Here is a 204386-nt window from a genome sequence, read left to right as displayed (position 1 = left end):
CAATGTATAATGTGGAGAAGCATTGTACCATTGAACCCGATGTGACATTTTCTTTTCAATAACCAAAAATATATGTTTTTCTGCTGGTTGAAGCTGGTGTACCAAACTGAAAGTAAAAGACACAAAAACAAAACTTAAGAACAGGAAGCATAGAAATATTGCACATAGAACAGATTTGCCGCTTCTTATACTTGCTTTCAGTGAGAATGACAGATCTATAACTCACATCTATGCATTTGGTAAGGGTCGCCCAAAAAGTTACATATTGTAGCTTTAAGGGGAAGGAGTGTAATAGATTGGTCTAATAACTATTATTAATTACCTGATTGGTTAATCTTGTGACCTCTTACCTTTGATATGTTGATGAAAAAAAAACTGTGATGGGTGGAGGTAAAAAGTGGCAATATTTCAAGAATAAAGTGGCAATATTTCAAGAATAAACTTTTTAATTTTTTTTTTTTTAAATTTAATTTAGAGAAAATTAACATTTAGAGAATAAAATTGCAATTTTATTTCAAGGTTAACGTGGGGGATATGGTTAAATCCATGTCTCTCACCCTCTCCACAATTGAAATACCTGAGTTAGATGACCTCGTGAAACTATACTTTAGAATTGGCTTTAGTAACAAGGAAATCCTATAGCACATAGCCCTATTATTATAAGTAGGTCTATTAGGACCTGGAAGAGGTTGTGCCACAGATTATTTTCAGAAGGAGGAACTGTGGTTACATACATACTGTAGGTAGACACGGGCGGGTTGTGTAGGCGGTAAAAGGTAGGGGCAAAACAAACAAATGGCCATCAATCGAATTATCTAATACACTCGTTCAAACAGGCGTCACTGTGCACTCACACTTATCATCTTAATGATCTAATAACTCGCTCGCACGCACACACACACACACACACACACACACACACACACACACACACACACACACACACACCGAGTTCTCACCTGGCAATTTCAGACTATAGGCATACACTCTTCTAACGGTACGTTATGAGCACAAACAAGAAAACGCTCTTGGCACTGTCACTGACTGTGAAGAGAACTGGGATTGAGTCCCTGTCAGTCTGCCCTCCGAATTCACTACAACGTTCAGCTGCTGTGTAGCCAAGGGGAACACCTGCAAAATATCTTTGCATAATGGAAACATTATCCATGCTGCTTTGCTAACAGTAGTATTTCCCCCTTATGGCAACTATCCTTCTAAAGACTATAGTCTCGTAGGCCAACACTGCGTAGGCTACGTGAGCACACCAGATAAAACAAATTATCTTGGGATCCTGGAGACCAGGGGCTATGAGTCACCGCTATTGTGCGGCCCATTTATAAACCTATAGCGGCCCACTAGATTGAGTACCCTAACTTCTAGGTGAATTGGGGCGGCAGGTAGCCTAGTGGTTAGCGGGTTGGGCCAGTAATCAAAAGGGATTTGCAGGATCAAATCCCTTAGCTGACAAGGTAAAAAAATCTGTCATTCCCTGGTAGGATGTCATTGTAAAAAATACATTTGCTCTTAACTGATTTGCCTAGTTAAATAAAGGTTAATTTTACTTTACAGTAAGTGAAAGTAAATTATAGGCCTATTCAATGACTGGGGGAGGATGGAACAATAAAGCAGGGGTTTTACGCAAGTATCTGTGGGATGAGAGGCAACTCAAGGACCACTCCTGCATGCACAAACTAGCTAATTTGAGGCACTGCTTGAATATATTGTAGCGAATTCAGGGGTTAGCCCTGACCAAGACTTGAACCCGGGTCCAGTGACTGTTAAGCCAAAACCTTAACACCAAGAGGTCCAAACCCCCTGACGAGGTCACTAGGTGTTGGGTTAAGGTCGCTCATTACCTCCTTCCTTCGGGTGAGCGTGTCCCCACGGTTCTCTACACCAAGTCCCTCAAGTGGACATTCCTCTCTGATCGTCCCACATCCACTTTCTCACTTCTGACACCAATGTAGCGAACTCAGGAGTAGCCCCAGTCTGGACTCAAACCCGATCCAGAAACTGCCAAGCCAACACCTTAAACCGTTACACCAAGAGGTTTGAACCCCTTGACGAGGTTGCTAGGTGATAGGTTAAGGTCACTACAATATTCATGGATAGATTCTCCCTTGAAATAACAATTGATCGAAGATGATTAGATGATGATCGCTGATCTGACATAAATTGGTTGGTAGCCTAGTGTTACACACCTAGTACTGAGACGTGATCAGCAGACAAATAACCTGTCATATTGCACTTTTGCACATTATATACCTAAATTAACAGGGTAAAATGATGAAACGGAGAAACGTTAGTACTATTCAGTAGTTTTCAAAACATTGTTCACTTTTGTTCATCTTTTTTTGTTGTCAAAATCAATAATACATTGCAACTCTATTTCATTATTAACTCTTCACATTCCAGTATCAAAAATAAAAGGGTTTAAAAAAAAATTGGTTAAAAAAACTATCACCATACATCTACACATTCACATTGTACTGTATACAGTATAACTCACTGTGCTATGAGCTATAAATTACTCGTGCTAAACAATGCTACAACCATGAAATTATAAACCATTTAACATGTAAGCTAACATTGACTGAAACCAAATAGCCTAGCGCTTTGCTTTATGAGTAGTGCATGACCCTCGGGTGGCAACACATACATTCTAAGTGTTTTCTAAGTGATTTCAAGTCTATCTCCATTTTAATTGTTGTATTCTGTTCAAATCAACTTCAACCAAAAATATTTTCCTGCATTTTCATACATTTCTGCATTTCGGATGGTTGAGGTGCAGCTCTCTGGGAACTGTGTGTGGTGGGGGGGGGGGATCTTGGAGGGTTGGTGGCCTGGCGGTTGGGAGCTTGGGCCGGTGGCCGATAGATCGCTGGTTTGGGACCCCGTTTTGACTTGGTGGGAGACCTGTCGACGTGTCCTTGGGCAGGGCGTTGACCCTGATTGCTTCTGTGGGTTGCTCTGGATGGGAGTCTGTTAGATGACTGAATGTAACGTAAATTGAGCGGCTTCGCTGCAGGTAGATTGTATGTTTTAATATTCATAAAAAATCCAATAAAACACAAATAAACAAAATAAACAAATGCGCTCCTTTAATGAAAGGGGATGGGGCTAGGAAAAATATTTTGATGTGGGACGCTGTACTCAAACAATCGCATGGCATGTTTTCGCTGTAATAGCTACTGTAAATCGGACAGTGCGGTTAGATTAACAATAATTTACGCTTTCAGACGATATAAGACACTTATATGTACCTAAATGTTTAAAATCTATAATATTTATGATTATTTATTTGAATTGCGCGCCCTCCAGTTTCACTGGAAGTTGCTAGCGGGACACCAATCCTTAATTAACAAACCAAACATTTTAATACCACTATAGAACCAGTCTGTGCATCAATACTATCCAGCCCTAGTTAAAACTCCCTTCAATTGCCTTCAAACATCACCAAACTCATGGACTATTTAGTTAACCATGTTATATCAATATTTCATGAGTCATATTACACTTGTGCAAATTTGTAAGTTAACCTTTCGTTTCGACACACAGTACCAGTCAAAAGTTTGGACACACCTACTCATTCAAGGGTTTTCTTTATTTTTACTATTTTCTACATTGCAGAATAATAGTCAAGACATCAATAACACATATGGAATCATGTAGTAACCACAAAAGTGTTAGACAAATCAATACGTATTTTATATTTGAGATTCTTCAAAATAGCCACCCTTTGCCTTGGTGACAGCTTTGAACACTCTTGGCATTCTCTCAACCAGCTTCATGAGGAATGCTTTTCCAACTGTCTTGAAGGAGTTCCCACATGCTGAGCACTTGTTGGCTGCTTTTCCTTCACTCTGGAATGTGTACACACACCTGCATACACACACTGTACACACACCTGCATACACACACAACCCACCTGTCTCTAACTATGTATATAGCCGCACAGACAGATGAAATCCATTTCGTTAGTTCCTCCTTCTGAAAATAATCTGTGGTACAACCTCTTCCAGGTCCTAATAGGCCTACTTATAATAATAGGGTTATTATGTGCCAAAAAGAGAAAGAATTTCCTTGTTACTAAAGCCATTTCTAAAATATAGTTTCACCAGGTCATCTAACTGCAGGCATTCCAACGGTGGCGCACAGTAACAGGGGGCCAGAGAGTCATGCAGTTAACCAAAACAACCAAGTTTATTCTTGAAATATTGCGACTTTATTCTCGAATCATTGCCACTTCATTCACTATTTTTTGGGGAAGACTTTGTTCCCTGAAATATTGCCCCTTTATTCTTGAAATAGTCACTTTTTTAAAGTACTATCATGCAACAACAACACATATCCAAGTACCACCACCCTTCACTGTTTACTTCTGTTTCACTTGGCCTTAATACTCTTCCATAAAAATATCACACAAGGATTTGAGTGCACAACAAATGATCAAACTGTGGAAAGCAACATACAGTATAAGCATGTTTTCATTGAGCCATACTACATTTTTGCGCTCATGAACAAGCCTGTGGGGTGGAAAACTGACTGGAAAACGCCATCCATTCATCTTTTATGGTAACAAAAACACCCTCATTTGCTGTACACTATAAAAAGAAAAGGTTCCTAGAGTATCCATTGGGGGTTCTTCAAATGTAAAGTGCTGGGAACCTCTATAAGTTCTTCGAAGAACCCCTTTTAATGGATCCTCAAAGAACCGTTTTAACTACCCCTCTCCTATTATTATGATTAATATTATTAATAATGCGCATAACAATAACACAATATTTCAGTTGTCAGTGTTTATTATTATTTTAATGGCAAAGCAGAATAACATATCCAAATATGAGGTAAACTCTCAGCAGAGCCCTAAGTCCAATGGGTATATCTTCTGGCGTAATGATGTTAATGTGCTGATGTTCTCCGTATCCATAGCCAGAATGATTTTGCAGTGCAGGGTGATCGAACAGGTTTCCTGGTATATTCATCAGATGTGTAAGGGAGGGTGAAACCTGTGAATCTAAAAAAATAGTAATTATACAGATGTTTAATAAAACAAGCACACGATAGTATTCATACATTGTTTTTTTGTGGTAAATGTGAATGAAAAAAACTCATACACATACCTTGTCCATAATGTAGAGGCCTATGTGATTTTCATTGAAGAGGTAAGGGAGGAGGATGTCACGTGATCTGCATAACATACCAATTGACATACCTTTGTATGCCTCCTCGTCTGTATACCTGCAGACACAGACACAAAAGTGAGCAATTCAGTCATCTGCACCCAATTCAGCTAGCCTTCAACATATCCTTATAGCATATATACTCTTACCTCTTTGTTGATTGATATCCAGTCAATTGTGTCCATTTTCTGTTTTACAGAGATTTGAACAAATATGAAATGATAGATGGTATCATCATAAAACAATATCAATTTAGATCATATAAGGGACAAGGGACCTTACCTTAACTGAAAAATGTAAAGATCTCCTCAGTTTAAGTGCCTGCGCCTGCTGTCCTTTAAATTCAAATCCAAATGTTTCAGTTGGGCAGTTAGATTCCTGAAAAACCCCACCAATTAAGGAGGTTCCTCGATGAACCCCACCTCCTATGGGGTTCTTGGAAGAAACTTTTGGGGGCAATTTTCAGTGCCAAGAACCCTAAGGTTCTTCAACTTTGAGGATCTTTGAAGAACCCTTGTTGAACCCCTAATTTTTAGAGTGTATGATTTGGAGATGTTGGAACTGGGCCATGACAGTTTCTGAAAGAAAGCTCAATCACAAGTTGTATCACAGATTCATTGTTTATTGAACAATTTATAAGTAAATGCTGCCTTACACCTTACACCACCTTGTGAAAAAATGGCTTAAGGACAACAAAGTCAAGGTATTGGAGTGGTTATCACAAAGCCCTGACCTCAATCCTATAGAAAATTTGTGGGCAGAACTGAAAAAGCGTAGGTGAGCAAGGAGGACTATAGTGGGAACCTTGTGGAAGGATATCCGAAACGTTTGACCTAAGTTAAACAATTTAAAGGCAATGCTAACCAAATACTAATTTAGTGTATGTAAACTTCTGACCCACTGGGAATGTGATGAAAGAAATAAAGCTGGAATAAATAATTCTCAACTGTTATTCTGATATTTAACATTGTTCAAATAAAGTGGTGATCCTAACTGACCTAAAACAGGTCATTTTTACTAGGATTAAATGTCAGGAATTGTGAAAAACTGAGTTCAAATGTATTTGGCTAAGGTGTATGTAAACTTCCGACTTCAACTGTATGTAGCGTCCGAACGGTTTGACATACAAACTATTATGACAACTCTATGGAAATGGGAGACTCATGAACACGATGGTGTTCTCTGTTTTGCTCTAAATATGTGTAAAAAATTATATATACAGGACCAGTTAAAAGTTTGGACACATCTACGCATTCCATGGTTTTCCTTTTCTACATTGTAGAATAATAGTGAAGACATCCGAACTATGAATAACACATATGGAATCATGTAGTAACCAAAAAAGTGTTAAACAAATCAATATATATTTTAGATTTCAGATTCTTCAAAGTAGCCACCTTTTGCCTTGATGACAGCTTTGCACAGTCTTGACATTCTCTCAACCAGCTTCAGCCGGAATGCTTTTCCAACAGTCTTGAAGGAGTTCCCACATATGATCCTTTCCTTCACTCTGTGGTCCAACTCATCCTAAACCATCTCAATTGCGCTCCATCACTCTCCTTCTTGGTCAAATAGCCCTTACACATCCTGTAGGTGTTTTGGGTCTTTGTCCTCCTCTGCTCTATGTTCACAACATACTTCAGTCTGAGACTGCCATCTTTGAAGTCGTTTGCAGTGAGGTCAAAATGAAGGGGTGTTGTACAAAACAGTCATCAGCGATTGGCTCATCTCTAACCAATCAGAGTAGACATTTGCATGCTGAGAATGTTGTGGTAACTTAAATATACCATTTTCCAAATGTTCCTTAAAATGTTCCGAACACCTCCAAGACAAGGTCAAATGTATATTGCATGATCAATGGAATATTATGTTAAACCTAAAAACATATTTATATTGCATGAACATCACTGGAATGTTATGTTAAACCTAAAAACAGATATACTTCAAAATTGTGGAACACTGTTCAACATTGCTGGAATTTTCTGTACAACCTATGTGAATATCAAAATAATATTCTTGCAACATCCCAGACAACTCCCATAACTTAATTAAATATTCTGGGAACCTTTAAAGAATATAGACCAGCTGTTTTGTCAACATCCTTGCAGGAATTTCCTCTGCAATCTAACGTCACAACTGAGCATATTTTGTGTTTTGGGAATCTCTCTCTTGTAATGTACCCACACCGGAACCTTAAGAACTCATAAAGGCTATTCTGTTAACATTCTTGGAACATGAAAGGATTTTTTTGTGCACCTCGATACAAACAATACCCTGAATGTCAGCACTGGACAGTTTTAGTGTCATATCCACACAATGTTCCTACAACCTAAAGATATATTCTGGAAACCTTTAAAGAACAGATGAAATGTGTTATGGGAACATTCTTGTAACATCAGGTGAATGTTTTTTGCACTCTAAAAGAAACATTGTAGAATCATCCCCACAACTGGACCGTTTTTTGTGTTTTGAGAAAACATCTTTTGTGATGTTCCCACAACCTAATGAAACATTCTGGGAACCGTTCAAGAAAGTTCTAGAAACTTTCTTGCAACATGAGGAGAATGTTTTATACAAACATTATATAGTCATCAGCGAGACTGGACAGTTTACGTGTTATGAGAACATTTTCCTTGACGTAACAAAACATAGCTAGATGATGCATCTATAGTATCAAATCGGCATGGTAAGCCAACTGTAGGGAGGTAACGTTCCACTCTCGTACAGAAAGGTATGGGCAGGCATAAGCTACGGACACAATTGCATTTTATCCATGGCAATTTGAATGCAGAGATACTGTGACGAGATCCTGAGGCCCATTGTCGTGCTATTCATCCATCGCCAACAGCTCATGTTTCAGCATGATAATGCACGGCCCATTTCGCAAGGATCTGTACACAATTCCTGGAAGCTGAAAAAGTCCAAGTTCTTCCATGGCCTAAATACTCACCAGACATGTCACCCATTGAGCATGTTTGGGATGCTCTGGATCGAGGTGTACGAAAGCGTGTTCCAGTAACTTCACACAGCCATTGAAGAGGAGTGGCACAACATCCCACAGGCCATAATCAACAGCCTGAGCAACTCTATGGGAAGGAGATGTCGCGCTGCATGATGCAAATGGTGGTCACACCAGATACTGACTGGTTTTCTGATCTACGCCCCTACCTTTTTTTAAATGCATCTGAACAACAGATGCATATCTGTATTCCCAGTGATGTGAAATATATAGATTAGAGCCTAATTCAATAATTTCAGTTGGTTTATGTTGACTAACTCAGAATCTTTGAAATTGTTACATGTTAGTTTACATGTTGTTTATATTTTTGTTCAGTGTAGCACCTACACTCCAACATTTTTCACTCCCTCGGCTTTGGGACACTTGTGCAAATTGAGAGTGGAGGGCGTGATTTTAGAATTAGTTTAATACTCTTTGCGAGGAAAAGGTAAGAATGACCAGAAGGCGGTCCAGTGGCTGAAGGGGCTGAATCAAAACAAATCCTTTTATTAACAACCATGCCTACATTAGTGATGCATCTGTGGAAATGCATCTATATACTATAAATATACAAACCAGTAATACTTATTTTGTTTAAATCACACATTTCCTTCTCAGTTATGCATGAGGGAAAAAAAACGCAAAATATTTATTGCCAAGTAAAACACCACAGCAGGAGGCAAAGACTCCAGTAGCCTACAGTAGGGGTATTCTCTTGAGACTGCGCTCAGGGTAGGTCATTCATTCAGGTACAGGGCTTCCTTCATCCCATCAACTTTCAACAGTGTCTCCATAGCAACCGCTGCGCACCAGGCTGGAGTGTTTGTAAGGCGCTTTTATCTCGAGCCAGTCATGGCTTGGTCACCTGATTTCTCAAAAAGCTGAGAAGAAGCCTGGTATTGAGCTGACAAATCCCCAACTAGACTAAGAAAACAGTGTGGCCCATATCCTTCAAACTCACTTTTATAGTGTGCAGTGTGCGTGGATAGCGTTCCTTTCAAAGCAAACCACTAGCGTTCAGTTCGTCGAATGCCCGAGAAACAGCTCTTACAACTTGGATGGAGAGGAGAATACTGCCGGTAAGCCAGAGCCCCTCTGTGGTCAATGTGCCCTACTGCATCACAAAATGTATATCACCAGTGCCCAATTGAATAACAATGAAGTTAAAAATGGATAAACGTAATGGAATTCGGGTAACGCTTTCGATGATGCACACACGCCTTGAAAGCGCATTAACAATGCCTTGTAGTGCATGATAAAAACCTGCTTCATAACAACTCAGAATTAGTAACATCTTGATAATACATCATCCCTATGGTGCATCATAGCCCTACCGGATACATGTATAGGGTAACCAACCCACTGAGTTGGGTAATACCACATTGCAATTGTATGCGTTCACCTATAACAGTATTTTTAAGTTGGATCTATGATGCATTATGCACGTTGGTCCTATAATGCATCATAGTGATGTATTGTAAGGAAGTTAGAACTATTTATGAATTATGACAACTTATGAAAAGAGTTAAAATGCACTATAAGTGTGCCTGTAGTTAGTAAGTGTCAGCGAAATGTTTTGGCATGGTGAACCATTTTTTTTTAACACAAGCAAGTACCAGAATGTTGAAAAATAACCTTATAATCTGATAGGTTGGTGCACCTGTGTTTCCCAATAGCAATACCAATGGTGATCCATGCCCTTTACTTTCCTGTGGGGAGTGGGGGGGGGAGACAAGACAGACGGGACAGGAGTGATTGTCTCATAGAAAGGTTTATTTTTTGCCTAAATGTACAAAGGCAAGTTACAGTATTGTATATAAAAAAAAAACGAAATGTGGCAATGTACACTTTACATAAGAGAGAAACCCTTGGGGAAAGGACAGCGGGGGAGGAGAAGAGGTGGGGGATGAACCAAAACAAAACATAGCAATAAAAAAAGAAGAAGCTGTAAACATCTTTCTTTCAAGTACCGATGACTGATACCGAGCCACTGCTCTGGGGGCGGGGCTGAGTGTGATAGGGCAGGGGAGGTTTAGGGGGCAGGGTTATGAATAGAGAACAGGAAGAGGACATCCCACACAAGAACATTCCCTCCTCCCCCGGCGGGAGGAACACAAGGATCGACTACCCAAGCACCATTTGAGACGACGCCTCAACCATGGCTGCCCGTGGGAGTATGATCAACAAGTCATTTCTCTGGCTGGCGGGTGTCAACGTACTAAAAAAAAAGATCTGCAAAACTAGATTCTCGAAAAATAAAATCAAGTGCTTTTTTCCCCTTCCCCTCATCATTTTTAACAGCCTGCCACCAGCACAGGGTATCTATCTGGTTTAACAATGAGACGTAGAACAGCAGAAAATGACATTATTACTATATGACCTCACCCAACTTCCGTCTCACTCTGTACAGACTGATTAAAACCAAAACACTAACTCCTCCCCCATTGTATTATGGACACATGTCAACAACAGAAAAATCTGTGCCAGTATTAATCTGTGCCAGTATCCAATCATGGCTGAGCATTAACAGTCATGTGGTGAGAAAATAATGCTACCCCCCCCCCCCAACGTAAAAAAAAAATAAAAAATAAAAAATAAAAAACTTTTCACGACACTCACCTTGTACTTTAGAAAAAAATGCGCACACCCTTGAAATAACACCCCCATTAAAAGATTACAACCACAAATAATAATAACTGTAGCGACCCGTCTTTATAAACGGGGAGACTTCACCACGTTTGCGTCACAGTCAGGGCTACGGGCCAGAAGGTTCAGGGTTTTCCGACCACCACGGACGAGATTCTCCCTGCCGGTCTCATTACACTACAATCAGAGTCCGGCAGACAATGATCAGCTCGGGGGAAATCAGATTTTCAACATTTTGATGCTATATTTATAGAAAATATATGCAACTAATTTTCCAACAACAGGTTTCTGTGCCAATGCACCACACAACCAATAAGCAAAGCATAACTGCACACGGATGACCAATTTCGGGCCCTTCAACATCATGTTTTGTGTTTTCAACACCAAAATTAAATGGATTATGTCGATCTCGGCAAACGGAAAACACATCCCTCCCTACGTTGTACCCAGTATCGAAGGCTTGGCTTGACAATCTCCCAATGTTATTAAACATTTTGGTGTTTTGTAACAGATGGCTCTTTCTAGTCCTCAAATGGGCTCCTGAGTGGCGCAGGGGTCACTACAGACCCTGGTTCGATTCCAGGGTGTATCACAACCGGCCGTGATTGAGAGTCCAATGGGGCGGCGCACAATTGGCCAGGCATCATCCGGTTCGGGGGTAGGCCGTCATTGTAAATAAGAATTTGTTCTTAACTGACTTGCCTAGTTAAAGAAAAGGTTCAATTAAACAAAAAATAGCCAGTGCACAGTTCGGATGCCGGAATTATATCAGAGTGGACCGACGTGCAAAGGCAGCCTACGGGAGACCTTTGATGTAGCCTAATCAGATTAAAACGTTGTGACTGGTTGTGTACATGCCATACATAAAAATGAAATGACAAATATTTAGGCTATATTGAAGCGCTATGGCTCTAGTTGCACGAGGAATAGCCGTTCGGATCAGAGAGGAGGCAGAACGCAGGTTAATCTTTCCGGAATCACTGGGCCTGCTGGGAGCATAGGCCTATGTGGCTACATTATTATAGGACCACTTGGGAGAATGATGATCCGCAACAGACAGCCCATTCGGTATCAGACGGAAAAAATATAGCTAGACTGGCCTGCTACTGTGCTTTTCTAGATCCACAACTGATCCAAATGGAATGAAAACATTCGTATAAACAGAGATTTTGCGCTGTTATTGAAATGACACTTCCACTACAGTTTACAGCCTAGAGTAGAATGTTGTAGTCACTTGAAAACATGCAATTATTCAATGCATTGTGGTGTTGTAGGCTAGTCTAGGGTAGAATCATTGTATTGTTCCTAAACAAGATCTATAGGGGAGCTTCATGTGCTCACGGTTCTTTCATGCGCAATGACACATCTGGCCTCTCCACTGCCTATCAGCTATTCCTCTATGTTCTTGTGGATTTATATAGAAAATTGGTGCAGCTCTGAATGATTTTTTTGGTGTGGTATGATTGCTAGTTAACCTATTGCAGATCTGGACAAACAATCCACCTACCACTATTGTCACTATGAATGGTGAATAGAGGGAAGGATCTACTATTAGACTATACCGACCTGTGGTACAGTAGGAAGTTAGCACATGGAAAAACATAGTGTATAAAGGAAGTACCAAAACACCTTGATATAGGGGAGGAGCATGCAAGCAGATGAGGACAATTGGCTAGGATGGAAGAAATGATATAGTAAAACCTGCTAAATGGTGAATGTAAAATACCCTCCCCTGTGCCCAGTAAAAAAAAACAATACAAAAACCACTAATCAAATGGATTATTTCAGACTTTCTGTGCTGCGCTCCCGAGCAAGCCGGATCCATGAAGGGTAATAAAAGCATCAGAGCGAATCAGATTGACTGTTTTTAGCGGGCGGGGGCGGGCGCTGTGCGGCGGTGTTGGGATCGATGGGCACCATTAAACGAGAGAGGGGTGGACCGGGTGGGAGAATCTGCTGTGTTTTTACCTCTCTATCAAACCTTCTGGACAGCAGCTCTGCTTTCAGCCTGTCTCGCTCCCGTCCTCTACTTTGTCTGTCGCGGCAGAAAGTAATCATGTGCCAACTTCCCCAGCCAACAAACTGCATCCACGATCGGCATCTCGTGGAACCCGAAAAAACAACGACAACAAAGGAGTGAAGGTTACAATGACATGTTGACATGTGACATTGTTTTCCTTGAGGCGGCTTGGGAACGTGCGCGAAGAAGGGACTAAAATGGCGTCGTGGGCTTCGAGGGGGGACAACAAGCTTCTGAAGGGGTGAGGTCCAGGGAGGGAGGGAAAGAAATGATCACAACACTTCAATTCTAAAGCTGTTACGTCAGCTACAGTTTGTCATATTATATCAAGAATGTTAGGGAAAAAAAGAGAAGGCTAACAGACCAAAAAAAAAAAGAAAAAAGGACATTTTTTCAATAGCATCGAACAAACCTTTTTAAAATAATTCCTCTGTACACTATATACAGAAAACCACAATAGTGAGTGCGTGTGGGGAAAAAGAGAGCGAGAGAGAGAGAAGGGCGGGAAGGAGCTGATAGGAAGTGTCCCAAAGCAAACGTGCACACGGCTCGCTCCGCTGGGAAGGACTATGTGTTGGGCTAACGCGTTACAGTGCCGTCTTACACCATGCAGGCACACACACACGACAGAGATAGTTGGAAAGGAGAGCGAGATATGATGGGAGGGGATGTAGGCCCGCAGGAGAGGTTCCATTTTGCAATTGCTTTCATTCACCAAATATAGTACAGGGGCATGTGCCAACTCCCAGTAACACAGCACTCCATGACTATGAGTACTCTAATAAATATACAGGAGTGAGCTGCCCGTCTCTCCAGCACTACACACTAGATCAGAGGGAGAGCGAGTGCAGCAGCTGCCATATCCACTGAGCATCCATTGACAGCTCTGGAGAGAGCCTCCCTCTGTGTTCTTCGATGTCCACTGATGAGGGAGGACTGCAGCCATCCCATGATGCAGTTTGGTGAGAGACTAGCAGCAGTAGCCAGATTGTGGCTTGCAGACAGTTGCCAACTGTTCACATACAAAGTCCTGTGGGTCCCAGACAGCTTCCATGTCCACAAACTGACACTTGGGGCCCACAACAGCCAAAACAAATGCCATATGTACTGTAAGAGCTGGATGGATGGCTCTATGGACCCTCTCTCCTCTTCCAGCCTCTGCAGTGTCCAGTGAGGATGGATGGCTTGGATAGATGGTTCTATAGAACCAGAGGTCGCATCTGAAGTATCCAGACGGCCTTTCCGATCAGTGCATCTTTCTCCTTCCCTTTCCGGGTCACAGAGCTTGGAGAGCCCCTGAATGGTGCATCTGTACTCCTCTCCTCCCCCTCCGTTCCTCTTCTCTCTCTGAGCCAAAATACCTTCTGGCACAGATATGTCCTCTCCCTCTAAGGCGGGGCCCTCGCTGAGCAGCTGGGAGCTGTAGCCGTAGCGGATGCATTGGTGCTGCTTTGTAAACTGGATGACCCTTTGGAAAAGGAAAACCGCGACACAGCTGCCGCCTCCGACGCCACTGAGAGAGGCCAGTAGTGTTCGAAGCAGCGGCAAACAGCCAAGGGAGTTTCCTTACTGGGTCAGAGTGAGATGGAAACAAGGTAGTCAAGCCAAGACGTGGAACGAACGCCGCACAAAAGCCTCATACAAAAAAAAAAGCACAAAAAAAAACTAACACGGATATTGTTTACGCTCTGAACAAACTCAAGTAGGCGGATGATGACTTTTCACAAAAAAACAAAAACATTGTGAACTTGAAAGTTCCTCCCCCTGAAACTGAACAGACAGAGAGGAGGACTGTTTCTGTCAGTGTATGGAGATGAGCAGCTTCGGCTTGCATAGAAAGCCCAGAGTGGTGGAGAGGGATGGGGACACCAGTAGGTCCCTCCTCTGGCCCAAACAACAACCCCCCCCCCAATAAAAGACACAACCGAAAAATAAATGGGTCCATTGCAATGAAGGTCTCAAGATGTCCTCAGGGTCAGTGGGTAGGTTGGTGGATGGACGAAACACCCCACTTCCTCAAGTTAAGCTGCAACTCTACTACGCTAAGGCCCAGGTTCCGTGAACAATCCATTAAGTCCATATTTCCATGTAGTGATTTCAAACTTAATCCAGTTTGTTTCTGATCAACCTCCTCTCCCTTTTGCACTCTCTAGTTCCAAAATGGCTGTCGATGGGCCTCACCCCATCAGAACGTGCCAGTCTCATCAGGCCTTTTTCCGGGCCTTTTAGTCCTTCCTGTGAATGTCTCAGCAGTGCAAAGGAGTCAATGGACTGGCTGGCTGGTTGGTTGGTTGGTTGGCCGTGCGGTACCAGAGGAGGTGGGCTCGGTGAGCCCTCAACCAAGCCACAGGAAGCCTTGCTGTGGAGGTGGCCATCAATGAAGCTGAGGGAGGAGGAACCAGATCAGCCGGAACAACCAGGCAAAATCAACTAAAAGTACAACAAACACCATTGAACTGATGTTTAAAAAACGAGCGCCGCAGCACGCTTCCTTATGTGATCCAGTCACATGGCTCCAGGCAAGGTTGAGGTCAGCCAATCAGGTCTCCCTGTGTGGGGAAAAAAAGGCACAGGGAGAGTTATACAAACAGCAACAGCAAGGATTTTAAAATCCACATTCAACAAGATGATTGGCCTGTATTTAGCATTGCTTAATCAAGCCTATATTGTAGTGTAACGCCCTACAGAGAAACACACATTCTGTTTTCTCGAATGACGCTTGGAATAAAATGTAGTTGATGTTCGTTCATATTGTGTCCAGCAGAGGGCACCATAGAATGCAATGTATGTTTGTCATCAAACAACTGGAAATCCTTCTAGTAGTCAGTAGCAGCTTTGACTAAGGTACTAGCTTCAGAAAAATGACCATGTTTAAACACCAGGAAGAAGTGTGTGTGTGTGTGTGTGTATGCAGCATTTTTTCGTCCTCAGGAGCTCTGAAGGGGGTCTGGTTCTTGCTTACCATTCTCACCTCCGTGCAGGGGGGTACATGGAGGGGGCGGAGGCTTGCTGACTGGCAACAATGGCTGATGAGGAGAGACCTGTGAAGGAAGAGCCCAACGTTAGATACGCCTCCATATACTAATAATGACTCAAACTTTTGTCAATACACTCCTACACCAAGTTTGGCTACTCATGGATTGCATGTTATTACTGTACCTATTCTATAGTACCTTAGGTGGGAGAAAAGGGCCTTGCAAAGTTATATAATTTGACAGTGATGTGATTACCATAGAAAAGCGCTCCATTTGAGCAGTTAGCTAATTGAACACCAAAGGCAGAGAGAGATGTGTTCCGTGTGCTTGAGCCCATTTGTGGGCGTCCATCCGTCACTCACCTGTGGCATAGGACAGGTCGTACTGCCCCGAGAGAAGCGGGTAGCCCAGGTGGTGATGGGAAGGCAGGATGCGCTGCGAGGGTGAGGAGCGCGGCCGGTCTATGTCTCGGTCTCGTTCGGAAGCGGCGCGCTCCCGTTCCCGTTCGTGCAAGGGGGTCTTGTCGCTGACTGTCGGCGACTTGCTCTTGTACTGGCTGGCATGCTGGTGAAGGATGTCCAGGGCCTTGGCCTCTGAGGCGGACTTGCCGCTGACCGTGGGGCTGGCGCGCGACGCCTTCTCACCGCCCTCTTCGCCTGGCCCCATTTTACTGCCGTAGGGAGAGAAGGAGAAGTAGGAACCTGGGGGTGACAGAGGTGGTTAGACACCATGACATGAGTCGATTCCGCGTTTCCATTTACAATCAAAGCAGGAAATGTCAGAAATTAATACACCAAGTCATTTTTGTACATTTCATAGTACAGACTGAAAATACTATTCCATTGGAAGAGGTGTATGTATCCCAAGGCATTAACTCTTACCAGGGTAGTTCTGCATCATGACCGAGGGCATCCCGCGGTAGCCCGGGTGGCTGGGGTCATAGCCCTGGCTGTAGCCGTAGGCTCCGTGCATGTAGGGAATGTAGCCCTGGTGCTGGGCCAGGGGAGAGGAGAACTGAATGTGGGCAGCAGTGGCCCTCGGGTCCTTCACCATCCCCCGGTGCTCCTCAGAGGCCGCCAACGACGACCGGGGCTCAGCCCCCTCTTTGCTCTCCTCCTTGGGGGTGGCGTCTTTGGACCGAGCCCTCTCATCCCTGCCCTCCTTGCCCTTTCGGTCTCTGTCTCGGTCCCGTTCCCTGTCTCGGTCCCTGTCCCTCTCTCGGTCTGCTCGATCTCGGTCTCTTTCCCGTTCCCTGTCGCGTTCCTCTTTCCACCGCTCCTCGTCCTGTGGTTTCTGGGCCTCAGGGTACTTGCTGGGGTAAACGTAAGGCCACAGCCTCGAGTCAGGCTCCTGAAAACACCACAACATATACCTCATTACAGACAATATCTCAACAGTTGTGTCTTACACATTTAAAAAAAATCCACTTAAACATTTCTCAAAATACACAACAACAACAAAATGTATACTGCTAATTTTGAATGGGTGGCTCATTACGTTAAACATCCAATCAAAATCAACAGATTCAAACACAGCTGGGTCGTGTTACCTGTCTGTACCACATGCCCTGCTCCATTGCCGAGGGCCTGCCCGACTCCATGCCCGCCTTGAGCTCCTCCCTCTTCCCATGGTGCCCTCCCTCGCTCAGCTTCATCTTCAGCCCCTCGGCCTGCTGGGCCGGCGCCTTGGCATCCTCACCCTTGGGCATGATGACCGATGACTTGGCCTGCTCCAAAGAAGACGAGGGATCTTTGGACAGCTTGCCCTGGTGTGGCCCTCCTTTGCCCAAATCTGTGAGACTGGGTGCCTTGGAGAGGGTGGGGGGCACCGAAGCCTTCTGCTTCCATTCCTCACTCTGCTCCTTCCCCGAGGAGCCCTCTCGATCCCTGTCCTTTCCAGCAGCGTCCGATTTCTTCTCGGCGTTGCGGTGCTGCTCTGCTGCTGCCTGCCGCTGCCTCTCGTCGTACTGCTGCCGGTAGGCTGGGTTGGTGTTCATCAGGTGGTTGTGGTAGGCCTGGTCCGGGTGGTAGGTGTACGGGGGAACGTAGGCATACTGGTTGTAGTAGAGAGGCTGCATGTACATGTTGGAGCGCTGCTGGATGACTGAGGCCTGCTGCTGTTGCCCCGGTCCAGAGGCACCCATCTCGGGCTTACGGTCCTCCTGCAGCTCCTGCTTGACCTTACGGTCCTCATCGCCTGGCTCCTCCTGCTCCTCTTTCTTTACCTTGACCTGGGCCCCCTCCTGCAGTGTGGCCCCCGTGACAGACACCCCCGGGCTGGGGTTGGGATTGGCGTAGTTCGGGGAGTAGTAGGTCTCGTAGCCGGGGTAGTAGGGGGACTCCTTGCTGGGCGTTTGGGCGGGGAACAGGGCCTTCTTGGCACCCTCTCGGATAGCCTGCTCCTCGGACTTGATGCCTTTGGCGCCCTCTACCCGACCTTCGCCGTCCTCGCCCGCGTCTGAGATGTCCGAGTAGGCCGGGCTATTGGTCTTCACTGAGGAATTGTCGGCTCCGTTCTGCGTGACCACGTGGAGCGGGGTGAGGGGTTGGGCCATGCCTCCAGCCTCTATCCTGCTGGCCACACCGATGGATGGACTGGGGGCGTTGTCAGTGAAGCTGTAGATCTTGTCCGCCTCTGCCTTGATGCTGGCCAGCCGGCTCTGGTGGGGGTCCGATGAGCCATTCAGGAGTCCATCACCTTTGCTCCCCGGGTCCGAGGATTCAGAGTATGGGCTCTTGCCTTCTTCCGGCTTCCCCCCTTTCCCTAGCCCTTTGGGGCTGTCTCCCTCCTTTCCCGCCTCTTTCTTCTTCTTGTCTTTCTTCTTCTTGTCCTTCGAGCCGCTCAGAGCTGGGTTCACAGACGAGGGGTCTCCCGGGGCCGAGGGCTTGGGCTGGATGGCTTTCAGCTGCGGACTCTTGGGAATGGACTGAACCACTGAGCCCAAGGCAGGGGTGGAGCCGGGGCTGGCTGCAGGGAAGCCACCGGCCGTCTGTAGGGAGTACAGCTGCTGAGGTGGTATGGCAGTGGCGATGGGCCGCGCTGACTTCATGCCCTTCTGGGCCAGCTTGTCCACCTTGGAGCCGCTACCCGTCTTCTTGGCCCTGTCTTTCTTGTCGTCCATGCCGTCATTGCTGGCCTCATCTGTTAGGCAGGGCCCGTCTTCACAGCCGTCTATGGCCATACCAACTGCCTCCGGGTCGGCCTCGCAGGGCTTCTTTTTACTCTGCTTGGAGCCAAATTTCCCAGAGGAGGGCGATGGAGTCTGGGCCTCGAAGCCCCTGCCCTTGGGTGTTACTGAGCGGGCCGGGGACAAGCAGCCCTTCTGAGAGATGGAGGCACCGTTGCAGCTGCCCGGATCCGGGTGGAGAGTGGAGTCCTCTCCGTACTCACTGTCCCCATCCATGTCCAACTTCATGTCATCGTCGTTGTGGGCGCGGGCCTGGTGGTACTTGAGGCCGTTAATGTGCTTGTATTTCTTGTTGCAGTTGGGGTGCGGGCAGTCGATGAGCACTGGCGAAGGGCAGTTGCGGTCCAGTTGTGGCGGGGGAAGGGGCTCTGCCTTAATGGTGGGAATGCTGGGGAGGACGGTGTGGGGCACTCCTCTGGGGCCGCTGTTGGAGTTGGTGCGCATGCGCTTGCTGCCCTTGGTGTCCTCAGAGCTGGAGTTTGGCTCCATGTCCGAGGCGGGCTTGTTCTTGCGCTTGTTGGCCGACGACGAGCTGGCCTTGACATCCTCCGTGTTGCTGTTGGGCGGTGTGCGGCGCTCCGACGACGTCTGGCTGCCCCGCCGGCTCTTGCTGCTGTTATTGGCGGCGCGTGTCTTGCTGGTGCCGCTGCCCTTGTTGTCTGAGGAGTTGCTGTTCTCGTTGACAGGCGTGTTGCCGTTAGGCCTCATCCTCTTCCCCCGGCCACGGCCGTTCCTCATCTCCAAGTCGCTGGTGGGGGACTCACAGAACCTAAGAGAACCGAAACCAGAGAATTAGACCTATTGGCCATTACCCCCCTTCCTCCTCCAGCCAGAGAAGTCACTGCCGTCCTGAAATCCCCACCAACAGCCATAAGGAACTGTCACAGTGGATATGAAACAATACAAGCCAAAGGTGTTGAACCACTCAATTGAGCGCTCTCAATCCCGTTGCCATTCTCGGTCAGCAGAGAGACACTCAGATGGGAATGCCTCTCTTTCTCTCTCTCGCCCTTTCACTTTTTATGTCCAAACTCAGAATCAAATAGGCTTCCCAAAAATAACATGGTGAACGTTTATTTTGATAGACAATTTTGTGCATTTATCAAAATATCATCAGGTAGCCTGATTTCAGATGTGTCATGTAAACAAGATTATTTGGGAAATCATTCTTCTTGAAAAGCTTGTAAACGTTGTCAAACTATTACATTCATCTGACTATTCACAATAATCATATTAATGTATGCATACTCCGTACCAGCAGTCTCTCTATTGGTCAGTCACCCGGGAACGGCTCGTAATACCAGCTACAGTACACGATAAAGGCTCAACATTTCTGACACTGCCTGAACTTAATCGTCAGACCTTAGACCCTGTCACAATGAACGAGCCAAGACGCCCAACAATCGTTTACGACCTAAGAATTTGCCCAAGATGCAGAAGTGTTGTCTCGGACCGCAAAATCGTGGCAGAAGAAAGTCTCTCTCTCACATAAAAAAAAAACCGATACAGTCAAAAGGTGGTGAACCACTCAATCCCGTTGCATCTCTCTCTCTAATATCACCGCACCGATTCCAGAGGGCTCTTTTTTTATTTGTATTTTTTTTTTAACAGGCCCCGGACGTGTGCCGGATTCTGATCCTCTCGTTATCCACCCCCCCCCCCCCCCCCCCAATCTCGACAGCCCAATGTGTTCTGACAGATGGCCAAGCGCCACGGGGGCACAGACAGATTAGGCCAGGGTGACGTGGCAGCTGATCAGATAGGAAGAGATAACATCCCCCCCTTTACACACCAGCCAACAGGGAACAGAGCGGCAGAGACGGAGAGAGGGAAGAGTCACAGAGCTCTATCAAAAAGACGCGTTGCACGGCACGAAAAGTGGCTGCAGTGTAGATCTGATCTGGAACGATGGCACGTGAGGCTGTTTTTTTTCTACATGAACCACTGACAAATCGCAACTTGGATTATGGATGAATACACAGTTAAATGGCACGAGAAGATTACTGCGTGGCACACAAAGCTATGGAGATGAAGGACGATTGCTTACAGCACTATAGCAATTGTTAATCTTAGGAACACATGGTGAAACAATTATCTATCGACTCTTTATATTCCCATATTCACTGTAGGGTTGGGGAATATTATGATAGCATCGTCAATTGACGATGACTGACAGCCATCGTCGATGGTGACGACATCGTGATGCGACAGATGTTGGTTGAGCATTTTGCCCATTCGCTATAGCCTATTTCTTTAAATATGGTATATACAGAACTCAAGAGAGGATTGTAGGCCAGACAGAGTGGAGAATTCCACCAAAGCAGCACAAAATGTCCAGTCCATAAAATATTGTTTCGCTCTCTCTCGCTCTCTGCCGGATGCAAGGGCCTTAAGGACAGCACCGAGTGTGCAATTTTAGCAGTCTTCTGCCACGATTTTGCCGTCCCAGACAACACTTCTGCATCTTGGGCAAATTCTTAGGTCGTAAACGATTGTCGGACGTCTTGGCTCGTTCACTGTGACAGGGTCTAAGGTCTGACGATTAAGTCCTGGCAGTGTCAGAAATGCTTTGCAAGAAGGACGATTTCCCTAATAACCTTGTTTACATGACACGTCTGAAATCAGGCTACCTGACGGGATTCTGATGAACGCACAAAAAATTGTCAATCAAAATAAACGATCACCGTGTTATTTTTTTGGGAAGCTTATTTGATTCGGAGAGATAAAAAGTTGCGCATGGGAAAACTATTTATGAGATGCATATTTGAAATGTTCCTCGAACTCACTTCACTCGTGCATAAGCATAGAAGGAGACTTGCGCCGCTGCTGGCACACAGTCATTGCACGTGTTTAGTTGGAAGTCTATGAAAGGCTCAGCCAGCAGTATGGTGCCTCTTGACAGGATCGATGGCAGAGGAGAAAAATCTATCCAACCCCTGATGTTGCATTTCAAAACTCCTGTGTCAGCGGGGGGAGGGGGGGGGGGGGGGTTCTGAGACGTTACCCTATGATTCTTCATTCATAACGGCTGACACCCGAGGACAAGAAAAGCTATGGGGGAAAATCTGCCCCCGAGGCCCTTCATACCAATATCTGTCTATTTTCAAGTGTCTGACAGACTGCATGTTCTGTTTGAACGTGTGTGTGTGTGCACGCGTGGGTTTGTACGTTTTGAGTGAGTGTGTGTGTATTTGAGTTACTGTATGCTTACCTTGGCGGGGCCCAGTCGTGCCTTGTGCAGTCAAGGAGGGTTCCCACATAGGTCTTGTTTCTCCAGGTCACGTTTACCACCAGCATACCTGGGAGGAGGAGGAGAGAGGGGGGCACGATGAGTAATGACGATTACAGAGGAATTGTCATCTCATGTCCTCCTCCATCAGCCAAGAGTCTAAACCACCAGGCAACACACACACACAATAAAACAGGTCATATAAATCGAACTGCTAATTATTAGCAAAAATGCGTATATATCGTACACAGTATAGACTGGTAAACATACAACACCGTACTAAAAATCTGTCATACTAATCATTGGTTTCATATCAATTCCTAAAGCGAAAAAGACGGCACTAAGCAACATTCAGGTCAATCTGAAACGAATGGCATCTCAGAGTATTGAATAAAATAGTGGGGACTGTTTAGCATTCAGCATGCTGCAAGCTGGTTTCCCTGTCGGAACTGCTAACAAACACACCTCCCCCCCTCCATTAGAACAGAGCAGTTCCTGATTACAACCTAAGAGCAGCACAGTACACTGACAGACGGCCATCCATTTGTATGCAGCTGAGCGAGGGACGAATGAGGAGGGGGAAAAACAGGGGCATGGTGTCCTCCATCTGACATTACTGCCTGCAGACTGCAGAGGCTCCACAAGAAAAAAAAAAAAAAAGAAGAAAAAAAAACCAACGTATTTTCGTGCCGGGGAAGGAAACAGCCGAGGCATATAAAAGAGTTCCCTGGTCGTGAGAGCCCAGGTCTGTCGCCTTCAATTTGTCTCTCGAATGGTTTGCGCATTGGATGGCAGACACTTTGATACTAGAAGAGTGAGGGGGAGTGGGGAGGGTTGAAGCTCTGCTCATCTGTGCGCTTGGCTGCTGAGAGAAACTGCCATGCGCTCTTAGACCACTAGGGGGCAGTTGGTATCACAGGATGAGCTTCCATTGAATCACTACCACACACACACACACACACACACACTCCATTTCATTGAGACATTCCCCCGGGGGCTTGTCTTTCATAATTGACCTGAACTCTGTCAGCCGACCGTTTTGCCTTTGTAGCGTCTCTCATAAATCTCAGTCACAATGATTGTGTTTACACAGGACATTCAAGATAACGTTGCTTAACTCAAGTGTACAATATTGTTTTGGTTTCAAGAAAGGGAATATGCACCATTAAGTTGAATGACTAAATGTTTTACAACCGTTCCGATAGATTTTCACTATTATGCGCCGTGCATGGTTTTTGTCAGAGCAGCAAAACGCCAATAGAACAAAAAGTTCACTACATTACAATGAGGTAAAAACATTGATTTTCAACGAGACAAGCCGCTCAAACAAACAATGATAAATGTGCGCGAGTCTATGTCCAGGCAGACGTTACGCAGAACCGCCTTAGTAGCAATTATCCCATCTGCGATCAGTTAGCATGACATCAGCGCGTTGCTGGAAAGGTAACCATGCAAGACAAACAAAGGCCTCTGTCAATTCCATGTCATTTACTCTGGCGCGCAAATGTTATTTCAAATGGCCTGCAACGCTGATGTGCAACACCGGAGCCTTGTAAAGAAAGTCTGAGCCAAGGAATAAAAAAATAGAACATCTGATTCGGTCCATTTCTGAGCTTATTACACACACCATTCATGTAGTCCCTGAAATCACATAAGTGCTTTAAGCAGGTGAGGGAAGTCCCTAAATTCACATACAGAATTGTAAAAACACAGGTGTGGGTTGAAGTGTGTGAGCTGCGTGTGTGTGTATATATGAATAAGTAGAACCTAGCCTATGTTCTCGTAGCCACAGCGTGAGGGAGAAACAAGTGGTAAAAAAGCCCAGACTGTGCTGCTTTTCAGGCCTGAAAGCCTGCAGCTCACGTCGATCCTCTCCCCTGATAGTAACCTCTGTGTGTGCCAGATTAATCGTTGGTGGTAACCCGAGACTGGCAGCATTAAAGCTACATGTCTGACAGCGTCTTGAAGACTAATTCCGTTTTTTAAGAAGCTCAGAGAGCTCTCGGCCCCTGCCTGTCTCCTTTTTTTTTTTTTTTTTAGCTTGGAATGCAGTAGTTGTTGCTGGAAATACTGCCGGTTTCTCGACCTGCAAAGCCATTGTTCTTACCCTGGTCTTTCACTTTAGTGAAGATAGAAACTCATTAGTGTGAAACTGATAAGACACACAAAGCAAAGATGTAAACAAAGTGATATCCGTACTTCCGCATGTTGAGCTTCGAGGGCTGCTGGGGTTTAGACCGACAGATAATGAGTTTATTCCTCACTGAAGAGATAAGGGGCGGGGTTGCGGTGGGGGGAAGGGCTGGCTGGCACACTGGACAATGAGAAAATTCAGAGATGACTCGTCTCCATCTGTTGTAGCGTTAGCCTAGCTTTAGTATAATATAATGCCATTTGGCAAGCGCTTTTACACAAAGCAACTTACAGTCATGCGTGCATACATTTTATATATGGGCGGTCCCAGGGATTGAACCCACTAGCCTGGCGTTATTGGCGCCATGCGCTACCAACTGAGCTACAACAGACCAGGTGACCCACCACACAAGCACTGGGGAGTGTTTTGAATAGAAAACAACAAACAAAAAAACTTGCTTACTTCCACACTACACATAACCCCCCCAGGCACTGAACCTTCCCAGAACAGAACAGAGTCTGAACATGAAGGGAGACTACGCAACATTAAGTCTTCTCAGGCTAAACAATACAAATGTGTGTCAGTCTCTCTCTTTCTCTCCGTGTGCAGATGTGTTTCCCCTCCCAGCGAGTCTGCCTGGGGTGTTTAGGGCTTGTATAAGTGAGACAGTCCTGTTGGAGAGTTGCTCATTGTCGAGAGAGAGAGAACGCCTGGCTGTTTTTTTTCATACTTGCGGTGTGGGACTGTCAGAGGCTGTTTTGCATACCTCTCAGCAGACTGCGCCTGCCAAGAGCAGCAAACTGGAGCGGCAGACAAGCCCAAACTCAGACAAAAAGCTCAGCTCGCCGGGGTTTTCACTCATCCAGAGAGCATGAAGAGCAGATCTCCGGATAGGGTTGGAGGATTTGGGGGCAATTCCTTTTCCTTCTTCATGGCTGAGTTGCAAATCTTTCAGGACTTTATAAGGGTATGTGTGAGTGGATGTGTGAAGGAGTCAAGTAGTCTCTGTGAACTAGGCAACCAACTCCCCCTTTGAAATCTCTAAATCCCCCACCTGCTCCATCTTGGTTTATCCCCTTCTCACTGTTTGCTAAAAACATCTGCGTTAGCCTGGCACATTTGTATCAAACTGAGGAACCAGAAAGGTCCAGAAAGAGTAAGTAGACAAGAGAAATGTAGACAGAAAAGAGCACAAACAAAGTGAAATGGCGAGATGCACTGAGTGAGAAAGAAGCTAGGAGAGACATGAACCGGTTGCCCCCATGTTGATTCTTAAGTGCAGCAGCTAGGAACCTTGTCATTTCACATCCCTTCCCTCCCACTACCCCCGCAGAGCAACAAAGACCACCTCCACCACCACCTCCAGCCCTGCTCCCCTAACCCCTCCCCGCCTCCCCCATCAAAGGCCTCCCTAATGGCAACAAAGAGCTGACAAGCTCCCAGAGGGAGCCTGGGGGTCCAGGGGCCTCTCCTGACTGGGTCACCAGTTTAATAATCTTTACCCCAGTGGACGCCCTTCCATTAATGGGTGGGCATGGCCCCCGTAATCCTCCTCCCTTGCACCCTTGAGGCCCCCCGGACCCCACGGTGGTCAAGTCTACAGGTCCTCGGAGGCCCCCAGGGCACTGTGACCCCTGCTACCGGGGGCACCGTTCTCATTTAACTTGTCGTATTATACTTTACCCATTCATCCAACTGCAGGTCAAATAGACTACAGTGGACAAAAGCAATCTATGTAAATGGAGGAAGGGCGAGAAAAGGGCCTGTGTTATTGTCACCCCGCTAGTGCACAGTCCTAGCCAGCCTGAGAGACAATGTTCTCAATGGCTGTCTAAAAGGCATTGTAATGACGGGAGCTGTGTGGGATTATTTAATATCTTTGACAGTGCTGACAAGAGTGGGACAGGATTATGAGTGTTTGATAAAAGGCCTTAATCTGTTTGCTCAAGTGAGGAGGGGAGAAGGAACAGTGGCGATCAACTGCAGGGATAAATGAATAAAATCCCTTTCCTGTTAAATGGTAACTGATAAACTCCACCATCGTGACTCAGCCTTTCTGTGGCATTGGATTACACTCTCCCACACACAAAGCTAGCTGGAACATTATAGCTTTGACTTTGGTGCTTAGAGCTGAAATCTGTGGTGGTGCTGGGCTTTCAAAAGTGATCATGTTATCATCTTGTTCCAATAAGGACAAAGCCTTCCCTTACGAAAAAAGATTGAAGTCAGAGTGCAGTTGAACTGCAGTACAATGCAGCATAACTGCAGTTATTCCACAATTACTTTGACCCAAAATACCACAGTCGACTGCAATTACTGCACTTTCCAAACTGTTATATTTTTTTGTAAGGTTTAACACAATATGGCACTTCAATTAAATGTGTCTCTGTAAACGTGCCCATATGGATACCTCAGGCCACATAGGTGCTTCTCCTATTTTTGTTCAAATAATTGGATGTAGCCTAACAACTGACATTTGGGTAGGTAGACAACGTAAACTAGTTTACCTCAGGAACAAATTCAAATACACCACCTCAGCAAGCGTCGGCAAATGAACGGGGTGAAATTGCCATACACAACATATGTGACGTCGATAAGGTCTTGATCTTGTGGCGCGGCGGCTACGGCCACTGCCTCCTCTGACGAGCGGGATCACATGACCAGGGTGTGGGGGTCTCCCACTGGAGAGAGCTCCTCTTTTGTAATCACCCCACTAGTCATTCAGCACAGCTGAGTGACCCGCTTAATGGGAAGAGGAGAGTGAGAGAAAGGCCCTTTTTCCCCCCTCAGGTTCCTTTTGAGGGCCTGACTGTCTCCCGCCCGTTCCCCCGTTGTACTAGTCTGTTCTCATGTGTCTGGCCATTGACCACACACGCTGTGTACCTTTAAATCTCCATCTCAAAATGTCAACATCTAACTAAACACATGTATTCACTGTGTTAGCCACTGTATTCGCAGAGTTGACCTCCCCACCCCAATCTAGCTTTTTTAGTATGCGTATGAAAATCATTTGAGTTGTCAACAATGGAGAGGGGGAGGGGAAATTGTCGTCCGGCCAGTGTCAAGTTTCCTTCAACAACTGTCTAGTGCAGCGGGGCTGGGTTGGAGCTGTGCTGGACTAGGCTGAATATACACTAGGGCTGGCTAGCTGCCTCGCTGCGGGTTGGTCCGAACCCAAGAATGAGTGAGAAAGACCATGGATGGAATGAAGGGAGGTCTAACTGGACAGATGGGGAAGACTGATTGAAAAGGAAAGAGAGAGCTGAGAACGGAGGCCAAAACCACAGCTCTGGGAGAGGCAGAGTGAAAGACTGAGGGGTGTAGTGGATGAGTAGCGAGCACGCTCCGAGCGGGCTTCACTGACACACGAACCACCGAGTGAATAAATGCCAGGGAAACTGCAGAATCCCCTCAGGGCTCCTAGCAGTGTGTGTGTGTGTGCGTGTGCATTTGTCTGTTCAGACCGGCTCGCCTACATAGACAAACTAGACATTCCCAGTTTCCATCATCATTACATTCTTAGTGGACAGGGACAATAGCAAGCAGCGGTACCAGCTGTTCTCTCTGTAGTAACATCTCATGGGACTTTCTGACAAGCCAGGTTGGACCGAGTGACAAGGCTGAATTTTGAGCTCTGAGCTAGAAGGGCTTTCTCAGCTGTGAGGCCCAGAGCCGCCTCTTAGCGGGCTTCATAACCAATTGTTTCAAACAGCGTGGCAGTGCTCCAACCATAAATATTTCACTCCCCACAGCTCTCTCCACTGCTCAACTCTCCGTTCCCTCCTCGTGCACATTTTTTCACCATTCTTTATCCAAACAACACGAAATTCTTCAGCAAAAAAAAAGCTGGCGTGCTTTCAATGTTGACTTAATCCCCAAATCATAACACATTAAATTAAAAATATGGCCGGGTGCAGACGCTCGTAGCCATGGCAATCCCACAACGGGGGCGTGAGCGTGGGTCTTGGCAGTTTCTCTTAGTTGCTCTCAAACCTCTGACAGAGGTCTGCTGCCGGGTCATTGGTGTGGGCACTGCCTGCACTGTGTTGGAACACTGTCTGCCTGACTTCTCCCTGGCATGTAGCGCCAGCCGGCCCTGCCGTGAGGGGAGTGCTGGTGGGGTGGGGGCTTTTCTGGGCGGCACTTTAAGGGCACTAAACTTTTAGAGCAGTGGTTCCCAAACTTTTTATAGTCCCGTACCCCTTCAAACATTCAACCTCGAGCTGCGTACCCCCTCTAGCACCAGGGTCAGCGCACTCTATAATGTTGTTTTTTGCCATCGTTGTCAGCTTGCTACAAACACACTATACAATACATTTATTAAACATAAGAATGAGGGTGAGTTTTTGTCACAAATTAAATTAAATTTAATTTGATTTTCACAGACCCAATTTCGATGAGGCTCTCATGTTCAGATATCGGTAAGTGGACTGGAGGCAGGGCATGAAAGGGATAACGAATCCAGTTGTTTGTGTCATCCGTTTCGGGAAAGTACCTACGTAATTGCACACCCAACTCACTCATGTTCTTCGCTATATCACATTTGACATTGTCCGTAAGCTTGAGTTCATTTGCACACAAAACATCATACAATGATGGAAAGACCTGTGTGTGGTCCTTGTTAGTGCAGACAGAGAAGAGCTCCAACTTCTTAATCATAGCCTCAATTTTGTCCCACACATTGAATATAGTTGCGGAGAGTCCATGTAATCTTAGAATCAGATCATTCAGGCGAGAAAAAACATCACCCAGATAGGCCAGTCGTGTGAGAAACTCGTCATCATGCAAGCGGTCAGACAAGTGAAAATTATGGTCAGTAAAGAAAACTTGTCTCAATTTAAAAAAAACGTGTCAATACTTTGCCCCTTGATAATCAGCGCACTTCTGTATGTTGTAAAAGTGTTACATGGTCGTTGCCCATATCATTGCATAATGCAGAAAGTACACAGGTTCAGGGGCCTTGCTTAAACAAAGTAAACCATTTTCACTGTACTGTTCAAAACGTCTTTCAAGCTATCAGGCATTCCCATGGCAGCAAGAACCTCTCGGTGGATGCTGCAGTCTACCCAAGTGGCGTCGGGAGCAACTGCTTGCACGCGCGTTACCACTCCACTATGTCTCCCTGTCATGGCTTTTGCGCCATCAGTACAGATAGCAACATGAGCAGCAGCTAAGTTTGGCTACATACGGACCGTTAGTGGAATTCCTGCGAGAGAGTAACGGTTAATGTGATTGGTTGTTAATTATTTGAATAGGCTACCTGTATTTGACATTGTGTTGGTTATTTCGTTGAACACTAGATCGTTTCATTTTATTTTTGGAAGTGAAACAAACAACTCAGGCGAGAGAAAAACCTCACCCAAATGTATAGCCCCGTTGGGAAATATAAACGGACCGTTTGAAAATGTGAAGAAAAACCCTGACATTTTAGAATCATCAGCAGCAGTATGTGGGGGGACTGGAATGGGCTGACGACGCTACAACAGCGAGCATGACCCCCGGGGGTCAGGGTCCAATCCACGCAGGATTTTAATTATTTCCGGCCCAGCATTGCCACCAAATGCCACACCTCTCTACCTGCCGAATTTCTCGCTCTTCCCAGCAAGCAGTGATGTGTGAGTGTGGAATCCCTGGCTGCTTTGACTGCTTTGACTGTGTGTCTGTGTGTTTGTGCTTAACCCATAAGAGTCTAAGCCCTGTCTAAGCTGCGGGAAGGGGGGATCTACTAAGCTCTATGGAATTGTTTTAAGAAGGTCATACCAAGTATCATTTTGCTATTTCATAAAACATTAAGAGCCCTTGAAGTACCCCCCCCCCCAAAAAAAAAATTATATTTTGGCTTAGTCTCTATGAACGCATTGAATAACAGATCCAAAGGAATTTTGTTCTGAAGTTACACATATTAGTGTGTAGCCATAACTGTTTGGAAGCTACAGACAAAAGTTGGCAGATGGGCTGTACCGACTTCAGACGAGTCGCAAAACGGAGAACACCGTCGTGTTTGTGAGAGTCTCATCTTTCCAGAGGGGCCATAATAGTTTTGTAGGCCAAACCGTTCAGACGCTGCAGACGATTTTGTGAGAAAACTGATTTTCGGGATGTCTCATGGTCTGACAAACACGCTCTAACTCTCCTTTCACTGCAGGGAAGTGTGACATAGAAGGATTGATATGCATTTTTGGTATGCCAAAAATACTGATATCTCCTGCTTAATATCTATCTGTGGAAGACCATCTGCAATGAACTGCCAGCTGCCTGAAATGTTTAGTTTTTTTTCTTTTTTCTTAAAGCGACTTGGAGATTCTGTGTTAGAAACGCTAGCTATATAAAGCAAATCTATTATTGTTATTATTAGTCATATGAATGTGTTTTGCTATTTTTATGATAAATAATTATGAAAAACAAGGTAGTGTTAGAGGGCGCTTCTCGTCTAAGGTCATTTTAATGGCATGAGCTATTTTTTTATTACGCAAATGAGATTTCCAAGGGGGCACAAACATCGACCTTAGGGGGTTAAACGAGCATGTGTGCGCGTCAGGGGCGGCGTCTCCACCCCAGCCTGCACTTCATTCACCCTGTCAGGTCCAGCATGGGGCTGCTCATTGATCTACATGGCAAAATAAAATAAATACTGCATGGCTAAGAAGGTCAGCATTCAGTAATCAAATATCCCTAGCAAAGGTTGGTGTCCTTTATTAGAGAACGAATAAAACAAGGCGACCCACTTTAATTAAGAAAGCTGGGGATATGGAGCTGACGAGCTGAGCAATTGCACCAACAAGGGGGAAAATACGCAGAATATATTGACTAACAATGCGTATTAAATCGGCAGCCTCTAGCGCCTTAGAAATCCGTGAAGAGGCAGATGACGTCACCGAGTGGGGGGGGAGGGGAGGGGGGGTAACCTTGCCTTGCCTGCTCTCCTTCCACACTCCTTGCATCTCTCTCCTGCTCTAAAGCAGATGCTGTTGAGCCTCTGATGTCGATGGCCTATTGTTTATCCGAGAGGCTGCTCCCAGTGCTTACTCTCCGCGTTCGTCAGGCGAGGAGGAGTGTGTGTGTGTGGGGGGGGGGGCTGCTGCGGTAGGAAGAGTCCTGGGGGGGGCGGGGCCACAAGGCGACCGCCTCAAACGAACCACTGAATCAATACTAGAGGGAGAGGAGGAAGAAGGGTGGGAGACACAGGAGAGGGGAGGATGGGATGAGGAGGAGAGTCGCTCTCTCTCAGCAACCGCCACAGGGTGAACTGTGAGTTAAGCCGAAATCGCACAGAGAAAAGCTGTCAACTGCGTCAAAATGTGTATGCGCGAGTCAACCGACGTACACTGCCTAGCGCGTGCCAATGTTATGGTCATGCCAATCCATAATAAACAGTTGTATTTGTTATGTTCGCTATGTAGCCCTTGTGAATTATTGTTGTGTGTTCCTTTTGACTCACCTTGTACGTCCTACGGGAGCGTCCGTACCTGCCTGTGTGCGGAGAGTTGTAGCTAAAACACCCGAGCAGTTTAATAAAGAATTTAGCGAGTCTCGTTCTTTCTACATAACAGTATTCTCTTTTGAAAGCGGGAGTTTCTCGAGTTTCCCAGCCGTGAAAGGAATGCCTGTGATCAAAATCCACACAGATGGGCATAGCGTCATTTCCCCCCCAAACATGTATTGTTGGCACTGGCACTTTTTAACTATACATGTCACAATTCCAGATGTAACAATGCATAGTCTATTTTCTGGCAATTTATTTGCTCATTTGACCAGCATTGATTTATAAACAACCAAGTCTCGTTCTTCTACATACAGTAAACAGTATTCTCTTGAGTCCTTGAGTTTTCCAGCCGTTGAAATCAACACAGGTCGGATGCAATTCTTTTCAAATATATGTAGCCTATTTGACTGATAAAAACCTTAGCTTTACAGCCCAATACATTTGAAACTACATCTTTAGTCTACTTAGCATAGGGAAGATCATAACGATTCCTCTAATTCCTTTTCTACAAACGACACATGCAATTGATCAGCTCATTTTACCAGCATTGCTCTGCGTAGAAGTGAGGAAAATAGACTTGCTTTCTAATTTGACACGCTATGATGCCATAGACGCTCCCTGCCCGTCTGTCTTCTCTCATTCAGTCATATGCATTCTATTTCCGGCGTGAGCACGGGTCGTTCTCGTACTGTGTTGTCACACCATGGCAGTGGGGGTGATGGAATGCGCGAGAGAATGCGGGCGAAGTGCCTCCTGACAACGTTCCGCTTGCCGGTAAATCACGGCCATTTGAATACGCTGCTGTGAGTCTGACCAGGGCCATTAGCAGGGGGAATAAACGACCGGCCCGACGCTAGCCACCCTCGGGATCCTCTCTGTTGATGCATTTCCCGATAAAGCTCCAGATACTCCAGAGCCCTGATTTATTCATGGCCCTTAAAGAGGTTGGGAGTAAGTGGCTTGCAGATAGCACCACCTCAGTCAGTATCAAGATGGGGGGTGCGTTGCTTTTTCCCCCCTTCCTCCGGAATCGGATAGGTTTGTAAGCGACTGTAAACAACACTGTGGATGCGCCATGTGTTCTACCACCCCTGCGCTGAATCATTAAAAGGCAGTCTGGTGTGCTGAGTAGTCCTTCACTTTAAACACATTAGCGGCCCTGTGGGGGAAGAGCATGTCGGAGAAGGCGTGCTAGCTGTTCCTGCGCCCGGGGAATTGCTCCCCGACGAGAGACCTGAAGCTTTTGTGAAATGAGGTTTCAAATCTGTAATGGCTAAGTGCTGCCGTGGTGATGAAAAAGAGGAGGTGGCTGAGGCAATTTCTCGTCGAGTCGTCGACTGCCTCTGCTTCCTTTCTCCATTACCAAGCGAGAGAAGAGGAGCAAAGTACTGAGAGTAGACCGGCTCACTGGGAGAACACACAATAAAGCAGACAAGACCCTTGGCCCTCAGAATGCTGATAAGCTAGCTCCAATTGTAGGCGATGGTGTAACTACAATAACCGCCTAATGCACCTCTTTGAAGAATGTCTCTTCTGCATTAATCAATGAATTATTCATCCAAAGAGGGCTTACAGTTATCATACCAGATGAAGCCTATTTATGGCAGAGGATAAACGAAAACAGAACATCTTGCTTTTCCCCTCCATCTTGGACCTTTTATCGGGACGTCCTACATAAAATATAGGCCGAAGGATTTCAGTGGGTGAGCACACACTTAAACCACTGAACTAGGGTTCATCATGAAATAAATCCCAGCCAACATTTCCTTTTTCCACAAAAAAAAAAAAAAAATCCATACACATTGTTTATCCCTGTATTCCCTTTGCCCGGAGATCAGTCCTTACCGTCCTCGGTCTCCTGCCAGACAATGCCCTCCAGGTTGACGCTGGTCCCGGGCTCGCAGGGCCCCAGGCACTCGGGATCAGTGGCCAGGGCCACGTCCGTCGTGTTGGACGCCACTGAGCGAGTGCGCACCATGATCTGCTCACAGGGCGAGGCGATGCTTTCGTTGCGGTTGCCCACCGGTGCCAGGAGATGGAGGGGTGGAGGGCTGGGTGTGGAGACCAGAGACTCCATCTGCACCGGGAGAAAGGAGACATTTTGATTAGAGATGACATGATAAACAAAGCTGACATCGACATGCTTAACGTGGTCTATGTCCACACAAAGGAGGCCGGCCTACATTACGATAGGCACAACAAAATGTGTAGGGTGGCAAGAAATGATTAGGCTAGATGCTCTGATACAGTGGTAGTCAGTAGCAGTCATTGCTTGTTGCTGGCAGCAGCTGCGGCGTTTCCCCTGCTGTGTCAATGTTGCCCATTGAAGATGAGGGTCATAGAGATTGAAACCCCCCTGCGGAGACTCCCCCTTCTCTTCAGCATACTGGCTCAGCTGCAGCACTGACAGTGGTGCTTCCCCTATAGACCTGAGCTCTCAGCCTTTCACAAACCCACTGAAACCGCCTGGATGCCTGGGTTATTTGAAAGGGAAATTTCATCCTGGGGGAATCTGGATTTGTTTTGATCATGTCCATGGGTCACTCATTGCCATTCTCATTGCAACCCGCTATTGGGACAAGAGAATCGGCTAGAGTCACCTCATCTAAAGAGCTGGCTTTATGGGGGTCTAGCTAGGATGCCTTCTCTCCTGCTGTGTGAGCTAGTCAGCCATATTCAGAGAGCTGTGGTGGAAGTAGTACTCTGCTAGCTTATTTAACCTTGACGGTGGGGATCATTACCATCCTCCATGATTATTATTCATGGCTGAGGACATTTAAGTGCACCGAATCATTAAAACATAAGCTACGGCTGTAATAAAGCACCCCTTTTTCCCGTTTCTTTTTCTCAGCTGTAGCTTCTGAAGCCATTTGATTTCGAAAATGTTATTGCTAGTTCTCGCTCAGGGTTGAGCGGGAGGAGGGGGGGGGGCAACTTGGCAATCTAATTAGTGGTGTTTATTGACTCGCCCCACACACGAAAGTGCAGCATTTAGTAAGAGATCTCTTTTACCGTGAAATCAAACCCAAGCATAGCGGGGGAGAACAACAGACTGACATAGCGGTACTAGGCTTATGTTCCAAACAGCGACATTACCAAAACCAAACACCAAAGAAAACAGAAAACAGTGCAGTAGATCAATCCGTACGTTGTTAGAAACGTCAACAATGAGGCCATACTTTATGTAATGAGGTCTTTCCTATTTACTTAACAGTACCTGCCATTCTGTGAGGTAAGGGAAAATATGTACAAGTAAGACTACTCCTAAAACTACACATCATATAATTGCTATTTCAACAAGAGTATTGATGGGACTTTAGGGAGAATTGTTTAAGACATCGCAATTGCTTGGTGTTTACTTACAATGCAGAGAGGAAGGTGCATGTACGGTGGCAGGTAGCCTAGCGGTTAGAGCATTGTGCCAGTAACCGAAAGGTTGGCTAGTTCGAATCCCGAGCTGACAAAAAGCTGAAACATCTGCTGGTGTGGCCTTGAGCGAGGCACTTAACCCTAATTTCGCCAGGGTCACCGGTGACAATGGCTGAACCTGGCCGTGACACCACTCCCCGAGGGTGTCTTAGTGGGAGTTGGATATGCAAAACACATTTCCAATTCACACGTGTATAACACACACTTGTACATGTGTGAAATAAGACAAATATAAGCACCCACCAAATGATTATGATCACAAGCGGAGACTCCCTAATCCACTTCAGTCAACCTGGTTTCAATTTCCAGCCTTTGGGAAAAGCCTGTGTGTTAAGCGCTTCAAGAGAAAGGTTGAACACACTATAATACTACTTGGAGAAACCAAGGCGAAGGTCGCGCTGTGACAGATTCCTGATTCCAGACGCCAACATAATAAATCCTGGAGCTAGCCAAGGAGGAGCTGATGGGGCCGTATCACACCGCTGAAAAGCAGGGCTAATCAACGAGGATGTGTACAATCAAGGCCAATCAGATGGCCTCCCTCACACCACTGTAGAGAGAAAATAGGGCTTGCCCTTTGTTCCCACCACTATCCCGGGGGGGGGGGGGCAACGACCTGTGAACAAACAATGCAATAAGCCCTGGAGCTAGTGGAGCAGGGTGCTGAAAACTACTGGGGCAGTCAGTCAACCGAACAGCTAGTAAACATACCAGTGTGTATTAATGGAAACCATAGCCAGTCTCCGCAGCACTCATTTCTCGAGAATGTACGCCCTTATCGTAGGCAAACCCCTGTGACGGCACTACTTACGTTGTCAACTTTTCAGAGCACACCTGGGACTGTGTAGTACAGTTTGTACTCTAAAGGCTAAAGCGATGTGAAGGTTGACTTGTATGTTTTGGAAGGTGGCGTGTAGGCTACAGTGAGTTGTCATGAGCTTCGGCCTAATTTACACAACAACAGATGTGCTGCGAGTATGCGAGTACTGATGAGCTTGACTCTACATCATACCCTCATTAGGCTACAAACAAACCCCCATGACAGCGTTGCTTACTGACTGACGAGCCTAATTCATTTGAATAAAAACCAACCCGTCTTGCTGTGTCGGGTAAAATAAAACACAATTGAAGAAGAGGCAAACACTGACTCCACAACATTTGAAGCGTCTTAAAGCATTGTATTAATACAGGAGATTTTGTGAATACAAGCCATTATTTGAGCGACAGAAAAGTCCTACGTTGAAAAGAACACTTCACACCAACGTGGGGGATGTTTGAAACGCTGCCACCACGGACGGGGCAACAACGCGCGCGCGCGTCGGCGATAAAACCACCATTAATGACTTCCACACCTAGGTGGTGGATGACACGAGGTATTTACATAACCGCTTCTGCTTGACTCTCGCAGGTGGCAGCCCACTCGGCAAAGAGGCTCTATTGTGAGCGAGCATACAAGAAAGGGGAGTTGTAGAAACTAGAGAGAGAGGGGTGTAGCCGCGGACGGTCACAAAAGGACTTTTTAGGGGCCGTTTGTTGGGATTGTTGCTCTCGCCGTGTGTTTCGGCGGAAAGCAACAAGCTCCCTAATGAATTGAGCCGAGAGAAGTGGAGCCTTTAATTGGAGCGCCAGGCAGTGGCAGCTGGTGCCTTCAGCAGCCCAGGGAGCTCTGGGACCGCCTCTTAAAGGCCCTTGTCGTCAAGGATATCATTGAGCCCTCTGAATATCAGAGATGGCGCTGCAGATGACTGCGGAGTGCATCATATAGACTGGAGGGGGGGGGGGGGGGAGCATTTGAAATGCATTTGGATAGGCTTGTCTTTTCAGAATTTAGATAGTGATTGTTGCTGTGGCGCTACTGTAATTGAGCCAGTCGTGAATGTTGTTGCAGCAAGGCTGGCAGGCTGACACACAAGAATGGCTCGTCTATGATTAGCATCCAAGAGAGCACAACTTCATCAGTCAAAGCCAAATCCTCCAGTCTGGGGAAACTCCTGTGGTTGTGTGATCACTCACTCAGTGGTTGTCCTTCGATGCTAAATTCAATGTCTCTCTCTCATTCGCTCCATCACCGTGCTGGTCACGACTGCAGCTCCCTGGATTTACAGTCTGGCTGCTAAAAAAAAAAAATCAGACGACCACACTGTTTGCGAGGGCTCTGTGCGAAGTCACGCTCTCCCATTCCGGGGCCTGGCGAGAACCGTACCGTCTGAGTGACTCATCACCCCACACCTTGCAGGGGAAGAGTTCATTCCGCAAATTCTGAGATGATTCTTCATTTTATACTCTGGCATGAGGCAAGACTTCACTCTCTCCACCTTTATAAAGACTACAGAATCACAGGGCGAATCGCTCAAACCTAAACCTGTTGCCCTTCAGAACCTGAAGACTGAGCCCACCTGCAAAGCTGCTGCAGCAGCCCGTCTGCAGGACGTGAACCTCAGTCATATCTCCCTGTTTAATCAGGCTGGGGAGAAGTAAGTGAGCCCATGGCCTCAGACAGGATTACTGGGGGATTACAGCCAGGGCATCATGCTCAGCCACCTGTCCTCCTCGTGCTGCTCTCACGAAACTGATGCTTGTAAAGACAAACCACATTTTTCAATGCCAGAGGCTCAGAACACAGTCAAGTATTTATTTGCTGTTGTCTGCTAACAAGACGATGCGTATGGAAAAACAAGCGACGCTTTATCATAAGCTAACGGCTAACGCTTATTTGCAAGTGTAGGCTCCATAGAGACGAAAGCGAACCTGAAAACAGCAGTGGTCGAAGAGGAATTCTTCCAACCGTCGACCAAAAGCATGCTTACATACCCTAGCGTCAGATCCTTCCAAACCAAAGATGCTTACGACTGGCTCGAGAGACCACCAAACACAAACCGAAAGCTTAAGTGGAGACACCAGGAAAAGACGGCCAAACAGAAACCCTGCCTATGCATACACTATTTATTTGCAGAAAAAAAGAAGAAGGGAGGCCCAGTCTCTAGCCCGGGGGAAGCAGAAATCTAAATGGATACAAAACCTCAGTGGCAGCTCCAGCCCGAAGCCTACAACAAAAACATCCAGTATTCCTGGACCGGTTTCTCCTTTTGGGGGTTGAAGTGCACTATTAGTGGTCGTTTGTCTCTGCAAGTTTTCACTTCGCCAAGCCTGCGCACGCACACACACACACACACACACACACACACGCAAACACACAATGTGCTTTGCCCACACCCTGCAACCGGGACTCGGAAGATGTAAACGAATTGCGTCTGTCCAACGACAGTTTAATCCCAAACATAAACCGTTTATGGGCTTCTTTTTACTGTTCAGCATATGATTTAAGTATTGCAAATGCAAATTATTGCAGTGTGCCATGTTTATGAAAAGACTGCTGTGGAGATGTGGGGCTACTAGGTAAAAAGCATTTGAGTTTGATCGACAAGTGAAATCATTTTGTGCCCTTAATAGGCATAGGTTCCAATAGAACCACATCGCTGTTCATTCGGTAAATATTGTCTTTATATCAATATACAGCTTCACGAAGCTAATAAGGCCATACCAAAACGGAAAAAAGTGAACGGTCCTTTACTTTATAAGCCTTTTAAGGGGTAACACCCCTGCTCATGACTGTTTTTCCACATGTCATTTTGCTGGCTGCAAAAGACCAGACCCTTGGTCTGCTAAGCCCCTGGGCATTATCTTAAGGGTCCCCACAATCCAGGGGTCTGGAAAGCATCAAACAACCATATCCACTTTCACCCTGGCAGAGTGAGGAGAATCAATGTTCCCTTAGACAGCCTTTCAGAGGCGGAAAACAATCACTCAAAAACAAGGGGAAGGGGGGAAAAGAGGTATGGAAAAGGTCTGTGGCAAAAGACGACTGGTATAATAGGAATGGAATCCCCCCTCCCCCTCCACGGAACAAAAAAAATAGGTTTTGGCAGGCGAGTGTGTTACAGCCTCAATTCCATCGAGTTCCCAGAACATTCCTCTGCGCCCCCACGCCCTCCTTTCCGCTGCCGGGTAAGTGTTTCAGGTTCAGGAACAGATCCCTGAGGCCCCCGGGTGGGTGATGTCACCTTCCCAACATCCCTCTCGGAGGGGGGGGCCCGTCCCTGCTGGGGAGGTCGGAGTCAGGCAGTGGTGAGGGAGCAGAGTTCAGGCCGTGTCAAGAGTCTCCAGTAACATCAGGAGAGGGGAAATACATCTGCCATACAAGTCCCCCTTCCTTCATAACGACAGGGGAGAGAAGTGCCCTCTGCCTAGAAACAAAAACAGAGGGGATGGGGGAAAACGATAGGGATGGGGGGAGGGTTGATGCCACAATATTTATTTTGGACAATATTATATAGATGGCCAATTGAGATATTACACAAAGCCTGCGTCAACATTATGCTAAGTATTAGAAACTAAATTTAAAAAAAGGAAAATAGATGACTTGACGCAAATTAGAAGTGAACAAGAATAGGAAATTAAGCAACAATTCTCAATCATTTCTTTGAGAGTACATTTGTCTTGGTCCACTGGCCTCTAGGCTAATTTGAACTGATTGGAGGCATTCTCGTGTTTTTACAGGCTTAAATTAAAATCAGAGTCACCCACTCACCTTCCACTGACCTTCCCCTTCTCTGACCCCACCATTGACTGATGCAGGTAGTAAAACACCTGTTGACATAAACGTGGCAACGTGCCTGGGATACCTTACTACCAGAATGCTAAGCAACACTAATATATTCAAGGACCTTACTCCTCCCACCCACCCTCGAGGACAGTATTTTAAACACCTAACTGAAACGAGACACCTCGCTTAATCTTCGCAAAGGTGTAGAAATAGCACGGCATTGAGAGATCAAAGTGCATCTTTCATCAATCACTCGCAACCTTTCAACTGAACCCTGTTGGTGTTGACAAAGTTGAACTAATGTCACGCTATGTTTAGATGGACCTCTCTCTGAGCAGCCTTTCAGGTTAGGAGCTCTAATCCCAACTGTGTAAACAAGCAGGCAGTGAGGACTTAAAAAGCAATTCAAAAGAGGACGACTTCCAGGCATTTCTCTTTGGATCTAGACATCCCCAAAACGGCCCTTGTCACTTTGATGCAGATCATGAAAAGGCTTGATAACGTTCCCATTTCGGAAACTGGCAGGAAAAGCCAGACTTCTCTTCAACAAGTTTAACAGTCAAGGTATTAAAAAAAAACTAAATAAAGACCTTGGACTATAACTTCTCGCCATAAAAGCAATACTTTCACACCACCAGTCATAACAGTCATTGTCCTAATGGGGGGAGGGGGGGGGTTATTGACTTAGCAGACGCCCTGGGTAACTAAGTGTGTCAATTGACTTCAGCTTCGTAGCCTAAAGTCCACCATTGAACCAAAACCCGGGAACATCGTGCAAAGGACATGTAGTGTGTTCGAGTTGGCATGCCGAACGGCTTCCCTGTGCATGTCAAACATTATAAATGTAGGTTACATCATTTTAACGAGCTTGCCTCCAGATCAAAGGTTACCACAATTTATTCACTGCACTAGCAGTACCAGAGAGTTTTGAAAATCTGGTGGGGGGGGGGCGGCCATTTCACACAGAAGCTGTCCTTTGCAGGACACAGTGCAATTAATCACCGTGCTGTGGTGATACTGTGTAAATCTGTGCCCATTACCCAACGTGCCTCCCTTCACCCACACTGGGTCCACTGAGCATGCCCGCACCAGCACTTGGGGGAGAAGTGATGAGTCATGCACAGATGATAGGGCTAGGGGGCTGCTCAACACCTGACACACTGACATAGCTCCTATTAGACACGATTCACACAGCCACTCAACATGACTCGGAATAGCATATGACAAACACACAACCCAGAGATCTGGACAGGACAGATTCAAACTGATATCGTATCCGATCTCTAAAACAGACCTCGACCACGGAACGTAACCAGAAGTAGCACACTTTGCATTTCTCATATGCCCAGAAACAACAGTCAATACTGTTACCGCCATTGTTCCTCCGATAAGAAGAGTCTAAATATTGATCTCTCCGTGTCAGAGGAATCAATATGGTCAGTAGCCTTAGAAAGTGGTCTGTAAAAACCCACTACTTTCCCAACAAGTCTGCGCAGAAAGGGGAATGAGTAGTCCGTGTTAATGTTGTGAGTGGTTACACAGTTTATGTTGAGCTAGCCGGCACCGGGCCAGAACATTCTGAAGGAGGCCATACCACGGGGCCCGTAAAACAAATCGGGCACTAACTGCCCATGCCTATAATTAGGGGGATTGATTGAAAATCTGATTCGTGGAAACACAAGGCTGCCTGTAATTTGAGTTTCCCTGGGCCCTGGTAGCCGCTCTGGTGACCACACTGGAGGCACCAAATTGAGTGGTCGGGAGAGTCTTCTCCAGGCACTTTCAACCAGCCTTCCAAGACACTCTCAACCAGCTCTGCCCCCTCCCTAGACTCTCATGGAACAGGCCTAACAGCACTGTCAAAACAAAACGACACAGGAGAACGCCTGCCAGTTTCCTGTGACCAAATGTGGTCTTTTAAATGACATGCTGCGTTGTCTGGACTGAAAACCTCAGAGAGACAGAGAAGTGGAAAATGACTAAACGCTAGCATGAGAAAAACACTTCATGAAAAAAAAAAAGAGAAAGAAAACCAGCAAAACCCCACAGAGTCGAAAGTGAAAAGCAGCGATGGGGGTGGGGGTGGGGGGTCTGTTTCTTGTCTCCAAGCAACTCTCTAAGCCCGAGAACAAGCCTCAAACTGAAGAGCGAGAAAGAGAGAGGGGAGAAGAAAAAAACAACAAAAGACAACCACCACTTTCATAGCCCCACTGAGTAGACCAGGCATGGCTACACTGAACCCTCCCCCTTGTAACCTAGATTCATGGAGGAGGCAGTTTGTTCATAATTGCCCGGTGTCTCATTAGAGGACAGAAAACATCTTCAAGAGAAGACGCTGCTTGCCAGCATCTGGCTGCCAGCTAAAAGTACGCCTCCTCAAACATGCATCCCACAATTACATACAACAGGCCTTTGACCATTTTTTTCTCCCTCCTTCCCCTTTGAGAGGAATGAAACCAAACGGACATGTTTTCCCGGGCACTCTGCAACGGATGATGAAAGTGACTTAAAATGGGACTGCAGACACAGCACAGAGAGACTGCCATGTTTTTTTTTAAAAAAGGCATGGTTTAACAGAAACAACGTTATCCCACAAAAGACTCGAAGCCCCATTTGTTCAACAACCCACTTCTTTAAAATACAATATAAGGTTTGTATAATTGGCTAGGCCTTTTTTTGTGAGGTAATGATCGAGACTCCCCAGTTGGTGTTTAGCATGTGAGCGTGGGAGAGCTTGCTGCGGGTGAAAGCAGACACACCACAGAAAGTGACAGGTAAAGGGAAGGTGTGAGAGAACTGCGGGCAGAAATGGCTGACGGAGTCGTGCAAGTCCAGGGCACTACAGAAACCTTTGTTTTACAGTTCACACGCAGAGCCTCCTGCTAGTCAACAGCAAGAGCTGAGCCCTGGTTTATTCAAATCACACCACCTCCCACATTGAAAGACAAAGGGTCAACATCCACCTCAACAGACCCCTTTAACCATTATTGACACAACTCAAAGAGAAGTCTAATGAGAGAGTTGGACATCAATTAAAACTGCCACAGCAAAATAGATTTCAACAGGCAAACGGCATCACAATATGTCCGACTCTGAATACCTTGCCATCGGGTATTCTTTCCAATATGTAGCAAAGTATTATTTCTACAATGCACAAAAGGGCGGCAGGTAGCTTAGCGGTTAGAGCGTTGGGCCTGTAACCCGAAAGGTGAAAAATATGGCGATGTGCTCTTGAGCAAGGCACTTAACCCTAACTTGCTCCAGGGGCGCAATACTACTACAGCTGACACTAGAAAATTTCACTGTGACAATAAAACGTGTTTTTTTTTATTTTTAAAGGACCAAGCAGCATGTTCAATGACTAGGAAGAACTGGTATTCTTCGGTGACCCATTTTATGCTGAGGGGAGGAGGGTGGGTTCGCCAAACAGCCCCCCCCCACCAAGGGAGAGGCAGATTGTGGCGGTGCCTTCAGAACAGCTCAGAGAATCCAGCCTCCCTCCCTCATCTCCGGGCCCTTAGCAACAGCCTCAGCCAGCTATTCACCTGTTGCTAAGAGGAAAGAGACTATGCCAAGCCCTCTCACATCCTAACAACGTCAACGAGGCAGTGAAACCAAAATAGAACCGTTACTGTACCGAACTAAATGAAACACAATCAAATCAAAGTCTCCAGCCTTTTAAATCAAGCAGCTCTTGAGAAAGGGAAACTAGGCCAGACAATAAAAATAAGAAAATTCAATAAAGAGGTCAATTTGATATTCGCTATGATTCTATGGTAAACGAAAGCAGCTTTGATTTAAAAGAGAATAATTGTTGGCAAGGCCTTACCTGAAGAGGCCATTCACTGGATTCCTGCTGCCACAGAAGGTGCTTAACAAAAGAGATGCCTTTCTTTACTGCCTGTGGCGATGACAATTCAATTGTAGTTGTGTGTGTGTGTGTGTGTGTGTGTGTGTGTGCGTACACGAAAGAGCGAGACAGGGAGTGTGTGAGAGAGATAGTGGCTGTGAGGAAGCAAGGACTGGTGGTAACCCCGACAACACCTGTACTTTGCAAGCAGCCAATAGCCTGGTCTCGACAATTCAGCAGAGGCCTTGACTGAGTAGGAGGCACTTGACAACAGAGCAGAGGGGGGGCATTGTTCAATGTTGAGCTACAGAAGGCCTATAGCCAATGGCTGAACAAAAATTACTGTCAATTATAGATCACATGGCAAATTACTGGTTCAACAAAACAGTTGAACGCAGCGGCTTGTTAGTGAGAGAACGCTAGCCCTAGACGTTATGCAATTAAACCGTTATTGTCACCGCGGCTAGGAATAGTCATTACGACAGCTCTCGTTTGCTCTAATGCATTCAACTGTATGAAGCTACCTTCGTCAATTTCCGCTACTCTTGGGTGTCTCTGTGGTTAGGCGGCTAGGCATTTTAGCCTCTTCTCTGTGGGTTGAGGCTGCATGATTGGAGACACAGCCTAGAAGCACACTCGGCTAACACAGACATCAGACAACAATGGGCTCTGTTCAGAGTTGAAAGCCGAGGCACCGAAGCACGGCGCAGGCTGCCTGATTACGAGTGTGCACTCAGGCAACAACCAAAAACAACAACAACAAAAAAACAAGGAAATGGAAGCAAACCCTTGATTTAATGCTCTCGGCCCCCCGGCTAAACGGCGTTGTTGCAGGACTCGAGTTTTCACGAGACATTGTCGACGCCTACATTATGCCCGTTTAGAAATGAACGTGGAAAAGGCGCTGTGTGTGCAGGGCAGGGGAGTCACCAGCTACTCCGCCGAGCGTACAAAGGCAGTGTCTCTACTTACTGAGAGGCTGTGCTCTTTGGTTTAGCCTGCCGTTTAGGTTACATTTCCCTTTGCTCGCCCTAGTTTCAGCATTGATGGATCGCTGCCAGCTCCACCTCCGATGCCTCTTTGCTTTTGAGCCCATGCGTGAAAACAGAATCTGAGAAAGGGAGGGAGGACAGAGTACAAGAGAGAGAGAGCGAGTAGACACACTGAGAAGTGTTTGTGTTCCCTGAGAACACAGCCCGGACTACTGGGTGTAATATGACCAGAGACAGCGGGGAGGGAAAAGCTTTTCTACCGATGGCATAACAAGCAAAATAGTGTTTCACGGAGAGAGAGTAGAGGGGGGGGGGGGGGGGGGGGGAATGGAGGGAAGGGGAGAGAGGGGGAGATAGGTAGGGAGAAAGAGAGAGGGGGGAGGGGGAGAGAGAGAGAGGGGGAGCGAGAAAGAGAGGGGGAGATAGGTAGGGAGAAAGAGAGAGGGAGGAGGGGGAGAGAGAGAGGGGGGAGAGAGAGAGGGAGGAGGGGAGAGAGAGACAGAGAGAGAGGGAGGTAGAGAGGGAAGGAGGGGGAGAGAGGGAATGGGAGCGAGAGAGTGAGAAAGAGCCAGAGTGAGTGAGCGAGAGAGGGGGAGAGAGAAAGCCTTCCGGCTTATCAGTATTCAGGGACAGGAGCCTGCATGAAACCAGAAGGTAGCAAAGCAAGCTGAAAAAGACCTTAGATTGCCTGATAACTGAACTAGAGTTTCACAAATGGCTTGACGTCTTTATTCAGTTCACACGGAAGGGCATACAAGGCTTTGTGCACAGCAACTCTGACTACATATGCAGAGAGAGGAAAAAAATAGTTGACACCCCTTCTGCCTCCCACTTGCCTGTCTCTTTCCTCTTGCGGAGAGCCAATTGAGAATTTGCTGCTACCTGAGAGAGTTAGTGCTTGGGGGAACTGGCAGCTCAGTGGTGTATTAAGAAAAGGGACACGGTTGACTACAGCAGTACCTTCCTGTCTGAGAACTGTCTGGCTGGCTGGAACCCAGCAGGTTTTTGCTCCTCTTTTCTCTCAGCCTAGCTGATGACCTTCCCCCTCTCGCCTGCCTGTTGCCCTACCCCTCCCCCTTCAACTCGGACGGTGGCTGGCTGGCTTGGGGCCTCTGCCTGTAATTGTGTGCTGGTGGTAATGGGAGGAGACCAAACTCAAAAGCCCCCCCCCCCCCCCCCCCCCAAAAGCATGGCCACTTGAAATCTTCACACATCCCGTTCACAAGGGTGTAATTTCACATTAGTTCCGATCTCCGTACTGTACAACATCCCCACCGAGTAGCAAAATGAACAGAGCACTTACATTTTGAGATGAGCTGGAGATTCTTGATAAAAAAATAAAAAAAAACCTGTATGAAAGGGTTGTTAGCTCTGTTGCCGGGGAGTTAATTAAGCCAAAGGAATGCCAGTCACACACACTGCGCCTCAGTCAAGCCCCATCCCAAAAACACAACTCCCAGGCTTCCCTTGAACAAATCCAGATGGTAGACTGGGTAGACTGAGAAAAACAACATGGCTGCTGCTGGAGCGGTGAAGTAGTAGTAGTAGTAGTAGTAGTAAACAGTTCTGGGACACCAAACTGGGAGGCCAATCTGCTGCTCTCACCCGACCGGTCTCCCCGCGACATGTTTCAACAAAGTCCCATCTGTGCTGTGGAAAATACCGGAAATCCCCCTTGCACCCTCCCTTCCCTCCCTCTTCCCTCTCTCCCTACTTCCCGCCTCCTCCCTACCTCCCTCCCCTCCTGACCTCCGGCCATTCCACCAGAGCGGTATTTATTACAATAATAATCCAACATTCTTGTCAAGGTCACCCACCGGAGAGCTCAGTCAGAGGGGCGGGCCGGGCCTTGGAGCACAAAGATCCAGATAAGCAGTGCAGGGCCTCTGACGATCTCTCCCCCCGCCTCTCTTCTCTCGCTCTGTCCACTGCTTAGTCATGCCCTTATCTCTGCAGTCCTGAGACAGCCCGCTGAGCCCTCGACAAACAACAGCTCAGCACCTCTTCACCTCCGTCAGGGGAGAACACACGGTAAACAACGCCCTGCTGGGATTACTTACCCACACAACAACAGCCACGGCGGTACACAGCGCTGGGCTGGGCCAGAGGGTTTCATACAGATATGATTACCAAACACATCACAGCCAAGGTGACATGCTTTCAGCAGCCAATGTTGAAATGAAAAACCCTACCAGAAGGGGTGGGAACAAAGCGAGAGTGCTGAATCCAAAAATAAAGGAAATATGCAGGCATTTGATTCAAGAACACTCCCAACATTGACTGTTAGAACTGTACACAAAGTTATAAAAAGATCCAAAAGTAGTTGTGTAACAGACTCTTTCTTACCTTGGGGCTCCAGTTCAAATGACATCTAGCCTAATTAAATACATGTTTCTCTCAATTCTAGAGGACACAATTATATTTTTAGTTTGGGAGTGAAAATGGGCATGGGAGGAGAAAACAGAGAGGAAAGTAGTGGGGAAGAGGGACAAAGAGTTAGAGAAGGGGATAGCAGGGGAGAACGACTGCCCCCTCTTATTAAAGCCACGCAGTTCAAGGCCGACCGCAGTACTGCAGGCATTGTTTGTCAAAAACAGGATCCCCCATTGTAGTGAATGGGAAAATGTCAATCTTCGTGGTCAATCTTCGTGTAAATAAAATACAAATTCTTAGACAATCGGGGTACCTATAATTGCTTCTGTTACACCAGATGCACGTCCTTGAACTGATTATTTTATAAATCGCACATAGAAAAAATTATAAGGATAATTGAGTTGCTATTCAGCCTGCAGTACCCCGGTCGGCCTTCAGCTGGAGTTACTTAATGAGAGGGGGCAGCACTGAGCTAGCCTGCAACGCCACTTCCTGGTGTAGCTCAAACTGCGCATGTTATGTCTCCATGAGATGACATCTGACTTATTTTTGCGCTATTGAGTCTTCACACAGGAATGAATGGTGTTACGTGATCGATGGCTTTGTCCATTGTCATTGGGGGACTGAGAGAGGGGTCCAGAGTGGAAGAGAAAAGAGGGCTGTCTCGCATTCCAAGCTGTGGCGAGACGACGGCCATCATGCTCCACTGCAGTCCCTGTCCAACTGTAAGACCTTACATCACGCTAGCACTGCACTGCAATCAGACACACAGCCAGCCATTTATCGGTCTTCTGAAAGGATAACCATTCCTCTCTGTTCTGCACATCACGAAGCCCCCAAAACACACGTTTCTTTCCCTCCTCTCCTCTCTCTCGTTTACTCCAGCTACCTTTTGGAGGGTCACCGAAGGGTGTTTGGCTGGCTGGCTGATACCGCTCTTCTCATGTAAAGGGAGATGCCACTATAGTACACAATAAAGTAGAGAGGCGACACTCCTCCGACAAGTCCCTTTTCATTGCATATCGAGTCCAATGCCATAAAAAGCTGCTTTCTCAAGGTGAGTCCTGTTCATCACTGAGCTCCTTGTGTGAACTGAACCCATCCAGCCTCTTGTCACTGCCCTCTCCCAGAGATGGAAGAGGAGGAGGAGGAGGAGAGAAGAGAGCAGGGAGGCCCCTGTGGGCCCTGGCGACAGGACAAAAGCGGTTTTAACTGCATGTTCGAATCAAGAGAACGTGCTGCCTCTCTTGCCTGTGCCACCTCCCAGGAGAGCCCCAGATGCCCGCCACCAGGTTATTTATAGACGGCATGGGTTTGTTCAGTCTTCGCCTGCGGTTCCTGTTGTTGCAGCAAGCCCCTGGAGGGAGGGGCTGCCGACAGAGTCAAAACCTCCCTCAGCCCCTTGTGAAACACCCCCTCCTCACCTCGCAGTTTCAAACCGCAAGAGAGATTCTTCTGAAAGGGTAACCAGGTGGCGGCCATCTTTGAAATGTGTGAAGCCAAGAGAGCACAGTCAAGAATATAGTTATATGGACTGGCACTCTGGTACTTAAAAAAACATTTGTGAAATCAATAAAACAAATTAGTGAAATCAGTGAAATCAATAAAACTAATTTGTTTCTGTAAAAAAAAACAAAGGATGTCATATTAACCGAGTATCATATTTTCCAAAGTGGCTTTGGTCATTCTTCAGTGTAAGCAGTCTTACCACAGATAAAGCGCTCTATGCATTCCAAGACTTACACAGCCACTACGACAGCATTACGGCACAAAATGTCCACCAGCTCATGAAAACTCGTTCATATACTCACTCATGAGGACGGGGACTGGGGAATGCATAAAGCTGCCGCTAATCATTTATCTACGGTCTCCATTTCCACAGGGAGTGAGTGAGCCCAGGGGCTGTAAGGAGAGCTGCCGGTCCATGCAATGCCAGGGACAGGGTCAGACGGGGGGCTGGCACGGGGCCACAGGGCCATCTTATTTCAGTGTCTGCCAGGTTGATACCAGCCAGCCAGAGCCGCCGCTCCCCAGCTCCCTTTTAATGACCTGGCGTATCCATGGAGACTACCTGGCTATCAAGCAGGGGGTTGTCACTCAACGTTAACCATGGCAATGCGCTCCACAGCATGGCTCAGAAAGGGGAGGGGGGGAGGCTAGTGGGGAATGGGAACACTGGGGCCCAACAGCATTAGTTTAGCCGCTCCTCTTGCTCTTTGATATTCCGGCTCTTCCGACGCCTCGTCTACAACAAAAGCCAGGCACAGCCACTAATAAACACTGTACACACCGGGGGATATAATTCTAATGAACTTTGTTCATACATAGCTGTGTTAAATAGCTAGCTATGATGAGCTGTTTGGGTGAGCCGGGTGAGGACGACAGCGGACTAAATGGGATGTAGTTTAAAATATTGATGCACCGATATGACATTTTTGGCCGATACTGATATCCGATATTTTCCTTGCCAAAAAAACAAGCACACTATCGATAACCGATATTTAACATTTTAGCTGCCTTTTAAGCACTCTAGTACAGATAAATAGTTAACACACACACACACACATGGACGCAGAAGTCTAAGGCACTGCATCTCAATGCAAGAGGCGTCACTACAGTCCCTGGTTCGAATCCAGGCTGTATCACATCCGGCCGTGATTGGGAGTCCCATAGGGGGGCGGCGCACAATTGGCCCAGCGCCGTCCGGGGTAGGCCGTCATTGTAAATAAGAATTTGTTCTTAACTGACTTGCCTAGTTAAATAAAGGTCACACACACACCACACACACAAAAGTTATTTTGTTGCCATTTACATATGTCCCCATTACCAGTAAAACATAATCAAAACCTATTTCTTTCACTTACTTGCTGTACTGTTTCGTTGTTCAGTAGTTTCATTCTCAACCAGGATTTCATCATACATGTCAAACAGTGAAGTTTCAGCTGTCTGTTCGTGGCCTCTCTTCCCCAGTGCGCACTGTCACTGTGTCCGTTTCTGTCTTGTCCAGCTGTGTATGTAACATTTCACGTAAACCCTGTTTCTTGTCTGCATCGACGTAGCGGTCCTTATACATAGCATAGAGCATGGTGGCGACACAGTAAAGAGAGAATACCACCGAATCGCTTGTTCACAACCTGTGTCGGTAGTTTTGTTGAGCAGGCGTTTCAATGCCATGACCGAGGGTATCACGTCTGCTGCAGACACAGTTGATGAGCTTATTTCTCCAGTCAGTTGTTCGAATGGAGCTAGCTAGTGAGTTCATGTTACCAAGTTTCAAACATGTTCTCAAATGCCATTGAAATGGCAGCAGCGGTATGACAACCAGTACATTCATGAGCATGAAATGACTTTCTTCAGTACGAAATCCTCGAGGGCTGATATCGCTGGTCCAAATGTCAGTCGTGAAGCTAATAGCAGTGACGCTATTACTGTGTGACTCCGGTAAGACAACATCTGAAAAATAGCGCACTTGGTAGTGTGTATCGGTGCCCGACCAGTCGGCGAAAGCCAACATCACCCACTACAGAGAACGGTTGATTGTCAAGGACAATGAATTCCATTATCTTGGCGTTGAGTTGTCTCGCTGAAATTGTCTTAGTCTTTCAAATGACTGCTCGACTTGTTGACTGCTCGATCCACACAGCAGACATTGTGGGCCAGGTTAGGAATGCTGTGTTGCATGTGTTGCACGTGTACATTTTAATGTGGCGCCATTACGTCATCTACCTACGTTATATAGGTGTGCACGTCAGCTTTGACATCGGCGTTAAACTAGACATCGGGGCCGATGTCGGCATTGTCCGATTCCGATATCTCACCGATATATCATGCATCCCTAGTTTAAAATGAGAGTGGACAAGAATAGGGACTGAAATGGACAACTGCGGAGCAGAAATGAAAAGACCTTAAGATTCCAGCCAGCCTCTCTCCTCTGTGCTGCTGCTGTGATGGCGATGACAAGTCGACTGCTCATACTCACTATGCAAGTCCCCGCTGTCTATCAGGCTTTAAAGTGTCACTCCAGCCTCCTTTTCACCTAATTTAGCACCTGATTTACTTAACAAAAAGGCACATCTCAATAGGAGGCCCAGGTAAGTCATGACATAGCACAAGTAGGGGGGTGGGTCTTGGCTCTTTTGTTCTCTATTGCTCCTCCATTGTTACTCAAACAAGGGGGAGGGACGATGACATCACGACTTCCTATCAGACCTATCCTATCAGACCTACCACTTCAATTTCACAGTTGTCTTTTTTTTTTTATATATATATTTTTTTTACCTTTTAGTGTGTATCGCTTTTCAACAGTAAAATAAATACAAAAAATTGCTGGAGGATGTCTAAGGACAGCGGCACTTTTTCTCTCTCTCCCCCTTGCTCTCAGCCACTGAGTGACAGACAGGTGAGAACAGGGGAGGATGGAGGGACGGAAGGAGCGAAAGAGAGGAGACCCACGGTAACTGTCTGATTAAAACACGAGACGTGACCGAGATACAGTAAGCAGACAGCGGGAGCCGAGAAGCCCCCTCCCCCTTCCTAAAACCCACAAAGCCTCTCTCCTGAGTGTCCTTCAGCATATGGGGCTCCACAATGAGACGGGGGTGGAAGGAGAGATGGCGGTAGGGAGATGGAGAGGAATTCTAAACTCTTCCCTTCCCTTTTCTCTTCCTTCCTTAGCCTCTGGCAGTCCTGGCCCTCTCCTTGCCTGAGTGTAGCATCATACTTTGATGACCTCGTTAGTTCAAGCACAAAAAACGGCTAATGTCCAGATACAAATAAACAGTGCAGTGGGGGCAGGGATGTGTGTCTGGCTATGGTGGTCCCTCAGAAAGGCTTGTTGGCCTGGTAACATTACAGCATAGTTGTACATTACACTGAACATGGCAAATACATAGGCTAAATGGAACTTACACTAGATATATTTGATGATCGAGAAGAGAAAAAAAACCTGTGCTATGTTCACCATTTAGGGTAGCCAAAACAACTAAGGCCCTTAGGACAGAAGTATTCTTCACGTGGTTTGACACGGGAGTGGTCGGGTCACCTTGCATAAAACTGCGGGCCCCACTGTGGTATTCAGCGTAACCCAAGATCCTCAAAAAGCTCAGCGCTCAGTCTTGCTTTTCTTCTCCACTTCCTGTTTTTGATTCATGTTAGCTAATCGAATCCCATTGGGGCTTATGTTTCCAGCACGCTGCGTTTTCGACACCCACTATCTCAGATTGTTCTAAAATAGTAACTGATACGATTAGCATTCCTGAATTTTTGGGGGTTTGAAGTATAATTTAATCTGAAAAATGTAGCTAATTGATTAAGACAAAATTTGACATTTTAATTGATAGGATTATATTCAAGAAAATATAGTACCAAACATCCAACGTGGACCAAACTTCTTCCTACGAATTAGTAAGACGTGATGAATCCCCCCCCCCCCCCCAAAAAAAACATCTAAAGACACCTACAGCCCCTCCCACCCCAACAACCAGTATACAGTATCAGATCTCTATGTCTGACATAGTAATGCATAGTATTAAGCTGCGGCTTGGAGTATTGCTTCTTCATACATGCAAAGTATTGCCTGTGAATCTGATGGTTATTTTCCCCTGTTCAGAAATTTGTCATTGGAGTTGCTTGCATTATTTACCATAAATGAGTGTGAGGTACCAGGTTTTGCTTCATGATATTTTATTAATTTTGCTGGTCTCTTGTGTTTAATCAACAGATCACAAGATTTCCTTTGCAATTTTAGGTAGAGCCCAATAGCTTTTGCTCATGATGAAAATACATTGTGTGGTCGTCCTCACAATTCAAACCAGTCCACCATGAAAGCAATTCAGTTTGTCTTTCTCTTACACTTAATCTGTGTTCAGGAAATGGCCCCTTTGTGTGTGGTTTATTCCCTACAAAAAAGATATGGATTAGTTACTGTTAGACCATTCCTGGTGAACAAGCAAACCAAAAAGTCTGTAGTAGTTCAAATGGTTTCAATGATAAAAGTCCCAAAACGCACCCTAGATAGTGTTTTACAATGGTACATTTATTGGGTTGGGTTTAATGGTAAATGTCACTAATCACATTAAATAGAGCTGTTTTATAATAATTTTATTGACAAACATAAGACTGTCATGTAATGGTTTATAATATAATTGTATTATGGTTTCCACAACACTTTATTCCCTAGCCCATTTTTCCATCAAGTTTTGGGCTTGTAGGAAAATTATTAATATGAGAATTGCACCATAGGGATAGTCCTCTTAGCGAGCTGCCACTTTATGGACTATTCAGGGAGAGTTGGGCTGAACATTAGGTTGCTAAGAGGAGGACAAACTGAATGGCGTTCATGAAGGACTGGCTTGGCCACAATAATGAAAAAATAATGCAAGCAACTTCAATGCCAAAATTCTCTGAATAGGGGATACTAACTATCACCAGATTCACAGGGAATAAATGACATAGGCTGAAGAAGCAATACTCCAAGCCGCAGCGCCATACTACTTGTCAGACTTAGAGAACTGCTAATGTATACTGGTTGTTGGCGTGGGATCAGCGTATAGTGGCTTTTCACCATTTTATTGGATTCCTCATGTCTCATTGGTAGGAAAATGTTTGGTCCAAATTTGATGTTGGGTACTATATTTATTGAACATTAACTGAATCGTATGAATCAAAATGGCCAATTTGGGTGCACCAACGTGCTCAATATCTCAGAGATTGATATAAATTACAACAAAGTAATTCAGGACTGCCAATCTTACCTGTTTCAAACTACAGAAATTATTTCAGAACAATCAGATGGTGAGTGTCATGGTTTTCTGAAATTATATGGAACGACTAATCACGCTTACCTGAGACCCATTTCTCTGGCGTTTCCTGGATAACTTGCTCAGAAGGCTCAAACACACACACAGTTACACACACTTGCACCCACCAGCGTAATCAGCGACTGCTCTCTGTGAGAAATGGCCGCCGCCTCTGGAGCTGATGACCTCTGGTATTAGTCACGCTGGGAGCGCAGGCGCGTCGGCTGCAGTGAGTGCGTGGGTTTAAACACTGCTCTTCTGCCCATGCCTTCTCTCTCTCTCTCGCTCCCGACACCGCCAATTTCCTCTAATGCTAGTCCTTATGAGGAACAGCGGCAGTCTGTTTATACTGCAGTTAAGCCATTTCACTTTGAGCCAGAGGATCAATTTGCAGGGCGCAGAGACAAAAGGAAATGAGAACCTGCTTTCTCTCTCTGTCTCACTCCCTCCCCCCTCTTTCTTTCTCTTTTCTTTCTCTTCTTTCTGCAGAGAAGGGGCCAGTGAGTGAGCACAAGATTGAGAGAGAGAGGGCGGTCACTTATCCTTGTTCGGGCCTTGTCCAGACAGCCCCTTTAACACCGCCTGCTTTGATGGAGCTCTCCTAAGCCCAGAGTTCAGCAGTGGCCATGGAATGCTCTTCAGCGCTGGTTGTTTTAAAGCCCCGCTGTGCTGTTCACACCGTCGCTCCACTCACACCGAGTTCCATTTCTGTAGGCCCTGTTAGAAGGCAAGCCTCAGCTTCTCCAACATGTACTAGGCTCTGTGGCGAATGACCTCAACCTCTGCTGCTCTGTTGAACTCATTACTAATCACAGAGCACACATATTCTAAACGCTTTCTCACAAACTGCTCGGTTGTTTTTCCTCCCAGTGATGGTGACGACAATGAAGATAGTTATGACGTCACTCTGACAGAGGCATAGGGTTGTCAAATTCCGGTAATCTTCCCAAAAATGCCCTGGTTTTCCAGAAATTCGGGATGGAATATTCCAGATGTACTGCTTGTTCCCTCCTGATTTCAGGGAACCTTCCAAACAGGATTTCTGGAAAACTAGGGATTTTTGGGAAAGTTACCCAAATGTTGCAACCCTACTCAGGCATTATGCATGCCCAGCAAGGTAATGAGAAAACAGTCTGTGATTCAAGGGGTGGGTTTTCACTGGTCCCAAGTCCTTTTTGCCTTGAAACTTCGGCCACTCAAAGTACAGGGAACAAAGACCGAAGAGGAGGGCCAGAGTTCATCGTTTGCAGAAGCCTTTCAGCCTGTTTACTGAAAGGACTAATTGGATGGGCAACTGCCTGGAGGCCTAGCTAGTCCCTCACACACACACACACACACACACACACACACACACACACACACACACACACACACACACACACACACACACACAGCAGCAACTAACTGGCAGTCAAGCTCGGTGGGCCATTAGCCGCCCCTGTGAGGGCGATTCGCAAAAGGGCGATAAATCTGTCGAAGGGGATCCTAGCGACAGCTGAAACTCTGCACGGAAACAGGCACCGCGCTGCTCCAACCGAGCACTTTTCAAAGGCCTCGGCAAAGAAAGAGGGAAAAAAAGGAAAGGCGAGAAGAAGAAAAATAAAGACGACCTCTCTGCCAGTCAGTTCATCCATCCTCTCCTCACTCCCACCGTTCCCCTCCTTTCCTCTCATGGCAGGTAGTGTAGTCGGAGAATGTGAGTCATGGGATGATTTAGGCGCGGAGCCTCAGACAATGTCGGCAAGGATGGCGTGCTGATGTAAGAGCCACTCGTGGCACTTCTCTGTGCCAATGACGAGCCGGGACAAATCAGGCAGGCAGGGGATACGGGCCCTCTCCTTTTGATTAATCACCGGATTTATAACGCCACCGCCGTGCTGGAGAGAAGAGGAGCGGGATAGGGGAAAGAGAGGAGGGTGGGGAGGGGAGTTCAATCCATCAGTAGAGAAAAAGGGGGGGTGGAGAAGAGAGAGAGCTCCTCTGGTCAAGTCAGAGTCTTTATTAGGAGAGAGTATCCAGCAGAAGTGGATATCCTAAAGTGGTGGAGACGCCCTTATGACGCTTCAGGGAAAATGGAACACACAGCGTTTCCTCAAGGGACAGATGGTGAAACATCATTGCTGAAATTAATCATGTGTTTGTCAAATTCGGCATCTTAGACATATTTGTAATTAATCCCGGATAAAGCAAGATAACAAATATAAAAAAATCCATTGATTTCCCTTTTGCTCCAGTTTGTGCTTTGTGTTTGTTAAAACTACACGATTACCTGCAAAGTGGTCGGCGGGTTGAAATGACCCTGAACTTCTGTCAAACGCAAGTGCCTGTCAAGACCTTCACATTGCCAGAGGAACAAAGGGAAAATTGGAAAAACAGTAGCCCTACATATAGACGCACTCAAAAAAACATGTCTCCTCTCCCAGGCCTTTGGCTTTCTACACCAAGTGCAGTCCACCAGAGGGATACAAGCTGCCTGCCCTCGCCGATGAAACTGAGGAATGCTCAAAATGAGCAGGAGGTGACCCTGTTATTTTTTTCCATAACCATCCAAAATACACTCTCCAAATATCTGGGAATTGTGTCTTCCTTCAAGGCAGAGAGAAGAAGGTTTAGTAATTTGTGAGTTGACCCCGACCCCCCCCCCCCCCCCCACTCTCTTCCTTGGAATGAGGCCCAGGCTATGCTTCCTAGAATGGCTCTGTGGTCTGAACTGTGGAGGGAAGGAGGCAGGGGGGAGGGTGGGTCTTCCCCAGAAATCCACAACAAGTCATGCTCTGTGCCAGTCAAGAGGGGCTACACACCAGGAGATAGGAGGGGGCAGAAGGAAAGTGAGGTCTACCCTCCTTTCTCTCTCTCTGTACCATTTGGCTGGGTTGTAACACTGGGGGAATTAGCCCTTTCTCCCACTTATGCGGGCCCTGATGGTAACCATGGCTACTGCAGCTCAATAGAGGCTCTTCAAAGCAAAGGTTTTCGCTGTTTCAACATCCTCCGACTGGAGTCAAGACTATTCTCAAAATTGCTCCAAGAGCCCCGGAAAAAAAAGGCAGTCAATTATGAAGCCGCTTACTTTGGCTAATGAACAGGTCATGCTTGGAACTCAAGTAGATTTTTTCCCCCCTCACTCACTCACTCCCTCGCTCTCTCCCTTTCTACTCCATCTAATTTTTCGCTCTCGCTCTCTCCGAGGTCTGTTGAATCACAGCTCGTTTTTCCCCAAAGCCCCTGATAGAGTGGACTGACGGATGGCTGAATGAACATGTCACGTTTTAAAGGACGAGGAGAAAGCTGCTTCCAGGAAACCCCTGTGAATTCCAGTGTGCTCAGTCTGGGTGCCAGAGGGACCCTTCTCCATAGCCACATGATGTCCAACAAGCTCCCCCACTCCAAACAGCTACAATCCCACATTGTGCCCTCCCTTCCACTCCCTCGGTGGCTGCCACCAGTCTGGATCATTAGGAATGTTGGCCATCACCCCCCCCCCCCAAGGACGACAGTGTTCCCTGTGATTTCCCTTCACAGTGAAGTAATCCCCTCTTTGGAAAGAAGTCCTTTTAGGGTGAATTAGAGAGGGCTCTATTCAAAGGGGTGAGTGTCAGGGCGGTGGTGGAGAAGAGGGGGGGAACACCAGTCACATGGGCCATAGCTGTCCGTGTGGATTAGCCTGGAAACGAGGAGGCGCCTTTCATCTCCGACCCAACCCCGCAGTGTTAAAACACAAGCCATGTTGCCAGTACTAACGTGCGGCTGTGTGTCTTACAGACCGCGGTCCTTCATAAACGCTAATATCGAAGTATTGGCTTCTTCAAAAGGTTCAAAAGGCACTACAACATATGTGGCAATTTAGGGAAGGGCATAAGAGGCCATGAAAAAAAATGTGCCGGCTTGCGGGAGGGCATGCTGCATATTGAACAGAACACACGCCGGCAAACTCTCTCACACCATTAAGATAGGCCGGTATCAGGCGTAGATGCTGGGAGGGGGCAGTCGGCATAGCGTAATAAAACACACAGTCGCAGAACTGCTACATCGTGAAGTGCTTTAGGAAGCGCGTATGATCGTAGCATCAAAATGTGGCCTACACACTGACAGCAAGGCTATAAAATGAACCAAGTCAAGAGTAGGTATGAAGAAAGCAGCACAGAATACACACAGGCTATTGGCTCTATCTAAGCAGTCCTTAGATGAGCACCACACGCCCTGTGACAGTAACATCCAGGATACGGATCAACTCTGACCCATAAAGACATTCCACACCTAATGAGGCTCCAGTGAGGCCCTGAGACAGGATGAGTTTACAACAAGTCGACCTCACTCGGAGAGAGAGGGAGGGAGAGGAGGGAGGCCAGAGAGGGGGGGGGGGGGGGGGGGGGGGGGGGGGGGGGGGGCGTTTGGACAAACATCTAATAAATCTACCGTACCTCTACCACCCTCCTCCTTCTCTCCCCTTTCCTCCCAGTAGCCTTGACCCTCTCCGGCACCTGGATTTGTGCTGACAAAATACTGCAAAATGGACACTGTCGAACAGACCAGCAGAGGAGGAAATAGTTGGACATGGTTCAATAGATTTGCTCCGGTGACTAATTTGGAGTATGCGAAGGACCCATGGCTCACACACACACACACGCCAATGTACTCCGATTTCAATACCTCACCCTCTCACACATGTTCACATCGACACACACACACACACACACACACACACACACACACACACTTCCATCTGTTGTCAGAAAAGCTCCTTCACATGCCAGAGTGCTTAAGATGACAAGTAGCTTGCTATTTACCATACACACACACTCAACACCGATAGCAAACATATTTGTCCGAATATATCTGAAAGGAAGATTAAGAGAGAAAAGGAACACAGAAAGAGAGGGCCGTTTTTAAATTAGGGCTGCCAAAGTTCCCGCGTTCGGTCTTGGTGGGGCTGTCTCTATTGTGGTGCACTGTGCGTACAGCTTTGAGCAACAATTAAGGAAAACACATGTACATTTTACAGTTCCAATGCTAATTTCCTGCAATTCTACACATGTTGCCAAGACTTATGCCTTAGTTATAATGCTATTTGAGTGACTCAAACACTATAACAAAATCAAATGGGGGCCACATGCAATGACATTTTTGGAATTTCAGTTTCTCCCCGACCGTCTAGTTTTTTATTTTGGTGATTGTTAGTTCTCAAAGATGATCTTTATAAAAAAGATATAATCTCCATGATCTTTTCTACATACTTTATTTGGTTTTAGTAATGTCATTAACTCGATTCATTTTAAATCGTTTGACAGCCCGTGTTTAAATAAATACATACGGTGTAGAAACAGGGGGAGGTTGAAGCCAAACCACCCAGAGAATACCTTCTGTAACCAGAGAGAGGGGCCTGTAGAGGAAGCAGAACCTGATTAGTTCACCAGTCCCCTCTAACTATCCCTCCTGTGTGTACTACACATGGGTTGTGTTCATTAGGGCATGCAACGGAAAACATTTTACAATGTTTTGCTACGAAAAAAATGTAATGGGATTTTCTTATTCAGGAAGTACAGAAAGTTCTTCCCTGTTTCGGCCTGTTTTCTTCCATTTGGTACCTAATGAACACCAAACCCAGGCCTAGGTCTATGTAATGCAGTGCAACAGCAAAGTGCTCTAAGGCCTCAGTCAAATAAAACCCTCAGAGCATGCTGTTAATACACAAACAGACAGGCAGGTCTATGTTTACAGTGCCCTACTGTACTTTGGGTGGAAAATGGTCTCCTCGCAGCAATAGCCTTTACAATTAAAGCCCACTGAATTTTTCCACATTTTGTTGTTACAAACCCTGAATTTAAAATAGATTAAATGTCAATTAAATGTCAATTTCTTTGTCACACAATACCCCATAATGTCAAAGTGGAATAATATATATATATATATATATATATATATATATATATATATATATATATATATATATATATATATATATATATATATATATATTTTTTTTTTAAACAATTTAATACAAAATGAAAAGCTGAAATGTCTTATGTTGATAAGTATTCAACCCCTTTGTTATGGCAAGCCTAAATAAGTTCAGAAGTACAAATGTGCTTAACAAGTCACCTAAGTTATATGGACTTACTTTGTATGCAATAATAGTGTTTAACGTGATCTTTTTTTTATGACACCTCTGTACCCCACACATACAATTATTTGTAAGGTCCCTCACTCTTAGCAGTGAATATCAAACAATGATTCAACCACAAAGACCAAGGAGGTTTTCCAATGCCTCGCAAAAAGGGCACCAATTGGTAGATGGGTAAAAAAAAATGTAATACAAAAAATGAAAGGAGACATTGAATATCCCTTGGAGCATGGTGATGTTATTAACACTTTGGATGGTGTATCAATACACCCAGTCACTACAAAAGATAAGGGAGTCCTTCCTAACTCCGGAAACCGCTCAGGGATTTCACCATGAGGCCAATGGTGACTTTAAAACAGTTACAGAGTTTAATGGCTGAGATAGTTTTCTCCTGAGAATTGATGAACAACATTATAGTTACTCCACAATACTAACCTAAATGACAGAGTGAAAAGAAGGAAGCCTGTACAGGACAATACTATTCTAAAACATGCATTCAGTTAGCAACAAGGCACTAAAGTAAAAAAATGACTTTGTCCTGAATACAAAGTGTTATGTGCATATCCAATACAACACATTACTGAGTACTACTCTCCATACTTTCAAGCATAGTGGTGGCTGCATCATGTTATGGATATGCTTGTAATCATTAAGGACTGGGGAGTTTTTCAGGATAAAGAAGAAATGGAATGGAGCTGAGCACAGGCAAAATTCTAGAGGAAAATCTGGTTGAGTCTGCTTTCCACCAGACACTGGGTGATCAATTCACCTTTCAGCAGGACAATAACCTAAAGCACAAGGCCAAATCTATGCTGGAGTTGTGTTTTATTTGATTTATTTAACAAAAACATTGTTTACCTTTATTTAACTATTTTCAATGACGTCCTAGGAACAGTGGGTTAACTGCCTTGTTCAGGGGTAGAACGACAGATTTTTACCTTGTCAACTCAGGCATTTGATCTTGTAACCTTTCGGTTACTAGTCCAATGCGCCCACCACTAGGCTACCTGCCGCCCCAGTGAATGTTCCCGAGTGGCCTCGTTACAGTTTTGACTTAAATCTGCTTGAAAATCTATGGCAAGATCTGAAAATAGGTTGTCAAGCATTGATCAACAACCAATTCGCCACTACGGCCTATTTATTGCCTTACCTCCTTACTCCATTTGCACACACTGTATACAGAGTTTTCTATTGTGTTATTGACTCTCAGAGTGACGTTTTAATACTAGTAGCCTGGTATGGTTCCAGTGGATGTACTCATCCTCCGGTTAAATATGCATGGCGATCCCCCGGCGGCCTATGAGCCCTCCTACACACAGTACAGAGTCAATAGCATATCTAACAGATACTACCAATGGCATGATTATTCTTCTTTTTTTTTTTTATAAAAGCAGTACGTTGCTCTCTCGGGCTTGGGGATTGTTCTGTGTGCGTTGTCGAGATCTACTAAAGTTTCAGATGCGGTGATGTCGTGAGAGGTCAGGAGCAACACATAACCAACCCTCTTGAAGCTCTAACCCGAAAAAGGCACGCACTTTAAAATGTATGGCTGGTGCATTTTTAACGGCTCCGATATAAAATAGAAATGACTCACGCGTTTTCCCTCCCTCACTTTCTCTTGCTTTCTGGGAGGCTGAAAAGGGGTCAGGCTGAGCACACCTGGGGACGGCCCTCCACAGTGTGCAGTGAAACGAGATTAGGACGGGAACAACAGTTGGCCGGTCAGCTCTCTCAACATGACAAGAGGGGTTTCTCCTTCCCTCATTCTCTGTTCATCTGACTCACTCTCCCCCTCTCTGCATTTCTCTACAACCACATTTCTCTATACTTTTTCCACATACATTATTTTCCCCTCCCTCCCTCCCTCCGTCCCGGAGGTGTTGTGCAGCTGCAGCGCTCTCCTAATCTCATTAAAAAGGCGCCCTTCCCTGTGACACTGACCTCATCAGAGTGGGACCAACTCGGACCACAAAGCCACCCTGCATGCCTGTTAACCTGTCACCTTTCTGACACGGCCACAAGAGAACCTGCTCCCCCTCCTCATTCCTCCCCACGCAGCAGCTGTCGCGTTCACTCGCTGCCGCAAAGAGCCAGAGTAACAAGAGCACAATTTGCTATCCCACAAACACCACTAAGAAAATTGTCCTTGAGTGATACAAGTAGTTATCACTTTACGCAGGTCTGTGCCACTAAGAAAACAATCCTTGACCTGATACAAGTGGCTACATTATCACTTTACTTAGGTCTGTGCCACTAAGAAAACAATCCTTGACCTGATACAAGTGGCTACATTATCACTTTACTCAGGTCTGTGCCACTAAGAAAACAATCCTTGACCTGATACAAGTGGCTACATTATAACTTTACATAGGTCTGCAGCACAAACACTACTAAGAAAGGGTCTTGGAGTGATATCAGTAGCTACATTAGGGTTGGGCGATATTACAATAGTATCGGATATCGAAGATGGACAGCCATCGTCAATGGTGACGACGTCGTGATATGACAGACGATGTATAGCCTATTTAAACTTGACTGGCACCGCGCAGTAAAGAGCTGACCGGGCAGCCCACAGCAGAGCCATGCCAAGTGGCCTGTTCTTTTGCTATAACCTGCATAATCTATTGAAATAAATGTGTTATAAACAACTTACAGAAAGCAAGCGAATAAATGTCGACAGAGCTAAGATTTCCGCCAAAGCAGCTCAAAATATCCAGTCAGAAAATATTTATATTTTCTCTCATTGTCGGATGACCTGGGCCATATAGCAGAACACTCCGGTGTCTGCGATTATTTTAAAGGCCTCATTTGGTCTTTCCTCTCCATTTGATATGAATACGACTTTTGTTTTTATGCTGGCTTTCTCCTGACCTGATACCTCATGATCAAACAATGAATTTAACTAACAGAGTTCTCCGAAAGTTTGAAGTTGTTTTTGAATATCCTAAAAACATGATAGGCCTAAGGTAATAATGAGAGAGGTAGAATTAACAACAGTGAGGTAGAAAAATCCAACAAGTACATTTGAACAAACCAGAGCTTCGTGTAAAAAATTTTACGCATGCATCCCTCCTTGCCGTTGCAAACCAAATAGCCAAAAGCCAAACACTATATGAAAATAGCCTATCAAAGGCACTAAGACAAGTTAAAGTTATCTAGAGTATTTCCCAAAGAAGCTATTCTAATAAAGTGTTTGACCTAAAGACGCAGCTTTCAAATGGGAACCAGTGTGAACGTCAGAGTCGAGAGGCTATTCTCTATCACAGCGTTATTCTGAATGAGAACAAAATACAGGCAACAAGAAGTGAAATTGAGCAAACAATATCATGATGGAAAAATCGAATGAGAAGTCAAAGGAAAAAAACTTACAACGGAGCAAAGCTTATGAAATAAATGATGTGTAGAGTAGGCCTAAACGATACCATCGTATATCACAATGTTTAATGGGCACTTAATACGATAGGAGAAAGGTACAATAGGAGAAATGTTGACAACGCATAATGTCAAAGCGGAATTATGTTTTTAGACATTTTTACTAATTATTTTAAAAAATTTAAAAGCTGAAATGTCTTGAGTCAAGAAGTATTCAACACCTTTGTTATGGGAAGCCTAAATAACTTCAGGTAATAAGTTGCATGAACTAACTCAGTGTGCAATAATGGTTAACATATATATATATTTTTTGACTACCTCATCTCTGTACCCCACACATACAATTATCTGTAAGGTTCCTCAGTCGAGCATGGTGATGTTATTAATTACACTTTGGATAGTGTATCAATACACCCAGTCACTACAAAGACACAGGCATCCTTCCTAACTCAGTTGACAGAGAGGAAGGAAACCGCTCAGGGATTTCATCATGACTAATGGTGATTTTAAACCAGAGTTAAATGGCTTTGATAGGAGAAAACCGAGGATGGATCAACAACATTGTAGCTACTCCACAATGCTAACCTAAATGACAGAGTGAAAAGGCATGCACCCTGTTTGCAATAAGGCACTAAAGCAATACTGCAAATAAATGAACTGAATACATAGCATTATGTTGGGGGCAAGTACAACACAACACTCACTGAGTATCTGTCTTCATAATTTCAAGCATGGTGGTGGCAGGATCATGTTATGGGTATGCTTGTCATCGGCAAGGACTAGGGAGTGTTGGGGGGGGGGGGGGGGGGGGTTAAAAAAAAAGGAAAAAAATCCTAGAGGAAAACCTGATTCAGTCTGCTTTCAAACAGACACAGAGACAAATCCACTTTTCAGCAGGACAACAACCTAAAGTGCAAGGCCAATTATACACTGGAGTTACTTACCAAGATGGCATTGCATGTTCCTGAGTGGCCTCGTTACAGTTTTGAGTTAAATCGTCTTGAAAATCTATTGCAAGACTTGAAAATGGCTGTCCAGCAAAGACCAACAACCAACTTGACAGAGTTGGAAGAATTGAAAAAAATAATAAAATGGGCAAATATTGCACAAAGACTCAAATAGGTGTAATCGCTGCCAAAGGGGATTTTAACGTGTATTGACTCAGGGCGTTGAATACTTATCTAATCAAAAATACATGATATATGTAGATCATTGACAAAAAAACAGACAATTAAATCCCTTTTAATCACACCTTGAGACAACAAAATGTGGAAAAAGTCAAGGTGAGTGAATTCATTCTGAAAGCACTGCAGAAGGATGGTGATAATTGTCGCTGCTCAGCAATCATCACTGCAGGCTTGGGCTAAGGAAGAGATACTACCAACTACTAGCCAAGGGCCTTGGAGCTATTTTAAGACCATTGTGCTGGCTCTACTCTGGTTGACGAGTATTACTCCATTATAGGGGCAATGACACTATCCTTCTACACAGCCAAATTAGATAATAGAATCAGATAGATACATGACTGAATAAAGAGCACGGTGGCTTGCTACAGCCTTGACCTTGCTTAACGCCACAGGCCACTGTTTACACACAACAGTAGCGTGAGGGTTGAAAGAAGAGGAGAGGAGGATAGGATAGGACAAAGGCGAGGCAGTAGACCTGGCAAGGGGATTCACATCTGAACTAGGCGACCAAAAACGTTCACTCAAAGAAAGGCCAGCTATTCAGCTCACAGAATCATATGGCAATCTTGTACACTTGTCTCCAGTCTCTTGAGTCGACAGTCAGGCTAACCGTTAACTGAATAATAGCCTGAGTGAGTGAGATATTTATTCCACTGTTGTTGTAGCTTAGCGCAGAGGCAGGTCTTGAAAGACTGCAGGTAAACCATCAGCTTGATGTTTCCGGCCTAACTGCCACTTCCTTGGCTCTCACCAGACACCCTGTAATACCAGCTATTTCTCTAGACAAAACCTCAATAGAGCTCAGGAGAGGCTCATAAAATTAGATCCACAGCACATAGCTGTCAAGATGCCGGACTGTTTTCTAGCTAAGTAGTCGGCGAAGCAGTCGTCCAACGCAATGAATAGCAGAGCGTTTCTCTTCACCTTATGTCTTTTTCACTCACAGTTGATAAAACAGAGTGTGAAAAAACAGGGAACATTTAATGGCTGCTCTTGGGTCAGAGGTCCTTTCAAGCTCGGACCAGATCCTCTCCAATACCCCATCTTTAAGGTCTGATCCCAGGTCAGTTGAAGTTAAATCCGCCCCAAAAAGAGAAAGAGCCATGTGAGACTGTGGAACTTGTTTTGAGAATGGGTCAACATTCCTTAAAGGAGAACTCCACTCAAAAACAACATTTTGGTATTTGTTTCATTAGTCCATTGTTGACATAGTCCCTAAACGTTTTGCTTGTCAGCAATCAAGTTTTCACGATATCTAACTTTCAAAATACAGAAATCATCCCCGTATGATGCATTTTGGAATCACACTGTAGGTCTAAGGAATGTGATTTCACCCAATAGTATGGTCATATATGACCAAATTAACCCTGACACTGTATGTATCAAATTACATTTTAACACAGTTTAGATGTAATTGTACAATTATTTTGCATGCTCCGAGTCTCAGATGTGGTTTTGCATAAGGACAATTTAAGACAGTCTTCTCTTAGACTGAAAAACAGATTCTTATCTCCAGGCCATCAGACTTAAATACTCACCGTTTGCTAGCCTCCGCCCAATGCCCTGCCCTGAACTTCAGTCACTGTTACTTGCCGGCTACCACCCGGTACTCAACCCTGCACCTTAAGAGACTGGTGTCCTACGTATTGGTCACTTTAATAATAATGTTTACATACTTTATTCTAGTGAAGGCTCATCCTATATAACTACATCTCCACACATCTTTTCATATACTGTCCATAATGTCTATACACACTCATTGCTCGTTCTAATAGTTCTATATCTCTTAATTCCTTTCTTTTACTTTTTGGGATTTGGGTGTATTGTTTTGTATTACTGTACTGTTAGAGCTAAGAACATAAGCATATCGCTACACCTGCGATAACATGTGCAAAATACGTGTATGTGAGCAAAACAAGGTGCTTTATTGTTTTTTTACAGAAATGTAATATAGATATTTTATTACTTGTTATTTTAGTTGTTCTACCAGTTGGCTTCCTTTTTAATTGAAGAATATGTTGCTAAGTGGTTATTCTGTGACTTTAGCTAATAAGCTTTATTTTCTTTGCCATAGTATTGTTTTGGTATCGGGTATTGTGTTGGTATCGGGTATTGTGTTGGTATCGGGTATTGTGTTGGTATCGAGTATTGTGTTGGTATCGGGTATTGTGTTGGTATCGGGTATTGTTTTGGTATCGGGTATTGTGTTGGTATCGGGTATTGTGTTGGTATCGGGTATTGTGTTGGTATCGGGTATTGTTTTGGTATCGGGTATTGTGTTGGTATCGGGTATTGTGTTGGTATTGTGTTGGTATCGGGTATTGTGTTGGTATCGGGTATTGTTTTGGTATCGGGTATTGTTTTGGTATCGGGTATTGTTTTGGTGTTGAGTGTCGTGAAACTAAACGTGCTATCAAAGTCAACATTCTGACACCGTGACAACACTTGTATGTTTCGAAGTTTGGATAGCACAGTACAGCGAGTAAAGCACAGTAGAGTATAGTACAATACAGTACTGAGTACAGTAATAGTACAGCACTGTACAGTGAGTAGAGCACAGTAGATTACGTATTTGTACTGCACTGTACTCTACTGATGTCCAAACTTGTGAAACATGGGGAGAATGACATCAATATCCATATTTATGCATTTCTGTTTAGTACAGATCAGGAATCCATGATGTAATTCCGTTATCAATATCCACTTCACTTACTGGAAAATGTGGTCGCATAAAAACCTGAGGGAGATTTTACCGTAACTCCGTTACCAAAGTTTTGAATAGACACAGTTTTCCCACTATATTCGTTTTAGTACATTTTTCAGTAGAAATTGTTAAAAGTTTTCGTTGTGCGTATGGTTTGTTAAACTTTGAAATCATAGTTTTTTGTTTGGCATACATTTTAAAGTAAAGAATCTCAGTCAAAGCGTAATTCTGTTAGTGTGGAATTGCCCACAGCAGGCTGGTAAAGCTAACATTAGCAGGCTAGTAGGGCTAACATTAGCATGCTACTTGGCTAGCATCCTTGCAAGCCGATTTGTCCCAAACTCATAATGTATTTGCTTGTAGGTTGGCTGACATTTTAACTGAACGAATTGGTTTCATTTGAAGTTACACTTTTAAAGTTATTTCTGTTGGTGTTTACATAATAGGGAATATGCTGGCTTGCCGGGTCCTCCGTATAACGTCACACCCAGCAAAAACATTTTTTTTCCCGACATATCTTCCGCATTCTTTGGATTTCTGATTTGTTTTATGTATGCAGAAAAATGTTAAAGTGAGGCATTATTTGCATTGGGACTTTTGATCCATATACTAATGCAAATCCATATGTTACATGTGGTTACGTTTATGCTACCTACCCTTTAAAATACCCTCAGGCCTCCAGTGTTCACAAACTGAGGTGGTGAGAGCAAATTAACTGCCTGACATTTCCTGGGCTGAAAACGTTATGGGCCGGACTAGATTAGTCTCCTGTACATTCAGGAACAAAGGGACACCGAGGAGGTGGCAAACAAATCACTGCCTCAGCCCTCGTGTAAACACGAGGGAGAAAACGATCCACACGCACACAACCTGGAACATCTCCTTCCTGTGTCAGAGCAACAGCAGGGAGGAAATGTTTGGGCTGTCCCAAATGGAGAGCTGATCAAGGGGGAAGCGTCACAGAAACCCTTCACAGAAACTCTCCATGAGGCTCCCTTCTCCGGGCCACCCCAGCCAGATACCAGGAAAAAAGGAGGGAACTCGACCACCCCCTCTTGGGTAAAATGCCCCCCCCCCCCCACTTCCTTATCTTCTTACTGTGATAGCTTTAATCTGACAATGCACACGCTCTGAGGGTTCAGTCAGCATTTGAACTGCCTCACTTCACTGCGAGTCGATTGGACTGGCTTTGTTACGTTTGAAGCTACAGTTTTTCTATCTGTGTCTGTCTGTCTTGTCTGTCTGTCTGCGTCTCTAGCACTATCAATGCTATTTCCCAGTTCCAATATCAATCTCTCCCTCTTTCGATAAACCAGTACTTATTTTTCAGAGGCAGAAAGGGAGAGATGAAGAAAGGAACAGAGGGCTCTTTCTATCCCCCCCTTCTCTTTCCATCTACACCTCTCCTGCTGCTTCTAAAGTCTCTTCTTTCCTACAGCTGAGAAAGCTTTGAGCAAAGCACAGGCAGCTTCAAACGTCTCATCCATTTATACACAGAGCTCTGGCATCCCTCTCGCCTCCTCCTTTCCCTCAGCTGCCTGCCCCCCCCCCCCTTCCTTTCCCCCTCAAGTGCTCTCTCCTTCAGGCAGAGGCTGCAACAGCATGGCTGCCTCTCTCACAGGCAGGCAAATCAGACACACACACACACACACACACACACGTTATATACTGACCCCCTCTGCCCATTGCAGGCCCACTGTAGTAGCCCGAGCTCTCACTGACAATCAGTCCCAGATCCAGGCCTTCCTCTCCTCTCCTATGTAGGGTTGTTCAGTCCTGTTTTCCTCTCCTCCCCCCACCTCTTCCACTTTCTTGCTACTCACGCGTCGAGAGGCGAAATGAGGCGCGCTGGAAATGTGCTGGGGCTGACAATGGAATATGGCTGCTCTGAATGCACAAGACTTTAATGGGCTGAATTAGCAGTGCGAGTGAGTCTCTCCCTTTCGCTCCCTCCCTTTCTCTCGATCTCTCTGCCTAGCTCGGTCGTCCCCTCCCCCACGCCTTGCTGCACAGCCATTCCAGACACACACGCTGCTTACAAAGCTGAGAGACAGAGAGGGAAGGGCCAGCCGGCCATGAAAGTGCTTTGTTTCTCCCAGCTCTGGGATCATTTCCACAGGCCTGCTCTGCTGTGCCCCCTCAGGATTCCTCCCTGTTACACATACTGACTCACAGTCTTTCCACAGGGCTTTAGGGGGTGCGCTTGTGTACACTAAACATTTATTCATCCCAATCGCTTCGATTACAGACATTATTATGAGGTAGTCATTTCACAGTTAAAGCTTGTGAACAAAGATTGAGATTTTTTTTGAAGAAAAAAAAGCCTGATAAAAAATGATGGGGATGGGGATAGTAAAATACCCAGCATGCAATTAATTTCCCTGCTGTGTTAACAAATCAAAGTAGATCAGAGAAAAACACGATTTAAATGAATTAATGTTGTCACATTAAGTGAGCGTATGCTTTGACTGACTACATTAGCCCCTATACCCACGTCGGCCATTACAAAAAATGAAGAACGTTTTCAGAGGCGAGTCGCTCGTGTGAAGTGGCTGCCTGGTCTTCTCCCAACCCAAACCCACACACACCCACACTGCTAAATAGAGACAGAGCTAATCCTGTTTCAGCATGGCAGGACGGGATTATAACATACTAGGAGTTTATACAGCCCCGGCGATGGCTCTGTGCGATGAGGAAGAGATGACCTCTGGGAAGAATGTGTTCCTTCAAATAATTAAGTGTTATGTGAGAAATGACATCTTACAGCACAGCTGTTTACCAGAGATCGGCCCCCCAGGAGTAAATGTGTGAAGCCACGGCGGCCGGCTAAAGTAAGGACGCGAGCGGCCGTAGAATTCCGCAATCATCTCAGCTAGCTGGCTGCCTATATTGCTTCTCTGTCTTAACCAGTGTTGCAACACACTGCAGGCGTCCCTTGAAGGTGGGTAATCCGTACAAAGCCCTGTACTGGATGAAGGAAACAGACCAAGGACTTGTGTAGTACTTTTTCCATCTGTTTGAAAGAAAAAAACACAAACACCTATAGGGCTAGGCAATTTGTTAGTGCATTTAAATCGCTATGGTAATATGGACGTGTACGACATCAACATCACCACGTTTCAGCGTCCTGTACAGGTCTAGCCTGTTTGTCCACATGGTACAGCCCTGACAGCCCCTCGCAGTCTTTTGGTCAGACGGGATTCCAGAAATGGCTGCACCTGCCCGAAAGATACACTGAACACTACCTAGGGGACGAAGTGAGCCCACCACGTTTTCATAAACACTGTAGAGACGGGAGGACACATGGCGTATACTACGGCCAATTCCAAGGTCATTGGCTTTAATCATATACGTGGTCATAACTAATCTTCCTGTCAAAAACAAGTGCTCCGCAGCAGAAGACAGAGCCCTGAGAAAACCACTATGTAAAGTCCATACCAAAACAGTAAACAAGTGTTATGTCCGCGTAAGTGCAGCACTAGACGTAAATCCCCCCCCCCCCCCGGGTCACGCACCACAATAGCTCCTTTGATGCTTAACAAATGTTTGGGAAATGGGGGGGGGCTAACCAGAGCCAGCAGCACACTGAAGGTCAAGGAGACGACCAGATGTTGGAAAACAGAGTTTATGTGGCCAGCATGGATCCTGATATTAAATATTTCCACAAGGCACAACCACAGCTCTTGACAGGGTTTTCCTGTATCGCCGTCCAACAGGACTATAAACTTAGCAGCTCTCGCCACTGTGACCCATAAGCCTGCACACTACGCTGACCTCCGGACAACATGCTCTCGCGTCTATAATGTGTACGCCCTACATAGGCCTGCTGTGAGTGACTGTACGTAGATCTGTAAACAGAAAATGGCATTCTGAACTAAGGAATCAGCGTACCTCCTCCCCATACTTCTATTTAATTCCAATATCAATATGCCTTTTACTACCTTCAACACAATACAGACGGAAAACAAGGAGGCTTTTAAAGAAGGAATGATTTCTAAACGCTTTGCAGTATGCCATCTTGATTCATGGTACTCTACGCTCCATCTGTCAGGAGGCAGAAGGCATTGTGTGTGTGTGTGTGTGTGTGTGTGGGGGGGGGGGGTCTAGAACAAACAAACAAGCCCAGTCGTCTAAAAAAGTGGCCTTCTGAAACCGAGGGAAATGTGGAGAGAGAGAGAGAGAACAAGCTCTCGCCACCACAGCCAATGTGTTCGGCGAGCACGAGGGCAGTGGTAAGACTGAAACACAATACCCACCCCACACAGCTGTGTACTGCGTCCAGCCTGCAGTAAACATAGGCCTACATTTAAGAAATTGACCGGACCCATATGCATTGGGTGCGTAACCTGATTAGGACGTCAAGGAAAGAACGGTGTGTCCTTCTTACGAAACTCAAATGTGCAATTTGAACTTAACTGTCCACATTCACTTTTCCTCAGCCAACAAGACGATTAATAAACTGCAAAATCACTAGCCTGTCAATCTACTATACCCCCATAGTAGAAAAGTTTCCTATTCTATTGGTCAACTTGTCGTTCTGTGCGAGAAAGAAATTCCCTATTCCAAAACAGTTGTGGGAAGATAGATCCTAAATTCATACAACCGGTAGGCCTACGCTACGTCCGAAAAACTTAAAAAGTAATAAGTCTGATGCACCATGCCAACACATTTAGCTTAAAATGTTGATCATCTATTATTTCTACAAATGTTAAGTGCAGCAATGAACGCACAAGGCAGTAGGCTACGCAAATGTTTGTTTCATAATGCAATTATTGGGAAAACACAGTTGTCAAAAGCACACTGCACATGCGAGCGGTTTCATGAAATAGAGAGGGAAGATCTAAAGATGCAACAATTAGCATGGGTTACTAATAGACTAGGATTGTGCCTTTGGCTACTGGACAGAAAAAACGGTGATTTGAAAACCAATAGAACATGAGAAACATATGGAAGTCTTTATAATTGCCTGCATGTCTGGTTGGATTTTGGCTAGGCTCATTTGAAGCATGGTAAGACATGCCTCATATGTAGTAAAATGTAAAGGGTTGAACCAATTCAGAATATGCTTTAAAAATGCTTACTGCCTCCAGCTCAGTGTTATGCACTGAAGCCTGCCCAGTTGCCTATGCACTTGAATGGCGAATGGAAAGTGCACTTCAATTACCAGGTGAGAAATAAAAATAGTAGCTCTTTAATCGTGGCCATCAAAACTATTTATGATTTTTCTATTCAGATTGCAATTAGATGCAGAAAAAGCAGCAGCTACTCTTCCTGGGGTCCACACAAAACACAGAAAATGACAAAATACAGAACACCAATGGACAGGAACAGCGACACAAATCCAAACTAAGAACACCACGGCCAAAGAGCAAGACGACAACTTAAAAAAATATATATATATATATATATAAATTAAAAATATCAAAATATGATGGGTGTGTTTAGAGTTCGTCAAATGAAATAAAATTGTATTAATCACATGCTTAATAGACAACAGGTGTAGACTAACAGTGCTTACTTAAGGCTCCTACTCAATACACAATGATTGCATGTCTTTTGGGGTATATATGGGTTTTTGAGCTGTGCTTTAACTGGCTGAATAGAGAATTTGGTACTTTCAGCACGTCAATACTTCTTACAAAGACCAGCGGTGACGCAGTCAATCTCTCCTCCAATTTGAACCAGGAGAGACTGACATGCATTTTAAATGACATTGGCCCTTTGTGTACATTTGAGGGCCAGACCTGCTGCTCTGTTATGGTCCAGCTGCAGCTTTTTTTTAGGTCATTGTTTTTGCTGCACCTGACCATACAACTGGGCAATAAAAAGAAAAACAGCACCTAAAAAGAAAAACAACTAAACCAACTCAGTGAAGTCTTCAGTCTTAACTGCCGAAACAACGGGGTTATGGCAGAATCGAGGCTACCTTTTCCTTAGAAACACACACGATAGAAAGGTAGACTGAGCTAAGCATTCCCCTTGCTTTGTTCCCTTGATTTTGGTTCACTGTAGAGTGGAGGCAGAGGGGGGTACAGAGGGGCAGACATGTGGAAAACAATTAGTGTGGAGTGTTTTTACTGGAGTCCTGCGGGGCAGGGGTGCTTCAAAAGGGCCCAGCGGTAGCAACCCAGGAGCTAGAGCCTGGACAAAAACACGGCCGACCGACACTTCGCCAGCTAACCCCTCCAACCTAACAAAACACATCTCTCTCTGCTCAGACAATCCCAGGCGTTCAGCTATGTGAGCTATCCACTAGAGTAAACTCTGGGCTGGGAGAATAATTCCACTCTGGCGAAAGCAGCGGACAGCCGTAATGCTGCAAAATGACTAGATAATTCACTGCACTCATGGAAGCTTACCCTCGGTGCATTCCTCTTGGCACATTTCCCAAGATGGCATCTAAAAATGTAAATATTGTGTTGCCATCTGGTGTATATTTAAATTTTTTGACCTGGTCAAGAACACTGACAGTGAACTACCTGAATAAGATGCCTTATCACTCCAGAGATATCAATAGAAGCAGTGCCATGATCCCGTGCGGCTCAGTTGGTAGAGCAGGGCGCTTGTAACGGCAGGGTTTTGGATTCGTTTCCCACGGGGGACCAGTACAAAAAAAGTACAACAAAAAAATGTATGCCGTCACTACTGTGAGTTTCTCTGGATAAAAACATCTGCTAAATTACCAAAATGTAAGGCCCTAATTTCTTATACTCAACACAACCTAAGATAAGACATTAGGAGCTCAGGAGAAAGATAGGAATGAGGAGTGAGATTGAGATGCTGCAAATCGGCATGTGGAAACTGTTTATTACTGTTAGCAAAACAATGTCCACACAGGGTAGAACACTTTTACAATACAAGACGAAACCAGTAGCTTCAAGCTTTAATTTTAGGCTAACTTTCCTTGCTACCGTACAGCTGAATTCACTACCCGAGTACTTTGTTTGTGATAATATGCTAACCATAACGCAAAATATGCGAATACCAAAGCTGATTTTCACCAAAAACATTATTAATTCACTCTGTCTCCCATGCCAAAAACAAATTAACTTAGTCTCCCTCGCCTCCCATCTGGTTTCCACTAGATTCCCGTAGGCACATTCTGTGTCACGGATGACATCATTACTTTCTTAAAGAGACGGCGCAAATTTCTATAAAATAAGAAATTGCTTCTTCTATGCAAATGTTGTTGATCAGTAAATTGAAATATGTTCTCCTAGCAGTTGCCAATAAAATAAGTTCTAAATGGAAGGTATTGTTTGTCATCTGTAGCCTAATGAAATCGGCAACAAAAAAAAAACAACTCAATGCATGCATGCACGCGCAAACACAAACACCGACACACACACACACACACACACACACACACACCTATTGAATAAAACGGATTCACCTGGAATTGGAATAGACCTAGGCTACATCTTGATTTACACAGTTTATCAATAGAAATGTACCATTCAAATACAGTTGAAGTCAGAAGTTTACATACACTTAGGTTGGTGTCATTAAAACTAGTTTTTCAACCACTCCACAAATTTCTTGTTAACAAACTATAGTTTTGGCAAGTCGGTTAGGACATCTACTTTGTGCATGACACAAGTCATTTTTCCAACAATTGTTTACAGATTATTTCACTTATAATTCACTGTATCACAATTCCAGTGGGTCAGAAGTTTACATACACTAATTTGACTGTGCCTGTAAACAGCATGGAAAATTCCCGAAAATCATATTATGGCTTTAGAAGCTTCTGATAGGCTAATTGACAAGGAAGAAGCCCCTGCTCCTAAACCGTCATAAAAAATCCAGAATACGGTTTGCAACTGCACATGGGGACAAAGATCGTACTTTTTGGAGAAATGTCCTCTGCTCTGATGACACAAAAATAGAACTGTTAGGCCATAATTACTATCGTTATGTTTGGAGGAAAAAGGGGGATGCTTGCAAGCCGAAGAACACCATCCCAACCGTTAAGCACAGGGGTGGCAGCATCATGTTGTGGGGGTGCTTTTCTGCACGAGGGACTGGTGCACTTCACAAAATAGATGGCATCACGAGGTTGGAAAATTATATATTGAAGCAACATCAAGACAGGAAGTTAAAGCTTGGTTGCAAATGGGTTTTCCAAATGGACAATGACCCCAAGCATACTTACAAAGTTGTTGCAAAATGGCTTAAGGACAACAAAGTCAAGGTATTCGAGTGGCCATCACAAAGCCCTGACCTCAGTCCTATGGAAAAATTGTGGCCAGAACTGAAAAGCGTGTGCGAGCAAGGAGGCCTACTTGACTCAGTTACATCAGCTCTGAATGTCAGGAGGAATGGGCCAAAATTCTCCCAATTTATTGTAGGAAGCTTGTGGAAGGCTACCCAAAACATTTGACCCAAGTTAAACAATTTAAAGGCACTGCTACCAAATACAAACTGAGTGTGTAAACTTCTGACCCACTGGGAATGTGATGAAAGAAATAAAAGCTGAAATAAAATCACTCTACTATTATTCTGACAATTCACATTCTTAAAATAAAGTGGTGATCCTAACTGACCTAAGACAGGGAATTTGTACGAGGATTAAATGTCAGGAATTGTGAAAAACTGAGTTTAAATGTATTTGGCTATGTAAACTTCTGACTTCAACTGTAAATGATTACCATTTTGTTGTTTGTTTTTATCAAAGTCAAATCGATTGTATGATTGTATAATGGAGTCATAATGCATACATTGCTGTCTGTAAAGAATTGACAAACATTTTCAAATGTAATGATATTGAACTCAAAATATGCCCAACAATTGAACAGTAGCTAAACTTACAGTACCTTCAGAAAGTATTCACACCCTTTTCCTTTTTTCCATATTTTGTTGCATTACACCCTGAATTTAAAATGGATTAAATTGAGATTTTTGAATCACTGGCCTACACACAATACCCCGTAATGTCAAAGTGGAATTGTGTTTTTCAAAAAAATATAAATAATTGTATTCAAGCCATTTTTGATGGAAAGCCTAAATAAGTTCAGGAGAAAAAAATGGCAAGGACTCACTATGTCAAATAATAGTGTTTAACATCTCTGTACCCCACACACACACAAATTCCCTCAGTTGAGCAGTGAATTTCAAACAGATTCAACCACAAAGACCAGGGAGGTTTTCCAATGCCTCGCAAAGAAGGGTAGATGGTAGATGGGTAAAAACAAAAAAAAAGCAGACATTGAATATCCTTTTTGAGTATGGTGAAGTTATTAATTACACTTTGGATGGTGTATCAATACAGCCAGTCTGCAAAGTTGCAGGCCTCCTTCCTAACTCAGATGCCGGAGAAAAAGGAAACCAGTCAGGGATTTTACCATGAGGCCAATGGTGAAATGTGGGTGTATGCTATTCTGCTTCTCATGGCCCCTTGAAAGTTTCCACAAATTGTGTGAGGGGTAGGAATGGGCGTATTTCTCCATCCCCTTCTCCATTCATTGTATTGGGCAGTACAAAGGAGAGAAATGGCTCAGTCCCTGGAGCAAAAACCTTGTGATATCCAGGAGCACGAGTATAGGATAAGCTCCTCCCAAACGTTTTAAACCTGCATCTTTCATTGTTAATGTGGGATTCAATGACTTTATGAAGAGCAGCTCAGAACAGCTGGAGATGGATTTTAAAGAACTTATTGGGGCTCTACTCGACACCTACAAACTCCCCATAATATCTGGCCGTGCACTCCCTAAATCGTAGCATTGAACGTCAGCAAACTCTTAGCCCTCCATAACTGGCTACATGATCATTGTAACATTTACTGACAATAGCTTGTTTTATAAGGAGGATGGGATACACCCAAATAATCTGGGTTCCTGGATCCTTTCACAGCACTATAAGGACGTGTTGAGACAATGACTTGTCGATGACCTACGCCCACCTCAGTTAATGCCTACCATTGTGTCGCTGAGTTGTCATAATGCTTCAGCAAATGTACACTAACGTTCAAAAGTTTGGGATCACTTAGAAATGTCCTTGTTTTTGAAAGAAAAGCACATTTTCTGTCCATTAAAATAACATTGAATTGATCAGAAATACAGTGTAGACATTGTTAATGTTGTAAAAGACTACTGTAGCAAGAAACGGTAGATTTTTTATGGAATATCCACAAAGGCGTACAGAGGCCCATTATCAGCAACCGTCACTCCTGTGTTCCAATGTCACGTTGTGTTAGCGAATCCAAGTTTATAATTTTAAAAGGCTAATTGATCATTAGAAAACCTTTTTGCAACTATGTTAGCACAGCTGAAAAGTGTTGTCCTGGTTAAAGAAGCAATACAACTGGCCTTCTTTAGACTAGTTGAGTATCTGGAGCATCAGCATTTGTGGGTTCAATTACAGGCTCAAAATGGCCAGAAATAAAGAACTTTCTTCTGAAACTCGTCAGTCTATTCTTGTTCTTTGAAATGAAGGCTATTCCATGCGAGAAATTGCCAAGAAACTGAAGATCTCGTACAACGCTGGGTACTACTCCCTTCAAAGAACAATGCAAACTAGCTTTAAACAGAATAGAAAGAGGAGTGGGAGGCCCCGGTGCACAACTAAGTAAGAGGACAAGTACATTAGTGTCTAGTTTGAGAAACAGACGCCTCATCTGTCCTCAACTGGCAGCTTCATTAAATAGTACCCACAAAACACCAGTCTCAACATCAATAGTGAAGAGGCGACTCCGGGATGCTGGCCAGAAGGGCAGAGTTGCAAAGAAAATTTAATATCTCAGACTGGCCAATAAAAATAAAAAATGGGCAAAAGAACAGACACTAGACAGAGGAACTATGCCTTGAAGGCCAGTATCCCGGAGTCACCTATTCACTGTTGACACTGAGTTTTGCTTTAAAGCGGCATCCAAATCCATCGAATGTAGTGATCACAAAACAGTAGCCATATCTAGGAAAACCAAAGTTCCAAAAACTGGGCCTCATATTGTGGATGAGAGGTCATACAATAAGTTTTGTAGTGATTCCTATGTTGTTGATGGAAATAATATTTGTTGGTCAGTGGTGTGTAATGAGGAGCAACCAGACGCTCCACTTGACACATTTATGAAATTGCTTATTCCAGTTACAAATAAGCATGTTACCCATTATGAAAATGACTGTAAAAACAGTTAAAATGCCCATGGATTGATGATGAATTGAAAAAATGTATGGTTGAAAGGGATGAGACGAAAGGAATGGCAAATAAGTCTGGCTGCACAACCGATTGGCAAACGTACTGCACATTGAGAAACCATGTGACTAAACGGAATAAAAACAAAAATAAACTAAACTATGAAACAAAAATAAATTATATAAAGAATGACAGTAAAAAGCTTTGGAGCACCTTAAATTAAAAGGTAAACTCAGCTCTATCATTGATTGAATCAGATGGCCCATTGATCACAAGTCAGATTTTTTTCATTGGCAAGATTAGCAAATTTAGGCATGACATGCAAGCAACAAACGCTGAAACTACACATCCAAGTATAAAGACAAGCATTGTAATTTTGAATTCCGTAAAGTGAGTGTGGAGGATGTGGAAAAAAATGTGTTCTCTATCAACAAGCCACCGGGGTCTGACAACTTGGATGGAAAATTACTGAGGATAATAGAGGATGATATTGCCACATCTTCAATCTAAACCTAATAGAAACTGAGTGCCCTCAGGTCTGGATGGAAGAAAAAGTAATTCCACTACCCTAGAATAGTAAATCCCGCCTTTACTGGCTCAAATAGGCAACCAATCAGCCTGTTTAAAATTAAAAAATGAAGTTGTCAACCCAAAAGTTATCAACTTTTGGAAAAAAATTGCGTTTGACCAGACACAATGATATTTTACTGTAAACTAATTGACAGACTTTCAGCACGCTTATAGGGAAGGACATTCAACAAGCACAGCACTTACACAAATGACTTCAGTGTGACTTTTGACATTATCGATCATAGTCTGCTGATGAAAAAACTTGTGTTACGGCTTTACACCACCTGCTACAGTGCCTTGCGAAAGTATTCGGCCCCCTTGAACTTTGCGACCTTTTCAAATCAAATCAAATCAAATTTTATTTGTCACATACACATGGTTAGCAGATGTTAATGCGAGTGTAGCGAAATGCTTGTGCTTCTAGTTCCGACAATGCAGTAATAACAAGTAATCTAACTAACAATTCCAAAACTACTGTCTTGTACACAGTGTAAGGGGATAAAGAATATGTACATAAGGATATATGAATGAGTGATGGTACAGAGCAGCATAGGCAAGATACAGTAGATGGTATCGAGTACAGTATGTACAAATGAGATGTTTATGTAAACAAAGTGGCATAGTTTAAAGTGGCTAGTGATACATGTATTACATAAGGATACAGTCGATGATATAGAGTACAGTATATACGTAGGCTTCAAACATAAAGATATAAAACTGTATTTTTTTGTGAAGAATCAACAACAAGTGGGACGCAATCATGAAGTGGAACGACATTTATTGGATATTTCAAACTTTTTTAACAAATCAAAAACTGAAAAAAATCGGGCGTGCAAAATTATTCAGCCCCCTTAAGTTAATACTTTGTAGCGCCACCTTTTGCTGCGATTACAGCTGTAAGTCTCTTGGGGTATGTCTCTATCAGTTTTGCACATCGAGAGACTGAAATTTTTTCCCATTCCTCCTTGCAAAACAGCTCGAGCTCAGTGAGGTTGGATGGAGAGCATTTGTGAACAGCAGTTTTCAGTTCTTTCCACAGATTCTCGATTGGATTCAGGTCTGGACTTTGACTTGGCCATTCTAACACCTGGATATGTTTATTTTTGAACCATTCCATTGTAGATTTTGCTTTATGTTTTGGATCATTGTCTTGTTGGAAGACAAATCTCCGTCCCAGTCTCAGGTCTTTTGCAGACTCCATCAGGTTTTCTTCCAGAATGGTCCTGTATTTGGCTCTATCCATCTTCCCTGTCCCTGCTGAAGAAAAGCAGGCCCAAACCATGATGCTGCCACCACCATGTTTGACAGTGGGGATGGTGTGTTCAGGGTGATGAGCTGTGTTGCTTTTACGCCAAACATAACGTTTTGCATTGTTGCCAAAAAGTTCAATTTTGGTTTCATCTGACCAGAGCACCTTCTTCCACATGTTTGGTGTGTCTCCCAGGTGGCTTGTGGCAAACTTTAAACAACACTTTTTATGGATATCTTTAAGAAATGGCTTTCTTCTTTCTTGCCACTCTTCCATAAAGGCCAGATTTGTGCAATATACGACTGATTGTTGTCCTATGGACAGAGTCTCCCACCTCAGCTGTAGATCTCTGCAGTTCATCCAGAGTGCTCATGGGCCTCTTGGCTGCATCTCTGATCAGTCTTCTCCTTGTATGAGCAGAAAGTTTAGAGGGACGGCCAGGTCTTGGTAGATTTGCAGTGGTCTGATACTCCTTCCATTTCAATATTATCGCTTGCACAGTGCTCCTTGGGATGTTTAAAGCAAGGGAAATCTTTTTGTATCCAAATCCGGCTTTAAACTTCTTCACAACAGTATCTCGGACCTGCCTGGTGTGTTCCTTGTTCTTCATGATGCTCTCTGCACTTTTAACGGACCTCTGAGACTATCACAGTGCAGGTGCATTTATACGGAGACTTGATTACACACAGGTGGATTGTATTTATCATCATTAGTCATTTAGGTCAACATTGGATCATTCAGAGATCCTCACTGAACTTCTGGAGAGAGTTTGCTGCACTGAAAGTAAAGGGGCTGAATAATTTTGCACGGCCAATTTTTCAGTTTTTGATTTGTTAAAAAAGTTTGAAATATCCAATAAATGTCGTTCCACTTCATGATTGTGTCCCACTTGTTGTTGATTCTTCACAAAAAAATACAGTTTTACATCTTTATGTTTGAAGCCTGAAATGTGGCAAAAGGTCGCAAAGTTCAAGGGGGCCGAATACTTTCGCAAGGCACTGTATTGTAATGAATATTGTGGAAATTGTCCACCAGACACTGGGAGATTAATGAACCTTTCAGCCAGGGTTTCCGTTAGCCGGTCAGATGGATTTTGGCCTATAGAGAAATTGAAAAGCCTATAAATAATAGTGGCACCTGCTGTAGCATCTAAAACGGCAACGGAAGATAGGCTTCATCAGCGCTTCACACACCAATTTGCAATGAGCTGGTGGCTGTAGGCTACAATTTTGGAAAAATCTACTTAATTGTTTGAAACCTTGACATTTGAATACATATTTTTTTATGTAGCCTTACTGGGCTAGGCTACTTCTTCCTCGACAAGCTGACCAATAGAATAGGTCAACTTCTCTACTATGCAGGATAGGAGTTTGACATATGGAGGACCAAACATGTCATAATTAGAATTAAATGACTGAATAAATAAATGCACCTATAAATAGATAAATAAATCCACACATAAATATACAAGCAGGAAAATACAAAAACACTGACAAATTCATTTATTTTCTCTACATGGCGGCTGGTAGCCTAGTGGTTAGAGCGTTGAGACTTAAAAATCTGTTGTTCTGCCCCTGAACAAGGCAGTTAACCCACAGTTCCTAGGCCGTCAATGAAAATAAGAATTTGTAGGCTGATACCCCATTTCATGGACCCAAGATCCATTGGTAAGGCTGTACATTGCAATATGAATGATCAATACACATAGGCTTACTGGTGAGCTAATGTGGCTCATTTCACAGTGGTGTCAAGGTCCTGCAATATGGGCTATGATGCTAATATTTGTGTAAACTCTTCACGGCTGTGTTCTGTGGGTGTCAGTGAGCAGGCTGATACCCCATTTAAATGGATCAAAGATCCATAGGTGTATAACAAAATAATACTTTTTAAAAATGCCTGTACATGTGACTTTCCCCACAGTCCTCTTAGACAACTGAAAAGGGGAGAAAGCTATCACAGCTTCCTGGTTTCCACCAATCAGAGTGCCTGAAAGCACATTTGGACTCTGACCCCCTCCCACTGCAGGTCAGAGTGGCTATCTTTGTCAGCAGATAAAGATGCAAGTTGTCAGTGTGATTAATGTTTAGTGGAGGAAATAGTGGAGCATGTGTAGATTTTTTTTTTAACTGTATGACGTAGATAGGGAGAGATTGTGTGAAAGGGTTAGAGAGGCTTGGACGGGGTTGAGGTTTGGTTGGTGTAGTGGGGGGAGGAAAGGGAAAGTTAGTGGTGTCTAGGGCTTTATTTCACTTTCTTAGAGGAACAGGACAAATGAAGAGAATTTAATCTGGGTAGGCCGTGACTGACCTCACACTCCAGCACAGTAAATGGCGGTGTAGGCCTTAAAAGTTGGATGAGATCTGGCAACCCAATCCCAAAGAAGAAGACACAAGTTTGGCTGCTTATTTGAGTAAGATTGTGTATGCATTCAGGAAGTGAGTTGTGAGGTTTATTGTCGGGAGGGTTAATGCTAAATTATGGTGACTGACTGAAAGCAATTACCTTAGGCTTAATGACATTGTCACATCTGTAGCTGTATAGTACTGCTGCAGCTTACGTATATTTCAGATACGTTTATAAGTGCCTGTATTGCATTAGGTGTTGTTGTTTAGAGATGTTTCATTCCTATAGCCTGTACGCGCACTTTACCGCTGCATTTATTATGATGATATATGAAAAATGATGATGGCACCGGAGAGGATGGCTGCTGTTTTATTGGCTCTTAACCAACCGTGCTATTTTGTTAGTTTTTCCGCATTGTTTGTAACTTATTTTGTACATAATGTTGTTGCTACTGTCTCTTATGACTGAAAGGATCTTCAGGACATCAGAACAGCGATTAACTCACCTCGAATTAGACAAATCATTTTTCTTTAATGAGTCGGACAGGAAGGATATACTCCATACAGCTGAACAGGTCGTCATCCCCGTCATTCACAGGAGAAAGAAACTGAGATTTTGCGAAAGGAGATCGGGGTGCCTTGTGAGGATCAGACGACGATTGGCTAATCTGCCTTTGCCATTTGTACTATTAGCCAACCTTTTCTCGCTGGAAAATAAACGGGATGAAATAAAAGCACGTATATCCTACCAATGGGACATTAAAAACTAACATATGTTTCACAGAGTCGTGGCTGAGTGATGACATTAATAACATGCAGCTGGCGGGTTATACACTATCCGCAGAACAGAACAGCAGCCTCTAGTAAGACACAGGGTGGCGGCCTATGTACATTTGTAAACAGCTGTTGCACGATATCTAAGGAAGTCTCTAGGTTTTGCTCACCTGAGGTAGAGTATATCATGATAAGCTGTAGACCACCACAGAGTACCAAGAGAGTTGTCATCTGTATTTTTTCGTAGCCGTCTACACACCACCACAGACTGATGCTGGAACTAAGACCACACTTGATGAGCTGTATACCGCCATAAGCAAACAGGAAAACACTCATACAGAGGTGGCGCTCCTAGTGGCCGGGGACTTTAATGCAGGGAAACTTAAATCAGTTTAACTGATTACCATCAGCATGTTAAAATGTGCAAGCAGAGGGGAAAAAAAGTTGAGACCATCTTACTCCACACACAGAGACGAGTACAAAGCTCTCCCTCTCTCACCATTTGACATATGTGACCATAATTCTATTCTCCTGATTCCCTGCTTACAAGCCAAAATTAAAGCAGAGAGGACCAGTGACTCAGTCTATAAAAAAGTGGTCAGATGAAGCAAATGCTGAACTACAGGACTGATTTGTTAGCACAGACTGGAATATGTTCCAGAAATCTTCTGATGGCATTGAGGAGTACACCACATCAGTCACTGTCTTCATCAATGATGACGTCGTCCCCACAATGACTGTACGTACATACCCCAACCAGAAGCTATGGATTACAGGCAACATTCGCACTGAACTAAAGGTAAGAGCTGCCACTATCAAGGAGCAGGACTCTAACCTGGAAGCTTATGAGAAATCCCGCTGTGCCCTCAGACAAAACATCAAACAGGACTAAGATCGAATTGTACGACACTGGCTCCAACGCTTGTCGGATGTGGCGGGGCTTGCAAACTATTACAGACTACAAAAGGAAGCACAACCGAGAGCTGCCCAGTAACACAAGCCTACCAGACGAGCTAAATCATTTCTATGCTCGCTTCGAGGCAAGTAACACTGAAACATGCATGAGAGCATCAGCTGTTCCGGACGACTGTGTGATCATGCACTCCGCAGCCGATGTGAGTGAGACCTTTAAACAGGTCAGCATTCACAAGGCTGCAGGGCCAGACGGATTACCAGGACATGTACTCTGAGCATGCGCTGAACAAGTGTCTTCACTGACATTTTCAACCTCTCCCGGTCTGAATCTGTAATTCCAACATGTTTCAAGCAGACCACCATAGTCCCTGTGCTCAAGAACACTAAGGTAACCTGCCCAAATGACTACCGACCCATAGCACTCACATCTGTAGCCATGAAATGCTTTGAAAGGCTGGTCATGGCTCACATCAACACCATTATCCCAGAAACCTTAGACCCACTTAAATTTGCATACAGATCCACAAATGATGCAATCTCTATTGCACTCCACACTGCTCTTTCACACCTGGACAAAAGGAACACCTATGTGAGAATGCTATTCATTGACTACAGCTCAGCGTTCAACACCATAAAGCCCTCAAAGCTCATCACTAAGCTAAGGACCCTGGGACTAAACACCTCTGTCTGCAACTGGATCTTGGACTTCCCGACAGGCCACCCCCAGTTGGTAAGGGTAGGTAACAACACATCCGCCACGCTGATCCCCAACACGGGGGCCCCTCAGGGGTGCGTGCTCAGTCCTCTTCTGTACTCCCTGTTCTCTCAGGACTGCCAGGCAAGACTACAACACGATCATTAAGTTTGCCGATGACACAACAGTGATAGGCCTGATCACCGACAACGATGAGACAGCCTATAGGGAGGTCAGACATCTGACCGTGTGGTGCAAGGACAACAAACTCTCCCTCAATGTGATCAAGACAAAGGAGATGATTGTGGACTCCAGGAAAATAAGAGGACCGAGCACGCCCCCATTCTCATCGACGGGGCTGCAGTGGAGCAGGTTGAAAGCTTCAAGTTCGTTGGCGTCCATATCACCAACAAACTAACATAGTCCAAGCACACCAAGACATTCGTAAAGAGGGCATGACAAAACCTATTCCCCCTCGGGACACTGAAAAGATTTGACATGGGTCCTCACATCCTCAAAAGGTTTACAGCTGCACCATCGAGAGCATCCTGACGGGTTGCATCACTGCCTGGTATGGCAACTGCTCGGCATCCGACCGCAAGGCACTAGAGGGTAGTGCGTATGGCCCGGTACATCACCAACAACAAGCTTCCTGCCACCCAGGACCTCTATACCAGGCGGTGTCAGAGGAAGGCCCTAACAATTGTCAAAGACTCCAGGCACCCTCGTCATAGACTGTTCTCTCTGCTACCGTACAGCAAGCGGTACCGGAGCACCAAGTCTAGGTCAAACGGGCTTCTAAACAGCTTCTACCCCCGAGCCATAAGCCTCCTGAACATCTAATCAAATGACTACCCAGACTATTTGCATTGCCCACCCCTTCTACGCTGCTGCTACTCTCTGTTATTATCTATGCATAGTCACTTTAATAACTCTACCTACATGTACATATTACCTTACCTTGACTAGGTGCCCCAGCACATTGACTCTGTACAGGTACCCCCTGTATATTTTACTGCTGCTCTTTAATTATTTGTTACTTTTATCTCTTACTTTTTTAGATATTTACTTAAAACTGCATTGTTGGTTAAGGGCTTGTAAGTAAGCATTTCACTGTAAGGTCTACTACACCTGTTGTATTCGGCGCATGTGACAAATACAATTTGATGTGATTTTCATAGTTCACGCTACTGTTAAGCCATGGCGAGAGATTCTAGATGTTTCATAGACGGTCCTCAGCGCTCCCGCCTGCCCCCGCAGTACAATTTATGACTCTGTGGCACTAGACACAGATCAGATATCCACCAGTTCTGAGAGAGGGCCATAAATCTTGCCCGTCTTAATTAGTTCTCTCTCTCTCCATGATTTGTTTATACATATAGTGCTCTAAATGTGTATGCTGTAATTTGAATATCCTTGTATAGATGCTATGCCATTCTTTCCTGTGTAGATATTCCTATTGGATAGCTTACAACATTGTAGATTTGTTCGTACCTTTCAGAACCACAAGTCCATCCTATGCAAACTGGAGATGTCTGTGTGAGTGTGAATACTATAGTGTGTGGTGGTGATGGTGATAATAAAAGTCCTGGACTAAGAAGCATATGTACTGTTCTTGCCGGGCAGCCTGTAGCGAGTCAGAACCAATTGCATCACATTAATTACTAGCGGGTGAGGGCATTTCCAACCGACCGCTCAGACAGCTCCAGCTAGCCATTTTTTACAATGGGTAAGGCTGTACATTGCAGTATGAATGTCCAATACACACAAGTCTGCCTGGGGAGGTGATTTCCCACAGTCAAAGTCCTGCAATATAAGCTACAATGGTAATATGTAGGTACACTATTCATAATTGTGTTCTGTGGGTATCACTGAATAGGCTGATACCCCATTTCATTGCTCCACAATCCATAGGTAAATCTGTACAGCAAAATATAAGTATGCCCCCAACGCAATTATGAAGTCTAATACATCCACAGTGCGACTTCAACTGATTTGCCATTTTTTTGGTCAAATTAACTTAGTCTTTTGTTGAATTTATATAACTTGTTAAGCAGTATCTAGCGCAAATGAGGCATGATTTCACAATGTGCCCATTTCAATGCGGGGCCTTTATTTTGAAGGTGAACCGCAAAAATGTGTGTGCTTAGCTTTACATACAGTGCTGGCCGATACGGACAACAGATTACCTGCTTTCCGTGTAGAGGTATGCATCGAAAACTTGGGTCAGCTAGCTGCTAGCTATTCATCTTATTGATAAAGTTCCATTAAGCAGCTATCTTGAAATGGCTGGGGGAAAACTAGCTAACGTTAGCTTACCCCCACCAACTGAGTTCACCGTAGATAGCAAGCTAAGTGGACTCTAGCTAGGTTTCTAGAAAATAACTAGCTATATAATTGCTAGCTATATTGGTAGCTAGTTACTGACTATTTTAACAGTTTTTGTCAAACTACTTTGTTCCCCTGCCTGTTTGTTTATGCTTTAAAGAGTGAAAGTTGGCAAGAGAAATGCCCCTCCTAATTTTACTGTTGTTTTCATATAATTTGACTGATTAGGGGGCTTGTGCACATTTAAAATGACTAAATTACTGACTGAGCTAATTCTTGTTGTTGTTGTTGCATTTCAGGTGGAGTGGCATTGCTGACAGGCCAGGGACCATAATCACAAAGAATCTCACGAGTAGTACTGATTTTAGGATACGTTTTGCCTTCACATTGACAAGGGGGAGGTTATCCTAGCCCACTATCCCTAGAGGGAGACGCTTTGTGAATATAGGCCCTGGAAGAAAGCTGTTACACAATACCTTGCACAGCAGTCATTTTACCCCTAGAGCAGGGGTAGAGGCAACCCTGTTCCTGGAGTGCCGCAGGTACTGCAGGATTTAGTTTCAACTCGGCACAACAACAGGCGTTCGTTCAGTTCAGCCACGTTTTCTCAAAACATTCTTGAACCGACAGATAATTTTGTTCCAATCGGTGGGTGTGCCGGGGTGTGGCTTGAAGCAATCAGTTTAGTATTTAAAGGGCAGGGGTGCATTTTGAACACACAACCCAACCCCTCCCCATTTTTCAACGAGTCGTTCAGTACAGCACCGTTTCCGTTCAATTGAACATTCTTTTACATTTGTATGTACTGAATACAGCCCTGACCGCCTGAACTAATTGATCCGTTGAGTGATTGCCTAAATTCAAAACAACCAGTTTTCCAGGTCGGTTATATCAAAAACATGAAGTGCCTGCAGCACTCCAGAACCAGGGTTGCCTATTTTTTTTTTTTATTTTTTTTATTTTACCTTTATTTAACCAGGCAAGTCAGTTAAGAACAAATTCTTATTTTCAATGACGGCCTGGGAACAGTGGGTTAACTGCCTGTTCAGGGGCAGAACGACAGATTTGTACCTTGTCAGCTCGGGGGTTTGAACTCGCAACCTTCCGGTTACTAGTCCAACGCTCTAACCACTAGGCTACCCTGCCCTAGAGGTACTAGTCAATGCTTATTAACTGAATATTGTACGTGAATTTCCATAAATCAATGACACAAACAAATGGGTTGAATTGTTCAGCGACATTTGCAAAAATGCCAACACGACTTTGGTGTTGAAAGGTACATAATACATTTATTGTCATCTCCCTATCAGGCCACTGCATGCTGTGACATGGGTCTGGATGGTGACACATCTTCAAGCTGCCGGACTGAAGACTGTGGCCTTCATTGGTACCAGAAGCAAGGGCCTTAACTGGGAATACAGCAAGTCTCCCTCTCGATCTCACAGCCTTTCTGTCAACATGTATGTAACCACTCAAATTCATACCAACAGCTACGGACACAAGCACAGACTTTTATTCACTTGTTTTTACTTGTCGCAGTCTTCAATCTTGTCTGGGATATATATTTTAGTTGCCAAACCTGTGTGATGTCTGATATACATAAACAATGTATTCACCCTGGACATGAGAATTGTATTTACTTTAGACCTTTTGAATCATCAAGTGTCGTCTTTGTGTTTAAGCTACCACAGAAGTTAGTCAAAGCTGATGTGACAAACATGCATGTAAAAATTGTTTTGTAATCTAACAATACAATTAAATTGAGTTTATACAAATCTATATTGCATTTGGTCACCACCTAAATGTGGGTTAGGGTTAGGGTTAAAGCCTTGATAGTTGCATCCTTCCTCAGTGAACTGTTTGCGGATAGCTGACAACAGGGTGGCAGGATTTTTCATGTGATACGCTAGAGTTCCACAGCCCAACAAACTCACCTGGGGATAGGGGGATGGACGTGTTAGTTTTGTCTGGGAGACTGCAAGTCTTTTACAGGGAGAAGATAGCATGAGTTTTGGCATAAGTACAGTGAACCCAATGCAACCAGTGGCTCTGGATAATATGTGACCCACCACCTGGTTTCGGTCCTACGAAGCAAAATCTGAAATGGTGTTGTTTACATTGGATAAAAGTAAAGACTCAGAGCTAGAAAATTGTATATCATGCACTGCAGTTGAGGAACAATGGGAAAGTAATTATGCTTTGAAAGTTGATAAACTTCTAACGCCACTTTTGAGAAAATGGCCTGTGAATGTGTTGGTACACGTACTGGAGAGCTCTTCTTTGTCTACACCCATTCAGCATCGTTCACACCCTCTTAAGCATTAGCCCCACCCATCTCTAAGGATTCACAGTGTAGCAAACAACCAAAGATTAAGATTAAAAGTAGTAGTACAAATAAACTATCTAGTCCTTGGCCTATCTCCTAATTTGATTTTGGTGCAGGTCATTTTGTTCTTCTCATTACCATCTCTGGTAAACACACACACTATATTAAATGAAATCAAAGTTTGTTTTTCACATGCATAGGATACAGAAGGTGTAAACGGTACAGTGAAATAAATGGTTACTTGCCTCGTGGATTATTTTGTTTAGACGTGTAGCTAGCTAGCTAAACAATGAACCAAAATCCCAACTCTAATGCCGCGCTTAAAACAACAGGGAACTCGAAAATCTCAGACTCCAGTGCGTTCAAAACAACTGGGAATGCAAAAAAAAAAAAAAAAAGGAGCTTGGAATGGTGTGGGGGGGGGGGGGGGGGGGGGGGGAAATCGGTCATCCAACTCGGAATTCCAACTCGGGCATCTTTCTAAAGCTACGACTTTCCAACTTAAAGACCACTGATGTCATGATTTGACCTTGTATTCTTCAGAGTTCTCAGTTGTTTTTAATGCGGCAATACTACCATGCATGAATCTGCAGGTAGTTAGAGTTAACCAACTAGGTTCAATGTTAGCTAGCTAGGTAACATTAGGCTATTACTAGCAATACAAATGGTTTCTGATATACAAATATTATTACTACACAGATCATATGTAACATTAGCTAGCTAGCTAGCCAGCCAGCTAACGTTAGCTAGCTAACAGTACGCTTTAACATGCAATGAAAGCAACTTTCTGACAACATTTGAAATGTATAATATCTGAAAATGTAGCTAGACTCTAACCTGTATAACATGGATGAACGCTTCACCCTCTGTCATGTATACAATGTTTGCCCTTAGTTTGAATATGTAGAAAGCACCTGTCTCCGGATTACAACAGCCTTCTGTGTTCTATTTAGGACTCTTAGCATTTGGCAACCATCTCTCTGCTTCCACTGTGCATTCTACTGATTTCAAAACTCTCAACTTCTTCGATGACATTGACACCGTTTCTTCCCACACCACTGTCATCAGAAGCCTCTACAATGTCTGGTTCAATGAACATGTCTTTACCTAAATCAGGGATTTCCTCATTGTCTGATTCATTTTCAGAATCAGAGAGTCAGCGTGGCATGATCGTTCTCCACGTTTTCAGTGCTTCATGATATCTTAAAAGAAAAAGCCTTGGTAGAAAGGATTAATCCACACATACTAAGCAGATTATGTTATAGACAGAAGCATGCTACATGGCAGACCAATCCAAACTCATTTGTCGTCATGTCCAGCCCATTATCTCTGCCAATCATGGATAGTGGGAAGGATCCTGTATTTTTCCGTGGCTAAACCAACTCGGCTCATAATTTAAGAACTGTTTTCGTATTTACAGATGGCATACAAGTTCGTTATTAAGGCACATGAAAGATCACATGTTCCAGAAGATATTTCTGGCAAAAATGCCTCTCCTGTGTAGTGACGTGAGACATACGCCTAGCTTCTTAACACGAAAATGGTACCTGTACTTAGGATTCCTATATTAGTATGCCTATTTCACATTAATGTCTGTAAATGACAATAGATCTGATTATAAGTATGCATGCCATTTTGTGATAATGGCTATGACAAATTACATGGCATACATGTGAATTTATAGCTACCTAAGATATTATTTATATTTCATTGCACCATCTCACTAACAGTTGCTAAGGCGACCAGTAAATTCCCCTATTGTGGCTAAACCGTACTGTGGCAAGCTTCTCATAGGTGATTTACTCCATCATGACAACATTCTCCTCTTTACTTGGCTGTAGTTAGCTAGCTGCTAGCTTATTAATTAAGTATCCACTCTATTGCTTAATGAGTGATCTAGTTAACGTGAGCTAGCCAACATGCATTGCTTCTGACATGTCACGATTCTGCTTGCTTTACATCTGACAGATATTTAGCTACCTAGATAATAATGGTTTCTGATAATTGCAATTAGTTCATTATCTAGCTAGCTATCTATGTGTAAAACCGAGTCTGGCTGTAAAACGCAGCTAGCTAGCCAACTCGACTTTATAGCCAAGCTAGCTAGCTTGATACTCGGTAACGTTAGCTTACCATGCTTTTCTGGACAACTGGACATTTCTCTCGCCCATCCCAGTCGACTCCTTCTTGCAACTCCTCCTTGCGACTCCTTGTCCCTTGGTCTTCTTCTAGGTTCAAAACTATATGGCTGTAGTCCGATGCCTTATTGTCAAAAGCAACCCACTCGTAACACAGCCAAAACTGTTCACCACTATCTATGTCAAGCAAGGACAATGTTCCATTTGTTCTTTTTATAGTACACTTGAGGCACATTTATTTTTAAATGTAATATTTATTTAACTAACAAACTAAACAACAAACTAACTAACTAAATTAACTAACAAATTCTTATTTACAATGACGGCCTAAACACAGGACCAAACCCGGACTCCCAATGATGCAGCCTGGATCCGAACCAGCTACTACAGTGATGCCTCTTGCACTGAGATGCAGTGTCTTAGACCACTGCACCACTCAGGAGACCAGCATATAATAGTTTTGATAAACAATTTGCCACAAAAAAGATACATCGTATTGAGACATATGTGCTAGACATTATTGTTTGGGGGGGGGGTGTAAATGGGAAATAATGTCCTTTAAAACACATTCTGTCATACTGAACGCAGCCCAGGCGAATGCAAACGATCAACCAATGGTGTGTTAGATAGCACACACATACGTTTGACACCTCAATATTATTGGAGGAAGAAATATAGAAATAAATAGAATAAATATCAATGCATGGAATGAAAAGTGGGATTCATTAATTAATAAATCATATATTTGTGTGCAATCATTTATCTATTTATTTTTCTATTTGTGCATTTATTTATCCATTTACACTGCATTCGGAAAGTATTCAGACCCCTTCACTTTTTTCACATTTTGTTTAGTTACAGCCTTATTCTAAAATTCATTAAATCGTTTTTTCCACTCAATCTACACACAATACCCCATAATGACAAAAGTAAATGTGCTTTTTTTCATGTATTAAGTATTCAGACCCTTTACCCAGTACTTTCTTGAAGCACCTTTGGCAGCTATTACAGTCTTCTTGGGTATGACGCTACAAGCTTAGCGCACCTGCATTTGGGGAGTTTCTCCCATTCTTCTCTGCAGATCCTCTCAAGCTCTGTCAGGTTGGATGGGGTCGCGACACTGCACATCTATTTTTGATGTTCAATAGGGTTCAAGTCTGGACTCTGGCTGGGTCACTCAAGGACATTCAGAGACTTGTCCCGAAGTCACTCCTGCGTTGTCTTGGCTGTGTGCTTAGGGTCGTTGTCCCATTGGAAGGTGAACCTTCACCCTGGTCTGAGGTCCTGAGCTTTCTGGAGCAGGTTTTCATCAAGGATCTCTCTGTACTTTGCTCCTCTCAGCTTTCCCTCGACCCTGACTAGTCTCCCAGTCCCTGAAAAACATTCCCACATCATGATGCTTCCACCACCATGCTTCACTGTTTCCTCCGAACATGACGCTTGGCATTCAGACCAAGGAGTTCAATCTTGGTTTTATCAGAGCACAGAGGAAGTCTGGAGCTCTGTCAGAGTGACCAAGTTCTTGGTCACCTTCCTGACCAAGGCGCTTCTTCCCCGACTGCTAAGTTTGGCCGTGCGGCCAGCTCTAGGAAGAGTCTTGGGGGTTCCACACTTCTTCCATTAAAGAATGCTGGAGGCCCCTGTGTTCTTGGGGACCAATCAAATCATGTCCAATGAATTGAATTTACCACAGGTGGACTCCAATCAAGTTCTAAAACATTTCATGAATGATCAATGAAACAGGATGCACCAGACCTCAATTTCGAGTCTCATAGCATGAATACTTATTTACATAAGGTATGTATTTTTAAAAATATATATATATATAAATTGGCAAAATAAAAATATTTTAAAAAAAATAATTTTTAAATAAAATTTGGAAAAAGTCAAGGGGTCTGAATACGTTCCGAATGCACTGTATGTGTGCATTTATGTATTTATTAATTTAATTCTAATTATGGCAGCTTTGTTCCTCCATATTGATATAGGCCAGTGATTTTGTTGTTCGTTATTCTAACTAGGCTTGGGCGGTGTACCGTATATACAGTATTTAGAAAAAGCCAGGGGACAACTGCGAGAGACCGGCGCCTTGAGAGTCACTCACTGTTGTGCAGCACTCGCCAGGTGATCTAATTACAGTATGGAATTCACAACTAAATGTGAATAACTATTAAGTTAACTGTTTAAAATGTGCTAAATGCATTGCAGTTGTGCATTTGGTTTGATAATTTAGTAGCTAGTTCTTTATCTAGCTAAATGGTTAGCTTATTTCAACATCAAGCATTCACTATGTAGCATTTTTTTGTTACTTTTATAGTTCAGGTCAGACACTGTCTAAAAATGTTCACAATGTGATCATTAACATTTAGTTAGCATTCTCTATGGGATTTTACATGTACTTATTAGCATTGCTCACCTCCGGTTTTACACAGTACCAGTGGGGATTGAAAACAGCGCCCTTGAGTTCAGTGCCGGTATTACCGAATATCCCAGTGTGGCACAATTCTACCATCTTTTTCAAAGTGCTAATGAGAATTCAGTAAGAAGGACCGCACATTGTTGCATCCTTGACTTGCATGTTCTTTTAATATATTAGGGGGTGCCCGCCCTAATCAGGTTACGAACCCAATGCATATGGGTCCGGTAGATTTCTCAAATGTCCGTTAAATTGAAATGTTGCCGGTCAAATGTACGGGCCACATTTTCCTAACGGAAACCCTGCTTTCAGCAGGACAATAACCGAAAATACAAGGCTTACCAATAATACTTGCTTACCAAGAAGACAGGGAATGTTCCTGAGTGGCCGAGTTTTACTTAAATCTACTTGACAGTCTATTGTAAGACCTGAAAATGGTTGTCTAGCAATGATCAACAACCATTTTGACAGAGCTTGAAGTATTATGAAAATAATCAAATGGGCAAATGTTGCACAATCCAGGTGCAACATCTTAGAGACTTTCCCAGAAAGAATCACAGCTATAATCATCCCAAATGTGCTTCTACAAAAATTATGTATTATGTAAATCAGATATTTGATATAATGAGATATTTCATTTTCAATAAATTAGAAAAAAAAACCAAACATGTTTTCACATTGTCTTTATGGGGTGTTGTGTGTAGATGGGTAAGAAACAAATGAATTTCATCCATTTTGAATTCAGGCTGTAATACAACACAATGTGAAATAAGTCAAGGGGTATGAATACTTTCTGAAGGCACTGTATCTGTCTGGATCAAGTATCATTCTGTGACTTTTTTTTAGTTCTGGTATCATTTTGGTATTGAGCATCGTGATTGTATCGAGTATTGTGATACCAAACCTGGTATCGTTATTGAAGTAAAAAATTCTGGCATCGTGACAACACTAAGTCTGTCTTGGAAGCATCTTGTAGGTACTGCACAGCCAAACTCATTTTCAAATAGACAAAAAAGAAACACTGCTCTGAAACAAGCAACTACTTCTCCTTGGGGCAGAGAGCTAGCTTTGGTGTTTTCCCATTTCTTTTTTCAGAAAGGCTGTTTGATTTCATCAATCTAGAATCCATTTTAAGCCGCAAAGGCCAACTGAGGCAAGTATTTGCTTTTATCTGGCAGACTTTAAATGCTAACGTTATTTTGACCAAAATGACTGATGTGTAGAAATGACGAAATGCTGAAAGAATCGCAGCTATGGATGTGATCCATGTCTAATGCAGAGCAGCTGACTGCTGGTTCGATCTAGAGTGGACCATGGCATGGTTGGAAAGTTGATTGAAACGGTTCCATCAACGAGAGCAGCTCGCCAGAAAAGGAGAACTTGGCAACAGGCCCTGCTTTTTCTTTATGTGTTTTCAATTATCCGCCACCCCGTTTCAAAGGAAGTCACAAACACTCAACTTCAAGACAGGCATCCACTTCAATGATTCCGATTTGGGGCTGAACTGTGTTACACAATAAAAGGGAGACAGCCTGCACTGATCACAATGAGGCCGTTTTACATTCTCTGAAAAGGGACTGCGATGGTTGGTGGCATTATAGCTTGTGATCTGTGGGTAGGAAAGGCTGCTTATCGTCTTAAAATGACACTGAACATGACAAAACAGAAACGTCTCCCATGGAGTCTGACGAGAGAAATGTGCGTCTACTCCCGTTTGACTTTGACGGCTATGAATGCAAGGCTGTATAAAAGCCCGGTGTGAGTGCCGGAGCTAGCCGTTAGCTGATGAAGAGGAATCGCTGTTCCACTGCAGCCAGACAGGGGGAAGGCACTGCCCTTCCAGTAGATGCGTGGGGTGGCCATTTGAGAGCTCAACGAGATTGGAACATAAAGAGGCGAGCTTTGTCTGCCCAGTTTGCTGCCTAGTTTTCTGCAGTAATCAGAATGTTACTCAGGCATCTCGGAACAGATGGCTGGAAAACTAATGGTGGGTCTGATCTCTACACACAACCCCCGTCTTTGAGATTACACACCTTGACAGAGGAGCGGAGGAGAGGGAGTCTGGACTGGAAGAGAAACACGAGTCAGAGGCTGTTCTAATGTGAGGGCTAACCCTACTAGATCACAAGGGAGATTTCAGATCAAAAAGGGTTCATTTCCTCTGAGGGAGTGTGCGTGAATGAGCGAGATAGTGTGTCCCTGCTACGCTGAGTTCAAGTGTGCTAGTGCTGGTGGGTGTGTGCCTAGGTTTATACTATTTTTGTCTGTCTCCCTGCTCCTCCGCGAGCAAAAATACAATTTCAGTTGGTGTTAGTTATTTGTTAAGCTAGTTATTGTTCGGCTCTGTTCTCAAAGCTATGGATGTGGCTCTGTCTGATGGTGCAGGCCAGAGGTCTGTGCGGGACTGATTTATTCATGCCGCATCCTGCAGCTTCTCATAACGCATCCACTCACACTTGCTGGCTTTCTGTCAGACTCTCACCCACTACTGCAAGAACTGGTCCTGAACACCAGTCCCACAATGTTATTTTAGGCATACAGTACAAGTCAAAAGTTGACACACCTACTCATTTCTCTTTATTTTTTTACTATTTTCTACATTGTAGAATAATAATGAAGACATCCCAACTATGAAATAACACATATGGAATAATGTAGCAACCAAGTGTTATACAAATCAAAATATATTTGACAATTCTTCAAAGTAGCCACCCTTTGCCTTGATGACAGCTTTGCAAACTCAACCAGCTTCGTGAGGTAGTCACCGGGAATGCATTTCAATAAACATGTGTGCCTTGTTAAAAGTACATTTGTGGCATTTCTTTTCTTAATATGTTAGAGTCAATCAGTTGTGACAAGTTAGGGGTGGTATACAAAACATGGCCCTATTTGGTAAAAGACCAAGTCCATATTATGGCAAGAACAGCTCAAATAAGCAAAGAGAAACAACAGTCCATCATTACTTTAAGACATGAAGGTCAGTCAATGCGGAAAATGTCAAGAAATTTGAAAGTTTCTTCAAGAGCAGTTGCAAAAACCATCAAGCGCTATGATGAAACTGGCTCTCATGAGGACCGCCACAGGAAAGGGAGACCCAGAGTTACCTCTGCTGCAGAGGATATGTTCATTAGACTTACCAGCCTCAGACATTACAGCCCAAATAAATGCTTCACAGAGTTCAAGTAACAGGCACATCTCAACATCAACTGTTCAGAGGAGACTGCATGAATCAGGCCTTCATGATCGGATTGCTGCAAAGAAAACACTACTAAAGGACATCATTAAGAATAACAGACTTGCTTGGGCCAAGAAACACAAGCAGTGGACATTAAATCAGTGGAAATCTGTCCTTTGGTCTGATCAGTCCAAATTTGAGATCTTTGTTTTCAACCGCCATGTTTTTGTGAGACGCAGAGTAGATGAACGGATGATCTCTGCATGTGTGGTTCCCACCGTGAAGCATGGAGGTGGTGGTGTGATGGTGCTTTGCTAGTGACACTGTCTGTGACTTATTTAGAATTCAAGGCACACAGCCAGCATGGCTGCCACAACATAAAAAGCGGAGAAAGCGGACACGTTTTGCATATAGGATATATCCTACTTTTTAGGAGGACGATTAGCAGACAGAGACAAATAAATGGGTCATCAATATTTATTGAAAATCTAAAATGTGCAAAGCTCCCTCACCATGGTAGCCTATTCACGCGGTACGCCTTTACCTTTTCAATTACGATTTTTGATTGCACCTCAACTAATGCTGGGGTTGACCTCACTCCACTTTCCATTATCAATATTTATTGACAGGCACTGTAGTATAGTATACAGTTGAATCATATTTACTTTCATTTCCTTGGAAAGAAAACGGACACGTGATTCTCCAACAACGTACGGGCAGCCTACTCTATTTAATTGAGACCGCACATATACTAGGCACACTTGTTCTCACACGCCCAACGAGGAAGAGAGCTAGGCAACCTAACGTAAAGCAGCGAATTCTGAGTGTGTCAATAACGCAACAAAGGTGTGCTTTTAATACAATAGGTAGGCTAACGCCATACAAAGCAGAAAGACGTCCGTTCACAAATAATCTGCGGAACAACAAACATTTTAAATCACAAAATTGTCTGCCTGACCACCCACTCCCAAACGCATCATGAAAAATGTCAACCCCATCGCAATGAACTCTATCAGGTCCCAAAAGAGATCATTGCGGCGGGGTTGACATTTTTCATGATGCAGGCCTCTAGTGCAGGCATGCACTCCACTGGAGCTCTGCTATATGTCGTTACTGTGGAGAAGGAAACAAGGGTTGTGGTACATCACCACCTTTCCCCGTCTGGGTAGCATAGAAAATACACACACGTACACAATGGCTGAAAACTAGAGTTTAACTTCTTATGGCTGGGGGCAGTATTGAGTAGCTTGAATGAATAAGGTGCCCAGAGTAAACTGCCTGCTACTCAGTCCCAGTTGCTAATATATGCATGTTATTATTATATTTGGATAGAAAACTCTGAAGTTTCTAAAACTGTTTGAATGATGTTTGTGAGTATAACAGAACTCATATGGCATGCAAAAAACCTGAGAAAAAATCCAACCAGGAAGTGGGAAATCTGAGGTTGGTCGTTTTTCCAACTCATTCCCAATTGAAGATACAGTGGGATATTGGTCATGTTGCACTTCCTAAGGCTTCCACTAGATGTCAACAGTCTTCAGAACCTTGTTTGATGCTTCTACTGTAAAGGAGGGGCTCATAAGGGCTCTTTCAGTCAGTGGTCTGGCAGAGTGCCACAAGTATGTGACGCTCATTCACGTGAGAGTTAGATCGCGTTCCATTGTATTTCTGAAGAAAAAGGAATTCTCCGGTTGGAACATTATTGAAGATTTATGTTAAAAACATCCTAAACATTGATTCTATACATCGTTTGATAAGTTTCTACGGACTGTAACGGAACTTGACATTTCGTCTGCTCCTAGTGAACGCCCTTCGTGAGTTTGGATTTGTTTACAAAACGCGCTAACAAAAGCGCTATTTGGACATAAATGATGGACATTATCGAACAAATCAAACATTTATTGTGGAACTGGGATTCCTGGGAGTGCATTCTGATGAAGATCATCAAAGGTAAGTGAATATTTATAATGTTATTTCTGACTTCTGTTGACTGCACAATATGGCAGATATATTTTTGGCTTGTTTGGTCTCTGAGCGCCATACTCATATTATTGCATGGTTTGCATTTTCCGTAAAGCTTTTTTGAAATCTGACACAGCGGTTGCATTAAGGAGAAGTGTATTTAACCTGTTGGATCTATAGGGGCGCTATTTCATTTTTGGATAAAAAACGTTCCCGTTTTAAGCGCAATATTTTTTCACGAAAAGATGCTCGACTATGCATATTATTGACAGTTTTGGAAAGAAAATACTCTGAAGTTTCAGAATCTGCAAAGATATTGTCTGTAAGTGCCCCAGAACTCATTCTACAGGCGAAACCAAGATGAAACGTCAAACAGGAAATGAGCAGAATTTCTGAAGCTCTGTTTTCTAATGTCTCCTTATATGGCTGTGAATGCGACAGGAATAAGCTTAGACCTTCTGCCGTTTCCCCAAGATGTCGGCAGCATTGTGACGTATTTGTAGGCATATCATTGGAAGATTGACCATAAGAGACTACATTTTCCAAGTGTCCGCCTGGTGTCCTGCGTCGAAATTGGTGCGCAAAGCCAGGTGCAAGTATTTTTCCATTTGATTGAGAGGAGAAACCATGCTTCCACGAACGATATATCATCGAAGAGATATGTGAAAAACACCTTGAGGATTGATTCTAAACAATGTTTGCCATGTTTTCAGTCGATATTATGGAGTTAATTTGGAAAAAAGTTCGCGTTTTGAGGACTGAATTTTCGTTTTTTTTTATTTCATTTCATTTGCGATTTTCATGAATAGTTAACGTTGCGTTATGGTAATGAGCTTGAGTCTGTATTCACGATCCCGGATCCGGGATGGGGAGATCAGAGAGGTTAAAGTTCCATGCATAACACTTGTATTTTCATCAACATTTATAATGAGTATTTCTGTAAATTGATGTGGCTCTCTGCAAAATCACCGGATGTTTTTGAACTACTGAACATAACGCGAAAACTGAGATTTTTTAAAATATAAATATGAACTTTATAGAACAAAACATACATGTATTGTGTAACATGAAGTCCTATGAGTGTCATCTGATGAAGATCATCAAAGGTTAGTGATTAAACCAAGAACCCGTATTCCGCTAAGGTCGCCGAGATGCAGAGAAAACAGAAAGATTGCAAAACCAGTCCCCCCGGCCACCTGATAGAATGGATCCAGAGAAACCGACACGGAAATGGGAGAGAGTCCAAGTTGTGTCTCTCCCTGCGCCACCCCTCCTCCCCGTTTGCACAGCCCTGACTAACCCTGAGTTGTAATACAATAGCACCAGTCATAAGTCACCATGGGCAGTGAGAGAGTGAAAGAGAAAAAAATAAATATGAAACTATTGAGAAGAGAAGGGCTGCTCCCAGGTGCACAGGAGACCTCCCGTCACGCTATAAGGCCCTGGATTTGACTGTGAGAGCGCTGGAGCCTGACATTTCACAGGCGCTGCTTACACCCAGACACATTCCCTACAGAATACTCCACACTCGAGAGAAAGGAGAGAAGTGGGAAAAGAGAGAGAAAGAGATCCAAAAATACCTATTCATTAAAACCACTGCTCCAGGAGTTAATTCAAGGAGTGAAAATATAGACAGTCTAATAAAGACTGGATGAGAAACCTGAGCCCTGACTGACTATCAATCAAACTTTGCAGCGGAATAAGAAAGTAAAATTGTTTGAAATTTGTCTAAATAAATCATGTCTGGATTCACTGCTGAGAGAGGAATGCTAGAAAGCTTTAAACCCCTTGTGCATACAGCACTTTCGCTACAGTACAGTCCATTGATCTCTACGCAGGTTGCGGTAACTGGCAGTGAGGAAGGTGTCTGGTGCTGATTCAAAATGAAGGCTCATTCTTTGTGAGCTTGGCATTTAGCTGGGAAATTACAGAAACCGCTTGCATTTGCTAATTAATGAGGAGGTAGCCTACTGGCAACAGAAGCTCACTTGACTTCCAGAAATCAAACTTAAACTCCTGAACTTTAAGGAAAGGCCAACTACCACGGGCCACAGTCAATTTTAAATGCCCTGTTTAGAGCATGGTGCAAGCAAATGCATAACTTTTTGTGGTAGAATGAACCTCATTTTACGGCAGGGCGCTTAGTAGGAAAAAGGACGAAGAATCGTTTCTAAAACTGCATATCTAAGGCTCTGGTCTGTCCATGAAGTGAGGGTAGACAGTTCTCTGCTATCCACTTAACATTTTAATTATTATTTTGGGGTATAGGGAAGGGTCAGTTGGGGAGGGACAGTTTTCTTTTTTTCATGCATTTAGGGAGGGTTCAGGAAAAAAAAAAGGAGGGCCATCCATTTTCATTTCAGACAGGTCCGATTTTCTCCATCTCACCCTTATTATAAATAATGTTCACTCTCTTATATGAGTATGATTATGCCTTTGGCTGCAGTACAATACAACAATTGATTTGAAAACCAAGGTAAGACATGCTTCATCGAATGACATAAAACGTCTGAGTTTTAAACAATTAAAGGTATGGTTAAATAGTATCAAAATGCTGACCACCGCCGCTCAGATTCAAGGTCGGTGATGTGCGGTGCGCAATATTTCTGTAATTAAAGGTCTCATTACAGTTTGTCTACATTTTCTGGCGCATCCCTCATGTTAGCATCGGTTTGGACATGAGTCTGTAATATGCAGAACTTTTTGTGGTAGAATGATCCCCATTTTACGGCAGGGCGCTTAGTAGGAAAAAGTGTAATTACGTAAGTGATGAGGTTTTTATGACAGCCTATATTGTCTAAAGAGATGAGACAGACTGTAGACAACCAAGAGACATTAAAATAATCGTCAAAAGCGGATTACGAGGGATTTCAAAAAGAGAGTCTCTCATTCACCTCAAGTAATTCCATCTCTGACACAGTGGAAACATGCAATCACCATCACTGAGGTTAATGCCTGTACAGGGCACTGCAAATTCCCTGTGTTGTCCAAACAGGAAAGGCATGTGAAGGTCATGACTGTAGAATGCGTGCCGTTAGCCAGTGTTAGCTGCTGACAACTACATAATGTCAGAAATGGCCTATTGATGAGATTTTAAGGGTGATACCATGTTTTTTGTGTAATTTTAATGCGACCAAGCCTTTAATGTGTCTAAACAAAGGATTACTTATTGACCCTAGACAGACAGAGATATCTTGTCCTTTAGTCGCAGGATTTCCTGGCCTGCCGGCATGATCCTTACAAAGGGAGTAAACTGCTTCCTCTCCTCCTCCCCCACCCAAGACAGACACAGCGAGAATGAGTTGAACTGAATGCCCCCTACCATTGAATGATAGAGGTTGAAAATGGAGCAAGATGACACATGAAACCTCCCGCCACAGAGTTCAGCACTCCCCAAGCTCCGGAGATAAGCAGAAAACCCTCTCAATGGAATACGGATGGATGTCCTATTCTATACAGCAGAAGCAGCTATCACACAGCTCATAGCGAAAGAAACTTTGATACCTTTTCCTGACGATCTTACCAAGTTCCATCCGATGAAGACTTTGAAAAGCATACTATCAAGATGACATGGAGAAGAGTAGCCAGTAATTATGTCTAATGGGTAACTCTACCCTGAAAGTGCCCCCCAGCTAACTAACTGCAGGCTGGAAAATGCCGAGGCTCTTCGACCCCCCCCACACCAAAAATAAATCTGCTGCCAGAACAAGACGTCCAACACTGCCCCTGGAGCTTCACTTTTGTCTCAGCGTATGGCGGTGACATATGGCTGACAATTGTAACTGATCTCCTGGTGCAAAGCCTCTTCTAGAGATGGCTTGTCAATACTCTCCAGCGTCTCTGTCAGAAACCTTATCAGAGAGCAGCAGCACTCAGGTTTGTCACATCTTTGGCATCCGACACGCTGAAGCCCTCCACCACCACCACCACCACCACCACCACCCTCTCCTCCCCCCACTATGTCAACAAGCAACTTGTGTAAAAACAAGACTACCCATTTGAGTGCCTGAGAACATCTTCTAGAAGGTTCGAAAACGGGTGCCTGTGTTATTGCTCAGGCCTTTTACTAATGGCAGTGAATGGTCTGAGCAGTAACCCATTGTTGAAATGACTGGCATACATAAAAGGACAGGCATCTGCAATATGTAGTGGTACAGACTGACGCTTATGTTGGGTCTTGCATAACATACTTCACTTGTTTCTGGGCTATGGGGTGAGTACAGCAGTGTGAAAGTCCCCTGAGGAGCCATTAGTGTTAAGATGGAGCCTCATGCACTACTTAACACACCCATCAAATTCAGTGATTACATGAGAGGTTTCGAGACAGTACAAAGCTCTTATCCCCCACACAGAGAACCAGATTACGTCTGTAGCTCACTCAATTTGAAAGCAAAGTGCTACATTAAAATGTAATAAATCACTTGTCAAGGCGAGCTAGATATGCTAATATTCCAGCAGCAAACAAACAGACAGCATCTGCTATAGTTCAAAGCAGTTGACTTAACAGCAGCCAAGCACAAAATCGAAGACAAGACAGCTTGTTACTTACCTTTTCACTTTTCACTTTCTTCAGGTTTCTGCATTCACTGTTGTCCATCTCTTCTGGATCACTTTTAATGGCTAACGGTGGTACAACAATCCCTGTGGAATCCAGGGCGATATTCCCAAGTGGTTCGGCCACATCCAAGTCTGTATTTTGCGTACCCTCAAATGGGACGCTACGAGGGCCCCCCAAAGGCAGATTTGGGGCACCTATCTCCTTCTCAGTATTAGCCACTCCTGTAGCCACAACTTCACTTTTCTCCTTCTTACTTTTCCCAGAGCCCACCTCCTTGTCTTTCTTTCCACTAGGAACATTACGGGAGGCTTTGCTGCTCTTCTCAGCACCCTTTCCAGAGTTGGTGTTTGTTGTGGGACCTGTGCCAATGCCGGATCCCATAACCTCGCCCTGGGTTCGCACCTGGGCGTCTTTCTTGGCTCCGTCTGTAACCGAGGCCTTGCCACTTTCCTTTGAGTTCTTACTTCGCTTGGATTTGGGTTTACTCTCTTTGCCTTGAGCAGCGGGTACGGGGCTAACAAATTTGATGTTGTCGGGTAGAGCTGCTACAGCGCTGGGAGGGGCAGCCATGCCCCCACCGTCTTTAGTGCCAGACATCTCAAGTTTGTCCTTTTCTAGGTCTGCGTCAAGGTCAATGATCAGATTGCCAACACCTATATCCCATTCATCACCGCTGTCATAAGTGTCCACCGCATTAGAGTCCACACCTTTCCCGCCTGCAGTGCCACTGCTTAGGGACATCTTAGTGCCAGCGGCCCAGGCGCACCACAGTTAAGTCTGACCTTCTCAGACTACTGGAGGCAGTGGGAGAAGGGTTACAGCAGCTTTAGGGTCTTCTCGGTATCCCCTTCCCAGTAACCCACATTGTTGCCCTGTAAAGAGAAGAGAAAATGTGTGAAAATTCTGCAGTCAGAAGCTCTTAACATACCAAGATAAACCATAATGAGATCATTAGAGATTTGAATCTTGCCACACAGGAAAGTATAGCAAGAAAGAAATCAGGGCTTGACATTAACTTTTGAGAGGCCACTTGTCCCCCCCCCCCTAAAAAAAGGTCTGTGACACCATTATTACAACATTGTACGATGCCACTTCAAAAATGCATTACTATCTTTTTTACCATAGAGAATCAGAAGAACATGTAGGCTACACTGTCTGTGGCTTCTTTGCATATTCAAGCCAGTCTCAAAATACAACACTCCTTTTTAGGCTCTCTTGGTAGGATGGTTGCCCCCCCCCCCCTTGATAGCCTATAAAGTTTTGCAACACGACTAAATACTTTTTATGTCTTTATAAAACAATTCCTTACAGGGCTCGAAATTAAGGGCGTCCCGTCGTCCTAGGGACAATAAAAAATATTTATACGGTTCAAAACCGACAGTTCTAGGACCACAGACCAAAACTCATACAACCACTGCACATTCAAAAACGTTTTTAAAAAAGCAAAGAGGCCAATGCAACAGATCTGACCATTTATCTTAAAAATGTTGACAACGTTTTATTTCTTCATATTATAAGCTCAACAATGTGCATATGGCTGTAGGCTACACACGAATGTTCCAAATTGCAATTAGCGGTAATGTCAATATTTTCCAGTGTTTCAGAATTAGTTGCTCATTAGGCTACATATCGATGTGCCCGCTGTGTGCCCGCTGCCGACCCTCATCTCTGATTCTCCGCTGGGCGCGCAATACCAAGTGCACCTATAGGCTATTTAGTGGGGTCTCAATCAAATAATCCATAGCCTATAGGCTAGAGTTTCTCAAACTCAGTCCTCGGACCATAAGGGGTGCACGTTTTGTTTTTCGTCCTAGCAGTACACAGCTGATTCAAATAATGAACTCATCAACAAGCGTGGATTATTTGAATCAACTTTGTAGTGTTAGGGCAAAATACAAAACGTGCCCCCCTTGAGATTCCCAGGACCGAGTTTGGAGAAACGCTGCTATAGGCTTCGAAGTTCATGCTTGGATAAGCACAGAGCAAAGTTATATTTTCTAAGATAGCTTTATTTACACCATCCCAGCAGCTAAGCTTTATTACATACCACAATGAATATTGCAACCCTGAGCCCTGGCCTGCTCTTGCTGATCAAATACTTTTATTGTGTGCTGCCTAACCAATGGCCGTGGCACAATCGATCGGAAATGGTGCTGAAAGTAAGCAAATTCGAGTAGGCATAATTAATTAAAAACTGTCTTCATGTTAATTAGACTTTACTAAACAACAAGAGGGCTTTGTATTGGAGCCTATTTGTCCCCATTTAAGAACTAAGGAAGTAGGCCAACCTGTTTGACAGACAAAATGAGGCTATAGGCTGCTATATCCATAGATTTGTCGGTCAATTCCTCACTTTGCACTGTTTTGATGGGGTATGCCATAGGCCTACTTTTTTATTAACCTACCCCTTATTAGCTTATGTTAAGAAAATAAAACAGATCTGACTATATAAAGTGAACTATAAAGAGCGCTTTGGCACGTAATGCTTTATGAAACAAGTTGTAAAATAACCGGGAAAGACGTGGCTCCCGATGCATATGGGGATATCATTGTTTAATTTACATGACATTCAGAGGCTGAGCTTACAACCCACTATAGCAGGGAAACAAAAAGAAATTGCTTGGGAAGTAATCGAATTCTTTCACTATCAATTGATTAAGCTATTCGCTTTCTTTACAATAGAAGATGTTTAAACCCAGACAGCTTTTAGGGAAACACTTGTGACCGTCTCTCGTTGGATTAAGCCACGGAAGAAGAGTAGCCATTAGTTAAAGCTTACATTTTAATGTGTCGGTAGGCCTTCTCTCTCTGGGGTGGAAAGGTAGGCCTAATTTTTGAAAGTACAATGATCAGATTCCTAATGACGTCTCGGATTAAATTATTTGCAAACAGGGACAACTTCGTTGCAAACAAGACAGACTGATTTGACAAATATGATAAGATGAGCACATAGGCCTCTCTGTCCATTTTTAGCCAGTCATTTGTGTGGTATAAAAAAATATTCAGCTAATATGAAAAATTGCATGATTTCTTTTTTTTATAAAAAGGAAATGTTTTTCTCAGCCCTGCAAATACGATGATAGATTTATGCTTTTACTATAAATTATATATTTCCAACCATACTCGTCCACAGTGGACTCCGAACACACAACCTTGTGGCCTGTAGCCCTTTGCAATACTAAAATTCCTGCGTTGCCATGTAATGCTTACAGGACGAAGAACCGTTTCTAAAACTGCATATCTAAGGCTCTGGTCTGTCCAAGAAGTGAGGGTAGACAGTTCTCTGCTATCCACTTAACATATTAATTATTATTTTGGGGTATAGGGAAGGGTCAGTTGGGGAGGGACAGTTGTCTTTTTTCAAGCATTTAGGGAGGGTTCAGGTAAAATAAGAATGGAGGGCCATCCATTTTAATTTCAGACGGGTCCGATTTTCTCCATCTCACCCTTATTATAAATAATGTTCACTCTCTTATATGAGTACGATTAGGCCTTTGGCTGCAGTACAATACAATAGTTGATTTGAAAACCAACATGCTTCATCGAATGACATAAAACGTCTGAGTTTTAAACAATTAAAGGTATGGTTAAATAGTTTCAAAATGCTGACCACCGCCGCTCAGATTCAAGGTCGGTGATGTGCGGTGCGCAATATTTCTGTAATTAAAAAAGTCTCATTAAAGTTTGTCTACATTTTCTGGCGCATCCCTCATGTTAGCATCGGTTTGGACATGAGTCTGTAATATGCAAGTGGGCTTTTTAATTTATGTAGCCTACATGAAACATATATTTTAATATTATTCCATGTTAACCACTCTGATCCAATTCTTATCAGAATAATTGTTTGATATTGTGATGTGATGATGTTTTTTTTGTTTTTTTTACTTATCCATTCATAAAACTATATTAAATCTATATTCTTCTTGACCAACTTTTTCTTGCCCGAGACATCAGGACAAGCATTCATTTCGAACCCTGGAAAGTATCAACTTTCAGAAAGTATTGTAGACATTTGCCAAACCTCCAAATCAAATTCAGACAATGTTAACATACAGAGAATCTGTAGAAACTAGGAGAATAGAAAGATTCAAAACTTTTGTGAAACATCACAGCACAGTTGTGATGGTCCTCAGAGATAGATGGGAGGGGTTGAGGGTAGCTGAAGGCTGGGACCAAAAATAAACAAAAGATAACTTATGTCAGATATACTGTGTCTGTAAAAAGTATGAAATATGTATAAGCTGGAAGTAGAAGACTAAGTATTGTTTGCCATTAGTTTACTCCAATTAGGGAAGGGGTGGTAAGGTTAGGGGAAAAGAATAAAGAAAGAAAATACATAAACAATATATACAGTACAAGTCAAAAGTTTGGACACACCTACTTATTCAAGGGTCTTTTTTTTTACTATGTTCTACATTGTAGAATAATAGTGAAGACAAAACTATGAAATAACATGGAATCATGTTGCAACCACAAAAGTGTTAAAACAAATCAAAATATGTTTTTATATGAGATTCTTCAAAGTAGCCCCCCTTTGCCTTGATGACAGCTTTGCACACTCTTGGCATTCTCTCAACCAGCTTCATGAGGTAAACACCTGGAATGCATTTCAATTAACAGGTGTGCCTTGTAAAAAATTAATTTGTGGAATGTATTTCCTCAATGCATTTCATCCAATCAGTTGTGTTGTGACAAGGTAGGGGTGGTATACAAAAGATAGCCCTATTTGGTAAAAGACCAAGTCCATATTATGGCAAAAACAGCTCAAATAAGCATAATTAATTTAAGACATGAAGGTCAGTCAATTAGGAACATTTCAAGAACTTTGAAAGTTTCTTCAAGAGCAGTCGCAAAAACCATCAAGCGCTATGATGAAACTGGTTCTCATGAGGACCGCCACAGGAATGGAAGACCCAGAGTTACCTCTGCTGCAGAGGATAAGTTCATTAGACTTACCAGCCCCAGAAATTGCAGCCCATAAATAAATGCTTCAGAGTTCAAGTAACAGACACATCTCAACATCAACTGTTCAGAGGAGACTGTATGAATCAGGCCTACATGGTCAAATTGCTGCAAAGAAACCACTACTAAAAGGACACCAATAACAAGAAGAGACTTGCTTCGGCCAAGAAACATGAGCAATGGACATTAGACTGGTGGAAATCTGTTGTTTGGTCTGATGACTCCAAATGTGATATTTTTGTTTCCAACAGCTGTGTCTTTGTGAGACGCAGAGTAGGTGAATGGATGATCGCTGCATGTGTGGTTCCCACGTTGAAGCATGGATGTGGTGTCATGGTGCTTTGCTGGTGACACAGTCAGTGATTTATTTAGAATTTAAGGCACTCTTAACCAGCATGGCTACCACAGCATTCTGCAGCAATACGCCATATCATCTGGTTTGCACTTAGAGGGACTATCATTTGTTTTTCAACAGGACAATGACCCAACACACCTCCAGGCTGTGTAAGGGCTATTTGACCTAGAAGGAGAGTGATGAGTGCTGCATCAGATGACCTGGCCTCCACAATCACCCAAACTCAAACCAATTGAGATGGTTTGGGATGAGTTGGCCGTAGAGTGAATGAATGAACAGCTGCCAACAAGTGCTCAGCATATGTGGGAAGAGAAAGCCAAGAGTGTGCAAAGCTGTCTTCAAGGCAAAGGGTGGCTACTTTGAAGAATCTAAAATATATTTTGATTGAACACTTTTTTGGTTAGTACATAATTCCATATGTGTTATTTCATAGTTTCGATGTCTTCACTATTATTCTACAATGTAGAAAGGAGTAAAAATAAAGAAACTCTTGAGTGAGTAGGTATGCCCAAACTTTTGACTGGTACTGTATATATTTACAAAAAAATGTAATATGGGGATTGGAAATGATGCAGTTGCATTGCCAAAATCTGCAATATTAAAGCTGATGTACAGAGAATACTTTCTAAACAGTCTCTTTGACTTAAAGGGTCGCACACAACCCACCAAACGTGGATCTCCGGTTGGTCTACAGATCGTTCAGAGCACTGTTGACGTCTGACTGTCAACATTTTCACATGATTCTACGTGTAAAGTGTACGGTCTTTGCAACAGCTTTGCTCATCATAAACTGTACCATTCCTGACAAAGAAAAAACAAAAACTAAGCTTTCTCGATGCACTCAAGTTCAAGGAGAAAGCTGCCTTTGGGTTTATAAGCCACATGTATGCCAACAGTGAGCTGGGCTTTGCCAGGGAGGGTGAGGTTTCCACAAACCCCAAACACATATGGAGTCCATTTCCTCTTTCACCAGCAGGTTGACGTCAGGCAGGACTAAAGAGACCTCTGAAATCAAAGCCACAAGCCCTGACCCAGAGATCAATCTCCTTTCTCCTCACCAGAGCTCCCCCGCCACAGGATATTTAGTCTAATTAACACCCTGACATATCAATCCAATGAGGTCAACAACAGCACGAAAACAAGGTTGACTTCTACTGCTGGCGTCAAAGCCTGCAAGCCCTCTTCGCTCTCGATCTCGAGTCTGAATGAGCCATAGATAGCCCCAAGACTTAAGCTAATGGAAGAGAATGAACAATATGTCAACATTAATGAAGGTCTTAATGGAGGCAACCACGCTCTTATTAGGCCTACCTCTCCATTGTGAGACATTTAATGTAACACAAAGAGATTTGCACTCATATCAGTAGGGGTGGGAGGTCCTGACTTACAAAGGACACACTGACACTGTTCTTGGTTAGGAAGTTCTGGTTGATCTTAGTCAGCCTGTACCATCAAACAGACCAAACATGTAAGGCAAAGAAAGACACAGTCTTCATAACCAGTTTGCTCTGAGCTATTGGTATTCCTCACCCTAGCCTGTTTACATGTGACAGACCAATAAAGAGCGAAACAAGACCCAAGCTTTTTATGGGCCCTGACACAAAGCCTCCATTGAGGCAAATCACAGCCCTTTGCCGCTTTCGCTTTCCTAACACTGGGTCAAAAACAACTTGTGTGCAGGAATAGGAGCATCTCTTTCACAAGCCTCCTTTTCAAGGCACTTATCATATGAAAGCATTGGTGTAACCGCTTCGCCCCCCCATGACAATGGAAGGCTTTTCACACACACAGAGAGAGAGAGAGACCGAGAGAGAGAGAGCTGTCTCTCTGGATGAGGAGGGGTCAGATTCCCCATCATAGCCTACAGTTTAGGGCTACTGTAAGGATTAAAAGTAGGGCCCTATAAAATCAGCGTTGCAGAGGACACGGACGGAATCCAGACTATAAAACGGAATTCAACAATAGATATATTTTTTATTGAACTTAATAGAAAATTAATGAACTTGCCTAAGTTTATCATCAGACATGAACCAAACGCATCACTGATTTGTATTTTCCTAGAACTTTCAGAAATGGCACAGGAATGCCCCTGTCTGTGATTGCGGTGCGCGCATATGTTTACACTTTGTGTAGCCGTTAAAGATGATGCTAATGATAACCGTCTTCTGGTAGAGATGGAAAGGCTTTCCCAAATTAAATGTTAACTATAAAGTAGAATATGCCTACCCCTAATGCCTTCATGATTATTTGCATCAATCCAGTGGTCATTTGTTTTGCAAACTCTAATCACGAGTGCAACAGAAACATCACTAACGAAACAGGTCTCGATGGTGCACACTTGGATTAAAGGGTAACTACACCCCAAAATCCAAATTTCTTCTATTTTTCCGAGACCACACAAAAGTGGTCTCCTGATGTGGTTTAAGCATTGTTGTGGATTTAGAACAGGGATGGTAAACTCCAATCCTCGGGGGGGCCTGATCGGTGTCACACTTTGTCCCAGCCCCAGCTAACACACCTGACACCAATAATCACTAATCATTATCTTCAGCTTAGAATGCAATTAGTTTAAAATCAGCAGTGTTTGCTAAGGATGGGGGAAAGTGTGACATCACTCCATCCCCCGAGGTCTGGAGTTGCCCATCCCTGATTCAGAGCATCGGTTTTTGTTGTTTTTCCTATTAAAAGGTGTGATTTGAGAGTGAAAACCTGGGGGGGGATGGAAAAACTGAAACCTGGGAAAATAAAACAGATTTTATAGGACCCTATAAAAAGTATGTCATGCCATTATTGACTTATCACAGATGCTAATTAAACCCCTGGCTATGTGTCAGAAAATAAAGCTCAGATTCAATTCTCCTTCTCGCACTTGGGATGTTTGCATAGAATGATAGAGATGCATGCCACATACTGAAAAGAAAGTCGATTTGTCAAAGGCTGACAATTGAATCATAACACACAAAATCCTCCAGGGATCCTACAGGAAAAATGAGATAGTCAGTGGATAGGTATCCATCCATATAGCCACTATTTACAGCTAGGTCAGCATTGGATCCTTGCTCTATCTAGCTCTGGCTGTGTTGCCGAGTGCTCAGCTGAACTCTGACACGCTTGGTCAGAGGCAGGTTCAAATGCTCTGTTGGAGCTTGATTGGCTGTGTGGCTAGATGGTCAGACAGGGGTGACAAAAACTCTCAAATAGTCTGGTCTAATCCTTTAGTCACAGGGCTTGAGCCTGATGAGAGCTGCTAGCATTCAAATCAAATAAAATCCCAACACAAAGACCTAAGAGGCCACAGAACCAGGAGGAATCTTGTCACAAAAAAGACAGCAAAACATAACGGCACAAATTGATGGGTTCTATTTGATTAACACTTAGGCCTAGCTGTCTGACTATCAATTAGGGCAATAAATAGGTGAGGATACGATATGCATTGAGATTCTCATGATTCTCTATGTATTGTAATTCCCTACTGTGATTTGTTTGTGATTAGATATTCTAAACCCAGAAAACACATACACACACACACCCCTTTGGTATCAAATTGCGTGGGGAATATTAGGCCTGGGTGGTATACCGTATTTAACTATATACCGGTATTGATGCACGGACCGGTGTGGGTTTTTACTTTACCTTCTATAATGGTATTTGAATGTTTGGTTTGTTAAATGTGATACATCCATTTCTATAGTTTACTCCGCCACTTGAGTCATCCCTCTCCACTCTCTCTCTCCATGCCGCTTTCCACACAGACCTGGTCCCCCCCCCCCGTCACTCAAGGAGCGCATTTGTTGTTGCTTGACCACGAGACACTTTCGTTCAGTCTGCATGGTCAATGTTCTATAATTACAATATTAGTTTGTGTTTCTTACATCTGCAAACAGCTAGTTTGTATTTTCTTAGCAAGTTACGATTTAGCTTGTTAGCCACTAATGCTAGCTAACTAGCTAATAAAAGTACTGAGTCAGAGCAAACGTAGCTAGCTAATACAGTCTGATACCAGTGTTGGTGGAGGCATAAATCAGCATGTTGTTTGTGCAACAGTATCTTCTAAATATGAAGTATGAATATGTTGGCTACATGAATGAAGATTTAATGTAGCAAAAGATTATAGGGTCCCCTAGGAAACACTGAACATCACTTAACTGCAGGTCAGTTAAGAACAAATTCTTATTTACAATGACGGCCAAGGAACAGGGGGTTAACTGCCTTGTTAATGGGCAGAACGACAGATTTTTACCTTGTCATCTCGGGGATTCTATCCAGCAACCTTTCGGTTACTGGCCCAACGCTCTACCAACTAGGCTACCTGCCACCCCGGTTGCCGAATGTTTTTGCCCATATCGTGGCAGTGTGGATATGTGTGAAATGCTTGATATTGTATGTGATATCAACAGAGAGGTATATTTTCTGGATGATTTAAATATTGACTGGCTTTCATAAAGCTGCCCACTCAAGCAAAAGCTTCAAACTATAACCAGTGAATGCAACCTGGTTCAGGTTATCAGTCAACCAACCAGGGTAGTTACAAACAGCACAGGAATGACATCAGCAAAATGTATTGATCACATCTTTACTAATGCTGCAGAAATGTGCTTTACTGTAGTTTCCAAATCCATAGGATGTAGTGATCACAATACAGTAGCCATATATAGAAAACCAAAGTTCTAAAGACTGGGCCTCATATTGTGTATGAGAGGTCATACAATACGTTTGGTTGTGATTCCTATGCTGATAATGTAAATATTTGCCGGTCTGTGGTGTGTAAAGGGGAGCAAACAGATGCTGCACTTGACACATTTATAAAATTGCTTAATCCAGTTACTAATAAGCATGTATCTATTAAGAAAATGATTGTAAAAGTATTAAATTCCGGTGGATTGGTGAGAAATGTAACATTTGTATGGTTGAGAGGGATGAGGCAAAAGAAATGGCAAATAAGTCTGGCTGCACAAACGATTGGCAAACATACTGCAAATTGAGAAATGATGTGACTAAACTGAACAAAGAAGAACAAGAAACTGTACTATGAAACAATGATAAATTATATAAAGAATGATAGTAAAAAAGCTTAGGATCACCTCAAAAGAAATGTTGGGCAAAAAGGCAAACTCTGCTCCATCATTTATTTAATCAGATGGCTAATTAAATCACAAAACCCACTGATATTGGCAATTACTTTAATGATTTTGTCATTGGCAAGACACGGCAGCAACAAACGCTGACATTACACATTCAATTGACAACTGACTTTCACCATGCTAATAGTTGAAGGACATTCAAAAAGTACAGCAAATTACTGACAATTGGCTGAGAGAAATTGACGATAAAAAGATTGTGGAAGCTGTTTTGTTAGACTTCAGTGCGGCTTTTGACATTATCGATCATAGATCACGCTGCTGGAAAAACTTGTGTTATGGCTTTACACCTCCTACTATATTGTGGATAAAAAATTACCTGTCTAACAGAAGACAGAGGGTGTTATTTAATGGAAGCCTCTAACATAATCCAGGGAGAATCAGGAATTCCCCAGGGCAGCTGTCTAGACCCCTTACTTTTTTCAATCTTTACTAACAATTATTGTAGATATGTAGTGGTGTAGTAATATATGATGTACTGCTAATGGGGATCAGTAATAAATACAAATGCCCTAAAATTATGAAGTGAAAACATGTTCTAAAAATTTTAGCAAATGTTTTGAAAATTAAATAGAGAAATACCTCATTTACATGAGTATTCACACCTGAATCAGTACTTTGTAGAAGTATCTTTGGCAGCGATTACAGCTGAGCCTTTCTGGGTTAGGCTCTAAGAAATTTCCACACCTAGATTGTGCAACATTTGCCCATTAAAAAATTCTTCAAGCTCTGTCAAGTTGGTTGCTGATCATTGCAAGATAACCATTTTCAGGTCTTGCCATAGATTTCCAAGTAGACTTAAGTAAAAAAATGTAACTCAGCCACTCAGGAACATTCACTGTTGTCTTAGTAAGCCAATAAAGTGTAGATTTTGCCTTGTGTTTTAGGTTATTGTCCTGCTAAAAGGTGAATTCCTCTTCCAGTGTCTAGTGGAAAGCAGACAACCAGGTTTTCCTCTAGGATTTTGACGGTTTCTTAGCTCCAATCTGTTTCTTTTTCATCCTGAAAACTTCCCAGTCCCTAACGATTACAAGCATACCCATAATATTATGCAGCCACCACTATACTTGAAAATATGGAGAGTGGTACTTAGTAATGTATTGGATTTGCCTCAAACATAACACTTTGTATCCAGGACAAAAGGTTAATTGCTTTGCCACATTATTTGCAGAATTACTTAATATTTTTATTCTGTAGAGGCTTCCTTTTCACTAAGTCAATTAAGCATCGTGGAATAACTACAATGTTGTTGATCCATCTTCAATTATCTCATACCACAGCCATAAAACTCTGTAACTGTTTTAAAGTCACCATTGGCTTCATAGTGATATCCCTGAGCGGTTTCCTTCCTCTCCGGCAACCGAGTTAGGAAGGACGCCTGTATCTTGCAGTGACTGGGTGTATTGATACACCATCCACATTTTTATCCATCTACTAATATATGGCCTTCTTTGCAAGGCATTGGAAAACCTCCCTGGTCTTTGTGGTTGAATCTGTGTTTGAAATGCACTGTTCAGCTATGGGACCTTACAGATAATTGAATGTGTGGTGTACAGAGATAAGGTAGTCATTCAAAATTAATTTTAAAACACTTATCCACAGAGTGAGTCCATGCAATGTATGTGACTTGTTTAGCACATTTCTCTTGAACTTATTTAGGTCTGCCATAAGAAAAGGGGTTGAATACTTATTGACTCAAGACATATAAGCTTTAAAATGTTTTATTAAATTTGTACAAATGGCCACTTTGACATGATGGAGTATTGTGTGTAGGTCATTGACACAAAATCTCACTTTAATCGATTTTAAATTCAGGATTTAACAACAAAATGTTGAAAAAGACAAGAGGTCATACTTTATGAAGGCATTGTATTGCTGATGCAGAGAGACAAGAGAAAATGCGTTTTGGTCCGTTTTGGTGCGTTTTCGTGATAAAAGTGCTGAAAACATGTTGGCTTACTATTTAAAAAGAAGATGGAGAACACGCTATAGGATGAGCAACACCAGAGTATTGGTGCAGGTACAGCCAACGAGCGGTAGCCACCCTCTGCGTTTTCAGGGGAAATTTAAAAAGCCCCTGGATGTTAACAAGCCAATGCTCCATCTTTACTGGATTGGTTTAACAGTGCAGAAGAAAATCTCTCCCGACAAATGTTTTTTCTCGTCAGGAACCGAAAAAAGAAAAAGTCGTACAGATATTGATTTGATGCTTGATACGTAAAAGCACAAGTATCGATAGAATATTGTCCAAAACAATATTGCAATGTAACTATAGTTTTTCCCCCCACATCACTACTATCAAGCTATTACCCATTTCAGACAGAAGATGTTGTATTACCTGTAAAAGAGCATACAGTAATGTTTACATGACCCCCTTTCAAACAGTCCATTATTTAACACCACTCTTGCAGGTATACTCATTTTATATAAAGTACCAGTCAAAAGTTTGGGAACACCTACTCATGCAAGGGTTTTTCTTTATTTTACTAATTTCTACATTGTACAATAATAGTAAAGACATCAAAACTATGAAATAACACATATGGAATCATGTAGCAACCCCAAAAATAATTCATCAAATCCAAATGTATTTTATATTTGAGATTCTTCAAAGTAGCCACCCTTTGCCTTGACAGCTTGGCGCACTCTTGGCATTCTCTCAACCAGCTTCATGAGGTAGTTACCGGGAATGCATTTCAATTAACAGGTGTGCCTTGTTAAAAGTTCATTTGTGGAATTACTTTCCTTTTCAATGTGTTTGAGCCAATCAGTTGTGTTGTGACAAGGTAGGGGTGGTACACAGAAGATATCCCTATTTGGTAAAAGACCAAGTCAATATTATGGCAATTACAGCTCAAATAAGCAAAGAGAAACGACAGTCCATCATTACTTTAAGACATGAAGGTCCGTCAATTAGGAAAATTGTGCAGTGCAGTTGCAAAAATCATCAAGCGCTATGATGAAACTGGCTCTAATAAGGACTGCCACAGGAAAGGAAGACCCAGGGTTACCTCTGCTGCAGAGGACAAGTTCATTAGAGATAACTGCACCTCAGATTGTAGCCCAAATAAATGTTCCACAGAGTTCAATAACAGACACATCTCAACATCAACTGTTCAGAGGAGACTGTGTGAATTATGCCTTTATGGTCAAATTGCTGCAAAGAAACCACTACTAAAGGACATCAATAAGAACAACAGACTTGCTTGGGCCAAGAAACACGAGCAATGGACATTAGACAGGTGGAAATCTGCCCTTTGGTCTGACGAGTCCAAATGTGAGATTTTTGGTTCCAACCGCCGTGTCTTTGTGAGACGCAGAGTAGGTGAACGGATGATCTCCGCATGTGTGGTTCCCACCGAGAAGCACGTAGAAGGAACTGTGATGGTGTGGGGGGTGCTTTGCTGGTGACACTGTTAGTGTGGGGGCACACTTAACCAGCATGGTTACAACAGCATTCTGCAGCGATACGCCATCCCATCTGGTTTGCGCTTAGTGGGACTATCATTTGTTTTCCAAAAGGACAATGACCCAACACACCTCCAGGCTGTGTAAGGGCTATTTGACCAAGGAGAGTGATGAGTGCTGCATCATATGACCTGGCCTTCACAATCACCTGACCTCAACCCAATTTAGATGGTTTGGGATGAGTGAACCACAGAGTGAAGGAAAAGCAGCCAACAAGTGCTCAGCATATGTCGGACATCCTTCAAGACTGTTGGAAAAGCATTCCAAGTGAAGCTTGTTGAGAGAACGCCAAGAGTGTGCAAAGCTGTCAAAGGGTGGCTACTTTGAAGAATCTAAAATATATTGTGATTTGTTTAACACTTTTTTAGTTACTACATGATTACATGTGTGCTATTTCATAGTTTTGATGTCTTCACTATTATTCCACAATGTAGAAAATATAAAAACATCTAGAAAAACTCTTGAATGAGTAGGTGTGTCTAAACTTTTGATTGGTACTGTATCAGTGGGTAACTGGCAAATTGGAAGTAGTGGGGGTTGGGGGGTGTTGTTAAACCATGAGGTTGGAGGGTGTTGTTAAACCATTGGCTTGTTTGCATTTCAAATTAGGGAGGTGTTAAACAATGGAAGTGTTAAAGGGATACTTCTGGATTTTTCAGCATGCTAGCTAATACCCATAGACTTCAGGTCATTGTGCTAATGCAAAACTATCTTCAACTTCCTTCATACTGGAGACACAAACATAAAAAAATGGTATCCATGACTTCATCTGACTCTGGGGAAGTAGATAAAGGGCCGCATTGCCAAAATCCCGAAGTATCCTTTTAAAAGAGCCACTAAACAACTTCTCATAGAAAATTGCCTACGTGGCAGAGTCAGAACTATTCTAGTGTCAAAATTTACTACAAGGTGTAAATAGGATCATTTTGATCGTAAAGTCAGTCTCGTCAAAAATTGAGTTTTGTAAGTGAGTTCGTCACAACATGTAGCCTACACCTTGTAGGGATATTAGTAGTAGAGGTCAGCCGATTATGATTTTTCAACGCCGATACCTATTATTGGAGGACCAAAAAGCCGATGCCGATTTTAAAAATATATTTTTTATTTGTAATAATGATAATTACAACAATACTGAATTAACACTTATTTTAACTTAATATAAAACATCAATTACATCAATTTAGCCTCAAATAAATAATGAAACGTTCGATTTGGTTTAAATAATGCAAAAACAAGGTGTTGGAGAAGAAAGTAATATGTGCCATGTAAAAAAGCTAACGTTTAAGTTCCTTGCTCAGAACATGAGAACATATGAAAGTTGGTGGTTCCTTTTAACATGAGACTTCAATATTCCAAGGTAAGAGGTTTTAGGTTGTAGTTAATATAGTACAGTGGGGCAAAAAAGTATTTAGTCAGCCACCAATTGTGCAAGTTCTCCCACTTAAAAAGATGAGGCCTGTAATTTTCATCATAGGTACACTTCAACTATGACAGACAAAATGAGGGAAAATCCAGAAAATCACATTGTAGGATTTTTAATGAATTTATTTGCAAATTATGGTGGAAAATAAGTATTTGGTCACCTACAAACAAGCATGATTTCTGGCTCTCACAGACCTGTAACTTCTTTAAGAGGCTCCTCTGTCCTCCACTCGTTACCTGTATTAATGGCAACTTTGAAATTGTTATCAGTATAAAAGACACCTGTCCACAACCTCAAACAGTCACACTCCAAACTCCACTGTGGCCAAGACCAAAGAGCTGTCAAAGGACACCAGAAACAAAATTGTAGACCTGCACCAGGCTGGGAAGACTGAATCTGCAATAGGTAAGCAGCTTGGTTTGAAGAAATCAACTGTGGGAGCAATTATTAGGAAATGGAAGACATACAAGACCACTGATAATCTCCCTCGATCTGGGGCTCCACGTGAGATCTCACCCCGTGGGGTCAAAATGATCACAAGAATGGTGAGCAAAAATCCCAGAACCACAAGGGGGCCAAAATACCAGCAACAGTGTGTGAAAACCTTGTGAAGACTTACAAAAAACATTTGACCTCTGTCATTGCCAACACAGGGTATATAACAAAGTATTGAGATAAACTTTTGTTATTGACCAAATACTTATTTTCCACCAGAATTTGCAAATAAATTCATAAAAAATCCTACAATGTGATTTTCTGGATTTTTTTTCTTCTCATTTTGTCTGTCATAGTTGAAGTGTACCTATGATGAAAATTACAGGCCTCATCTTTTTAAGTGGGAGAACTTGCACAATTGGTGGCTGACTAAATACTTTTTTGCCCCACTGTATTTTTAGGACTATTTCTATCTATACCATTTGTATTTCATATACCTTTGACTATTGGATGTTCTTATAGGCACTATAGTATTGCCAGTGTAACAGTATAGGTTCCGTCCCCCTCCTCGCCCCTCCCTGGGCTCGAACCAGGAACACATCGACAACAGCCACACTCGAAGCATCGTTACCCATCGCTCCACAAAAGCCACGGCCCTTGCAGCGCACGGGGAATAACTACTCCAAATCTAAAAGTGAGTGACGTTTGAAACAGTATTAGCGCACACCCAGCTAACTAGCTAGCCATTTCACAGTGGATACACCAGCCATTAGGCTGATAGGCTTGAAGTAATAAACAGCGCTGTGCTTGCAAAGAGCTGCTGGCAAAACGCACAAAAGTGCTGTTTGAATGAATGATTACGGGCCTGCTGCTGCTCAGTCAGACTGCTCTATCAAAATCAGACTTAATTATAACATAATAACACACAGAAATACGAGCCTTTGGTCATTAATATGATCGAATCCGGAAACAATCATTTCGAAAACAAAACGTTTATTATTTCAGTGAAACACGGAACCGTTCGGTATTTTATCTAACGGGTGGCATCCCTAAGTCTAAATATTCTTGTTACATTGCACAACCCCCACAAGCCAGGCAGCCCAACCTTGCAAATAACCTGACTCTGCGTGCAATGAACGCAAGAGAAATGACACAATTTCACCTGATTAATATTGCCTGCTAAACTGGATTAGTAGTTATAACTAGTGATTATGATTGATTGTTTTTTATAAGATAAGTTTAATGCTAGCTAGAAATTTACCTTGGCTTCTACTGCATTCGCGTAACAGGCAGATTACTCGTGGAGTGCAATGGTTAGAGCGTTGGACTAGTTAACTGTGCGGTTGCAAGATTGGACCCCTGAGCTGACAAGGTGAAAATCTGTCGTTCTGCCCCTGAACAAGGCAGTTAACCCAGAGTTCCTAGGCAGTCATTGAAAATAAGAATGTGTTCTTAACTGACTTGTCTAGTTAAATAAAAGGTATAAAATAAAAAAATGTATTACATTTACATTTCAAAAAATAATCGGAAATCTTCACCCAAAAAATAACGATTTCCGATTGTTATGAAAACTTGAAATCGGCCATTCCGATTAATCGGTCGACCTCTAATTAGTAGTTCTGGGATTTGTCCCCTGGGAAATATCTAACAGCGGACATTAGGAGAGACGAGACAAAACTACCCAGTTATAGAATAATGTGTTGTAGGACAGCTGAGCTGACTCAAGACCGGGCATTCAACTCAGTTTATAACGTTTCCATGGTAACATGTAAACCCAAAGACAACTTTCATTCACATTAACAACTGACTGCAGGGGCAATGACAACACTTACCTACGCATCAGCCGGGCAGCCTCAACCATGGCCAGCCTAAATATAATTTGGAAACAACTCTCTAATCTGAAAACAAAACTTAGCATGATCATCTCCATCCTGATGTACGGATCAGTCATGGACCCTCACCCTGGACTTCATGTCATCTGGATGCCTTTGACTCCAAGTGCCTCCGCCACATAATGGCATCATATGGCACGGCCACATCCCAAACTCCACAATACTGCAAAACACGGAACAACTCCTCCTGACACTGACTGTCAACCGGTCGAATCAAACCCACCTCTGGAGGCTGCCCTTATCCTCTGGAGGCTGCCCTTAATTGAGCCCAACTGGCCATGCCCAAGAGGAAGACTGAGGGCCAGGTGGTCCGACCTACACAACCTGGGACTCAACACCCAATCAGCCTGGGACCTGGCCCAGAATAGGAAAGTACCTATGCTCCAAGGAGCGAGTGAAGATGAGTGAGTGAGTGAGTGAGAGAGCCCTCTCTCATTTCTTAATGACCACGCATCAAAACAAAGCCAAATCAGGAAGCTCAGTCCACGTTTAATGAATTTACCTACGAAAAAAGCAGAGAACTATTCACACACACCTGTAGTTTGGTAATTTTTCCACGCCGATACAGATTATTGGAGGACCAAAAAAAGCTGATAATTACACTAAATAAACACTTATTTTAACTTAATATAATACAACAATAAAAATCTATTTAGTCTCACATAAATAATTAAACATGTTCAATATGGTTTAAATAATGCAAAAACAAAGTGTTGGAGAAGAAAGTAAAAGTGCAATATGTGCCATGTAAAAAAGCTCATGTTTAAGTTCCTTGCTCAGAACATGAGAACATATGAAAGCTGGTGGTTCCTTTTAACATGAGTCTTCAATATTCCCAGTTAAGATGTTTTAGTTTGTAGTTATTATAGGACTATTTCTCTCTATACCATTTGTATTTCATATACCTTTGACTATTGGATGTTCTTATAGGCACTCTAGTATTGCAGGCCTAATCTCGGGAATTGATAGGCTTGAAGTCATAAACAGCTCTGGGCTTCAAGCATTGCGAAGAGCTGCTGGCAAACGCAGGAAAGTGCTGTTTGAATGAATGCTTACGAGCCTGCTGCTCCCTACCGCTCAGTCAGACTGCTCTATCAAATATCAAATCATAGACTTAACTATAATGTAATAAATACACAGAAATACAAGCCTTTGGTCATTAATATGGTCAGATCCGGAAACTATAATTTCAGTGAAATACGGAACCGTTCCGTATTTTATCGAAACGGGTGGCATCCACAAGTCTACATATTGCTTTTACATTGCACAACCTTTAATGTTATGTCATAATTATGTAAAATTCTGGCAAATTAATTACAGTCTTTGTTAGGAAGAAATGGTCTTCACATAGTTCGCAACGAGCCAGGCAGCCCAAAAAGAGAAGTGACAAAATTTCCCTAGTTAATATCGCATGCTAACATTCATTTATTTTAACTAAATATGCAGGTTTAAAACAATATACTTGTGTATTCATTTTAAGAAAGGCATTGATGTTTATGGTTAGGTACATTGGAGCAACGACAGTGTTTTTTTTCGCGAATGCGCATGTTAAATCACCCGTTTGGCGAAGTAGGATGTTGATGATAAATTAACAGCCACCGCATTGATTATATGCAACGCAGGACAAGCTAGTTGAAGTAGTAATATCATCAACCAGTGTTAACTAGTGATTATGTTAAGATTGATTGTTTTTTATAAGATAAGTTTAATGCTAGCTAGCAACTTACCTTGGCTCCTTGCTGCACTCGTGTAACAGGTCATCAGCCTGCCACGAAGGCTCCTCATGGAGTGCAATGACGATTAAAAGGTCGACCTCTATTCCAGGGTCTGTTAAAATGCAGGACTCATGTCTAGGTATTTTGGTGGGTTTTAATTTACCATGTTTTTTTTTACACCCCAACTCTTTCAGATAAACAAAAATGCAGGCAAAAAGAAGCAGGCATGGTAAATTAGTGGGAATATTGTGTGAGAAAGAGTAATACCATTCTAAGAACTCCATTATGCAAGGTCAGGATTTTGAAAATACAATATTCAAAAGGTAACAAAATCTAAAAACTATTTGTGCTGCTTGAAATGACCCAGTAGATTATCCCGTGGCATGCAGAATGCCAGAGCTATTCTAAGAACTGCCTTTCTGGTGAACTGCCTCTAATTCCACGCTTACAGTAATTAAACTAACCGTAGTGTGAGGCCTTCAGCAGGATGACACATGATTACAAAAAGTCCACTCGCCGCTCTCTTTTCATTGTCATTCAGTAACACTCTCTTCATATGGAAAGTGTTCCAAAAGAATCCCACAGTGAACCCGGTCATTTCCATGTAAAAGGACCATGAGCACCAACATGTCAAATTGGGTGTCAAATGAAAGCTAAGAGTCTATATAACCAACATTGACAGACAAGCGGTCTTCATCAGGTTATTCAATTATTGCATCTGAGCTCCTAGAGCGTTTTTTTTCTCTCTCCTTTTCTTTTTCAAGTGTTCTACTCTGCTTGCCAGCACCTCGCCTAAACAGGTGTGAGTTTCTTTCGCCTCCAGAAGACCCGTGCCAACTAATAAACACATATTTATACTGAACAAAAATATAAAACGCAACATGCAACTATTTCAATTATTTTACTGAGTTACAGTTCATATGAGGAAATCAGTCAATTAAAATACTTTCAACTAGGCCCTAATCTATGGATTTCTCATGACTGGGCAGTGGGTCAGTCATGGGTGGGCCTGGGAGGGCGTAGGCCAACACACTTGGGCGCCAAGCCCACCCACTGGGGAGTCAGATGCAGCCAATCAGAATGAGTTTTTCCCCACAAAAAGGGCTTTATTACAGACAGGTTGCTGGTCTCAGACGATCCCGCAGGTGAAGAAGCCGGACGTGGAGGCCCTGGGCTGGCGTGGTCACACGTGGTCTGCGATTGTGAGGCCGGTTGGAGGTACAGTCAAATTCTCTAAAACGACGTTGGAGGCGGATTATGGTAGAGAAATTAACATTGAATTATTTGGCAACAGCTCTGTTGGACATTCATGCAGTCAGCATGCCAATTTTGTATTTTTTTTAACCATTATTTATATAGGCAAGTTAGTTAAGAACAAATTCTTATTTACAATGACGGCCAAGGAACAGTGGGTTAACTGCCTTGTTAAGGGGCAGAACGACAGATTTTTACCTTGTCAGCGCGAGGATTCAATCCACCAACCTTTCGGTTACTGGCCCAATGCTCTAACCACTAGGCTATCTGTCGCCCCAATTGCACGCTCACTCAGAACTTGAGACATTTGTGGCATTGTGTTGTGTGACAAAACTGCACATTTAGAGTGGCCTTTTATTGCCCACAGCACAAGGTGCACCTGTGCAATGATCATGCCATTTAATCAGCTTCTTCATATGCCACATCTGTCATCTGTGCATATGGAACATTTGTGGGATCTTTTATTTCAGCTCATGAAACATGGGACCAACACTTTACATGCTGTGTTTATATTTTTGTTCAGTATAGTTTTGGAGAAAATATTTGCCTTCTGTAAGTTTAAGAAACATTGCTTTGTGCCTTGTAACTCTGTTACAAAAACCCCCACATCTTTTAAGATATTTTCAAATTTCTCTCCCTCATGAGGGAGAATAATGAAAGTCCACAGAAATAACAAGTAAAGGTGGAACTACCAAATAGGAATGTTTTGCTAATATACATTTTAATTAATTATCGTTTGATTAAAATTGGCAAAATAATTATCGATTTTCCTCAAAATCTGTAATGGAATTACTGCAATTGAATTGGTTACAATGGGAAAGTATTCAGAAACCACAGTTGGGTCACCTGCTACTGTCCTTCCTTCCAGCTCATAACAGTTTTATTTTAATTACGTTGTCTGGTGGCCAAAGCGAGTGTGAAAACAGTCTGGACAACCCCTCCCTCTAACGTTACACCCCCCAGCTTTTACTGACACCTACCCATGAGCCCCCTCTTTCCAGCATCCGCACCCACTGAGAAGCAACTGACGCTGGAGATCCATGGAAGTTGAAAAGTAGTTGGTCAGCCCCCCCCTGGCCTTGATTTCAACGTCCACAGAAGTTGTTTTTTGAGGGCCGATCCAGCCCCGATTTCAACATCACGTAGATTTTTGATCCGGTCCGGCCTTGATTTGACCCAAACATAGATGTCTATGATTGGTGACAGGACCAAATCATAAAGATGTCTATTTTCCACAATATGATGGTACAGTACACTTAAGCACAGTAGAGTACAGCAAAAGTAAAGTAGAGTATAGTTCAGTGGAGTATAAAACAAATTGTGTTTGTTAGGCTTAAAACTGACCAAATCAGTTTCCTAAAATCTTCTTTCCAGAAAGGACTAGCCTACTCCAATAATGGGGAAAAGGCCTAGGCTACATCAAAGCAAACATACATTTTCTTATCACTCCACTATCAAACAAACCCCTTGTAAGCCCATTAAAGCCAGACTCAGTAACTGTCAGTTTGGTCATTTAGTTTACATTTTATATATATTTTTTGTTGAGTCAACAAAACAAACCCAGGCAAGACTTCATAACATGCTCTAGAGTCTAGGCAGGGTAGCCTAGTGGTTAGAGCGTTGGACTAGTAACCGAAGGGTTGCAAGTTTGAATCCCCGAGCTGACAAGGTACAAATCTGTCGTTCTGCCCCTGACCAGGCAGTTTAACCCACTGTTCCTAGGCAGTCATTGAAAATAAGAATTTGTTCTTAACTGACTTGCCTACTAATAAAGGTAAAAAAAATGATAAAAAAATAAAAAAAGACCTGAGAGTTCTCAATTCATATCAAGCAGTTTTCTAGTTACAACAAGCATGTAGGCTGCTGTATTATAAAACGCTCATTTAGAGTCTGAGCAGTAAAATGCAAAGTAACTTTGTTCCAAACCCACCGGTGTTTTCAAAAATGCCCTGCTACGAATCATCAGCTAACAGACTGACTACTTCTCTGTGGGTTTTATCACAGATTACATTTCAAAAAGGTGTAGACAGAGCCAATATACAAACCGTTACCACACGCATTTGTCAGATAAATTACACTTGTATTCTGTATCCCAACTCTAATTTATAATTAGTTATTTATAATCAGAGGGATATAGACTTAATTGTATTGCTGATGTGTTGCTATAGTCGTGGATGGATCAGAACAGATTCTATTGATAGAATGTGCCTGAGAAACGTTGTCATAATTTTCTGGAGAAATCTGACCTGCAATTTGTAAACAAAGCTTATTTTATCACTTTTGAAGTGACCCAAATGGTAAATTAAGATATATTAAACTAAATTAAATAGTGATATTTTATTTGGCACTTACTCGGTCTGGGTTAGAGGCTACTACCTCAGATTTGATAAAACAAGGCTAGTTAATCAACATTCATAAAGACCATGCTCTTTCCCGAACAGTCACCTGAAAGCATTCCTATTATTGTGTACATGGGGGTTGAGGGGGGTGTCTTAAATAATATACATTTTTCATCCCTTGCCAGATACCTCGAATTTCCCCACCCAATCCATTACGTGTTGTATTTGCGGTCATTACTGTGGCAAAGATCCTGATTGACAGACACGGGGGCAAACTGTTCCAAGCGATTCTCTCGCTCTCGTCACTTCTCTCTCCGTTGGGGATTGTGAGCAGCAACAGTTAGCCATTTCAAAACCACGGGGTCATGTTAAAGGCGAGACACAGCTTGCCGTCACAGAACTCTAATGCGCCATCGTTTCCAAGGGCTTAGAATTCCACAGGCTATCATTCTGCTGGAAATGCTCCTTCAATTTGAGATAATGGCTTCATACTAGTCCTGAACTATCTGAAGTCAAGTCCAATACCATAGCAACTTAGTAGACTACTCCCACGGTTTCCCAGAAGACTAAGATTCAGGATATGAGGTGAAAATCTGACAGACAGATGTTGTTCTTGGCAATAGAAAGGGGGGGGAAAGGAATACTCTTTACTCAACTGTCAGAGGACTGGTGACTGCTTGGAGATAGACTGTTGACTACAGCAGTGTGGAGAGGGTTGGCTTCTAACGCTCCATGAACATGCCATCTCTATTTCACTACAAGGTCCATGTTCATGTGCGCTGGTGCAAACATTAAAATTGGGCTATGCTCAAGAGTTTTCACAAGCATATGGCGCACACGCGTTTCATTCCACATCAAACATATTCCTTGTTTAATACGTCCCTATTCAGAGAGATCATTCCTGTTTCGATTTCACAGCACCTCCATGGAAAGTATTATTCCAGTAAACATCTTGATGTGGCAAAAGCAAGGCTCCCATTAAATAAATAGAGAGACGCAGTTGCTGCGATTGCTTCCCTGCTCGATGGTTAGCCTAGCTAGCTCCGGCACACTGTGTACTGAGTGTACTCTCCTGGCTCTGCAGTGCTCTACTGTTAGCCCCAGAAAAGGTTCTCCTCTCCCCTCCAGTCAGTCACACATAAACCCTGGTGGCTCGTTCTGCTGCAACTGGTGCCCTTCCAGCGGCTGTAAATAACATCTCTAAACTAATTTTGCTTTCCCTGCCACATGCCAGTGAGCCTTGGGAGTGCGCAGGGAGGAGAGGCACCAGTGAATCTGGGCAGACAAGCCAGCCCCTCCTGCCGCACTACAAGGGCCTGATTAATACAGGCATTTGTAACGGACGCCTCTGCTGATGAGAAACGTGAAGGGAAAATGAAGCAGGCACAGGGCAGGGACGCCTCTCACAGCGCGATGAAAGACTGAGGGATCAGATCGATTCCAACCGCGGTTCTGTCAGGGCCCTCTTTGGTGCTTTCAACGCGGGGGAGGAAACATCCAACACGGCGGATGACAAAAAATAAAAAAAAGAGAGTGAGGAGGAAAACAAGGGCACGAGATTACATAAGAGAACCTCTGACCTGATTGTGGAGAGCTCTGCCTCCATCTGCACAGTGCCGCCTTTCATTTTTAATTCCCCCTTCCCTGCAGAGTAAATGAGGATCTCTAATAAAGAATGGGTCTCAAAGCCTGCTGGCGCAGAAAGAAAGTGACAGGCTCTGTGTGAATCACAGAGAGTTCTCTGAAGAGGTTCGGGCGGGAGGTGGTGGGTGGGGTGGGGGGGGAAGAAGAAGTGCAGTACAGGCAGAAGCACTTCCCCTTGGTTAGATTAGGTGCGTTGCATCAGATGAAAGAGCCGCTCTGGTTTTCATCTTCCTTTTTGTTTCACTCGTTAAAGCTAGTGTACGGAGATCACTAGAAGATAGAGCCTCTCCAATGTGACAGGCCGGGGGTGGATTTATCGAGCCTTTGCTCAAAGATGACACAATGAGCGATACAGACGGACCTATTGCTTTTGCAGACCTGGAACCTGCTCTGTTCAGCTCTCAGTCAGCTCTGCACTAGGCAGGCATTGATTGCTCGGCTATTGACGGGCTTGCTAGCTGAGCGTGCTCGGCAGCCCCGACCTGGGAGCCTCGCCTGCCTGCATTATTCAGCTCTCATAAATAGGGACATGCGGATCCCCAATGTCCGCCGGGCTTCATCTGCCAGGCTCATAACTCACCGGTTTCACATTCAGCCCTTTACAGACAGTGGCCACCATCAGAAGCCACATTAGTACCATCACCCACGAGAGGATACTCACTGAGGAAGAGGGCACGGGGTTGTCCTGTCTGGTAGGGTTGAGAGGGGGCTGGAAACCCAGTGTGTACTCGACTTACCGCGTTGCCCTTACCAGTAAAGCACTGTAAGCTGTTTTAACATCCCACGCCAGGTTAAATACTGTCCAATCGGATGAGAGTCGCTCATCAAATCAATCTCCTGGGGTTAAAACACAAAGATTATCCCTACCTGCCAAAAGGAATCTGTCACTTCGCATGACCTCATTCGCCAATTATTTTGTAGAGCCTACCATCTTGGCCTAAAGCTTTTTCACCTCAAGTGTTTTCATATCTTAATAATGGGTTTGCATTTACTGAGCCAGTGTGCATTTCCTCCCACTGTAGTGTAGTTAAGTACTGAGGGATTAAAGGAAAAATCTGAAAAGGCAATGTTCCAGTATATAATTTTCCAATCCATCCACAACATCCTGTTTTCACCATTCTCAAACATCTCTCATTTAATCAATATTTCCTGAATAAAAGAGCAGCAAACCATTTCCCTCAGGGTTGGAGAGTGGGTTCCAACTGCAATTTGTCATTTCAATAACGCTCGGCAAAAACCCCCCGTTTGCACAGCGTATCCATGGCAACAGTTGAATGAAAAATTCAATTTTTGATACCAATTTCACAACATGCCAGTGGTGATGAAAGCCGGCACGATAGAGGGTGGATAAAAACTGACCCGGTCTTGATAACACAGCCCCTGGATCAGAGAGCTCTGTGGCTGGCACCTTTAGCCCAAAGATACATTTTTTAACACTGAGGAATAACAACTCAATAAGGACTTCAATTACATGTGCAGGACCTGGCTAATGAGTCATTTCAGTGGGCCCGCTGGTGAGGGACAGGTATTCCGTGCAGGGATCCACGCCGAGGCTGGCCCGTGTAATTGGATTGTGTGCTTGAGCTGCTGACTAAAATAGAAATGTCCCGGCCAGCCTCCAGGTGATGGGAATCATCAGTACCCAGGGAGGTCAGCCAAGCTCCATCTCAGCTAAATGTCAGAAGGGTGGCTTCAGCCACCTCAGAGAGTGCAGGACTTAAAAGGTACTCAATCCCTCATGCGTGCTGTTTGGGTGCCGTGTCTAAGACGGTGTTGAAATCGGTCAGCCCTAAACATATAAGTACGAGCCTCTATTTTCTGGTTGTGGCTTTTTAGTTCAGCTGGACCACTCTGCTCCAGTCGCCGCACATTGTGTGAAGTCTCCACAGAGAAACACTTTGACAATACCCTTTGTGCTTCCAGATAAGCCACGGCAGAAGCAGAAATGAAACATTTCCTATTGCTTTCATCTCCATTCCTATGGCACATACATATGAATAAAGCAGGGCGGTCTGGCTGCATCAGATTTCACTCCATGATCGGTGGCTGAATCCAAAGAAGAGTGGAGAGAGAGAAAAAACGATTTGGCAGGCAGGGGGATGAGAGCTCCTCTGGGTAATAGGTTCACAGAGGGAGCGCGTGCTGCCCCAGCCACCATGTCACAGATCATTTCCAGGCCATTTACACACGGCCCAGAAACCATGCACTGCCGATGCCTCTGGCCAAACAGAGGTCCCCCACCTTCACAGACCTGACAAGTTGCCAGATTGATAACCCCCAGAAGTGTGAAGTGCAGCTATGGAGTATGTGTAGGAGGCTCCATTAGAGATCACTAAAATGTCCCCGTATCAACCCAGTGACCAGAAGGGTCCAGGTGGACACGGAGACAATCCTCAACCTCAAGGACAGTGGGCCATTTTCTCCTGTGAGTTCAGACAGCCTCCAACAGCTCCATTGATCATTACACTACAGCGGAGAGTCCCACTGTGCAACTTATCAGTAGCCTAGTGACACTTCTGGGATCTCTGAAGCACAATGCAATCAAGTGTGTCATGTTTTACTAGTCTCCGAGACTTGACTCGAGCAGTGTTGATTACAATTAAGTCCGAACGTGCAGCTAGCCGAGACAGGGCTGCATTTCTGCACCAGTTGTATCACCAGATTTATTATGCAGGCTAATTTGTCAGTTGAAATAAAATGTTACAGCACAGACTAGAACGTTCCTGACACTAGCTATCAACCACACAGCTACCACTGCAAAGCTTCAGATGTAGGCCAAAGAGTATTGAGATAAGTGGCCTTACAATTTTCTTTTACCCCTCACATGTTCAGGTATAATTCTTCTTCCATGTTTTCCATGTTTGAGTTTTGGGTAAGTAACCGAAAAGGTTGCTGGTTTGAATACCCGAGCTGATAACATGAAAAATCGATGTGCCCTCGAGCAAGGCACTTAACCCTAATTTGCTCCAGGGGCACTGTACTACAATGGCTGACCATGTAAAACAACACATTTCCTTGCACCTATCCGGTGTATTTGATTTATTAGGATCCCCACTAGTGACAGCTAGTTTTACTGGGGTCGGACACATAACGAAAAAATAAATGACAGACTAAAGACTTTACAATTGCCATACATTTAAAAACATGAACATGTAGTGTTTGTGCACGCAGTTACCTTAACATATTTTTTTTATTTAAAAAAAAAAAATTAATTAAACCTTTATTTAACTAGGCAAGTCAGTTAAGAACCAATTCTTATTTTCAATGATGGCCTAGGAACAGAGGGTTAACTGCCTGTTCAGGGGCAGAATTACAGATTTGTACCTTGTCAGCTGGGGGATTTGAACTTGCAACCTTTTGGTTACTAGTCCAACGTTCTAACCACTAGGCTAGGCCAGGACATACACAGGCGTTGTGCCATGAGGTGTTGCTTTATTTGTTTTTTGAAACCAGGTTTGCTGTTCACTTGCCCGTTATAAGATGGAAGGGAGTTCCATGCACTCTTGGCTCTGTATAATACTGTATGTTTCCTTGAATTTGTTCTGGAACTGGGGACTGTGAAAAGACCCCTGGTGGCTTGTCTGGTGGGGTTAGTGTGTGTGTGTCAGTGCTGTTTGTATGTTGACTATGCAAACAATTTGGAATATCATCAGCATACATGGACACACATGTTTTGTTTAATGCCAGTAGCAGGTCATTGGTACAAATAGAAAAGAGGGCCTAGAGAGCTGCCTTGCGGTACGTCACACTTTACATGTTTGACATTAGAGAAGCTTCCATAAAAAATATAACTTCTGTCGGAAGTTGAAAAGCCATAACACATACTTTATCAACCTTAGGTTATGGTCAATAATATCAAAGGCTGCACTGAAATCTAACAGTACAGCTCCCAAAATCTTATTACTATCAATTTATTTTAACCAATCATCAGTCACTTGTGTCAGTGCAGTACCAGTTCATTGCTTTTCTCTATAAGCATGCTGAAAGTATGCTGTTAATTTGTTTACACATCTTTTCCTACAGTTTGCTAAGAGCTGGCAGCAAGCTTATAGGTCTACTGTTAGAACCAGTAAAGGCCGCTTTACAACACTTGGGTAGCAGAATTACTTTGGCTTCCCTCCAGCCCTGAAGACAAACACCTTCGAGACTCAAACTATAGATATGACATAGAGGATTGGCCATAGAGTCAGCTATGAACCTCAGTATCTTTCCATCTAAATTGTCAATGCCAGGCAGTTTGTCATTATTGATCGATAACAATAATTGCCCCACCTCTCCCACACTAACTTTACAAAATTCAAACTGACATTGCTTTTCTTTATTTGTTTTTTTTTAATGCATGATGAAGTTTGCCCACTTTGCCAATGAAGTAACCATTAAAATAATTGGCAACGTCAAATAGTTGTGACGAATAAGCCATCTGATTCAATAGAAGATGGAAGTGAATGTCTTTCAAAATACAATGTAATTTAAAGTACGTTTTTTTCCATCATTCTTTACATCATTGATCTTGGCTTCATAATACAGTTTCTTCGTCTTTTTGTTGAGTTTAGTCATTTGCAGTAAGTCAGTCAGATGTGCAGCAAGACTTGTGAGCCACACCCTTTGCCCCATCCCTTTCAACCATACAGTTTTTCAATTCCTCATCTATGGAGCCTTATCAGTTCTAACAGTCAGTATGTGACCAAAAAAAAAATCTAAAATAAATTATAACACACATTTAAGCCATCTCTAATTATACACTGTTCTGTAGTTTTTTTTTGTCTGCCTGACTTAATATTTGTATAGTTTACATTTATTGTTAGCAGAATTACAAGTAAGTTAAAGGAAACTATTATTTAAAATAACAGGCCTAACCATCCCCTTTCTTAGCACTGAAATTGCATCGTGCAAGTTTCAGGTAGTCAAACTGTGCCAACAGAATGATTGGATTGTGCAAAAGTGGCATATTGTTACAACTCAATAAAAATAAGATACTGCTAATGGGGAATGAAGTGGCTGCTTCCCATAGAGACCGTGCTATTAAACTCGCAGTGCTGCCATGGAGAGTTAAGACAATTGTAAAATATGCATTGATACATATGCAAATATGTTGCTGCTGTAAACCTTATATCGTGAGATAGTTAAATTACAAACAAATTGAGGACTAGAGTGCTATGCAATTTTTTTTATGGCAGTTCGGAAATCATTATGATAAAGATCCCTCTTCTCTTTATCTAAACAGTGCATTAGCCTATCCATTACATTTGGCCGGGGCAAACTCCCTAGTTTCCCAGGCATGCAGGGAATGACCAAAGTACTTTAATATTTAAGAGGCAAATTCCTCTGATGAGATTAGGGGTTCGTTAATGCTGCTTTTCTTAGGGCCTCCTAGGTGGCACAGTGGTTAAGGGTGCTGTACTGCAGCACCAGCTGTGCCATCAGAGACTCTGGGTTTGCGCCCAGGCTCTGTTGAAACGGGCCGCGACCGGGAGGTTGCCATGTGCACGGTGTTTCCTCTGACACATTGGTGCGGCTGGCTTCCGGTCTAATGTCCATTGATCATTTTCCTTGGTCCAAACAATCTCTTCTTATTTTTGGTGTCCTTTAGTAGTAGTGTTAAGAAGCAGTGCGGCTTGGCTCTCCCGAGCCCGCACGGGAGTTGTAGCGATGAGACAAGATAGTAGCTACTAAACAATTGGATACCACGAATTTGGGGAGAAAAGGGGGTAAAACATTTTTTTTTATTGTTTTATTTTTATATTTAAAAAATGCTGCTTTTCTTAACAGGCCCCCTCTCAACTATGACTTTCGTACCTCCCATGTGAGGGTTTCCAAAGGCATTGGACTGTACAGGGCATTTCCATGTGAAAAGCCCCATGAGCACCAACATCTGTAGTTAATAGGAGCAAATCAAATTAGGTGTAAAATGAAAGCAAAGAGTCTATATTCTAGAGAAATAAGGCATATATATATTATTCAACCATTCAACCAAAGGAAAGGCTTTGATCTCTGGTCAAACATATGGGAAAGCACTAAGAAAACATCTAGCAGAAAGAAAAAAAATCTTAAAAAGTAGCCTTTAAGAGGGGCCTCCCAAGTGGCACAGTGCTGATGCGCCACTATAGCCTGCAGTTCGATTGATGCGGCTGTGACCGGGAGCCCCTAACCCCTAATTATTTACACACACACACACACACACACACACACACACACACACACACACACAAAATGTACTATTTTCTACATTGTAGAATAATAGTGAAGACATCAAAACAATGAAACAATAACAAATAATGATGTAGTAACCAAAGGAAAATGTTGAAAAAATCTAAATAGATTTTATATTTGAGATTCTTCAAATATCCACCCTTTGCCTTGATGACAGCTTTGCACACTCTTGGCATTCTCTCAACCAGCGTCACCTGGAATGCTTTTCCAACAGTCTTGAAGGAGTTCCCATATATGCGGAGCACTTGTTGCTTGGCTGCTTTTACTTCACTCTGCAGTCCAATTCATCACAAACCATCTCAATTGCGTTGAATTTGGGTGATTGTGGAGGCCAGGTCATCTGATGCAGCACTCCATCACTCTCCTTCTTGGGAGGTGTGTTTGGTCATTGTCCTGTTGAAAAATAAATGATAGTGGGACTAAGTGCAAACCAGATGGGATGGCAAATCGCTGCAGAATGCTGTGGTAGCCATGCTGGTTAAGTGTGCCTTGAATTCTAAATAAATCACGGACAGTGTCACCAGCACCACCACACCTCCTGCTTCACGGTGGGAATCACACATGCCGAGATCATCCGTTCACCTACTCTGCGTCTCACAAAGACACAGTGATTGAAACCAAAAATCTCTTAATTTGGACTGATCAGACCAAAGGAGAGATTTCCACCGGTCTAATGTCCATTGATCATTTTCCTTGGCCCAAACAATCTCTTCTTATTTTTGGTGTCCTTTAGTAGTAGTTTCTTTGCAGCAAATCGACCATGAAGGCCTGATTCACGCAGTCTCCTCTGAACAGTTGATGTTGAGATGTGTCCGTTACTGTTACTCTGTGAAGCATTTATTTGGGCTGCAATCTGAGGTGCAGTTAACTCTAATGAAATCATCCTCTGCAGCAGAGGTAACTCTGGGTCTTCCATTCCTGTGACGGTTCTCATGAGAGCTAGTTTCATCATAGCGCTTGATGGTTTTTGTGACTGCACTTGAAGAAACTTTCAAAGTTCTTGACATTTTCCGGATTGACTGACCTTCATGTCTTAAAAGTTATGATGGACGGTTATTTCTCTTTGCTTATTTGAGCTGTTCTTGCCATAATATGGACTTGGTGTTTTACCAAATAGGGCTATCTTTACAGTTTCGATGTCGTCACTATTATTCTTCAATGTAGAAAATAGTAAAAAGAAAGATAAACCCTGTAATGAGTAGGTGTGTCGAAACTTTTGACTGGTACTGTATATACGGTGCCTTCGGAAAGCAGATCCTCTCAAGCGCTGTCGGTTTGAATGGGGAGCATTGCTGCATAGCTATTTTCAGGTCTCTCCAGAGATTTTCGGGCTCTGGCAGCCCCACCCAATGACACCCCACTCGAAGCCACTCCCACGTTGTCTTGGCTGTGTGCTTAGGGTTGTTGTCCTGTTGGAAGGTGAACCTTCACCCCTAGTCTGAGGAGCGCTCTGGATTAGGTTTTCATCAAGGATCTCTGTACTTTGCGCCGTTCAACTTTGCCTCGATCCTGACTAGCCTCCCAGTCCCTGCTACTGAAAAACATCCCCACAGTAGGATTCTGCCACCACCATGCTTCACCGTAGGGATGGTGCCATGTTTTCTCCAGATGTGACACTTGGCAATCAGGACAAAGACTTCAATCTTGGTTTCATCAGACCAGAGAATCTTGTTTCTCTAGTCTTTAGGTGCCTTTTGGCAAACTGCAAGTGGGCTGTCATGTGCCTTTTACTGAGGAGTGGCTTCCGCCTGGCCATTCTACCATAAAGGCCTGATTGGTGGAGTGCTGCAGAGATGGTTCTCAACAGAGGAACTCTAGAGCTCTGTCAGATTGACCATCAGGTTCTTGGTCACCTCTCTGACCAAGGCCCTTCTCCCCCGATTCCTCAGTGTGGTCGGAAGAGTCTTATCGGTTCCAAGCTTCTTCCATTTAAGAATGATGGAGGCCACTGTGTTCTTGGTGACCTTTAATGCTGCAGAAATTCTTTGGTACCCTTCCCCAGATCTGTGCCTCGACACAATCCTGTCTCTGAGCTCTACGGACAATTCCTTCGACCTCATGGCTTGGTTTTTTTCTCTGACATGCACTGTCAACTATGGGACCTTATATAGACAGATGTGTGCCTTTCCAAATCATGCCCAATCAGTTGAATTTACCACAGGTGGACTCCAAGGATGATCAATGGAAACAGGATGCCCCCGATCTCAATTTCGAATCTCATAGCAAATGGTTTGAATACTTACGTAGATACGGTATGTTTTTTATAAATTAGCAACATTTTCGAAAAACCTGTTTTCACTTTGTCCTTATGGGATATTGTGTGTAGAATGCTGAGGATATTTTATTTATTTAATCCATTTTAGAATAAGGGTGTAACATAAAAAAATGTGGAAAAGTCAAAAGGGTGTGAACTCTGAACACTACGAAGGCACATATAGACTATTCAAAAATCATCAAAACACAATAACGTTGAAGTAAAGAACCCTGTATAATTAGTTTTGCAGAAATGATTTGCCTTCTGTAAGTTAAATAAATATTGCCTACTGTCTCGTCATTCTGTTAACAAAAACCCACATGTTTAATAGTGTTGCACGGTATACCAAAACTTCTGTACATCGTCGATACTTGAACATGAAAAAACGGTTTGGTACTAGAAGTTGTGTTACTTTCGGTACTTCTGTCAAATATGACTCACGGATCAAGTCTGTCTACCAGCGCAGTCAATGTCCCACGGAGCGCACCGTGCCTGCTCCACATACTCACTGCTAGCCTGCACTGCGAGTCTGGGCTGTATCATGTTTAGCTCCCCACTCATGCTGCACAGGAGTTAACACACTTGATAATATGACACGACATGTAGATATATTGAAACGGTTAATTACTGTTTGTGAAACAATGTCCATACAGGCTACAATTTACAATGCAATAAGATACCGGTAGCTTCCAGCTTTGTTGGCTAAATTCCTTGCTAGCTTACAGCTGAAACTAACATCACTTCACTACTAATGAGTATCGTGATGATAGTTTTTTGATACAAAACCTGGTATCGAAGTCAAAATTCTGGTCTTGTGAAAACACTAATCTTTAAGATATGTTCTCATTTCTGTCTCTAAATGAGGGAGGATAATGTAAGTTCACATTAGTAACAAGTAAATATAGACCTACCAATAAATAAGTTAGTGAGTTTACTGATACATTTGGTTTATGATTTATTAAGTGATTAAAACATGTCATTCTGCTACCAAATCGGAACACAATGACCCCCAAAAAATTTAACAGAACGACTGCAGCTGAATTGGCTACAAATAGGACTATCACAAACCAGTTGGATCACCTGCTACTTTCCTCCCTTCCACTGGCATACTATTATGTTCAGCTCATTCTGTTTTATTTCTCTTTCTGTCCCGTGGATGGTGAAAGGAAGAGCGTGAAAAGAGTCTGGACAACCCCTTCCTCTTGCTCTCCCGGTCTCTCTTATCTCTCTACAGTTAAATGTCACCTCTCCCGGTTTACTGACACCTACCCATGAGCACCCCTCCCTTTCCATTTACTGTAACCAGCCCACTGAGCACCGGCCAACACCGGACTTCCATGGACATTGAAAAGTAGTTCAAATTTGGTCAGTCCAAATCTGAACCAATCATAGACGTCTGTTTCAAAAGTATGGACAGCACAGTACAGTAAAGGAAAGTAGAGTATAGTTCAGTTTAATACTGTACAGAGTAGAGTTTAGAACAGTACAGTAGAGCACACTAGAGTACAGTATAATTTACTGTACTGAACTATACTCTACAGTGCTGTACTGTACTCTGTGTTGTGCTGTACTGTGATCTCCAAACTTGTGAAACATAGACGCCTATGATTGGTACAGATTTCGTCCGGTCTGGACCAACCAAACTCGGTCTTGTTTGGGGCCGGAGCGCATTAGAATAATAGCCAGTGGGCAGAATAATACTCAAACATCACCATGTCATATAATAGTGGACAAACCATTCTTGCTGCAGACATATTTTAATCTTAATTAACAGTAGATATTTAACAGAGTTTTGGGAAAACATGGTCATATAAACTGAGGGAGATTACCAAACTTTACATCTGCACACTGCACTGTTCTTCGATTAAAAGGTGTGTTTATCATTTTCAGGGGAAATTGTTAAAACAGTACATGCATAGAGTTGAATGGTTTGTTTAACTTTGCAATCAATGATTTTTGTTTGGCATACTTCTAAAGTGAAATCGCAGCGTCATTGTGTTACCGTGGAATTGCCCTACACCAACCTAGGTTAATCAAGGCACGACAGCTATGAAGGATGTGTCATGGATGTGCTGGGGAGTTCAATGCACTCCTAAGACAACAGTTATTAATAGACCCGGGGTCAATGTTCAACAACTTACCTTCAGTCATAAACTTAAGACTAGGGAAGTATTTTCCTTAACTACATAGAGTAGCCAGCCAGCTACATAGAGTATTTACAGTTTTACAGCAAAATATGAATTACCACAATGTTTGTTCTTCAAATGATGTATTTAATAAAGAAATAAATAAATAGAAAAGGTCAAATATTATAGCTATGTTACTGATTTTACATAAATTAATTTAAAATTATCATATTTGGAGCAGAATTGTCTATCTATTGTTCCTGCAGTGTGGTTTCACAATCTTCATTGAATGATTTCATAATTTATCTGCAGATAATTGCCCAAAAGCCTGAACGGCTCCCTGACGAGTCACTCGCACGTCACTGTCTGGCAAGTCCTGATTTGGACTTCATATTCTAGGAAAATACAAACGAGATCTTTGGTTTAAATACTTGTCCCGGTGCGATACCATGGACATATAAGTCTGTTGTATGACTTATGAATTGCAAAGGGATACAGTCAATTTGACACCTTTTACAAAACACTTGCTGTTCGGCTGTCAATCAAAGCACAGTAAACAGCCTAAGCGCCGAGTCACACCTCTGTGGCTGACTATAGGAAACACGCAAAAGAAAATAAATTAATGTGCCAGAAAACAATCATTCAGGCTAAGTGTATTTTGACACATTGTTACCACTTACTCAACATGGGATGATTAGCGAACTGAACATTTTCTGAATAGCGAATTGAAACTTTTAAATAAAAAGTAGCAGTTAATTTGAGGTGGAAAAAGTAGCCGGCTTAAAATACGTCTGTCACCGGCTGTTTAGCCAAGGGCCGGTGCTGAGGAAAAACACTGCTAGGGTCTACGTTTCTCTAACATATTCACTCCACGACCGTCCAGCCAGACCTATTGCTAAACACGGGATTTTGCCAAACGGATTCAGAGCAAAGATCTGTCAGTTAGGCCTAAGTGAGAGATTCCAGTAATTGGTTATATAAAGAACAAGTGGCAGTTGTCGGGGGGAATTAAGACAGTCAGTCAACATGAGAGGTGCGCTTTACACTCCGATACACACGATTAGGAGTGTAGGAGGCAGACAGAGAGACGGGCTTCCCATAGATCCTGTTAGCCTGGCTTCCTCCACTGTAAATCTACTGGTCTGCAGCTCACACTTCAGTTCACTTTAACCCCAGCTCTCTAAATCACTAGGCTTGGTTTTGTTTTGCTTGCAAACATTATTAAGCAATTAAACACTTAAATGAAGTCAAGTGCAGCATGCCTCGGTCCTAAAGGACCAGTTTAGGCCGCCACTGATTTCCAAAAGACCGTAATTCAATAAATCACCTTTAATAACTAGGGCCCATCCCCCGCACACCAGCTGTTGCTGCAGGAACAGCATAGAGCACAGCTCCTCTTGGCTGGCTCACACTGGGAAAGCTTAGCATTTAAGTCACACCCAGGAGAGAGAGTTAAGTTCAGAAGTGGTTTCTCGTGGAATTTCTGGCATTTAAAATCAGCACAAAACTGCCTCCTTGTCTTGATTGCATGTTATTGATGCAGGCTAAAGTCAACCATCAGCAGGTGTTGAAATCATGCTGTGAACTTAGTCCTGTGCAATGATTTTCCAGTGCCTGATGACAAGGACAAGGGATGAACTGACAAGGATGTTGTCACAATGGTGAAGTTGCCAGCCTTAATGAATAAACTGAAAGAAATGTCCACAAATACCCCGTTGAACAGTGAAGTCAAACATTCCAAACGGCCAAGAAATGACATCCCTGACAACGAAAACCAATCAATCAATCAAATTTATTTTATATAGCCCTTCGTACATCAGCTGATATCTCAAAGTGCTGTACAGAAACCCAGCCTAAAACCCCAAACAGCAAGCAATGCAGGTGAAAACCACCCAGTTCTAATCACGTTGGATTATGACTTGGCTAGTATACTGTAATTGCAACCACAATTATTTATTTGGCAATTCCCCACTCAAAAATACCCTGAAGTCAAGTTGCCTTCCAGGTGGTGGCTTTATTGAAGTTTATCTAAATTTGTACACTTTTCCCCAATCCAAAAAAAAAAACCCACCATGAGTATGAATCTACCACCAGCGATATTCATACGCTCTCCAACCCAGATCCATGCTATAATGCTTTACACGCCTGATCATGTAACAATGGGTGGTTTCCAGACGTGCAAGACATGAAAATGAGAGCCAGCTGCCTGCATACCCAGCCTCGTCCAAGCCAGTCTTTCCATGACCAAATGGCACAGGAGAACATACAGGCCCATGTCTGAGAGCATACGGCACTCATTAACCCAGCAAGCCTCCCTGCTGAACCGACCCATTCCAAACACTTCTCGTCATTGCTTAAAAACGTCCCTTTTGGTCCAACGGAGGCCCACAAAGTCAGTTTGGAGGCATGAGAGCATGAGCTCTGAATGCAGTTATTCTCTAAGTACAACAGAAATCTGATCCCACAGTCATTGACAACAAAAAATATAAAAATAATAACAATAAAAATTGCCTAATAGAAACACATTAGGTATAAAAGGTTGAAACTATAATTCTCTATCAACAAAACATTGTATCCAACTGTCAAAATAAATGTCAGAAATAAAGTTGAAAGGCACCCAAATGTTTCCTCCTCCATCAAACTCTGGAAACAATATTAAGATCGCTAAGTAAACCTACGCTCTGCTATTAAAAACACACAATTAAACTGTTTTGTAGACGTCTGTTGTATGAACCTAGGTTGCTAGGACACACATTTGTATTAGCTAGTAAGTTACATACCTAGCATCATCAGGTTTCAAGAAAATCAACTGTTGGCTAAGGATCATGAATTCCACCAATTCATGGAAATATGACTTGACTAGCTACTACCATCCACTTTGTTTGACAAGGGTGATGGAATGGAACTGAAGTGACATATGAAGAGGGTAATATACTTTTTGTTGACAGAGGGCGGAAGTGGAGACTTATGTGAATAACCAGTCATTCAAAACGCATCTATTGTCAACGCAGAGTCATAAGGTTGACCACACATTACAAGTACATTTACTTTACAGATGTATTAAATGACATGTTTACCGTGTTTGTGCACACTGAACAAGAATATAAACGTAACGTGTAAAAAGAGTTGGTCCCATGTTTCATGAGCTGAAATAAATTATCCTACAAATGTTCCATTCACACAAGAAGCTTATTTCTCTCAAATTCAGTGCACACCTTTGTTTACATCCCTGTGAGTGAGTATTTCTCCTTTGCCAAGATAATCCACCTGACAGGTGTGGCATATCAAAAAGCTGATTAAACAGCACGGTCATCACACAGGTGCACCTTGTGATGGGGACAATAAAAGGCCACTCTTAAATGTGGCGTTTAGTCACACAACGCTACAGATGTCTCAAGTTGAGGGAGCGCACAATGGGCATACTGACTGCACGAATGTCCACCAGAGCTGGTACCAGAAAATGTAATGTTAATTTCTCTACCATAATCCACCTCTAACGTTGTTTTAGAGAATTTGCCAGCACGTCCAACTAGCCTCACACCTACAGACCACATGTATGGCATCATGTGGGCGAGCGGTTTGCTGATGTCAACGATGTGAACAGAGTGCCCCATGGTGGTGGTGGGGTTATGGTATGGGTAGGCATAAGCTATGGACAATGAAAACAATTACATTTTACCGATGACAATTTGAATGCACAGAGATACTATGACGAGACCCTGAGGCCCATTGTCGTGCCATTCATCACCCCATCTTACACCATGATAAAATGTATTGACACGTCGCAAGGATCTGTACACATTTCCTGGAAGCTGAAAATTTCCCAGTTCTTCCATGGCCTGCATACTCACCAGACATGTCACTCGTTGAGCATGTTTGGGATGCTCTGGACCGTCGGGTACACCAGCGTGTTCCAGTTCCCACCAATATCCAGAAACTTCACACAGCCATTGAAGAGGAGTGGGACAACATTCCACAGGCCACAATCAACAGCCTGATCAACTTTATACAAAGGAGATGTGCATTGCTGTGTGAGGCAAATGGTGGTCACATCAAATGACTGGTTTTCTGATCCACACACCCCTACCTTTTTTTCAAGGTATATGTGACCAACAGATGCATATCTGTATTCCCAGTCATGTGAAATCCATTGATTAGGGCCCAATTTATTTATTTCAATTGACTGATTTTCTTATATGAACTGTAACTCAGCAGAATCTTTGAAATTGTTGCATGTTGCATTTATTTTTTTGTTTAGCATAGTTATCTAAATCCTTTGTTAATGTTTTCAGAAAACTAAAACAATCAATGCTCCATAATTGGTTGCCCATTACTACCACCCCAAACATCAGCCAGGTCAATAAAATAAGTGTGCATGTACCAAGTTCCCTTACATTTTCTTCTAAAAGCTGTTTCAATGAGAGAAGATAGTTTGTAGGGTGAGAACTCAAACATTTGTGCAAACCCATTTTTCAAATCGTACGTGAAAAGTTTTAGACTTGCATTTAATTAGGCTGCATTTGAAATTGAGCATTATTTTATAACAACTGTGACATGTCGGATAAGCAGTAAATAGCTAAGCAACTTGAACAGATTCAGTAAAATAATTTGATAGCAAAGTCTGATTGTTTAACTTCACATCATTCACATAATAATTTTGGGCCTAATGCTTTGGCAATCCTCATCGTTTCACCCAATAACAATAATGTGATAAATCGGATGACTTTGCATGCCAGGTTGCTAATATTTAAGCATCAAATAGGCTAACAAGTTAATCTGAAATGATAGCTTGGCAATCATGTAAAAAACCTGAACCAAAAGCATCAAAGAAACTCTCAATGGAATATCAGTAACCCTTTCAGATATCAAAATGTGCCACTGAACAAATTCGGTTTGGTGTAAATGTATGAAATTTGGTGTTAAAATAATTAGTACAAGTGTCTACACAGGCCACATTGAAATTTTACCATTGACACTGGAAGTATGATAGATAAGGACGAGAAAATGTGTAGAATTATTTTTATTAAAATGACCTAAACATGTGTGTCATGACGTTGCCCTATTTGGGTATAGCAAGCCCCATCCCCCTCTCCCTGCCTCCCCCTTGCCTCTTTCAACTAGGCTGCTGTGGTCAGAGAGAGGTCGTAAATTCCTGAGAAGACCCTGCCACATGGCCACATAGTATAAGAGGCAGAGTAAATTTTCATAGAGCACAAAGGAATTTCTTCCACCTCACAGAACTTGAGGTACGAACAAATGTCATGTTCCGGAGAAAGTATAAAAGATCGGTGAAGAATCCAGCTACGAACTGGTCCATTTGTTACAACTTGGGGAAGCTCATGGGAGACGGTGTGGCCACATTACCATAATGCTGTTTATATAATAGCCTCAGATATTAGGTTTACATCTAATTGTTGTATAAGATGAATGAGTGAGTATGATACTGTTTGTAAAATTGTGTAATATGATTTTGGACTGTTTAATGAAGGAAAATACAATTCCCTTTTGATTTGAACTAAATCAGAGGACCCCCCCTGAGCCCAGTTAGGGTCAGGCATCCTGGGACAGCCCCTTTTCTGCAATTCCGAATAAAACCCAACTTTGGGAAATTATCACCAGACCATGTTTTTCTCCATTAGGAGAGGACAAAGGTTGTAGACCATTGCTGAATCTTTTAACCATACCACGTGGTTAAACTCTTAGACTATCGATACCGACAGAATAAGAACAAGTCTTTGATATTAATTACTAGTCTGCAGCTAGGAATTCGGTATCATTGAACTCGAAGAACGACAACCACCGAAACACCCATTCTATGACAAATGAATGAATGTCACTCTGAACTAACCCCTCTAACCAAGACCGAGAGAGAGGACGAAACTCTCCAACAGAAACAAACTTTTCACCAGCGATCAAGACGACACACTGAGCGTAAATATATATATTGATTGCAATTGTTCCCGAATGAATGCTCGTACATGTGCAAAGGATTAGCATTTCAATTGTTAGAATTATCACTCTGTAGTGACTTCTTAGTCGACCCCCACTTCCCCTTTTGTCTAACAAGCCGCCATGCCGGTTTAGCCCACTTGGGCACATTCTCCTATCATTTCTTGTAACCACATTTACCTTGTTTGTTTGTTTATGCATTCCTGTGAATTACTTAGTTGGTAATAAATAAATTATTTAAGACAATTGATGTATGGATGACTCCTAGTGAAGACTGGGTTCGTGCAGATGACCAACCCTTTACGACGTTTGGAATGAGACTCACGTGAGGTAAAGTAAATAATTCATTAATTCGAAGACTAATTGATCAGATATAATTTCCTAAAATAACTTTTCAGATATTTTAACTTTGTAATCTGAATATTTTTCCTAGTTAATTACAGTTACATTAAGCAGTTGATCGCGTAATACTAATTACAGAGACTCTTTGACAAAAACTATAAGTCTTCAATTTAATGATAGTGAAGACACGACATATGTATTTTGAAATACTTTTCAGAATTACATTGTTTAAGCATAAAGTATTGTTATTTGACATGTTCAAATATATGATGCAACACATAATCGTTTGAACTACAGCCGTTGCTGTATCGTACGATATTTAGTCTATGGACACATGGGGTTCGTTTCTTACACATTTCACAAATCAAGTCATGTAAATACAGAGTGCATTTGGAAAGTATTTCAGACACGTTCACTTTTTCCACTTTGTTGCATTACAGTCTTATTCTAAAATGGATTCAATTGTTTTTTCCCCTCATCAATCTACACACAATACCCCATAATGACAAAGCAAAAACAGCCTGGAGTGTTCTTGGGTACGACTCTACAAACTTGGCGCACCTGTATTTTTTGGGAGTTTCTCCCATTGTTCTCTGCAGATCAAGCTCTGTCAGGTTGGATGGGGAGCTTTGCTGCACAGCTATTTTCAAGTCTCTCCAGATATGTTGGATCGTGTTCAAGTCCGGGCTATGGCTGGGCCACTCAAGGACATTCAGAGACTTGTCCCGAAGCCATTCCCGCGTTGTCTTTGCTGTGTGCTTAGGGTCATTGTTCTGTTGGAAGGAGAACCTTCGGTCCTGAGCGCTCTGGAGAAGGTTTTCATCAATGATCTCGTTTTACTTTACTCTGTTCATCTTTCCCTCAATCCTGACTAGTCTCACAGTCCCTGCCGCTGAAAAACATCCCCTCAGAATGATGCTGCCACCACGCTTTACCATAGGGATGGTGCTAGTGTTCCTCCAGACGTGAAGTTTGGAATTCAGTGCAAAGAGTTCAATCTTGGTTTCATCAGACCATAGAATCTGGTTTCTCATGGTTTGAGAGTCTTAAGACAAACTCCAAGCGGGCTGTCATGTGCCTTTTACTGAGGAGTGGCTTCCGCCTGGCCACTCTACCATAAAGGCCTGATTGGTGAGGTGCTGCAGAGATGGTTGTCCTTTTGGAAGGTTCTCCTATCTCCACAGAGGAACACTGGCGCTTTGTCAGAGTGACCATCGGGTTCTTGGTCACCTCCCTAACCAAGGGCCTTCTCCCTAATTTGCTGAGTTTGTCAGGGCGGCCAGCTCTAGGAAGTGTCTTGATGGTTCCAAACTTCTTCCATTTAAGAATGATGTAAGCCACTGTGTTGTTGGGTCCTTGAATGCTGCAGACATTTTTTGGGTCCCCTACCCAGATCTGTGCCTCGACACAATCCTGTGCCTCGACACAAATCTTTGCTCGGACATGCAATGTCAACTGTGGGACCTTACATAGACATTTGTGTGCCTTTCCAAATCATGTCCACTCAATTTAATTCACCACATGGACTCCAATCAATTTGTAGAAACATCAAGGATGATCAATGGAAACAGGATGCACCGGAGCTCAATTTCAAGTCTCATAGCAATGGGTCTGAATACTTACATAAATAAGGTATTTCTGTTTTTTATTTGTTACAAATTTGCTAAAATGTCTAAAAACATTTTCACTTCATCATTATGGGTTATTGTCTGCAGATTGCTGAAGATATTTTAAAATTATTGAATCCATTTTAGAATAAGGCTGTAATGTAACAAAATGTGGAAAAGGTCAATGGGTCTGAATACTTATTAATGAAAGCACTGTATATATTGTTCTGGACAATCTATAAACAAAATGTATTAAGATCGTTTGAACATGTATTTAGAGGACTTGATTCATGATATGTAAATAAAAAAATTAAAAAACACAGTAAACCTGTGTCCAAAGACACAGATAGTACAATATCAAAAACTCACATTGTAGACAAATGCTTTGGCCAATTAAAACATTATCTTCACATTTGTCCACCAGTAAGCTCAAAATTGTACTAAAGGAAATTATACATTTCCGTTATAGACATGAATGGGTTAAGGTGCAAAATGATTTTAGATTCAGAAATTCCAATAGAATTGTCCACATGCACAGTCATAGGCAAGACTGGTAGGCTGCCAGTCAAGATTGCCACGTCAAAAGAAGAATGGATCCAATAACAGGAGTAACTCTTGACATTAGCCACACATGTCAACCAGGGGCACACAGCACAGGGTGCATTAGGCCTCAGTGCAAGAGGCAGTCCTGTTCAAAGGCCCCCTGGTCTTTCACGTCTCCCCAGAGTAGTTGAAAAAAATCACAGCGGTCTCGGCCTTCCCAACACCACATTATCCCAGCATGAGCTGCTTTCACAAAATGCAAGAGAAAAAAAGGTCAGTGCTGAAAGCTTTCTAAGATGCTTGGCAAGGCTGTTGAGGGACAAGCGGGCTTCCAAAGAAATGCAAACAAGTGACTAGTATGGACTAGAAATGTTGGAATTTACTCTAACTTGCTATTCATCATTAGCCATGGTTTATTAAATATAAAACGCAAAGTAAAGTGTTGGTTACAAGTGGTGCACTTTGTGCTGGGGACAATAAAAAACACTAAAATGTGCAATTTTGTCACACTCCACAAGGCCACGTCTCAAGTTGAGGGAGCGTGCAATTGGCATGCTAACTACAGGAAATTCCACGAGAGCTGTTGCCAGAGAATTGAATACTAATTTCTCCAACATAAGCCACCTCCAACATCGTTTTAGAGAATTTGGCAGTATGTCCAACTAGCCTCAAAAACAGCATGACCGTGTGTTACCACCCCAGCACATGACTTCCAGATCCGGCTTCTTCACCTGCGGGACCGCCTGAGACCAGCAACCTGGACAGCTGATGAAACTGTGGGTTTGCACATCTGGTTGCTCGTTGTCCTCACCAGTGTCTAGACTGCAGTTCGGAGTCGAAACCGACTTCAGTGGGCAAATACTCACCTTCAATGCCCACTGGCATGCTGGATAAGTCTGCTCTTCACGGATTAATCCGGGTTTCAACTGTACCGGGCAGATGCCAGACAGCGTGTATGGCATCATGTGGGCGAGCGGTTTGCTGATGTCACCATTGTGGGGATGGGGTTACAGTATGGGCAGGTCATAAGCTACAGACCACAAACACAATCGCATTTTATCGATGGCAATTTGAATGCACAGAGATACCATGATGAGATCCTGAGGCCCATTGTCATGCCATTCATCCACCACCATCACCTCATGTTTCAGCATGAAAATGCACAGCCCCAATTCACAAGGATCTGTACACAATTCCTGGAAGCTGAAAATGTCCCACTTCTTCCATGGCTTTCTTCCTCACCAGACATGTCACCCATTGAGCATGTTTGGGATGCTCTGGATCGACGGGTACGACAGCGTGTTCCAGTTCCCATCAATATCCCGTCAATTCGCACAGCTATTGAAGAGGAGTGGGACAACATTCCACAAGACACAATCAACAGCCTGATCAACTCTGTGAAGGAGATGGGTCTCGCCGAATGAGACAAATGGTGGGTTTCTAATCCACACCCCTACTTTTTTTGGCATCTGTGAACAACATATGCATATCTGTATTCCCAGTCATGTGAAATATATAGATTAGGGCCTTATAGATTAGGGCCTGATTTCCTTATATGAACTGTACCTCAAATATCTTTGAACAAAAATATAAACGCAACATGCAACTATTTCAGTGTAGATGAGACCGTTCAAGATCCCTGTTCTGCTCTGTGAGCGTCAATATTTTGAAGGGTCTTTGCAGAGGCCATTATGATAAGCTGCAAAATGTGTTCAAATCAAACAAAACAAATTGGAGTTACTACAACTTTAGAAAAAGGCCATGTTCATTTGAGAACACAGACAAATTACAGGCATATCCCCTTCCCCTATTTTAGTGTAGAATTGTGATCTGTGATTAATCAACATAGATACCAGTTCATCTTGAATAATAGTTTCAAGTTAAAAACAAGTTGAAATACTTCACTTCAGGTATTTGAGGGCGATGGCATTGTGGACAGCCCAGACACCATATTGAGCCCCAAGGACCCATCATCTCTGTCTCAGAGCCCTCCGTCTCACCCCAAAAAACTGGTGTTGTTCAGATGTTGGAAAACATGTTATCTTTAATTGCTTTTGTTCTTATTCGCATGTTAGGGTGGTAAGTAATTTACTTGGGGAGGGGGGGTTCTCACAAAAGGTCTGCAGATTTCTGCCTGGTTATTTGTACTTGTGGCAGAAAATATTTCTGTTCTTAAATCAGTCACTCAGTAAACTCGCACTGCTTTGTACATGAGATTGTTGTCTTGGGGGTATGCCCTTATTGTCTACAGCTAGACAGTTATTCTCACCCATGTACCATTGCAGGAAGGTCCTCATTGAAATGTTGAAAGGCCACTACACAATACAAGATTGCACATGGACATGTAGATTAGTTGTGAGATGTAAAAAAAAAAAAGATCACAAACTAAAACACCACAAGGATGAAGAGACTGTCATTATGGTACTCCTTATATGGGCTCTGTGTTTTGGTCCCCGGCAAGCACTTCAGCCTTGGTAGCCGAACTTGCTGCGCGAAAAGATGTTCCGCATCTTCCTCCTAACCATATGCGCCCACATCGATCATAGTGAAGTGCTACTTTGCGTTGCAAACTGCCACCAGTCCCATTGAGAAAAGGCCTGTGTAATTGTAGTACTCCCTGCAAGAGTATGAAGGAGATCCGATCTGAATGTGTTCCATCAACAGTATCTGCACAAAACTGATAATTCCAAGGATACCAAAAACCGATAGGGTCGAAGCCAGCCAGCCTTTTTGGCAAGCTCATCCCTCTTGTAATGTTTAGTGGACACGCCATTGTTTTTATTTCTCCTCCTGAGTACTAAGAGCAGTTCGAAGTCTTCCAATTCGCAGAGACATGTTTGCTTCTGCAGGTAGTTAAATCATTAAAAAGTAGCATTGAAAAGCATAGAACACCATACTAGCCAGACATGTAGCTAGCTAGCTAGTATTTGCAAACAAAAGGTGAGCAATACTGGATCCAAAAGTTCAAATGTCGTCACTAGCTACAGTCAGAGTGCCTCGGACCCTCATGCTTGGTAAGCTAATCTGACACCTCAAACCCCTTAGTGGATATACTACAAGGCGGAACGCAATTACAACGTGGACAAAAGCACGCACTGCTCCCCCCAAAAATCTGATTCCGCCCATGCACCCACGTCGATTGACGGCATGATGTCTGTAGAGCCCTTTGACCAACCCATCTCTTAAGAATTAACGTGAACCCGTGTGACTGTGACCATGTGCTAAAGCAATGAGGAAGTGCTTAAAAAAAACAAAGAAAGCATTTCAAGATTAAAATATTTTATTAACTTCAAGTGCTAGCCCACAAGTAGGAAAAACTTAACACACACAAACAAATTAAGGCTTGGGTAAAAACATGACCTAGACCTATGCTTATGAGATCCTTTGAGTGACTTTGGTTCAGGTTTTGTTATGATATGAACAAAGGAATCTACCCTGGCAGCCTATTTATTTCCCGCCCTTTTGGACCAGGACATGGAATGTTCATGGCCTTTTTATTGCAAAAGTAATGATCTTCTCAAAAATATGTGCTTGCCAGATTGTGTCCAGTCCAGGGGATGCTTGCACATCTATGGGAGAAAGGACATCAACACTGCAAAGCAGCTGAAATCTGGTTCCATCTGAGTGAAAGCTCCTTGGCCACAACAACTAGTCTGATGACTCGCACTAAATTATACAGACAAAATACCTGAAAGTAGGGTAGGGAAATTAATTCTAGCCACCAGCCAAATGCTAGTAGATTTTGGCATTAGCTGTTGTCACACAGAGCATTTTGGAGCATTTTTTTCTCAACCCATAGCCCACAAAAAACATACACTACCGTTCAAAAGTCACTTAAAATGTCCTTGTTTTTGAAAGAAAAGCAATTCTATTGTCAAGTAAAATAACATCAAAATGATCAGAAATATAGTGTAGACATTGTTAATGTTGCAAATGACTGTTGTAGTTGGAAAAGGCTGATTTTTAATGGACTATCTACATAGGCGTACAGAGGCCCATTATCAGCAACCATCACTCCTGTGTTCCAATGACAAACTTGGATTAGCTAACACAACGTATCATTTTACAAGGCTAATTGATCATTAGAAAACCCTTTTGCAATTATGTTAGTACTATTTAATGAAGCTGCCAGTTGAGGACATGTGAGGCATCTGTTTCTCAAACTAGACACTAATGTACTTGTCTTCTTGCTCAGTTCTGCACTGGGGCCTCCCACTCCTATTTCTATTCTGGTTAGGGCCAGTTTGCGCTGTTATGTGAAGGGAGTAGCACACAGTGTTGTACGACATCTTCAGTTTCTTGTCAATTTCTCGCATGGAATAGCCTTCATTTCTCAGAACAAGAATAGACTGATGAGTTTCAGAAGAAAGTTCTTTGTTTCTGGCCATGTTGAACTTGGATTAGCTAACACAACGTGCCATTGCAACACAGGCGTAATGGTTGCTGATAATGGGCCTCTGTACGCCTAATCCAAGCTCAACATGGCCAGAAACAAAGAACTTTCTTCTGAAACTCGTCAGTCTATTCTTGTTCTGAGAAATGAAGGCTATTCCATGCGAGAAATTGACAAGAAACTGAAGATCTCGTACAACACTGTGTGCTACTCCCTTCACATAACAGCGCAAACTGGCCCTAACCAGAATAGAAAGAGGAGTGGGAGGCCCCAGTGCAGAACTGAGCAAGAAGACAAGTACATTAGTGTCTAGTTTGAGAAACAGATGCCTCACATGTCCTCAACTGGCAGCTTCATTAAATAGTACTAACATAATTGCAAAAGGGTTTTCTAATGATCAATTAGCCTTGTAAAATGATAAACTTGGATTAGCTAACACAACGTGTCATTGGAACACAGGAGTGATGGTTGCTGATAATGGGCCTCTGTACGCCTATGTAGATATTCCATTTAAAAAAAATCAGCCGTTTCCAACTACAACAGTCATTTACAACATTAACAATGTCTACACTGTATTTCTGATCAATTTGATGTTATTTTAATGGACAATAAAATTGCTTTTCTTTCGAAAACAAGGACATTTCTAAGTGACCGCAAACTTTTAACAGTAGTGTACACATTTGAGTGTATCAGTTCTTGGAAAACAGAATCTCAATGCTACAGTGGTGAAAGCGGGGTGGGGTTCAATTTATTTTCCTGGTAATAGATTTGAGAGGCTGGTAACATTTTCCACCCTGACCTGAAGTGCTGCTTGTACACCCTCGTTCATCTCCTTGTACTAGTAGAGGAGAGCAGATTCTTCTTATGCTGAAAGAAAAATGCCAGGAAATAGGTTAGAATTAAAAACATGAATTCATCCATCTCTCATGGATTGTTTTTGCCTGTTGACTGCTACAGCTGTACTAAACTTCACCAGCTAAAACACAAGCCGTGTACCCAACCTGCTTCCAGCCAAACAATGGCAATGCTGACAACTGATTTAGTGAACATTTAACTTCGTAATTACCATCTAGCTAGCCAGTTAAAAAAACAACCTAGATGGCTATTTTGCCATCTTTTCATTGTGGCTTGCTAGCTAGAAAACTTAGCCAGTGCGTCTCTAACATGGATTAGCATTTGCACCACAGTGGCTCTTTTCGATTGTTAAACATGAAATGACACAAATCACACGGATTATCATCATGTCACGAATGGTTTAACACATCAGCAATATAAACATTAACCAATCTTTAGTTAGCTACCTGTATGCAACTGTTTACCTACACAGCAATAGCTACTAATGAACATTACTTTATGATGCTGTGTGAGCTAGCTAATAAAGTATGCACTTGAAGCTAGCAAGCTATTTAACTGTAGATTCTTACCTGCGTAGCTACAGGCAATGGATTATGATTCATCACGGCAGACGAACACTTTCAAAATATCCTTCCCACTCAGGATCAACCAGACGACGATTTCTTTCCACATAGGGGTGGTAGAATTATCATATAACCAACAATTATGGACAATAACCATGAACTATCACCACAATCGTCTTAAATATTCATGTACGGACTAGGGGGGGGGGTCCAACTTTATATCACCCAATAGCAGTTGGTGATCATTTTACGAGTAGAACAGCACAGCTTCATTTCCAAAAGTTCCAAATGGTCAGAACCATTTGTTTTTGAGCCAGGGATGTCACCAAAGCGGTGTTGTATTAACTAGGTATGTCATAGCTATTTTTCAAAGATGCATTATAGGCTCAAAACATTTGACCAAAAATGACAATAACAGAGGTCGTTTGCATAACAATGAATGGTCTCCCAAAATGCCACAATCGTCACAGCTCTACTTCCACAAATCAGAGATGATAGAAGCAATAGCAATATTAAGGGCAACACTTATTGAATGCTGTAGCTACACTTTGCACGTTGTCCATGATGGAAATATGTATAAATCCAACAATCATGTTTTTACCCAAGCCTTAATTTGTTTGTGTGTGTTAAGTTTTTCCTACTTGTGGGCTAGCACTTGAAGTTAATAAAGGATATTTTAAATATCCGCGTTAGCAGAGCGCAGGACGAGCCATTTGACAGGCCAGTGACAGACACTCTCTCATGAATGTCCCAGCCCCCTCATTATCTCAACCAATCATAACTGGGCAAGATTCTGTACTTTCTCCATGGCTAAACACGTTCTGTTTTTTTTTTTTTTTCTTCATAATTATAGATCATGTATGAGTTTATTATTAAGGCACATGAAAGGCATTTCTGCAACAACAAAAATGTAATGAAAAAAACCCACCCCAGATAAGACATTACGTATGGGTCAACTGTAGACAGGTGCCGTGTCTGAAATTGCCTACTACTTATTAAAAACTAGGCTACGTACTGTGTACTAATTATACTACATACTATTTAGAACATACTCTTTAGTAAAAATGTATGCAGTAAGCAACACATATGAACATACTAGACTCACCATACTGAAAATTAGTCATCTAATGTGCAATTACATTTTTTTCCTTCATTTTGGTACATCTTGTCCCCTTATCTGATTATCAGGCTGCTGTCAAACACATGTGGCTCTGAAAAGACGATTAGCCATTCTTCTTCAATAGCATGCAGTGAATTCATACTAGATGAAAAGCCAACATGGGTATGACAACCTGGCATTCAATTTTCTAAATTTCACACACTAGAAAACGTTTTAATTCACATACCCTGATGGTCTACTATTTAGCACGCAAGTACGGACCTATCCGGACATGGATGTCCTTCTCCATCAAACAAATAGAAGTTCGGGGGAAAAACTAACAGCCGTATAAAGATGTCTCAAGTATTGTTTTATATTCTTCTCAATTTCAACCTGCCAAGGAAGTTCGATTGTAGTCTACAATCTAGCCAAATTAAGAGAATTGATATAAGCTTCCACGGAACCACAATGTTAATTCACTAGACTAGCAGAGATTGGCTTGTATCCTATATCTCGTTAAACAATCATAGTCATATACACAGTGTACAAAACATTAAGAACACCTTCCTAATATTGACCCTACGGCTTCTCGGCTGTGTCAAGTTGGCTGGATGTCGTTTGGGTGGTGGACCATTCTTGACACACACGGGAAACGGTTGAGCGTGAAAAACAGCAGCGCTGCAGCTCTTGACCCACTCAAAACTGTTTGAATGATGTCTGTGAGTATAACAGAACTCATATGGCAGGCAGAAACCTGGGAAAAATCCAACCAGGAAGTGGGAAATCTGAGGTTTGTAGTTTTTCAAGTCATTGCCTATCGAATATACAGTGTCTATGGGGTCATATTGCACTTCCTAAGGCTTCCACTAGATGTCAACAGTCTTTAGAACCTTGCTTGATGCTTCTACTGTGAAGGAGGGGGGAATGAGAGCTGAATGAGTCAGAGGTCTGCCAGAGTGGCATAGCTCTGTTGCATTGCATTTCTACAGACGAAGGAATTCTCCGGTTGGAACATTATTGAAGATTTATGATAAAAATATCCTAAAGATTGATTCTATACTTTGTTTGACATGTTTCTATGAACTGTAATATGACTTTCTTCTGAACTTTCGCCTGGACTTGCCCGTACGTCGTTAGTTTGGATTGTGTACTAAACGTGCAAACAAAAAGGAGGTATTTGGACATAAATGGACTTTATCGAACAAATCAAACATTTATTATGGAACTGGGTTTCCTGGGAGTGCATTCTGAAGATCAAAGGTAAGTGAATATTTAGAATGCTATTTCTGACTTGTTGACTACACAACATGGCGGATATCTGTATGGCTTGTTTTGTTGTCGGAGCGCTGTACTCAGATTATTGCATGTTGTGCTTTTTCGGTATAAGCTTTTTTGAAATCTGACACAGTGGTTGCATTAACCTGTTGAGTGTAGGATAGATAGATAGTGTAGAATATGCATATAATTGTCAGATTAGGATAGAAAACACTCTAAAGTTTCCAAAACTGTCAGAATATTGTCTGTGAGTATAACAGAACTGATATTGCAGGCAAAAACCTGAGGAAAATCCAACTAGGAAGTGCCTTCTATTTTGAAAGCTATCTGTTCCATTGCATGCCTTCTCTCCATTTAAAGGGATATCAACTAGATTCCTTTCCCTATGGCTTCCACATGGTGTGAACAGTCTTTAGACATAGTTTCAGCCTTTTATTCTGAAAAATTAGCGAGAACGATCACATCGCATTAGTGGATGGCTGGGTGCTAGCAGAGTTTTGCATGCGCCAACAGCTTGGAGCAGACATTTTCTCTCTCTCGCTCCTATTGAAAAAGCTACAGTCCGGTTGAAATATTATTTATTATTTATTGTGAAAACAACCTGAGGATTGATTATAAAAAAACATTTGACATGTTTCTACAAACTTTACGGATACTATTTGGAATTTGTCAGCCCCGTCGTGACCGCTCGAGCGTGTGGATTACTGAACATAACGGGCCAACCAAATGAAGGTATTTTGGATATAAAAAATAATCTTTATGGAACAAAAGGAACATTTATTGTGTAACTGGGAGTCTCGTGAGTGCAAACATCCGAAGATTATCAAAGGTAAACAATTAATTGTATTGCTTTTCTGACTTTCGTGACTAATCTATTTTTGCTGCTAGCCGTTTGTAATGTTTTGTCTGCTGAGAGAGATGTCCTTACATAAATACTTGGTTTGCTTTAGCTGTAAAGCTTTTTTGAAATCTGACACTCCAGGTGGATTAATGATTTTATTTTAGTATACTGTAAATTAATGGTATCCTTTCAGTTGAGCATACTCCATCTACCGGAAGTTGATGCTGCTGCTAGCAACCTCTTGCTAGCTTGTTAGCATAACAATAATTACTAGCTAAACTTTGGGTGTGTTCGTAAATTCAATCTGGAGTGGAGCGTTCGTAAATTCAGGGTGTGGTCAGATTATCTGTTTGTAAATTAAGAGCGCACAGTGGACACTCTGGCCGAGGAATAGGGTTGATCCGAGCGTTCTGACCCCATAACGGCAGTCAAGCACCCAAGTTAACTGGCTAACTACTTCCAGACACAAATGAGACACCTCACTGACCATTTTACTTGCCCTAGCAGAGCTGATTAGGCAGTGATCATGTTATCCAGAGCGTTGGTAACTGTAACTGTGCTGCTGGCAACAACTTAATTATACTTTTTATGTCGACGTTTACTGACACCGGCCACATTCAACGGGTGTTGAGTGTTCGTAAATTCATCAGTTAGTCTGCGCTCTGGCACAGTCAGACGAGTGTCTTCTGAAATCAGAGTAGATAGCCCGTGCAAATTTACGAACACACCCGAACAACTACACCACTTAGCTAAGCTATGAATGACGTGAATAATCAAGTAAATAAACGTTGGGTAGTTAGATAGCATAAAGTAAATATACTGGCAAGTTCTATGTATTAGTAGCCAACTAAAGTTACAGTAGGTAGCTAACATACCTGGTACATACTGCTGTAATGCTATGCGGTTCGTAAGGATAGCGTTGCTAACAAATTGTGAGCCAACATAAAGTAACTTATTTGAAGTCATTACTTTATTACATTGGCTAACATTTCCTAAACATTTGTCATAATTAGTTAATGTAACGAATTTGTATCCACTCTCGGACTGCGGGCTGCATATTTTCTGCCTTTTTCTTCAAATCTGAAAACGTAAAGCCACGCACCTTTTATGAAGAATTGCATTATGGGCCTAAAACCATGGAAATAGTGTCCATTGCTTGTATACTTTGTATTTTGGCGAATGTAGTATGACATCCGGGAACTTTTGGAATAGTAACTATATCCATACTATGACTAATAAGCATACTACATACTCAATTTAAATCACAAATAGTATGGTTCGTGCGGATAGTATGAGTATTCGAACACAGCGCATGTCTCAATTGTCTCGAGGCTTAAAAATTATTCTTTAACCTGTATCCTCCCCTTCACTTATACACTGATTGAAGTGGATTTAACAAGTGACATCAATAAGGGATCATAGTTAAACCAATCACTCGCACATTCAAAAAACGCAATTTAGGGCAGAAAAGGGTTGACATGCCAAGAGATTGAAAGGCCTTGTGGGATAATTCTAGCACAATCTGAGTCATTACAGGTCATCATAACAGCCTGATTAAGCCATTAGTAAGACAAACGATACTGACAAAAGCTACCCCTAAATAAACACTGTCATCTTTTTTTCCCCTCCATTGACAACCTTCTGAAATCGACACCTTTTGAGATAAATATGCATTTCACAAAACAATCCCCCCTGCTAAGTGTGAAGGTGTAAATCATGAGAAGATCCCGGTCTGTAGAGAACAACGGAGGCAGATCAATGGGGAAAGGAGCGCAGTGTGGCGCCATTACACTTGCCTTTTTGTCTGCCTGGTTAGTCATTCAAAATGTGTTTGCTGCTAGAGATCTCCAAGACAGCTGTGTGCCATTAGCAATGGAGAAAAAAGCACCTTATGATGACATCGTATTATCATGATAGAATAGCCTATCTCATCAGGAAGGAAAATAAAGACAGTTGACACAGGTGCTTCTCTGCATTGATATAATATGTTATTAGCCTAGGCTTATTGATGTCAAAATAAGGTTTCCTGTTTGAAAGATAGAAAAGTTTCAAATTACATTGCAAACTATAACCAGAAGGCAAAGTTGATCATGCTTAGGCTACTTCGCTTCACACTGCCGGAGCTATTTTCAATCTCATTCAGCAATTCTATTAAGAAGCAGTGTTTTTGCCCTATAGGGTAAATCCATTTGAATTCAATCACTTTTTGACAGCATCCCTTACGATTTAAAGAAACTTTCCATACATGTTTGCCCAGGGAAAAAGTGGTCAAAGTATAGTTTTGGAGATAAAGTTAACCCATTTAGTATACCCCACCATACCATGAGAGATCCATGTCTTCATCACTGGAAAAGATAAACTGTTGAGTTGGATGTCATTTAAAAGCTTACAAACATTGTTGTCAAACTACTTAATTTTTGAATATTAAAACGCCCAAAATATATATTTTTAAACCTTTAACGTCAATTATAAACATGTGAACTCCAATTCTTTTCATTTCACATCAAGGTTTTTGTGTTGTGACAGCCATCGGTTGAGACATAGCATGCTCTAGAATATGTAATTTCAATAATAGAAATAGAATTCATAGAATGGACCCATCCCTTCAGACCACTGCAATTTAGCTAGTAAACCATTGGCATTTTCACTGAATGTTTACTACTAATTACTACCACAAGGATGATTGCCGGTCCACCCATCGTCAAACGTCATCTTAAAAGGTCATTTCCATTCTATACAGTGCCTTCAGAAAGTACTCACACCCAACCTGAATTTAAAATCGATTACATGTAGAATACCCCACAATGACAGTGTGGAATTATGTTTTTTTATTATTATTATTTTTTATAAATTAATAAAAAATGAAAAGCTGAAATGTCTTGAGTCAATAAGTATTCAACCCCTTTGTTATGGGAAGCCTAAATACCTTCAGGTAATAGGTTGCATGAACTAACTCTGTGTGCAATAATGGTGTTTAACATGATTCATCTCTGTACCCCACACATACAATTATCTGTAAGGTCCCTCTGTCAAGCAGTTAATTTCAAACACAGATTCAACTACAAAGACCAGGGAGGTTTTCCAATGCCTCGCAAAGGGCACATATTGGTAAGATGGGTAAAAATAAAAGCAAACAGTGAATATCCCATTGAGCATGGTTATTAATTACACTTTGAATGGTGTATCAATACACCCAGTCAATTCAAAGATACAGGCGTCCTTCCTAACTCAGTTGACGGAGAGGAAGGAAACCACTCGTGGTTTTTACCATGAGGCCAAAATGGTGATTTTAAACCAGTTACAGAGTTAAATGGCTGTGATAGGAGAAAACTGAGAATGGATCAAAAACAACATTGTAGTTACTCCACAATACTAACCTAAATGGCAGAGTTAAACGGAGGAAGTCTGTACAGAATAAAAATATTCCAAAACAATCATCCTGTTTGCAATTAAGGCACTAAATTAATACTGCAAAAAATGTGGCAAAGAAATAATTGTTTTTGTCCTGAATAGAAAGCATTATGTTAGGGGCAAATCCAACACATCAGAGTACCACTCTTCATATTTTCAAGCATGATGGTGGCAGCATCATGTTATGGGTATGCTTGTCATGGGCAAGGAACTAGGGAGTTTTTTAGGATAAAAAGAAAAGGAATAGAGCTAAGCACAAACAAAGTCCTAGAAAACATGATTTCAATAGGTTTCCTATGGAGGATTGACAGTACAATTTAAAACAGATATTCCCATTCAAGTCAACATTCTCTGAAGTGTGTACCTCCAACCATCTTTCTGGTACCATTTGAAAGTTGAAATGTATTCCCTCCCATTCCAGTACATTTATCAGTGGGAATGCACAAACATTTTTGTGCAGGACACCTCGTTTCCATATGTCGGGTTCATTTGTAATCCATTCTTTTTCTGGGTGGGTGAGTAACATGGGTCTGAATTTGGTAAGAACCATCTCCTTTTTGGCAATGCAATAAGTGGTGTTAGATTTCATTACCTCCAGCTCAGCCTGTTGACCGGCTTGGGCTGGCACCAGTTGCCTGTCAAATGCGTCTGCGTCTGGTAGTACACTAGTGGTGTTGCTCCAGCCCCGATTCATTTGTCCTGGCACTTGTGCTTTTGGCTTAAGTTGTTTTAGAAACGACTCGTGCTTTAGGTGGCTTCAGCCAGAAGCAAAATAAGTCTTCCTTGCTGCCATTACTACGCTTTCAACAGTTCTCACAGAACATTGTGTTACTAGTTTTGTCTTCTCTGGTTCTGAAATTGAGATCCGTGACATTCCAGCCAACACAGACAGGACCTAGGAATATTTTTGAAAATCAATACCCAATCTGATTCAGATCCCAGGTGGACTTGATTCTGACCCAAAATATGTCTGAGACGAGGGAGAATCAGATCTAAATTAGGTCGGGTCTGTATTGGACCCAAATGCATCAGAAATATTTTTTTTTTAAATAATGCAGCTGTATTGCTAAAAGTAAAATAGTTTTAACTTGTCAGGATGTTAGTAAATGTTAACTTTTCACATGCATTTCCTGATGTAGGCCTAGCTAAAATAATTGAGTTGTGGTCTACCCTGCAACTTAGTATTATCCTAAAAGACATCCCTAATTAAAAATGTCGACACAAGAAGAAGGGAATTGTGTGGCACCAGTAGGCACGTCTCTCTCCAGAATGAGCCCGCTCTCCAGCGAATTCATGCACATTCATGGTGTGAATAGTTTCCCTCTGATTTTTTTTATAGTTGGCTAGAGGACACATAGTACCTGGCCTGTGCATAAATGTAGGCCTATACAAGTTCCCAATTTGGGATGTCTGATAGTAAGCCCATTTCTGATTGTCTTAACCCACCAACTCTCAAAGTATTTTCTTCGTCACCTCACACAGAAAGTCAAGTGTTTTACATCCTGTTTTACATCCTTTGCGAATGACAATAGTTCCTCACTGTATTTGAAAATCTTTCCAACACTACTTTTCCATAGGCCTAAGTAACCACCACACATTGCTGATCCCATATCTCAAGTGGAAATGTCATAAATTAGGCTACCTGAACACTTCTCCCTTGTGCAAAGTGCAGTGGTGTCTGTTCAGAGCTCATTGGCACAAGAAACGAGTTGAAACAATGTTGCAAGCTCACTATAAGGAGAGCTCAACCCAGACAGAAAGAGCGGCAGACAGGAGAGATGAATGCTATTGACTGAACCTACTGCCATTCGTAGGCAAATGTGACTAATAGGGGATATTTATATTCATCAGGATATTTTCTCCAAATATGCTATAATTTTTGATCCGATCGGTATTTCACATACTTTCAGACAGATCCAAGGTCCATGGCCACCGAGTGTGATCTGATCAGGGTCAACTACAGAATTTTGGATCCAACCCATTCGGATACCTGGTCAGATCGCGGGTAATCGAGTTTGGGTCTATCTGTGAAGACCTCTACTCCTTAGCCACTTCAATTTGCAAAGTAACCCCTCTCGAAATAACCCTTTCTTTTTCTGAGAAGGTGGATCGGTAGCAGCATCTCTGACATTGTCCTCATATTCCTCGGGTTGATCATTTTAGTTTTTTTGTTGTTAAAGAAAGCTTAAAATTCCACCGTGTTTCGTTGTCGTTCTAGCTAGCTCGCTAGCTAATGCCATATAGCTGACAGGACAGGGGAACGTTTCACAGTACCGAGGGAAAGTTTACACAAAAAGGGATCGGTCGTGCCTGGTTTAATTAGCTATTTTAAAAAAAACTTTTGTCACATTATGATTGGTTATGATTTGTAAACAATGTACACATGCTCCCAAAATAATAGTACTGGTCACACAGCAAAATGTTAAGCTATACATTACAGCCCTGATTACAAGGTGAAAGCTGTCAAAGTTAGTCAAATTATCGGGGTATGTTAATTTCACGTTTTCTCATTTTGGAATGGATCGACAGTTTCTATACAGGAATTTCTACCTAAAACGTTGCTTGAGCACCGACAAGAAGTTCATAGGAGCATTTCAAATTTCGGGTCAAATTAAAGCCAAAAGTCTGTATTTTTGAAATAAGAAAAGGCTTTGATTTCTGCTCAAAGAGATAGAAATAGGGAACTTAGACAACATCTACCAGAAAAAGTCTTAAAAAGGTATTAGAAATACATCAAAACACAATAATTTTTAAAGACCCCTACCAAATAATATCAATATTTATATTTTGAGAAATTATTGCCTTCTGAAATTTAAAAACATTGCCTTATAATTCTGTTACCAAAACACACATACTGTATCTTTAAGATATTTTTTCTCCCTCATGGGGGAGGATAAGGAAAGTTCACAGTAAGTTAAGGTAGATTTACCAATTAGGCCTAGTTAGTGTTTTTTCTGATATCAAGATTAGGATTTATTAAGTGATTAAAACTCGTAATTCCGTTACCAAATCAGTACCCTCTTTATATTTACTATAGCAAGCATCCTCACCCACTGAGCACCGACCGACACCGGACAGCCATTGACACTGAAATTTGGTCAGTCCGCCCTGGCTGGACCAAATCTAAACCAATCATAGACGTCTATGTTTCACAAGTTTGGACAGCACATTAGAGAACAGAGCAGTACAGTGAAGTAAAGAAAAGTAGAGTACAGTAGAGTTCAGTACTGTAGAGCACACAAGAGTACAGTATAATGCACTGTATTTTACTATACACCTACTGTCAAAAATATTTCTATGATTGTTTCAGATTTGGTCTGGTCCGGATCAAACAAATGTGGTCTTGTTTGGGGACAGAGATCATTACAATAATAGCCAGTGTGTAGAATAATACCCAAATATGCAAAATAAGGATATTGTATACTTCTACCTTTGTATTCATGAATATCACTCTCTTCATTGTGATATCCTATCTATAGTTATGCATTTCTGTATAGTACAGATCAGAGACCCATGATGTAATTCCGTTACCGGATGTAAATCCATTTCACATACTGTAGTACAACAGCCCAAATATTTTATTTTCAAACTCAAGGTGTAATTGTCCTATCTAACACCCAATTCTTTCTGCAGATATCTTTGAAGCAGATACAGTGCCTTGCGAAAGTATTCGGCCACTTGAACTTTGCGACCTTTTGCCACATTTCAGGCTTCAAACATAAAGATATAAAACTGTATTTGTTTGTGAAGAATCAACAACAAGTGGGACACAATCATGAAGTGGAACGACATTTATTGGATATTTCAAACTTTTTTAACAAATCAAAAACTGAAAAATTGGGCGTGCAAAATGATTCAGCCCCTTTACTTTCAGTGCAGCAAACTCTCTCCAGAAGTTCAGTGAGGATCTCTGAATGATCCAATGTTGACCTAAATGACTAATGATGACAAATACAATCCACCTGTGTGTAATCAAGTCTCCGTATAAATGCACCTGCACTGTGATAGTCTCAGAGGTCCGTTAAAAGCGCAGAGAGCATCATGAAGAACAAGGAACACACCAGGCAGGTCCGAGATACTGTTGTGAAGAAGTTTAAAGCCGGTTTTGGATACAAAAAGATTTCCCAAGCTTTAAACATCCCAAGGAGCACTGTGCAAGCGATAATATTGAAATGGAAGGAGTATCAGACCACTGCAAATCTACCAAGATCTGGCCGTCCCTCTAAACTTTCAGCTCATACAAGGAGAAGACTGATCAGAGATGCAGCCAAGAGGCCCATTATCACTCTGGATGAACTGCAGCGATCTACAGCTGAGGCGGGAGACTCTGTCCATAGGACAACAATCAGTTGTATATTGCACAAATCTGGCCTTTATGGAAGAGTGGCAAGAACAAAGCAATTTCTTAAAGACATCCATAAAAAGTGTTGTTTAAAGTTTGCCACAAGCCACCTGGGAGACACACCAAACATGTGGAAGAAGGTGGTCTGGTCAGATGAAACCAAAATTGAACTTTTTGGCAACAATGCTTAATGTTATGTTTGGCGTAAAAGCAACACAGCTGAACACACCATCCCCACTGTCAAACATGGTGGTGGCAGCATCATGGTTTGGGCCTGCTTTTCTTCAGCAGGGACAGGGAAGATGGTTAAGATTGATGGGAAGATGGATGGAGCCAAATATAGGACCATTCTGGAAGAAAACCTGATGGAGTCTGCAAAAGACCTGAGACTGGGACGGAGATTTGTCTTCCAACAAGACAATGATCCAATAAATGTCGTTCCACTTCATGATTGTGTCCCACTTGTTGTTGATTCTTCACAAAAAAATACAGTTTTATATCTTTATGTTTGAAGCCTGAAATGTGGCAAAAGGTCGCAAAGTTCAAGGGGGCCGAATACTTTCGCAAGGCACTGTATTTAACTTCTTCGGGGTAGCGGGTAGTATTCGGAAGTTTGGATGACTGAGGTGCCCAAACTGCCTGCTACTCAGGCCTAGATGCTAGGATATGCATATAATTGGTAGTATTTGATAGGAAACACTCTGAAGTTTCTAAAACTGTTTGAATGATGTCTGAGTATAACATAACTTATTTGGCAGGCGAAACCCCGAGCACAATCCATCCAGGGAAATTGTTTTTGAGGTCAATCTGTTTTCCATTTGTTTTCTATGGCAAGCCCATTTTAATAGAAACATGCTTGCAGTTCCTATCGCTTCTACTGGATGTCAACAGTCAATAGAAATTGGTTGAGGTTTTTCCTTTGCGTAATGAAGAAGTAGCCCTGTTCAGAACGAGGGTAGAGTGAAGTGTACTGTTTGATAGAGGCGCGTGACCTGAAAGCTTGCTACACTTTGTTTTCCTCCGGTATTTAACACAGTTTATCCCGTCTTAAATTTTATAGATTATTTACGTAAAAAAATAACTAAAGTTTTATTAGGAAAGTTGTTTGAAATGTTTGGACAAAGATTACAGGTAACCTATTAGGTAATTTGTAGTCATGTTGCGTGAGTTGGAACAGGTGTTTTTCTGGATCAAACGTGCCAAATAAATGGACATTTAACGACAGGAATTTATCGAAAAGGACCATTTGTGATGTTTATGGGACATATTGGAGTGCCAACAAAAGAAGATATTCAAAGGTAAGGCATGAATTATATCGTTATTTCTGAGTTTTGTGTTGTGCCTGGCGTGTTGAAATATGATTGTCTGTGTTTGCATCATGGGGTGCTGTCCTCAGATAATCGCATGTTTTGCTTTCGACGTAAAGTTTTTTTGAAATCGGACACCGTGGCTGGATTAACAAGAAGTCACGCTTCAATTTGACATATTGCATGTGTATTTTCAAGTATGTTAAATATTTACAATTCTGTAGTTTGAATTTCGTGCTCTTAATTTCACTGAATGTTGGCCAGGAGGGACGCTATCGTCCCACGTACCCTAGAGAGGTTAAGCGAGTTTTTGGAAAATGTGGTTGCATAAAAAAACTTAATTCTGTTATCAAACTTTTACATCTGCACAGTTCTTCCAGTAAATGTGTTTTTGTATGTTCTGTTTAAATTAAATGCAGTCATTGTGCATAGAGTTGTATAGTTTGCCAAACTTTGAAATCTTCGGTTTTTGTTTGGCATACATTTTAAAGTGAAAGATCAAAGTCAAAGTGTAATTCTGTTACTGTGGAATTGCCCTTGTGTAATTTCACTTGGGGTTTAAAGTACTCCTTTATATCACTATGTCAAGTGAAGTACAAGCATCGACTCCAGTACTTAATTGGCTCATGACGTTCTCAAGTGTCTCATCTCATTGTAGAACTAAGATCCTCCAATTAGCACTGAGTACACATGATGTTTACACCTTTTTTAACAAGATGGCAGTATCGTGACGCGACACTTCCCAATACAAAATATCCCATTCATTGGAATCCATTCAAAACTGACAAGATAATTTTACGTCAATGACTTTAGCTAACTAGCATCAGGCCTATTAGCATAGTTTATTAAGACTGGTTTAACACATGCACACTAATTGTTAGCTGTTGGGGTTGACTAGTCAGTAAATAATGCACCTGAACAAACTCCATAGCAGGTACAGAAGTATAAAAAAATTAAATAAATACAAAATACAAAAATGACATTTTCAAAGGAAAAGGTGAATTGCAGAGGGGTTGGACATTTTCCACATCGAATATTCCTCGGAAGAAATGTATATAAAAGCAACGCACGCACCAATAAAGCACTTTGAGGTGCAGCCAAAACAATTGATAACTGAAAAGGAAAACTAAGCATCTCAATATATTACAAAGATATGTCAAATCAGGTAATGCCAAATTCCAGTCTGAAGGATGTATGCTTTGAATTCATTTCCTTCAATCATTAGGTGCTTTTATGTCACATTCCCTTCTAAAGAGTTCTTGTGAGCATCAGTAAAACAGAAGGCATACACGTGTTCCTGAGAAGCTTTTAGGAATGGGGTCATAATATTTTGAAGCTGAAACCATTCAAACGCTAAAGCCAAATTCATATGAAGAAAAAAATGATCAACAGGTCACAGAGGCACTAGAAACTGCTTAAACCCACTCAAATCACAATAGTGCTTGTCATTTTGCCACTGAACGTCAGATTTTGGCAGGGACTTTTTCCCCCGATCTTTTAGTAAAATGTTAAGAATTGATCAAAGGGCCATACTAAATTAATAAAACAGGCCAGTTCTGGCCATCAGTTGAATAGCCCTGCTCTATAGCCTAGCTATTTTCTACTGCTATCGTTTGCAGGCCATGTTATCCTTCAGACACTGGTGTAATTTTACAGTGAGTGTGTGTAAATGCCATGGGGACTAGAATTTGGTTAACCCATACTTTTGAATGCAAATGAGTAAACTGAAAAGACACTGTTTGCACAATTGCAATTTTGCCTAGCACGAAAAAGTTTTGTTCTATCGATCAAAGTCATCCTAGCCAGGGACATTACCAAAATAATCCAGAGTCCCAAATTAAACTGTAAACAAAGCTACTTCTCTGTCTAGAGGGCACTCAATCTTATTGATTCATTCAGCTGCCTGATCGCTCTCTCAGTATCTTCGGGGTGTCTAACTCAAAAACACTTTATCACATCAGCCTAAGGAACAAAGCTGCTTATTATGGAGAAACTGTATTAACGGGGGAGAGCAGGACAATATTTATTGCCACAGTGCTGATGTGCACTAAAAAGGAACATCGGTCTGACAAACTCTTAAAAAGACACAAGTAATCTAGGGGAGAAATAGCCTACAGTCCAACACTGTAAAACGCTCAAGGGTGAACACACGGGAGGGTGAACACACGGGAGGGTGAACAGAAAATGAGAGCGGTCAGTTCTGTGGATTGTCAATCAAAAATGAAAAAGGTCATGACTCCCAGTGTTAACCACAGACCAGAATAACATCATAGGGCCTGGGCTTACATCATCACCCACCTGCCAGCCATTACAGAAAATCCCAGAAGGGTCTTGCTTGGCTACGGCGATGAAACCGCAGCATTGTGACATTCCCTACGCGGACCATTGTTGATGGGACTGCAAGGTGGCAGATGAGATACTGCAAGTGTCTGGACTCCTGTCACAGGTCTGTACTGTCACAGAAAGGTTTGGCATCTCGCTTTCATTCTCTCTCCCCGTCTCCCTTCTTCCTCAACACTGTATTCTCCAAAAGAAGATGCAGGGTTCAGCAGGCAGTCAGGAGAAGGAGTAGAAGAACACTTTCAATTAATTCCCCAGGAGCTGAGGAGTACAGCCAGCCTTCAAAACGCAACTCTATTTAAAAGGCTTAAAACAGATATAAATGAGTGGGTGGAGGAGAAAACCAAATAAGTCCTCCGGTTATGCTCAGAGAGTGACAGTAAGGCAGACAAGCAATATTGTAGAATTTGTAGACTGGTCTACCAAGGCAAGCAGAATCATGAGTGCTCTTAATTTCCTAGCATTACCAGGGATGGGTAAAAGTGTCCATCACGGACAGCTTTAATAGTTGAACCAGAAGTATCAGACAGACCTCACATATTTTTATTTATTTTGAGTCACTTGCACAGTAGTACCATTATGCTTTCAGAAAGGACTCTTAAAGCTCTCCTAGGCCACTCTAGAAGGTTCTGTTAGGGACACTGAATAGATTGAAACACAACGCTTCATTAGGGGCCAATTTATTCAAAGGCTGTTCTTACCAGTCCCCTGAGGATGAACACAATGATTATGTGATTGTTCCGTGAGCTCAAGACCACTTGTTTGGCAAATTATTTCAATGTGTAGCCAAATGGAAGTCCCGTGCTAGCCGACAAGCGATTCACCCCCACCTATTCCAGACTATGAAAACCTATTGGTTTTGTCAAGAGCTGTGCTATGCAAAGGTATGTTGCAAGCAGGGATCTACACACATTTTTTCCACTAGTGATTTGGTCGGACCAATTTAAAAAAAAATAATTGATAATGACCTGGCCTGTCCCATAATGTGCCTGCATTCCATACAGAACCAGGCTAGTAATGATTTGTATTATTATTTATTACAAAAAATTACAAAAAAACACAAGGAAGGGGTAGGGGGCAGCATTCTGAATTTTGGATGAAAAGCATGCCCAAATTAAACCGCCTGCTACTCAGGCCCAGAAGATATGATATGCATATAACTGGTAGATTTGGATCGAAAACACTCTAAAGTTTCCAAAACTGTTAAAATAGTGTCTGTGAGTATAACAGAACTGATTTGGCTGGCGAAAACCTGAGAAAAATCCATTCAGGAAGTAGGTTTTTTGGGGGGTTTTCTAGTCAATGCCATTACAGTATCCATTGACGTAGGACTCAAATTGCAGTTCCTATGCCTTCCACTATATGTCAACAGTCTTTAGAAATTGTTTCAGGCTTGTATTCTGATAAATGAGGGAGTAAGACCAGTCTGAATGAGTGGACCCTGACGTGTCACAGAGTATTTTCATGCGTGCGACCAGAGAGAGTGCCTTTCTTGTTTACCTTTTATATTGACAACGTTATTGTCCGGTTGAAATATTACAGATAATTTAAGCTAAAAACAACCTGAGGTTTGATTACAAATGTCGTTTGACATGTTTCTATGAACTTTACAGATACAATTGGGATTTTTTGTCTGCCTGTTTTGACTGCGTTTGAGCCTGTGGATTACTGAAGAAAAAGTGCAAAACAAAACTGAGGTTTTTGGATATAAAAGTATTCGGCCCCCTTGAACTTTGCGACCTTTTGCCACATTTCAGGCTTCAAACATGAAGATATAAAACTGTATTTGTTTGTGAAGAATCAACAACAAGTGGGACACAATCATGAAGTGGAACGACATTTATTGGATATTTCAAACTTTTTAAACAAATCAAAAACTGAAAAATTGGGCGTGCAAAATTATTCAGCCCCTTTACTTTCAGTGCAGCAAACTCTCTCCAGAAGTTCAGTGAGGATCTCTGAATGATCCAATGTTGACCTAAATGACTAATGATGATAAATACAATCCACCTGTGTGTAATCAAGTCTCCGTATAAATACACCTGCACTGTGATAGTCTCAGAGGTCCGTTAAAAGCGCAGAGAGCATCATGAAGAACAAGGAACACACCAGGCAGGTCCGAGATACTGTTGTGAAGAAGTTTAAAGCCGGATTTGGATACAAAAAGATTTCCCAAGCTTTAAACATCCCAAGGAGCACTGTGCAAGCGATAATATTTAAATGGAAAGATTATCAGACGACTGCAAATCTACCAAGACCTGGCCGTCCCTCTAAACTTTCAGCTCATACAAGGAGAAGACTGATCAGAGATGCAGCCAAGAGGCCCATGATCACTCTGGATGAACTGCAGAGATCTACAGCTGAGGTGGGAGACTCTGTCCATAGGACAACAATCAGTCGTATATTGCACAAATCTGGCCTTTATGGAAGAGTGGCAAGAAGAAAGCCATTTCTTAAAGATATCCATAAAAAGTGTTGTTTAAAGTTTGCCACAAGCCACCTGGGAGACACACCAAACATGTGGAAGAAGGTGCTCTGGTCAGATGAAACCAAAATTGAACTTTTTGGGAACAATGCAAAACGTTATGTTTGGCGTAAAAGCAACACAGCTCATCACCCGGAACACACCATCCCCACTGTCAAACATGGTGGTGGCAGCATCATGGTTTGGGCCTGCTTTTCTTCAGCAGGGACAGGGAAGATGGTTAAAATTGATGGGAAGATGGATGGAGCCAAATACAGGACCATTCTGGAAGAAAACCTGATGGAATCTGCAAAAGACCTGAGACTGGGACGGAGATTTGTCTTCCAACAAGACAATGATCCAAAACATAAAGCAAAATCTACAATGGAATGGTTCAAAAATAAACATATCCAGGTGTTAGAATGGCCAAGTCAAAGTCCAGACCTGAATCCAATCGAGAATCTGTGGAAAGAACTGAAAACTGCTGTTCACAAATGCTCTCCATCCAACCTCACTGAGCTCGAGTTGTTTTGCAAGGAGGAATGGGGGAAAAAAATGCAGTCTCTCGATGTGCAAAACTGATAGAGACATACCCCAAGCGACTTACAGCTGTAATCGCAGCAACAGGTGGCGCTACAAAGTATTAACTTAAGGGGGCTGAATAATTTTGCACGCCCAATTTTTCAGTTTTTGATTTGTTAAAAAAGTTTGAAATATCCAATAAATGTCGTTCCACTTCATGATTGTGTCCCACTTGTTGTTGATTCTTCACAAAAAAATACAGTTTTATATCTTTATGTTTGAAGCCTGAAATGTGGCAAAAGGTCGCAAAGTTCAAGGGGGCCGAATACTTTCGCAAGGCACTGTATATGACATGAGATTTATGATATGGAAATGTGAAGTGCACATTCACGAGTGCTTGGCTTGCTTGTATGGCATCAATGCGGTATTATAATCCTCACCGTAGGGCTCTAAACACTTTTTCCACTGGTGGCATCAACTATTTCAGTTGATGGCACCATCATATGATTTGGTCGCATATACCTTTAACTTTACAATATCATATTTACAATGATTGTTTGGAGGGTAAATTGATCTCAAAAATAGTGTTATTGTTAGTGATTTTGAACAGTACCTCCACAGTTGTAGGGACCCTATAAAATCAGCTTTATCTTTTGGTTAAATCCGTTTTCCCAGTTTTATTTTTTCAGGTTTCAGAGTTTTCCAATTTTTTTCAGGTTCACTCAAAAACGTGTTTTTGAAAAACGACAAAAAAATGTGATGCTCTAAGTCCACAACCACGCTTAACAATATAACTGCTAAAGCAGTTATTTGGACTGCTCACAATTTTTTTTTTTTTTTACATGCCCCCCCTCCGTCCTTGGCTTTTCCTAATTATGTCGGTGTTCAAATTTTAATATCAACAGAATTGGAGTTATAACCAGTTTTAGGAGGGCATGTCATTTTTTAAACGGTTGCACCTCCTCCCAACAGTAGGGTTTGCGGCACTCCTTCTGACAGTTGAAAGTGCAGTGCCCAGCTGATAATTATCCCAATAATTGCCTCAAAACTGAACCTAAACTATACTGACACTAATTTCACACATATAACAGATGAGATAAATTAAGTAAAGTATGATGGGGAGAAATGGGTGAACGGGGGAGTTGATTAGTGAGGGGAAGCGAACGATGCATAATTATGTAATTACCAATTGTGAATGAAGAACAGGGCCGGCCATTCTATTGTATTGGTATATAATTATAATCTCAAAATCGTATGTACCATATATCAATCCACCTAATCCAAACAGTTTTATCAGTCTACGATGGCCTACTTGAAGCAGGCAACAAAGTGAAAGCGTGCGTAATTGTAATGCTGAACGGCTTTCAATATCTGGGAAAAGATCCACATCGGGCAGCAGGTGAGCAAGTGTCAGAATGTGGTGATGAGGCTTGTGGAACCTTCAATTGGCAAGGGGAGAATTGTCACCATGGACAATTTCTTCACTGTTATTGGCCTGCACCATGAACAAAGTGAGACGGAAGCTCCCTCCCTCTGCGCAAAATAAGGCACCTGCACAGCCGTTGTACTCCACAATGGTGCTGAAGAATGATCAGAAGACAGGGACACAATAAAAGAGAAAACCGGAGACTATTGTGCACTACAACCAATCAAAACTATTTCAAAGTGCGTCAAGCAAGTGCAGGCTAAAGATTTGTGTCAGCTAAATTAAATCCAACTGATAACATTGTGTGAAGATGCATACAATTTAAGCACAAGCTGACAATTTACTGATGTCATATCAACACATTTAATTAGAATGCCATTGTTGCTTTTGTGCTGATTTTTATTATTTATCAAGGCCATGTGGCACTTATAATGATGTTTAGGCTACTGATGTTTTCATAATTTGAATGTCTTGCTGACTGTGCATCTTGGTGTTTAGGGGGGTATTGATTTTATTATGTAATTAAAAAAAAATGTTACCATGTTACAACTATGAAACATAAAGCATGTGTTGGAACAAAGGCACTCCACGAATAAAATATATTGAATACTTGAATGTGCTTTTGTTTTTACATATAGCCTACAGTAACAAACTAATGAAAATGCTATTGTGTTATTTGAAATAAAATAAAAATCGTATTGTAATGTCACCCAATGCCTTTATAAACACAACCAAATGATTCCTATATGCTGCTGCAAAAACAAATGTATTAATTACAATGTTAGAATGTTGCAGTCAGAATGACTGCTCATTAGTTTGAAGAGGTGTCCCTCGAGGCCCAGAGGTTCTAGTGTTAAACCACATCAGGAGAACATTTTTGAGGTCTGGGAACAATAATTTAAAAAACTGCGGAAGGTGTAGTTGCCTTTAAATTCAAGTAGTCACCTATCAAGAGACCGGTGTTTGGCTCGCAGTGTTTTTGTACTGTACAATGTACCGTGTAGGCTCCGCTCCATGTGATTGCAGAGTTACAAAACAAATGCCCTGCGATTGATACAAATCAGCCCTATGGGACTCCTATTCATGGCTGGAAGTCATACAGCCTGAAATCGAACCAGCAACTGTAGTGACACCTCTTGCACTGAGATGCAGTGCCTTTGACCTCTGCGCCACTCGGGAGCCCTTACTGACATATCATCCCAAAAAATCTATTCTGACTTCAGAAATCTGATTTGGTTCCGATCAGATTTACATAATAAATACAAAAATAGAAAAGTGAGTTTTAACTTTGCATTGGTACTTTTGATGCATTAACTAACGCAAATCCATATGTTATAACTGGTTATGTTAATGTTACCTTCCCTTCAAGCGCAGGGGCATACAGGTCAGCACTGCTAAGGCAAGAGCGAGAGAGCTCCAGACTAAAATAGTGGGCTATTTAAAGCACAAAGGAAACAAGTCTCAGACACCTAGATGGCAAGGATGTAATTGTGATATAGTTAAGTAAAACGTTACAAAAATGGTTTGTCAAAAGTACTCAAACAAGAACAACCACAGAATATGGGGAAATAGCTTAAGCCCAAATGACCCAGAAAGTGTCATCCATTCCATAAAAAGAAAGCCTTGCCAAGTCCTTAAAATCAATAGGCGTTTGCAGCTTTAAGATAAAAGTTGGTTTTCACAAAGTCCTCTTTAAAGTGAACTGAGGTAAAAAAATAAAATAAAAAAATAAAAAAGTTAAATAACTCTGTTCTCTTTGTATTCACACTTGAATTTAACACAGGTGGACTCCAAGTTGTAGAAACATCTCAAGGATGATCAATGGAAACAGGATGCACCTGAGCTCAATTTCGAGTCGCATAGCAAAGGGTCTGAATACTTATGTAAATAAGGTATTTCTGTTATTTATTGTTAATAAATTAGCCTTTTTTTTAAACTACTGTTTTTGCTTTGTTGTTATGGGGTATTGTGTGTAGCCTGATGAGTGAAAAAATTGATTCAATCAATTTTAGAATAAGACTAACGTAACAAAATGTGGAAAAGGGGAAGGGGTCTGAATACTTTCCAAATGCAATGTAGTCTACTGTCCCTTTAGGAGCTAGAATTGATTTTGTACCATATGTTGTGTTTCTCATCAAATATGTTGTCTTCTAACACTATTCAAACCCCACAATGGAATAAACAGCTTATGAAGCTCTCTTAGCGTATATATCACATATTGCAAACAAATAATCTGAACTAAAACCTGCACACATATTTAGGAATTTCTGTGCATCCTTTACAATCGCTAATCAATATCCAAAAACAGTACACATTTTTCCATTAACCTGCACATTATCATCTTCTCTATTTTTGGCACCAATTTGAAGGTTTATGGCAGGGGAAACAATGTTGCAGTAGTCCAGTATGTGGTAAGGGAATAATGACAAGCGAACCTGGGGAACATTGGTTTCATATTGCCCTAAAAAAAGGGCACTGGACGACGGAATTCAAGTGAATCGAACTCAGGGTGTTTTCACATATAGTCCTCTTTAAAAAGAAGCACTCTCAGTCAGTGAACACTGGGGTGAACAAAAAGCAAAAACTCAGGTCTCTTTGTATTCACACTGCCCTAGCCTTTGAATCAGGACTCAGCTCCATTGCCAGTTCACTTTAAAATGTTTGTGGTCCGAGTTGTTTTTGCATCCCCATTGCCATGTTTAGAAAATAACCAATATCCTTTTTCCAACATTTACTCAATGCACTCCGGGTAAATACATGCACATTGCAGGACAAGCCATACTATCAGAACCGGTTATCGGACAGCCAGGGATGTCACGACATACATTTTGGATAAATGGCAAAATAATAATTGCAGATTAAATAATGCTTTAATTATACTCAAAATTGTACCGCCAACCTGCAAATCGTCTTTTTTTAGTTTATGGCTACGGCAGGGGAAACGGTGTTAGAGTAGCTTATAGTACTTGGTGTGGAAATAATGATAAAATAACCTGGAGAGCAGTGTTCTCATTGCACTAAAAAAGGGAAACGAATCACAGACTCCTGAGATGTCTCAGTTCGGGTTTGTGTCGGGACTCGAGGGGTCCGAGTCCCTTTGGCATGTTCACACTGCACAAACAATTAAGCGACCCGCAAAAATTGGCTGAAAGGGAACAAGTGTGAAAACACCCTGAAAACACAGAAAGAACATTTGGCATTGCAGCATCTCTTTAGTCTTCTAAATTACTAATCTAAAGCCTGGTAAGAACAAAATGAACAATAATGCTATTTCGAATGTGTGTGATGTATAATCTTACCGTAACCTTTTAATACACGTAAGAAACCAGACTGAAATAAGACCTAGCTTAAATTATGAATGAATGCACAGGCCTAGCCAAATTAATTGTCATGTATTGTCATGTTGTGTCTTTCTGTCCTTTCCTTTCACCCTGTCTCCCTCTGCTGGTCGTACTAGGTTACCGTTTCTGTCCCTCTTTCCCCCAGCTGTTCCTTATCTTCTCTGACTACCTCATTCACCCCTTTTCCCACCTGTTCCCTTTTTCCCTCTGATTAGGTCCCTATATCTCTCTCTGTTTCTGCTCCTGTCTTTGTCGGATTCTTGTTTGTGTTGTTCATGCCTGAACCAGACTATCGTCATGTTTGCTGCAACCTTGTCCTGTCCTGTCGGAACCTGCCGGTCCATCTGAGCCTACGTTTTGTTTTGTTATTAAAGAAGCTCTGTTTACGTTAATTCGCTTTTGGGTCCTCATTCACGCACCGTAACATTAATAATGACACAGAAAGCCGACGCATCCTATAGGCTATTGCTCAACAGGCTCTCTTTTCTTTCTGGCTCAGATATTATATCAAAATGTCACCACCTTGCACACGTCATAACACATGATTTGTTCTACATCATGCAGAACACATCATGAAATCATGTCATAATTATGCCTCAACTTTATATCCGCTTTAGGAATGCTTTATGAACTGTCACACTTAATGGGCATCGTGAACTTTCCGAGTTGGGTTTAAGTTGTGGCTCGCTTTAAGTACTACCTCAGCTCTTGCCCTTTCTGGGATCTCGGGCAGTCAGTCGCCTTGTGCACATAGATTCTATCTTGTTTGATGGCTCATTCCAGTGCAACTGATCTTCTGTGAAGGTATACTGGTCAGTAGCACAGTTTAGTATTCAGTACCAACGACATGTAGAGGCACAACACTTAATACATTCCTGATTATGTCCTTCTCGATCTATGTAGGGGTGTAGCATGGGGTTAAAAAGAGCCATGTTCAAATCAACAACAAAATAATGATTCAATTTGTGACCAAGACAGAACATACCACTTGGCAAATTTATCAGAAGGGAAACCGTTAGGGGACCAGCATTCTACCATCCTTTTAAAGCCCTAGTTAAACCTTATTTAGCCTACTGAATAAATTCAAACATCCAAAAATGTCTCCATCATTTAGCCTCAAGCATTTTCTAGGTTAGGACTTGGCCTAGATAGAAAACCTTGTAGGCCTAAGACAGGACTGAAAATTCCCATAATTTGAAGACGGAGTCTCACTTCCCAAAAACACTTCCTCTTTGTAAGCCTATGGCTATGTAACATAGCCTATAGTAGACAAAATACAAATTTTATTGGTCCATTTATAGAAAAATATTGATTATTGTCTCGTTCTTTTTATTGGTGAGAAAGGGTTTTGGAGCTGGGAGGCCATTGAGGTGTTGAGGTGCAAAACTGCTGGCGCACCTCAACCTTTTTTATAACCCATTTAGACCTAATGCTTCTTTTGCTGCTGCTCCAGTTTCAACTATTCTGCCTTATTATTATTCGACCATGTTGGTCATTTATGAACATTTGAACATCTTGACCATGTTTTGTTATAATCTCCACCCGGCACAGCCAGAAGAGGACTGGCCACCCCACATAGCCTGGTTCCTCTCTAGGTTTCTTCCTAGGTTTTGGCCTTTCTAGGGAGTTTTTCCTAGCCACCGTGCTTCTACACCTGCATTGCTTGCTGTTTGGGGTTTTAGGCTGGGTTTCTGTACAGCACTTTGAGATATCAGCTGATGTACGAAGGGCTATATAAATAAATTTGATTTGATTTGATTTTGAGTGTAAACTTTATCAAAAGTCAAATGGCAAATACAATAAAATGGTGAGGCCCATACAAAAAATAAACCACAGTCCCATGGGCTATTAGCATACAATGTAATGCACGGCTGTCATAACAAGTAGAGAACTTTTAATGCTGTTAGCGTTAGGCAAGGCCTACATTCTGTCATGTAACCAACGTTTTAAATTATCTGTTCACTGGGGAAGTCCTGTGGGAAATGGAAGCTTGCTTTTTGTTCAAGTCTTTGTAAATGAAAGCTTCACAAATAGAATTGTTTATCCTCAATCCTATGTTGTATAGGAATTGCCAGTCTGATTGCATGCACTGGATGATTTCTCAACTAGGTTTGCGGTGAGAAAATGTGTCACGCCATGGGAATGCCAGTTTCTAGGCTTTTTAAGTGTCAACAACTCCTTCCAGTATGCTGCTTTGCAAATCATCTGGAAATCTATCTGCAATTGATTGCATATCAGCCTACATATCCTAGTCACTTCAATAGGGCTTCATCTAGGCTTTCTCAACAGCCTTTTTCCTTTCTGTAGCCTACTCCAACAGAGGCTCAGAGAAAAGTGTATGCAGAATTTAGGCTGCACCCCACTCTCCAGTTAGCTCGGCTCTGCAGTGAAAACAACTTAGTCTTTCAAATAAGGTCTTCTCAAAAAGGCCTTTGTGGGCATTGGGAATTGAAATGCTAGTCTGATTACACAGATATATATATCCTTCTCATCCTAAATTCAATTTGCTGTGACTAATGGATTGGAGATACACAAGCCCAGGGTTGCTTTTTTCAGAGCCGTTTTCTACCTCAGGTAACCCAAAAGGGAACGGATATCTGGTACAATCGCCTTGCCTCGTTCAGAGCCAGGCAGGGAATTGTTTTTGACAAGAGAACAGAATTTCAGAGCTAAGAACACCAGGGCTTAGCAGGGAAATTTGGGTAGCAGAAGCCCTTATGGACCACACTAAAACTTTGAGCTGACAGGCAGATCCCAGATAACAAAACTAGAGACAAAAGGAGGCTCAGCACTGGCCCGACATTCCAAAACGTTAGTGGCTTGTTCTTTGGTCTCCCTATCAGAATGGGGGCCAAGAGATATGCCCTGATATTGGGCAAATTCAGTTTCCTTGTTCCTCTGACAACAAACCTCCTCATCCAGAGGCCACTTGGGTCTTAGCCAAGAGATACCATGGGTAGAATAACAGAGGTTTCTTTCATTTGCTGTATTGGACTTGTTAAAGTGTGAAAGTTACACATTTCTAAAAAATATTTTTGAATTTCGCACGCTGCCTTTTGAGCGGAATGTTGTCGAGGGTTCCGCTAGAAAGGTTAAAAACACAAGTGTTAATGTTCGGTGATGAATCCCTCCACAGCCTCATAGAGGATCTAGATACTTTTTCTAACCTCTCTAACCAAATTATGTGTACTATATTACGTATTGCATCACAAAAAAATACAACTTTTACATTATCGTGTAATTTACCAATAAAATGGTCTGACAAGGATGTGGACATACTCGGTATACGTATCCCGAAAGAAAGAAATTCTCTCACTCCAATACATTTTTAGTTTTAGTTAGTAAAAATAAATAAGAACTTGCTACCATGGAAAGGAAAATACCTGTCTATTTGTGGAAAAATCACCCTGATTAACTCTTTAGTCATATCACAGTTTACCTATTTGCTTATAGTTTTGCCTACACTCAGCAACCAGTTATTGTAATTATATGAGCAAAAATAGAATATTTTTATTTGGAATGGCAAGCCAGACAAGATTAAAAGGGCCTATCTATGTAATGAATATGAATTTGGAGTGCAGAAATTAACAAAATATTAAAGCATTAGACCTAAAAGGCATCAGTCATACAAAAAAAGTTATCCTAAAATTCGAAATGGTTCTCTAGTAAATTAGTAAGAATGTCTCACCCCCATGTTCAAGAATGGCCTTTTTCCCTTTATACCGATTACAAACGCACAATTTTGGTTATTTGAAAACGAAATCTCAAAAAGAGCATTCTTTTTTAAACAAGCCATAGAAAGTTGGTTACAATTTCAGTTTAATCCACCTGAAAAGACAGAACAAAATAGTGGATAAACTATAAAAAAATATATATATTTTTCGATAACAATTTTTTTTAAAGGGATAATCTTTGTAAATGATATCACAAATAGGATTGGTGGAGTTATGTCACATATGGAAATGTGGAACTGTCTGCTCTACCCAAAATTACAACCAACTAATTGCAGCATCACCGCAAAAATGGAAGAGGCAAGTGGAAGGGACATGTGTCGGCCCTGCATTAAAGACAAATAAAATGTAAAAGAAAATTGTGATCAATAAAAATATATACCAGTTTCATTTAAGGACCAAAAAATGACAGCTGTGCCATATAAACTGCAAAATAGCTGGGTAGAGATTTTTTTATTTACTTTTGTGAAATAGCACAGTTACAAATATATGGCAAATAAAAATAAAACTGGACGGACATCAGAAATAGGACTAAAAACAAACAAAATGTAACTATTGTAAAATAGATTATGTCTGTAAAATGTATATAGTATGTAAAAGCCGGAAGTAGAATCCTAAGTGGTATTGTTTAATAGTTTACTCCAATTGGGGGAGGGGTGCTAGTGTTTGAGGGAAATAAAGGAAAAAATATGTACAGTGGGGCAAAAAAGTATTGCCAGCCACCAATTGTGCAAGTTCTCCCACTTAAAAAGATGAGGCCTGTAATTTTCATCATAGGTACACTTAAACTATGACAGACAAAATGAGAAGAAAAATCCAGAAGAATCACATTGTGGGATTTTTTATGAATTTATTAGCAAATTATGGTGGAAAATAAGTGTTGGGTCAATAACAAAAGTTTCTCAATACTTTGTTATATACCCTTTGTTGGCAATGACAGAGGTCAAACGTTTTCTGTAAGTCTTCACAAGGTTTTCACACACTGTTGCTGGTATTTGGCCCATTCCTCCATGCAGATCTCCTCTAGAGCAGTGATGTTTTGGAGCTGTTGCTGGGCAACACAGACTTTCAACTGCCTCCAAAGATTTTCTATGGGGTTGAGATCTGGAGACTGGCTAGGCCACTCCAGGACCTTGAAATGCTTCTTACGAAGCCACTCCTTCGTTGCCCGGGCAGTGTGTTTGGGATCATTGTCATGCTGAAAGACCCAGCCACGTTTCATCTTCAATGACCTTGCTGATGGAAGGAGGATTTCACTCAAAATCTCACGATACATGGCCCCATTCATTCTTTCCTTTACACGGATCAGTCGTCCTCGTCTCTTTGCAGAAAAACAGCCCCAAAGCATGATGTTTCCACCCCCATGCTTCACAGTAGGTATGGTGTTCTTTGGATGCAACTCAGCATTCTTTGTCCTCCAAACACGACGAGTTGAGTTTTTACCAAAAAGTTATATTTTGGTTTCATCTGACCATATGACATTCTCCCAATCTTCTTCTGGATCATCCAAATGCTCTCTAGCAAACTTCAGACGGGCCTGGACATGTACTGGCTTAAGCAGGGGGACACGTCTGGCACTGCAGGATTTGAGTCCCTGGCGGCGTAGTGTGTTACTGATGGTAGGCTTTGTTACTTTGGTCCCAGCTCTCTGCAGGTCATTCACTAGGTCCCCCCATGTGGTTCTGGGATTTTCGCTCACCGTTCTTGTGATCATTTTGACCCCACGGGGTGAGATCATGCGTGGAGCTCCAGATCGAGGGAGATTATCAGTGGTCTTGTATGTCTTCCATTTCCTAATAATTTCTCCCACAGTTGATTTCTTCAAACCAAGCTGCTTCCCTATTGCAGATTCAGTCTTCCCAGCCTGGTGCAGATTTACAATTTTGTTTCTGGTGTCCTTTGACAGCTCTTTGGTCTTGGCCCTAGTGGAGTTTGGAGTGTGACTTTTTGCAGTTGTGGACAGGTGTCTTTTATACTGATAACAAGTTCAAACAGGTGCCATTAATACAGGTAACGAGTGGAGGACAGAGGAGCCTTTTAAAGAAGAAGTTACAGGTCTGTGAGAGCCAGAAATATTGCTTGTTTGTAGGTGACCAAATACTTATTTTCCACCATAATTTGCAAATAAATTAATTAAAAATCCTACAATATGATTTTCTGGATTAATTTCTTCTCATTTTGTCTGTCATAGTTGAAGTGTACCTATGATGAAAATTGCAGGCCTCTCATCTTTTTAAGTTGGAGAACTTGCACAATTGGTGGCTGACTAAATACTTATTTGCCCCACTGTATGTCATGCAACAAAATGCAAACTAATTAATGGATTTTTGTTTTAGATTCCATCTCTCACAGTTGAAGTGTACCTATGATAACAATGACAGACCTCTACATGCTTTGTAAGTAGGAAAACCTGCAAAAATGGCAGTGTATCAAATACTTGTTCTCCCCACTGTGTGTGTGTGTGTGTGTGTGTGTGTGTGTGTGTATGTATGTATGTATGTATTTAAATATATATTAACCCCCAAAATATATGGGGGATTAGAAATGCAGAAAATTACATTGTATATTTTTTTTATACAAATCAATTACAAACATTAGGCTGTGTTCATGAATTATTGTGCTGTTGCAATGGTTCCATTTGTAAGTGAGAAGTGTTTAGACCCTTTGACAAAGACCATCATAAACAAGAGGAAAAAGAGTGAAAACATAGGCAACTATGATGTACTTTCGTAAATGTCTTGAATTCAAAGTGTCTCTGAAATGGTTTTCAAACAACAGCAAGGCGAGGAGTCTAGGGAAATAGGCTACTCCTACATTACTTTGAAATCTATTCAGCTTAGGGCCTACATCTAGGTATAGGCCTAAGGGTTGCGGTTCACCCTCTGAGAATAAAGTCTGCTTTCACTTTGAGGATGGATACGGTGGAGAATACATTTCTACAATGACAGAAATAGCCCTAAAGGACTTAAGTTACTCTCTTTTCACTGATGATCTCTGACTACAACAAATAAGTTAATATCCATGTCCAAAAATAATAATGAGGAAATGGTTTAGAACTCAATAGCTACATGTGTGGGCCCTCATACCTTCACGTGTGGCCTTTTTATTCTCGATTCAAACAGGATTGCAAACTCACAGCAACATCTCAACAATGAGAGGTGTGAGTGGGCGGTATCACAGTTCACGGTAAACAAATAGACAAGTCGCCTAGTAAGCAAACATCTGCCTTTTCCTTCAATTCCACTTAGCACAGATGATCCAGGAGGTAATTGGACATACATCAGTTCAAAGACAAATACCTTTGGAAGTTTTTATTTTTTAACAATGAAACAGAGCTAGTCTGGAACTTGATCTGCCATTGCAAGCACTTGAGCATAACAATGTTTTAAAGGTCATTATGGTGATGTTATTTTGCATCAACAAAATATGCTTCATGCCACTTAATTCAAACATTGTTTGACTTGGGAAATAACAAATTGCAACATGAGGAACAAATAAAACATTTCTCAAAACTTTACAATAATTGTATTGAATTGTGTGTCTGCTGTTGATGTCAACTAGGCTGAATGGATTCTCTACACATATGTAGTAAAAAATAAAAAATAAATGAATAGCCTAGAATTACCAGCTCAGAGCCATTGAACAGCTGCAGGGAGAATGAAAATGACAGAGTGGGCCAAGAGAGCAAACAAAACATTTCACTTTTTATACAGTGATATGTCATTTAGAAGACTTATCCGAAGCGACTTACGTGTACATATATTTTACATACGGGTGGTCCCGGGAATCGAACCCACTATTGTGGCATTGCAAGCGCCATGCTCTACCAACTGAGCTACAGAAGACCACAAGTAGACACATCAGTGATGTGTATTCATGGTTGCCAGGCTTCCCCCAAAAGAAATGACCAAGAACAAAGGAAAACATTTGTCTCTGTATATGTAGTCAATCCATCTCATGCTGTCTGATCAAAAAGAGTATGACATTGTTGCCCGCCCATAGCATTAAATGAAAAGGAAGACAGCGAGCATTTGGCCTCCCTTGATAAAAATATAGAAAAAATAAATAGCTAAAAACTGAGTTAGCTAAACTGAGTTAGTGCAACTGCGAATGGTCCAAGAGCACCAATAAAAAAGGGTCAACGGAAGCCCGTTTGGATTTGGCTTCACACCAATCGCATCAAAAGCAAAACATAATTGACAGAATTGCATCCCGTTGTGTGGTTGTCCTCTGGTGGATAGCTTCTTTTTTTTGTTTACATACAATCTACCTGCAGTAAAGCCACTCAACATGTACATTACATTCAGTCATCTAGCAGACACTCCGATCCAGAGCGACCTACAAGAGCAACCAGGGCACAGACAGATCTCCCACCAAGTTAAAGCGACCTCTCGGCCACCGGTCCAAGCTTACAACCACCAACCATCCAGACCCATTTACTTTTTCCACATTTTGTTACATTACAGCCTTATTCTAAAATAAAGCTGCAATGTGCATGCATTAAAAATAAACATAATGAAAAAGCAAAAACAGATTTGAAATTTTTGCAAATGTATGAAAAATAAAAACATACCTTTTGCTATGGACTCGAAATGAGCTCAGGTGCATCCTGTTTCCCCTGACTATCCTTGAGATGTTTCTACAACTTAGAGTCCACCTGTGGTAAATTCAATTGATTGGACACAATTTGGATAGGCACACACCTGTATATATAAGCTATGCATTGCTTGTTTGAAAAATAGATACTTTGAACAAGATTTCATTTTCAATTAATCAAAAACGAAAAATGGCAATCTGCACAAAGGTCATTTTTAAACAAGGGTTGAGTTTCTCTTAGTAATCTACTAGTAAAACTGTTGAATAAGTGAAGCTTTTAGAGAGAGGTTTAGTGCTTTTATGTTTAATAATGTCAGCCCACCAAATTCCTATTCATTATAGATAGGCATGCTTTATCTTGTCTGGTTTAGCATCCCAGATAAATGTAAATATATTTCTCTCATATGATTAGAAAAAACTAAATCATCAGGAGTAGGCAGCGCCATTAGTAAGAGAGTAAACTGAGATATGACTCAGGAGTTAATCCGTGTAATGTTTCCATAAATAGACCAGTATTTACCTCTCCATGGTTGCAGAATATTGTCTATTTTTACTGAAATTCACTGTGGTGAGCTCATTTATATATTTTGTGATATTAATACCAAGTATGTCTACTTCGACGTCAGCCCATTTTATAGGTAAACCGCAAGGTAATGTAAAAGTTGTATTTTAAAGATCCAATATGTAATATGAAGATCCAATACGTAATATCATAATAAGGTTTTAGTCCAGAGGCCAGAAAAGTTATCTAGGTCTTCAATGAGACATTGGACTAAAAATAAAACCTTATTATGATATTACGTATTGGATCTTCATACTACATATTGGATCTTTAAAATACAACTTTTACATTACCTTGCGGTATGTCTCATTGAAGACCTAGATAACTTTTCTAAAAGCTTCACAGGGATCTAGCTTAATATAAAACTTGAGTCATCGGCAAACATAGACACCTTTGTTTTTAAGCCTTGGATTTCTAATCCTCTAATGTTGTTATTTAATCTAATAATTATCATTTCAAAGGCCATAACGAATAGATATGGTGACAGCAGACACCCTTGTTTGACCCCTCTTGACAAGTTCAAAAAACTCTGAGAAGTAACCACTATTTACTATTTTACACCTGGGGTTGTGATACATTACTTTTACCCATTGAATAAGAGACTCACCAAAAAAACTTAATCCAGGCATTTATAAATAAAACCGAGCCTTACATTATAAACCTTTTCACACATACCAACAAACAAGTGTGATCATTCACCAGCGTTCCCTGCAGCGTGCGCTCAAACCGGTGTGATTAGAACACTTATTTAGAACGTCCAGTTTTGATTGAAGCAAAAGTCTAAATTTGAGCTGGCCACACTTTTTTCAGAAACATTTTGCACAAACACGGTCCTTACAAAGTAATTCACAGAAGAAACGACAGCATAACACAATCAACCAAACCTGGAAAATGTAGTCTACATTAGTCCTAGTGCTAACTGTGGAAAGATTAACGTAGCACAAGTGGTCATATTTGGAGAACTCTTGGCTGACAGAAACCATAATATGAATTAGCTAATAGCAATTACTATTTACAATTCATCAGATCATTGGTGAGCTCAACAGTGATCTAAATCATTGAGTACAACACTTTCTAAAATTTGAAAGTAATCCAACAATGGGTAGTTTGTTTGTTTTTTCGCGTCAACCAAAGATAATAATAGGAGACAAGATGAGTTTGGTCTGTTTGTAGTATGCATGATGAAGGGGGTGTGTCGTCTACGATCATTAACTTCCGGACATTTATTTGAAAGAAGAGAGAACCATTCCTACACCTCATTATCACATCTTTGGTCTGACAGATGTTTACGTGACACACAGAACGCATTGTATAATGTCAACAAACATGGCACCACACATAGCTGGCAAATAGCTTAGCATTAGCTCATCGTAATCAGTACAACCTTCAAAAAATGATTTTACACCTGCATCATAGGTGCCTATTGCCATCTTTGTAATAATCGGAATGTCTTATTTGTCACCAGTTCTTGAAAACGTGAATAAAAGTGTAAATACATTATGCTTCATACATACATACTGTATGCTAGAGTAGAAACGACAACACGATATAGAGAAAATAAGGCACTTACTTTGATAGGAAAGCACACAGTTATTATTTGTAAGGAAAACAACAATGATGGCAATACAAGCACCAGCCAGAAAATGTGTCAGTTTGTGCAAGACTGTGCAAATGTCTGCATACTTGATCTGCGGAAACACTAGGGAAGTGCTTGGGCTCTCCTCGAAGAGAGAAGTTTGTCCGGCTCAGTAAAGCCTCAAACATAAACTGTCCACAATAGTGAAATGTGCTACTTCTATGTGAATTAATAGGGAGGAACACACCTAAATTGAAACTGTTCGGAAATAACTTGAAATTGACAACTTGAAACATACCCTATAGATAATTAGCAGGCAGCATGGGTTAACTGTCCTGTTGCATAACAATCACATTTTTTAACAGCGAGTGCATTATGACATCACATGCATAAAACTACTCGCGCTGGGGCGACCGGTAGAGATATTTTGAACTTACGCCTGAAAAGGTTAAAGGCCTTTTCAACATCTGCTATGAACACCAGGACTGGCTTCTTAGATGTTTTATGTTTGTCTATTATTTCTAGTAGTTGTCATATATTTTCTCCAAAGTCCATGTAAAAAAACATGTCTTATCAGGATGAACAATACCCGGTAAAACCTTTTGAGTGCTATTCATTTCAGTATAATTTTTACATCACAACATTGATCTATAACAGGTCTCCAGTTTTTTAGATGGACTGGATCTTTATCACCCGGGTATTGTTTTAATAATAGTGAAGTAAGACCTTCCTGCTGAATACCTGACAGACAACCATTTCTATAGGAGTAGTTCAAACAAGCTAATAATGGAGCTTTGACTATATCAAAAAAGGCTTGATATACCTCCACGCCATCAAGCCATTGTAAGACGGCACCGAAGAGGAAGGCAGACGTTTTACGTGTCCCCAACCTGTTGTCTTTTTTTTTGTTTGCATTGTTGGTAACTTATTTTTTTTACTTATTTTGTACATAATGTTGCCGCTACCGTCTCTTATAACCAAAAATAACTTCTGGACATCAGGACTACGATTACTCACTATGGACTAGCAGAATCCTTTTTTTCCCTTTCACGACTCTAACGAGCCCGAAGCGAAGGATACACTGCTGTCTCAGGAACAGGCACATATCCCCGTGATTTGCGTGAAGAGGCGGCAGAGAAAAAGTGGCCAAAGGGCAGGCTGCATTCAGAGAATTTGAGGGCGATCGAATAAATCCCCACTTCCTTCCATTCTGCTAGCAAACGTGCAATCTTTGGAGAATAACATTATGAGCTACACAGAAGATTAAACTACCAACGGGACATTAAAAACTGTAACATCTTGTGCTTCACGGAGTCGTGGCTGAACGACGACACTGTCAACATACAGATGGCTGGTTACAAGCTATAACAGCAGGATAGAACAGCGGCATCTGGTAAGACAAGGAATGTGTATTTTTTGTAAATAACAGCTGGTGCACGATATCTAAGGAAGTCTCAAGCAATTGCTTGTGTGAGGTAGAGTATCTCATGATAAGCTGTAGACCACACTATCTACCTAGAGTTTACATCTGTATTTTTCGTAGCTGTTTACATACCACCATAGTCAGAGGCTGACACTAAGACGGCATTGAATGAGTCGTATTCCGCCATAAGCAAACAAGAAAACGCTCACCCAGAGACGGCGCTCCTAGTAGCCAGGGACTTTAATGTAGGGAAACTTAAATCTGTTTTACCAAATTTCTATCAGCATGTTAAATGTGCAACCAGAGGGAAAAAAAACTCTGGACCACCTATACTCCATACACAGAAATGCGTACAAAGCTCTCCCTCGCCCTCCATTTGGAAAATCTGACCATAATTCTATCCTCCGGATTCCAGCTCACAAGAAAAAATTAAAGCAGGAAATACCAGTGACTAGATCAATAAATAAGTGGTCATATGAAGCAGATGCTAAACTACAGGACTGGTTTTCTAGCACAGACTGGAATATGTTTAGGGATTCCTCAGATTGCATTGAGGAGTACACCACATCAGTCATTGGCTTCATCAATAAGTGCATTGATGACGTCGTCCCCACAGTGACTGTACGTACCCCAACCAGAAGCCATGGATTACAGGCAGCATCCACACTGAGCTAAAGGCAAGCGCTGCCGCTTTCAAGGAGTGGGACTCTAACCCAGAAGCTTATAAGAAATCCCGCTATGCCCTCCGACGAACCATCAAACAGGCAAAGCATCAATACAGGACAAAGCTTGAATTGTACTACACCGGCTCTGATGCTCGTCGGATGTGGCAGGGCTTGCAAACTTTTACAGACTTCAAAGGGAAGCACAGCCGGGAGCTGACCAGTGACTCGAGCTTACCAGACAAGCTAAACTATTTCTATGCTCGCTTTGAGGCAAATAACGCTGAAACACGCATGAGAGCACCAGTTGTTCCGGAAGACTGTGTGATCACGCTCTCCGCAGCCGACGAGAGTAAGACCTTTAAACAGGTCAACATTCACAAGGCCGCATGGACAGACAGATTACCAGGACATGTACAGTGATCATGCGCTGACCAACTGGCAAGTGTCACTGACATTTTCAACCTCTCCCTGTCCAAGTCTGTAATACCAACATGTTATAAGCAGACCGCCATAGTGCCTGTGCCAAAGAACACCAAGGTAACCAGCCTAAATGACTACCGACCAGTACCACTCACATCTGTAGCCATGAAATGCTTTGAAAAGGCTGGTCATGACTCACATCAACACCATTATCCCAGAAACCCTAGACCCACTCCAACTTGCATATCGCCCCAACAGATCCACAGATGATGCAATCTCTATTGCACTCCACACTGCCCTTTCGCACCTGGACAAAAGGAACACCTATGTGAGAACGCTATTCATTGACTACAGCTCAGCGTTCAACCCCATAGTGCCCTCAAAGCTCATCACTAAGCTAAATACCCTGGGAACAAACACCTCCCTCCGCAACTGGATCCTGGACTTCATGATGGGCCGCCCCCAGGTGGTAAGGGTAGGTAACAACATATCTGTCACGCTGATCCTCAACACAGGGGCCCCTCAGGGGTGCGTGCTCAGTCCCCTCCTGCACTCCCTGTTCACTCATGACTGCACGGCCATGCACGACTCCAACACCATCATTAAGTTTGCTGATGACACAACAGCGGTAGGCCTGATCACTGACAACGATGAGACAGCCTATAGGGAAGAGGTCAGAGACCTGGCCGCATGGTGCCAGGTCAACAAACTCTAACTCAACGTGATCAAGACAAATGAGATGATTGTGGACTACAAGAAAAATAGGACCGAGCACACCCCCATTCTCATCGACGGGGCAGCAGTGGAGCAGGTTGAGAGCTTCAAGTTCCTTGGTTTCCATATCACCAACAAACTAACATGGTCCAAGCACACCAAGACAGTCTTGAAGAGGGCACGACAAAACCTATTCCCCCTCAGGAGACTGAAAAGATTTGGCATGGGTCCTCAGATCCTCAAAAATTACAGACTTCAAAGGGAAGCACAGCCGGGAGCCGGGAGCTGACCAGTGACTCGAGCTTACCAGACAAGCTAAACTATTTCTATGCTCGCTTTGAGGCAAATAACGCTGAAACACGCATGAGAGCACCAGTTGTTCCGGAAGACTGTGTGATCACGCTCTCCGCAGCCGACGAGAGTAAGACCTTTAAACAGGTCAACATTCACAAGGCCGCATGGACAGACAGATTACCAGGACATGTACAGTGATCATGCGCTGACCAACTGGCAAGTGTCACTGACATTTTCAACCTCTCCCTGTCCAAGTCTGTAATACCAACATGTTATAAGCAGACCGCCATAGTGCCTGTGCCAAAGAACACCAAGGTAACCAGCCTAAATGACTACCGACCAGTACCACTCACATCTGTAGCCATGAAATGCTTTGAAAAGGCTGGTCATGACTCACATCAACACCATTATCCCAGAAACCCTAGACCCACTCCAACTTGCATATCGCCCCAACAGATCCACAGATGATGCAATCTCTATTGCACTCCACACTGCCCTTTCGCACCTGGACAAAAGGAACACCTATGTGAGAACGCTATTCATTGACTACAGCTCAGCGTTCAACCCCATAGTGCCCTCAAAGCTCATCACTAAGCTAAATACCCTGGGAACAAACACCTCCCTCCGCAACTGGATCCTGGACTTCATGATGGGCCGCCCCCAGGTGGTAAGGGTAGGTAACAACATATCTGTCACGCTGATCCTCAACACAGGGGCCCCTCAGGGGTGCGTGCTCAGTCCCCTCCTGCACTCCCTGTTCACTCATGACTGCACGGCCATGCACGACTCCAACACCATCATTAAGTTTGCTGATGACACAACAGCGGTAGGCCTGATCACTGACAACGATGAGACAGCCTATAGGGAAGAGGTCAGAGACCTGGCCGCATGGTGCCAGGTCAACAAACTCTAACTCAACGTGATCAAGACAAATGAGATGATTGTGGACTACAAGAAAAATAGGACCGAGCACACCCCCATTCTCATCGACGGGGCAGCAGTGGAGCAGGTTGAGAGCTTCAAGTTCCTTGGTTTCCATATCACCAACAAACTAACATGGTCCAAGCACACCAAGACAGTCTTGAAGAGGGCACGACAAAACCTATTCCCCCTCAGGAGACTGAAAAGATTTGGCATGGGTCCTCAGATCCTCAAAAAGTTCTACAGCTGCACCATCGAGAGCATGGTGGCATCACTGCCTGGTATGGCAACTGCTCGGCCTCCAACCACAAGGCACTACAGAGGATGGCGCGAACAGCCCAGTACATCACTGGGGCCAAGCTTTCTGCCATCTAGGAACTCTATACCAGGCAGTGTCAGTGGAAGGCCGTAAAAATTGTCCTAGACTCCAGCCACCCTAGTCATAGACTGTTTTCTCTGCTACCGCATGGCAAGCAGAGCCTGAGCGCCAAGTCTAGGTCCAAGAGGCTTCTAAACAGCTTCAAACCCCAAGGCATAAGAGTCCTGAACATCTAATCAAATGGCTACCCAGACTATTTGCATTGCTCCCACCTCACCTCAACTAACCGGTGCTCCCGCATATTGACTCTGTACCGGTACCCCCCGGTATATAGTCTCGCTATTCATGTTTTACTGCTGCTCTTAAATTACTTGTTACTTTCCTCTTATTCTTGTCCATATTTTTTGGAACTGCATTGTTGGTTGGGGGCTCGTAAGTAAGCATTTCACTGTTGTATTCGGCGTATGTGACTAATAAAATTGGATTTTCCAGACTGAAAGGATTTAATATCCTCAAAGTTATTCCTCTGTAATTTGGCCTTGGCACTAATCTTATTGAGGATTTGTTAACTTTACCATTTTTATTATTATGAAATAATAATAAAAAGAGTTGCTGCAAATTATCTTAGATAGCTTTCCTGTTTTGAAGATTCAGGAAGAATTGTGTATTTTTCTCCATATTCCATCCAGTTTGCTTCATTTTTTATAATATATTACATTGTTGAGCCAATGCCACAGATGTTAGAAAATTGAGTCAGGATATTATGTGTGTAGTAGATCGGAGTAGGTTGATGTGTGTGATATTGGATGTGATTTAGTTAAAGTTTAGTGTCTGGATAAGAGCAAGACTATAATGTGCAAATAAATAAGAACGCAGCCAATTTGCATGGTTGAGTGTCCGTGTGTAACATGAAGGAGGTGTAGTCTTAATATTCAGGATGATAATTGTAATCCATATTGTATCAACATCATAGTTGCATTAAACATCATTATCATAGAAAAACACAACCCAGTATTTCCATAGTAATTGAGGTTTCACATGATTATGAAACCGAGATCCCGTACAAGATGTTATTATTCCCCAACATCCCTGTTCTGCCATCTTCCTATTGCTTGTTGGAAACATAGATAAACATGTAGACCAAGATACACAAAAACATATTGAATTATAGGAGGTTCTCGACAGTAGAGAGATCTATTCTGTATGCGTGACTGTAAGTGAGTGTAATTGAGTGTGTGAGTGTCCGGTGGATAGCTAGCTAGTTAAATGGTTCCCTTTCCTAAATTAGCCATGGATGGATATGGGGATTTGGACTTGTGGTTTTACTTAATTCTCTGTGTTGGTCAAAGATTATAACAGTGATTCTGATACAACCATAAATTCATACATTGTGCCCCTCCAACATGTAGCTAGATGTAGAATGCTAATGTTGACTAGCCGGCTCATCATTGACCATGACAGGAAGTTAGGCTAGCGAGCAAGCATTTTAACCAGGTAGCCTAGGACAACAAAAACTACAAGTATGAGAGTCACAGACCGTTTCGTCAACATGAAAGAGAGGAGGATGGCATTGGCGTTTCTCTACAAGTAGTCTACATGTTTTTTTCTACTTGAACGAGAACACGCACACATAGAAATCAGAACCATGGACAGCCACATCATATTTCGCTTATGTTGATTGGACTAAATCGTTTTTGGTAGCTTTTAGTTGTCACTGTATTAGACAAGGCATAGGTGATTTTATGGTGTTGAAGTTGAAATGGTGCTGAAATAGTGGAGGCAGCTCCTGTTTTTTTTGTTGCTATAACTGTGGTTCTCAATCAAAAGCTGCTTAGGAGTCTGAAAATGTCTGAAACGTTAATTTGCTTGACCATGCTGTGGAGGTCATATAACTGAGATATATAAACATTTTGTGGACTTATAACCAGACAAATGTTGCTCTGTTTTTTTGATGGAATAAAGGTGTGGTTAAATTTTTTCTGCCACTGTCTTCTTATTGTCTCAGCCTTAGGCCTATATATCATAGTGGCAAGGCATATGAACTAACAGGTTCTAGAGCAAACAACACAATTACCACAACACATAGGTTGTAATATGGCATTTTTCCCCCTGGCTTGGCTTCCCCAGTGATTCTACCCACGCACCGCTATACTGTAACAATCCAGGGGAGACGGTGTAGTGCCAGGAACCCGAGCAGCCATGGCCAATGGTAAAAATAAAAAAAAGTCATTATTGGGGGAACAGTCATTGGTCACTCTTATCGATGTCAGCTTCGTTACACTAACCCCACCAAAATACGTCTATGAGTGTGGCTCAAACTCAGGACAGCAAATCTGCAACCATAAACACTGCTACAAGGAAGCTAGTTCCCTTGGGAGAGCCAGGACTGTAACAATAACCAGATTGCCTTGCATTGTTATCACAAAAAAATATAGCATTGAATAAAATGTGATGGTTGATTGCGATTTCACTACGCCTCTTGACTTGAGTCATCCAATCAAATATAGAGAAGTCTGAAGGCGACTAAAAGGAACATGTTAAGTAGTCTAGGAACCCACTTACCCTGGCCCTTCTAGCGTCAGGTGGCATGGCTGTCCAGGCAAATACTGTGACATATGCTCTCGCACACTGCATATCATTAAGTTCTTTGCAAAAGGCTGAGCCAACCTACTATAAACACACACTAGCTTGGTTTATGACAGACACCCTGTTAGCCAACTAATGTTGGATAGCAATATCATCAAGTCACTTCCTAGGGAAACAGAGGACAAGTGTACAAGCATTGGCATAGAACAGCCATACTAGCAAATTGAAAGGATCAGCTATATATGGTGCTAAAGTTAACAATTAACGTTACTCTTTAAAACGGCTAGTTAAATGGCTAAAATGAAAATAGAAGGCGGTTAAACGTTATTCCCTAAAATGCACACATTGCATTAGGACATTTCCTAAATGTCCACTTCTTAGGATAATTTGCTAGCTATGGCTAACGTTAGCTAATACCATTTTAGGACAAGAGCCGAATAACTCATGGGTGCTTGTGTTGAAATAGCTGCTCCTCCTGGGTCTTCAGACAAAGAGGGGTTCGCGAAAGCAGTTGTTAGCCAGATAAGCTAAGTGTTAGCTAGCTATAGCGCCCTTTCCAGGTTAGCATTAGCTAAGGACGCTAGCTCGCGCGCTAGTTTACGTCCCGCGTTTCTAAAGTAACGTTATCGAAAACATTCCTACACTCGTATAAACTTAATGTTGTTAACTTACCCCACTTGCCAACACCAATCCAACGAATGTTTATGTACACTCCATAGATCCTGATAGTAAAGGTAAAAGCACTTTGATGACCCCCAACGTGCTGAAATTCACAGACAAATCAATCAACGCGCTCCCAAGAAATCCCAACAGCAGAGAAAAGGAAATGCCAATTCACTGGACTGCAGCCATCACACACGTTGAGATCCTGTTAAAAAATTGAAATATACCGGTTACGATGGGCATTTCAAATTAAGTTTCAAGCATGGTTGGAAATATAGCACATCCTTTCTGTAGTCCGAATTGTAAATTCCGATATTCCGGTGGTTTCCACCAGTTTTATTACTGGACTTGATTTTGCTGAATCTCTAATATCTTAATGGCTGTTTATCTTTCAATGCTGAGGGGAGCGAATACAATGTAACCAACAAGCAGAACGAGTCATTTGCAAATTCAGGAATAAGAGCCTTTGTGGACTGAACCGCTAGGGGAGGTACACTACTAGCTGAGAAGAACCGGAACTGGATTTTAAAGGGGATTGGGGATGTTGGTGAATGACTCTCGATGCCTAGGATAATTTGATTATTGGCATGACAGGCACAATATGGTTATATATATATATATGTTAAATACGTAGCAGCAAAAAGAGACACAGCTACATTAATGATATTTGGCTATCAAAATGCACACGTGTATGTTGTGCTTGATATGAGATAACAAGGCAACTCTACTAAATATTTAGTTGAAATACAAATAACAAGAAATAAAATAAAAAATATTGATGTTTGATTTTATATAACTTTATACAATATTATCCACATAGAGTTTGTTTAAAAAAATGCACAAAAAAAAAAAAGAATTTCAGAATTCTGTTTCAACTTTATAGATTTTACTCAGAGTGCAATTGTGTCTTTATGTTTATTTCCTCGGGTTGTGGATACCAACTATGGATACCAAGGATTGTGTAAAATACCAAAAACAGTACAAATCAAATCACATTTTATTTGTCACATGCGTTATAACAACAGGTGTAGACTAACAGTGAAATGCTTACTTAATTAAGGGACCCTTCCCAACAATGCAGAGACAGAAAAAAAAGTGAAATAATAGAAAAATAATAACACAAGGAATAAATACACAATGAGTAACAACAACTTGGCTATATACAAGGGGTACCAGTTCTGAGCCAAAGTTCAGGGTTGCGTAAATGTAAACAGACCATAAATGTCTCAATTTTGGTTTTCTAGAAAAGCTGTGAGTTTTATTATATGATACAATATCAGTACTTGTTGCATTTAGATCTTGTCTAAGTCATATCATCAACTGATTTCAGCCAGTGTATGGCTGTGGATTTACTGCATTGTTTGAATGGAATGTTGGCATATTGGCAGTTAATTTGAAAAATGTATAATAATAATAATAATAATCATCATCATAATATATTTAATTTGTATAGCACTTTTCTTTACAGTTTCATTACAAAGCTCTACTGATAAAAAATAAATAATATATATTCAATAAAAACAACATACATTTAGAATCAAGGCATGTAAAATAGCGGTAACACTCGACTTGACACCCAGCTTCATAACACGTTATGACACGGTCATAACCATGTCATAACATCTGACATAACTTGTCAGAGCCTGTCATAATATGCTCATAACACTGTCATGACACATATATTTACACCTGTTGTGACATTTATTGTTTTTTTATGGCTGGTTATGACACCTATATAAGAGTGTCAAAACCATAATTTATTCAAATGTATTTTTTCCTGCCTAGAAGTTTCTTAAGTCCTTTGTTGTTGTTGAAATGAATTCTTTACAGTCATGTTTGTTTTCATCATAAATAACTTTATGACACTTTCAAGAAGCATTATGACCGTCCCATGTCATTATCACGTACTTACCCTTATGTCAGTCATCAGTCAAATAGAGGGTGTCTTGTCCTGCACCTGAAATCTGCTCCTACATTCACCCAGTTATAAGAAACAAAGCATTTGAGGTAGGTGCATGTCTGACATAAATGTGTGCACAATTACAATGATAATTTAATATGGTCAAAATCAGAAAATGTTATATAACATTAACATACTGTTGAGGCTATGGTGTAATGGAATGTTTTGCTTAGCGTGGTAGGTTTTTGGGGTTTTGACACTCTTATGTAGGTGTCATAACCAGTCGTAAAATAACGCATTATATGTCACAACAGGTCTAAATATATGTATCATGACAGTGTTATAACCATATTATGACCGTTATGACAAGTTATGTCAGCTGTTATGACATATTATGACATGGTTATGGCACTGGGTGTCAAGTAAAGGGTTACCAAAATAGCAATAGTGGGCTAGGTGCTAAATCCATTTTAGATTGGGGCTAGGACTATGAAAATTACAGTCTGTAGAAGTGGATTTTAAGGCCGGTTTTAAAAGTTAAATGTGGTGGAGCGGCTCTCAGATGGTCAGGAAGAGCATTCTATAGGCGAGTGGTAGAAGGCTCAGTCCCCCATAGTTTGGAGATGTGTCTTGGGGTGGTTTGCTGATTGAGATTAAGTCGCTGATGTAGATGGGGCTCAATCCATTCAAGGCTTTAAATACAAGCATGAGAATTTTGAAGTTGATCCTGTAGTTGACCGGTAGCCAGTGGAGCTGGGCCAGGATCGGGGTGATGTGGTCTGGCCAGGACCCTAGCAGCACTGCTCTGGATTAGTTGGAGCCTCTGTAGTGATTTGGCTGGGAGGCCCCCAAACAGGGCATTGCCGTAGTCAATCCCAGAGAAGATGAGGGTGTGGATGAGTTTCTCTGCATATGGCTGGGAGAGTGATGGTATGTTTTTAAGATGGAAAAATTATGTTTTAAATATTTGTTTTATTTGGGCATCGGACAAAGAAGGATCCAACTTGACTCCTAGGTTGGAGATTAAACAGGACAGGTGGATGGCCTGGCTGTTGATTGTAGGGAAGATGTTTCCAGCACTGATTACCTGCTTGGGTGTCACAAGAAACATAGCATTAGTCTCGCTGCTGTTCAACTAGAGGAATTATCATTCAGCCATGCCCCGATGCCCTCCAGACAGCTACCGAGTTTTGCTAGGGCAGAGATAATGTCCGGTTTGATGTTAATGTAGACATGGGTATCGTCAGCATAGCAGTGGAAATGTATGTTATAATCTCTGAGGATTTGGCCGAGAAGGAAGCATGCAAGTTTAAAACAGTTTAGGCCCCAGCACTGACCCCTGTGGGACACCGCATGTGACTGCAGACTCCTCCGATCTGGACTCTACAATAGTGATGTATTGCTTCCTGTTGGAGAGGTAGGAGGAGAACCAGTTTAGAGCTGTTCCAGAGACAGCAGTGTGCTCTCTGAGACGCAGCAGGAGGATGATGTGGTTTAGGGTGTCAAAAGCAGCACTGAGATCTAAGAGGAGGTGAATGCTAGAAGATCCTGACAAAGCAGCTATTTGTAGGTTGTTGGTAACTTTAACCAGAGCTGTTTTGGTGATGTGCAAGGGCTGGAAGCCAGACTGGAAAACCTCGTACAACTTATTAGATGACAGATGCGATTGAAGCTGGTTGCTGGTTTGCAACCACTTTCCCTTTTTTTTATGAATGACAATGGATTCATTCCTCTTAAACTGTCTGACTGGCTAGCTAACAAACATACAGTGCAGATACATTCTTAAAATAAATTATTATTATTACATAATATATTTTCACAGCACTGGCAAACCATAGTTGACCAACTCCCTATCCAAAATGGCTGACCTTTATCCCATTATAAGAAGGTTCATGTGTATTCTAGTATTCAAATTCCTAATTCTATGGGGAATCATCTATGCAGCTCTCCAAGGCAGAGGGCACAGGGAGGCCAGGCAAAACTGAATTAATGGGATAATTTTCACACAGTGAGGGCGGCAGTCAGGGCCGGCACTCCATCTTCTCATCGTCTCCTCCGCTCTGTGCACACTGCACTCATGCTGGCTTACGATTCATCCACACACACAGGAACAGCTTCCATTTTGAAGAAGGCAGGGCTAGTTTTTTTCTTTCTCTCGCATTCTGCCTTTTTTTCTCCTCTCTCTCTCGTCACACCTTTCTCTCTCGCCTTTCTCTCTCCATCTCTCTCTCTCTCCCTCCTCTCTCTCTCTCTCTCTCTCTCTCTCTCGCTCCCCCCATCTCTCCTCTTACCTTGGTTTCAATGCTGAACAGCAGACTACACAGTAAGGGAACAGAGATCGGAGGCTTCAAGCCGCGCTGTCTGTCAGGCACACAGGGCTGCAGCACTAAATTAACTGGCTGTATCAGGAACACACATTTCCCTTGCTTACAGTTGTAAATCAGTCATTAGGATGACAGATCTATGAGCTTGATTCAAGACCACAACGGCTCAGATGCTTGAATGTGACACATTGTACCTGGTGGGGAGAACGGGATCAGATAAATCAACAAGCTTATTAAAGAAAAGCAGCCACTCGGATCACCTGTGTAGGAGTATGTGTGTGTGTGTGCATGTGCAAGTAGAACAAACATGTTGACTCACCCTACTTGTAGAGAAACGTCAATGACATGCCCCTCTCGTTCATGTTGCCGAAACGGTCTGTGACTCTGTCATATAGTACACAAGTTTACTTTTTGTTGTCCTAGGCTACCTGGCTAAAATGCTTGCTCGCAAGCCTAACTTCCTTTCATGGGCAACGATGTGCCGGACCAACTACTTAACATTAACCTAGTACATCTAGCTACATATTGAACTTCCATCCTCTCAGGCCAGGGGCACAATGTATGAATTTATGGTTGGATCAGAATCGCTGTTATAATCATTGGCCAGTATGGAGAATTAAGTAAAACCACAAGTCCGAATCCCTTTCTCCATCATTGGTTAATTTAGGAAAGGGCCAATTTTAGTTAGCTAGCCATCCACCGGAGGACAAAGATAAAAATATTTTTTTTTCTGTGAATTATGTTATTTATGTGATTGGTGTGAAGCCAAATCCAAACTGGCTTCCTTGAACACTTTTTTGTTGTTGCACCAGGACCATTCACAGTTGAGTTCACTCAGTTTAGCTCAACGCAGATTGTCTATTATGTATTTATTTGTCATCAAGGGAGGGGAAATAAATTGTGCCTCGTGCGAATTGAAGGAAAATTATGAAACATAAAGAGACAAAATTATATATTGTTATATGTTTTTTCTTTTTTTCTTAGTACATTTTGTTTTGTGAAGATTAGCTTCCCTTGGCATATATGTATCACGTTTATGTAAGACGCAGATGCAGACGGTGTGGAAGTAACAACCACCTGGGCAGGCAAATGACAGGTCAAGGCAGGCAGGAGTCAGTAATCCCGAAGGGTGTAAAGGGTCCTGAACGGCAGGCAGTCTCAGGGCAGAGAAGGATCCACAATCCAGAATGGCGGGGTAAGGTACAAAACGGCAGGCAGTCTCAGGGTCAGTGCAGGCTGAACGGTCAAAGCCGGCAAGGACTGGAAAACAGGACCAGGAAAACAGGCAGGAGCAGGGAAACAAACGTTGGTAGGTTTTATGATAAAAACGTACTGGCAACAGACAAACAAAGAACACAGGTATGGTGTGACAATATGAGTACACACCACTGAAGGTTTCGGTAACAGTTTTCTCCATGAAGTTAAACTCAGACGTCTCAGAATTCACAAAGTCAAATACAGACGGCGCATCTCGCCCACTTGACACTTCAAAGTAGCCCAAGGAATGTTCCTGAATAAAGCCCTGATCATCCACATGCATGATGTCTGTGGTTTCATTCATTTGCCGTGCAGAAACATTTGCTGAAATAAAAGATACCAGAAATGTTCCAGATGCACAAAAAGCTTCTCTCAAATGTTGTGCACAAATTAGTTTACATCCCTCTCAGTGAGCATTTCTCCTTTGCAAATATCATACATCCACCTGACAGGTGTGGCATATCAAGAAGCTGATTAAACAGCATGATCATCACCATTCTATAATGTGCAGTTTTGTTGCACAACACAATGTTACAGATGTCTCAAGTTTTGAGGGAGCGTGCAATTGGCATGTTGACTACAGGAATGTCCACCAGAGCTGTTGCCAGATAATTTAAAATGAATTTCTCTACCATAAGCCACAACCAATGTCATTTTAGAAAAGGGGGTCAGTACGTCCAACTGGGTTCACAACCGCAGACCACGTGTGACCACGCCAGCCCCTCATGAGGCCCATTATTGTGCCAGTCATCCCCCACCATCACCTCATGCTTCAGCATGATAATACATGGCCCCATGTCGCAAGGACCTGTACACAATTTCTGGATGCTGAAAATGTCCCAGGTCTTCCATAGGCTGCATACTCACCAGACTTGTCACCCATTGAGCATGTTTGGGATGCTCTGGACTGACGTGTACAACAGTGTGTTCCAGTTCCCGCCAATATCCAACAACTTCATACAGCCATGGAAGAGGAATGGGACAACATTCCACAGGCCACAATCAACAGCCTGATCAACCTAAAAACTTTATCAACCTTAAAAACTGTAAAAATGTTCTCTCCGCCCCATGGGAAAAGTGGTAGAATTGCAGGAAATTTGCTTTGAAACTTTAGTTTTTCTCTCAGTCCCATGACAAAATGTGTAAAATTGCAGGAAACTTTTAAAACAGAAAAATTATGTCTCTGAGGCCTAGAATGCCTCTAAAACTGTGTTTTTGGCCACGCCTACTACCATCCTAGGGGAAACACTGTTCTGAGTATCTTGGTTAGCTCTTTTCATCTCCTTTTCAATTCCCTCTTACCTATTCTACCCCATTCATTTAATCTAGCCTATAGAGGCGTAGTCTTGGAATTGTAGGCCTACCTCCAAGAACGTTCACCATTTCCAAGACGGACTACAAGGAGATGGACAAGGCAGGGACATCATAAATCAAGTTGGAGGACAGGGTGGGGTGAGAAAAGTCTAAATCTATCCAAATGTAAATATGACTGAAGATGAGCCTCTGCTCTCAATACTCTGCTACGCTCTAAGACACAACCACCCAAGATAGCTCTCAGTGATTTATTAAACATTATAAATCCCAATGGTCTCTACAGGTGTATGAAGTCTTTTGACTGCAATGACACTTTTGAAACGCAGTATATTTGTCCAACGTGCCAGTATTTCTTTGGAAGGGAGGGAAGTGCCAGATCATTGCATCTCATGTGCTTGCCTCCCTGGGGATATGCCATCTCTTGTCAAGAGTTGATCAGTGTTCATGAAATTGTCAGTCAAAAAACAACCAGAGGAAATAGTTATCAGACCCCAAATTCTGCAAAGCATTCGAATATCAGTATTCTAGGTCCAAGAGCAGCCCAGATAGTATAGATGACATTTACTGTATAATGGTGCACTATACAAGTCGATAGATTAACCTTTCACTCTCATGGAATTTGGAAGGCGTTCCAATATTCAAGTCCTCTCCCTTTCACATATTGCCCCTACCAGTCACAGTTAATGAACTGCCCCCGAACTTAAGAACGAAGCACATCCGTCTTGTGGGGCTGTGGTTTGGGCCAAAAAGCCCCGAAATGAATTATTTCCTTCAGCCCTTTGTGGATTGGTGTGTTTCACTTGAGGGGGAGGGCTTGACATGCCAGTTGAGAGGGACACCCACAAATGTACATCTGTACAGTTTACTGTGTATTTGGAATTGCCCTGCTCGCTGCCAAGTACAGAATATCAAACAATTCAATGGTGACCATGGGTGCAACTGGTGCTATCACAAAGGAGAAGTGGTAGAAAAGGGTAATGGATTCAGTAGAGTGTATCCGCTTGAGAGCGAGCCAGAGCCTCGCACAGACACTAAACACCACGGAGAGGTTGCCTTGGTGGTGGAGTCAGGGAATATCATACATGGTGTTAAGGATGCATCTTCTTTAATGTTGCAAGGTTTGCTTTTGATGACATGCACGACATCTTACTTGGTCCAAATATCACCCTTTGAGTCCTGGTACATTGGAAGAGAAATAGAGCGCACGAAAAAAAGATTGCTTGCCACAAAACATCCTGTAAATATGACAAGACCAATTAAATTACTCAAATATTGGAAAGCCACAGAGTTCCCGACACTTCCTGCTGTTCTATAGCCTCTCTGTTTAAATGGGATTTTACCCAGGCAGTACTTACACCATTTGCTGCTACTGGTGCAGGGTACCTATTGTCTACTGAATGACACGGTTAGCTCTCATGACATTGATATGGCTTATATGTTCTTTCAAGAATGTGTTATTAGGTTTGAACAATTGTATGCAAAATGTCATGTCAGCTACAACGTCCACATACTTTTGCATGTACCTACATTTGTCCGAAACTGGGGATCTGTGGGCTCAATGTGCATTCATCTTTGAAAGTAGTTATTGGAGACTCGGTAAACTCTTCCATGGCACTCAAGGTTTACCAGGACAAATAGTGGAAATGTTCACCATCTACCAACACATCCCGAGACAACTCACTATTACATTCAGCCCAGAATGAAACCAAGCTATAGCAAAAGGTTTGTTGAAGAAATGTTAAGGGGCTACAAACTAGCGAACGAATGTGAAAAAAAGAAGAGTGTATTTTTAATAGGGTATCCTGTTGCATGGAACCCTACATCAAGGGAGGCTTTTCTCCTTGGAAAGTCAGACGTTACTTACAAAGAACCATGTCAATTTCACCATAGAGTGATCGTTAATGGGAATCGCATTCATCCCAAAACAGGAAGTACCTTATCGAAACGAGTTAACCATATAGTGATCACACAACATGAGTCAGTGAGGATGGTCAGGTCTTTTGTTGACGTTGGCAGTGAAGTCTGCTATAGACCCAGTGATGACAACAAGATGCACAATAAGAGACCTAGAGACAGGAGGCACTGCCTCTGGGATTCTTAATGAGATTGGCATTTCAAATGAGGTTCAGTTAATCAAACACACAGACATCCGTACCACCTGTGTTTACCTGAAAGACATCCCAGGTGTACAAGGGAACTACATCAAGTGGGCGGTAGACTGAGAAAAGGTTGAACAGTCATTTATTGCATTTCTCACATCTGCTGAGTTTAACTGTCTGATAATGAACTATATTTAAAAAGTATATTTTCTCTGTTGTCACAACATACTATATCTCAAATCCTGCAGTTAGCTTGAAATTTCCATATCCTGCAGGAATATCAAAATCCTGCAGGTTTTGGTCCTGCAGGATTCCTGCAGGAATGTACTTGGTCCTGCAGGCATTGCCATATCCTGTACGCAGTGGTGTAAAGTACTTAAGTAAAAACACTTGAAAGTACTACTTAAGAAGTTTTGGGGGGTATCTGTACTTTACTTTACCATTTATAATTTGGACAACTTTTACTTCACTACATTCCTAAATAATATAATGTACTTGTTACTCCATACATTTTCCCTGACACCCAAAAGTACTCGTTACATTTTGAATGCTTCGCAGGACAGGAAAATGGTCCAATTCACTCGCTTATCAAGAGAACATCCCTGGTCATCCCTACCGCCTCTGATCTGGTGGACTTGTTAAACACGCATGCTTCATTTGTAAATGATGTCTGAGCGTTGGAGTGTGCCCCTGGCTTTCCGAAAGAAAATGGGGGGAGAAATAGCACCATCTTTTTTGCTTAATATAAGGAATTTGAAATGATTTGTACTTTTACTTTTGATACTTAAGTATATTTAAAACCACTTTTTTTTTTAGACATTTACGCAAGTAATATTTTACTGGTTGATTTTCACTTTTACTTGAGTCATTTGATATTATAAGGTATCTTTACTTTTATTCAAGTATGACAGTTTTACTCAAGTCATTTTTCCACCACTGCCTGTATGAATATCATAACCCTGCAGCTTTTGGTCCTGCAGGATTCCTGCAGAAATGTACTTGGTTGTGCAGGATTTTCAATCTGAACCCCTGCTACTCGGAGCAGACTTAATGGATCGGTTACTCCCGCTGATAGATTGGAAAACCAACCATGTACAGTCACAGGTCACTGTGCCTTCTCCACTGGCCACAGTGCCTTCTCCACTGACCACACTGTCTTCCCCTAACGCTAGCTGCAACGCAATCATTCACGAGGGATATCTGTCGAAAGCACCCCTTGGGAAAAAGACGTTTCGAAACCTCTTGGTGCAGAATCCGATCCAAGGAGATATTACAATATCTCAACAGATTCTATCAGCAAACCTGATTGACGATTCTTTTAATGATT

The 204386-nt window shown here is 42.4% G+C and overlaps 1 protein-coding gene, 1 long non-coding RNA gene and 1 pseudogene across 5 annotated transcripts; 1 reads left to right on the top strand and 2 right to left on the bottom strand.

The window, feature by feature from the left end:
• Positions 1-4790: 4790 nt before the first annotated feature.
• On the bottom strand, positions 4791-5250 carry LOC149985154 (uncharacterized). The gene is made up of 2 exons (XR_016487202.1): positions 5124-5250; positions 4791-5017 (listed from the first exon to the last, which is right to left on the bottom strand). It is a non-coding gene; the product is annotated as an uncharacterized LOC149985154 (long non-coding RNA).
• A 4683-nt stretch (positions 5251-9933) lies between these two features.
• Positions 9934-194685, bottom strand: znf609a (zinc finger protein 609a). 4 transcript variants are annotated; one of them, XM_036950793.2, is made up of 9 exons: positions 194175-194685; positions 103852-104732; positions 33701-33932; positions 22221-22308; positions 17372-19778; positions 16704-17172; positions 16185-16523; positions 15810-15888; positions 9934-15396 (listed from the first exon to the last, which is right to left on the bottom strand). In XM_036950793.2, exons 2-8 carry the CDS (start codon positions 104599-104601, stop codon positions 15815-15817), a joined length of 4359 nt encoding a protein of 1452 aa, XP_036806688.2. In that variant the 5' UTR covers positions 104602-104732; positions 194175-194685; the 3' UTR covers positions 9934-15396; positions 15810-15814. The 4 variants fall into 4 exon arrangements, with proteins under 4 accessions (XP_036806688.2, XP_036806696.2, XP_036806690.2 ...); XM_036950801.2 differs by lacking the exons at positions 103852-104732; positions 194175-194685 and adding an exon at positions 68957-69294; XM_036950795.2 differs by lacking the exons at positions 103852-104732; positions 194175-194685 and adding an exon at positions 46033-46828.
• Positions 130698-202668, top strand: LOC149985153 (uncharacterized; annotated as a pseudogene).
• Positions 202669-204386: the final 1718 nt, after the last annotated feature.

This window comes from Oncorhynchus mykiss, chromosome 2 (assembly GCF_057628025.1).
Source record: "Oncorhynchus mykiss isolate SJ-2025 chromosome 2, ASM5762802v1, whole genome shotgun sequence".
NCBI lineage: Eukaryota > Metazoa > Chordata > Actinopteri > Salmoniformes > Salmonidae > Oncorhynchus > Oncorhynchus mykiss.
The sequence above is the reverse complement of the archived record's forward strand: the minus strand, read 5'-3'. Positions and strand labels throughout refer to the sequence as shown.

Excerpts from the sequence above, each read along its gene's own strand:
- znf609a (XM_036950793.2), bottom strand. The coding sequence starts at position 104,601 with ATGTCCCTAAGCAGTGGCACTGCAGGCGGGAAAGGTGTGGACTCTAAT. Across the intron at positions 22,309-33,700 it reads CTGGCAGGAGACCGAGGACG|GTATGCTGGTGGTAAACGTG; the intron begins GTAAGGACTGAT and ends TCCTCCTCCCAG. Across the intron at positions 16,524-16,703 it reads CATGATGCAGAACTACCCTG|GTTCCTACTTCTCCTTCTCT; the intron begins GTAAGAGTTAAT and ends TGTCACCCCCAG.